Source organism: Xiphophorus hellerii, chromosome 9, assembly GCF_003331165.1.
Source record: "Xiphophorus hellerii strain 12219 chromosome 9, Xiphophorus_hellerii-4.1, whole genome shotgun sequence".
NCBI classification, from domain to species: domain Eukaryota; kingdom Metazoa; phylum Chordata; class Actinopteri; order Cyprinodontiformes; family Poeciliidae; genus Xiphophorus; species Xiphophorus hellerii.
Genome location: NC_045680.1, coordinates 6192924 through 6419900, shown reverse-complemented (window position 1 = coordinate 6419900; position 226977 = coordinate 6192924). Strand labels below are relative to the sequence as shown.

Sequence of the window (226977 nt, the reverse complement as noted above, 5' to 3'; positions counted from 1 at the left end):
CCCTTGAGAAATTTGTAAATTATAATTTAATTATTTTTGTTAAGATGAAACCTTAGTTGGTTACATGTTTTTAAATGATAAAAAAGAATGATAGAATATTTTATAAATAGGAAGCAAAATGTAAAAAGTAAGATGCAAAAACTTACTGATCTGCATCGTCAGGTTAGAACCAGAATACGGTCCTACAGTATTCTGTAAATATTAAAAAGTAAATATATTAATATTTGCAAGTATTTCTTTTTTAGTTTACAAAATTAAATTAGATTAAATGTTAAATTAGAACAAAATTAATTCTATTTTACTATTTTTTGTTTTTCAGAACCCTGCATTGTATATGGGGAATCATTGCGTGTACATGGTATTACCTTTAAAATTGGTGATGTGACTAAGATGTATGCACCACATATGGATCATCTCACATTTCTTTGTGTGTGGGGTAAAAGACGTGTTGGCCCTGTGCCCATGCGTGTTCAGTGTCATGATGGTCAGATGACCCTGCCTACCTGCGAGTAAAAGTATGATTTATATGATTTGAGGTTATTGACAGTGTTGTATAAAGTACTGAAATCTCAGAGTCAAGTAAAAGTATAGGTACCTCTCCAAAATATGACTTTGGTAAAAGTCCAAGTCACTGACTGAAATGTTACTTGAGTTAAAGTCTTAAAGTATCTGAAACTTCTTGTACTTAAGTATGGAAATTACTGTAAAAATGGATGTACTCAAGTAATGTAATGAAAAGTACAAGTAAAAAGTAAAACAAAGCAAATGCAGTTTGAATGACATTTTTTATATTTTGGTAAACTTGTCAAATACACTTAAAATAATGTACACAACCAAGTGCAGGCAAAATTAAACCTGCTAATAGATATACCTGCAGGCATCATTTAGTTAAGAAAATTAGGTGCTTTACCTATAGCACAAGGTTAACTTAACCTGCTTTACAACTGAACCAGCTACTTAGTATACCCTCCAGGACAGAAAATACAAAGTTTTTGTAAGCCTTAAGTTTTCCCTTCAAGTAAGGTCAGTGCTGAAAATGAGAAAAATAAATAGTACAGAAAATGCGGCCAACATGAAGAAAAAGAGCTGTTACGATTACTCTACTTCACAAATCAGTGAATCAGTCAATGCTACAGTCAGTAGGTGGTGCACACAACTGGTCATTATGCAAAAGAAAAAAAGAATTGGGAGGGAAATGCAGCTTATTGGCATCTGTAAACCTGGTTTTGAACTTGCATGCCTTTCCTATATTCGTTAAATTCAGTCTAAATTGCTATCGCTATGGCTTCTGTCCCCCTTGAACAGAGGAGCCTAGGTAGCCTGCTACAGTCAACATTAGGCCTAAGCTAAATACACCACGTGTGGAACTGAAACAATGCCAAACAAAGTTAATTTATGGTCAACGTTTCACAATACAGTAGTGCCTAGTGACCAAGCTATAGTTACTGAAACAGGAGGATTATAACCATTTCATAAGACGTTAGAATTTCCACATCTTCGGGCAGGAATAACATAAACTGCATGCGCTACGACGAATCTTTAACACCCACGAAAGAGTATATTGTGTTTAAATAAGGCTATGGGCTCTCATCACCAGCTGGTGGTTCCCCTGGAGCCGTGTCCAACGTAGTTGCAGTCGTTGTGGTCTCCGTCTCCTCCTCCATGTGGCTGCTGCTGATTGCGAGACTTGCTTTGTGTTTAATGGGAGAAGCGAAACAGGTGTAACCTATTGGTGGTGATGAACAAGCCCAGGCAAGCAGGCTACGGACTTTGTTGCAGTCAATCAGTAGGTGGGGTCAAAACACTTGCGTTTCTCTCTCTCGCTTTTTTGTAACGAGTAACTAAACCACACATTGAAAATGTATCGGAGTAAAAGTACGCAATTAAGTTCGGAAATATAGTGAAGTAAAAGTGAAAGTCATCAAAAATTTTCATACTCGAGGAAAGTATGAAGTACTCCAAAATATACTTAAGTAAAGTAGTGAAGTATTTTTACTTCGTTACTATACAACACTGGTTATTGACATGTCACTACTAGCGATTGAACAGCTTTTGAAGGAGCCTCAGCTGGTAAGACCTGTTCTTTGTCTTTTAAGACTTTGCTTAATGCTCTCCCACACGTCAACAGCTATTGCTATTTTTATTTAATGAACAATAATTGAATCTGCGGATAAATACAATAGATCCTGTGAAGTGAAGGATCACTTCACATTTCTTTGTGTAAGGGGTAAAAGACGTGTTGGCACTGTGCCATTGCGTTTTCAGTGTAATGATGGTCAGATGGTCAGTAATGATGTAATGAAGCCTAGGCACCAATTCAAACTGGAAGACTCTTTCTATCCCCACCGGCACCCTCTAATTGGAGTGTCCCGCCTATCGTCGACGTCCTATCAAGCTGGACCAAGCCACGTCCCGTCCAATCACCGACCAAGTCCCAGCTGATAAGGACCGAGCACCAAAGATTTTAATTTCTGTATGTCAATAAACTCTTCTAATTGTCTTCTTTTCTCCGTCTGAGTCTCTCCAGATTGAAATGCCAGTAAAAGTTTTCAGTGAACTAGATATAAACATGTAATCACAAAAATACGTAAATTACTTCGATGGAACGTCAAAATGCTCAAAATTAAATAACTTAATACTACACTGTAAAACAAGAAACTTCAGTGTACAATATCTATTTGACAATGAAACTGTGAAAACTGAATAAATATATAACTCTTTGCCCATTATTGTGAAATATTTTAAAATGTGCTTATTAAAGTAAAGCATTTTACTGTGAATTTTTTTTCCACAATAACAGTAGTTATTATGTCATTTTTCTTTAATTCCTGTACTTTTTATTCCAAATCATCCTTCTTTTTTTTTTTTTTTTACAAAGTCAGCTTTAAATTCATAATTTAGTTTTTCTCAATACTCTATTTATTTTATAGAGGAGCTTTTCAGGAGAACGACTGTCAATCAGTGTCAGTGTTTTGGACCAGCATGCCCACTGAAAGATCCTTAAGCATTGATTATTTTTTCTGGATATTGGTTTATCTGAATGTCTGCTGCCAGGACTGGAGGTTTAGCCTGGATTATTGGAGTTTTTACAGGACTTTTACCAGCAATAGCTTGCTAGGTCAAGGGTCATGAAGAATGGCAGCATATATAAAGTTTGTTTAGCTCTACTTACTCTAGCAGATCAAACTGCCCCACAGTTACTGACGGCAACAGAAAAAGGGTCAACTCCGACTACCTCTGGTTACACCCTGTTCAATATGGCCGCTCCTCGCATCGACAATGGTAAGATGTGGTGAAACCACATGGGAAAAGTGTCTAAAATAAATGTTACGTGCAGCGCCTGCAGCTCTAAACTGAACAAATTAAAAATGGTGTTTGCTTATGGAAAGCAGAGCTTAAAATTATGTTTGCCAGATGCAATGTTTATGGATGTCGCCATTTTGAAATTCCAACTTCTTAACTAGAACGCTGGAACACAGCATAAGTTTTTACTTTGTTGACATTGATTATCCATGAACGAGGCACCTGGTGGCGACTTGGCTGACCAATGAGGAGTTGGCATGTTAGGGAAAAAAACAAAACAATGTGCAGCAAGAAGAAGCGTCTAAGAAAGATGAAGGGCAACAGGTCATGACTAACAGTAGAGAAGGGTAGAGTTTAGTACCCAAAGCTTGACAAACGCATTTTGTCCTTGCCAGTGCTTCAGTGCTGTTGCTCTCCTCCTCTTTCTAGGATATTCCTGCTGAAGAAGTGGAACCAGAAATGGAGTGCTCAAGGACCTAAAGGCTTCTTCTCTGAATGTCTGCTGCCAGGACTTGAGGTTTAGCCTGGACTATTGGAGTTTTTACAGGACTTTTACCAGCAAAACCTTTATTTTATGTATATACTATAATAAATTTATGTCTTCTCCACTTGATTACAAACATGTGCCTCTGTGACATTCGTTTCTCAGCATTTGCTAGAGCTATAGAAAATGTTTGAGAAAGGTAGGCAACACTGTTTGTTATACATTAATCATCTTCTTACCACTAAATTTCTTTAATAATTTCTTTGATTTTGCAACATGGAGTTCTCTGTCTTTTGTGAAAGTAAAGGTAAAAGTGCAGTTTCTTTTTTAATGAAAATGGGCAAGTTAACCAAGCAAACAAATGTGTACATGATTATTGACAGGAAAGGGTCATAATTCTACATCCTTTATATCAGGAGTGCCCAAAGTCGGTCCTGAGGGCCGGCATCCTGCATGTTTTAGTTCTCCAGTAGCAGTTAGGAAACACCTGGTGGAACTACATCCTCTGAGCTCATTACTTCTCAGTGCAACGCTGGTAAAAACCCTGAAGGATTAATAGAGGAGCCATGTTTGCCTTCAGAAACAGCAGAAGTTTCTTAAAAAGACAAAGGCCCAATTTCAAGGCATTAAATCACAAAGTCAAATTTATTTTAAGTCATATTTCATATATGAAGCATTTTATAACTGAAGGTAATATAATATAGTAACTGGATTGTTCTTTAAAATACAGGAATGTCTAGGTAAGAACATCAGTCTGGAAAACTCCCCTCAAACACAGAGGTCCTAAATAAGTGAAATGTGAAAACATTAATTAAAGGGACCCTGGTTCATAGGGACAATAATCAGCTTAAATGGACCAGAGTTCGTTTTCTCCATTGGTCCGGACCTTTTGTGCAGATGTGAAGGCACTCAAGTAAATCCTCCTGCAGACCAAATAACTGGACCGAGTCCCACTTTTTGAGGTGGCCTCAGACCGCTTCCAAGCTAATTCTGGTATGGTTAATATTGGGTGTGAATACAGACAGGCCTCGATCTGGAGATGGGAAATGCCTGTTTGGATGCAGCTCCTCTCCGTCACCAGAGCCTGAACGCTCTGGCTAGTTAGCATGGCCACTTTTAACAGCGGCAAGTGATTTTCCTGTGATGCCAAGTTGTTTCTCCTCCATTAGCACATTCAGCAGCGCGTTCATGAGTTTGATTTACAGCACTAAGAACCTCCTCCTGGCTCTGATTGGTTGTTTTTAATCGAGAGCTGTTCATTTCTTCAGACAGCAACAGCAGCACAGGGAGGAGGTGGAGGAGATCAATCTTTTCACAGATTATCTGTCTCATATTAAATGAAATGAACTGCAAACATAATTTTCCTTCTTTCAAGTGAAAACACTAAAGAATCGTCCTGCATTGTGATGAAGCACCTTCTTTAACTACTGTCTCATTGCTCACTTTCTTTCAGCTCCTTCACATTGTTCACCACCACCAGCTCTTGAAGATGGAGTCATCAAATCAATAATCAGATCAGATTTTGCGTATGAACATGGTGAAAAAGTTGAATATCTCTGTCAGATTATGTACCCTATGGCTGGTGGCCCATTTAAAACCTGTGACAACGGTTCATGGAAAGGAGACATCAGATGCCTCAGTAAGTTAAATTTGAACATTTTATTAAACAAACTGTGATATTTCTGCTGTTCCAATTCTACTATGAATCCACTGCTGCTTATGATTCTTCTAGCTAATATCAAAAATATAAAATATGTAATGACACATCATCAAACCAGGTAATTATCTATTATTGCAGAACACTTCACTTTGCTTAGAATAGTGTACATAAAACGTAAACATTGTAAACATCTAAAACTGTACATTTAAAAATCTTTTTTTCATATTGCAAATGACGATTGAAAGTATTTGATAGAAATAAGAAATAAATAAGCAACCTTGTGGTTTAGCATTGTAGTTTCATCTATAGAGTGTGAATATTTTTTGCCTAAATGCACAATGATTATTTATTGTCATTATTTATTATTTATTGTCCCCCACAGACTGTTTACTTACAAACTGTTGAAACTGGATTCATAAAATGTGTAATGGCACAACATCAAACCAAATAATTATCTTTAAATGCATAACTCTTCACATTGCTTAAAATTGTGTAAATAAAATTATTAAGTAATTTTAAGCAATATTACCTAGAACAAACTTAGAATGTGTAAAATCAAACATGGAGAACCAACATCTAGTTTTAATCCAGAGAAAACCTACTAATTTATAAATTACGGACTACTTATTCTTATTATTATTCATGGGGAGTCAATATGTAGTTTTATACATTTATCTTTTTGTTTGTTTGTATTTTGTTCTAATTCATGTAAAGCACCTTGAACCTCATTGTTGCTGAAAATGTGCTATATAAATAAAATTACCGTACCTAAACATTTTAAAGCAAATGTATTATTTTGGCAAGTGCTATTTATTTCATTTGTTTTATTAACAATTCTATTTCTCTACTCAATTTTTTTTTCAGAGCCCTGCACCATGACTGAGCAATTAATGAACGAGCATAACATTCAGTTTGCATATGGTGAGAATAAGATATATTTACCACATGCAGATCACATTACATTTGTCTGTAAATCGGGGAAAACACTCAATGGCGCAGTCCCGCTGCGTGTACAGTGCAATGATGGTGAGATCAACCTGCCCACCTGCCAGTAAAAATTTTCAGTGAGTTTAATATGTAAATGACTCACTACAAACAATAAAGAAAATTTCAATTTCAATTGATAAATGTTAGGTCTTCTGTCTCTGAATGCTTCAATCCTTTTATTTTCATCAAATGTTGATGAATATCCTACTTGTCAAGTCGATGTAAATGTCAAATTTATCTATGTAGCACATTTAAACAACGTTGACAAAACAATGTTTAAAGACAACAATAAAAATCTTAAAGAACCCCAAAACAACCCACATTTTTTTGGTCTAATTTGTAACGTTCCTGTATTAGAGTGACGGGGTTTTATTTTAACAATGTTATAAATGTGAAGTTGGTCAAAAATTTATTTATTCTTTGAATTTGTTTTGTGTAGCCAAGTTGTTTCTCCAGACATCTTGACAATTGGTGGTTACCGTAGCAACCAGTAACTGACAGCTGCATCTCCTCATCCTTTGTCTGTTGCCGTCGGTAACTGTGGGGCAGAAGCTTCTGGACTTATGTTAAACCACCAACTTAACTTCCTCTTTTCTTAGAATAAATGTAGTGAAGCTGAATGCGTGTCGTGAAGTCGACCTACTGGACCTGAGACGAACATAAGAGGGTTACATTAGTACATTTGAAATAACAAGACAAAACTAACTTAGAAGTAAATTGTCAACAATATACAGAATCTTGGCTTTTTTTGTTTTACCCAATTGGCCTTTCGACAGGAAACTGGGTTTCAACATGATGAAAACAATGTGTCACTTTCACTACAATTCATAATTATGTAAAATGGAACATCACTACAGATTTCTTTTAATTTTCTTTATCATATTTTGTAATTTGTGGTTGGAGCATCACAAAATGTGAAAAAAGTTCACATTTCCATTTACAGGGAATTGTGTGATGTGATTTATGTGGGTGGCTCAGGAGGCAGAACTCGTCTGTCTCAGTTGTGGACGTGGGAAAGACACTTCGCCTGCCTCGCCAAATGTCTTTTTTGCGTAAAAGAAATGCACATTGTGCTAAATTTCAAGATTACACCACCGGTCGACCCTCAATCTGAACTCAGTTTGCAGAAGAGAAACTGAGCCTAAAAGTGAAAGAGCTGAGTTAGGGGAAAACAGAAAGTCTGCAGGGAAGAAACACATATTTGTTTGAGAAATGTCGACCAAAAATGTGATATAAACACTCAGCTTTAATCAGAAACTTCATTTTGGTGTCTTTATGAGAGCAAACTGGAACCAAAGCACAAACCTCAGCGAATAAAGCAAATTTTGAGGTTAATTGGTTGTAACTTATTCACTGGACAGTGCATGGTCAAACTTTTTAATATGATGACATTCTTTTTTAAAATAATTTTCACATTTTCAGCGATATTTCTTGTTAGTTTTTAGTTTAGCACCACTGAAAATGCTACTTTTTTCTACACTCCAAGCATCAAAAAGGACCGTTCTCATTTCATTTAGAAAACGTCTTAAAAACAGGCTTTTGGAAAGCAAAAAAACATAAAATTTATCATATTAAAATAAAAATCTAAACATATGCAAATATGTTTGGATTTTATGGTTGCTTATATCTTATTTAGTATTATATTTGTTATATAATCTCACGTATTTACATGTAAATGTTTATTAATATTGTCTCGTTTCTAAAAAATAACATTGAACCAATGAGCTTAATTGAATTATTCAAATAAAATATATTTTTGAAGATCATTCACTGAATGAGTCAACAAATTAAACTTTCACATCTGGACATTTAACACTATAACAGAAGCTCCCTGAGCTTTAAAGCACAGCAACATAAGCTGATGACAATCATAAAGGAGTTTTTTTCTGTTTGCTCTCTTTTGATTCAGGAGAAACATAATTATCCTGAATTAAATATAAACATTTCTGACAGCAGCAGCACTTTTTTAATTACACAAAAACAAACATAAATGGCAGAAGAGAATCTTCTTCTCCACTGTTCCTCAAAGTCTGTTCCTGTCGAAGGGTCAACAACTTCCTCACGGGCTTCAACAGTAAAACAGGTGCCTCTGCGCCCCCTAATGGTCACTATGGGACTCTGCATTTTTATTCCTTTCTTTAAAGAGATCCAGGATTAGTTGAACATGTTGGCCTAAATATGTTGTAATTTTCCTATTAACTAATAATTAATCATTTTCCTTTTGTGATATGGCAAAACTCATAATTACTTCAAAAATGTTGCATTTCTCACCCATGGAGGTCGCCATTTTTAAAATTGCGGGTTTAATGAGTTTTGGTCCATTCTGTATTGAGCTATGAGTTGTTGATCATATTGCTTTTGACTGGTGTAATTTTAAATGATGCCAAACTGGGCACTGTTGGCTGTAATTTTTTTTTAAAATTAGACTATTATTGAAGGGGACCTATTGCGATTTAGGTAGGTACATGGTCTATACATGTTTGCAGAAAATAATTATTAGATGATATTTTAGTCTGGTCAGTTCTGCCTATGAGCTGTTTTAGGGTTTATGTCATTTTAAATCTAAATAAGCTGCTGCTTATTCAACATATACGCTCGCATGCAAAAATAGCTGCAAACAGATCCGCAATCATACAACCATACATGTTTGAAAAGCAGAAGTGGAGCCTCCTGCACAACCAACAAGAATGCAGCAAGTTTTTTCCGAACGGTAAGTCAGCAACAAAACAGTTGTCTCTTCCAGCAGCCATTGTGCAGCGAACACAGCGGTAAAACCAACTGATCAAATGTGCTGGAGCAACATTTAGGTTACTAGATACCTGTGCCTTGTGACTTGTTGGGAGGTTTTTCAAATGGCTCACTCTCCAGACACCAAGAAACATGAACTTTTTTCCAAAAAACAGCTGCATAGGGTTTTTCTTGGAAGTTTATAAAGGTATTAATAAATGTGCAAAATGTTAATTTTTTCACATTTCCCTTTAACTCTCCTAATCAGGAAATACAGACAGAAACTCAAGCTAAATCTGATGCAAATGCAAAACTTTTTTCCATATTTATGCCAGAAAACTAAAAAAAAGAAAAACCTTTTAACTATGAATGAAACTTAGATTTAGATGTGGACGTATTGCACTTATAAAAATAATTACTTTTGTCAGTTCTGTTGTGATTTAAAAGTTAAGTTTATAAAATAAACTCCATGTATTTGTTCCACAGCATTGAAATAGAAGATGTGTACAACTGTAACCTGAACCTGTATCTACTAATTGTTTCAGTAACTTATTAAATATTAAAATCAGGATTCTGACTCACAATCGAGTCAACTTCAGCTGCCTGAAGAAAAAGAAAAAAACTCAAGGAATAAAATACACAAACATGCACTTTAAATCCCCTTTAATAGCGGCAGAAATCATTATAAATATGCACATCAGATATACACAAAAATCCTCCAGAAACTCTCAGATGCTTAAGCTTTTAAAAACCATATTTTGGCACAAGTCAGTTAAATATTTACAGCGTGACTACATGTAGTTAAAAAGATGTCAGCCCTCCAAAGAGCTGCAGAGAACACGAACCAGGTTCATGTGAAGAGAGCAGACGACATGTGAAACGAGACATTCAGAGAGATGGATTCAAAGCCTGAGAAGTTGGATGTATCCATGCAACAGACACACACGCTTTGGTTGTTGACAAAATGCACCAACATTTCAAGTTTTGTTTCTGCTGCTGTCAACAGCGTAAAAAAGAAGCAGAAACTGGGTACACGTTTCCAAGATCTGGTCAAGTAAAAATATAGAAATGCATGTACAGACAAATGATAGAAACTGCAGGTTCATAAGGCAGAAGTGCTTAACTTCTGGTTTTAAGAGTGGTTGTTGATGAAAGTGTTTTTTAAATCATTAAAAAAATCCTCTGATGTGGATCACAAAAGTGCAAAATGATGCCTCTGCTGTACAAACTGGGAACTACATTAATTGATAGTATCAGTTGAAGTAAAGCAGCTGCTAAACCTGTTATCTGAGTGTAAACAAAGAGGCTGGAGGGGGAAAAAATCCAGAAATGCATGCAGACATGGAGGCTCCTATTATAGGTTTTAACATAGAATAAAGTTCCTTATCTTTTAGACTAACTGAGGCGACCCAGACGCTCTGTCTACACTGGAAACCAGCACCAGAACAGCAGCTGCTCCAGCCGTCCAAACTGGATCTGCTGTGTAATCGGAAACCTCGACAGATCTGAGCTCAAAGTCCGGACTGCGTTTCAGGTGGCAGTGTCTGCAGCCGAATCGATAAACTCTGAAGATATAGTTAATGAGAACATTTCCAGTGTGAACAGGGCGTCCGCGCCCAGAAATCGACACGGATGGATAAATGTCCCCTAAACAACGAGGACAATGTCACTTTGATAAGCGATATGTTTGTGCTTACAGGAGGATCCCTAAAACTCATGTTGTAAAACTCGCTGACAGAAATCCAGAAGACAGTTTCAGGCAGAAAAGCATTTGATCTGAGATAGCACCGTTCATGCTTAAAGCCAGCTGCAGACCTCAAAGTAAACTTTCCATTAGTTCTTCAGCTTTTATCATTTTTGTTTCTCTATTCAGACGGACACACTTTACATGTTCAGTTCATTAAATATTCATACATGATGGCGTAGAGGTTTCCACTTTAAAGGCTTGACTTCCTCTTTATAGATTGAACTAAACTCGTTAAGTGAGATTGTATTGATTCTAATGTATTCTGTATGTATTTTTATAGTCTATGAGAAATGCTTAGCAACATCAACGTGAATAACTAAAACATATCTAGTGATGGCCAGGAAGCAGGTTTATATTTTGTATATTCGTATTTGGAGAACAACTAGTGCTGTTGAATCATTTCAAAACGTTTTCTACCTTTAATTTGACATCTAACCTGTACAATAAAACTAATCTATGAGAGGGAAAAATGTGGTATAAGTATGCAAATCACTTAAGACAAATATTTTACGCACCTTTGGATCAAATTTTAACATTTTGTTTTCTTAAATGCACAAAAAAAAAACAACGTAAATCTGAGGAACCTGAGTGAAATTCAGTTTCCTAAAATCATTTGCATTCTTTAGAGAAACTATACACACACACACACTACGGTTTGAAGAAACATTACCAAAACTGGATATTTATCAAACATCGATAGAAGGATATACTGATCATTGGAAAATGATCAGTGAGGCTGACGCGGTGGTGGCAGTGTTATGATCTGATCCTTTTTTTACATGAAACCGTTGCTTTTATTGATGTGGAAGAAACGATGAACAAACCTTAAAGTGTCTGCGAGTCGGAACCAGATCACAGAATTTATCGCATCGTTTATCATGAAAAATATTTAATCATAGGAATTTTGATTTATGTTTATCCCAATAAATTAAAACAGTTTTTAAAAACTGGCTGTATTATCAGATTTGCTGTTTCATTTACTATTTTCTTCATTGTTTGTTCCATTGTTTATTGATGAAAGCGTCACTAAATATAATTAAACATGATCAAATCTGCTTCAGAACATTTATGTGGCTAATTTCCTAAAGAAATTTATTTTGTTATCACAATAGTATCACTTTGATAAAATTTTAAGTCAAGAGTCAAATCAAAGCCAAAAAGAGGGAGGCTGTTAGATTAGTATTAATAAACAACCATAAACTAAGTCAATACATTATTTATCAAAGTATTAGGTTAAGGTTGTGCACAAATTTATGCAACTACATTATTTTTTTTGTTGAACAGGATAAACGTCACATTGAAATTGGAAAAAGTTTTACTATATTTTTTATAATCAAAACTTTTGTCAAAGTAATACAGGCCAATAAGAACAAAAATAACTTTTGTTACTGCAATTAATTAAGTTTTATAGCTTAGAGTAAAAGTATGACTTTGTCCATATTTATTCTTCTCTAATGTAAAAGAATAAAACTTTATAAATCTGCACTTGGAGAAGAACAGGAGCTCACTGTTAGCATTTTATGATTCCACGTTTCCAGTCAGACGTGCGCGACAAAAAGCGTTTTTCAGTTTCAGCGTTTGACTAAATCCTACTTTAGAAACGTCCTCAAGTGGCGGCATTAATCAAAACAGAGATTACAAACATTTTGTAATCGTTAGTCGTTGCGAAAACATCGTTATTCGAGACTGACAACATTCAAAAAAATGTTTTGAGTGTTTTTGCTCCAAACCAGCAACGAGTGAGAAGCTGGATGCACTGAAATGATCTAAAGTTTTGGAAGGATAAGCAAGTTGAAGGTTTAGTTAAATGTTTGTTGAAGTTTCTTTGTGGATAGAATTAATGGAAAATTCACCCCACGTCCTATTTACATTTACATTATAGAGGAAGAGGAGGCCTCAGCTCATCTTCTCCAGGTAGGCAGACAGTAAAAGTCCAGGAGGAAGAAACTCGTCTTGTTTGTTCATCACTTCAGTCTGACGTGAGCCGTTGTAGTCGATGCCTGTTGGCGCAAAACAGTTTCATTATCCAAACGTGACCGAAACATATCAAACTTCTAATCAAAGAGAAAAGCTTAAAAAAAAACAGTTTTAGATTTGTTTGTTTGTTGCAAATAAAAATAAAAATTGTGCATAATATAGTGTCCACTCACTTGCAGAGACGAGGTCCATGTACTGGCAGATGGCATGAAGAAGCAGCCTCTCAAAACTGGCTCACACACAGAAAAACATTATAATTTACAACAAATTCAAACCAACTAGTAAAGTTTTTCATCACCTATTTTATCACCTCAAGTATTTTAACCTTTCTGACAGCATTGTGCTTCATTAGGATGACAAAAAATATGGAGATTTTTTAACATATGTAGAAAAATTCCCTTTTCTTTACTCTGCAGAAATATATTCAACTTAGTCTCGTTAATTACTGACATTTGTTTTGTTTTTTTAACCAATTTTTCCATCTAATATAAACGAAGTACACAAATAAAGTTAAGGTACACATTTTAACTGAATTATTTAATGTCCCAAAAGTGGCAAATAAGCTGCCGTTGTCGGGTTCTGATACTTTAAAATCACAAATATTTTCTTTTAAGTTGTTTTTTTTTCCTGATGGATCTAATTCGCTATTGATAGGCAAAGCTGTGTTGAAGTTCCTGCATGATGCCAGCATATATTTGGAAATTTAAGTCGAAGTAGATCATAAGATCAGTGGCAGCTTCACACTAAGACCTGTCGAAATTTATTTAAAGTAAAAGAAAACTCACAAATGAGAGCAGATAACTGCAGTTTTTCAACAGCTGAATGAAGCTCAGTCCTTTCTCAAATTAACAATTTGCCTGCTTTTGCTGAATTTTAATAATTTTTTTTAGAATCAGGAAGTGCCTGCACTGAACAGTAGTGCCTCCTAATAAAATAATTATTTTACCTAAGTAGAAATTATACTATACTAACCATTAAAGACTTACCTTTCCAGTCTTCGCACTAAGCATCCGAATCCAGAAGACCTGCAGATATTGTGACAACAGAAAGAGGATTTCTACCTGCTACTGAGGATGGTTGTGTAAACTGAGTGAGGTTCAGCGCTGAAGAAACTGAGAAGGTCTTCCTCGATCACTTCCAGCTTTCCCTGGAGAAAAAGAAGCAAAAGATTTGATTTTATTTACTGTCGTTTTCCGACATCACACCTTTCTCCTTCCAACACTGAAATATCAGAAAATCTTGTTCTTAAAGTGGCGGAGACCCTCGAACATGCAAAGGTTAAATTCCACAGTTGCAATAGTGTTGCTTAGGCCAACGTTTACATTAATACATCATTGAGCAAATGGGAATAACAAATATTCAAAAATAACATACAAATGTTCTGTCATTTATCAAATATAAATAACTTTAGTAATTCTACCTGAACTAAAACAAGAAAAGTTTAGTCTTATTTAACTTCAAACAGTGAGGAAAAAAAATATGTTTGTATTTTTATTAGGTGTATAAAAATCTCTGGTTTCAACTGTAAATGGTGTTTTACAAATGTGGGATTTTCATGCTTTATTACAAAAATATCAGGAAGTGCTTGAAAATCAAGCACTTTCAAGGATTTTATAAAGAAATCAAGCACTTGTCAAAACTTGAAAACACCTAACTGAAATTCAAGCACTTTCAAGGACTTCAAGTACTCCAAAAAAAAAGGGATTAAATCGTGTGTTCTGCTTAATAAGGCTGTCCAAGTCATAAAGTGAACAAAAACAAACAAAAAGATGTAAAACCCTAAAATTAAAATTAACATTAAATTAAGGACACTCAAGTCCAGACCTAGAGAGCTACTGCAACTTTTATATGCATCCCTTCTCTAAACTCATGTTTCACCATCCGTCTAACAGAATAATGTGAAAAGTGTAAGATTAAACAAATAGAAAGAAAATAAAATCATTGCAACAAAACAGGAACAAATAAAATGTATCCTAATGTAGAAGCAATTCAAATCTTAACTAAAGAAACTGTTGACGATAAACTTCTGAGCGCAGGAAATGCGACAACGAGGCGACGCCCACCATGGGTATTTGCTTCCGTTTCAGAGTCGTTCGAAGCCGCCGATCGATTCTGTGGAAGCACTCCTGAGCAGAAAAGGCAGGAAATACTGCAGAGAGGAGAGTCAGTCAGCCGAACAGCCGCACGCACGAAAACAAAACGCTCCAAAACAAACAAAACCAAACAGAAAGACTCACCATTCCTGTGGTCTTTGAGAAGTTGATTGGCGTTTTTCCTATTGGTTCCCTCCTGCTCCAGGAGAGAAAGCAGCCGCTCCTGTTCCTCACCGGAGCAATTCATGAAGTCATTCCACGGCTACCGAAACACAAAACGATTTAAAACTACGATGGTAAATAAGAAGGGAATCTTTTTAAGGAAATCACATGAACAGCAGATTCAGTTCACTCCACAATGAAGACCTGGTGGTGCTGGTTTGTGCAGCAAAAATGTTTGTTTGTGCCGCTATCATTTTAAACATTTTAACAAATGTTTCCAGAGATCATGAAAGGTAAACCAGCCCCCCGTACCTTCTTCAAATCAGACTCGACTACTCGACAACTCGACTACGTTTTTGCTGCTTTGACTTTGAAGATATTAATGAAAGTATAAAGGTCAAAAGTTCAACCAGCCCCCCCACTTTTACAAAATCACCTTTAAAATTTCATTAATATCAAAGCCAAAGCAGCAAAAACAAAATATTTTTGCTGCACAAACATAGTTGAGTTGATTAACACCCAATTTGTCTGATTTGAAGAAAGTGAATGGTGCAACTTCACTCAGGTAAGCTGAGGTGGATGGAGAATCCAGAAATTTAACTCAAAGAGTAGAAATACTTCAAAATAAAATTACTCAAATAAAAGAACGGCGTAGTAAAAGTTACTCAAGTAAATGTAACTAGTTACTACTCAACTCTGAACCAATCTGACAACAAATATGTGCAAAATGAAACATTTCAAAAGAGCTTCTTCTCAATTTTAAGACATTTAATTCAGACAATTAGATATAAAGTCTCCAAAATAAATCTCCCAATATTAGGCGTTGTTTGCTACCTTAAGAATAAAGTTTCTAAACTGTACCTCTATGTAGTTTTCATTGGTACAGGCCTCAGTAAAGATGGACGGGAGGGCCGGGTTGCTGCAAACCTCCAGGTCGTCTTTGGAGCATTCGTCCTTCTCCAGGAGATTGGCAAGATAACGAGCTGCAGCCAAGAAAGCAGATTATCGATTTTACAAGCTAAAACATAAATGTACAACTTAAATGATCAGTATTCAGTTAGCTTAGCTGCCTGGCTTTTTCTTAAATAAAAAAATATTAATGATTCAAAATATATACATGTATTTTCTGCACCTCTACATCTATGTAGTACCAACTCTAAAAGTGTCTTTTTCAATGTTTATCTAACCTAAAGAAATGACCGGATCATACATTCAGTGAGCCTTACTGTTCTCCTGTCGGCGTTGGCTCTTTTTGCCTTTGGCGCGTGGAGTGAGTTCAGAGTTGCGGACGGCTTGATTGATGTAATACTGCTTCCTTTTGGCTGGAGAAACTCGCTTAGCAGGCGAGCAGGGCAGCGAGACGCATTTGCGCTCCTCTATCAGGCTGAAAACCAGAAACATCTCTTGAGTTTCTTTAAGCTGCACAAACATTTGACGGTCGCATTTCCACACAAAAAATAAATAAACAATAACAAAAACAATAGCACAGTTAAAGCCAATAAAAAACTGGAGAATTCAAAACAGCTAAACACAATTACATTGTCATTCATGTATGTATGTTTTAAAAAGAAGCGATAAATGCATTTTTTTTAAGTTATAAATTGCATTTATGTAGCAATGGGATCCTAATAGATAAAGTTTGATTCAAATGTATTTCCATTCAACTGAATTAGCTAAATAATGTTTTCTGGCTTCAATCTCTCTATTAATCAACTCACGGTTGATTACTGTCAGACATGTAGAATTAAGAAATGACATGAAGAGAATTTAAAAAAAAAAAATCAAATGAAGTCAAAAACCAACACATAATCACAATACATAATTTGAAAAAAATTGATAACACAATAGAAACAAAGTCACTGAAAAAGAAAACAAAACCATTTAAGGATTTCAGACGCTCACAAACCAGGAAGTTCCTCAAGACTTAGCAATAACGCACGCACTTAGTTTGCAATAATAAATCTACTTTTTGTTTAATAATAGACAAGTCCCCATTTAACATCTGCAAAGAAAAAAAACAAAAGAAATCTGCCAGGAGAATATTTTAACATGGAAAGATATGTGGAAAGGAACAACATTTAGTTCACTCCAGTGACTGTAAAAATAATATAGCAAGTAGTATTATTAATATTTTTGATTTAATGCTTTCTAATGCCTTGCAGTAATCTATCCTAGCAGTCCAAAGAACCATTTTTACCCTCAGTGAAGGTCAAATGTAATTAAAAAAAAAGACAACTTCTCGTTTTGATTAATATCTATTGTAAGGAATATGTTGCAATGTTTCAAGACCCCACATTTTATTTCTATATTATCTAGATTTTAAAATAAAAGCGTAAGACGTTTAAGAAAAGATGGATATGTTTCCCTTCGATGGGACGTTAATACATACAGGAAAAAGCACATATTTTCTAACCTAATGAGAAGAAAACGGCATGATTTAGCAAATGCAAAACATGCTTTTTAATGTTATTATTAAAACTATATTTAAAAATATTAGTGAGCTACTGGAGAACTACATTGGAAGGTCTCAGGAGCCGCCGTTTGCAGACCCCAGCAGGCTAAAGTGGATCAGGGCAGTGAAATTTAAATCCTCTGCTTCCAGCAGCAGAATCAGATGTAGGTCAGTGGGTTTGAGTGGGAATCCTCCCACGCCTCTGCCGAGCTTTCTTTCTGCAAGATGCCATTTTTAGCCCCAGCCCTGCATGTTATTAGTATCATTATACTTGTTGTGTAATCTCTACCTTGTAAAATGAGGTTCATCTGAATCATTCACTTAACATTAAAAGACGTATAAACCAGCTTTTTAATAATAGTTACTACAACAGCATTTTACTCCTTTTGCACGTTTTTATTATCTTCCGTGATGTGAAATTTGCTTGAACAATTCGTAAATGCACATAGATCATGCACTTGTTAGATTTAGATGTAATAATGTTAATTATGATGGTTTTCTACGACAAACGGACGTAAACAAGTTAGCTAGATTGTTAGCTGCAAAAGGCTAACAAGGATAGTTAAATAAATCGTTTTAAAACCTTTAAATCTGCACTAAAAACACCGGCTAAATACCTAAAGAAAGCTTTAGGTATTTACTTGATATTCGGTCAGTTCAAATGCGTTTAAAGACGAGAAAAACACTTGAAACATATTTTATTATAATTTAACAAGCACTATAGTTTCGGCTAATGCAAACTAGCTAATGTAAGAAGGAAGTTAGTACTTACATGTAATCCTGTTCTTCGTCATTTGTCAAAACGACCATTTTATTCAAGTATATCGAAAGAGGATGACCAGGGTCGTAGTATATTTACAAAGAAAAGGGACAGAATATAGAAAATAAAAAAATTAAAGCAGTGAGAGCGGGTGCTAGCAGCTAGCAGCTAGCCAGTGAGGCTGACAGAGAAAAGGCAGAACGGTGCTCGAGCAGAAGGGGGCGCTGTTTATCCCACCGTACAGATTTAAAAGGAAAAAACTGAAATAGAGGAAATTAATGTTTCCGCTACTCTGAACAAATATTTCTGCCATGTTACTATGTAAAACAATCACAAGGAAGGCTGCTAACTTTCTGTTTATCTTCCTGTTCTCATTTAAACTAAAGAGGAAGAAATGATTCAGCGGAATAAAACAGGGTTCTGAAATATTGTAAAATTTACAATATGTGAAAGTACTCAAATTATATCAGATATATGCCAAAAATCAACATTCATGATCTGTAAGATTTCTTGAAAAACATCAGAAAACAATTTAATTTGTTCTTAGATAAAGCAAAGAAATACAGGAAAGTTGTCAACAAATCAAATACTTTTATTTTCTTCCAGCAGAAAACATTCGGAACAGACTTTAGTCTTTTTCCACATCATGATATCAGGATATGATTTGCATCTTACAGCAGATAAATATTTCCTTCAAGTAGAAGTTTACATTCAGTGGTGCCAGCCTTCACTGTGAAATTACACATTCAGCTTTATTTGATTTAACATGCAGCAGTAAAGGATAAAACAGGAGGGAAAACTGCAAAAAGAGCAGAAGAAATCAGCTCTGACAGCTTATTTTGCCTCAAATATTACAGTAACAGTATTTTTAAAATGCAACAGTGCATCACAGTGCTTCAGCCATTCAGCAGGGAACTGAGCTTGCTCTCCTTCAAAAGTATTTTACTGATCAGGATTTTATCGTTCATTGGATGTGGACACTTTGGCATATTATCATTTACTTAAATCATAAAAGAAACGTTTGTATAACTAGAGCCTTTTTAGACTAAATCACTCATAAATGTGTAGCATAGAGAAAGATGGAAAAATAACTTAAATAATAAAAAGAAAATGTAAATAACCTCTACTTGACAGTAACTGCAAATCTTATGACTATATAAATAAATAAATACATTTAAAAAAAGATATAGATGACAAAAATGTAATTATAAAACATTAAAGAGGTAAGATCCATGTCTTGTAATACCTGCAACACACATCTATAAAATCCCCATAATAAGTCACATTTAATCTGCTACTGTTTGATTCTTTGCAGCATCTTGCATAAAGTGCTTTCTGGAAAGAAAATACATAAATAAAAGACGAACTGACGGAAACTTGAGAAATAAACTCTGTGTTTTCGCAGTATTCCTTCAGGACAAGCAGAACAGACCAAACAGTTACTTTCAGGTCTTTTTTAAAACGCGTATAAAGCTACAAATACGTAACAAGGTGAACAAGGCACCGCAGCCGTTAAAGGAAGAACATCGTTCACTTCTGACTCCGGAGAGTTCGTGTCATGTGTGAACTCTGCAGCATTCAGGTGAATAAACAGGAAGTAATTATTATTCTGTCTGTCTTTGGTCCACTTTGTCTTGCGCCTCATCACAGCGAGCTTTCCTGTGAGTTGCTGCCGACTATGAAGAGCGCAGCCGGATCTTTGCTGGAGCTCTCCTCTCTGTGTTTCGACCTGTGAGGTTTGCTGCTGCCCGCCTCTGGACCGACTTCCTCTCCCTGAGGTGATCTGCTCATGGGCATGCCGCCGCTCATCTCTCCGTTTGAACTGACCTTTCTGGCTTTGGCCTTTTTCGGCTTGGTTTCCTTCGGGTTGCTGTCGGGTGATTTGGCAGGAAGCTGTGGGGATTTCCTCAGCTGAGGTGGTGTTGGGGGTTGTTGGGGTTTGACGGCAGGGGGATTTATTCTGGCGGGAAGGTTTAGCTGCACCGCGCCGTTACCGATCATCACGTCAGTGAGGCAGTCATCATCAGTCTGCTCCTTCGCAAAGTTGACAAACACCTGCAAAAATGAAGCAGGGAAACGAATGAGTCTAAGGTTACATTCATACAGCAGGTCGTGATGCTCAATTCTGAAATCTGATTTTGTTTTTTTTCTCTTGGTTATTCATGCAACTAGTTAAATGCGACCACAATGAGACTTCTATGTGAACAATTTACGTCCAAAAAGCAACCTGCATTCGCAGAAGAAGAAAGTTGATATCACACTTAAACAGTCCATTGTTTAAGGAAGTAATAACTGATGCTGCAGTTTATGCGTCAGCAACGGGAGCCGACAGCATCGTCACAAGATCCTAACAAGACGATGGAAGCTAAAAACAAAAGAAAGCACAACTAATAGCACCAGTGTTTTGTGGAGCATTAACTACAGATTCTGTAGAGAAGTTTGTTTGGATGTGCAGTCAGATTGTGATGTGATGCCTTCACTGACAGATTTCTTTCACAAGTTCATGATTAGATTTTTCAGCTTTTGTTTACGTCCTGATTTACCGTCTGGCTTCATTTGAATTATGACAAATGTCTCACATCAATGACATAAAGTGAGATAAAATGCAACATGACCGTTCAGAGTGGAAATGCTTTGAAAGCAATCAGAAATATACAGTATCTGAATTAGTTCCTCATATGAGAGTTTCTCAAATCGTCAGCAACGGGCCTTTTTTATTGCGTGAAAAGATCAGAATTGGGTCGTTCAGACTCCCGTGAAAAAGTTGGATATGGGTTGGACATGAGCAAAAAAAGCAGATTTGAGACGCATTTGCCTGCTGTGTGAACGTAGCCTAATGATGAGTACACAACAAATGCGTTTTGAGCATCAGGCTTGTCTGGTTTATATTCAAAGTCTATGTGGAGGCGTGTCAAGGGAGGGTCAAGGCCGCGTCACGGCGTGTTTTGCGCGTCAGGCACGATTTGAATCGTTTCGAGCATCCAATGCTGGAGTTGAAAAATCTGAACTTTTGCCGTTCGATGCGGAGCATCAACCAGAGAGACTCCGCTCTGTGGCGTAGTGATGCATTTTCCGACGTGATCTCTATGGAGGATAAACTAATTGTCGCTGTTTGCTCTCGTCCCATCATCTATCTCAAGTTGTGCCTCCAGAGACAGGAATAGAAAGGACCTTGCCGTATCAGCGAGGAAGTTGGAATGCTGAATAAGTTATGATTTTTACTATTTGAAAATATTTTTCCGCATTTGAGCTATCCAAATCCGTCCAGCAAAAACGTTGTGTTACGTTAAATAAACATTAAGTAAACTTATTTATACAAAAGATGCAGGAGACGATGGAAGAGTTTGAGGGACATATAAGCCTCCCAGCGGCTGCCTAGAGCGATTCTGACCCGTCTGACGCAGGTCTAGAGCAAAATGTCACGCATGTGACTTCAAAGTGCACACATGTCGAACTTGAAGCATCGGACGCATATTTAATGCGCGCAATGCGTTTGGTGTAAACACACTATTAGGCATTCTAAGCAGTGCAGCTTGTCCCAACCTTTAAAGTTCAACATTTTCTTCTCCAAAGAGACTCAATAGCCAGTAGTCACTAAAACTAGATGTAATCTTGCTCAACCTTTTGTTTAATTAATCTAAAAGTTAAAATCTTCCCTCTTAATCTAAGAATGCAGTTGTTCAAAACTCCATGGAAATGTTGGATTCCTGCTTCAGATTAAGTTAATTTTACCAAACATTCGTTGATATTGGTTGATTTATGGACTGCATGTTGCTCATCATTCGCTACAGCAGCGCTCTCCAACCTTTAGTGACAAAATTTCTGTTTTCAGAGTAACGAAGGCCTTCATTTCTGCTGCATCCTCATCCTCACCTGATCCAGGGTGGTCTGCGAGACGGAGAAGTCCACGACGCCGAGCTCCTCGTAGTTGTTGGCCAGAACGTCAAAGACGCGGGCCAGGCAGCAGGCGTGCGATGGCAGCTGGTACTGCAGGATGCTCTGGTGTCTCTCCTTCAGCTCGATGACGGGAAACGACGTCCTCATGTAGGAGTCGATGGGACAGGACTCGGCGTCCGGTTTGGTGTCCGCCAGACGAAGAATGATGGTGTATCCGTCTCCGAATCTGGACACAGGATGGAAGAAGATCAAGTTTAATTGTTTTCCTCCATGTATTGTATCTTTCTTTAACACAAAACAAAGATATGTGAGAAGGTTTGCTGCTGCATTCCTTAAAATCACAGATACATCCAGTCACTAAATCTGTTGAAATTCACCAGTCGGATTTAAAAGATTTGGCTTTAATGGGGACAGAGTTCTGCGTAATTAAGTCAGTGGATATTTGAAACAAAATTCTGAAAATCATTGATCATTTTAAACCCAAAAATCACCAAAACAAAGTCACTCATTCACCCACAAACCTGAATAATATTCTGATCAATAAAATCCTGACTTGTGACAAAACTTTTTTATCCAATAAGTTTATGAAACATTTAGCCAAAAACAAAATCTTATTTTTTCTAATCAGCAGTGTCTAATTTAAATATTGCTGCTTATCAAATATCATTTTTCAAAGCAGGGCTGTGAAGGTTTTGATTGGTTCCAGTTTTTTCCAAATTAAACCAAAACAGAAATTTAACTTTACTCTGCACAGTAGAGTAAAACTGTATTCACTTAAGAGTAGCACTGCTTCAAAATTTAACCAAAGTAAAAGTAAGACATTACTCAAGAGTGAAAAAGGTATTTGGTAAAAAGGTTTCACAAGTACTAATATTTTAAAAAGTAATCAAACAGATAAAAATATAAAGTTTTGTGCAAATTCTGGTATTTCAAAATTCAAACAGAGGGAACTTTTCCAAATCAGCATTTTGCAACATAAAACCTGAACCTTTACTCTTTCTTCTTCATCTCCAAATGTTATTTTTGAGCAATTTGCATTATTTTTCTTTTTTGCTTAACCTTTTGAAAGGTTGCTTATACAACCTTTCACTACAAAGACTGAAAGGACAAAAATATTGGAGAAAAGAATTGTTGTGTTGTGTGTGGCTACCGGTTCTTCAGGTGCTGCACGGATCCCAGACACTGAAATCTGCCGTTCACCATGATGGCCATCCTGGTGCAAAGAGCCTCACACTCCTCCATGCTAATGACAGGCAAAGAAACGACCTTTGACATTCATATCATTATTAATACACATTTATTTGTAAAGAAACAACAAAAAAAGGGGAAAAAAAGTGTTTTTTGTTGTCAATAAACACATTAGCAAGTGTTTTATTACCATACTTTATTCATAGATATATAAAAAGAGATATATGTGTTTGTGTTGCCAAGCAGATGCTAATTAATGCAAGTACAAATTGTCAATTTAAGTATTGAACATAATATATAAATAGAAATCACTAAGTATTTTAAATGTAAGTGGGCAAAATCTGCCATAACTGAGATCAATATGGTGACAAACTGCTTTCATTATGATTCCTGGTATGTGTGCAACAACAGGAGGCCTTCATGCTCTGCTCTTTACTGTAACTTCTATACTCACCCCGGAAAAAATTATAATAAAAATAAGACCACAAAGACTATAAACATTTATTTCTATGAATATAGAGGAAAAATGAACTCATTCTCCAACAGTCTGACTCCATTTTGGGTGTTGTACCTGTGAGAAGTGAGGACAACAGCTCTGCCTTCTTTCGTGACACTCAGGATGCAGTTCCACAAAAATCTTTTGGCCTTTGGGTCCATCCCAGTGGTGGGCTCATCCTATCGGTAGAGAGAGAAATGTAATAAAAAATAAATTAATTAAATTAAAGCAGAGCCTCTCCTGCGTCTGCTTTGATTCTGTACCAGGAATATAACAGGAGGCGCTCCGATCAGGGAGATCGCCGTGGAAAGTTTCCTCTTGTTGCCTCCGCTGTATCCTCCAGCCTCCTGCTCTGCGTACTGGATCAACCCCAGCTTCTTCACCCCCCACTGTGCCACCTACAGGCCAGAGAGGAAACTTCAGGAACAGAAAACTACAAACTTTTCAACCTGAACTTTAAGGTAAACTGAATCATTTGATTGAAACTTTGAAAAACTAGAAAGATAAAGGAAAAAACATGTTTGTTTTTTTTCTTTCTGATTTGGTTACTTTGCTAACAGAATCCTCTGGCACCCCCCTGAGCCGAGCGTAGAGCTCCAGATGCTCCCGACCCGTCAGCAGGTCACTGATGGCATCAAACTGTGGACAGTAACCCATCAGCTGGTGGACGCGCTCCATCTCCATCTGCACACTGAGAAACGGACAAACAGCGACTTAACAAATAAATGTTCCTTTCATGGTAAAGGCTTCCCAGACAGGGAAAGGTTCTGCACCTGTGCTGGTTGAGGAAAGCCTCTCCGTGTGTGATCAGTGTATCTCCAGTCAGCATGCGAAACGTGGACGTCTTCCCTGCTCCGTTCACACCAAGCAGGCCGAAACACTGAGAAATAAAACAATTAGAAACGTGAAGAACACATGATTTGAGTTAAAAGAGCCTCAGAAAACACAACATTTATTGCAGATAAGTCCAGTAAATCAGCTGAAATCAGTGGCAACAATTTTATGGTTCAGGAATATTATTAAACAACCTGCTCACATTTCATTTTCACGCTGCTATGCAGCTTTAACCCAATAACGAGCTTTTCAAATGCATCTACAATAAGTAGGATTTAACAAATTATTAATTGTCTGTCTGCCTTTGATTGCAGACTCTCCTACCAGTCCGGTTTTTACCTATAAGTGCATTTGTGGGCATCTTCCAACAGATTTACTTTCGTCTAGAACAGGGGTGTCCAAACTTTTTGTTAGGTTGCCAAAATCGACAGGTCAGAAAAAAAAAAAAAAAAGATTAAACCAAAATCAAGCTATTAAAGTTGTCTGATTTCGTTGTTTGCTGTCATTCACTGTAGATCCAAAAATTTTAATGATGTTGTACATTTGCCGTATTAAAATCAAGCCAACAAATTTTTAGATTCTTTTGGGTTTGATTGTACAAACTTATTCGGTTGCTTTGAGTCACTTTCTCTAAAAACACTCGTTACATTCTGCCAAGTTTAATAAATTAAGTAAAAGCTGATTTGGGTGCAGCAAAGTCAGATGTGGTTTTTGAAAGCGTGGCTATAAAAAGACAAAAACTTTGTGTTGTACTTCATTGTTTTTGTTTTGTAAGAAAATTATGTTGGTAAAAGTTTTACCCAGATTTATAAATAAATAGTTTGGACAGGCCCGGACACTCCAAGGGCCACAAATGGCCCCCGTGCCACACTTTGGACACCCCTGGTCTTGAACCATTAGCTGTTATTGGCTGCGCTCTCAGGACATCATTCTGATGGCTCCTAAGGTCAGAACTGAACCGGGTTAGAAGGCTTTTAAATTTTCTGCCACCTGAAATAATCTACAGAATTATTTAAAGTTATAATTTCTTTCTTTGTTTCAATCCAGGTCAGTTTTAAAGGACAGATCAGCTTCTGCATCTGCCCTAATGTTTAATTACATGATGTCTCCTGGTTATGAATCGTCTGCCTCTAGTTTTGTATTTGTTCTGTCTTATGCTGCTGTTTTTGCCAGGCTACTCTTACAAAATAGATTTTTATCTCAGTTATTTATTTTCATTTTTAAATAAAAGATACACACTTAAAGACACAAACTTCAAAAGTGAGGGAAAGCTCAAGCGGTGTAAAATCATTTTGTAAGTTTCTCACCTCACTGCGGGGAATCCCGAGGCAAAGTCGATCCACAGCTGGCTTTTTTCCAGCTTTATAAACCTGAACGACAAAATAAAATAAAGTTATATTATTATATTCCAGTCATAGGGAGCATTATTTAATAAATGAGGATTCAGAATACCTAATGGTATATCCACAGTGCTATCTGCTAATTTCTAGTCAATTTTCAAAGTATAGTAAACATTTCTGTTAATATTTTAAAATGCATTTGTTTACGATACAAAGAAATTAAATAAGGATTTTACATAAATGCACAAATTTAACTTCCTACACTCGCTGTTGGTTGGTCATATTTCTGATAAACTCCTCTGAAATCATATTTTAAGTCGCTAAAAAAAAATTGTTTAAGCGTTTTGTACCTTGCTTAGATCAATCATGGTGAGGATATCAGAATGGGCTTTGCCACTTTTCACTCGCTCACGTTCTCTCGCTACATCTTCATCCTCTGGACCAAGAGGAGGAAGCTGAGGATCGTTCCACCACGGCCTAGACAAACAATAATGAAACGATAACCGTCTTTACAGCGAAACATCAAGGAATACAGAAACTAAATGAAATATGTTCAAGATAAAACTTAAAGCCAAGCAGGGGATGGAAGAGCGGGGTTTACCTGAAGTGAATGAAAAACTTATACTGTAGGAGTATGGTGAAGATGAAGAAGATGACACCTTCAGCTGCCATCGCAAACAGATTCTTCCCAACAAAGTCCCACTGAAAAGGGTCAAGAGTCGGTTTGCTTCCTGCAGGTCGACACAGAGGAGAAAGATCCTGACTTATGTAAACAAAAAACATTTTGTTTACTTAAACTGTCCCTCTATTATAGCACTATAGTTATAATAGGAGGCTAAAAATAGAGCCGCTGCTTTCTCAGCTAGAGCGTTCAAGGTTTCCCCCAGAAAACTTGTTAAGCCTGGTGGTTGGGAACCAGGGCAATCACCGGCGCCCAACCAGTGTCCAACTGGTTGGGCGCGCACACGGGTCGTGTGTTTTTGACACAGCCAAAAACACACGACCCGTCCTGTTTTGGAGTTAAAAAATGTTTAAAGTTGACAGGAAATTTGAAAATATGACTTGATAATTCTGTGTTATTGCAAGATTGGAAATTTTATATCTGAACACAGAATATAAAGTCTTAAAAAAAAGACTTAAATAAATAAGCAATGATTAGCCTGGTGGGGCCACAATTAAAGCCTGGTGGCCTGCCAGGCTTATAATACCCCGGGGGAAACACTGTAGTTAGCTAACTAACCAGCTAGCTAACTAGCTGAGTCACATTAAGGTTTTAAGTTAGCTAACTAGCTAGCCAACTACTGTAGCTCTGCAGTGTGAGCAACACTTTCCACTGTATTACTAAACTAGTTAGTGAGTTAATTAGTTAAATAATAGTAGCAACGCTTTAACAATACTGTGAAAAGTGGATTTCATCTATTCAGTTTTTATTTAATGGTTCTGAAAAATCTGCCCTGTCAGAATAACAGACAAAAGAAAATAGACTAAAATTGATAATTTCTAAACATTTATCCTGTGACTAAAATAAAACCAAATTTAAGGGGCAAAATATAAATAACAAATAAGGCCAACAGGCATTATTTTGCACATCGTTAAACTGATATTTTAGTTTCAGCTACATTAACTCTTTCTTGGGGAACCCAAAGAAAATACAAACTCAAACCCAGAAAAAAAAGTCCAGGTGTGATGGTAGAATTAGTCCTGACAATTACTATTTATACCAAAGCCATCGGTATAGAAAACATTAAAAGCAGACATGTTAGATGTGTTTCCTGATAAAGATAGAGAGCAAATCCGTGGGTAAAGCACTCGTACCCAGTCTCTGGAAGGCGTCAGCCAGGGCTTGGTTTTTAGCCATGTCGATGAGACCTCGACCCAGGCAGAAATGCGGGAAAATCAAAAACACTTTCTTTAAGATCTTGTTGACCTCGTTCAGATGCTGCAAGGACAAAATCCACACATAAATTAGAAAAAGTGACAATTAATGCTTTTAATGTACAAAGAAAATCAGAGAAGATAAAGGTATAACTTCTATAACTTAAAACCTTTATTTCCTTCAAATTATTTTACTCTACATGTTTATCCAGTATTTACTTTTTTCCAAATGCATCTCGGTGTATTTGTGTTTTTGCACCTTATCTACAAACAACTCCAGGACGAAGGTGGCGATGCTCCCGTTGATGCCGATGAAGAGGTTGATGGAAGTCAGAACAACATAAGCCGTGCTTGGAACGGAGAAAACAAAGGATGCTGGGTACATCAGAGGAGTGATAGACCACCTATCACAGAGAAATAAACACTGGATTTAGACAGATCATAAAACATAGAGAACTGTTAAAACTGAACAACAAACTTTCTTTGTTTCCTCGCAATAACTTGACGTACCCGTAGAAGAGCAGCAGGAGGATCAGAGCCGGCAGGTTGGTGTCGGAGACGTAGGACTGCTGCTGAAAACTGATGAAGATCAGCACAACCATCATGGCCGGGACAGAATAGTTCAACTGAGAAAAGGGAGGAAAAAATATATTTGAACACAATGAAACTCCGAATCTCTTTCATAAAGAAACGCAACAACATTTTAGAAACAACTGTGGTTCCCTTGAAGTTGTTGCACATTTTCAGAAACGGAGGCTGACTGAACACTCACCATGTCCCAGGCGAAGTTGGCCAGCCAGTAGAGGATTGGTTTGACTCCGCTGACAAACTGCAAATGTTTGGCTTTACTGACTCGCTCCTCAATCAGGAAGAGAACAAAACTGGCCGGCACAAAGGACATGGCGAAAATTACACAGATGGAAACCAGAACGTCCACTGAGGTCGTCATCCTGAAACAGGAAGAAGGAAAAAAAACGTAATAAAGACTAAACAGCTGGAGAAAAAATGAAAACTTAAATTCACATTTGGTTTTGTTTCTATGAAAGCTTTGGTAGCAGTTTCTTTGAAGTGGTGTGCATAAGACTGACATGACACTGTCATAAACATGAAGGAGTTTTTATAAATGTGTTTGACTGCTGTCATTTGGTAAATAATGACACTTTTTATGCAAAGTTGACACTTTTAGTGGACTTTTAATGCAAGTATGTTTTAAAAGTGTAATTATTTACCAAAAGACACTCCATGACAAACATTTATGAAGACTCCTTCATGTTTATGACAGTATCATGTCAGGCATATGAACACCGCTTCAAATAAAGTGTTACCAAAACTTTTTATCCCTCCCAACATTTATATTTTTGTACAATTAAAAATCCTTTTTTTTTTTTAGCATTTTCTCATATAACTACTCCAGTGGAGTTAGTTAGCTTACCAGACATAGGTATTTTATTTATTTATTTATTTATATTCAGTCATATTCAGTGACTTACATCACTCTTAGGTATATATATATATACGTATATTATAAACTTTATCTCTTATTTTGTACTATTAATATTTAAAGCCGTGGATGGAGTAGCTTGTCAACAAATAAGCAATTTTCCCTTGGGAATCAATAAGGCATGTTCTATTCTATTCTATTCTATTCTATTCTATTCTATTCTATTTAGCATAGACAGACTTCACGCTGATATTAACTGACATTGCTATTTCAGTAAGTTGCTCCTTGGTGAGGTTGAGCGGGTGATTGTAAACGGTGATGCCGTGTCTCCTCCGCTCCGGTCCGGGCGGCAGACTGGCTCTCAGCAGCCCGTTGTTCATCACGTTCACAAACGACACCATGGCGTGCCAGCCCTTGTTGTTGTACCACACCTGAGATGGAAAATTCAATTAAAACTCCTAAAAAAGAATGATTTTTTTAAGTAGGAAACGATGTGAGAGACGACCTTGAGAGAAACGGTTCACCTTGACGTTATTTACAGTGTGCATTTCTCCCAAAAACCCCGGCAGCTTCTTCAGCAGCTGATCCAGTGAACTGTTCTGTGGTCAACACAAAGACATTTAGGCATGAGATATAAACGAAGTTAAAAATAAGCAGAATATTTAAGAGTAATCAATGTAATAACACTATAAAGGACAGTGGGAATGTGTCTGCAGGACATTTCCATGTTTTTGGGAGAGATCGCACCCTACTGGTCGGAGGTGATAATGGAAATCAATACTAAAATGGACTTAAATTTAACCTTTGGTTTTACGGTTTTAATTTACCCCAAAGACTGAAATAGTCAGGTAAATATCTTCTATTAATATTACTAGCGGGCACAAAGAAATCTATAACTCACAAGAGGCTCGATGTGGAACCATCATCATCTTTGGACCAGAGGGAATTAAGGAAACGTATGCAATGGAGAGACTTTTTATTAAGACTTGCTGCTGATAAATACAAAAATATAGGAAGAAATGGAACCTAAACTTGGCGCTAAAATGTACAATCAATGTAATTATCTCTTTTTTATTGTGAACATACTCACATTGGGTTTTTTTAAATAATCATTTACCGTAATTGCTCTTGATCAACTAGTTGCTCTGTAACTTTTGTTAGTGGGGGTTTGAACGTTCAATATTTCTAAAAATGCAAAAACAAGTTAAAAGAAAAAGAAAGAATTATTTTTAAAAAAAATATATATATATATACTGTATATGTTGTGCACCTGTTCTACTTGGTATCGCGTCCTGATTGCCATGATGGAGTCTTGAAGATGCTGGACCTGAGAGATATTCTGGGTGCTGGTGCCTCCGAGAGAGAAGCCTCCATATCTGGAACAGAAAATTATTGCTCTAACCAAACCTTGTAGTTTGATTTCAGCTGGTCAAATTCATTTAATTGTTTAGTCTAAATGAGCTCTTTATGAGTTTACAAGATAATATTTCTTCAGTTTTTTGTGGTTTTATATGAAGGACATCTGTAGTTGCACTAGACTCTCTTCTTAATTAAAATATTCCATACTTAGTCTTGGTATAATCTTTAGTAAACATGAATTTTAAATGTTTCCTGATCATTATTTTTAACTCCCTGAAAAGGTAATGATTTTTTGAAAGTTAATTGAGGTATATGTAAAAGTAGCAGAGATTTCCTACTACAATTGAACCTTAAAAATCTTCTTAAAACAAGAGAGTAAAATTGGTATTTTTTGATGTTTTTAAAAAAGAAAGCTTTGGCTTCTCACCTGAACTCGTTTACCCACTTCTTGGTTTTTAGGCTGAAGGGAAACAAAGTTAAGCTCTATTAGTATTCAGACTTCATGTAATGATAGAAAAATAAAATAATAAATTATGGAAAGATTGTAAAATATAAATATTTATAAGAAGAAAATCATTGCCAAAACAAGTGATGAAGTAATCTGCAGTCTTGAAGTGAACTTTAGATTTTTATTATGAACAGGGACAAGATCAGATGACAATAACTAAGCAAATTAAACGAATATCCTCAGATTTATCTGCTTTCTGTAAACTGTTCATACATATTAAACAGCATGAAAGCTCAAATGTAAAAAGTACCTTTTCTTGAGGATTTGCGGGTAGGTCTTCACCAGGTAATCTGTGATGTTATACCTCGTCAGATTCTGGAGAATATCCCCAGTGGCTCTCTTCATCTGAAATTAAAACAAGTTATTAAAAAACAGAACTAGATACTACTGAAATAAGACGCAGTACGTTTCATTGTGAAGCAGAAAGGTCAGTGTTTATGTGATTCTACCCTGATTTCTTAGTGGAGAGTAAAACCCAATCAGGGAGCCAGCTGACCAACCTGTGGAGGAGGAACCCCACCAGCGCCGTCCGGGCAATCTGGAAGCATCCGGCGGGTGTCCTCTGTGCTGCACTGACATTCTGGGGAAGGTCTGTCTCTGGTCCAGTTGCCTTGGCTCAGCATCTGCCAGGTGGAGAACGGCATCTGGGGCCGCATGAATTTACCCCCCCTCTCAGGTTCACACTGAAGATTCCTGCAGTGGGGAGAACATTTGGATTCAAGAATACCTGTAGACATCCAGTGTCAGCTGCATCTTCTTAAAAATTGAAAACGGGATCTAATAGAGGGATTATTTGTTTGCAGACACTTAGGTTGACTGCCTTTAAACGCTCACTGGTTACCCACATTTAGTACCTTGCTGTTTTAATGTTGTCAGCGTACAATAACTGTTTCACACAGCGTGTGTGAAACAGTTAAAATAAATTGACATCAGTGAGTGAGATCCACCTGTATTTAATGACCATTTCCTCTCTTTAATGAGAGAAAATGTCCCAAACGTCAGACATGACTTACTGGCAATATTAAAGCAACTTGTTCACAGTGAGATATGTCAAGTCCCTCTAAATAACACAAAATAAGCATTTTCAAAAGCCTCCAGATTGTTAAGTCACTGCACCGTTACCTAGCAACCCTACCAGAGCCCTGCCCTTTTACCTAGCAACCCTAGTGGAACTCCAACAAGTTCGGTGTTTGCTATGTTTAGAGAAATCATCTTACGTTTTGTTGTCGTCCTGCTCTTCTCTCTGCATGCACTTGGTGCCAAAACCTGGCTGGTCCAGCAGAGCCTCCAGCAGGTTCTCCATGGCTGGGTTGCCAGGATCGTCGTTGCTGTAATTATTAAATTGGGAGGTGGGTGAAGGCGCTAGCTACTGACTGATTTACCTGGATGACTGAGGAACATTCGGTCTTACCTGAAGAAGGTGTACTGATCTCCGTACATCCAGGGCTGCAGCTCCAGGGCAGGGTACTTCCCGAACGGAGGAACGATGAGGCTGAAGAGCAGAGCGATCAGCACGAACACAGCCGGCAGAACAATCTGAAAATTAAATCAAACATGTCTGAATAAAGCAGGTTAGTACTTCTGTCAACAAGCAAGCCGTTAACAAACATTGTATGCTAACCCTGACCTCAAATCCATTTCTGTGACAGACTTTAAATGGCCTCGTTCACAGATTTAGTTGTTAACATCCATTTTGTTCGTCCGGTTGACCCGGCTTCGCCTGTGCAAGCTTTGAAATCCTCCATAAGGAACTATAACTTTAAAACTTTCTAGTTTAGGGACGATCATTGTAGTACTTGATCATTCTGGTGATTAATTGAATCACTTTCTGCAGGGTTTCCATTCAAGCCTTTTTATCCAGTATTAAAAACACATTAAAATAAATAATTAAATTCCTGTCTAACCTGAGCGAAGAGCCCCCGGCGGCTCCGTCGAGCATACAGCCAGCGTTTGACGAAGAGCGCTCGGAGCTGCTGCCATGTCAGCCACCAGCCAGTCAGGGGCGTCCCGCCTCGCCCATCTTCACTCAGTGGGTCCGTCTCCTTTGGTTCTGCAAGAAAAAACAAGGTGTAAAAGTTCACTGATAAATATGGAGGATAAAGGAGTGAGCAGAAACATGATGGATTTGTTTACAAACTTAGAACTTGGCTTGTCATGATAACAAATTTTCCCAGAAATTACTGCGATAAATCATCATATTTTTGTTTTCGGACCATTTTCAAGTAATATACTGATGGTGACATAATAATCCAAGTTAGCTCTTTCTAAGACCAATAAACTTCAAGTTTGTATAAAACACTTCACTGTCACTGGAAGATATTTTAAATATCTAAAATAAAACAACCAAAAACAATAAATAAAACCACACACAACTGAATCCATAAATAATATATTATTAATGGGCTCATTTAAATTTATCATGTAATTAAATGATTAATTCTGACATGCTTAATTAGAATATCTTGGACCAGAACTGCAATATCTCTTCTTGGACACTAAAACACTTCTCATTTATCTCTTGTACGACATTGCAGCAACTTTCACCGCCATAAAAACCAACATTTGACATTATATAAATTTCACAGCTGAGTTTCACCTAAAGAAAGACATATAGTACCTTAACCTGGAGCTCAGACAGCAAACCAAGATCAGACTGACATTCTTCAAACTGACCAATTCAACTACTTCACGGATTTTTTAGTTAAGTCCTCAAAGATGCCTTAAAAGTCATTTCCATTCACACACACACATCTATACATTGAAGATAGCAAGTTACAGGATAATAATCTGACAGGAACTAGGCTGGCATGTCACGCCTTCGGCAAGACGGGTTGGTTGAGAATCGAACCGGTGACCCGCGGATTGCAGGACGAACTCCTACCGAACTCGACCCAAATAAATGTTTAATCAAAATTCCTTTAAAATTGCAAAAACTTAATGATGCAAGATCAACAAAAGTACATTTTTGTTGAACAGGCAGGGAATCTAAGTTTATAAAACAAACCCTTTTCTTCCTTTTAGGATTGTCTAAAAGTGGTAAACTGTAAGTACCTTTCTTACGAAGTCTTTTCCTTCCTGGCAGCATTTTTGGAAACAAACAGTCCAACTTTCAGTCAAACAGAAGACCAGTTCGATTGTCACAGTATAAACCTGGACAGAAGTGGCTGTGAGCGATGGAGTTCCCACCTGGTTCTGGTTCCTCAGCTTTTTGCTCTGATGGCTGCGGGCCACTGGACTCTTCTGCTGGCTGCTCCGATGCTGGATCAGAATCCACTCCGGTTTCCTCTGCCACTCGAAGAAAGATCTGAAAATCAGCACAATGATTGTGTAAAAATGGAAGTAATAGTGGTATAATACACTGCAAAAGAAAAAAAAAAAGCTAAATCTTATGACATATTTTTGGTCTAGTTTCTAGTGAAAATGTCTTAATACAGTTGAAATAAGAAAACTAAGTGACAATTAACATTTTAGAAAGATATGGGAGCTTGTTTTAAGTAAACAATCCTTAATATTGGTTTAAAAAGTTCCAGTTCCGAAGGTGGGGAAATCCCCCGGGTATGATGGTATTCCATCAGAATACTACAAGGAGTATATAGATATTCTTGCTCCAGTGTTACAAAAGGTCTATCAAGAGATCTTTGAGAGAGGACAGCTGCCTCCTACTTTTAATGAAGCTCTGATATCCTTGATTCCAAAAAAAGATAGGGATAGCACGGACCCGGCAAATTATAGGCCAATTAGCTTATTAAATGTAGACTGTAAAATATTAACCAAGGCGCTGGCTGTGCGCTTACAACAAGTCCTTCCTAGTATTATTCATCAGAATCAGACAGGCTTTATGAAAACCCGCTCCTCCTCTGATAACATTAGAAAATTGTTACATCTGATGTGGTTGAGTCAGTCAAAGGAGGAGCCAGTTGTTGCTATCTCCTTAGATGCGGAGAAGGCGTTTGATAAAGTGGAATGGAGCTTTCTTTTTTCGGCTCTCTCAAATTTTGGATTTGGACCCTCTTTTATTAAATGGGTCAAAATATTGTATAAAGAACCAAAGGCTGCTGTCATAACCAATGGCACCATTTCATCCTTTTTTAACTTATCACGGGGGACCCGTCAGGGTTGTTCTCTCAGTCCATTATTATTCATCATGTTTATTGAAACTTTAGCAGTGAGCATTAGGAGAAATAAGGACATCAAAGGAATATTATGGGGACAACAAGAACACAAACTGCTTTTATATGCAGACGATATTTTATCACTTATAACACATCCGCTTACATCTTTGCCGCACCTGATGGACACTATGCAGATGTATTCAACGGTTTCAGGGTACTCAATAAATTGGGATAAATCTGAAGCCATGCCATTATCCTCTATATGCAATTCACACATGGTTAAAGATTTTAAATTCAAATGGGTACCTGAAGGTATGAAGTATCTTGGGATTAGGCTCAGTAGGGAGTTGGAAGCGTTACCTTCACTAAATTTTGATCCGGTGCTCTCAAAAATTAAAACAAATTTTGAAAAGTGGGGGAAGATAAAACTAACATTATGGGGTAAGATTAATGTTATAAAAATGATTACCGCCCCTCAGTTTAATTATCTGCTTATGATGCTTCCTATTACAATTCCACTTGATATTTTTAAAAGGTATGAAAACTTAATTAAACATTTTTTGTGGGAAGGTAAAAGAGCGAGAATAAAATTAGAAAAATTATATGCTCCTAAGGAAAAGGGCGGCCTAGAACTTCCAGATCTTAAGCTCTATTGCTTGTCATTTGAAATGGCAAAATTAGTTAAATATTGGGAAGGTGAGAATGGGCAGGAATGGTTACATATTGAAAGGGATATATGTTTGCCGTTTGACCCTAAACACAAATTATCTCAAAAGATCGACACAACAAACCCAGTTTATGTTCATTCTTGTAAAGTTTGGTCAAAGGTACACAAACTGTTAAAGCTCCCACATCAGGTAGAGCAATATGCATCTCTCTGGAATAATCCTGAGATATGTATTGGTAAAACACCTGTGTTTTGGAGGCAGTGGCATTCACGTGGCATATGCGTCATTGGTGATTTGTACAAAGATGGACAATTCATGTCCTTCAATGAACTTACTCACACATTTAATTTGGAAGGTAAAGCAAATTTTTGGAAATATCTACAGGTGAGACATTGTGTTACCTCAAAATTTAAAAAGATTGTAGAAAATGATATATTGAATTATATTAAGATGCCGCGTGAACGACACACTGCCTCTCAATTTTATAAGCTGCTAAGTTGTAATCTGAGTGGTGAATCGTCAAATATTAAACTCCTATGGCAAAAAGATTTGAGAAAAGAGTATACAAAAGAAGGATGGTTGAGGGTAATGTCAGAGAGTGGTAAATATGTGAAAGAGGCCAGAAGCAAATTTATACAGTATAAGGTGCTACATAGATATTATCATACACCTACGAGGTTACATAGAATGAAAATAATGTCAAACAATAGGTGTTGGAAATGTAAGAAAGAAGTGGGCACATATTTGCATTGTTTCTGGGAATGCTCTCTGGTTTCACCATTTTGGATTAAAATCTTGGAGGCTCTGAGTGCATGGCTTGGCTCAGAGATCTCTCAGACTCCAGAACTGTGTTTACTGGGAGACCGATCTCAAATGCCAAACACCCCAAAAGGAGCTTTTGCAGTTGTGATGGTCGGTCTGGTGACAGCCTGCAGGATCATCTTAAGACATTGGAAGACCACAAAGTGTCCCGAGCTAAATGAGTGGATTAAATCAATGACGGATACAGCTTCTTATGAAGTCATGCTCAACAACATGGATGGGAACAGGGACATGGAATGGGATAGCTTTTGGGACTCATTGAAAAGAACTATGGCTTCGAGTAATGTATCTGGATGAAGTCTGATTTTCCCAGACAATTACCTTTCTCTCAACTACTGAATGTTTTTGAATTGACACTGTAATATACATATAATATATGACTGTACCCTGGGTATTGGGGGGCGGGGGGTGGTGCACCAGCCTTTTTTGTTTTGTTTTGTATTTGTGTTTTATGTGAGATAATTTTCAGAAAATCAATAAAAAATTTGAATTACAAAAAAAAAAAAGTTCCAGTTCCTCTGGCAGATTATTTCACTACTAATAAGACCAGCCTCAGCTCCAGACGAGTTTAACTGGGAGGCATCGACTTATTTTGGGGGGGCAAAATGAATCTACGTAGCTGAACGTAGACAACATCAGTAGTCTACAGGCTACTTGTTAACAAGCTTAAGGTGCTGTATTGTTATTAGCTAGTCATCTTTTAACTAACATTACCTGCATCCACCAGCATTACTCAACTTACGTCAGTTAGTTTGGGGGAAAAACTGTGCAACGTTCTTTGAGTTTTGTTGGTTTGCTGCTATGATTCTAACACACACCTGCGCAGCTCTGCACAGCAGTAGCAGGTCTCTGCACAGGTGTAAACCCAGCGCGAGCGTCTAACCGCTCATGTTGCGTTTAAAGGCAGCTCGGAAAAACAAGTTACAACGTGTTAACAAATTAAACTGTTTTAACTGCTGGAAACAGTTACAGGGGACACATATATGGGAAGTAAGGAAGCTCCTACTGTATCAAATTGATATAGGAATAACAGGAAGTTGGAAACTCTAAGGTAAAAACAACAAACAGCTTCCAGTCCAGGGGGGGCAATGCCCCCCAATGCCCACCCATGCCGCCGGGCCTGAATAAGACATTTTCCCATGTCATAAGTGAAATCATTTGCCACTGGAACAAGTACTTTATCATCTACATTAAGGAATTTTTACTTAAAACAAGATTCTGTATCTTGAAATAAGAGAAAATTAACTTCATAAGTAACTTTTTCTCAAGTGTATTAAAATATTTGCACTAAAAGCTAGACCTAGTGCAGTGTAGTCTCCAGTTACAGGTCCAAGATTAAAGCACTTCTGACATAAATCATAATTAACATATTTTTAACACCAGAGAAATAATGTAAGACAGCTGTATGACACCAGGTGGCGCTAAAACCCACACAGCAGAAAGCCATGGAGTGTGTGCCTAACTCATTCAGAGTAAACCTACTAAGCTCATTAAGACCACAGCCGCTCCATAAATATCCAGCTTTCGTGATAAGACTTTGTTGTGCTTGCTCACACACACACACACACACACCCACACACACACACAAACCAAGTGTAGTCAGAGAGCGACTTTTCATAGACACACAAGCTGCAGTGCTATGTTATGATGCAACACTGCTTCTCCTCCTGCTGTGTTTCGTTGCTGCATCATGACATTTATTGGTTGCATTTAAAGTCAGTTTCCTCTTTGTTAAACACTTTTGTAAGCAGTTTAAGCTGAATCATCTATAAATAATCTAGGGCTGCAACTAACAATTATTTTAGTAATCAGTTAATGTATCAATTATTCTGATATTTAATCAGATGAAAAATATTGACACATTTTGCAGATTACTTAAGCCTTTTCCATGAAGTATTAGAAATACATTAAGAATTGGACATAAGTAATTAAATTCCTTTTTTAAAAAAGCTAAAAATTAACATTTTAATGCCTAAAGTGCAGCAACATAGCATTCCTTAGGTGAATTTTAAAAAAATGCCACTTATAGAATTAGAAAATTACAATGCATGTCTCATGTCAATGACATAGAAGTCGGATTAAATGCGACATGACAGCTCAGACTGCAGACGGTTCGAAAATAATCTGATGCATATGCAATTTAGTACCACAAATAATAAGATAATAAGATAATAATACTTTATTGATCCCCAAAAGGGGTGGAATTTTGTTTGTCCCAGCACAGCACACAACAAAACACAATAAAATTAAGTAAATAAATAAAGTAAAAATAATAATAATAAATAGCAACTAGCAGTGATAGTCCGTTAAATATTAAGTGGCTCAAATTGGATTTTGTTTGGATAAAAAAAAAGGATTTGGGTCGCTCAGACTGCCATAAAAAAGTCAGATACAGGTCACATACGGACAAAAATATCCAAGTTGGGTTGTGAACGTATCCTGAGTTTCATAGTAACCGGTCGTTTTTGTGTGACATAACCCACCTCCTCCAGTGTACTATCTGACAGGCCGTAGCTGCTGATGCCCAGCTCTGGAAGCCTCTGGTCCAGTTTGGAGAGGAAGATACCCAGACTGCCGTCCTTGGCGGCTGCTTGCGGCAGGTTGATCACGGCTTCTCTTCTAGACTCCTCCACTAATCTCGCGCCAGGAACATGCTGCTGGACCAGTGCCAGCAAAGCTGCCATGTCTGCCAGAAAGATGGTGAGTCTGACAATGAACTGGTTCTCAAATAAATAAAAAATTAACAACAATTCTGGGTCACTCTGGACGTCAGTGGGCCGGTTACTACTGGGTAGCTGCAGATTTCAGAAAATCAAATCAAAGACGTTTTTTTATACCTCCTTGAATAAAATTTCAGAAGGATAAACTATAAATATAAGGGATGATTGGGGAACTTGCTGCATAGCAAAAACTGTGAACCAGGATTTGTGTTTTTCACTCTGTATGTGCCTTAACCTCCATAGAGCCTAGATTAAAAGCTGTCTTGCACGTAGCCTCAAATATGTCCCAGCAGAAGACAGACAGCGGCGAAAACAAATGTCGTCTGCACTTACCCATGATGGAGACAAAAAAAAATAAAAAATCTAGCTAGCTATGTTATATTAGCAGCTATCTCCTGGTACACTGTAAAAACACAATATCTTACCAATCATTTTTAGTCTAGTTTAGTTTAGTGGACTATTTCCACTGGCAGATTATTTCACTTATAGGAAAAATATCCTGTTATATGGAAAATAATCTGCCAGTGGAACTAGAACTTTATTAATATGAAGGAATTTTTGGTAACACTTTATTTGAAGGGGTGTGCGAGGCTGTTATAAACATGACATAACATCTGTCATGAACATAAAGAAGTCTTCATGAATGGTTATGACTGTTGTCATGGAGTGTCATTCCCTAAATAATGACACTTTTAATGCAAAGTTGGCACCTTTAACTAACTTTTATCACAAGTTTTAATAGAACTTTGCATTAGAAGTGTCATTATTTACCAAATGACACTTCAGGACAATAATTGTAATCATTTTTGAAGACTTCTTCATGTTCATGACAGATGATATGTTTATGACAGACTCATGTCAGTCTTATGCACACCCCTTTAAATAAAATTTTACTGAATTTTTACTTAAAACAAGCTTCTGTATCTCATTGAAAAGTAACTTGCAAGTTAGTTTTTTCTTATTTCAAGCTTGGGTGGTTCAGACTTCAAGACCTAAGGTATTTGGTAAAAAAGAAAATAAAATACTTGGTAAGATTTTGTGTTTTGCAGTGTAGCCTTGAGTCACAGAACACAATGAAAATGTTTGTGTGTAATTCAAACTTTTGCCTGACAGAAAAGTCCCTCAAGAAGAAAAAAATACATTAAATAGTCCTCCCATGATAAAATTTAAGACTTGGGATCAATGTATTTAAGGCCAACTTAGGATCTTTCAATGAATTTAAGATATTTTAATACCTTATTTCAGACACACAAATTTAAGCCTTTTTAAGGATGTGCAGATGTCCTTGAATACTCACAGGAACTGGTGTCCTCACTTCCCAGTCCGGTGTCTTCACTGAGTGACGACTCACTGTCCTGAAACATGAAGCCGAGTTAGAATCTATCCTTAAAAACAAGCCCGCAGAACCAATTTCAGATTACAAGCAAACCTTTACTAAAGGAGGTAGCTTGTTGGTGCTGGTGCTGGCACTGGTGCAGATACTGGAATAACTGGGAGTGCTGGTGCTTAGCTCCTCCCTCTTCACCACGGTCAGGTAGTAACCAGATCCCAGCTTGGATTTGAGAAAGAGCGGCGATCCGCAGCAGCAGAGTTTCCCCTTGGAGATGATGGCGATCCGGTCACCAAGCAGCTCCGCCTCATCCATGTAGTGAGTGGACAGAATGATGGTTCGATCTGATGGTTCGAAACACAAACAAATATGACTAATGTTCACATCCGTGTGTCTTGTTCATGCCATTTTAGTCAGTTTATTCATGTTTAGTTAAGAGTGAAGTTGCTGTACTAAATTGTGTTTTACAGCTTATTTGCTCAGGTTTCAGCTTAGGGCTGTCCAAGATGAGTGAAAAATAAAATCTCCAATTTTTTTCATAACGGATCCGATTTACAATTTCAATAAGTTTTTATTTTTCTTGTTTTCTTTTCTGAAGAAAAGAAAAAGAGATAGATATTTTCAAAAAGTGGCTTGTATTTCAATCCCCCACCTGCAAGTTTTATGGCCAGGCTATTTTTGTTTAATTATGAGAATATAGTTATAATATCAGTAGAATAAAGTTGCAATATCACCAGTGGAATGTCTTAAAATTATGAGAATTTTTTTTTTTTTAATAAAAACACAAAGCTAGTAGAGTTATCAGTATCTGACTCACTCATCTTCCAAATGGACTCAGTCGTTTGGACAACCATTTCAAAATCCTGCTTCTGATTATAATTGGATGCTCATGTGTTAAAAGATTAAGTATTCCCAACATTCTTCATTTGAAATTAAACCTTTTTGATATTTTTCTGTAGAAGTAGAATTATTACTTTATTCTTTTAATATTAGAACTTTATTCTCATATATTACTTCAACAAGGAGGCAATAATAAATCTGTATCCTTGTAATTAAAACTGTAGAGTGTCTAATGTTCTGTCGTAGAGTTGACCTGAATTCAAAATCCAAATAAATAAAAGCTGCAAGACACATTTGTCAAACAAGATGGCAGCTCTGGTCATGTTGACATCATTCTGAACAATGGAAACCCAAGAAAAAAACAATAATAATAATAATAATAATAAAAATTATTAATTATGAGAATCTTCCAAACCAAACAGTTCAATGACAGGATTTAATCGATTTATCGCCCAGGTGTACTTCAGCTGCTAAAATGCGTCTTCATCTAATCTCGCCTCTCATTACTGGTGACAGTCACTGGTACCTTCGCGATATTTGAGCAGCAGATCCCAGATCCCTCTGCGGGAGTACGGGTCGACGCCAGCTGTGGGCTCATCCAGGACGACCACTTTGGAGCCGCCAACAAAAGCGATCGCGACAGAAAGCTTCCTCTGCATTCCACCTGAGAGACACAGAAGAAGCAAAATTCCCTCTTTTAAAAAGAAAAGCAAACAAATCTAACTTCTATAAGAGCAGACTTGATTCCTTTTTAGATTCTGGAGTTGAAATTGGTGACCTTACCAGAGAGGTTTTTGGTCTGATCATGACGCTTGTGCAGGAGGCCGACGTCCTCCAACAAAGCGCTCATTTCAGCCATCACCTTTTCTTCAGGCAAACCCTTCAGACAGCCATAAAACCACACATGCTCCTCCACGGTGAGTCTGAGCGACAGAGGGAGAAAAAAAACTAAACTGAAATTAAATTCATTTCTACTTGAAGTCTCAGTTGAAGATTTCCTATCAAACTTTTTTTTTTACAACCCATGAATAAGGTCAAGTTTTAGAAATAGTTCAATACATTTTACAAATCTGACAAAAAATCTTAAAATCTAACATATTGAATGAAATGAGCATTTCAAAGTATTTTGTACATCTGAATTTGACAGTTATTGCATGTCACAAGAAACAAAAAAAAGCCCACACTTTAGGCATATATAAAAAAGGAAACTATAAGAACAGTTTGTTGCTTTGAGTGAGTTTTATATAGTCTGAGAAAAAAAGGTTTTTTGGACTGAAAAGGTTGCAGATTCCTGGTTTAGATGATATCGACACTATTTATAAAAGTAAACGTGATCTGAACATTATACACAAGTTCTGCATTAATCTCTTTAGAAGCAACTTAAAAACATTTAAATTGACATTTAGTTTGAGAAAAATGTGTTAGAAAGACTTATTTGAGTGCATTTAGGACAAAAACTAACAGTAACTATTTATACTGACATCTTAGCATCAGATGTTTCACATGTAGCATCTGATGCTACATGTAATTAGCTTTTTAACAAATTTGCTGAACAATAAATTCTCAGAAATGATTGTGATAAAGAAGGAGCGACCCAAATTTTTAAGTAATATATTGATAATGGCATAATAATGCAAGTTCACCCTCTCAAAGATCAGCGAACTTTAATTTTGTAAAGAACACTCTAAACTGGAAGAAAAAATAAATTCATTTAAAAAATATCAAAAACAACAAAACAGAGATAATTTTAAAAACACACACACACACAACTGAAACCATAAATAAAACAAATTAGCAAATCTCAGTAACTAAAACAGCTCTTAAAAAAATATTTATGATTAATTAATTAGCGACAGGCTAATTCACATGGTGTTTTTGCTGCACCATTAAACCTTCCACAATATCCAAGTCTGCTATTAATTATCACCTAACTTTATGCACTCCCATATGTTTTTAGACATTAAAAGCATATAAAACCTGCCTAATGCCTTTCTGAAGCAGATGATTTATCCACCATGATTGTTTTGAAAGTAGACGGCGGAGTCGACCAGTGAGTGGCGTCGAACTCTGTTGATGTTCATACACACAGACGCCACCCAGACGCTTGTCCGCACACACAGAGGAGTTTAAAGAATAACAAGAAATCAACACTGAGGCATTATTGTCGTTAATGTCACTAAATATCCCCCAATCCACAAATTTTAATCTTTATCCAAATTTTTATCCTTACATGTCAAAGAGGACATTGTGCTGTGGACAAACTCCCAGCGTCTTACGGATGATGTCCAGGTCATAGCGGATGTCCATGCCTTTCACGTACACGGTCCCAGAGGTGGGAGGGAACAGCCCAGTTAGGACGGATCTGATAAACAGAATAAATGTCCAGAATGTTTCCACATTAAATTAAATCATAATCTCTGCTGTTAGACATAACGAGTCTAAAATAAAGGCTTGCTCTGATCATCCATCCACTACTTTCAGGTAATTCTGGGGGAAATTTCACAGAAGTTAAGAAATAAGTTTCAGCCTCACATGGTGGTGGTTTTGCCGGCTCCGTTGTGGCCGAGGAAGGAGGTGATCTGTCCCTCGAAAAACTTCATATTTAGATGGTTGACAGCAATCTTCCCTCCTTTCTTGTAGATTTTTACCAAATTTCTGATGTTCACGCCAAGATTCATATTGTTGGGTTCTGCTTCAATGTGATCTAAAGATAGATTTAGACATCCTCAGGGTTTCCAGCTAATTTAATTTTATGATTCCTTGAATAAATCTATGTTCATTGTTTGCACAAAATCATTCTTAGATAATGAGATTTTAGTTTCAGTTCCTTTCAGAACGAGCTGTTTTTAGGGTCTTTGTCACTTTAAAACCCTGATCTAAAGAGGTTTAGAGGCAAACAAAGCTGTTAAAACAAACCTTTAAGTTTTTAATCAAGTGTTTATTTATTTAATCATCGGTACAGTCACTAACTTGATATCCAAACTGATTAATGCTTGGCAAAAACTTGAGTTGTAAACATAAATCAATTAAATTGCCTTAAGTTACAGAAATGTACATTTTTGATAATGCCGTAGAAAATCGCTTTTGTACGTTTCTTTTTCTCCCATATCAATTTTCAGACTTTTCAGGATTTTCAAGATCATTAAAAACTAGACTAAGAACAAATAAAGGTGGAAAAAAGTTGCATGTTCACAGGAGAAAAAAAATAAACTAAGATGAAAACTCAAATAAAATTTAGCCATCTAGTTTTCCCAGTCCTTGATGCTTAACTGGCTTACACTCTCTGCTTGTTACCACAATTTACTTAATGGCCTTAAGCTTAGAAAACCACCAGCGCACTTTTATAAATCACAGAGCTGAAGAGCAATTTTTTTTTGCCTACAGTTGTGTTTCTCTTGACATTTTAAATTTCACTTTCCTTTCAGAAGTTCAGTCTCTTCTTGTACCTTCATCCTGGTCGGTGGGAGCTGGAGGGATCGGCATGCCTGCTTCTAAAGGAATCCCACCCCAGTAGTTGAGCTGAAAGATGAAGTACCAAGGCCTGGGGATGCCATACTGACCTGAGAATACATTCACACACATGTGTCTTCACACCAAAAGGATAATACTGGGTATATTTTTTTAAATTATTGCAACAATAATCTTAACTATGACACAAACAGTACTGATCTCCTTAATGCTGGGGTGTTAAAAGTGTGGCTACTGATCACAGCTCAAAAATATTAATAATACGCAAAACATCTACTAAAAATACATAAATGTGTCCTACCAGGAAACACTGCTTCAATGTACCAGGCTGCAATAGCGTAGATGAAGGCGTCCACGTAAAGCATAGATATGGAGGTGGTGAAGCTGTACGTATCTCCTTCCACAGGGCTGGCTCGCAGGTTGAACCACTGGATCCCCACGCCTTGCTCCTCATACTGAGAGAAATACTCACAGCCAAAACCAAAGGCCACAGGAGACAGGAAGCTCTGACAGAGACCAGAAAACACGTGCTGTTAATAAAGTATTCATAGGCATTTGACCTTAAAAAATACTTTTTTTTTTCCATTTTTTTCTCCGAAGAGTTTTTGCGGCGCTAGTGGCTCGTATTTTTTCGACAGTAGGCAGACAGGAAGAAGGGTGAGGAGAGGGGGAAAGACATGCGGCAAAGGTCGTCGGGACCGGGAGTCGAACCTGCGACGTCCGCGTCGAGGACTAAGGCCTCCAAACGTGGGGCGTGCTAACCCCCTGCGCCACCACAGCACGCCCCCTAAAAAATACTTTTATCAACATGTGGAAAGCTCAGTCCTTTCTGCTCAACGTATCAATACAGTGTAGGACTGATCAGTTGATTATTTTTCGGATTAACTGATTACTAATCAGAGAGAAAAAGGTTTTTTGCAGAATTTGAACCAGGCAAAGTTAAAACTGCCACTTGAGGATTTCTCAGTAGAGCATATTTACAAGAAAATACGTTTTTTTTTTATCTTAAATGCAAAATTGTATATTTCTCTCCACAGTTTTGGCCTAATTACTGCTCTGGGTGTGTGAATGTGTTGTTCTTTCAGTAAATTATCTTTTATTGAGTCTGTATACTGCAGTTGATGTTCACTTAAATAATCACGCTTAATTGTTTTAACCCTATGCAGGAGATTTCCGTCCACTGCTTTTTCTTCAATTTCACAATCATAAAATACTTTGTGAATGTTGATCTCATAAAATCTCAGTAAAACACATTTAAGTTTGTGACTTAGTTCAATAAGAATCACTAGTTTAAGTTCAATAAGGGCAGAATTTGTTCAAAATCAAGCAAATTTAAGTAATCAAATGAAACAAAAAAAGTAAATATTGAACTTTAGAAGCAAACTCACAGCTAAGACCCTGTGTGTGGACGTGAGGTGATCTCTCCAGGCGACACACAGCACATAGGGCAGGTAGAGGCTGAAGTAGATGAGCCCTCCACAGGCAGCAGCCAGGTTGGCTTTGGAGAAAAAGGTGCTGATGAGGAAACACTGCATGATGGTGGCGGTGGCAAACGCCATGAGGAAAAAAAAGACGACAGTGGGGTCGCTGTAAGGCAAAATATCCCCCCACTACAAAAGGAGAGAGAAGAGTTTTAGCAGTCATCGTACAGCAACATCGTAATGGGAGCAGAAAAGTTGCCAAACCTTAAGGAGACCAATGAGCAGCACAGCAGAAATCAAGAACGGGACGACGCTGCTGATGAACCAGCTGAGCCACAGCGTTCCTGTGCTGAGACCCATAATCCTCATGGTTTCCTTCAGCCGGGCCTCCTTCTCATACACCACGCCTTTAATGATCATGGCCACCGAGTAGATCCACGCCAGAGTCATGAAGAGAGGTAGGGAGCGGTTCAGCACTCGAAGGAAGCTGCATAAAATTTTTTTTAAATGCAGTTATTCCTGCTACAAAACTACATGCAAGTTAATACTTAATGTCTAAGATCACATAAGGAGGCATTTCTAATGGCTTCTATATTTTTATTAAATTTCTGGGACCCTGGTGAACGCGTCAACACTTAACAGTTTTACTCACACATCGTCCACATAACAGGGATATGGCATCTGCTGGATGTAGATGCCAGTGGTCTGTTTAACTCCAGTTAGGACATAATTCACAGCTCTCTCCACCAGGTCTTGTATGTAGACAAAACCGCCCCAAATGTAGCGCATGTCGTCGAACGGGTCGGCAGCTGGACCCGGATCCCAAAACCTGGGAAAAAAAAGAAAAAAAAACTTTTAAAAAACAAATCAGCTTTTTCTTTTTCTTCAAACAAACCATAATGCTGAGTAAAAACTGCTCTGATGCTTGAAGCAAATAAAAACCTGAAGAATTTATTGTTTTTAACCGACTACAAAATGTTCTACAGGGTTTCCATGGCTCTGTGTTTTCTTTACAAGTATTGTATTTTAACATATAATTGTAATTCCTTATTATTACAACAGAAAAAAAATAACATCCCAACACAGAAGCATAAAAGGCTTAAATGTAAGAAGAATCCTCAGCACCTGTCTTTAATCTTATTGGTCTTGGTCACATCATCGATATCCATTCGAATCTTGTAGGTGACGTGGGGCGGGAGCTGCGATGACGACGCGTTGGGCAGCAGGAAAACCACACCTGCCCAAAACTGCCTGTCCTCCAGCAGCTCCAGAGCTCTGCCGATCAGCTGACCCTCCGAGTCCAGCCCCTCCAGCTTGTCCAAACTGAAACACTGAGAAGAAAACGCACAGGAAACAGCAAAGATGTTATTATTAAAAGAAACTTACAAAAAAACAATTATTATTATTATTATTATAATATTTAAGCAATGCAATAATTGTTTAAATATTATAAATTGATCAAATTTATATTACATAAATGTAACATTTACAAAATATTGACAACATTTTATATTACAACCATTTTATAACTGCTTTTTTATTATATATATATAATATACTAATATATATATATATATATAAAATATTGAATATAGTATATTATAATATATATTTTTTTAAAAATAGTTAATATAAAATGTTATCAATATTTTATAAATATTACTTTTATGAAATATAAATTTGATCAATTTATAATATTTAGACAATTATTGCATTGTTTAAATATAATAATTTTTATTTTACTTTTTTTGTAAGTTTCTTTTGCAAAAGGTCTTACAAAAACAAACAAACATATTTTTAATGTTTTTAAAAAGCAGCAATATTCATCTCGTTCGAAATCTGTGCATGGGTTCATTAGATTATTTAAGCAGATATAAAAAAAGACTATAGAGCCCTGTTCAAATGGAAATATACCTAGAACAAAAATAAAACAGTAGATTTATAACTGAGTCATTTAAGGTAAAACTCACCTGTTCTTGTCGGCTTTTCCAGATATTTTCTTAGCTGGACCTCAACCCGAAAGCTACTTTTTCCAGACACATTGCGCCATTTTATAACACAATCAAGTAACTGTGTTACCTTCAGTTGTTATAAAAATGCTACAATTATCAAACATGACTTAAAATAAATCTGTAATTTAGCGTCTTGAAATTGGGCCTCTGTCTCTTTAAAAACTCTTGCTCTTTCTGAAGCTCTGCCTTCAGGAAGCCATCACATGGCTCCTCCATTAACTCTTTAGCAACGTTTTTACCAACGTTGCACTGAGAAGAAGCACATATGTGCAGTTCCACCAGGTGTTTGCTAATTGCTGATGACTAGTCTGGAGGAGCTGAATGGAGGAGTTAGAGGGATGGGATGCTCTGTGCAGCAGGAGCACAGAAGCTTGGAAACTGCAGCCTCGCCTTGAAGGTGGGGCTAGGTCCACCCAGTCATTTTGCACGGCTGATTGGTTGCCATGGAGATTAAAGGATTTCTCAAACATGCATTTGGAAAGAATCAAGTTTACACTCCAGGTAAGTTTTTGATGAGAGAATAACATTATAACATGACTTACAGTTCAAAACTGTAAATTTAACATAACACTGCCTCTTTAGATCCCTGATCTTCAAATGACGTTTACTTTCTTTTGTTCTCCATTTGTTTACTTTCATATTCTAAGTACACGCTACCTCAGAGTATGAAAATGAGTGAAACCCAAGTACTTCAGAAAGTCCACAAAATGTCTGTTTTTTGAGAAGATATCAGATGTGATTCAAAACTTTTGTACTGTCTAGATCAACAACGATAAATGTGGAAAACCTTGGAGACTTGTGAAAGTGTGCCGACGGTGTTTCCAATGTTGTTGTAGACGTCCAGCCAGGTCGGCGGTGCTCCAGGTTTCCTCGGCGTGTCCGGTGACGGCGTGGACAGGAAACGAACGATCCGTGACGCCGTCCACGTTGTGTTTTCCAAACGCATGTTCACCAAGACCGCAATTTCTGGACGCCTCAGCAATTCCTGGTGCAAACACAAAAGAAGATGGTTTTAAAAAAAGACTTTCCGGCATAAAATGTGTCGTTACACTCTAAACCCTCATGTTGCAGATCAACAGAGGACAAATCCAACCTTCAGCAGCTGAATCTCCACACTGGTCTCCATGTAGTTCTTAATTTCTGGTCCCACCTCCATCCAGGCATCATTCAGATCCTGAAGAATCTGGAGGTCTTCAAATGTTTTGTTCACCTACAGAAAGTTAGATTAAAGATGAATGAAAGCATTATTTTCCTTAACAACAATAACTGCTTGTGCAACAGATAAACAAGGGTTTGGTACCTCTTTCATGACTTGTCGAACTACAGGAGTGTCCGGTGTGTACAGCAATTTTCCGATGAACAGAGGTTTAATTCCTCGCCATACGATGCGAGAAAGAGGATTCGACTCCAGTGTTTGAATCAAACTTTTGCAAAAAGGCGCTAAAGAAGTAAAGAAAACAGTAGAAACTTTTACCAAGCAAAATGGCACTACCAGAACAAGATTATTAGCTGGAAAAAAAAAAAAAAAACGCCACATAATGAGTGCAAGAAGTCTAACAAATTTCAATTAAAACTAAAATAGATTTGGTTTTTAATCAAAAAATGAATACATGTCAATAATATTACTGAAAAGTGAAACTTTTCTATATATTCAACACCCATTTAAAATTTGGTCATTATGACTTTTATTGCTTACATCTAATGAAAACTGAAATCTCCCATTTCAAAATAAATAAAAATTACAAATAAAAAAAGATTTTTAGAAACAGAAAAGTTATGACCTACATAAACATGGGGAAACTTCTGACCTGACAGTTCAGCAGTCAGTTACTAGAAATGTAAGGAACTGTAGGTCATTGTTAAAGAAATTGGCTGTTCACAGAGTTCTGGAGCATATTAATAGAAGGTTGAGTGGAAGGAAAAAATGTGATACATACAAAGTATGCACACAAAAGTGATAATCAAATCTTTGAGTGATATTCATACGCATGAACTGCAGCTGGACTCCATATTTCAAGACCCAACACACAAAGAAACATCCAGTACATGAGATACAGCGGTCACATTAAGTCATTTCTGAACCAGGGAGACCAAAAAAAGGTTAGACTTTTCCCAATGGTGCAAAGTCCTCTTTTCAGATGAAAAGTAACTTTTGCATTTCATCCAGAAGTCAAGAAGCCAGAGTCTGGAGGAAGAGTGAAGAGGCTCCATTTCCACAGCCAGTGATGATTTCATCTCGTCATCTGCTAGTGTGGCTTTCCTGTGTTTTGTCAAGTCCAAAACCAGCTCAGATTCCATTATTTCATTTTCCAGCGGGACCGGAAACCTACCCACACTGCTTAAGCTACCAATATCTTGTTTAATCACTGAGGTATGGAGGACTGAGCCTGCCAAAATTAGCGATAAATACAGAAATCATAAACGGCTTGATAAAATAATTAATGTGCCAAATATTGCATCCAAAAGATAAAATGTAGGAACTTTCACAACTTATTTGATTATATATTTTAACAGAACTTTATATTTGATTTTCAGCTGTATTAATTTAACATTATCAATATTATTTAATTTTACATATGAATTTATTTTTTATTTTTCTAATTATTCTGTACTTACATAATTTTTTTAAATTCACTGTCACGTGTCATTTTATTATTTTTTCATATTTTTTCCATATCTTGCATTTATTTAGTAATTTTTTTTCACTGTACCATCACTTTTTTTAAAATCACCCATAATGTTTTGCTTTGTGGGAAACTAAATTTGGATTTTTGTCATTAGCTGTGGTAAATAATTATCAACATTAACAAACATTTGACATCTAAACCTGTATAAAATAATACTACAAAATGTAATGGTTTTTATATGTTTCTTAAGTTGATTTAAACAAATAAATAACATCACTAACAATTGCTGGAACACCTAAAACCATTTTGTGGTTTAAAATTTTAAAAAAGCCTGTTAGGTGGTAAAAAGTTTGAAACAAAAAGAAACCCGGAGGGTAAGAAGGTGGATACATTTGTGATTTTCACCTCACAAACCATAATCATTAGCAACAAAATAAATAGCTTGGAAGGTTTCCATTTAAGAATAAATCCACTGAAAACCCTGATCAGAAAAGCCTCTTACTTGTGTTGTTGTCGGTGTCCAGGACCACGTCCTCCGTGCCGTTTCTGCCTAAGAACGACTTGATATTGTTGTCTTCATACCAGTTGAGCGACGGGATGCGTTCACCGCCACTTTGGGGATGGCCGCACATGATCCTTGAAAAAGCTCCGAAGCTTTCTCTGGGCAGAGCTGTGCGGTTTTCAGGAGACAGAAGACTAAGAGCTGCGTTCATTTCTGCAAAACTGGAAAGGGAGGACAACTGAGGGAAGGAATAATGAAAGGCAGAAGGGAAAATGAAGACGTAGAGAGCAAGGAAACGTCAATTTAAGAAAGCAGTGATAAATATGAACAAATTATTGATACACCAAAAGAAAAATGTTCTCACATCATCTATGAGGACAGCGAGCTCCTGGGAAACCGAGCTGATGGCCTGGCTGACGATCCTGAGCTCATCGGCGCTGCCAATTAGACGGTCTCTCTGTCAAACATTTAAAAAGTTTTAATTAAGTTTTGGAAGATGAGCTGACAGAGAATTCATCACAAAAATATATATTTCATATTTTATATTTCCACTTTTATGTCTCTTCTTTCAGATCACTCAACACATAGTTGTTTTTATTACACTATTTCACTCAGATCATCAAGCAAATCCAAGGAGAGAAAGATCACCTCAAAAAGTCAAAATTTTAAATATAAATTTGACTCTTTAAAGCTGCAGTATGTAACTTTCATTAAAAAAAATTTTAAAAACCTGTGCTAATTAGAAACAACCAATCAGAGTCTGGAGGAGGGTCTTAGTGCTGTCAATCAAGCTCGTGTACTCATTTATCACATCTTTTCCCTTGCTCTCTGCTACGCTAAAGCTAGTTTACAACAACAGAGCCTACCAGGAATGCTCTGGCTAGTTAGCATGGAGAAAAATGATGGCGGATAAACAGTTTTCCTGTAATGGTAAGTTGTTTCTCCGCCATTAGCACAATGAGCAGTGCGTACATGAGATTGATTAGCACTAAAACGCTCCTCGTAGCTCTGAGTGATTGTCTTTGACTGGGAGTCGTGCATTTCTTCAAATGGCAGTATTTTTTTTTTTAATAAAAGTTACATACTGCAGCTTTAAGATTAAATTCTAAAGCAGGATAAAAATCTAAAGCCCACCTGCAAACCTAGAAAAACACATTTAGGATTTGAGTGGAAGTCTGAACTTTAATCCGATTGAGATGCTGCGGCGCGACTTTACACATGGCGTTGATCCTGGGAATGAGGTCAATTAAATGATTTCACAGAGCGCAAACATTCCTCCACAGTAATAAAACACTAAATGAAGGTAATTGCTAACACTTGTTGGAGGCTATTAGAGCCATAAGCAGCATGACCAGTCACTAGCTTTAGAGGGGAGTTGGTTTTCACACAGGGCCATGTTGGTCTGGACCGATTTTTCCTCAATAAATAAAAAAATCATAATTTAAAAACTGCATTTTGTCTTCCACGGCTCTGCAACCACTTTATATCTCACTTACTGTAAGGAACTTGGTCACATCAAGCTGAGAGAGAAAAAGGCGTTCAGCGTCACGCAGGACACCAGCAGGAAGCTCACAAAGCTCGTTCTGAAGAGCCGCCATGTTGGCTGCTCCTCCGTCCACAGACAGCAGCCCTCCCAGCAAGGTTGCATTGCACACCAAGACTTTCAGTGGCATCTGGACTCCAGTCAGCAAAGCCTGGAAAGGAGAAACCTTTGGTTGGCTGAGTTGATTTTAAAATGTTGTTGAGCTATGAGGATGAGGAAAAAATGTCTGCACCTGACTCAATATGCTCTAAAATGTGGCTTACTAATGCAGATATGGCTTAAACATCTTTTCTTACAAATGATAAACAAATTATTTAAAAAAAAATTCCTTTATTATTTCAATCATCATTTCTTGATCTAAATAAACACCTACACTGATTCCTGTGATAACGTTCCTGTTATTAGCAAATCACACTGAAATCAATGAGATTATTAGATTTTATTTCACTATTAAATAATTGTACCAAACGTATTCTTATCTATTATCAGAGGCAGCACCAGTGGTTCCAGTATCACAGTTCGAGAACCATGACCTTAGTGTGTTTTAGGAACAGGCAAATTTAAAAACAACTGTGATAAAACATGTTTTTATTGTATAATGCCACTACTCAGAAAACACTTGAAATTTAAATAACTACTTAAAATCATTACCTACACAACTGGAATCCCAACAGAACTTTTTGGTGACTCAAATTTTCAGTCCTGAGTGAATCTAGTTTCTATCATTCATTTTAATTGACACCTGGCATGTGAAAATCTTGGTCTAGAAATCTCTTTTTATGAATCTTTACTCTTTTAATTCATAATATGTTTTATTCAACCAAGTCAGGCATGCAAGAATAATTTCAGCAGTTAACAATAGAGCAAAAACATTTGCATTTTCTCAAAACAAATCCAAATGACAAGGTTTATAGAGTTTCCCTCAATGTGTACAAGTAGATTTTGGTAAATAAGAGTTAAACCTGAAAATTAAGGCGAGCGTCCATCAGCTGGTCCACAGTTGAAGACGATAGGTTTCCGTTGGTCAGAAGAAAACTGGAGAACGTCTCGTTGGGCCTCAGGTATTCTTTAACAGCAAGACCTACAGGCAACACAAATCATCAGAACCGAAATTCACCAGAAATAAAAAACACATTGGGATTAGTAACAAGATCAGGAGAAACTCAAGCTTTCTGCAGGAAGGTTAACACACAAACTAACATTCTTGTTATGTTTTACACTCACTGGCAGACAATCAAGGTGTAAATAATTTGTCTTTAGGGAATCCAGCGTGTACCAAATAGGAATCTCAAAGCGGGTTTTCATTTAGTGGGAATAATCTGGTTCAATACAGACTGAAAAGAAAGAAACAATGTCGGTTTGGGAGAAGTAGCGGCTATTGTTCCTCACACAGAAGCAGTGAAAGCTTCACCCCAACTAGTCATTCAAAATTAATGAGGAGCTTCAGCTCTAGACTGAATAAATTACACTATTTTCATTTCAGTTGAGCTATTTATCCAAGATACCATTACAAGAATTACAGCAATAAATCTGTAGTTACTTTAAGGGTTTTTAAAAGTCATGTTTGTGGTTCAAATAAATAATTTCAGCTCCTCTAGAAAAAAACCCCCATTCAGACAAGTTTAAGGAATTGAATTACTGTCGAACAAAAGAGCAAAACCTGCTTTCATTCAGCTCATTTTGTTTCACGGGAAAACTAAGGTAACTTAATCTGACCACAACCGGGAGAAGCCAAACATTATACACTGAGGTTCTTTCATGAAAGCAGACGTAAAACAATCTGCTTTTCATTCATCACCAGTTTACACCAATCACAAAGTGAAGCTGCTGATTCTCGGATGAGATAGGAGTATCTGTGCAGCCCTTACAATCTGGAGTTTTTAATCAGAAAACGGTGAATAAGGAAGCTAAAGAAGCTAAAATTGGTGTGTGGTTTGTAGCTAAATTAAAGGGCTACTTCACTGTTTCAATGAATCAAATATATTTAAGCAAACAATGCCAGACAACTGATTTTGGGGGGGGGAGTTGGAAAAGGTGACTAGTTTTGTGTCTTGCTTTCAAGTATATAAAATGTCACACGTACTTGGCAGCGATCCAAATCTTTCTCCCAGGAGCCGGACACTTTCCATCAGGTCCTGAAAATTGGAGAAGCTCCGATTTCCACTGTAGGACAAAACTGTCTGAGCATCCACAAAAAGACGAGACAGTCTGCAGGAGAACAACAAGGAAAGAATACTTAACTTTGACAGACACTTGCTATACTTTAAGCTACAAACATCAATATTTCTCAGATGCAACCAGGTGCAGTTAAAAGAAATAAAGATATTTTCTTCACTGACTCACGACAATTTTCACAAGAAGTTTCTCTTTAAATACTTAGAGGAAGGGATGGAAGAAATGGTAAAAAAAAAAAAAGTAACCAATGTTCTTTTACGTAATATCCTCATCTGTATACAACAAAAGTAAATACTCCACCTGTCCATTTCTGCAAAATAAGTGACATTTAAGTCCTGTGACATTTTAATTCACAGGACTAAGAACAAGACAATACTCCAGTTAACTGCATCATTGCTTCTGAGTCATTTAAGAAGCTAAAATAAAGCAGCAATGGACACAAAGTGCCATGATTTCCTACTTCAAACCATGTTTTGTGTTTTATAATCTCTTATCAAAGATTAGAACTTCTTTGTCTCTGTTTATGTTACGATCTAGAACAACTTGCTGTCTGTTTCAAAACTTTCAAATCACAAAAACAAAACTAGATAACAATAAGCTATATTTAACTCGAAAACATTTTAAGAGATTAAAAAAATAAAACTCTTCTATGCCAAATATAAACTCTGACTTCCTCTGCTCTACCTACATGGAGTTGTCGAAGTTTCCCACTTGGCCCGGTGTTTCCCCCGGCGTCGGGCGGTGGAAGCAGGGGTTGTTGATGTTGCAGACGATGCTTTGAATCCAGGGAACGGTGCCTACCGACGGCAACGCTTTGTTTGGGAAGTGGCCTGCAAAAATTTAAAGAGAAACAAACGCTTAGGACGCACAGATTAGCTAAATATATTGAAAGACTGTGGTGAAATACAAAACGGAGTAAAAATATTAACTCATATCAAGATTGCGTCACGTGAAAAACAAAAATGTTATCTCATATTTATGAGGTTATGAAAAGACAATAACAAAAATAAAAACATTTTGCCATGTTACAACCACAAACAATTATTTTTACATTGATTTTATGTGACACAGAAATCAAATTGTAGCATGTAGAGAAAGGAAAAAGATGCAAAAGAAAATCTAAAAATTTGCTTTAAGGAAGTCTTTGGGGATTTCTCTTTACTAGTCTCGCATATTTAGGAACTAAAATGTTGGCTATTTTTTCAATACTGGATCAAAAAAAACTGGACTGGGACATTGGGACGTGCTAACACATGGATATGCTTTGACCTGAACTACTGTAACTCTGGCTGGATTTTTCTCTGGTCTTTTGCAACTTCGAACAGGTTTTCTTCCAGAGTTTCCCTTTATTATTTATCCTACTAATTGTGTATATACCAAAAAGTTCAGTATTAGTCTCACCTGACCAGAAGTTTGTTGCATGCCCCTGCAGAGCTTACAGAAAACTGTAAAAATAACTTCTTAGTGCTTTTCTTCAACACTGACTGTCCTCTTCCACTAAGGCAAAATTAAATCCTCTAACAAACTGAACAGTTGCAAGAGTCATATTTTGCCTAAATGAATTTATAAAGAGATGTCTTGTTCATTGTTCTCATGTGAAACTCCTCATGTGAGCAACCTAATTCCTCTGAGAGAACTTGTCACAGAAGGTCATTAACTCTGCAGGATTGGAAAGCAGACGGGTGCATGGCACAAGCACCACTCTGAGTGAGTTAATCTTGATTAGCTTGTTGGCAGAAGGCCATTTTTCAAACCTTTGAGAGTGAGAGAGTAAACACCTGTACAACAACGAATCACTTACATTGGCCTTGTTTGTAAGGAGGGTGTGAATGACGAACAGAGATGAGGATGACAAAGAGGAAGAGAGGCCAGAGGAGCTCGATCAACAGCTGGATCTGCGGGGAATTTGGGAACGATTATCAATTCAACAAACATTTAATATTGATAATTTATCAGAAACAAGAACTAGCAACTAGAAGGAACCAGTATCAGTATTAGTGCGTTCTGAACTTAAACTACTGCGATCAGTAAATAAGTGATTTTTTTATTTTCGATTTTTTTTTAGAATGGAGTTAAAAAAACAAACTTTCTTAAAAAATTAACTCGATTCTGTAGGTTCAGCTGTAACTAAACATATGACCAGTAAATGTATGCACATTTTGTTATTTATTGTTAATAAAGTGAAATCAAAACTGACTAAAATTAATGCTGGAGGACATACCCCAAATTAATATATTTTTGTATACGCTTTAAAGCACATGTGTCAAACTCAAGGCCCGGGGGCCAAATCCGGCCCGCCATAGCTTTTTATGTGGCCATCTAGATTCTTGACTAAACACTAAGTGAGCTTAAATATTATGTTATCAATCAAATCAATGCCGGTTTTATCTGTTTACTGCCAAATGATATCAATCAGTACCCCCAGTTTCTCAACAAATTCTTGCACTATTTTGCTCTAATAACTGGAAGTTTATCACAGATTTTTCTCAAAACGTCTCAAAATCTTTTTTACTTGTACTAAACAGCTGCCTTAACCTCAATTAATGTCAGATTATAGTTCTTGATCTATAGAGCAAGTAACAAAAAGTTACATTTACCGTCAAAAATAAGTACAAATATCGCAAATATTTCCAAATTAGTACCACAAAAACTTTTTAAAGATCTTTATTAGAAAAAAATCACAAAAGGAATCACAAAACCCTGGAGGGACTGAAAAGATGTTCAACAGTAATATTTAATTCAGAATTCATTGATATTTTAACAGTTTGTGAACAGGTTTCATCAATACATTCAGCACAACCGGCCCTTTAAGAAGATTCATGATTCTGATTTGGCCCAAAACTAAAAATGAGTTTGACACCCCTGCTTTAGAGTGATGGTTTTAAATAATTACTTTAAAATGTATCCCGATTTAAAAACTTACCTGCAAAATCAACACGCTTTAATATTAAAATATAAAAATGTAATAACCTTATTCCTCCTGCGGTATGTGACATTTTTCCAGAGGAGGAGGTAGAGCTGCCTGAAAAACCCCATTGCTTCCAGCTGTTACCGTGCCATAACTTTCTCCTGCAAAAAAAACAAAAAAAAAAAACATGGCTGATTACAAAATGGGTCAAACTCAACAAGATTTGACCCAGAGATCCAAGTGACTAAGTTCCTTTCTGCATCCTTGGTGCACAAAGGACTGCTATCACAGATCCTTCCTCCCGGCATTTACACTCTACAAACATCACTGCTACCAACAAACTCAGCAAGTCTTCACATTCCTGTTGATATTTGCAGATTTCGCATTTCAAACAACATTCCAGCCGTTATTTGTACAGTTTTTCTTGTAAATAATCTGTTCATACACAGTGCTGGAAAAACTGGAGAGTCCCCTGCACTGAACCCCGTTGAAAACCTCCTGCTTATTCCACCAAATATTGATTCATGAACTCTTCCTGAGTTAAAACATTAGTGTTGTTGTTTCTAAATGAATATGAACTTGTTTTCTTTGCATTGTTTGAGCTCTGAAAGCACTGTGTCTTTTTTATTATTTTGACCATTTCTCATTTTCTGCAAATAAATACCAAATGTTTGCCTGAAATTTCAGAGACATGTCAGTAGTTCATAGAATAAAAGAACAATGTTCATTTTACTCAAAAATATACCTATAAAGAGTATAATTTTGCAGCGGTCTCTCTTTTTTTCCAGATATATATATATATATATATATATATATATATATATATATATAAAAGCACATCTTGTACATTTTCTTTCTTTAAGTTACTCTAATCAGCTGCACATTTCTTTTACACCAAGTATCTCTTATTTGGTAAATTTGCCCTTACTGTACAGTCTCCTATTCAAGTTTTTATATATTTTTTACTTTTGTGTGAATATGCATGTTCCCACTTTAACTTGTTACATCAGAATTCCCCCACTGTGGGAAAATAATGGCCAATTCCATCCAGTTGCATTATGAATTTTGCTAAATTTATTGTTTTTGCTTTTTAAAATAATTTTCTGCATTGTTTTCTCTGTTGCACGATTTGCCATGTACTTTTTGACTGTGTGTGCTGGGAGAGTAAAGGTTGCGTTTCATGCCCGCTGAGATCTGCTCGGCACTGACAATCCCCTGCTTGATCCTGAAATCCTCTTGATCCAAACAGCTTAACTTTCTCACCTGAAGACGCTCACTTTCACCCTACTATTAATAATAGTAATAATAATGGATCAAGCAATCCCCATGACAACATAGAGATATTGTCATTCTCAATAAACCAATCCAAATGTAACATAAACCTGAACTATAAACGCTATTTATTCTGCAATTAAATCATTTACCAGGTTAAACTGCAAAATGGTAAGTAGATAATAAAAAAATTACCTTGGTAAATTGGAAACGCGGAAGCAAAACACTAAATTCCTGATTGGGTAACGCTAGCTTCCTCTTCTTAGCATCTCATAGTGATGCTATTTTAGGGTTTACGGTCTCATTACTAAAGCGGTTTAAAAAGTCAAAACGTCACGAATTGTCCTCTAAGGTGTAAATCTAAAGTCAAAATTGCCTTTCTGGAAATATATGATCAATTCATAACTCCTGCGACGGTGTCAAACATACCGACAGCCTCACCGGGTAGCTTGACATTGACTCCCTAATGTTTCTGTCAGCAGGTGGAAGCTACTTAGTCCCGCCCACCGGCAAAGCTGATTGGACAAAGTTTGTTCCGGGGTGCGGTAGTGGAAGCCGGTTCAGAATCTGATTGGTGAATGCCTGTGTTTTCGTGACTAAAGAAAAGTTGATCAGCCAATCAGTCCCACCAAGTAGCTTCATTATGAATCTGTTAGGTAATCACAGTTTATAATAATGCTAGTAATTCATTTTATTTGTAGGATACGGACACCGAATAAAAACAAGCAATTAAAAACAATTTATAGTTTCCGGTTGTGCATAAATATACTCAAGTAAGAGCAGCACTACTTCAACATATTTTAACTCAAGTAAAAAATAAACCTAAGAAATTATTCAAGTAAAAGCACAAAAGTAGTTGGCAAAAAGGCTACTTAAATACTGAGAAACATCTGACATTTTCACAATAAATTATGTCATCAGACAGACAAAATGACAAGGTTATGTGCAAATTCTGATATTTTATGAAACACTAATCTAATAAAAATTACAAAAATAAATAATTTCAAAATAAATTCAGGCTGCAGAAAGATTTTTTTTTTTAATTGGACTTCCAGTGACAACTGGCTTTTAGATTAACTCAGGTACAGGGTGTACAGAGCTTAGTGGCATGGGTTTGTGTTGCCAGCGTTCTCTGCCTCTCTGGTAATTTAATGGACTATTTTGGGTTAACTGCCATAATGGTACTTTTCTGACTGAACTTTTACAAATGGGATTGTGGTTGCCTTTAAGAAGCTGGATTCTTCCTCTTAGCTCCACTGAAATGATCTCTTACTGCTATGGAACACAGTTCCACCAAAACTATGTTCAAAGAATGGCTCATTATAATCAGAGCAAAGACTGCAGACAAGGCCATCTTGCCCCACTTCAGTGCCTGACCTCTAAATTGAGTTTCTAAAAAAAATAAATAAATTGTGCAAAAACAAATGACCTACTTTTTTTAGCATGAGTGCATCAAGCTCAAAGGACATTAAAAAATGTTTCCAACTCTTTATTTGTTCATGCATTAACAGGCTCTCAATACATTACATGAAGATATATTACTGAACATTTTATTGAGCATCCATATCAGCATAAAAGCATACAAATATATTCATATCTCTATGAAATAAGGCAGTAATCTTAAATTAAGCATATCTCTACCAGGCCAGTAAGACACTGCATGAAGAACCAGAACGTTCTTTAAGGTTTGTGTTGATATGCATAAAAACAAGATGAATAGGAAGTCACTTTGAAACACTCAGACCTCTTATCCTGATTCAGTGAGGTCACTTCAAGTATGTTAACAAACAGACTCACTCTGAAAGCATGTAAGGCTGGAAGACTCCAATGTGACGAGGTGAACACTTTAATTTTAAAAAGACTGCTTACCCTTTCTAAAAAAATCTAATAAATAAAAACCAATCAGGTCTCTAGATCTTACATTTTAAATAATGCTCTCACATTAAAATATTTAAGATGACTAGTTTGTGGTATGATGGCATCACTGTGTCAACAGTTGTGCGCTACAAATTGCATAATATTTTCTGGGTTTGGCAGAAGCTTAAGAAGCTTGGGCGCTGTGCAGCGACTACATCAATGCAAAGCAGGAACAATGTTTAAAGAAACACTGGCTGCTCTTGTCCTGTTAGGAGTCGATACGTCGAGGCAGGCATCGTCTTCAAGTGAATCTGTGAACGAACGAGAAAATTCATCAAATTTTCACAATATCTATCAGATCAACATCTATTAATTCAGACTTTTATAGCTGCTTATGTGAGCATTTCGATAATTACCGACCTCTCCAATCGCATTTGTCAGGATCTGGATGATTTTGTCATGGGGAGTTGCAACAACACTCTGCCCGTTGATTTCAATGATGCGGTGTCCAACGCGGATTCCTCCTCTTTCTGCAATACCGCCTCTCATCAGACTGCAGATCTGGAAAAATTAAGAGAAAACTTCAGATTTTCATACAAAGAAAGGAATCAGTAAATGCTTTATTCGTTCCCAACTGCCTACTGCTTGGACAGTCATCAGAATTTACATACGATGCCATCCTCGACGCTGAAGCCAAGCTGGAACTTGGGATCTGGTCTCTTTATAATCGCCATGGTGACTGGAGGACAGTGGACGATGCTGAGCTTTACATACTTTTGGCTTTTAAGGTCCTGATTGGGAAATAAGCAAATAAAAATGAAAAAGAAAACTTGTTAAATCTCATCTAAGTGCTCAATAATCTTCACAAAAGCAAAAAAATAAAATAAAATATAGAAAAATGAAAAATAAAACACGTATGTAAAAACAACCAAAGCAAACATTTTGTAAAAATAAATAAATAAACATAACAAATCATACATTTAAACTATTTGGAAGTTGCAAAGAGTATAGTTTTAAATTAGGGATGCATAAAATTAGAAAATCTTAAGGCAACGATAATTTTGGTAAATATTGCAGTGTATTATAAGCCTGGCGGTCCACGAGGTTTTACTTGCGACCCACCAGGCTAAACATCATTTAAAAATTTTTTTAATGTTTGCCTTTTCTAAGACTTCATAGTTGGTGTATGAGTTTTGTTAATGTCTTCCAATAATACATTTACAATTACCTAGTAATATTTTCCAATTTCCTGTCAACTTTCAAAATTTTTTAACCAGGAATGTTGGATGACTGTCCCAGCGCCTCTACCACCAGACTTAGCAAGTTTTCCAGGGGAAACCCTGATATTTGATGATGATATCAGGTGCCCATGTTCTACTTTCCTTTCTTTCTCATCTGTCCTTCCATCATCCTGTGACCTTTAGCATTTTGAAGAACATCATTAGTGTCCAGTGTGAAAATGTACTGAAACAAAACTCTGTTCAACTGGCTAAATATCACATCACCATGAAAAATGTTAAGTTCATTATGTTTGTAATACATTAGCCAATAATTATTCACTCCAAACAGTATATAACAGATATTGTTATTGCACATGGTTAAATTGACATGACGATATATTGCCGATATATTGTGCAGCCCTAGTTTAAATTAGTGTTTAGCTTTTAGATGTTATATGTTGAAAATGTATTTTAAAAAAGGAAAACCCTGATGGTTTTGTAACATACAAATAAAAATCTTTATTAACCGCTAAATTTAAAGACTTTTGTTTGTTGTGAGAAGCTATGTGATAAAAAAAAAAAAAAAAAAGATAATTAAACTACACAGAGTCTGAACATATTTTCCTTGGATGAGCGGAAACATCTGGTAACAGATATTATTTGGTTAGTCACCGTTATCTTTAATTTGAGCAGCATGTTTTTAGGATGACCAATAGAAGAGTTTCCAAGCTTTGGACTCGCTGAAACAAAATGATCCCATCACAGTCTGTACTGATAACATTCAATGTAGTACAAATTACTGGAGATGTCCAAACCATTTTGCCATGAAAAAACTCCATGAAAAAATATTTTTATTATTAATAATGCAAAAGTGAATTTGTTGTAATCTTTTCATTTTACCTACAATTAAACAAAAAATTACTATCTTAATACAATGAAAAAGTAATCTAACTGAATTGTTAAATATGAGATTTTCTTAAATATCTCATTAAAGTACAGTCATATAGTTTCCAAATTTTTCTAGTTGGTTGATTTCTCCAATTAATCTAGAAAAAGAAAATCAAGAAGAAGAAGAAGAAGAAGTGGATGTGAGTCACTCTTTCTTCAAATATGCTTTCTGTTTCTTCAAAACCACGTTTAATGAAGACGTCTGCTTTAGAGTAAAAGTAAGTACATTTTTGGGATTCCATTTACATTTTGTTTTAAATGAAAAGAAAAAACATGGTTAATAAAATTTTTAAAAATACTTGCATGTATTTTTTTCCATTTGAAGAATATTTTATTTTGTCAGTAAAAATCTTGTTCTATGGGTGAATGCTGCACAAAACCACTAATAATACTCCTGGTTTGTTATGTTACGGTATTTATAACTATCTGTTCAATCTAATCCAAGGTGCTAAGTTTCTATCTTACATGACCTTTGCAGCAGCAATACGAAATAATCTACGTTTGGGAAAAATTACAACTTTGTACATTGATCTGTGCTTAGAAAACATTCTTTACTGCACAATATTTTTAAATAAATGTAAATTTTACTGATTTTTTTTTAACCTCTGAACTTTTTCTTGTTGGGATTTTAAATTAAACCTGTGGTTCTAAGATCGGGTCTGATTTAAATGCCAAACTCCTAGTATTTGGATTAAGTGAAGGTAACAAGCACAAATTGTGATTTAAGGACTCAATTTATTACAAAAATAACTGAGTTGACTCTACAACTTCCAGTGTAACAGATTTTAAGACTAGAGATAATTTAAGAAAAAAAAACTTTTACCACACTGTCCAATTACAAAACAAACACAGCACTGCTCTGTGGAAGATACAGACACTAAATCCCAACTTAATAGATGTTTTGTAATCAAATATCCAGAAAATTGTAGAGTTGGCAACTCTACTAATAATAAACATCTTCATTATCTTGGCCTTCAGTACTCAGCTGTTAAAGGTGTAAGCAGAAACAAAGAAACTCCATCTCACAGACTCTACATATTGTTAGCATGCAAAGCACAAATTAACAACACTTTGACTATATTAACCAAAAGATATTACACTTCAAACTGATTTTAGCCATATTAATGTTTTACATACGCAGACACAATTAAACCAATTATCAAATGAAGAATATTGCATCACAGTGCCATCTAGAGCACAACGGAGACAATGACAGATATAAAGAAAGTCAGAAATATTTTTGTTTCTCACTCAATGTTACATAATAAAGCCAAATTATTAGTTTTAGTATCATAACAAGCTTGAGGCCTTTTTCTCTTCTTACCCGGAGGATGTTCTGGCAGGTGATGATGGGCAGACCCACCAGGCTGGTGCCGTTGACGGACATGATGCGGTCACCGATGCTGAGTTCCCCGCAGCGTTCAGCTGGACCACCATGGAGGAGGTTGGCCACCACCACGGTGGGCAGGATGGACCCCCAACCCGACTCCACCACGGCCAGACCCAGGATTTCCCCGGCAGCCTTAGTAATCCCAATCTGAACCACAAACACACACAGATTTCATAAACAAACAAAAGTATTTGCTCCTTAGCTGCTTCCGTCTGTTTGTATGGAGTGGAATTGTGGTAGGAGTGTTGGAAAGAGCAGGAGCTTCTTAAAGAGACAGAGCCCAATTTCAAGACTTCAAATCGCAAAGTCAAATTGTATACATCATGTTTGATATACCGTATTTTCCGGACTATAGAGCGCACCTCAATATAAGCCGCACCAATAAAGTTTAAAAGAAAAACTGGAAACGTGCATATACAGTACAGACCAAAAGTTTGGACACACCTTTTAATTCAATGAGTTTTCTTTATTTTCATGACTATTGACATTGTAGATTAACACTGAAGGCATCAAAACTATGAATAACACATGTGGAAATATGCACTAAACAAAAAAGTGTAAAACAACTGAAAATACCCCTTATATTCTAGTTTCTTCAAAGTAGCAACCTTTTGCTGTGATTACTGCTTTGCACACACTCTGCATTTTCTTGATGAGCTTCAAGAGGTAGTCACCTGAAATGGTTTTCACTTCATAGGTGAGCCCTGTCAGGTTAATAAGTGGGATTTCTTGCCTTATAAATAGTCATGAAAATAAAGAAAATCCATTAAATTAGAAAGGTGTGTCCAAACTTTTGGTCTGTACTGTATAATCCGTACCGGGTTACAGTATATGCCGCTAGTATCTCCGCCGCGCTTGGTTTTCCACAATTTATTAAGGACGTAGCCCTCTATCTCCAACGCCGAACCATGGATTCATTCACGCCAAGCTTACGTACAGCGGTTATCGATCTATACTGCCAGATCTTGAATTTCCCCTTGGGGATTAATAAAGTATTCATCATCATCTTCAACTTAAAAGCTGCATCATATGAACATCTTCGTGTGGTTTCCATGATAAGGGGATATGAGTTTGAAAACATTTCTCCGTCGTGCCTGCTGCTAGCATGTGCTTGTTCTAAATGAAAATGAGCACTTTCTTCTTTAATTTCAAATTTTGACTTCCAATGATTCACTTCCTGCCAAAGAGCCCCCTGGCGGTTGAAGAAAAATCCACAGAAAAGCCGCACTGGGCTATAAACCGCATGGTTCAAAGCATGGGAAAAAAGTAGCAGCTTATAATCTGAAAAATACGGTATATAACATTTATAACTATTGAAAATAACACAGTTACTTGATTGTGATATAAAATGGCTCTACGTACCTGGAAAATACATACTACTGCTCCTTTAACAGAAATAAAAGCCTGAAAACATCAGTCTTGATAATTCTTAATAACAGTCTACTCATTGAATGGGTTTATGAGTAAAACACCAGATGATGAAGTTTCAATCATTCGCTTACATCTCGAAGGTTCTGAGAGTCCGAGAAGTGGGCCAAATCTCCATTGTAAAGCTCCTGACTCTCCAGGTAGTTACTGTATTCGCCCGGTTTCAGATCGCTGGCCTTGATGCCGTTAGCCTGAAGAAACTGCTGGTAAGCCACTCCAAACGCCTGTCCGATCGCCTGAGCGATGACGTGAGCCTGTAAGGAGAGACCAGAGGGACGAGGCAAACAAGGTTCAATATTTATGCATGCAAGCAGACTGGGGCTGCAACTAATTATCAATTTAGTAATCGATTATTCTATCAATTAATCAGATTAAATAAATGGTCACATTATGCAGATTTTTCATTTAACCTCTTAATTTTACATAATATTAGAAATATGTCTGAAAAATGTAATTTTTAAATAAGAAAGAAAACGTTTTATTGCCTAAAATAAAAACATGGCCATCCTTCAGTGAATACCTGATCATTTGAAGCAAAGGATGAATCTGCAGTTAAAAAACACTTCAACATGTGAAACGTTTAGCCTTTTCCTATTGACTTAACATCAGCACAGTGTACTCCTAATCTGCTGATTATTTTTTGATTAACAAATTAATAATTGAACAGCAAAAGATGTTTAAAAAGAGATTTTGTTTTAGAACATTTTAACCTAATGTAGTTAAAACTATGTCACTTGAGAAGTGCTGGGCAGAACGCATTTATAGGCAATTGTTATTTTTTTTAATCTAAATTGTATATTTTTGGCTTAATAATTGCTCTGAATATGTTGTTCTTCCAGCAATTGGAATTTTAAAAAAATTATTAATCAATTACTAAATCAGTTGGTGATTATTTCAATAATCGATTAATCATGATTAATTGTTTCAGCTCTAAAGCAGAAGTTAAATTGGAAAAGTAAAAATAATAAAAATACATTTCACTTTCATAGAAAAAAATACAATAGAGAAAATATTTTTTCCACCTCAGAACTGAAGCAAACAAAATAGGTTCTTTACTTTGAGAGGATTTACCATCATTAGAGACGCTGCAGGTATAAGAAGAAGGGGAAACAAATGTCAGAAATTGTTTATCTGGAGTTTTAAATTTCCTACAGCTAGTTAATTGCTCAAATAAATGAAATGTTGCCATTTTTGGAAAAATGGGACAAGTGCCAGAGCATTTGATTCTCAGGGGAACCTGCTGGCTGAAACCAGGCCAGACTAAAGCTGAAAAAACCAGAACATTTGAGACTTTTACAGCTTCACTGTGCAGAGAAGGAGACGCTGGAACATTATATCGTTCTGACCGCCTGTTTACCCTGTGCTGCTCAAATCTTACAGCAACTTATTGTCACAACTGCTGGATTCCAAGCTTCAAAACAATAATCATGTAAACTTTTAAACGATTACACAGACTCACATCCTCCGAGGAGAAAACATGGCAAATCATTAGGCACTTCTTTTGAGGCGGCGATGAAGAGGAAGCAGCGTCCGCGTCCTGCCCTTTATGTTTCCTTCGCGCCATTAGGACGACAATGTCACTAATGTCTGCTATGTAGGAAATCGTCTGCAGAGAGTGATCCATCATGGCTTCCTGGGAGGAAGCTTGACATTATTAAATTATTTCAAAAAGTCTCATCCTATAAACTTAAAATTCTGACGACTTCACTTATATGGGGCAATTTTTCTGCCATAAGTCAAGAGCACATTTTCAGTCTGAAAGAAGGACTTCATGTCTTTTGTTCTCAAAACTTTTAATACCTGTGCTCAAAACTTCTGCTCTCTTTCAAATATTCACTGTCATTTCTCAAACTTTTGTCCTTGCTCGGAGAAACCAGACTTGTCCCTGCTGGGAGCAAATCTCTGCTTGCAAATCTCTCTGCTCGCTTGCAAATCATTTTCTGCTTGCTTGGAACAAAAAAGTAACGTTGCACGGCAACCTCTGAGCCAATAGAATGAAAGTGTTCTACTGGGTGCGTTTGTTTCCTTCTAGTGGGTATGCCTCTGTGGCTACTGTTGATTGTAGCAACCTGCGCCACCTATTGGATGTAGGGAGAAACAACGACCACAGTTTTCTGCTCCGGACATGTGCAAAACATATGCTAGAAGTGTGCTACTGGTCGCTAACAGCCTTCTGATATAAGGCAGGAGTTTGTCCACTCAACCAAAGAAAATGGATCCACAGAACCAGCCATGCTAGAACTTAGTCACAACATGACATCTATCTATCTTAGATAATCTATTTTATCTAATCTATATAATCTATCCAGGCACCCCCACTAAGAGGAAACAAAGGCACCCAGTATAACACTTTAGTTCTATTGGCTGAAAGGTTGCCAGGCGACTGTACTTGTTTTGTTTTGTGTGTGAGCAGAAAGAGACGAGTTTTGAGCACATAGAGAAAGGTTTGAGAAAGAACAGTGAATATTTGAAAGAGGGCAGAAGTTTTGAGTACAAGCATTACAAGTTTTGAGAACAAAAGACATGAATCCTGCTTTCAGACTGAATATGTGTGCTCTCAAATTATGGCAGAAAAATTCCCCATACGCTTACGATTCAGTTTGTCTGTAAGAAATAATCATCATAATAGACAATAAGAAACACTTGAAATATATCACTCTCAGTAATAGAAGATAAGCTTCAGTTTTTCAATTGAATTAGTTCAATAAATTAGCTGTGATCTTTAAATTCACTTTGCTGCACCTTTCTAGAGAGGTGGAAACACAGAACGGAAAACATAAAGACTTGTTATGATAAACTTTCAGCACCTGTGTGTCAGCTGTAAGCACTTTGATTCGTTTTGTGGAGATGAACAGATCCACTTCGGTCATTGGCTGGGACTCTCCCTCTGGAGCCTACAAGCAAACATACCGCAGTCAAATCCAGCAGCATCAGAACTGGACTGGTCACTACTGGAAACCCATTCATTTCTACAGGCCACACTGAAGTGCAGTCCTTCTGAATCTAATATGTTTTTATTATTCACCTTAATCCTGTCAACGGCCTCCTGAGCCTGGGTCATGCGAGCGTTTGTGGAGGGGTTCCTGTCCGATTTGAGCTGAGTGGAGCCCAAATACTTGGCTCCAAAGATAACGCCGTCCAGCAGGTCTTCAGGGTCACAAGGACCAGACACTGAAACAGCAACACATCATATCAGAAAATAACAAAAACTCAGCCTAAGAGGTCATAAAGATCTCATTAAAAGGGAAACAAAGGAAAACGAACTCACCATCTTTATAGGACGGGTGGTCATCAGAACTCTTTGAAAAGCAAATTGAAGACTCGATTAATAAATTTATGTCATACGTTTGTGAGAGGATCAAATTAAAAACAAACTGTGAAGCCAAAACCGATGGAAAGAATTTTAAAAATTAAAAATGAGTAAATTATACTAATTTGTCTGTTGTTAAGACGTAAAAATATTGACTGAAATTGAGTTGATAATTAGATAGAAACATGTTTCGCAAAGAAGTTTGGGATTCTGACAATATTGGATGGCAAAACATCAATTTGACTTGAGATTATTGCTACTCCACCTCAGAAATGAACATCCCAGTCAAGTTAATGTCTTGGTTATGTTTTAGTCATTTTCACACCGACCTGTTCCCCGTCGGCACCAGCCTCATCCTCTGGCGGCTCCTCCCCGAGCTTCATCCAGACGGGTTCGGGGTACTCGTCATCCGGGAGCGAAGCGACGGAGTCTTCCCTGCGTCGCTGACCGTTTGCGCTCTGCCTCCAGCATCTGCGAGGATCCTCCTGGCTGTAGGAAACGGAGAGCACGGCGTCGACGTTGCCAAAGAGAGGCAGGTGGGACGGATGGGCCGTAGGACCGATCTTCGTGCACTGCAGCAGTCCCAGCAGGTCTCGCTGGTGGCTTTCGGAGAAAAGCAGCCCTGTGGTTTCAGTGCTCTGAGTTACCATGGAGTGACCGCACGCTTCCTGTTCAGCCAGGCTGGAGTAGTGATAGTCTTGGCGCTCTGTGTCCCTCAACTGAAGCTGGGTGAGCAAGGCGTGAATACGGCTGTGATCCTCATCACCTGATCTCCTGTTTGAAACCTCCGCCTCTTCTTCGCTGGCCGCCTCCTCAGAAACTACGAACATCTCGTGAGTCGTTTCCTCTGCTGCTGGAACATTTGCATCTTCAACTTGAACTTCTATAGCCTGGCCTAACTCTGATGCATTTCCCAGAAGCACCTGCTGGTATGACTGGATCGGAGTCGACGAGTCTTCCCCGATCAGAGGAGGGGATCCTGACTCTCCCAGGCTGCTCAGATCCAGGAGGTCAGCAGAGGGAGGCGGGCCGGAGTCTTCCAGATCATGAGCAGAACCGGCTTCGCTGGAAGAGTCGGACCTCCAGTCCAGAGGAGGAGGAACAATTAGACTGTAGGTATCAAGGTCTTCTGCCTCTGGCACTGGAAGCACACTGATTCCCTCCACTGAGGCACCAATAACAGGGTCAAAGTCAGACAGCGGGCCATCTGCAAGCGTAGATGCAGACTGACGATCCGGGACACAGTCGGAGTCCATTTTGTGTCAAGGATAAGATGGCATTACCGAGCAGAATCCGTACTGCGATCACAATGCGGCAGAATGTCCTGGAAGGATTCCTATAAAGAAAAACACTAAAGCCGTTATAGGTGGTTATCAATAAATGAGACTATGAAAGAAAAGTACTTTTATTTCAGTAATTCAATTAAAAACTGGAAACTTATAAACACAGAGTGATATATTTCAAGCATCTATTTTTGTTAAGGTTGTGACTTACAACAGATTATGAATGTCCTCAAAGGGCCAGTAGTGGCAGAATGTGTTTATAAAACCAATTAACCTATTAAAATATTAAGAAAAGCTGTCTCTGTTTTAATTTGATTGACAAAAAAATATTTAAACACACAATTTTTTTTAAGGTTCTTTTTATGGAGTCTAGCGGGCCACATAAAAAGCTTTGGCCCCCGGGCCTTGAGTTTGACGCATGTGACTTACAGTAACTGCAACCACAAATTTCAGCTGCTCAAAGAAATGTTATATCACATAACTCCAATTAGTCTGAAGACTGGTGACCTGTCTGTTGTTCACATGTAAGCATGTCATGACTGTCAAGAGCAACTATCTTCATTAAGAAGCCTCCTCTGATTTGTTGGAACACTGACTGCTACCAGATTTCCTACCTGCACAGCATAACCTCCACAACTCTTTGAATATACTTAGATGACATTTAATTTCCTTTTAGGATAATTAAAGTATTTTTGAACTGAGTTGAAAATGAGTAACTTTTTTTATTGAATTACTGCAATAAAGTATTTTTCATTTTATCATTTATTAAGATGCACCAGTATATCGTTTGTGACACAAAATAATAATAATTATCGATTGCGTAACTAATAACTGCTATACAGATATAGTTAATGAAATAAACAGTAAAATGAGATGAGTTTCACTGTAAAAGCACAAGAAGAAGGCTTCAAATAAACACTGTGCTTCTGGTGAAATACATAATTCTTCATATAAGTAAGGGGAAAACAATTTGATTTAAAACTAATACAAGTAGAACTCCTTTTAAGTCTACAACCAGTTTAACTGAAGTAGCATTATTACTAGCTAGATGCTAACTGCTCCACTTTACAGTATTTACCTTAGTAGACAGCTGCTGTAATGAAAGCTAAAACAATGAACACATAAAACACCATAACGGCTATAAAAATAGTTCTCACCGGATGTCCAAAATCTTTCTCGCCTCCTTTGTGTCCAGATAGACACAACTGTCGCTGCCACGATCGATGAGTCGACGTGTTTAGGAATTTGAACCCTCTCCACAACTTCTGTGCATACTTTTTCCGTCATACTATTGACATCAGTAATTCTGACATAAGTAGCAATTTAACGGAATGCTTCACTATTGTTCTGTTTTTTTCCGAGTAAATCGGACTAACTTTAAAAGCTACTGCTGCTGTCGAGTGACTGCTTTTATTTATTGGCCAGGACTATGCTGCTGCGGCGTTCAAGTTCCCCAGCTTCCCAAATAATCCTTACAAATTCTGTCTCGTTACCCATTTTATATACGTACGTAGTTAAATTTATACAGAAAGCCAACGAGTTTTTTATTAAGTTGCATTTAACTAGCATTAGAGAGTAGATATAAAGCATAATATCTCATGTGAGCAATAGTTCCTCAGATTGAAACTTTACTTACGAGCCGCATCAAATGCAACAGCGACATACGTCAACCGCTCTGCGTCCAAGCCCCGATTAATCAAATGTCGATATTTCGATTAAGAAAGTCAAGACCTATTTTATTTTGTTTTTTTATTTTTGGTATAATTCGCTGTTAGTTGAATATAATGTTGCGTACATAGTTACCCTTTCATTTTGGTGTGAAAAACTTTTACCGCATACTCAGTAATTCTTTGAATATAAGTATCTTTCTGCTTCCAATATTGGAAAAAACGTTTTCTGTTTTTTCTGTATCTATTTCAGGTAGACAGAAGTAGACTAAAGAAAAAAATCTCAATCTATTTATCTTGAAAAAGTTTGAAATATCAGTCTTCTTCGGTTAGTAATCCCCAAAACACACACATAACGAAACAAAACAGAACAAGTGATTTTTGTTTAATTTTAAAAAAATAATTTATTAATAAACATGGATTAAATTTTGTCATTAAGTCAAAATAACATTGCATATTTACCTGTCATGTTTTTTACTCGTTTTTCCATGCAAAACATCTATTTTTGCAATTATCTGAACTTATAAAGACGACTCAAAGATCTGAAATGTTGTCCACATCAGCTCATTTTGCTCAATAATACATTCATCTAAATAAAACCATTCAGCTGCTCCACATTGTTTGCGGTTTGTAAATGTCTGAAGCATTATTAAAACAGAGCTGTCAGAAATATCGCTCCCTTACATATTTTTTTCCGTTTTCCTCTTTTTCCTCATAAATTTTAATATTTGAAACAACTGACCAAATACAGATTGTGGTTTTCAAAAAAAAAAAACCTCCTTGTTAAATCATAAGTTGTCATTAATCAAATTATTGGGAAACACAGGTTTCCAATTTCACCAGCAACCTACGAAGAATCTAAAATCAACAAATAAACAGAATCAGCCAGACAACATGACGGTCTCCAAAAGGAAACAAGTCATGCTTTGATCTACATAAATAAAAGCACAGAAGAGAAACAAAATTTCCAAATATATTTAAAATGTAAACTAATCTCATAATTTCAAAAACATTTCAGGTAGCTAACACTTTCTGTATTCTCCTACAAAAAGTAGTAAGACTGTAGCTATAGGAGACAGGAGTAGAAATTAATCTAAACAGATGATCTGATCAAATCAAAAAGCTGTTCATAATCCAGTTAATTAGCATCTCCTCCTGATTGTGAAGACAACACTGTACTGTCTGACAGCTCACTGCTGCTGGTATTGATCTGAATCAAACCAATAAGAGAGGAGGTGGTGCCCAGCAAGCCCACCAGCCAGCTGGGGAATCGTCCTGCCCACAGGAAGCCTGGCGGCATCCAGTGAACGGCATTACTGAGGTCCGCCATGCTGCTGAGGATGGACAGCATCTCCGCTTGTATCTGCCTGTGGAAGTCAGACCGTCTGCAGGAGAAAGCAGATTTACTGAGCATCGGAGAATAGTATATTTCTAATACAGAGTGATGTCTTACCCTGTTAGTTTGGAAGAAAACATAAATAAGACAGGATGACAAACAAATAGACTGACTATTTAAATAGTCAGTCTGGAAGCATAATAAAGCAAATGTCATTGAAATAAAAAAAATTTAATATGCTAAATAAACACCTGCTGCCTCCTTCGCCTCTCTGGTGTTTCTTCAGCTTCTTCCTGAGCAACAGCAGAACTCGAAACGATCTGGAGAAATAAAGATTTGAACTAAAACTCTCATTTGAGTCTTTTCACAATATTTTTGTACTTCAACAACTTTCTTTATTTAGCTCATGCTTTCATGACCGGCCCACCAGATCAGATCTATATGTTGCAGTTAACAATAGTCATCTCACTGTTGGCAACTCATCAACTTTCTTCCAACATTTGGCAACATTTTAGACAAAAAAAAATGGTATCGGCCAAAATTGGAATCAGCAGGTCAGGATTTTGAATAGATCGGTAATTGGCCAGAAAACTGCAATCGGTGCACCCCTAATAATTATATACCATTACAAAACTTTGGGTTAAAATACACACCAACAGGTTGGATTCAAACCTACAACTTTCGATTTGCACAATACCAACTCTACCTACTTAGCCACCACCACACTGTTTGTTGGTATAAAATCTACAACAAACTACAAATCTTTTTTCTACAGAAATCAGTTCATTTAGCTAATTTTATTAAAGTAACATATGCTTAGTTTGTTGCTAAACATATAAATATAAAAAATATATATTTTTTTGCAATAATAAAAATTAAACATATTTTGTGGTAGTTTTGAAGTAGTTTCAACTTGAAATTTTCAGCCCCCTGGGCAAAAAGTTTGGACACCACCAGTATAGTCAGTGGATGGAAGAACAGATGCAGATAACTCAGCTGATGTGTGCAGATGTCTCACCTGAGGATCCCCAGCAACAACGAGGTTCCCCACAGCACTGTGCTGAACAGCCACCACTTATCAGACCTCACTTTGATCAGCTCTGCGTCTGCGGCCCAAGCAATATGTTCACACGGATAGTACAGCTGGTCAGCCAAGTTCGTAAGCACCGATATCCAGCGGATGCCTGCATCCTCCTCCTGAAACAAGAATCTGGTCAGTATCAACAGGAAAGACGGGACTTGTGCGGACATGTAAGCAACATTTGTTATGAATCACCGAAGCACCAAGTCCATAGCTGTGGGAGTACGCCAGCATGGAGAGATCATCAAACAGCCTCAGCACCGTCCTGCAGTGGCTGAGCTGAGCAGAAAACAGAAGCAAACTTTTCCCGAGTCGCTGAGATGACACATCTGCTGCTGCTGCTTTCCGGGTAAGAGCTCCTCCGACCAGCTGAGAGCCATAACAGAACGTCCTGATCTGCAGGCAAAAGGTTAAAAAAAATAATTAACGGATGAAAGTCACAAAATTCTGATTATATTTATAAAAAATAACACCAAGTAGAAAAATATTAATAGAATTTTACAACACCATAGCTGGGAAGTAGTTTACTTGAGTAACTTTTTGGAAAAAATTTACTATTACTTTTTTTTTTTTTACTTTTACTTTAGTAATTTTATTTATGAAATACTGCTACTCTTACTCTTTCTACAATTTCTTAATACTCTACTGACTGGGTGTAACTTCACTAAATGAAGAGCAAGTTTGTTTCAACCAAAAATTCACCAGACAGACACACACCTGCAGTTTTTGTCAAAGTTTCATAAATTTTATATTGAAAGAAACAAACGTTACCATAAGGCGCTATGCAAATCAAAATCCCATAAAAACGCATGGTCAATTCAATCCGTCATACACACTGATTCAAAGTCACAGTTTTTGCTAAAATTACTGGGGTAAAATGCATTAAACCACTCACAACAAAATAAATAACTACATTATTCCCTGCAGATGTATCCGACTCGGTGTTTTCACAGCCTTTGGATAAAAACGAGGTTTAATGAAGACTCACAACTTTATCTCTTCCTCTGTATGTCTCTAGCAGTCGGACGAGAGACTCCACAGGCTGCTGCATGTCCGATTACACGGTGCCACGGGCACACTGTGATAAATAAATACACTCTAATTTGATTTAGTTTCTGCAGAACATTTTAGCTTTTGCTGCACGCATATGACAGCCTCGGCACCTAAATGCACCAACATCCAGCTGGACTTTGAAACAGGAACTACTTCAGACAGACCAGAGCAAATGATCTTCGATTTGTGTAAGGCAAGATTTCTGCAACCAGTTAGAGGAGGAGTCTATTTTAACACTCTGGACCAAATCACAGGCACGAAAATGAGCAAATGATTGGTTCAAGTGGGTTTGCAAGTTGATTGGAGAAAAGCATTTAGTTGACTTTTGGATTGAGGCTATGTAACTTAAAATTATAATATTTATTAATAATGATAATATTTAAAATCATGAAAACTATTAGAAAAATACAAACATTAAATAATCACATGTGGTATTAATAATACAAACAGTAACACTACAACAGTGACGTGCGATCAGGGGAGGCAATAATAATAATACTCTATTATTATTATTATTATTATTATTATTATTACTACTACTACTACTACTATTACTACTACTATTATTATTGTTACAATTATTATTATTATTATTACTACTACTACTACTACTATTACTACTACTACTATTATTATTGTTACAATTATTATTATTATTATTATTATTATTATTACAGCTATACCAACTGCAGAAAATATTAAATTTGCCTCAGTAATTACCAAAATTTTTATTAAAATAAACATATATTACTGAGAAAACTAAAACTATTCAGTTGAATGCTAACTTTCGTTCTTCTTGTCATTCAGAGTTGAACAAGCCACTCACAATATGGCGGAATGACTGACATACGCATCGATGGCGTCTCTCACCAGTATGACGTCTGACTCCATTCTTGTCTGGTGAACGACAAGTGTGGTTTACCCAAGCCATCCAGCGGTGGTTACGTAAATAGTTCCCGTCATGCTGTTCGCACGTACCTCACCAAAAGCCAGTTCAGAGGACCGGGGAGGAGGAGGCGGAGGCGAACAGCTGAAGATCCCCGAATGACTCCTGTAGCGGATTTACCAAGCAGGTGACGGCGGGGAGTGAACACAAACACAGCAGCGTCATTAGACGTTATGTCCGCTTTCAAAAAATATCTTACATCTGGTCCACGAATATCTTTGGGTTTTCCAAACGCTTTGTTTTGTCGAGAGGGATTCTGGTGTCCACCGGGCGATGACGGCGGCCACGGCCACTCCGCGGGTGATGAGAGACCGGCTGCTGAAGGCCATCGACGGCCAGAGCAACGTGAGTTTTTTAAAGTTTTACAGCACAGGAAACAGAATGGGGACGGGGTAAATTATAGGCTCTGAGACCCACTGTGTCAAAAGTTACTCCATTTAATGAATGTGGAGCTTTATGAAGTGTTGCATTTCTGTTTTAATTGCTTTGTTTTCTTCAGCAATATGCTCCCCGTCCATTGTCCAGTCTATTTTTAATGTTTTTGAAGCAAAAATAACAATAAAAACAAATTGACTCAATCGACTCATTTCAAGTTGCGTTTCCAAAAAAAAAAAAAAAAATTTAAAGAAAAATTTGGTCCATATAATGTTTAATTATTTTCAGATCTTATTAGGTTGACAAGAGATAACGTCCTAAAGCAATGTTTTGTGTGTTTTATTTTGTAATGACATTTCAGGGCAATAAATACAAGAACAAACACTAAGAAAAGATTTTCTACTTGTAAGAGCTGCTGTTGCTCTGACCACCGTAAATTCATCCAAATCCTGATCATTATTTTCTTAATATCCCTGTTGTTTCTGTTTTATTATTTATATTTATTTGCATTAAAATGTTTTTACATTTTGCCGCCTCTGCAAGAAAAGAAAAGGAGATGGTTCAAAAAAATAAGCACAGTCATGTTCATAATTCGTTGATTTCAAAATGATGATATGAAATGCAAGTGATCATGCATTCAACCAAAACCAAACAACAAAAGCAATACATAATAATTCAAGAATTATATTTGTTAAAAATACCTGTATTTATAAAAAGTGATTATGTGCAGGAACTCTAAGTGTCTATGATGCTGTTATAATTACATAACATGGGGACTTCCTGCTGTTTTTACTTGTGCTCTCCACCAGTCTAACTCTAATATTAATAATTAAACAACAATGATATCATTGGTATTTTTACATGTGCTGCATTATTCTTTTTTGATGCTTTGCTCTTAATTTCCAGGTTGAGGTTACCTTAAATCACTATGTTTGTTATCAGTAATAATATTTTACACCTTTCTGATAAATAAACCTCCTTTCTAACACAATGTTTAGGGTTTTATTTAAATCTTTATGCTTCTCTCTGCTAGTAAGATAATATTTGCATGTTCTTGTCTTTGCTAGTCACATTGAGCCTGAAACCAGTATCGGTACATATTTTCATGAAATGCAGGTGTACATTTGAGACTCTATGCAAATGAATGTTTGTCCTAATGACCCCTGTTTTCCCTCTGTAGTCCATTGACCTGTTGGTGAATGTCAATAAATTAGTATACAATCAGAAACTTTTTTGTTTTTTCAGTTCAAAAATTTGTAAAATGATATATACACGGTATATACAGAGTTTATTTCTGATTGTTTTGATTAATCTGGTTCAAATGATCCATCATTTTCAGGTTTTTGAAACTGATGGCTCACAATTTCATTAGAAACTCCTGTATTACATTGTAAACCTTTGTCTTCTGAGCAGATACGCAACATGGTGGTGGTTGTGGAAGTGATTTCCAGTTTGGAGAAATACTCTATCACCAAAGAAGTACTGGAGGTATGTTAAAATCCAAAAAATCTGATTAAAACAACTCTTTTGGAAGTCAAATTACATCTGCGATGTTTTGGTTGTAGGAGACGCGCCTTGGGAAGCTAATTAATGACATCCGGAAAAAAACTCAGAACGAGGATCTTGCAAAAAGAGCCAAGAAGCTCCTTCGGACCTGGCAGAAGCTAATCGACCCAGGTCAGGGTGGCTTGGTGTCCAAAGAACTCACTGGTGCATCTTGGTCTTCCAAAGGCAGCATTCACCCCTGCTCCTCTCCTCCAGCTTTGAGCAAAACAGGCTCAGAGTTAAAGGCCAGAAGTGACTTCAACAACTGCTCTCCAAATCCTGAACCGATAAGCAACAGGAAACGTAGATGTGACAAGAAAGAGGGTCAAACAAAGAAACCCAAAGTCGCCCATGATGATATAAAACAGCAGCCATCTAATGGACTTGGTGGGAGTTTTAAAATTCCTGCAAATACTAATGCACACCAACCATCAGACAAGGATGCATCTAAATATCTGGACAATAGTAAGTCAAATGAAGTTCCTATTCACGCTGTCAAACCTCATCCAAGTGCCTCTGTGTATAGCAACCCTGCTAACACGCTTATGCAACAGCAGGTTAGATGGGATAAACATCAAACTAGAAGCCCCGGTTGTCTGTTGCAACATCCTGAGAGTCTAAAGCAAGAAGCTGTAATAAAAAAACCACAAAGTAGTGAAAATCCAGGTGTGAAGGTGGAGGAATCTGTTCAGTCACTTAATGTTCACACAAACCACTCAGGGTCTGCAAATTTGGAGTTTCAAAGCAGGACTTCAAGTTTGGATGATGAGACTATTATTAATGATGCTGTGAACAAGAAAAGAGAAAAATACAGGGCTAAAGATTATGTTGTGAACCTGAATGACCCAATTACAGAAGACAAAAGCAAACCAGTGAGGTTAAAAGACAGAAGGATCACATTTGATCCATCAACAGGACAAATTAAACGCACCTGCCCTAAGGAGTCTTCGGAAGAGCAGGAAGTCTCTGAACTCCAGCTGAAGTCGAATCAACCCATTCCTCCCAGTCCATTCCAGCAGATGGACTGGAAAGAACTGTCAAGGAGCGAAATAATCCAGTCGTACCTCACCCAGCAGAGCAACATCCTGTCGTCATCTGGTGCACCCACACCTGGAGCCAACCTTTTCATGTCGGAGGTTTGCAAAAGAGCGGATCACCAGAAGAGGAATACCACAGAAACGTCCATACTGGTATCAGACCATCATGTCAAAGAGTTACCTGGAGTTAGCAGAGAAATCAGCAGTGAAGACCTGACCCGATTACAGAGGCGGCGTTGGTCCGGAGTTAACGGGTGTTACGACACCAAGGGGAACTGGTACGACTGGACAGAGTGCATCTCTCTAGATCCACATGGAGATGAGAGCAGACTGAACATTTTGCCCTACGTCTGCCTGGACTGAAACTTGGTTCAGCTTGGAAGTAAATTAAATGTTCAAGTCTACAAAATGTGGCATGTTGGGAAAATTTTAGGAAAATTATAGCTTATTTGTGCTGGATGTTACATTCAGCTTTTATTTTGTATTTTCATTTTGTAAAATATCCTGTTTTCTTGTTGGCATTTGATAACCGTATTATGAGAATTTATAAGACATTTTCAGAAATCATTAACGACACACAAATACTTTAATACTTAATTTGTCCAAAATTAATCTCATGCTGTTGTGTTTAGGACTGTTTCATTTGCAACTGTACAGCATTAATTAAGAGCGTTCACGGCATTTTTGACCACCTGAATACAGTTCAAGTGAATTACAAATTTCCAGGCAACAGATGTACGTTTTCACAAATAAATTACAACATTTTTTAAAATGGAAAATCTTTGATACAACACAAAGCATTTGTCCTTTATTAATCATGTTTTACTTGCTTTCAATTTCTTTTTTATTATAAGTAGGACCGTAACTATCCACTGAGTTGTGTTATAAATAAAGTGAGTTCTGTTGTGAGTGGGGGTTTTGTGTTTTGTGTGGGGTTTCCATCTCCTTCCACGTGTTCAGGTTCTCCACCAGATGGAGCCTTGGAGCTGCTGTCACCAGAGGGCGGACCTGCTATTATCACACACGCTGCAGACAATCTGTCATTTTCCTGGCTTTAAGAGTCCTTCGACGCCTGAATGTTCACCTGTAATGGTACTCTAGCCACACAGTTTGCCTTATCTGAGTTTTCTCTAGTTCTTCGTAGATTGTTTTTGTGCTTACCCCTCTGATCTCATTCCAAGGTTTTCATGGCAAGACCTGAGCTCCACTTCCAGTGTCCTTTGGGTATCTCTCACGAGTCTCACGATCATCTGACCTTTTTCCTGGTTCCTACCTCCATGACTGACGTCCTACTAGCTCCTCTTCTTCAAGCACCTGCGTTACTTGTCCGCCCTCCAACCTCACCACCATCCAGCAGCTTCCACAAGTATTCACTCATCTGGACCAAGCCCCACTCAAGCCCAAAACTGGATCTCTTCCAATTTCTTCCCCTTCCCCTGGTAGACCATCATCTTCATCATCAGTAAGAACCAGATTGTTTTCACCAGCACTATTGTGACTGCTCTGCTGCCCACTCACCTCTCTAATTACTCTGCTTCCAGTATTCCTGTCTTCCCCAAGTCTCCAGTCAAAAAAAAAAAACAGCCCACAGAAGACCCATTCATTCATAACTGTTTATTTATTCAATAAAACTTTTTTCACTTTTCATTTTGCCTCCCGACAGTGTTCTGCATGTGGGCAAAAAGCCTTCCAAAAACCATGACAAGTTTGAGTGTTTTACAAGAAAAAGAGACTCAAAAATATAATAAAAAATATATTTTTTTGCATGGGCAATGAAGCTGTGTAGTACATTCTTGAAATGCGCTTATAGTTTCTTTTATTTTGAAATCTGTGACCGGAAGGAGAACGCTTCATTCATTCACGGTCTGACGGAGCTCACTGCGCCCCGGTACGACTAAACACACCGGTGGTGACTCGTCACTCCGCGCAGAAAGATGGCTGCGGTGGCGCGGACCCCGGTCGGGGAAGGGATTCGGATAGTTGTCCTGTGTGTGTTTTGGTACACGGTGAGCTCCGGGGGCAACATTATTAACAAGATAATCCTCAACGGATTCCCGTATCCCGTCACGGTCTCTCTGTTCCACATCATCTCTGTTGTCGTCTTCCTCCCGCCGCTGCTGAGAGCATGGGGAGTCCCCAAAACTGAACTGCCTAGCAGGTACTACCGGTGGTACATCCTCCCTTTGGCTTTCGGAAAATACTTCGCGTCCGTTTCGGCTCACTTCAGCATATGGAAGGTGCCAGTTTCGTACGCACACACAGGTGAGTATAAAATGTTAAATCCGACCAGCCGGAACCTGTTATCCGGGGCAACTTGATGATGTGTCTCTACCGTCAGCTGATACTAGCTTTGCGGCTAACGGCTGGCCAACTGCCGACAAGGGCATTTAAAGAGTCTGGCAGACCGCAGCGTCACGTAGATCCCAAACAGAAAAGCTTTTATTTCACTAATTATTTTTAAAATGCAGCCTTTGACTGTACTTTTGTATTTTATACGTAAAATACCAGCTGTTAGCTTGCTAGCCAACTGAATTAAAGCTGAAATACGTCAAGGGGGAGGAGTAGTGTGCTTCTTCAGTTTTAAACTCAGGGCAACTGGGTGCATATGTTACAGTAGTGATCCTGAAAATAACCCGATTCACTGGTAAAATGACACATTAAATCCAGAGGCGGGTATAAACTAGTTACTTTTACTTAAGTAACTTTCTTGGAGAAAATATTTCTTTTAGGAGTAGCTTAACTACACCGCACTTTTTACTTTTGCTTCTGTATATTAAGTTTTACTCTTGAGTAATTTACTAAAGGAAGAACAACCATGTTTTAACAAACAAACATGATTTTTTGGTTGTTGACCAAAAAAGAAACAGAAAACTGTAGGCACAAACCTACAGTTTATAAGAAGATTTCTTGTTTAAACACAAACTTTGTTCTGTTATTTTCTATCTATAGAGCCATTTGTAGATCAAAAAGACACCGTAAACATTATATATTGTCTGTGAAAGGTATATTTACCTTGTACGTTAGTGTTGTAAGTTTGATATTGAAAATAAAAGATTAGAAAAATAGTTTTCTCTGCCTGAATTTTGCTGATTTGTAATTATGTTGCTGTAATTTTTTCTATTTAGTCTTTAAAATACCAGAATTTGCACATAACTCTATATGTTTGTGCATCTGAAATTATTTATAAACTTTAAGATGTTTTGATCAATACTTTAGTAGCTTTTTTTTTACCAACTACTTTATTCTTTTTGGATGGCCACTTTTGACTTTAGTAAAAATATATATTGAAGCAGTGTTACTCTTACATGAGTACATTTTTTGAGTACATTGCCCACCTCTGATTAAATTAGTATTATTTTTATTTTGTTAAATGTTAATTGCCTCTGCAGTCAGATATAGTCCATCAACCCCTGGAGCAATATTTGCATATTTTTGTTAACAAGCTGGCCAACTTGATAACCAGCAAGCAGGAAGTGATGATAAGTGTGAAATACTTACCATCAGTAAGTATCTCAGTATTCCAATTACTCTATAGCATTTTACATCTTTAATACTATCATATATTTGTCCATCCAATTCAAATCCAGAATTTCATACATGTTCACGGTGTCCCCCAGGAAACTTGCTAAGCCCTGTGGTTGGGGCGCTCAGCAGTCATTTATTCAGCAGCCTGTCATGTTTTAGAGTTAAAAAATATTTAAAGTTGACAGGAAATTTGAAAATATCACTTGATAATCATGTGTTATTGAAAGATTGGAAGACTAATACCTGAACACCAACTATAAAGTCTTAAAAAATGCAAACATTTTAAAAAGACAAAAAAAAAAGCAGTACTTAGCCTGGTGGGGGTACAAGTAAAGCCTGGTGGCCCACCAGGCTTATAGTACACTGGGGGAAAACCCTGCATGTTGTAGATCTATTACACATAGATTAATATGTATCAAGTGTCTGTTTCTGCAAATTTCTACAGTTCACAGCTAACAAAGGCTAAAAAATTACATCACACCAATAAAAATAATTTTTAGTACAGAAATGCTAGTGTGATGAAAAGTATGTCTTTCAATACTTTATTGTTTAAGTTTTTAAGTTAGCCATCAAAATGTGCACCTCTATTTTTTCTTCAGACCCTGTACCTTTACTTTTCAAAATAAAATGCAAATTTTACTTTAGTCTGAATAAAGACTTTGGGCCTCCCTCTGATGTTGCTTCTTGTTCAGTTTAATTCAGAATAATTTTAATTGTTCCAAAGGGAAATTAAATGTTATTGTAACTCACATCATCCAAGTATCTTAAAAGAGTCTTTTTGTTTGTTAATGATGTGGGGAGGAAGGATCTCATGGCCTTAACATTTCCGTATTAAACACCGTTTCTTAATTGCCTTTTGAGATTTTCTTAGTACGGTAACTAAAATATTAATCATATTGATAGAATAAAATTTGAGAAATGTCTAATATGTATTAATTTAACCTTTTTGATGATATTCTAATTTATTGAGGAGCATCTGTAAATGGGATGAGGTTATGGAGTCGGTCCGATTGATAGATATTTTATTGCATAGAATGGTAACTTTATTATTTAACATGGAGCCATATTCCACACTCATACTGTGACAAATGTGTGACAGCCTTTTTTCCTGTCCCCCTAATACAAATTATTTAACATGAAAAGTACACAATTTAAGTCTGTCAGTGCAACAAATAATTTATCAGATAATCTGTTTTAAGCTACATCTTTAGGCAGAAAAACCACAGATAGTTTCCAAGGTTATAAAAGCATTTATGAAGCAGTAGCAATAATGACATAGTTGTGCATGTATTTGTTATTGAGAGTCGTTTTCTTATTTTTGAAGGTACAACCTTCAAAATATTTTTATTAACTGTAGATTATCTTCTTTTTTCAATCCATTCATACAGTTCAGAGTCCATTTATTTCCATCTCCGCTTGTGTTGTCAATTTTTCTCCATCTATTTCTATCTTCTGAGAAATGTCCTGTGCAATTAACAATTGTTTATTATGACATTCATCTATTTAAGTATGTTGATTTATTATGGAGGTTAACATAACAATGTTAAAATTCTATATTTGATTTCAGGTAGTTGTGTATTATTTCTGGAGATTTTATGTTACAGTGTCTTTCCATTAGAGATTTAACTATCATAATTTTTATTTCTGGCTGATTAATTAGTGCATCTCTATTCCACTGACTGTTTTGTGATCCCTGTTTCAGCTGGTCGACTCTTATCATATGAGATCTTATGACGATACGGACTTATAATTTCATCACAATATTTTATAGTTCAATTATGATAACAATAAAAATTATGATAAAGAACTGTTTATTACTTTTTTACGGTAACTGCATGGCAAAGCATTCATAGCGCCACAAACATTAGCTACTTTAAGAAATGTTTTATATTACTAAGCTGAACATAGAGGCTTTATTTAATCATATTTTTGAATTTATTGATATACTTTTGCTCTAATGGAGAAAACTGTAGAGCAAGTAGTAAAAATATCAATTTACTCTGGGTTTTTTTACATTAACTGTATTTTTTGCGACAATAAATCCAAATTCTTATTATAAAAATAATTTTTTTATGATCAATACACTACCTGCAGATCACAAATTAGCCCCTGATATCTTGTCTGCACCTTATTTTCAATATTTGACTAGTATTATTTTAATATATATAGTCCTAATTCCTATTATAATAACTATGCAGTGAATCTGGTTGTTCTTCATTGTTTAGGATTTATTTATTCTTCTCAGTCGGTGTGAACATGACGCACCGCTGTCAAGGCGTGACTTAGTGAACGACGTGTGTTATTTGACAGAGATGTGCACCCAGCTCTGACCTGCCATTAACTTTTTACAGCTCAGACGTAATCGGTTCATTCACTCCTTGCTGCAGAACCACAGTTCTTATTGTTTTTAAAACTGACACCGTCCCATTTTCCCTCCTTTGTCTCTTTCACAGTCAAAGCCACAATGCCGATATGGGTGGTGCTGCTGTCGAGAATTATAATGAGGGAGAAGCAAACTACAAAGGTGAGTAGGTCCGCAGCACAAGTTCTGCTCTGTTTCAGGCCGCGACTCGGCAGCGGTGATGTGGCACAGCGAGCCTGCTGTGCCTCTGTTGCATCTCATGTTACAGCCGCCTGCCGAATCTTCTGTCGCTGGCATTCTCCAGGGGGTCAGGGGTCATCCACATCAGCTCCTGCATTCTATATCTGACATTTAGGAGGCTTTATGTAGGTTGATTCTCTAAAGAAAGTAAAGACAGTGAAGAATTTGTGCTAAATGAACCAGTAGTTCAGCTTTACCAACACACTTCAGGATATCATCGTAAATATCATTAGAACTGTTGTAGATGTGAATAAATCTTTGTAGACGAGGAAAGCCGATGTTAAATCAATGTGATATTTGGACTCTCGCACCACACTGCATTTAAGCCTGGAGGGATTTTTCTGTTTTTTGTCAAGTAGATCGTAACCTTTTTTTTTTTTTTACCCCTCAAGGGGGTCTTTTGTGGGCTCTAGTGTCCCTTATATGAAAGTAGGCCGACAGGAAAGGGGGAAGAAGAGGAGGGAAGACATGCGGCAAATATCGCCGGGTCCGGGAATCGAACCCACGACAGCCGCGTCGAGGACTCAAGGCCTCCAAACGTGGGTTGCGCTATCCCCTACGCCACCACAGCACACTCCCGATCGTTCCCTTTTTAGAAAAAAAATAGATAAAAATTGTTCAGTGACCACAACTTGTTGCAGCATCCAAACTGGTGGTTAAAACAGACCACAGAGTGAAAATAACATAACATACAGAAGACCCCTAACTCTCTACGGCCTGTATGGAGTTAGGAGATTTATTAGCTTTGATTTATTCATTTTTTATGCTGGAACTACTAAAGGTAGATAGTCCATAAAGAAGTCCATAAAGAAAATAAGCTTATAAAAGCTTATTTTTCCCATCCTGTGTGCCCCATCTTGTGTTTTTATTTATTATAGAAAAGGCTAACACACAAACTGAATTCATTGTAACATATATAACGTATAAATAAAACCATAAAGAGTTAGTTATTTTAGGATTTCAGCTTCAAACTTGTATTCACATGAAAAGTGACATTTAATTGGATCAGATGAAACAATCCAAAAGTTTTAAAGTTGCTTCTCTGTGGCACAATGTAATGAAATCAAGATTATTTTAAATATTTGTGTTTTTATCCACATTTACACCCATCAGTTATTTCGCCACTTTGCAGACAAGGCTGAGAGTCACATAAAATCAATAGTTTATCAATAACCAAACTGTTATTCACTGACCTTTGACTGAGAAAAACCTTTAAATCTTCCTATATGAGGTGAATGTTTTCTGCTGACATTTTTTTAAACAAAATGCTTGTAAAAAAAAAAATCCCTAAGATCTAAAAGCAAAAGACCAGTGGTATAATAACTTTTCCCTCCAATGTACACATAAAACTAAAGCACTCAGATTTTCAAAATATTCAAATGTAATCAGTATTTCACTCACAATCCAGATGGGAAATGAGTGATCTCTGTGAAACTGTTTTGTCGTTCCAGTTCCAGATCACTTGAAACTGGAACGTTTCCACACTGCTGACTAAAATCAGGCTCTTATTTCTCATCATTTCCAGCCGTTCTTTCATTCGTTTGGTGTGTAGTGCTTTAGATCATATCTTTGTTTACTGATTTTTCTCACATGGCACAGCAAAAAGCCTTAAAGATATGTGTTTGAGTCATTTCCTGGTTCTCTGTACTGTGACAGCATGCTGGCTAATGGTAAAACAGTGGGTAACCACGGCAACCAGTGACTGTTTAAAGGCCAGCCGGCTCTTTCTGCAGTCAAATTGCGTGATCATCAAATATATTTAAAAACAAATAATCCTGTTTTACTCCTAACCTCCAAATAAACTTAGTTTTTCACTGCAGAAACACAAAATCTTACTTATTTTTATTGTAAATATCTTGGTACTCTTGACATAAGACAAAATTAACTTTCAATTAGCTTTATAGCAAGATATAGCATCTTGTTTCAAGTCCATTATTCCTCAGTGTTAATGAAAAAGTATTAGTTTCTCTGGCAGATTATTTCACTTATAACAACACATTTTTCATGTGTTATAAGTGAAATAATCTGCCAGAGGAACTAATACGTTTTCACCAATATTAATAAATTGTTTTCTAAAAACAAGCGCCTATATCTTGCTGAAAAGGTACTTATGAGTTAGTTTTGTCTTATTTCAAGTGTACTGACATATTTGCAGTACAAATTAGACCATAAATACTTGGTAAGATTTTGTGTTTTTGCATTGCTGTTGTATTTCTTTACTTGTACTTTAAACACAAAGCATCTTTACACAGTTTTTAACTAAGTTGACCATTTTCCTCTGACTTCTAGCTCTGCAGTTGAAATGAAGCTGATATTTGTCAGCTCTGAGATGCTCCTCAGTTTCCCATTCTGATGAAGGAACATTTCTGCGTGTTAAACAGGAAATAGATTTATGTGTCTGACATCAGGGTGTTATGTTTACTTTGCAGTTCAGCGCTGAGACAAAGTTTTTTCACCAACAGGGGAAAGGAGTTTACCTTTCTTTACATTTCTGTTCATGTGAAAGAATCTCTGTCAGCAGTAAACATTCAGATTTTAACCTTTTTCGCTTTTTGTTCCAGATGTTAACAAAATTAATCTGTGAATTTGTTGACAGCATCAAATAAGACACAACTGTCTGCCTTCATCAAACTAGACTTTACAACTGCATAAAGACACTGTTACTGACTGTTTTGCAATCAATAAATAACACTGCGTTACTTAGCTTTTCTTTTTTATTAAATCTGTGTTTTCTCAGTTTCAGGCTGAGTTTAGTGACAGGTGCATCTCATAAAAAACAAAGCTCGTCTCTCATGAGCCATTCTCAGGACTATGCAAATGATCTGGTGTCTGTAATGATGGTTTCCACCGGTGAGGTGTCGTCCCTGGTGGATGGAAAAATTTGTTTGGGTTTCTGTGCTTCTTATTCTCTAACATTCATCACAAGCATTGCATGGATTATGAAAAATTGTTTAAAAGAAATTCATTTCCCGATTACAGTTGATGTATAAAAATGCCTCTTCATTTTCTGGCTCGTTTCAGTGGAGATGCAGTTGTTGTTTTGATTAATTTACTGTCTCTGGAAGGTAATAAACAGTCTTTAATTAATTAATTTTAGTATTCAGTCTAAATTATCTTGAAAAACAAGACCTGATGAAGAAGTATCTGTACGTATTTAGGATTTAGTCATTTTATTTCTTTTTCCATTCACATTTTAAATAAAACATTTTTAATCTCATTCAGTATTTTTTTCCCTTTTTTATTTGGCAGCAATCATTTGTCCCACATGTTCTGCGAAAAGAGTTGGTGTGTAATAAAATAAATAAAATATGTTGTGAACAAATTAAAAAAGCTAACTGAAGTTGTTTTTGTCTTGAATGACAATTTTAATGGCCTTGCACATATCCTAATCTTTAAAGTTTAACCCACTGAGATTATGCATGAAGTTGTTCAAGTTGTTGTGATATGGTAGAAAGACGATAATCGGAAATCTGGTAAGATGTTTTCCATAAATTTGATCAATACAGCAAACAATATTAATTAAACTTCTGGTCAGAAAAAAGATTCTCCGAAGGATTTGAAAAACAGGTTTTCCAAAATGTTTAATTTGAACTGATTCATTGCAGTTACTGTTTTTGTTATATGTATTTTTAAAATTTAAATTAGTGTAATATTATTAGAAATCTTTGTTTGGTTCTAAGAAATATTTTATTGGGTTTTTCCACCCTTACTTGGACATTAAGCATTACATTACAATTGCTTATTGATAATAAGCAATTATTATAAATAATAATTGATAATGATTTGGAATGGAAATAAATTAATTTCCATTCTGATTCATATTTTATGAAGGAAAATTTTGTTTATGGTTGTGTGGGTTTTTTCCTGTTTATTGTTTTTGGTTGCGTTTTATGTTGGATATTTTAAATATATTACAATTCCAAGGTGAAGTATTCTTTACAAAAATAAAAAGTTTTGTAAAGAACTTTATTTTGGTCTTTGAGAGGGCAAATTTGCATTATTATGCCGTTACCAGTACATTACTTGAAAATGGTCTTAAAGCAACAATATTATCGTTTATTGCAATAATAGTTGGAACAATTCATCGTCCAGCAAAATTTATCATGACAAGCCTATAATTCACAATATTCAGATGTTCATTTAACCATGGCATAATCATTACAAATTAAACTGTTCAGTTGTAAAAAACAACAAAGAAATCAAAATTATTATCAGAACCATTTTGTTCAAGCATAATTTATTGGAGTAACTGAGAAATCCTGAACACCTGCAGTAGGAAATGAAACATGGGTTAGCACAGGAAGTGGTTGTTGTTGATTTATGTTTAGATCTTGACTCTTTCCTTCGACCCGATTTGGTTTTGCAGGTCTACGTGTCGCTCATCCCGATCATCGGTGGCGTGCTGCTGGCCACCATCACCGAGCTTTCCTTTGACGTTTCGGGATTAATCAGCGCTCTCGCCGCCACGCTCTGCTTCTCTCTGCAGAACATCTTCTCCAAAAAGGTCAGGCTTCTTCACATTCAGCATGAAGATTAAATCAACACTCAGGTTCAGCTGAAACAGAAAGAATCCGTTTTTAAACTCTTTTTGGTAATATTTTGACATTTGGTTGCTTTCATTAGTTCACAGTTGAAATGTGAGAGAGTTTTATTCTCATTTAAAAGTTAAGTTAAAGGGATGATATGAGCATTTCAACTAGTCCCGTTTGTAACTGCAAATTTAATTTAATGTCCTTTTGGGATTAATGAAGGGTTAAAGTATTTTTGAATTGAAAACACAATTTTATTTAATTTTTTTTGTCTATTTTCTTATGCAAACATCTTCAATCACTTGAAGTAAAACTTACCTAAAAGTTACTTTTCAGCAAAACACAGGAGATTGGTTTAGGTCAGTAAATCCTTAATAATGATGAAAAAGAAACGGTTGCACTGGTGGATTTTTTCTCATATAACATGGGAGATTGTCCTGTTATAAGTGAAATAATTTGCTTGTGGAACCTGCACTTGTTTTTACCAATATTAAGGAATTACTGACCTAAAACAAGCTCCTTTGTCTTGCTGAAAAGTTATTTGTAAGTTAGTTTTGTTTTTTCAAGTGTGTAGTAATAACTAGACAAAATATTTGGTAAGGTTTTGTGCTTTATCACTGTAAAATATGGAGGATTTCAGATGCAACATCATAGCTACATGCTGTTTACTAAAGCAGTTTTGGGTTTTATTAATTTTTTTATTCTTTTTAAAGAGTTTTTTTTCTTTTCCTCCTCTGTGTTGAAGGTGCTGCGTGACACAGGTGTGCATCATCTGAGGCTCCTGAACGTCCTGGGCTTCAACGCCATGTTCTTCATGGTTCCCACCTGGGTTCTGGTGGATTTCTCTGTGTTTCTTGTGAATGGGGATCTGGTGAGTAACAATGCTAGAATTTATTTTTATTTTTTTGTAGTTAATCATAAAATGAACCTAAAACAGAGTGTGCCTGAGTCTCTGCCTCCCTTTCAGTCGGATATTTCGGGATGGACCGGCACCTTCTTCCTCCTCCTCATCAGCGGCTTCTGTAATTTTGCCCAGAACGTCATCGCTTTCAGTATTCTGAACCTCGTCAGCCCTCTCAGCTACGCCGTCGCCAACGCCACCAAGAGGATCATGGTCATCAGTATATCTTTGCTAATGTTGCGCAACCCGGTCACGCTCACCAACGTGCTGGGTATGATGACGGCCATTCTCGGAGTCTTCCTCTATAACAAGGTGAGTCTTTCCCACTGTAGAGTCGTACAGGTGCATCTCATTCAGTCATATTCAATAACAATATTATCAATAACCTACCTCTACATCATGTATAATCAATGTAATATTTAACGTTTCACACGTCCGCCCTGTTTAGCGGACATTTAGCTTCCTTAGAGAATCTACATTAAGAGTATTTCTTTAGTTTCTGAGATGCTAAAGCTCATAATAGTGGTGGGGACATTTTATAATGTTTAAGAAAACTTAAAAATTTAGAGGAATAACTTTCAAATGCAAAGATTAAACTCCTATTAAGGTGAACGATTTAAAGATTTCATCCTAACACTCAATACTTCCCAGTAGGGTTGGGCAATAAATTGATCTTAAATTGAATTTTCTCCTTTGAAGATACAATTTTTTTTCCCATCAATGAACTCCTTGTGTTTCCATAGTTCAGATGTCAGTGCGCCCAGAGCCGCCATCTTGTTTCCCCAGCATCTTTTAAAGCTTCTGTTTATTTGGCTTTGAATATTAGAGCCAGACTATGACTTTTTTATTTATGTATTGTTACAAAAACAAAGTCAATCTATTAGGAGAATGAAGTAGTAGTTTTATGAGAACTGCAACATGAAAAAAAAAACTAATTAAAAGGTTGAGCATCATGTGAAGTTATGCTTTGGTCTCAGTTTGAAGATAATGAAATGCTTCATCTTTCAACACATCAGCATCAAATTATCATCAGTAGCAGGATTTTGAAACGATTGCATAAACGACCAACTCTGTTTCGAAGAACAAACACAAACTCAGGTTCTCATGTCAGATCCTGATAACTTTAGAAGCTTTTTTTCTCATTAAAACAACTTCTTTCTCTCAATTTTAAGACATTTTTTCTGGTAAAGTGGCTTCTTTATTCTGATAATATTATGACCATATTCTCATAATTAAACAGAATTTATCATAGAATGGCCACTGTACAAATCACAGGGATGACTGAAATAAAAATATGTTACTGGAACTGTAAGATATTTTAAATAACCAACATAAAAGGCAACCAAAAACAATAAATAAAACAGAAAAACCCACACAGAACCATAACCATAAAAAATTGATTATGATGTCTCTGTAAACAGAATTTTCCTTCAAAAAATATTAATCAGAATGGAAATTAATTTATTATGAATTGCTTATTAGTCATGTAATGCTTAATGTCCAAGTAAGGGTGGAAAAAAATTTGCAATTTCTTCTGTAAAACGACTAAAATCGGATCTGTTTTGAAAAAATCAGAAATGTAATTTTTAAACCGCATCGTCCAGCCCTGCTTTGATGTTATTTATTCTTCCATGATTCTCCCAGGTTATTTAGTTTCAGTTTAGCACAGACTGGCTTTATAAGAAATGATTTTATTTAAACTTTCCCATTTTTTCCTTCCTCGTCAGGCTAAGTACGACGCCAACAAGCAGAAGAAGAAGCTGCCCACCAGCACGCAGGACCTCCTGTCCTTTGACAACCCGATGCTGGAGAAGACGCAGGCGAACGGGTCGGGGCCTTTCTACGGCTCCGAACAGCAGCAGAACTGGAACAACGTTCTGACCGACCATTTCCAGTACAGCCGGCAGGCCTACACGGCAAACCACAGCAGCAACCACCAGTTCGTGGTGTAACTCGAGACGCTCGGGCCTCGCAGAAGCAGGTTCTCCCTCCTGCTCCAGACTGAGACTGAAGGCAAGTGCTCTTTGTCGCGGATTTAAAAAAAAAAGAAAACAAAAGAGACGAGCCGATTGTGACATGCCAGAGAAGTTTCCTCTCCCGCATCCCTCCATGTTTAGACGGCATGTTTTTTTTACAGCCTTGCTGCTCGTTTTTATTTATTAAGATGCTGATGACTGTCGGGGAAACAAAATCAGCAGCTTCAGACATTTTGACGAGAGATTGAGCCACAATATTCAGACACAACAACGTGCCGCAGTTTGAAAACGTCTAGTTTGTCTTCCACAAGTAGCCGCTGTTTGTCATTAGAAAGAGAGATGCAGCAATCAGTCTCTAAAATCTCTAAAAAAAAAAAAAAAAGAAGATTATTCCCAACAGATAGAATAATCTGTTGGGAATTATCTGAAGTCTCCAACTTCAAACTTTCATCTGAAGCTGCAGACTGCTGCAGATTTCTACTAAACTCAAAAAAGTGCATAATAATATATATACTGTTGGGAGTCCTTAGTTTTGATTCATTTTCTCGGAGCTGATGAAGGAAAATAGACATAGCTAATCCCTGACAGATTGATCGTTCCATGTCTAATCTGTAAACTTTCAACCAACACCCAAAATCTGTCGTGTTGCATCGGTAACCAACTTGGATTTTTATCTTTAGGGTTGTTGTTTTTCTTCCTGAGGCATTTGTTTTATGAGGAGAAACAAACTGTCTTCAGTGAATATACCTTAAAAAATGGAGGCAGATTATACTTTAGTGTCAGTTCTCATTATGATTTAAGCTAAGCTACGTTCACGTTGTTAAAATGAGCCATGTACAGTCCAGTTGGAGACTGGAGCAGTTTGGTTTCACATGAACATTTAAGGTGTTTTTGGTCTAAATATGGGTTTTAGTTTCCTGGATTTAAATCTTGTTTTCAACAGATGATGCTTTTCTCTTCTGTCCCCTAATTCCTGGTTAAGATGATTATCTGTTCAGGTCAAAAAAGAAGCCAGGTGTGTTGAATTTCAGATGATTTGTTGTTTAGAAAAAGACGTTTTAGTTTCTGATCATTTTTGTGGGGTATTTTATGCTCTGAATTAGTTCTTTATAAACCTGCCTTTAGGAAAATACTAAAGTTTGGTCCAAAAATATTTTCTAAATAATGTGGAGCATTTAGAGTAAAGTGTATCTTTAACAAACTTGAGTTTCTGAAAGGCTGAAGGTACGAGAAGTTAACTCCATTTGATTTATGCCTCCAGCGTCATTCATACAAGTGCCTGATGAAGAAAAATACCTAATAATAATAATAATAAAAATAAGGTGTTCTGTTTGTTTTTCACTGTTTCTGGGCAAACGTTGATGCTTTTAAATATTCCCACAACCAGAAGAGTTTGAGCTACATTTGAAATAAAGAGCAAAACTCTGCTGATCGATCATAAAGGGATGCTTGAGAACGCAGCGCATTTACAGCTTTAAGTGGAGAGTGAGGCCAAAGGTCAGTGACCTCTCACACATCTGTTCTGTCCCCCTGTTGAGCAAAGATGTCACAACTTGTTGTCCAGATGTGTCGTTGTAAAACGTAGATCACCAGTTTCTAGAAAGGCTCTGTGATGTGCCTTTTGGTTTAGCAAACATAAAGAATGGAAACTAAATTTTAACGGTTATGGATACAGAAAATAATTTAAAGTATTACCGCGTTTTTCGTTTTTATAGGTTATTGGAATTTGTTAACACCACAGTTGGTTTTATTTTTTCTTTAAATCCTGAACTAAAGCTGCTTTAGGATGTTTTATGTTACTTAATTTTTTCTACTGTAGTCAGCATCAATTTTGCACATTTTAAATCAACAAAATGGGATTTTTGTCAAGAGTTGTTTATTGAACTCTGTGCAGATATTAGTCACCCAAATGACTCGCCATCCATAAAAAATTAACTTTTGCTCTTTAAATTAGTCTGTACAGGTGGATCTTAATAAATTAAACTATTATAAAACATTTCTGAATTGAGTTTTTAATTGGTCTAATTTTCTAAAACATTGAATTTTGGGTTTTGGTGGAAAACCAAAATCTACTAAATTAACCAAAATGATTCTGCGTGTAATGAATCTTTTCATGAATTGAGCTTTTTTATTAAAATGAAATAATTTTTTGTTTTATATTTTAATTTATTGACATTCACCTTTAATATCGATCATTCTTAAGGACTGTAGTGTCAGGAAAGCTGATGTTTCATAAAACTCTGAGGTACAGACATTTTCTTTAGTTTATATTTTTGCTGATTTTTCTGTGTTTCCTCAGATATTTGTTTTCATTTATTCTTCCGTCTGTTAAATGAATGACAACAGACTGAAGTGGAAAGAAGCATTCAGTAAGGATTCATGGGTAATGTAGTTCTTACAAGCTGTTTAGAAAAACTATATGATTGGCCAGTTGTACAGAAACGCCAGGCAAAAAAGAATATCTGTAATGACATCTCTGTTGATGTTTCACATTTAAGCCGATGTTTTGTTCAATTTACTAAATCCTAATTGTTTAAAATTAAAGTATAGACTTTCAGAGCATCAAGAATCATGTCTGAATCGAGTCATAATTTGACCAAATTAGCACTTATGACTTCAAAGAATACAACCAGCAAATAATTAAATATTCTGTTGTGCTTCAGCGTCCTACATTTTTTTGATATGCCAGATTTCATCCTTATTGAAAATTTACTTTTAGCTCCTCAACACTGGTGCCTCAAAGTACCTCCAGCATTCTGTCTTTGCAACAATTTCACCTTTTTCAGGATCAGTAATAAATCAGTTTGACCATACAGAGCACATAATCTAGGTATTAAGATGTGGTTAATTATGTCCAGAGAGAACTAGAACGGACGTTTCATAAAATAATATTATACAACAGTTTAAAAATGTCAAAATGTGGCAATTAGTCTGACCAAACTCAACAAAACCAAGAGTGTTCATCAGTTATCAAATTGTAAATGTTTAATTACATTAAAAATTTTGGATGTGAAGAAGATTAATTTGAAAGAAATTATTCTGAGTACGATGGCAAAATGCTGATTAGTTTATTTTCTTCATGTTTTTAACATTTTGTGTTGGTGCATCACAGAATGAAGGCCTTTATTGCAGGTTGCTGAGATGTAAAAAAAAACAAACTGTATTGTTATTTTCTTTATGTATATAAACCTACATGGAAACTGTAAAAGCATTTTTTGGCGCTCTGTAAAGCTTTTTTCACTGGGCTGTAAAGGATAAAGAGTAATAAGGGGATATCTCTTTGTAAAAGTTGTATACTGATTATTTTTGTTGTCTTTAATGGGTCTCGAAATAGCATTTGTATGTAAACTATGTTTATAGATTTTTATTTATGGTGTCATGGTACAAACTGTACAGAGGTGCTGCAATGCACAGTCTTGTCCGCTTATGTTTGGTAAATATTTTTAAATGTTGGGGAGAATAAATCAATTCTGAAATACTAAAAAGGCCTAATGTCTTAAATAATACATACAAACACAATACATAACTGCACAGGATATAAAGTCAATGATAAATTTCATATTTTAAAAATGAATGTCTGATTTTAATGAGATATTTCTTCCATATACGGTCAAACTTAGATTTGAGTAGAATTAGCACAGCTAGCTAACAATTGATGATGTCATCCAGGACATGGTGCTGTAAAATCTGATCTAAATTAAGCAGAAAAACTTTTAAAAATAAAGAATAAAACAATAATAAATTAGATGTAACGATTCTAAGCATGCTACGTATAATAAGTTGGTTTATTTTACTTGAAGGAGCTACGGATGTTAACTTTATAGTCCTTTGATATTTCTCTGACAATTTAGCTTACTGGCGCCATCTAGTGGGAGTGTTGGGGCATCGTTCTAATATCACAGAAAATCTTTTATCAGAGATCATATATTTATACTAACTAGATAAAAACAAATATATATATAGTGACATCAGTTTACATGAATATAATTTTTCACCGTCCTTAAAGAGCAAAATCATTGAACACAGTTAAATATTATAGTTTATGTAAAATAATTGCAAATACTAGTTGTATAATGCAAGTGACGTCGGAAGGAGACAAAGAAGTGTATTTTGTAAGCGTAAATGGACTTAAAAAGCCTTAAATGTAAATTAAAAGATAAAAATTGTTATATTAAATATGTTCTTTTTAAATGAATATGTTTTGTCATATATAGTAAACAAACGAGTGGCACTTTTGTTCTTAAAAGGTCTTTCTATCAAAGTTAAAAGTTACAGTTGAAGTGAACATCATCTTTTGTATGCTAATGCAAAAACTTTTTGTTTGTGTTGAATTTCAACAATAAAACACATCCGCTCCGCCAGCACACCCAGGAACAGTGGCTGAGTATCCAAAATATGAACAACTAAACTTATGAGTTTTTAAAAAAATGTGTTCTCCAACATCCCCGCTAGATGGCGTCAGTGTATTCTTTAAATTAGTGTGCAGGTAGCAGCTTTTGTTTCCCACTAGAGACTTTGGAAGATCAGCAACTTCATAAAAACAGTAATAATAATAACAAAAGGGCAAAAATGATGATACCAAAACACCAATAACAAACTGTTTTGCTGACGCAGCAAGGTGGCTCTCCAAACAAACATGTTTGTGACTGCGGAGTGATGACATGACCTGACAAAAACAGGACATAAACGGCAGAAATTTATTTCCTTTTTTCAAAATTTATAGGGTTTTGTGTGATTGGCTCATTTTGTGAGCTTAACAGCAACTTAAATACAAGCAGAATTTAGAAATAAGTGGATTATTTTCTTCATGTGTAACAAATATCGCTATCTGTGGATTAAAAACAACAGAAGCAGTTATAATACAATCCGTCCTTGTGTTTATGACTTATTAGAGGAAGCTTTTTATCAGTATGCACCTAATGTAAGCAGATAAACTTGATTCTGCTGAGTTGTGCAACTACTAAAAATGAAAGGTCATGCCTTGTGTGTTTTATGTTGCCACCTGGGCTCATTTTAATAGCCGTGTCATCGTGCGTGTGTCACTTTTCAGCCACGGCCACACCCTTGGCTTTGAGCTGAAAAGCATCCGTCATCTTTAATTATTTTGGTATCAAGTGTGAAATTGCAGTTGTCATCACCACAGAGCCCCATTTGATTTTTAATTTCATCTGTCACTGAGAGCTGGGAAGCGAACATGGATCCCGTTTCATCCCATGGATTGGTTTTCTGCTTGAGAATATCTTCAGCTCTTCATTTGAGTCGACAGCTGCGGGGGGCAAACACAAGAGTCAGCACTCACAGCCCTGGATTTATTTGTTTATTATTGAATAAAATAATTTGTTGGGAAAGTAGAAGAGCTTTGCTTGGATCCTCATTTCACCAACATATTCATAAAGGCTGCCACTGTCTTGCTATCTTGCACTAAAATACTAGAATTGAGTTTAATTAAGGGGGGAATAAAACAAAACCTGTTGCATTTGCAACCTTTCTTTGTTCGTCTCGGATCCAGACACATTCGGGTTCCCTGTATTTATTCTAACGAGAGTGAAAATCAAGTTGGTGGTCACATCAGTCCAGCAGTTTCTGCCCCACAGTTACAAACGGCAACAGAAAATGGCGGACGGCGGCCTGTCAGTTACTGGTTGCTGCGGCAAACGCCAACCTTCAAAAGCAGCGCAACTTGTTATATACCAGGAGAAATCACTTTTTGACTAAACCAAATGCATCTGAAGAATGACTAAACACATTTTAGCAAACTTAACATCTATAATACTGTTCAAATACATTCAATATGAATTAAACACCTCTATTCAATCCATTTTCAGTAAAAAGCTTAATTTATAAAACAAAACAAAAAAATCACAAACATCACTGCTTGCAATTTCCCTCCTATTTCTGAGTCGTCTTTGTCTGTGTCAAATACCGGCAGAAATTGACAGCAGTCGATCAATATCAAACAATCTTCTGTTTAGTGTTAATGATAGATCGATCTCGCTCTGACTCATCCATTCAGAGCGCCGCTTCTGAAACCAAAAGGTCAGATAAAGGGAGAGCTTAGGTGAGTTCCCCACACCGCCCTCGTAGTCGCAAAATGACAGATGTGAAGATCTGTGAATTAGAACAAAACCCTGAACGATCGAGATGAATTAAACGAATCTGACAGGAGAAATATCAAACGCATTTAAACTGTGTATTGTTTTGCAAATGAACATTACACAAATGGTAAAAAAAAACAAAAAACAGTGCACATCCAAGCTAAAAAATTAAATATAAATGCACTATAGCTAACTTGAAATTGCAAATATTAAACCTTCGCCTTGAAGGAGATTCCTAACTTTACTTAAAACTACAGTTTTTTGGTTCTTTTTATTTTTTTTGTAAAGAAAGTGAATGAAATCGTATTTATTTTCTATTCAAAATTCAATCAAAAGAGTTTCTGGGTGACAATATGTAGGAAAAAATGTAAAGTACTTAACAGTTGACTCTGTAATATAACAGATAAGAAATGATCAGATATTTCATGTGGGAATTTTATGACACCAACCAAAACTTTTGTCTCTCAAATGACAGCAGAATATTTGTCTTCATGCTAATTATTTTTAACTTTGCGTCCGTTTATTTCTGAATCCTTGATGAGCTGGAAATACTTTTTGGGAAGTGAGTTTTGAATTGCTTTAAAGTTCTCACATGTTTATGCTGAAACCCTGTTTCTGCTTCTTCTATTCTATATTTATCTGCAGTCATGATGGCCATTAATGTCATATTTATCACACAATTTTAAGGATTTGTTATGACTCTTTTTTTCCAGGATGGGATAGTGACACAAATACAACAACCGTGACTTTTAAAGACAAGAATTGATTTCAAATTCATTCATTCATTCAAATAAAGACTCAGTTTACATATCCCCCAATGGCAACAAGTTACCATTTTAACTCTGGTCGGTTATTTTGACCACTCTTTCTTGGCAGAATCGGTTGAGTCCTTTATTAAAATAGTTGGTTTCTGGGGCAGATTCAGCTTTTAAGAATTATCGATTTTCAACCACATTGCTGTCATTGATTAGGAAGGCAATCAGGAAGCTTAATATGTGTCCACATCTCTGATGCTACCTGGGAAGCGGCAGAGAATCGACACACAGACGTAAGGAAATTGGCTGAGATGTTCAGAAAACCACCATGCCTGTCGTAAAATGGAAGACCTGTCCCCAGTCAGAACTTATTTTAAACGCCCAATGAAGACGATGCCTGCTCCATAGTCAACACCTTCTTTCACAACCAAAGTTTGAAGATACCAGAACAGATAAATACATTCTGAAGAAAAGTTTAACCGTTCGTTTATCAGTTTGGCCGCGATGGCAAGAATTATGTTTGGAGGAGTCAGAACAGGCTTTGAAAACCAAAGAACATCTTGCCAAGTGCCAATCTGCCAATCATAGTGGCGGCACTATGATTGGTCTTTCTTTCTTGCAAAATTTAAGATACCAAAACAGATAAATACAGGAAGAAAAACCTGATCATTGGGGGACATAAGAAGTTTATCTGTTTGGCCACAGTGACAAGATTTATATTTGGGAAAGGCATAGAAGGCTTTGAAACCAGCATTGCACCAACTGCCAATTATAGTGATGGCAGCATCTTGCACAACTAAAAATGTGAGATAAGCAAACAGCTTGACCATTTGGTGAGATAGGAAGTTTATCTGTTTGACCACAATGACAAGAATTACATGTGAAAATGTACAAAATTACATGTGAAAAAGTTTTGGAAACTCCTTGCTGAGGGGTTGTTTTGCACAAATTGGAAGACAAAAATTCTTCATCTAAAACACAAATCAATTATGAATTGACCTTCTAAAAATCACAACCTTAATTCTATATATATTAGTCATTTGAAATTTCCAGCTGCTTGTGTTGTCAAAATTAATGCATCTAAGTGATATGTTTAATGTCAGAAGAAAGATGGATTGAGAGATTTAGACAGAATGACAGAAATTATGTTTAGAGGAGTAAAAGTGAAACTTTGAAACCTAAGAACATCATACCAGCTGTAAAGCACGGTGATGGCAGCATTGTGCTGTGGCACCTATTTGTTGTGAGTTTTACCTGTACATTGTGTAACACATGTATCATAATGTGTCATGATATCGGCGATAACATTGCTAGTGGTCGATATTAGTCTTTTTTTTTATATCTGTTTCGGTCAGATAAATAAAACCAGGCAGATGTTAACAGTAAAAATGTTATTTAATCTTTTTCTTTTGTTTCTGGTCGTTTGTTTTCCAAAGTTTTCAAAATGGCAGAGAAATATACGACATGGTTTTATCGGTTATTAGCCAAAACAGCAATATTAAAATTGGATATTGCTTTCGGCCCAAATTTTCATGTGGGTGCATCCCTTATAATTAATGAAAATTAATTTTAAAAAATTAATTAATAAAAAAATGAAATGGAATGAAAAATTAATAAAAATATGTGTTTTGTGCTTAAAAACTAGTGATTTTTTCCACCCAGTTGTGGTTTCTGAAATATCTCTGCTTTTTTAAGTTGTTAAATAAAAACAAACATGTCATTTATTTTCAATTTCATACATAATACAAACGCACTTAAATAGAAATGGGATTTTTATGAAAGCCTCAAATTTATTTGACATGCATGCATTTATTAAGTGTAAAATTATGACCACAAATGTTCCTCTCTTTGGTTTGCAGCATTATAATAAAGTCACCAAAGAGCATGCAACTTATATTATATATATATATTTTATGACATTTTTTTAGTTTCATTTTTGATTTAAGCATTGACATGCATGTGTGAAATCCAGCAGGTATAGGTAAGACGTACAGTGTGTTTGTGCATCATACAGCTCCAGCTCTCTCCGGGCCCGTTTCACGGTTCACACCCTCGCTTTTACCGTCATACTACGCTGCAGGGGGTGGGGGTACACCGGGGGGGGGCGGCCCCTGCTGATTCAGAGGTTAGGAATTTGCATCTGATTGCTGTTTGTCAACCAATGATGTGACTGTGCAGGCTGGGAGAGTGTCTCCACGCCTCTCTCTCATGCTCTGTCTCAGTCAGAGCCCGACTCCGAAACTCTGAAAACACGATTCAGAGCCGAATGCGTGGATATCATGCAGCCAGTCACATGAAACCACTTGATTTCTAGCCGATACACACACACACACACACACACACACGAACCACCTCTCATTTTACACCGAGTTTGGTGCCTTCTTTTTTTTTTTTTTTTTTTAATTATCCACTTCCTCTGATCTGAAGAGGAGACCACGAATCAAGACAGACGGGGGAAAACTGGAATGTTTCTTCCGCTTCCAAACAGTGAGAAAATCGAACGGAAGCCGATGTGGTAAGGTTGCATTTGTATTCCTTCTGCTTTATTTATTCCCGTGCAGACTGTGTTATGGTTACATCTTCTAATTTATTCTCTATTTTCAACTTATCTACTTTGCTTGAGTAATCAATTAAAGAGCGCCATTATTTTTTCTTGTTTAATAAAATCGATGCATTATCAAATGACTGATCAATAACCTATAGCGAATGCGGCGGATGGATTTGAGTGCTATGAGTCATCGAACGTATAGACGTTAACCTACGCTGAGTGGACGGGCACTATTTTTTTTATCATAAATTTTCAAAAAAGTGTATGATGTATGATTATTATATACAAAGTTTTGAGGGGTTTTGATTCATTTACTTATATTGAAATTATAGGCAACAAAAAAAAAAAATTATTGATACTATTTAGGCTGATGTTTTGAAGTTCTGTTTTCAACTCCGGACGGTAACTAATGTTCGAAAACTGACCGTTTTGTTTGCCACCTAATTTAGTGAATATTACATGATTGTTTACAATATCAGGCTGTCTTTTTCACAGCAGTTCAACAACAAATAAACAAGTATGCATTTCTGACCAACAGTAGACGCCAAAGCTGCTTATTAGAGTTATTCTATTTGAATTATTCACTATAATTTTTGTTTTGCTGATGGGGTGACGCATCCGCTCCAGAAGGAAGGTTCAATTTCTGAACGCCATTAAACATCCGCTTCAGGATTGCAGACCATAAGCACGTTCAACTGCCCTTTCACTGACATAAAGAAGTCAGTGTGTGACTGCACCCACCACCATGCATATAAATAGAGTCATGCCTACCTAAAATCTCATACTGAGGGTCACATTTGAAGTATGGAGGTGGGCCAACAAGTGTTTGCCATAATAAACAAACAAATCTGAAAGAGTATCAAAATAACTTTTACATAGTTCCAAAAGCATGTGTGTGTGTTTAAAAAGCAAGATTGTTATGGCATTGCAAAAATACAAAAATATTAAATTACTCCTTCTACATACTATAAAAAATTAAACAAATGATTCTTGGTTAATTTTCTGCAGTCTCAGCGTTTAGTTCAGTGACATGTAAGTCATTTAATTCACCCAAAAATCCTTACTGTGTGTTATTATTTTAAGTGAAGTAAAACTCCTAAAATTAAAATCTTCATCTGGGTCATTAATAGTCTCGATAATGAATAGCGTGGGTATGTTTGTTTTCCGTTTCTGAAATTGCAACCCTCAAGAGTTAAAAAAGCCAATTTAGAATTGACAGCATAGTCAGTTGTTTAAATGGCATTAAAAAATGAATGAAAGAAAATGGCCACCACTGACTGCCTGAGATCAATACGCCTGTTATTATTGGGGGAACCGGCGATTTAAATAGAGAACAAAGAAACTGTCAGCTTAATGTTATTTACCATATTCATTATATTATGATTTGGGAGTTGCTTGACTGCTGGTTCAGTTCCCCACAGTTGTGGTTATAATAGGCCCTGGAATAATTTCCACCTTCACTTCTTTATACCCACCTTTGGTACCTACACCTAGCCATTTTATTTTGGTTCTAATTCCCAGTTATTTTTACTTATTTACGGTATAAATCCAGAGGGATCTCCTTCAAGTGCATCCTATTTAATGGAGTCACAAAACCACATTTTCTAACATATTCAGGGAGTAGTTTGTACAAAATTCCTTTAAATTGTTGGTTGTCAAAGCGAGTGCTTAACATAACTCTTGATGGGTGTGGCTAGACATATGGTTGCTGTGAAACTCTGAACTATCGAAGCATTAAGTGGCAAAGGGGTGAAACTATTTTAGATTATCTGTCAGAGCAATTTGTCATCAACTTTTGATCTGTCTTCGGATCTATATAACTGGTGTTATAACTTTCCAAACCCAACTAAGCGGCTGAAACAGTAAATACCATTAGCAGTTCAGACCATGTATACTGTTAGTGGATGGTATGACTAGGATGCACCTCTGAAACCCGGTGAGAGGCCAGCTATAAAAGTGAAATATACCATGATAGAAATGATATTACATTCCAGGTGTTAGATGTTGCAAGCTTTTTCATCTGGCTATAAAAGCCAGCATGTATGACTGCACCCATCGCCGTATATGTAAACATAGCCTGCCCTGCCTATCGAGTAAATATCATACTGAGGGTCATTGCTAGAAACTAAGAGTGCCTCTAAAGGATGAATGCTAAAGATTGCTTATGTTTGGGGTAACAGTTGATGGAGTGATACAGGCAAGATAAATGAGAGTTCAGATAAAAATGAAAGTCAAATTGCAAATTTCTAAAAGTTCTGGTTGTAACAACCACTAAACTCTTTAAATTGTCAGCAGTACATTTGTATTGCTGAGAAATCAAAACATTCGGGAATGACAGACTCTTCCCTCTGAGCCACAACAGTGTAGTAGTGGAAATATCCGCTGTGTATAATAACTGAGTATTCCCCTGTGTGGCGTCAGCCAACATAAACTAGGTCAGCAGACTTCTCATTCCCAAAAAAAAAAAAAAAATAAGTTCAAGAGGTCCTTCTACTGTATTTTTTTTTCTTCTTCTTTTCACTGGAGAATTGGCTCGGTTACACAAAGCTGTCAAACCTCACAGCCACATCCAAACCTGGCTGGCGTTCTGGCATTTGGTTTGTGGCCAGTGTTAAAGTTTCTCACCAAGAGGCTGGGGGTGGGAGAGTGCAGTCACAGGAAGCAGGTTTTGTTTTAAAGGCATGTTTAGTTCTTTGTCTTAATGACCTTCAGCAAGCACATTCAGAAAGGAATTACAGCTGCTTTCAGTGGAGATTTTCTGGTTTGGTCTAAAGAATGACATTAACTGGTTTTACCCCCGTCCTGTTAAAAAGTTTGGTCAAATAATAGCCCTATTTGAGAATTTCATATTACTGAAGTTCTTCATTAACTGCGTTACTGTGACATCACTAGTAAAAAGTTATAAAAAAGGTTCCTTGAGTAGAAATATTGCCACGGACTGGAGGTAAATGTGGAAGTTGAAAACAAGGAAAGGGATGAAGAAAGAGACGTTTTATTTCTTATTTTGCAACAGAAGTAGTCTTCCAGTCTGTGGCTTGTTGTTGGTAGATAAAAGAAAGTGTCAGCTGCTGAATTGCAGAACGTGGAACAGTCTCGGGAGAGATTTCTTTGCCCTTATCACACCCGCCACCCCACTGTGGGCCAATCACCTTAGCAAAAAAATGCCTGGCTAATCTCTTTGGTCCAATCTGGCATATGGTATCCTTCCTCTGACCGGTACTGCCCCTTCGCACCAGTGTTTCCAGTGGAGAGAAATGCTGCTGCAGCAAGCAGGTGGGGGTGGGGTATCCAGGGGCATTTCCGTTGTGATTGGCCCTGTGTGGATTAGAAACGTATGAGAGGTGATCAGGTTCAGCTATTAAAAGGCCTCCTTTCGCTATTGTATGCGCGGCTTGTTACTAAACTTAAAGACCTGTATGCTACTCTTTATTTGAACAACTTTTGCCTAGGTTGTAGTTTTATGGAGACTTTTCTTCCTTTCAACTCAAAGTGTTGAAATAGGAGCAGACCTTGACCTGATGAATAAACCAGGCCTTGTGACTGCACACATTGCAGGATTTTGGAGGTTAATAATAATCAAAAGCGCTGTGGGGTGTAGAGTGTTGGAGTCTGAAAGAAATCTCACATTTTCATCACTGTTATAGTTTACAATGTCAGTACTGGCTGGAAAGATGTCTTACTCCAGGAAGAAAAGGTGAAACAATATTTAACAGGAAATATATGCAAATTAAGGAGTCTTCAGAAAATGTTAGTGGTATATGACAACCCCTCCAAAACGGTTAAAAGGTGGTTGGGATCAGTTTAACAAACGAGCACCTTCAGAAGGAAAAAAATCTAGGTTTTAAAAATAATTTTATGCCTAGACAAAGACAAGAACCAGCCAATTTTAAATTATTATAAAAATGCATTTATTGATGTCTATTTCAGAGGGAAGATTTTAAAAAGTTATGGTATCAAAACTACTAATGGGTTCTATGCTGAAAGTGTCTTTTTTTCCCCAATCTGTTCTACAGTAGACCAACATCTATTCGTGGTGGTTCAGTATTTACGGATTCAGCTGTTTGATGGCTGATTTGTGGAATCCTTCTCCAAATTATTAGCAGAAAATCTGCCTATTTGCAGATTATTTTCACAGAACGAAACACAAAGATTCAAAAGAAAAGGCAGAAATGCCTACATTAAGAGCGAAGAGAAGGAAGACTGTAGATATTAGATTCTGTTGTAGTGCTAATACGGTTTCCACTGTACGTTTTAATCCACACCAAGTTATATTTGGTGTTTAAACTATTAAAATAGGTAGTTTTAAGTGTTTTAGAGGGAGTCTCAAGTATTTGGAGATTTTAGCTACTGCACTTCGCTAATTAATGCTTATAATATACATCCAAAGCTTTATAGCTGTATGTCTAGTTAATGTTTTCTCTGAGTAACACTGTTCTGTCCCTCCCCCACTTGTTGCTTAGCACAACTACTTCGCTGTGTAAAGGCTACAGTGCTTTTGGTCTCATTCCTGTAAAAGGCAAATTCAGCTGCTTGGAAAAACAGATTACTCTTATAAAATTTAATTTGTTTTAAAACTGCTGTTGGCATGTTACAAGCGACGTGTTTATTAAGCAGCTGGTGGAAGCTTGGCTACCAAAGCAGATAGTCTGACTAATAAAAAAGCTTATTTCATTGTGATACTCGACAAAAAAACATAGTATTCTGTTCGATGTGTTCCTGGAAACTAAATGGTAAACTAAATTTAGTGAGTGGTTGTTTTGTATTTTTGTTTAAGTCAGTGTATGAAAACATAATGTAAAGCTTTTGGAAACCATTATAATTGTGATGAACAATCAGTAACTTTAGCAGCAGTAGAAACTTTGTGTAAATAGCGTGATAACATGAAACTAGGCATGGGCCCATAAGTTATTTCCATGGCATAATAAAACCACAGGTGTGCTGTAACAGTATTAACACAAAGATTTCAAAGTAAATTATGCACCTCGGACTATTTTGTTGTTGTTTCCCCAACCAGCTTATAGTTTAGCAACTGGTGTTTTTAAAACTTTCTCAAGCGTTTTGTGTTTTCTTTTAATCTATGGTATTATTTTATTGGTCAGGAAAAAAAAGAGGAAGAGGAATAGATTTTGCAAATAAGATAAAAGACTTACTTTACTGAGCAGTGTTGGCTTTCTTGTGTGTTGTCACAGGAAAAAACATTCACACATCACTAATTACCTTAACCGTTGCAGCCCAGAATGTGATCTTCATTTGGTGCTGTTTCTTTTCTGGGCTTTTTTTAGTTACTCTGTGACACATGAGGTGCTGCTTGACCACATCTGTTTTCTTACATCTTTGGTTTCTGGTGATTCGTCCTCTCATTCTTCTTGTCGATATTGTGTTGTTGTCTCTTTTGGCCAAGTCTTTTCTTAGAAGATGTCAAATCTAATTCCTTTTCTCAGAGAGATATTGTGTAATAGTCCTGCCTATCAAAACAAGTCAAAGCTCTTCCTGGTGTCTTAAGTATGTGTTGATGTTTGTTAAATTCAGGTCTCTGTTTGCACAATAAAACGTCGTTTTATGGGGTGAAATCCACCCGGCTTCCTGTCACAACAGACGCAGCCTGATCTCGACCGAAAAGGATGTTTGAAAAACGTTTGGAAGCAAAAAAGTGTAGCATGCAAATAGAGCGCCGAGTTTGCCTCCGGGCACCACGGCTGAGTGAGCTGCAGTCAGTGGCAGTTTGCCACTAAACTGGTTAGTGGCTATGAATTAATGGCAGGTAAACATGCAGAGACAAGATAGGCAGGTCTGTTTGTTTTCTTATGATCAAACTACAGAATAATCCTTTACGGGGTTATAGAGGTTGTTTTCTTTTAGGTTGTCACTGTTTAAGTTGCTTTCCAAAGCCTCTGGGTGTGGTAGGATTACAATATTTCAATACCAACCCACCTGCAGATATCAGCTTGCATTGTGCTGCATTCAATGTGTGCATTCTTTTAGCACCCAAGCTGTCCTGCTAATAGAGAAAGTCGAGGCCAAGCGGTTTGGCTGCCTTTCAGTTGTTCTCGTGCCAAAACCTACTTCTTTACTGTATGACACATACTGCTGGATTTCTGCTATTCATTCAGAAATAAGCCCGAGGAAACCTTAAGCTGTTTTGTTCGAGGGGGAATCCCATCAAGGCTGACTGTGACGCAGGTGGGAGGAAGGTTGCAGAAGTTTCGGGATGCCCTGCAGTTCCTGAACCAGACTACCACGGTGTGGGCTTTCCATACGCGGTCGGCGGTTGCCCCTGGGTGCAGCGGCAGTCTGCCCGGATACCAGCACACAGCTGCAGCATGCTGACATGTCCGTCAAACGTGGAACATTTGTGTCTCATATTTGTGCCAGGAGGCAGTGACAGCCGTCCTCCGGTAGTCAAAGCTAATTTAATCAGATCCATTTCCCCCGTCAGCAGATAAAGATTTTTTTTATAGATGTGCCTGCACATAAAACTTTAACCCGCATTTTGCCCTTCAGTGGCAACCTTTATCCAGGATGTCTCCAAGTATGACACGTACAGCTCTTTTATTTACGATTTCCACTCGTTCATCTTATCTGTAAAGACAAAAACAACATGATTGTTGAAGATCACAATGCAATGACGCAATTGCAAAGCCGTATAAACTAACAAGTTGATCCAGTTTTTATGGCATTCAGCCAAATGTTCAAACCCCCTACTCCACCTCTCCCTCACGAAATGAATCATCTTCATACCGACAGTCTGGAGTGTCAGCAGCAGCGCATCCGACGCTGCAAGACGCAACATGCAAGTCCTGCGTCCAGAGTCGTAGTTTTTCACCACAAATTAACTTTTATTACTGAAATTCACCTTAAAATCTCACACCACCACATTAAGCACAGATGCAGCATTGAATAGCACAATTAAGTAGTTAGAGTTTTATCAAAAAACAAACTTTTATAACTCTGCATTGTCTTTCTGAGACTATTTTCAACTAATATAATTATAGTTACATAATTATATAAATTAACCCCCACAAAGACAAATAAACATCAATTTTGTACAGAACACTCCACACTGGAACTGGAAGATACTTTAAATATACAAAATAAAACACAAAAGCCAAATTAAAAAAATTAATTACTTAATTAAATGAAAACTGCACACAACCAAAATCTTAATAAAATGGATTACAAGGTTTCTGTAAACATAATTACTCTTCAAAAAATATTAATCATCAGAAAACCAATGATCAGGCTCATTTTAATTTATCATGTAATTAATTCATTAATATCCATATTACGATATGGTCATTATTTACATTAAGGTCATGATTTATTTTTAGAAAGGTTTCTTGTTTAAACAGGAAATAAGAAAAACAGAAGCCAATTCGAACAGGGAATGTACTTAATGTTCAAAACAAATGCAATCAGGTTTCAATAATTTGATTATTTATGATTTTCTTGATTCTTTTCTGTCTTTCAATTTTGAGATTGAGATTGAAAAACAGACAGATATTATTATTTTTGCTTTCTTCTTGCTTTTAAACTTCTCAAATACATCTAAATATCGTAGAAAGACAACCTCATTAAATGCAACAAGTACTTTACAAATTATCTTTTTCTTTTAAATAGAACCTGTCTGACAACATGAAGTAGGCTAAAGGGGTATGGGGGGAGCAAAAATCTAATCTGAATCAGGTAATCACAAACCCGAAACCGCTGTGAACTGTAAGGTATGACGCTGGATTACGTGGTGATAAGCTACAAAGAGGAGACGGTTTCAGAAGCAGCAAGAGTTCATGTGAGCAGACGCACCACATGATTTGCAGAATCCGTCTGATCTGAGAAATATGTTGCTCAGCAATGTCTGATCAGACACTTACATGTTGAGGACGATGATTTGCTTGTATTTAAAGCAATGCATGGATTTGAACAGCCAGAATGAGGATCGCAACATGAGCTCAGCTTGTCTAATACTTGATTGCTGTGAGTTGTAAACCCCTGGGGTTCCCTAATCACAGAATATGCTGTGTAAGGACACACAGTGCCTGATCACAGCGGATCAACTTATATGATGTAGATCCGCGACGGGAGGCTCGTGGATGAATGTTTGTTGTGGGTTAAAGTCACTGACATCTGTCAGTCTGGTAAACCCCTACAGGGACATTCCCAGGGCAAACATCTGTGAGAATTACTCCACAAATGGGAAATGCATGAAAAAGTGGTAAAATTACAGTTTGATATGGCTATGGGATGGTCTGAGGTTGCTTTGCTGCTTCAGGTTGTGGACGACTTGCTAGAAGAGATGGAAAGCCAACCAACTCGAGCGCACTTGGGTTATGCAGCAAAGCACAGCTCCACATACACCCAACATGTGACCTAGTCAAAGTCAGAACTTAAATGTAGGGATGCACCAATACAGATATCTGAGATTTAGTAGCGGCTGATTCTCATCCGATACAGGAAAACGGCTTAAATCTCACTGAATTACTCTACGCCACAGTTCAATACATCAATGGCTTCGTAAGGTTGGTAAAACATGTTAAAAACAACACAACTTTAATTTGTTCACACAGTGAGTCAGCGCAATTAAGATGATAACAATTGTAAAATTAGCAATAAAGAAACTGAAACAAAAACTATAGGCTCACTACCTTGGTCAAACATGTAAAAATCACTCAAAGCACAAAGCATAGAACTAGACTGAATAGATCTGTCCTTATAGATTGGGAACAAACCAAATGTAGAGGGGGTTTTTGTCAATGTTGGAACTGATACAGATATTAATATTGGATTGGTGCATTCCTACTTAAATGCACATAAAATTCTGTAGCCTGAAGGTGAAACAGAGCATTCATGCTTAAGAAAAACCTCTAATTTGGCTGAATTAAAACTGTTCTTTGAGAAGATCGGGTCAAAAATCCCCCAACAAGATGTAAATGACTCATTGCCAGTAATTGAGACCACTTGAGAGTGGTTACTGCTGTCAAGGTTGCCTTCAGCTGAGAAGCATTTCCTGCATCACATCAAACCGCTTTGGTATCTTTTTTTTTCTTTACAAATTTAACATTTTGAAACTTTAGTCTGGTCATCTTTGTCTGATATTATTGTTATCTTCATGACCTCAAACGCGTTTGACTAAAACAATACTAAAAAATATGTATTAGGAATAGAGCTGGACGATATGGCTGGAAAACGTAACACCATACAAGGGTTTTAGTCGATATTGATAATTATTCAATCGTTTTTTTTGTTTTAAAAATTTGAAATACTGTCAAACTGGCGACGTAACATGTACTGTTTTATCCACATGTTTTTTTATTTTTAAGCAATTATGAGACATGGTGGTGAAACCTTGAACTACTACTGCACCGGTTACTCAACGGGTTGTTGCTAGGTAATCAAAGAATGCGTGAGTTGCTAGGTAACCAAAGAGTGAGTGAGTTGCTAGGTAACCAAAGAGTGAATGAGTGAAAGTCACTCCCTGATCTGTTCCGGAAACTCAATCTGGATTTATATTTTAAACATCAACAAAGTGTAAAATATTTATCTATATAAAGTGAAATACTACTTGTTATAAGAGGATCTATTTTCCAAGACAATGTTATCATTTTCTGAATGAATAATAATTGTCAAAATTTTGTTCAAAGATTATAAGTAGAAAATTGTGTATTGGACTCATCAGACTGTTAGCTAGTAGCTACTGTAAACGTGCCCTGTGGTGAACTCAAATAATACCTTTATTTTGACAGTAATCACATCTTTTATGAGATTAACTAAAGATGTTATCAGACTGAACAAGATTATACAGCATGTGTTCATGTGAACCACAAATGTATTATTCTGTCTTTCCTCATGTTTGATTATTGTACAGAGGCTATTCATTTACTTGATGTTTTTTCAGAAGCAGTCTTGCAAAACGTGGTTAAACCGTTTTTGTCTATTTCTTGTTATTCTCTACAATGACATATAAAAAGAAAAAAGAAACAAAGATACCCTCCCTAGAAGTATTTATTTTAGCACTTGTGTAAATTAGCTGCAGTTAGCCATGAGACGTTGAGCAGCTAAAGCCTTCTGCCTACATCCCCCAGAATGCTGTGCGGTTCTGGATCAGAGTTGAGAGAAACTATTGAATATTCTGTCAGATGTATTTTCTGTTGACATTGATCACCTGTCTATCACAATATCCATTGTTCAATCAGTCAATCAATCAATCAAATTTTATTTGTATAGCACATTTCAGCAGCAAGGCACTTCAAAGTGCTTTACATCATATCAAACACAGAAACACAATGCAACATAGAATCAGCAATCAAAACACAACATTAAGTCAAGTTCCATCAATAAATTTGTAATTGATTATGTTTCGAATACAATCCTAAACATTGTTATTGATTTATTGTCCAGCCCTAGTTAAGGAGGCAAATCATTTTTCACATCTTTCTAATCAAAGATGGAAGGCAGGACAACAATTCGACATCAGCAGGAGTGAATCTCCGCTTGCTCACACCGAGCTGAGCAGAACCTCAGCATAATGACAGCAGCGGTTTGCACTGGTGACTCGCATTGGTCTCTCTAAGAATGGGCTGTGAGCTGTCGTCACATGAGATTTATGTTTGCTCCCATAATGCTCGTCTCTCCATGTCAAGCCTCTATGTGAATTTGTAACATGGCAAGGTCAATATCCACCAGCGAGCTGGCCTACATAACTGTTCTCTTTTCAGCTGAATCAGCAGAGATTTTTTGTTTCTATATGAACATCCAGACAATGGCTGTTCCTGTGGGTAGAAGAAGTGCTTTCATGTACAGAAGACAAACTAGCTTTCTGTTGATCAGTTTTTCTTCGTCAATAGATGTCCAGTTGTGCCTAGATCCACAAACTTTTAATTGTGGACACTTATGGGATCAGACTTGCTAACATCTTACTCAGAGTTAATTTCTCTGAATCGGATTAGACAGGGGTGTCAAGCTCATTTTCCTTTTGGGCCAAATCAAGAGTGTGAATGTTCTTAAAGGGCCAGTCGTGCCAGAATGTGCTGGTAAACCCATTAACAAACTGTTAAAATACTGATAAATACCCGTCTCTGCGTTTTATAAGTCCTTCTTTAAATTTAACGTCTTTTCACTTTGTTCAGTTCCTTCAGGATTTTGAGATTGATTTTGTGATTTTTTTTGCAGTTAAAATCACAAATATTGAAATTGTTTCAAGGAATTTTGCAAGATTTGCGTTCATGTATGACGTTAATTGTGACTTTGTTAATTGTTGATCACAGACGAACTAATAACTTGACATCAAATAAAGCCGAAGCAGCAGTGTAGTAAAAGTACAAAATACTGCAACCTACAGGTGGGAATTAGTGGTCAGTAATCCCAATATTTTTGATAATTTTTGCGTAAAATTTGCAAAAAGCTTACAGTTGTACATTAGCCGGAACAAATGTGGGAATCAGAATCAATCACAGAAAACAGGATGGGCTGATTGGTGAAATTTAGGATCTGGAGTCTTGAGGGCCACACAGAAAGATATGGCGGGCCAGATTTGGCCCAGAGGCCTTGAGTTTGACACATGTGGATTAGAGGATCCATCTTGTTTTTCCAAGTGAAATACAAGAAGAAAATTCTTATATCTGGCACTCTGTGTAATTACCGCTGCAGAGTTAGAGCATTCAGCCCATCAATGTGGTCAGCAGCGGCAGCACAAATCACTTTTGGCCCCTGTTGCTCAGCCGGTGTGAGTCGGCTGCTATATATATGGCTGCTGAGAAGCGGATCGCTGGATTATTTTTGTTATATGCCTTCTTAATTTATAGCATGGCTGGAGCTAATCAGATTTGGTTTGCTGTATTGCCTCGCCTGGCTGGAGGAGGTCAGTGGAAAATGCGTGACCAGCCTGTGCGACACTTCCTCAATGATCTTGTTGTTGGTGCAGTGGGGCTCAATGGAGCCTGTGTTACTGCCTTACTTGGTAATACTGCAAGGAATGTGAGAGAGGGATTCATAATCCAGACCAGCACCACTGAGCAACGATTTGCTTCTATGATCTTTGGAACGTTTTTTATACCAAACACAGGAATTGATCACAAAAATCTTCCTTTGCTCATAATTCTTGTCACTCTGGATATTAATGGGTTAAACCTACAAATTAAAGCAAAAAGTGTACATGTTTACAACAATTCATTCATTTTTTATAAGTAACTATCTTTAGTGTTTGTAAAGGAAGATGATTATTTTCCTTCCTCACACTCTGAAGTTTTATAACAAATCATCTGAAGCAATTTTTTCTGTCTGTGTGACATAAAAGTAGCAAATAAAAACAAAACAAATGATTTCAAACTAGAAATATTTGTTAGTTTAAAGCTCCCCTTCAGTTGTTTGATGGTAAATAAACATTTTTGCGCTCTTATGTTCTTCAGCCAGATTTTCCTTTCTAAGATAAAAATAAAAATATAAAGAAATAAGTCTTATGGAGAATCTATGTCATTTTCTCCTGAGTTTCTTCCAGCTGCTACAATTAAACCACTGTTCCTTTAAAAAAGCTGAAAAATAATTGATTTAGTGAATTAAAAGTCGGTATTTTATATTTTCCAGGCAAATAGTTTCATTTTACAGAACAAACAAGTAATTATGTTATGTATAGTTATGAAAATGCTGCATATATTAAAAATAATAAGAAATGTGTCTTTGCATCACACCTTAAAATTAGCCTCTGTCTCTTTAAGGACCTCCACCTTCAGTAAGTCATCACAACGCTTCTCCATGATGCCGTTTGCCATCGTTCTTTGGAGAGCTTAACTCAGTTTCAAGGATTTTCTTACACATGCTTGAGTTTTCAAATTCAAAAATACTTTATTAAACCCAAAGGGAAACTAGATGTTGTTGAAACTCGTTACAATGAGTTAAAACACTGAAGGTTTGCTTTCAATGAGGGAACGACATCATAATATAACGTAAAGCTCAAAAAAGTATAATTTTCCATTATACCGCCCCTTTAGTCAACCAGTTATTTAAACTTTATTTAGAAAATGTTCTTTGAGCTCAGTGTAAATAGTGTTTTACAGAGATAAACAGTAAACCATTCCTTAGAGTGAAACAATAACAATCACGTAACATTAAAATGAGAAAACACAAGTAAAATGTAAAAACTACTACAAAATAACCCAAATAACAGATGTTTTAAAACCTGGAAGGATTAATAGATCTGATAGAAACAACAAGCTAAATGTAGGTATTGAATATTTCAGTTCCAAAAGGAGAAGATGCGTTTGTTGATGACACTGGCCTGGTACCAGTATAAAGGGGCACCAGTCGTTTCAAAACACAAAATGTTCTCTTCCATATTTTTCTTTTGTTCATCATCAACAGTTATTTTAAAAAAGGAATCTTATTCGGGGTTTCTGGCAAGCATTTGGATATGGTAATTCAGAACATGTTTCTGAAAGAGAGAACATCTTCTGGTGCAACGACAAGAACAAATGCAAAGACCCTGGATGGATTTGGTAAGAGAATGGCAGATCACAGTGAAATTTATCCTGAACATCAACTGAAAGGCCACTCAATGAGGAGGAAGCCCACAGGCTCATGGAAATGTTGTGAGAAAAGGTGAAACCCGATTCAGTTCCACCAGCTCTGTCTGGAGAAATGGGCCAAAGCTCCAACAAACTACTGCAAGAAGCTTTTTAACTCTTCCAGACAGAACGGATTGGCGACAATCCAGCCAAATTTGCAGTACCGTAATTCCGCCACACGTTGCGCTATCGGAAAAATTCCAACGGTTTCTGAAAGTTAATATCGGGTTATTACGGTACTTTCACCCCCGCCACAGCAGGGAGTGAAATTAATATGAGAGGGTCTCTTTTACTAAACGGTAAATTGTGAAAATAACTTGCTAGATATCTAAAGTTCCAGTTGTTATGGATAAATGGGGAAATATATTTACTCACAGGACATTTAAAGAACTGCGTACAATTAAAATAAGCAAAAAATATCCAGGTTTCTGGTAAGTAAAAATAATTTTGCCCATCCAATCTCCACTTTGGTTGCATTCTTTATAAATAATTAGAGTTTTTGTGTGGATTAGATGCCTAAACGCATTAAAAAATGTTGTTTTCCAGGTATGGACTAGGCCTCAGACTATGCAACAGAAACAGTATCTTTTTTTTAATTTATTGCATGTAAATATTTGGTTTCAAGTGTCCATGAAAAGTCTGCTGTACTTCACTGAATGATAGAAATGATCTTAATCACCCAGATCTACGTTGGTGCAAATAATGACAAGTCAGTTTTTGCTAAGGGGTAGTAAAATCATTATTACAACAACTTAGTTTAAAGAATGACGGCTCAAGTACCGCCCACAGAAACTCATAATGAACCTGCTGAAATCCAGGGGAAAGCGTTACAGTGTCACCCACATTGATTTACATGAACAGCCGAGGCGCCCGAGATGAAGCTGAACACTGGATTACCACTGTAAGAATCAGACTCTGTGATTTTCAGTCAACCAGAACAGACGTTTCATTTTAATGCATAGTTTCAGGTCTCACCCAGACCTCACCCAGCTTCTCTCATACCGCACGGCTCGACCAGGCAACGAGACGGGTTCTTCTCTTAGTGCATGAAAAAACATGAAGCTGCTTTTTCTATCCTCCTTCAGCTGAGTCGCTAATAATAGCTGCAATGAAAACAGTAAAGCCAGTGGCAGCAATGCATGACTTTCTCCTTAGCGTTTTCGGTTTTGTATTGCTTAGAGTAACAAAGCATGTGGAAAGATCAGGACACCAAGGATTATGACGTCCACGCTCTTTGCATGCAGCTGCTCTTATATGCAGCTATATGTGTGTATGGCGGTGTGTGTCTCTTTATCTCATTGGAATTAGACCCTTAGCTCTCGTTCTTATCACTCTGCCCTGTTTGCTCAGACCTCGCAATCTTCCACTTCTCAAATGTGGGTTTAGAAAAAAAGAGGATTAACCCATTAGCTCTTGTCGTTTCTACTTTATCCTTGATTCGGCCAACTGCCAAAGTTCCTTTGCCAGTTTCTCCTCCTGCCACCTTCTCCGACAGGTGTTTTCCCGTTAGCCTCTTAATGAGGCCCTTAAATGAGCCCTGAGGTCCGATTAATACACACTGCTGTTATTGCTCCTTTTTTTGTGTTGCTTAAAAACAAGACGCAATGTGAGCTTTTTGAATCGATGACAGGTAGGGAGCTTGTTCACTGATCGGTAATCAGGGCAAACTGGAAGGTCTCTAACTTAAGGAGAGGTCATGAAAACCTCTGAGTGCAGGTAGGCTGTTGGAGATGAATATGTAAGCAACAAAATGTGGCTCAAAATGGAAAAATTCAATTTTGATGTGATGATTTAATTAGAAAACTGCATCTGGATGGAGTCTCACTGACTGGGGGCCAATAAACAGCATATTTTAGTGTCAGGGAATGAGGGAAATGAGGAAATAAATGTGGGATATTTACAAAATTATTACAATTTTATTATTAAAATTATTCTATAATATATTTACTATTGTTCTCATTACTTAATTTTGCATTTGTATGCTTTTTTTAAAACACTGTGCAGCAATATTACCTTGGATAGGTGAAAGGTTTGAGCAGAACATTAGGCTGATCAATGAACCACCATATCAAAATTAAATAATATAAGAAATATTATTGATAAGAAATATTATTTTTAATGTAACTTGCAGCATGTTGTTGTTTTGCAGTGGTGTGGGGAATAATTTCTGCTTTAAAGCTGCAGTATGTAACTTTTATAAAACATGTTCTTTTAAATATTTGTTAAGTTGTGACAGTATAACATGAGACAGATAATCTGTGAAAAAATCGATCTCTTCCCTGTGCTGCTATCGCCGTTTGTAGAAATGCACTGCATCAAAAACAACCAATCAGAGCGAGGAGGAGGGTCTTAGTGCTGTCAATCAACCTTGTGTCCGCCATGTTAATTCACAATTACAGGAAAACCATTTATCCACCGTCGTCTGTGGTCATGCTAACCAGCCTTAGCATTCAAAACGAGGTGGAGAAGGAAGAATAAGTGGTGAGCATGATTGGCAGCACTAAGACCCGCCCTCTGCCTCTGATTGGTTGTTTCTAGTTAACACCAGACGGAAGAGGAGCTTGTTTTTTTTTTTTTTTTAAAGATTATCAGTCTTATCCCAAACTGTCATGATATAGTGACAATTTCAGCAAATATGTAAAAAAATATATTTTTTTTTATAAATGTACATGCTGCAGGTTTAAACATTTTTTTTTGCATATGCCATATTATTATCTTATCATCTAATCATATGAAGCTCTATTTAAGTTTTGTTATATTGCGAGAAGCTCATCAATTCCTTGTTTTAAATTTTTCTTTCTTTTGAAATGTAAGCGGCAGGTTAAGGTTTGAACATGAGACAGGAAAGAAAGTGTTTGTGTTGATCTGATGCAGCCATCTGACGGGGGCTCTCTCTCTCTCTCTCTCTCTCTTTCAAACTGGGTTTTCTTTTTTTGCTGCTGTGTTGTTTTGCACGGAGGGTGCTCCTCAGTCACTAAAGCAGATGGTTGGCTATAAAAAAACAGCCATATGTCAGCAAACAGAAAAGGAGCTCAATTTGTTCCTTGTTCCTTTGGTCAAAGAAAAATTACGTCTGCATTTGGAGGCAAACTTGTCCAGCTGAGAGCTTTTAACAGAGATAGCGTTTCCCACATTTCTATGGCTAGAATGCCTTCACAAAGTGGAAACAAAACCATGGAGGAAGTTGTCTTTTATCTTCATATCCTCTCATTATTTTCTGAGATCAAAGAAGGCCTCACAATGTATAACCCCACGTTTCTGCTGTGCACTGGGTATTAAAAGCCTTATCGGGTTTAAAACATGGGTTTAAATGTGCAAGAAGAACGGAAACTTTCATCCATTTAGCTGGCAAATAAAAAATCGTGTAAAAGTTTGATAGGTTCTCTTATCTGCCATTAACTCCCTAAATCCTGTTGCTAATCATCACCTGGTTTTATAGTAAAAGAATAAACAAGTTTAAACCATGTTTATTTGAAACATGGTGCTGAATGAATCTTAAAACAAAGAAAAGATGGTATTGTATTTAAGGCATCAGGAAATGTTGTGGGCAACATGTGCAATTTAAAAACCTTTGTTCTTGTTGACAGAGACAAAGTTTTCCGCAAGCAATGTTCATCAAGTTTATATGTAGGAAACTCGCATTAGGCTTCTCACGCTACCACGTCGCTAGAGCAAAGAGGAAGAAGCCAATTATGTTTAAGTCGAGTCTGAATGTCTTTAGTTTTTCTTTTTTTTAATAAAACTGCCTCACAGTTTATCATCCAACGGTGTCAGTCAGTCAGAACATCACTTGTTGGATTAGTGTGAATTAAAAACGATGATGACAGCAGCAGCTTTCCGGTCAGTCACATCACAAATATACATTTCAGAAAACATCTGAGCATAAATTCAGGAAGCTTGCAGAACGTGTGTGGTGGCGCAATGGAATTTGCACCATCTTGCATGTAGGAAATCATGATGCTTATGATGAGCAGTGGCATGAAACAAAGAGACCACTTCTGCTTCCTCCTGTACCGGAGAAGGCTCAACACAACAGCTTTGTTGTAATCACTTCTGTCTTTGAAATCACATTCATGAAACATGGAGGGGGAGCGAGGGCTTAAGTGGCGGGCGGCACTACTTTTGGCACAAACATGGATTGCGTGACAAATCGCTTGAGACTGACTAATTCAAAATATGAGTGATGTGTAATGTATATAGAGATGTTTCTGCATGATTCTCTCTCCCATTTTTTGTTTTCTGGATAGTTAGGAGTAATCATTGGGTGTCTTCGTTTGGCTTTGCAGCTGCAGAGAGCAGTGCAGTTGTTTTGAGTCAAACCAGATCCAGTTAGGTAAGATGCTTTAATCCCGCTTACACTGGCGCTATTCTTCGTCCTGACAGCTGCTGATGTCCGCTTGTGCCTCCGCCGCCCGTGAAAGAATCCAGTGAATCAAAATTGAGTATCTGTCGGCTGGCTCACGGCGTTTTCTCTGTCGGTTGTCACTTCCTTCACCCTCTGAGGAAACGTACAAGTTTCACAGCTCTTCTTTCCTTGCGCAAGATTCCTCTAACATATATGGCTATACCGTTGGGCGCCTTGAGGTTTTTTTTTTGTCTGCTTTTAGCAGCTATTGTTTGTTGCTCAACTGGGCCAGACAGGCGTCTGTAACACATGTCTTAATGCAACATCTGAAGGGTTTAGTAGTCGTTATCAGTGTCTGCTTTTAAGGAGGAGCAGAGCAGACCCCGGGATATCAGGATAAGGGTGAGCTCCAGGTATGCAGACCGCTTCTTATTCATTGAGCTACCAAGAATCCCAGCAGTTTAACTTGTTTTGCAATATTTTATACATTTTCTTTTGAGCTGCTGTACCAAAAGTGGCTTGACTTCTGTAAAAATGTTCAGCATAAAGAAAGAAGAAGCATTCAATAATGTGGTGTGCCAATGCGGTCTGTGATATGCTAAATTCCTTACGAAACACAAGATCACAGATACTGTGTAAATATATAAGTTGATCTTCCAGTTAGGTCAGGCTGGTTTAATGTTGCACTATCAGTTATTTTCCATTTGGCACACGCAAGTGTCTTTATTAAAAGAAAAACGCCCGCATCACAGTGGCGTCCTGTCAGAGAGCAACACCAGGATGTCTGTGAGGTGTTGCCTTTCATTATGTATCCACAACTATGTAAACATTAGATATGGAAAATAGATGATTTTCCTGTGAATGGATGCATAACGTCGCTAGAAGAAGGCAAGACCTTGAACTGGAGGCTGTTTATCCTCCTCTTCGACGTCTACGTCTAGTTGCGAAGATTTTCTGAGTATCTCCAGTAAAAGCTGCGCACTACTTGGGGAAGAAAATCACCCCCCTTCCTCTCATGAGACAAAATAATACCCTCATTGTAATGACGGGGTTTATTGTGTGCGAAGAGTGCTGCGGTGGTCACTTTTTAGGTAAGCTCAGCACGGTTTAATGTGGTGGTACTTTGAAGACTGGTATTACCTTGACGCTGTGCTGACTCCCAAGTATGTTTTATTCAAGGCCTGTCATGAATGTGGTCAGCTGTAAGAATTGCAAGCATCAGCTCTCAAAAGGGGACAAAAACATCGAAGACAAGAAGCCACATTTTGTCACTTTAACTGGAATCTAATAAGTCAAAGAGGCGCCTAAGTAAGAAAGATAAATGCCAACATGTTTTACAAATAAATTGAAACGTGTGAAATGTAGGACTGCAGCTAATTTACTAATTATTTTAGTAAGAATGGTTATTCTGATTATTTATTTGATTTAAAAAGAATGGGCAAGTACTGCAGATTTTTTATTTAACCACTTAAACCTTTTTATACAATGTTAGAAGTGAATAAATGTAATTCGTTTTTTAAAATAAACGAACATTTTATTGCCTAAAATGCAATAACATAGGATTCTTTTAGCGTACGTCTGATCATCTGCAGCAAAAAACAAACAAAAAAGAGAAACTTCTAACATAAACATGTGAAAAGTTCAGCGCTTTCTGCTCGATTTAACATCAATAAGGCGTAGGGCTGATCTGGTGATTTATTTGGATTAACCAGCTTATAACTGGACAGCAAATGGTGCTTAACGTAAGATTTTCTTTTATAGAATTTGAAGCAGGTGAAGCTTAACTTAAGTCAATAAATAAATATGCTCTCAGCATATCATATTTATAGATAAATTATTTTTTTATATGCTTAAATACAAAATGTATAATTGTTTTTTACAGTTTTGGCTTAATTACTGCTCTGAGTATGTTGTTTTTTTTTAGTAAATGTTCGTTTTTTAGAGCCTGTATATTCCAGTTAACGATTAATCGATTGCTAAATTAGTTGATGATAGTTTCAATACTTGATTCGTCACGATTAATTGTTTCAGCGGTAATGACATGCACTAAGTAGGCTAACTTGGCCTAAGCCTAAGTATGCTAACATCTTAAGATCTTACTTTTAGGATGTGCAGCTCCATCCCAGTCTTGTCAGCCACTGCTGAAGATGAGCATCCCCCAAACCATAAAGGTGTTTCTCCGTCCTCTTGGTGTTAATTTTACACCAAAAACCCCCAAAATCCCAGTTCAGTTCTCATCTGACCAGAAGGCAAGGATTTTAGCATCATGTAAATGGGACTTCTTATGACTTTCTATAAATGTTGTCATTTCCCTATAAATGGGTTTCTTTAGACTGCCCAACAAAGGGTGCGTTCACACCAGCTCTACTTAATCCGCTTTAATTAAACTCCAGTTCATTTGCCTGGAAAGTCCAGTTCGTTTTGGGACGTCTGAGTGTGGACTCGAACTCTGGCTCGGTCTCGGTTCGGTTTAAGTGAACCGAACCGAATGAAACTCTTGTTTCATTTTGAATGCATATATGAACACCAACTGGACCGGAAACCGCTCCAAAAGCAGGTAGTGAACAATAGCGCAGGGCATTCTGGGTAAATTCAACCTAAACAAACTTGCAATTTAGCGCTAGAGGGAGAAATGACTTGTCTTTTGCCAACAACAAAAGAGAAATCTTACAACTGCTAAAATCTGACAGTTTTGTTTACATTCTGTGGAGAATGAAGCTGCGTTCAGTGTCTCCTTCAGTGGTTTTTGGTCCAGTGCCCCCACAGGTGAGGAGGGGAACATGTTTTTCAATTTGATTGACAGTGCAGTGTGAAAGCGAACCATGCCAGATGAAAATGTAACAAATGTTGCAATTTTGGTCCCCAGCAGAATTAAATCTACTGCACTACTGTCCTCTAAGGCCACACTTTTAAGATATTAATTTGTAAAATCTGTTTCACTTTACATTTATTTGACCGATCACATCTAGTAAAATGCCTTAAAGTTTGTGGTTCTGATGTGGAAACATACGAATACTTTTGACTCTAGGTACAAATTTTAAACATTGACTTCAGAGCTGCTTGTAATAACAACACAAACTAAACAATACCTTTATAATATCCTCTCAAATCCAGGGTGAGCTCAGAAAAACGGTGAAAATCCTGATCGCTGTCAGTATAAAATCGCTGCCTGCGAAAGTCTGCGTCTACCTTTATTAGTCAGCACGGCTGAACGAGCGGTGCCGCACAGTCACCGCCAGCTCCAGTCATGACTGGTACTCCTGCACGTCCAGCACCTGTGCTCAAATCTAATTTCCCCGTGTGCTGTTGACTTTTGAGTGCAGCTCTTATCTGTACCCGACTGATCTAGCCGCAGCCTGGTTGTGCAGTAAGCGCTTAGCAATAGGGATTTTTTTAAAAGAATATTCCTAGAAGATTGGAACAGAGGCTGTTTTGCATACCTGGACCTTTTCTGAAGCAGGTGTGCTGGCGAACTGTTGCCACCTACACAAGTTGCAGAAAAACTCCCCACTGTGTGTCACTCACAGGCAAAAACAGGGGTGAGGGGGAAACACGGCAGTTAAAAATGAGTGGGCTTCACCTGCAGGTCTTTGAGGAAACTTATTTCCTCAAAGACCATGTCAGGGCAATATTGCCCAGACGCGGTTGCAGTTTTGTGTCTGCGTTGACTGGAAGCTTATCTAAAAATTCAGTCCAACCAGGTGAGAAAAACGACACTTCTTCCTGTGATTTCATTTCCTCTCGTTCTTTTTTTTTTTTGAATCGTTCGGCCCTCTGTGAGCGACTCACCGGTTCAGTTTCTGGTGTGAGTAATCCTGCACACGTTGCATGACAGATGTTATCTCTGGGCCTCTGCGTATGCGTCACAGGGACTTTGCTTTGAAACTTGGGTTTTGTGTGTGAAATTAAGCGTTTTCTCCTCAGTCACATTGTCTTAACTTGTGATTTCAGTTAATTGAGACACAATACTTTCTTGGCCGCTGCAGGTCGGAGCTTTAAAAATGATTAATCAAGCAGCTTGGAAATGTGCTGGACTTTTACCGTGCAGCGTCACCCATTAACTTCATCTCCCTGTAATGGTTTATACGATGTGTTGGTTGCAAAACAAGGAGCAAGCGCAATAAAAGTCCTCCATTTCTCCATTATGATTGCAACTAATGATTATGTTAGTAATTGATTATTATATTGCTTATTCTGATAAAAGAAAATCTCATTCTGCAGATTTTTTATTTAACCGCTTAAGCCTTTTTTAATAAAATATTAGAAACAGTTAAAAATGCAAATGAACTAATAATTTCATTCCATTTAAAATAAGAAAATAGACATTTTACTGCCTAAAATTGCATAACACAGCTGTCCTTTAGAGTATGTTTGATTATTTGTAGCAAAGGATGCGTCTGCAGCTAAAAATAATAACATCAACGTGTGAAAAGCTCATTATCAATATAGAACAGATCTGTTGATTATTATTTTTTGATTAATGAGTTCATAACTGGGTAGTAAAAGCTGCTTAATATGAGATTTTCTTAACCAGAATTTGAAGCTAAATTTTTGTATCTTAAATGCAAAATGCATATCTTTTTTGTGTAGTTTTGGCTGAATTACTGCTCAGAGTTGCTAACTGGAGTATAGTCCAGTTAGCAATTAATCGATTAATATACTAAATGAGTTGACAATTATTCCAATAATGGCCTCATAAATCAATAAAAACACAAAACCCGTTCACCTGTAATCTGGAGGACAGAGAAAGAGGTTTTGTTTCTGAAAGGAAGATATCATCATGCGTCTTTCCCCGCTGCTCATGCTGCTGACTTAAACAGAAAGTAGTGGAGGAACATTTTGACACTTTGCCCTTTTTTCTGCCCCTCAGGTAACCGAGTTTGTCTGCGGAGCTTTGTACCCCCACCTCCACTGCCACCGCTTGTGCCTCGACAGCTCAGCTCTGCCCCCGGCTTTGAAACAAGCGAGAGGCTTCAGAGACCTCCGACTGCATGTCTCAGACCTTCCTGTTCATCCCCAACGTCTTAAAGGTGCTTTGTCACCGGCACGCTTCGTAGTCGCCCTTTATTCTGGGACAGAGGTGTGACGCTCGTCGCTTGACTGGAAGCGAAGTTGTTGCTCGTTCAGAGGGGGGGAGGAAGGCCGCTGAACAGAGTGCCGCTTTCCCCGGAGATGAAGCTGCAGGCCGTCATGGAGAACCTGCACAGGCAGCAGAGGGCCAAGCTTCTGATGGAGCAGCAGCTACAGCAGCAGGCCATCGCCCAGCACGCCCAGGTCCGCGCCGGCAACGACCCCATGGAGAGCGCCGCCCCCGAGGGCGAGCAGGCGCAGATAGCGGCGCTGGCGGCCATGCGAGCCGCCGCCGCCGGGCTGCAGAGGGTGTCGGACAGCCCCATGTCGAAGCGCAGCAGCGGCGGCGAGGAGGAGCGAGACGACGACAACGACGAAGGGGAGGAGCATTACAAGGACATGATGGGCTCCGACGAGGAGGAACAGATGTAAGTCCATCGATTAGAAAATCTGGATTGTTTTTCAACAGGGTTTCCCATGTTGAGTTTCTTCATTTTACAGATGGTACTTAATATTTAATACGTACCTAAACATATTTCACACAAATATAACAGGATTGAGCAATAAATGTTTCTATTTAGAAGAAAAGAAGCAAACAAACCAAGCTGCTCAGGTCAGATCCTAGTAACTAAGCTTTTTTATTTGGGAAAAAACATAAATAAATTCTCATTATTAAATTGCATTCTTATCCATCATTCTTATTTCTGTTGTTCTTATTCTTATTCATCACCGTCTTCAATAACTCTTTGAAGAATCTAAATTAATGAGTTACAAGAAAATTTAACTTCCCTTTGGGATTAATAAAGCATTTTTGAATTTATTCTGATAATAATATGCTCATATCAATTAAACAAAAATTCTTGTAGCCTGGTCACAACACTCCGTTGTACAACTGACAAACGGGTGATTGAGATAAAAGTTACATTTTAAAAATATTTTCTGTTCAACTGAAAAAAAACCTGGAAATTTCTGAGATCTTATTTTTAACCCATTTCGCCCGGCTCCTAAACAACAAATTAGCTTTTGCAAAATCTGAGTCTACCTTTTTGTTCCTCACACGCCAGCAAACGGAAATGGGACGAGGGAGACTTTGAAAGCGACATGGACGAAGACTTTGACGACGACCTGGCAGAGGAAGGGCTGCCGACCGGCCACGACGCCGTGGCTCCTGGGAAGGGCATCCTGGTGCTGCCCCACCGCCATCTCCACCCTCACTCCCAGCTGCCGAAGGTCCGGCCCAGCGTGGAGCAGGAGCCCCGCGTCGCCATCATGCCTCCCCACGCTCCACACAGCCACCTGGGCGTGCAGGACCACGGAGAATGGACCTACGAGGAGCAGTTCAGACAGGTGAGACTGCTTCTTCTGTTTTTTACAGATAAATCTTTAAGTCTCACGATACCAGAGGGAAGAAATACGTTTTAACTCATCTGTTGCTTGAATATCAAGCACACAAATCTATATTCAAAAGGACATTTTAATTAAAGTTATATTTATCTTATTTGAACATTACATGAGGTCCAACTATCCAAAAAGATAATTGCTGAAATTAGCAATTAGCAATCATCCAGCAACATTTATTATTTTGCTGGACGATAAATTGTCCCAGAAAGTATTGCAATAAACAATAATGTTGTTCTTTTGACACCATTTACAATATAAAGGTCATGACATAATGATCCAAGTACACCCAGTCAAAGATGATTAAACTTTAATTTCTAACAAACATTTAAAGCTAAAACTGGAAGAAATATTCAAAATAAATACACAAACCAACCAAAAAAACAAATAAAATGAATTATAAAGTTTCTTCAAACAAAATTGTCCTTTAAAAAACGGGCTAGTTGAGACCAAAGCAGACTGAAGAGTTTAATCGTTCAGTCTTTGGTAAAAAGAGAAAATTGATTTTAATTCATCACACGATTAATTGATTTATTGTTTATTGCAACAAGATTAGTTGAAACAAACACAAAAAAAACTATTAATTGTGTTATTTTATACTGCCATCATGTTCAAAATAAATAAATTCTTATTAATTAACAAAATTCAGACATTCAGAAGTTTCTCTGGCGAGGAACAAATGAAGGATTATTCTTTTCCTCTTTCGTTGGTGGAGATTGCGTGTTGCTCCCTGGTCTGGATGCCACCTCCATCCGTCGCTTTGCCTCCCGTCTGTCTCGTCTTGTCTGCTCTTAACAGACCGTTGCAACACAACACTTTTCCAGCCCATTCAATGCATTCGGTTGGTTTCAGGTTTCTCACTGAGATAAACCAGCAGTTGTTATTTAAATGATCAGTAAAGCCATGGATGGAGAGACCGGTTTCGTTCAGGTGTAGACTGGCAGTTGAATTAGGAAGTTCGACGCCATCTTGGAGTATTTTTGTGTTAATTTTTGATCAGAGTGAAGGTGAAAGCCTTTATTTAGTCACCAGGGATGTGCAGATATTCCTCCGTTCTTCTTGCGTTGAACCTTCTGGGACTCTTTCAGCTGCACATGATGTAATCTGAACAGGCTGGGAAATCAACAGCTAAAAAGCACATGTCATCACCAAGGTTATTATAGCAAACTAAAACTAGCTAAATCTGAAACTGAGAAAGATTTTTCCTTAACTGAGATAAATAAAGACAGTAATTAATGGGGGAAAATTATAACAAACTCAAACTATATTGTGCGTTTATAAAACTAACTAAAACATACTGAAATTATTTATTAGTGTTTTGAACTAATATTGATTTTTCTCAAGCAGTTTACGTCAGCTGTTGATAATTAACGGCACTTTGTACAACTCCTGCCTTTAATTGTCAAAAGGGCGACGACAAAACTTGGGATAAAACAAAAAATAAAATCAGTTGTTGTTCAAAAATAATTGAGAACATTTTTTGAAAATGGTTTCTTTTGTATCATATTCCTGATTCAGTCTACATAATCAAAATTTATTGATCAAAAAACTAAAACTACTACTATGACTAATGAAACAAAACAAAATCTAATCAATATTTAACTAATAAACACTAGCAAATGCACTCTAAAAATGTATTCAAACTAACTGGATTATACAAACACACCGTCAAAACGAAATAAAGCTAACCCAAAACTAAACTAACCCTGGTTACCACCTGACCCTGCGTTAAAGGTCCTGCTCTAAACAAATTACTTTTTCAACATATTTACTCCAGGCTTCGATGTAGCTTTAACTAACCCAATACTGACTAACACTAGTATTCCCCTGAAAATTTAATAAATATTTTCATTTTCCTTAATTGCTGAAACAGTATTTGCTTCAAAAACAAACTGAAAAAAGAATAAAACAGATTGAATAAGAATAAAAAACGATAAATTGCCTCTTTCTTTCACTGTGACACTAAATCCAGGCTTAGATGTAGCATTAACTAACCTAATACTGACTAAAACGATTATTCCCCTCAAAATTTTATAAATGTCTTCATTTTTGATTTAACGAAACTGTATTCGCTTCAAAACCAAACTGAAAAAAAAGAATAAAATCAATTGAATAAGCGTTAAAAAAAGATACATTTCTACTGAGTTGCACCAGGAGTGGAGTCTGGTCGTTATTCCTGACTGAGTTGAGCAGATTCAAGCCAGAGTGGAGTGGGGGAGGGTTGGTCAGGGAGCATTTTAACAGCTTTAGCGTGCAGGAGTTTACTGTAAACATGCCAGTGGGCGGCTGGATATTATGAGGGAGGCCTGACTGAAACAAGACGGGCTGTTTACATGGGAAGACTGAAGTCTGTCAACAGCTCGGAGACTGCATGCTGTCAGTTAAAACAGAAATCTAAACACAGTTCAGATACAAAAAAAACTTCCCACTGTTTGTAAATATGATATAAACTGGAACAGAATCAATTTTCTTTCCTCTGGAAATTGCATAAAGTCTTATCAGGAGGCTGACCTTTGCTGTGTAAAGCAATCATTGAAGTTATAGATGTACTTTTTAGTGTCCTTGGTTATAGTTTATAAAATAGATCTAGTGAACATGCCTCCACTTCAGAGCTGAAGCCAGTTTTTCATCGCCTGTATACATACAGTACATACTGTAGGTACATACTGACACTTTGTCACTTAATCATTCAAGGCGCCATGATGGATTGTACAGAGTATTGAACAGAGCGATGGAAATTGTTTTCCCATGTTGTTTTTGCCAACTTGGGAAAAACTTGTTACTTGTTCAAATGAGCTAATTTGTCTGTGAACGTAACACACCTGGTCGGGGCTCAAAGACGGAGGTATTTACAGAAGCTAGAAACAGTTAGCTTACAAACCGACCCGAACCTCCTCCCTCCTGACGTGTTGATCCAATTAGCGACTTTGCCTGAATTCACTCCACATGATTTATATCATTATGTCATAAACATCGTTTCCCCTTACACCGAAGCAATATTAAAAACGTACAAAAAACTAGATGCTAACTGGTTTTTTCCTTACATGCTAGGCTACATGACGGTGCGGCATTGTCTCCATGGTTACTAACGTTACACACGTACCTTCTCCATAAAGCGAATTTTCATATCTTTCTAATTATACTTACTTATTAAGTATATGAACGTTAATCTTACCGTTCATATATTTCTTACCTTGTAAAAAGTGTTCGCTGCTAATCCGTGGTTACATCGAGGGCTAACAGTCATTATGACATTAGGCCGCTGCTGTCCATCGCTGCCGCATCTTTCCTCGTTAAAAGTTACACAGGAAAATGACAAGTTCGGTTTACATCCTTATCTGTTTGTGCAGCTGACCTCACCGCACCCTGTGACCATTTTTAAAGTGAAATCAACTAAATAATAGTGATATTAGCCAACCAGATGTCTGTTTTTAGACGGACGCCGTCATGGCGGAGTGGGCGGAGCTCTGGAGAGCGTGACGTCACGTGCAAAGGGTCAATATATCTGAATGCAGATACAGCTCTGGAAAAAATTAGGAAACCACTTAAAATTATTAGTGTCTCTGATTTTACTTTTCTATAAATATCAATGAACATTGTATTTTCATTCTATGAACTACTGAACTCTTCCTGAGTTAAAACAGTACTGTTGTTATTTCTAAATGAATATGAACTTGTTTTCTTTGCATTATTTGAGGTCTGAAAGCTCTGCATCTTTTTCATTGTTTTCACCATTTCTCATTTTCTGCAATTAAATACTAAAATTTTGCTCGGAGTTTCATAGAATAAAAGAACAATGTTCAGTTTACTCAAACATATACCTATAAAAAGTAAAATCAGAGAAACTGATCATTTTAACTGGTCTCTTAATTTTTTCCAGAGCTATATATATATACAGTACAGACCAAAAGTTTGGACACACCTTTTAATTCAATGAGTTTCCTTTATTTTCATGACTATTGACATTGTAGATTCACACTGAAGGCATCAAAACTATGAATAACACATGTGGAAATATGCACTAAACAAAAAAGTGTAAAACAACTGAAAATGCCCCTTATATTCTAGTTTCTTCAAAGTAGCAACCTTTTGCTGTGATTACTGCTTTGCACACACTCTGCATTTTCTTGATGAGCTTCAAGAGGTAGTCACCTGAAATGGTTTTCACTTCATAGGTGTGCCCTGTCAGGTTAATAAGTGGGATTTCTTGCCTTATAAATAGTCATGAAAATAAAGAAAACCCATTGAATTAGAAAGGTGTGTCCAAACTTTTGGTCTGTACTGTATATATACATTATATATACGTGCGTGTGTGTTTTTGTGTGGCACGGACTGAGCCACCATTTTACGCAGCAGCTTATTACATAATGGAAGCCGCCACTGCAATGCAAACACAATCATGGCCTGATGCAATATTTCCAACCATAAAACACGCTCATCAGTGTGAGAAACGGGCCGGTCTTGTCTGCGACGTTTCTCAACTCTTTTCATCGCTGACACGCGTGTCGCAGGCGGATTATCTCGGCCACGTTGCACGCAGCCTTCATTATCAAGCCCTAACTATAGATTCTGTAATTTAAGGCCTATTTTTTTTTTGTAATTACAGGCTGTGGAATATAACTCCTCTAAAACCTATACTCTGCTTCTGAAAATAACCCACCCCTCCCTGTGTGAGTGCCCTGACAGGGCATTCTCAGATTTCATGTGGCAGGTACGACATACTGGGCAATTTTATCGTCATGCGTCACTCGGCTGTGGATTAGATCTGCGTTTAATGCATCTGACACTTAATCATGTTGGTTGTTTGTTAATCTATAGATTATTAAAGCCTGCATTGTATTTATCTTACCATAGATGTAGAGAAAATGGATAATGAAAGAAAAACAATCCAGTATTTTAGAAAGACATTGCTATTTTTGGCCTTGGATGATTATAGCAATAAGCTGTAATTGCAGTTATAGCCAGTTATAATAGCTGCCTCCTGATAATTCAAACTGTCTTGCTTTGCATAGCCTAGATTGCATATTTATTTTGCTTCTTCTTTTTCTTCTCAACCTTACATTTGTGGTTTCTTCATTGCCTTTTATTGGTAGATCTATAAACCATTGTCTTGCAGTTTTTTTTATTATTATTTTTATATCTCACGGCTCTGCCTGGTCTTGGTTGTTGTGAAATATCAAAAGTGATGAAGCAGAAAATTTGTAGCTGCTGTTATGTGTGAAGCAGCGAACACACGGTAATCGTCTGCCCCAGAAAAACAATGCAATAAAAGTAATTATATAACAGCTATCATCTAAAAAGGTTCTGCCTTCAGTTTTCATATGATTAATGCAGACGTGGAAAAGTGCTGACTGGGCAGCGTTACTTTTATCATTAATGATAATAAGTGCATTTTTGTGTCTTTGTGGCTCAGGAATTTCACCCGTTATTCAGAAGTTAGTCGACTGCTCAACCTTTCGCTCTGGTAATCCTTTACCTTCACAAACGAGTGTTTTAGTCCAAACATGTCCAGCTTACAGTGCTTTGGAAAGTAAACTTTATTTAATTTCTTCAGGTTACAGCCTTTTTCCTGAGATTTTATGCTTCACTGTATCTGCTGGAGAGAAAAATATCCAGTGGGTGGTGCAGGTTGCTACAATCAACAGTAGCTACACAGGCACACCCACTAGAAGGAAACAAACGCACCCAGTATAACACTTTCATTCTATTGGCTCAGAGGTTGCCAGGCAACGTTACATTTTTGTTCCAAGCACTAGCAGAAAATGATTCGCAAGCGAGCAGAGAGATTTGCAAGCAGAGATTTGATCCGAACGGGGACAAGTTTTGCGCGTGAGGACAAAGGTTTGAGAAATCACAGTGAATATTTGAAAGAGAGCAGAAGTTTGGCATACAAGCTTTACAAGTTTTGAGAAGAAAGACTTGAAGTCCTGCTTTCAAACTGAAAATGTGTGGTCTCCAAAAAGTCCCCCATAAATAAAGGGCAGTTATTTTGGAATAGATGTCTAATAGTATTCCTATGAGCAGGTTCTCCCATCTGAGGTGTTAGTCTGCTTCTTTTAAATAATCCTTTGCTTGGTCATTTTTGGTGGATGTCCATATTTTGGTAGGTTCTCTCTTTCTAAAGTTGGATTAAGCATTGAAAAATGCTCCATCATTATGTGGATTAACGTCAACATCGACACTTTTCTCTTTGTAAATAAAAAAAAGTTCAAAAGAATCTACAAAAGCACCTGAGAGTCCATAATGCTCCATAATTATGGACTAGGACTGAATTGATTAATCAGATTAGCAGTGATTAATCAATTGTTGAAATAATCGTCAACTAAATTAATAGTCAGTTAATTGGTAACTGGAGTGTACAAACTAAAAAAAAGACCATTTGCTGAAAGAACAACACAGTCAGAGCAGCAATTAAGCCAAAACTGTACCAAAAATGAAACATTTTGCACTTAAGGTAAAAAACCATTTTGTTTGTAAATATATTCTATCCAGAACTCAAGTGTCTTAGTTTTAGCTTCACCAAGTTCAAATTTTGCAAGAGCTGAAAAAACCCTCCTATTATGCACCTTTAGATATCCAGTTATTAATCAGTTAATGTGAAAAATAACACATTTTTCATTAATCTACAAATGACCAAGTGTACACCTAAGTTATTGCATTTTAGGTAATATGTTGTTTATTTTCTGATTTTTAAAAAATGAACTATTTGTTTATTTGCATCTTTTAATTTATTTCAAATATTGTTAAAAAAAAGGCTTTACTGATTAAATGAAAATCAGCAGAATGTGCTATTTTTTTATTCAATCGATCTATTAATCATTTGAATAATCAGTTTCTAAATTAATTGTTAGTTGCAGCCCTAGCTTGTACTTTATTTTGTAAGTCCTAAATGTTTGTGCTTAATTTAATTTTGCTCAGATGAGATCAGAGTAGAGAGGTTCAACACAAACACACGCAACACTTTCTGTTAATTTTTAAAGCTGATTTTGCAAGTCAAAAAATTATGCCGACGCTCGTCTTTCACATGAAATTCCAATAAATAAAAAAACAGAAGTTTGTGGTTCTAACGAGACAAAACGTGAAAAGTTGATGTCTGAACTGTTAAACTGCGCTATGCTTTGATAGAAACACAAATGTTAGCTTTTCTTTTCATCAGCTATTTTTCCCCAAACTGTACTTAGCAATGCACCCTGGTAGCTTAAAAACATGAGTCTCCAGGTCTGTGCCTGTAAAACTTGACAGTGTTGCTTCACAGTGTTTATGTCTGTTTCTGTTTGCGTAACCCAGTTCCAGGTCACATTTCTGAATGCAAAGTCATACTTTTTTGGGAGAAACATCAAATCAATTTGGTTTATTAGTGTCATCACAGAGCATGTAGCAACACTGGATTATTCCAGTCTTGGATTTTACAATCTTGAGATGTGTTGTTAAATCCTTTTTTTCTGTTCTTTTTACAATACTTTTTGAAAACCTGGGATTCTTTTTTGTTGGTTAGCACAAAGTTTAAATCTACAACCGATCCCTAATTGAAAATTGATAAACTAGGCTTCATTTTGTGACAATAATGCTGTGGGCAGGAAGGATCTCCAGTAGCAGTCAATCTTGCACTTAATCTGAAAACACCTCTGACTGAAGTTGCTGTCTCAGCATCAGGACATGCTCAAAATCCAGGCAGCATAGATGATGTTCCACTGCTAATCTACTACATTTGCCTTTGGTCCTGCTCTTTCCTTAACAATTGTTTTGAAAGTAAAAAAGAGCAGTTATTCTTCCAACTGAACAATTTCCAAAACTAATAGAAAATAACTGTCCTTATCATAACAAAAGCTTATAAAAAGAGCAAAAGAGAACTAAAGTAATTGAGTTAATCATTAAAAAAAAACCTTTAAAAAGTTACAAAATACATTTTTTTGTAGTATTTCTAGTCATTTTCTTTCATTTGCTCTAAAAGATGTTTAATAGAATCATATTAGAGGTTTGGTTTGTTCAAAAACGTATAGGTAAAGTTTTTCAAACATATTTTGTTTGCTACGTTTTCTGAGATTTTATTACTCTTTCGTTTTGTGAAAACCCAAATGTCAAAGCCAGTCCATCATGTTTGCAGGTATTTATAAGACTTTTGGGTTTCTGTTCAAATCTGAGAAATGTTAACATGAACCGAAAGCGCCATAACTCCCTCGCTCACATTCACGGGTCAGTTTCTTCGTCTGATCGGATTTCATTATCTCACCGTCGCCTGAAGGTGCAAGTCAACAAAAGCTACTCGCATTGTTTGAAACTTAATCTGTTGACGTGTTTTAGTCACAAGTAAGCTTTTTTTATTATTTATAAACAGAGTGGCTTTTTCTGCTCTCATTTTATGGCCACGAAGCAAAACATTTTAATGTTTTTTACTAACAATTTGCAACGTAAACATGTTGCTAAGTAGTTTTCCGAATGTCTGGGGAGGAAAGGGTTAAGACGGTACAGTTTATTTTGAGCAGGTGGGTGGAGGCTGCAGGAATGTGCTTGATGGAGGGTGATAATGTGGCCACTACCTCAGATCCTCAGCAGAAACTTTGCATGCCTCTATCAGTCCTGAGCAGTCATGGCTTCTCCAAACTGTAATCTGACTTGTGCAGATCGCTTATAACTTACGAAGAGCAGATAAAGTCTGAATGGTCCTGCAGACTGAGTGAGACGAAGTAAAACCCAAATAATATACGATGTTCTTAATTTACAAGTTGTTAAAAAATGTCTTTCTTTTTTTTTTCTACATGCTCGGTGCCCTGCAGGGGAAAAAAAAAAAAAAGTGCAACCAATCCCAACAAATTTGTAGTTGACGTTTCGCCTCCAGGCAGTGTGCTGCAAAGACATATTGGCAAATCCCAACTTGCATTCCTGGAGGATCATCCAGACACCTTCCTCACCTCTCTGCTGAAATGTCAGACTAAATTAAGCCAAGAGGTGCCGGCTGCTCCAAGTCTGATTACGCTGTGGCTTTAAGTGAATCAATCAAAAATATTCAAGGCCCTTTGCCAGCGCCGTCATATCTGCCCAGCGCAGGGAGCAGAGAGAATTAAATAAAGGCCAGAGCTTTATACAGATATCAAATTATGCCACGCTGTTGGATTAATTTGTAAATGAAACTGATTTGAGTGTCTGGTGGCGTTTATTTCAGTGATACGAGCTTGATACCACTTATAGCCCTTCTTGGTATTTGAATTCTCTGTAGATATCTGGCTCTGCGATATCTATAGAAATTTCCGTGCATATTAGATTTGCACAAAGCAAACAAGGCAACTTTATAAACTTCATTAATAATTTTAATTATTCTTGCATTCATTTTTTCTCACTCTGTCACCAATATGATGCCTATTAAGTCTTTAAAAGTTTCCCAAAAACAAAACTTTCTTAGTTTTAGTTTGTTGTATCAAAATGGTAAAATTTAATCTCTTCTTTCTGTCTTAACCTTAACAAACGAAACCACAGAGGGAAACTATTAAAAACAAACAAACAGATACTTTGTACATTTGTAAACTAGATACCAAATTTGTCTCAGTAAGTAGATTTAAAATTTTTCCTGGCATAAAAATCACACTGTCCAAATAACTCTCACACATACAAATTAAGACGGACAAAAATAAGTGAATAATTAAAGTAATTTGTTGTAAGAATTGAAAATGTGAGGGAAAAATAGCATGAAAACAGTTTAAATGTAAGAAATCAAAAGGTAATCTGAAGAGGAAAGTATTATTGGTCGGTTTAGTCCTAATTGAAGACAGCAAAATGGTCGGATTTAATCTCGTCTTTCTGTTTTTAACCTTAAACAAAACCACAGAAGGAGAATATAAAAAAAACTGATACTTTCTAAGATTTAGAAAGTAGAAAGTAAGTTTTAGAAAGTTTTTAGAGTTAACGTCCAAGTAATTCTCACACATCCAAATAAAGACCAACAAAAATAAGTGAATAGTTGAAATAATTTGTTGTAAAACCATTTTACTGAAACGTTATTTGTAATTTAGTTTTGTCTTACTTCATGTGCACAAGACATTTGCACTTTAAACTAGACCTAAAGTTCTTGGTAAGATTTTGCAGTGGCAGTTTTATTCCAATAAAAATATTTTAATGGGAAAGCGTTGACATGATTGATGCATATTTTGCCTGCTGCCTCTTTAAATTAGAGATGCTGGAGATGATATTAATATCTACATGTTTTGTACTCTGAGCGATCTCATGCTTTATTTTTTATTTTACATCATTTGATAGAAGGTTTGTTGCAGCTTCAGTTTCTTTATTATTTACTTTACACTGGCTGTTCACTGACTGAACAAATTAAAGTTGTTTTTACAGGTTTGACCAGGTTTCTTGGTGTATTTAATTGTGCTGTACTGGTGCAGAGCTACCAAATAGATTTGTAATTATATCTGTGTTTTAACAACAGGAGCATTTTAAGTCGATTCAGCAGTATTTTTCTGTATTGGATCGATACTAAACCTCCGATATTTGTATCGGTATCGAAAGTGAAAAAAGTTGATTGTTGCATCTCTAATTTAAATTGTAGAAAGAATAATCAAAACCTAATATCAGTAGGCTTTTCACTTTAACTTTACCAACATCAACACTTCAAATGCTCGATTAATTTCGCCTCAAAACACTCTGAACGTTTCTAGATGTGCAGGTTTGACAATCCCGCTCAGTGCTGCTGTGTCTCCATGGCTAAATACCTCGCCCTCCTCCTCTGTATAAACAATATCTTCTTCAGGCCAGAAGCCATCCAGGGGCCACGCGGAGCCTTTGAAGTCTCCGCGTCTCTGTCTGCTTTAAACACCAGCAGCTGGACAGATGGAGCCCAGATGGACAGTAAAGTAGGGATGTCTTTAAAAATTCATGGCTCTCACCATGATCAGTTGAAATGGAGGGAGGGGGTTGGCATTAAACATTAAATTGCTCCGACCCACCCACCCACACCCACACCCACATACACACACACCCACACACACACCCCCACACACAGGGAGCTGGGGGAGGGGGCTGTTAGGGACTACAGGAAGTGCAGCAGGAATAAGAGCCAATTGGGAGCGACACTTACTGGGATTGCCCATCAGGTTTCCGCTGATACAGCTGTCTGATAAGTGCATGTTGAGTTTATAATCCACTGCAGGGGAGCCTTTTGATCCGTGTTTATGAGTTCTTTTTATTTTGCTGGGTTTTCTTTGGTCTTTTAGGAGCAATTTTCATTTTATAACGTTATTACAACCCAAAAAGAGACTTAAATATCCTGAGAGTACGCTGTGCTTTGTTAGCATGCTGCAAAAATGTCTTTTATTGGGATAAATTAGCACAATATTGCCTCTTTTCCACATATTAACGCCCACTGCTTGTCAGCTGGCTGAAAAAATAATCAAATTTATTTTATTTTTTTAAAATTATGATTATTTAACACAACAATGACCAACATATATGTAGACATTCAGGTCATACTTGAGACAGTAGTTTGGAGAATAAACACAAACCAATAAATGACAAAACAAAAACCAAAAATAAAACTAACACCAGCAATTATTTCTTAAGTAGGTGTTTATATTTTAGATAACTAAAAAAAACAGAGAAGAAAGAAAATAAATTAATTATAAATTAAATAGATATTTAAAAAAATTATAATGTTGTTTTGGTTTTATTATTATTGTCAAAAATTGGCTATTAGTAAACACTTATATTTCATTATTTTTACTTAGTTATTTATAATTTTGCAATTTAGTTTAGTCTTTTAAGTTTGAAAATGTTTTGTAATGTATTTACAATTGATCTAACTGTTGAAGTACATACACTTTTTAAAAAGTTTTTAGTCTTAAAATTACATTTTTGCATCTTTTTACAAAGTTTGCAATAAAATAAAATAATAGTAATAAAAATAAATATACGTAGACATAAAATTCGACCTGCAAGAATAAAATCATCACAATGTCATCAAATCCACCAGTAACTGAGTAAAATGTCCTATTTGTGGTTAAATCTGTACCAATTTTGCTAATATGATCAAATATAAAAGAATAAAAGGATAAAAAATAAAACCAAATATTAAAATAAAATGACACAAAAACATTACAATGTTAAAGATTGTAAGATGATAATGAGAAACTGATATTTCACTAGTTTATATATGATTTTAGTTTGTGTTCAACGGACCAGAACCAATAAAACCCAAAAATAAAAACGATATCAATGCATCCTGAAACCCAGAGACGGTGCCGTTTGTAAAACGGCCGAACTAAGTTTGATCTAATGTGTGAAATCAAAAAAATACATTTTCTATCTCTAATCTACATTATATCGCATCAAACACTTTTTTGTACATTTTTCTTGTTTGCGATTATAACTAATGTGCATTTATCTCCCTTAGTGTCATATCTTTTATCTCTACTTCAAGGTTTTAAGTTAACTTCTTAATAACTTCAGTGTCCTGGGTTTGAATTAGTCAGGATTACAATTTAGAGAGATAAATATATAATCTATTGTTTTAGTAATGATAAGTTTCTCCCCAAATGTTAATGTTGTCAGATTTGCTATGGAAAGTAGTAAAAAATAAGTAAAACATGAGAACATCTTATTATTAAACCAGCCAAAACATTTAGTTATGCTGTTTTAGTTATTTTTTATATCCAGCATTTAGTTTTTTCTGTTCCAAATATCTCTTTGATTTTTCTTCTTAACTCCAAAGCCGTTTATAAAGCGCATCATCTGGAGCCCCTGGTGGCTCATATCAGTCTGCATTATTCAGCAGTGAGGGGCTTTTTCATTAGATTTCTGGAGAAACTTGAGTTTAATTAAAAGACAGGGCATGGTTTTATAGGTCCTGTTAAAAAAAACGGAGCGAGTTAGCATGGAAAGACCTCTGAAAGTCTTCCTGTTTTAAAGGGAAAGGAGCAGCTCAGAGGGAAAACACGAGGTGTGACTGAGGCAACAGGAAAAAGTCCCTCACTTGGCACAGCACTTTGACTCGCAGCCAAGTAGAGCGTGTAGTAAACGCTCATTTTAACTGTGAAGCACCGCAGAGCATTTGAAACGTGTCCAAGCCCGAGCATGCTGCATGGGGCTGATGTCAGAAACTGTACAGCCATGGGGATTCTGGAAATTGGCAGGAACTCAATATGGACCAGGAGAGGGGGGCTGGGGAAGGAATGTAAACAAAGATTGTGCAAAGGCCGGAGTTAGCGCCTTCATCCTGTCTCTTTCTTTCTCTCTCTGTTGAGCGGCGAGGCTTTTTCTCAGGCTTCCTCTTATGCTTAAAGCTTCAGGAAACGATAAGAAGTTATCAGATTGTGAGGACGTCTCTCGTCCACATCCCTCTACGAGTGACGCCAAAGATTTCTTTTGGTCAGATTCAGCCCAATTATAGAACAATCTCATTGTGAAATGAGATTAGACTATATTTGACACTGAAAAATAACTTCCCTCACACACACCTCATGATTGGGGTCAAAACTTATTGATATTTAAAACTGTTCATGATTTTATCTTGACAAAATATCTAGTTCTATTTCCCATATTTTCATTTTCAGGGTACCGTGCCCTTTATGTCATCACAACACAAACTTTCTCAAGTTTTTAGTGAGCTGCATTCGTTCTTTGGAACAAAATTAACTATATTCTTCTATATTTTATGTTCTATATTTTCACGCTACTGAATAATACATTAGTTTGACACGTGCAGAACACAACCAACAACTAAAAATGGCGCTTCTGGATTGGCAGCTTTGCTAACACTAACCAATAGCGTGTCAAGTTGCGTTGCGCTTTCCCCTGGACATTACAATCCCGCTCAATTCTCATTGCCCCATTTCTCCCATTGAGCTTGATTTCTCCAGTAGAATTTAAGTCTGTAGTTTTAGCAACAAAGCTGTTCAGTCAGTGTTAGTCACACTTCCAAATATTAAATTAACAGCCATCTTGTTTGGCTCAGCTCTTCTCTCTTTGTAGTGCTGCGGTTGTTTACGATAATCTTCATATCGTCGAATTAAACGTCAAAAGAGTCCACACTTCCAGCTACCTATTGTTTCTCAATAGGAAGAAAAGTGTTGAGCAGGGAGCTAGTTTTTGCCAGGCTAATTGTCCCTGGGACAGTGCAGTTGATGTTGCATATTTTCTGTAATTATTATTTCTTTAAATATAGTGGTTCTGGTTGCACAATCTATGTATCAGTCCGTCCACCCACGAAGCCGACTTTCTAACCAACAAACTGTGACTATCTCGCTTGGTGAGGCTACCTCTCTGTAGCAAAACAACATGTTGAACTGTTTTATTTAAGGGTGTAAAAATTTTTTAAAATCATTTATAGCAGTCTGTCACTTTAAACAGGATGTGTAGATTTTCTGTCTCTCTGCAGCAAATATTTGATTTCTTTCTTCATCTCTCTTTTTTACCGTGTTTTAAATTTCTAAATGAATCCTTTGTGTGTTACTCAGACACAGACGAGAAAGAGACAGTTCAAGTTATCAATAAACAAACCCCAAAGTCACATCCCCTCTCACAAAGACCCAGTGGTAACCATTTATGTGAACAAAAGCTGTTCTTTTTGTGCTTTTACATTCATATTCCCCTGAAAAGGTAGCAAGCGTTGAAAGCTTTCTTTCTTGAAGGAATCAATTAAGAAATAGGTCAAAGATTGATAAAGGGATTCGGCGACACATTTTCAAGGTCTGAGTTGCTCTTTGTCCAAGTGTGAAGAGCAGCTGAAAAATAGATATACGTGTTTTGAAATGCGTCTGTAATAGTCCGAGGAGTCAATAGGTCGCCTCGAAGCAGGGCACCTTTTTGTATCGTAAAAGCTTTGGTTAGTGCCTTGATCAATAATTGTCACATTTGCCCCCGGTGACATCACTCTTGCTCCTCTGTCTTGTCTCTATGATAATAACAAACCTTTTATGATTGTGTGGACGCAGCAGGAAGTCGGGCTGTTGGACTTTGCTAATGGTTCGGATACAAATAGTCTTTCCTGATATCTCACCAGTAAGAACTGATAATAGACGCGTCTCCCTGAAGATAATTCACCGTAGCTTGAAGGTTGCCTTAATAAAACCTGTTTTCCAGATCTAATTAAACATGTTGTCCAAGGTGTTTTCCACCTGGTTTGATTTTGGACCAGAATTGCAATATTTTGTACATTTTCAGCTGGTGCACCGTGTCAAACAAACCAAACACTTTGAAAAGCCTTTTTCCCTCCTCGCCTGTGGTGGCGCTGTCATTACAGCACCAAAAACCTCTGAAGAAGACTCTGAGTGCATCTTCCATCTTCATGAAATGTCAACAAAAATAGAGTGGCGTTCGATTTTAGCAGTTGTCGTTGGTAAAAGACCATGAGCAATTTCTCCCGCTAGCGCTAGAATCAAACGCTCGTTTTGGTTGTATTTACCCACAATCCTTTGCACTACAATCCACTTCTTGTTTTTGATCAGTCTCCAGTCTGCGTGTCATTCACAAGTTCATTCAAACCGCGCCAGAATTCACTTTAATCGAACCGAGACCGAGGTTTTTAGGCAGACCGGAGTTCACACCTCCCCAAACAAACTTGACTTTCCAGGAAAACAGACTATAGAGTTTGATTAAAGCGGACTTAACCGAGCTGGTGAGACTGAACCAAATCCTTTGAAAAATGTGTTCTCCTCCTCGCCTGTGGTGGCGCTGCACCAAGAACTACTGAAGGAAACGACACAAAAACCTCCAAAAAAAAACACAGAGCTGAACTTCAAATGTAAACAAAAATAGAGTGGCGTCAGATTTTAGCGGTTGTAGGATTTCACTTTTGTCGTCAGTAAAAAGACCACAAGTCACTTCTCCCGCTAACGATAGAATCACGCGTTTATTTTGGTTGTATTTTACCATTTACCCAGAATGCCCTACGTTATAGTTCCTTTTTGGAGCGATCTCCAATCAAAACACAACAGAGTTCACTTCGATCGAACCGATTCTTAGGTTTTCAGGCCAGAGTTTGATTGCGCATGTCAGATGAACCAGAATTCAGTTAAAATGGAGGAAACATTGAATACACCCCATGAATTACCTGCAGGGACACCAATGCATGTGAATAAGATCCACCATGCTTAAGGAACATATAAACACAGTGGAAGTTCCTGCGCCATTGTACAAACAGGATCAGGCTTGCTTACAAACACGGACGCACTGTGTACGTTTCGAACTCCGCTAAAAGTCAGATGCATAAATGTTTAAACAGGAAGATGGATTCCTCTGCCATGTGGAAAAGAAAAACCCAGAGGTTGCTGTAGGTCAGATTTCTGTCTGCATGTAGTCTGGAGGCCCTGCAGTTCCCTCTCTGCTGGGGCCCACAGGCGGCTATCTGCCCTGCGCGACGCTGGGTGGGCCAGATATGTTTTTAAGGTCACCAGTAGACCCGCTGGCCTCTCCGTCCATCATCCCTCAACACTAAAACTTTCTCCTATCATTGTTTGCATCCAAATGCTGTTTAAAACAACTTGTGAAACTTCATTTGCTTTATCTTTGCCTCCATCTGTCTGCATTCAGACAAAGTTATCACATCATCTGCGGTGGCGCTGAATAAATACTTTCAGCTTAGCCCAGTCTCATTAGATTATTATCTGGATCAAAATCTTTCAGTCATTTTAGGGGAAGAACAGGCTCATAACATCAACGTCTTTTATATAAAGCACTTCCATTTTAGCCCCTATCTATCACAGAGTGACTGTTGCTGTGTGTGGTATCACACGTCGCTCTGTGATCTTAAATTGGTGCTACGCCCACTTCCCCTCCTTCTGCTGAGCCTCGCCTCGCTCACTTTGGGCATCCATCATTGTGATCCTTCTCATTAGCAGCGCGGTTAGAAACATACATCAGACATTTAGGGTTCTGGGAAAACTTGCTGCTTTTCCTGATTCCTCCTGTCCAATGAATGGACTGTATATAATCATTTAGAGGCGCCTGTTCTGGTTCAGAGTCATGTGATCCTCTGTTCATTTTTGCCATTTTCTCCTCCACATTTATTAACATGACTGGTACTGAAATGTGTAGAAAAGTACATTTTGATTTTTAAAAGCAAGTAAAAGTAGATGAAGTTAATGGAGACTGCAAACCTGCAAATACAAAACATAATTTAATGAATGTTCTTTCTCATTCAGAAATCTTTATATCTGGAACAGTTTACCATCAGAAATAGAAATGGCTTCTAATTTCCAGAATAATGACAAATGATGTACACCAGCATGCTTTGTTGTGGAGAATTAGCTTTCTGTAATATGTTTTATGTTTCTCTTTATAGTCGCAGAAATTCAGCGTATGTTTGTTTCTGTGTGTGACAGGAATCTTTCATTTAAATTTTCCTGTGTTTTAATAAAGGTCCAAACAAAGACAAAGTTTCTAGAAAACATATGTTTTTAGCATGTAACATTGTTTACCTAAATTTGAATTGAAATTGATTTTATCAATCGAGGAAAAAATTAAGCATGTTTTAAAGAAGAGGTCTTCAACATGGAGGTCACGAGCGCAAAGATGGTCGCAGATTTACTTCAAGGGACTCGTAAAGTTTCTGATTAATTTGTCATTTTTTTTAAATTCAAAAGTTGTCTTTAAATACACATTAACATGAATCCAACATGTAACAAATTGTTGAAAGAAGGCATAAAATAATCTATTTAACTCACACATCCGTTGAGGAAAAATCTGTTCATTATAGTTCTGCATTTTGTACATGGCAGAGGCATATATTAACCCACCGCTTTTGTATTCAAACTTATATTCAAAATAAAAACATGAAATAAGGAAGCTGTGTGTTATTTGCACTGAATGCACAATAATGAGGCACCTTTTATGCATCACTGAGCCCAGATTATTATACACATATACAGCTCTGGTAAAAACTAAGAGCCCACTGCACTAAACCTCACTGAAACCCTCCTGGTTATTCCACCAAATATTGATTTCTGAACTCTTCCAGAGTTAAAACATTAGTTTTTGAATGAATATGAACTTGTTTTCTTTGCATTAGTTGACGTCTGAAAGCACTGCAACTTTTTCCTTATTTTGACCACTTCTCATTTCCAGCAAATAAATACTAAATTTTTGCTTGGAATTTCAGAGACATGTTGTCAGTAGTTCATAGAACAAAAGAACAATGTTTATTTTACTCAAACATATACCTATAAAGAGTAAAATCAGAGAAACTGATCGTTTGGCCTCTTAATTTTTCCGTAGCTGTTTGTTTAGCTGAGTATGAGAGAGGCTAGAGCCTACATCCCCCAGAATGCTGTGCTGTTCTGAATATCAGTGAAATTATTGGGTGAATTTCTAGTGATACTGATCACCTTTCTGTCTCTATATTCAGGTTGGGCCACAAGTGTCCATACATAGAAAAATAAACATTTTATATTGGACAACCGTTTTTGTTTTTGTGGGACTCTGTAATCGCTGCACGTCTTCCTGGTTGATCTGCAACATTTCCAGTTTTCTGAAACTTGTAAATAAGTTTTGCCACAGTGTCGTGTGTGTGATGCTCGTTCCATGTTTTCTGTTAAAGTTTCGTGCAACCATGCGACTGCTTTCCGATCCAGCCATCAGTATAATTTCAATTCTTTGCTCTTTTGTCAAACGCATCTTCTTGGGTATCTGAAATATAAAAGAAATATACATTTTACATTCTCCTATGTATAAAAACTTATGGCCCATCCTGTATATTCTTATTGATTTATTTCCTTACATACAAGTCCTCTTGAAGAAATTTCGCTTTTTGGTTTTTAGTTTTAGCCAAACAGCCTGACTAAAATGTGGTGAAATGTTGCTAAACACGCAGTTCACACAGTCTTGTCTCTGAAAATAACCACCGCCGCTACGGAGGAACGCAACTCTGAAATCCCAGCCGGGAAATCTTTGGGCTCAGTTAGAAAAAACTGAGGCGCGACCTACAACATCACACTTTGCAAAGAAAGAGGTGTTTTCACACCTATTTCACTTAAGTTTGTGTCTTTTTTTTTTTCTCCAAATAACGCATTTTTACCGTTTACATTTCGCTCTACTGAAAGTGAAAGAGAAGCTGTGAAATTCAATGGCAAAACACGGCACCCTGTTTGTTATCAACCTAGAGGAAATGTTTGCCCGGAGCTATTTCTGAATCTGTTGGTTTGGTTTGGTGTTGTGCCATCATTGGCACATTCCAACTTGCGGTTTTATTCAAGCGCTATAACAGTTCCATTCTTGCTCTTCTCTTCCTAGTTGCTTATCTTTTCTGCCATTTTTGTGGGCAAACGTGTTGGTCGCTGATAACGAGGCATCAGTTAAAGTCAGTCGCAAGCGGCGTCTGCTTGTGTTGACAAAGCTGCTGGCTCTCCTTCCTCTGTCGATGTAGTTTAATTCACGGGGTCAGGCGGTCACTCGTGATTATGATGTCTTCGGTCCTGCCTGGTCGATAAAGCAATATTCAGAGCCCCAGAAGTGTGCCAGCTCTGGTTTTCCTGTTAATTGTGTTTCTGTTTGAGGGGGATGGGACCCAGGTAACGGGCTTGAAGAAGACGAAGACAGATTCATTAAAAGTGGTGGTTTATGGAAGCCATTTCAGAAAGATTACATTGTTTTTTAGGTACTTTTCACAGCTATAATGCAATAAATTAGCTTAAAAGTTTATTTAAGTCATTTTGTGCTAAAAGTAAAACTCACATATTTCATAAAAAGATTACACAGATAGACATATTCATTTTTTCCGTTAATTATTGTGGATTTCAGCTTTTTGTTATGGCCACAGTATGAAGGCGATCCATCCTCATCAGACATCAACCAACCAAAACACACAAATGTTATTTTTACAATTATTTATATTAGTTAATCATTGAAATAAATGCCAAGTAATTTAGTAATTAATTAATCATTAACTGAAACATACAGACTCAAAAACATCCATTTGCTGAAAAACAACACACTTACAGCAGTAATTAAACCAAAACTGTGCAAAAAATACATGCAATTTGTATTTAAGATTAAAAAAAAAACGGATTTTCCGTAAATATGTGCTACCCAGAAATCCTTAAGTGGCAGCTTTAGCTTAAATGCTTGTTTAAAAAAATCTATTAAGCACTTTTGGTATTAAATTATTAATTGGTAATTCAAAAAATTGATTGATATTGATAAGTTGAGCAGAAAGAACTGAACTTTTCACATGTTGATGTCAGAAGTTTGATGCCTCCTTTGCTATAAACAATCAAGCATAGAATAAATGAACCGCACTCTTGCATTTTAGGCATTAAAATGTTTATTTTCTTATTTGAAAAAGAAACTGAATAATTTATTTGCATCTTTCAATGTGTTTATAATATTGGATTTAAAAAAAAGCCCTAAGTGGTCAAATAAAAAATCTGCAGAATTTTCCCAATTTTAAAATCCAATTAATCAATTAATCAGCAGAATAAAATAATCAATTATTCAACTTTCCATTAATATTTTTGAACACAGCACGCAGTAGCTTCTTTAACTACAACATTTTGTGGCTTAACCTTCTTGTGAAGGGCGTTAGTCATCATCTGCTCGGAAACTGTGAAATGTGCAACATTTCTTTTAATTCGGTCTCATGTGTTATTAAAATTGTTCTGTGGAAGTTAATTTCCCGTATTATAATTGGTGTAAAATACTAATTTGACGTGATCTGTTGAAATAAATTCTAATCTACCGAGAAACTTTTAAACATTTATATCAAATGTTACATTTTTTTTCTCTAAAAGAAGTATCAATTTTCTCAGGGCTTTTCAAGCCTTCTTAAACCTGTTAGCCGACATTTTATAAACATTTTAGACTCGTAACATTTGAAATATCTCTTATCCATACTTGCCGCATGGCTCAGACATTTTTTGCATTCAGATTTATTCCTATTTGAAGTAAAGTATCCAAGGAGCCAGCTGGTTGAGAAACATTTATTTATATGTGCTGTTATACTTGTTCCCATTTATCTTTAAACTTTGCTGCCTAAAAAACAAAGACACCACCATAAATGCACAGGCGGACTGTTCAGTCGCAGTTCTGCTTATTTTGTTTAACTAGCAGGTCATTGATTGAAAAATGTGCTGCATGCAAAAGTCCTGAACAATGAAGAAAATGGGGGAAAAGAGGAAGGCCTCGAGAAATGCATGTGTTTTCAGAGCAAACAATAAACTTTATAGTCTCTTATTAATCCATGAGGTTGTATCAAAATAAAAATTTTAATTTCCAGCATAGGAAATGCTGTACATTTGTTGAAGTACTTTATTTTTCAAACCAGTATTTTACCAAAAAAGGAATAGATTGAAGCCAAGAGACTAAGCAATCTACAAAAAGGGAAACATATCTACTGTCCATATACATACATACACCTTTACATTAAACATATATGTATATTTGTACATGATATGAACATTTTTATACATTTTCATTCGAAGGCTCTTTAAAAGCTGTACAAAAATGCACATAATTTGAGATTATATCTCAGTTCATTCCTCTAAAATGCATCTATTTACTTTACTCTTCTCTACAGCATGTAAAGCTTGTAAATTATATTTACTCTCTTACCTTAAATAACTTCCAGAAAGAAGACTTTTGTTCAATATTTACTCAGACTAATAACACTTTTATTTAGCTGATTTCACTTTTAAAATGGTCACAGGATGCTGCGGGATGGGCTGCACAAACAGACAAGGGTGAAAACCAAACTTGTCATTTTAATGTGTAACTTTTAACGAGGAAAGATGCGGCAGCGATGGACAGCAGCCGTCAATCATAATGACTGTCAGCCCTCAGTGTAATCGGATTAACACTTTTTACAAGGTAAGAAGATTAACATTTATATTCTTTGTAAGTAACTGTGATTAAAAAGATATCAAATATCGCTTTATGGAGAAGGTACGTGTCTAACCATTGGTAACCGTGGAGACAGTACCATGTAAGGCATGTAGCCTAGCATGTAAGGAAAAAAATTAGCATTTCATCTTCTGTACGTTTTTAAGGCTGCTCCAGTGTAAAGGGAATTGCTGTTTATGACATAGTGATATAAATCATGTAGTGTGAATTCAGGCAAAGTTGGTAATTAGATCAACACATCAGGATGGAGCAGGTACGGGTCGGTTTGTAAGCTAACTGTTTCTAGCGTCTGTAAATGCCGCCCGATCAGGTGTGTTACGTTCACAGATAAATTAGCTCGACTTGAACAAGTAGAAACCATGAATAAACTGGCAAAAACAACTTGGGGAAAACAATTTCAGTCGCTCTGTTTGGTACTCTGGTCCCTCACTCCTGACCAAGCCGCCTTGAATAATTAGTAACCATGGTGACGTAGTTGCAAAGGGTCAATACCAGTATTTTTATATATTGAGTGCCTTTAAATTAAGTATTACTTTGAATAAAAAGTTTATTAGATGGTGCATAATATCACACTACTGCCAATAGTTGTTTCTTTTCACAAATAGCAGAAAAAAGTCAAACTGGTTCATATGAATATGAAAATATTTGTCACTGTAAATGCTTTAAAATAATCTTTCCCCGTTGGGCAGAAATGGCGGAAACAAACTTGAGCATTAAAAAAAAACTAAAGGACATTTTGTAACAAACAGCTAACTTAATGTGTTCCTCATTCATTTACATTTATTTTATGTGACGCACCTGTCTATTTACTGTATGGAGAAGCACAAAGCCTGTTGCTTTGGGTCATAAACATTTCCACACAATCCTGTTAAAAAAAAATAGATTACTATGGTGAAGTGATCCTGTCTGACCAGTTGTGTTTGCTCAGTACATTAATGACAGTTGCAAAGGGGCTCCAGCCTGGAACAATGCAGCGTTTGAATGCGGCTGATCATGTGTTCACCTCACCCCTCTGCTCTCATTTCTCCACTGTCAGAGTTATCTGCTCAATGAGACACACCCATCTATCATCATCATCATCATTTACTTTTATTTTTTATTCTTTTTCCTTTTAACCTGACCGCTTAGCTGACTTAATCTGATTTAGTCACGCCTAAACACAACCTATGGCGACAGGCAGCAGCATTTTTTCCATTCCACTCAGGCGGGGCCGAATGAAGAAAACAAGTTCATACTGAGCTCTTCCCTAAGAGAGAATCACCTGAAGGACGCGGATTAATAGGATGTTTTGAAACTGCTCTCAGTGCATTGGGTGAAAGATGATCTGATCGCTGCGTTTTAAACGTTTCCTTTAAGGTAGAGGACGAGCGCACAAATGGTGGACGGTAAAAACACACACAGGGGTTATCTCCGTGCCATTACTGAGTCAGATACTGCTGCTTCTGTTGTTTTTCTGCAGCAGGTCAATACAACAAGCTAAAAATAAAATGCCGTTCAACTTTCTTTCGCTGCAAAAACACCAAATCTTACCAAAAAATTTCATCGAGTTTCTAGTGCAAACATCTTAGTGTACTTGTAAGATACAGGAGCTTGCTTTGTGTAATTAATTTTTGAATGTAGATTAAAAGGTACTAGTTACACTGGCAGATTTTCCTCATGTTATAAGTGAATTAACCTAGTACTTGTAATCTATATTTAATAATTACTGACTTAAAATAAGATCTTATAACTTGCTGAAAAGTTAGTTATAAGTTAGTTTTCTCTTATTTCAAGATATTTATTCTAAAAACTAGACAAAAATACTTGATAATATTTGCAATTTTTGCAGTGTTCATTGTTTCATTTGTTGCAGTTCCCTGCATCTAATCTTCTTGGGTTCCACACATTCAACATAAGCAACTAAAAATGCACATAACAAATTTAAAATAAAAGTAAAACATAAACAAATACAAAATAGAGACCATAGATGAAAACAAAAGAATAATAATATCACAGAAAACAGTCTACATTCACTTTAATATCATTCAATTAACTTTATTTATACCATTAGGCAGCTATGGTTACAGTGAAAGGAGTCAGCTTTCTCACCAGATAGGAAACTTTACATCAACACAAAATAAATATAAATATAACATAATTCAAAATGGTGCTATTAAAAACCATAAAAAACAACATCCTCATGAGGACAAGATTAAAAACTAAACTAGACTGTAAAATGATACCAAAATGATGATTTAGTATCATTTTACTGATACTAAATATCAGTAAAATGATATTTAAACTATGCTAAATTGAATTTTGGAAGCTTGTGGCAACAGGAACCAGCCTGTTGGGGATAAATATCTGCGTCCAGGTGGAAAAACATACACAATCAATATAACACATTATAAGATTAAGAAGAATCATTCAGGATAGTTATAGTGTATTGTAAATACCTTCTTAAAGCTGTTTGAAATTCAGTCTTCTGATGTATCTCCTATATTATTTTTCGGTAGAGTGAACAAAGCTCCACATTAGGCCGACTTCTTAATAACTCCGCCTTTAATTGCTTTTGTAGTTTGATAATTATTAGCACTACTGGTACAACTCTAAACATTCTTAGCTGCTGGAAAAGTACAAAGATTTATTCCCTTTTAAAAGCAGCAGAATGTAGGTCAGACTTGTAAATGAACAATAAGAAACCTAAACAGACTTATGACTGTGGATGCGGGCCTTTCTGTGAGCCAGGTGTGAGGGAGCATGTAGGTGACACCGGGGTCTTCTCTCGGCTTTGGTTTTCAGTTGCAGAGGCTCCATTGTGTGCTACGTGACACTACCTCCAGCACCACTGACAGCCATTTGCATTAATGGGCTGACTGACCCTCCCCCAAACTCCCTCACTCACGCACACACACATACATTTTGTTACCTACTGCTGCTGCCTCTGAAGGCCGTAAAGGCTGCTCTTTGGTTACTGATTGTTTGCAGAATAAGGCCTGTTTATAATTTATCTGCAGACGTTCAGTCGCTGACCTACATACGCTCCCAAACTATCAGACAACAGACACCAAATGATTATTTATCAGAAGTTGTGAAATCTGAAGTCTGGCTGGATTAACTTTGCTCTGTCATCATAACACATATCTGCTGTTGGTGGTAATTTTGAGTTGATCTATTTAACGTCTCACAAGATCATATGATTTAGAGTCTTTATCTTTGTTTTTGTGAAGTAAAGGTTAAAGCACAGAGCTGTTTTCTTTATTCTTTTCATTCTGATCAAGGTGTGTGGACCCTGTGTTACCAGTCGGCCCAGTTTCTTGTCATTTATCTAGTTTCTTATTGTTTATCTGACAAGTAGAGCTTAAATCCCCCCGTCTCAGCTCAATTACTACAGAGACATGGAAAACCTACAGCAGCCACACCCGCGTCCGTCTGATAAAAGTCTTGTTGGCGGGCGGTAACGGTGGTGGTACTGGTGGGGTTGTAATGTACACAGGGATTATATACCTGGGACTGAGAAAGGGCCGGAGACAAAGAGAGCGAAGCTGATAGGAGACGGAGGACAAATAGAGACACAGCAAGGAGTGAAAAAGGAAAGCAGATACAGATAGACAGATGCATGCTGTGTATGTGGGAAGCTAACAATGCTACACAACAAGGGGTGTGGTGTGATCGTGATAGCGGCCCTGCCAGTTTGACAGAATCCCGACTGGCCGCTTCTGTCAGTGTCACGTCGGGTTCATCTAGTTCGCTCCACAACAATCTCAAAATCTGAAGCTTCTCAACGGCTTTTAAAGGGAACCTGTCTAGCAAAATTCACATTTTTATACTTTCATGTAGGTCTTAAAAACACCCAATTCTTTTTTTTGTTTGGAAATAAGTTAACATATTTTGGTGTCTGGAAAACGAGCCGTTTCAAAAACCTCCAGGTTGTTCAGTCACATTTGATGGGCACTGTGTTGTTATCTAGCAATCCCAGCTTACGCCTAACTCAGTCGGTTACCTAGCAACTCAAGCTGAGCTCCAGCACATTTGGTTGGCTGGTTTTACGCTCTACAATGGCTGCTGGAAAATACAAGTGTTTCATTATTGACTTACCATCCAGAAACCACTGGCTGCATTCTTGTCGACTGTGCAGGAGGCTCCGCTTCTGTTTTTCAAAGATGTAGGATACAAAATTAACATTTTGCATGTTATTTTTACTGCCATTTGGGTCTTCACTGCTTCTAAAAACGTCCCAAGCTCCAGCTGTTTTCTAGAAATATATTAATATTTTTTTGGTGTCTGAAAAATAAGCCCTTTCAAAGACCTCCCGATTGTTAAGTCATATTCAACGAGCACTACACATTTACCTAGTAACCCAAGGCTATGTAAGTACCTAGCTTGATTTACCCCAGTATGTACTGTACAATGCCAGCTGGAAAAGACAAGTGTTTTGTTGTTGACTTATGATCCAGAAATCACTTGCTGCATTGTTGTTAGTTATGCAGGAGGCTCCACTAATACTTTTCAAAGATGTGCAGTTGTATAATTCCTTATCTGTTTGCAGCCATTTTCACATGCGAGTGTAAACTCTGATTTGGGGGAGGAGGGGTGGCCAACAGTGGCTTACAGTAAAATTTGTAAGTGACTTATTTGCATTTAAAGTGTCAAGATGCCCTAAAACAGATCATGGTCCAAACATTTGTGATAAACATGTTTTTAATCACCCATAGATCTATCCCAACCTGTTCAAGGTACCATTATAGGTCACCTCTAATAGGACTTGTGCAGCTGTCGGCCACTCCTCTCTTTATTACATTTAAAAAGACTGCTTGATTTATATTTTCTAATAATAATACTTCCTCATACCTGTCGCAGAGCGCAGCCTTGCATCCCTTCATAGTTCTGCTTTGACTTATTTTAAGAATATGAACTCAGTCGCCCTCTCCCATGATAGTCTCCATCCCATGATCCATGATGTATTGTGAGTGAGTCCGGTGCCTCTGGAGATTATTTTTACAGGCATTAATATGGGCAGCCCGAGTCATTTAGATTATCTTGATCTGATTAAAACAACACGTCCCATAAATTCAGTTATTACTCTGCGGAAATGTTAAAAAAAAGAAGTGTTTCTTTGTTTTATAAAATTACCAGCAGAACAGTTATTGGCTCCCAGTAGGTGTTACATCAGGGGACGGTGATGACAGCTTTCTAAAGGACGATTTCTGTCACTTTTAGAGTCTTTATCTTGTTTAAAGACACAGTGATGACCAATTTCCAGATTGGTCTTGCATCTAAAACAGGTTCCTGGAGTATTTAGAGGAGAAATAATCACATGGCATCACAAATCCGCTGCTGAACATGCAACATATTTATCGTGTTCTTAAGTGAAGTCCTAGTGGAAGTTTGCAAACTCCAGCAAACTGACCACTGCAGACGCTTTGAAAACTGTTGGATACATTTCCAAATTAGTACCACATATGGAAGAAAGTTGCAGATTTTTGGTGGGGGGAAAAAAATCTGAATCATGTCATTCAGACTGCTCTGAAAGTGGAAAGACGTGGATAAATTCAACATATTTTTACTCAAGTGAAGGTAAAAATTACTCAAGAAGTCACTCAAGTAAGAGTAAAAAAGTATGTCAAAAAGTCAATTACTGAGCAACTGATCAAAACATCAGTCATTTAATATTTAAAAATTACATCATCAGACAGACCAAAATATAAAGTTATGTGCAAATTTTGGTATTTAAAGATCAAAATTAGAACAACTTAAATAAATAGCACAATTATGGAATGAAATCAGACAACAGAAACAATTTTTTAAATCAAATTATTTTGATATATGCAATGTTAACAAACTGCAGGTATGGTGTGTTTTTGGCTCAAACATGTTTGTTCTTCATTCAGTGAAGTAAAAATGTCGATACTTCAAAATAAAATTACTCAAGCTAAAGTAAAAAGTGCAGCATAGTAAATAAAAAATACTCCTAAAAGTACATTTTTTTCAAAAAGTTGCTCATGTAATGTAATTATTGACTACACAACTCTGCAATCATGCTAACACACAATTATGCCTAAGAAAAATTCACCAAATATCCTAAAATTCATGTTTTTGTGCTGTGGGCGGACGTCAAAGTAACATGCAAACTTCATGCAGAAAGAACGAGGCCGGGATTCAAACCCAGAACCTTCTTGCTGCAAGGCAACTGCACCACTGTGCAGCCTCTATATTTGCAATTCTTCCCTGGAATAAAGGCTTTAAAGGTTTTCTTCTGGTATTACACCCAGACATGCTGCTTTTCAGTTCTCCAGCAGTGATTTATGGGGATTTTTAAAATTTTATTTTAACGTCTTCCTCTCTGTGTGACAGCAAGAAAAACCTGGGCTGTCATTCAATTTGGTGGCAAATAAATAAAATAAATAGCCGTCTGTTTCATGTCGTATTTATAGCACAATGAAGCAAAATCACTCATTTGAAGCTGATAGCAACATTTTAAAAACATCCTTTGTTAGATTTGGCTCCACACTTGATTAAAATAAATTATATATTATTTAAGAGCATTCTCCGCCGCTGAATCATTGGCCCATAATTAAAGTTTTAACTCTTCCACGCTGTAAAAATGATCCCGCTATAAAAATGATGGCGCTATAAAAGATAATTTATTTCCTCATCTTCACTAGACGAGCCAACATTTTCTTTCTTTGCTCAAATGTGATGTTTCTGCCGAACTGAGTTGTTCATTTATTTGGTCCTTCTGCAAAGAATGGAGTATATTCCTACTACCTTCTGCAAAGAATGGAGTATATTCCTACCATCATATGATATGCATACCTCATCCCATCTTGTAATTATAATATTTTTAGACAATTACGTGATGCTGCTAACCTCAACAACACAATGGCGCCGCAGATTGGGTCATAATAATTACTGTTTTTCCTGAACAACTCCTATTTTTTCTCATAAAAATAACACCAATTTAAAACTTCTACTGCAAAAACACAAAATTTTCCCAAGGGTTTTTGGTATAGTTTCTAGTGCAAAAATCTTAGTACAACTTGAAATAAGAGAAAACTAACTAACAATTAACTTTTCACCAATATATAGAAGTTTATTTTAAGTTGATAACTCCTTATTATTGATTAAAAATACTAGTTGCAAAAATATGTTATTATAAATGAAGTAATCTGCCAGTAGGACTAGTACTTTTTCATAAATTTTAAGAAATTATTGACTTAAGACAAGCTCCTATCTCTTGCTGAAAATCTACTTGTAAGTTAGTTTTGTGATTTTGTCAATTGTGTACTAAGAAACTAGACCAAATATTCTGTGTTTTTGCAGTGTAGGTAAAGTGTCTCAACTCCGAGACGCACTTTCAATTTGAAATGTTGGAAAAATGTCAGTAAGCCAAATGTGGAGGAAGCAACTGGAGGCATTCAGATGAAGGAGGGTGCTGTGCCCGAGCCTGTTAACCCTGAATGAGACCTGAAACCGGATATGCTTGAGTAAGAATGGTGTCAACACGGTTCACACTTTACAAAATGAAGCAGCCTTGTTGAGTGGACGAGGAAACGGTGACGCTAATCAACCCGCTGCAGTTCAGCTATACGCTTCTTATGTTCTTCCCAAATAGCTGCGAACGACAATCGTCACATGGGAATCAGACCTTTTACTGTTAACAATAACTGGATTGTTTTTAGGCATTATGGTCTCTGGGATATTATAGCTGTTTGTATTTCTTATCCTCTTGTCACTACATCCCGTGGATTAGAGGGAGTGGCCTGCAGCAACACCACAAGGCAAATATTTATTGGTGTGATTAAGAGTGAGAGAAAGAGACTAAAAAAGGGACAGGGAGCAAATAAAGTAACATGAGGGGGATGGGAACTGGGTAAAGGGGTAATTTCTAAGATTTATGGTGCGGCACTTCACGGAATGCATGCATCCTGTAATTAAACCCCCCTCAGCAGGCTTGTACATTAGGTGGCATCCCCCCACCGCAGCATCCACCTCAGCCCGCCTCGGCCTCACAGCCCCCACTCCTCTCAGTCTTGACCACTGGCTCATAAGACCCTACACCAGCCTGGCGTCACTAATGAGGGCTGAACGTGACTTTACGGGACGAGCTCAGTGGTGACAAACCACCGCTGTCGCCATCGTATCACAATCGTTTCGTTTTCATTTTCTCCGAGACGGCCTTTCAAGAAAATGATCGTTTCTTTTCCCCCACTAATTACATTTGCACAGAGAATTGTAACTATTGTTGCATGGGGGAAATTAAATAATTGGATATAATTCTGAGCTTAATGAGATTTCTTTGCGTTTCGTCACTAGAGATGCACTAATCTGATATCTGAAATTGAAAAAAAATAAAAATCTAGATCCGGCATCAGTGGCAATGTGCCGATCCATCAGAGCAGATCTATTTTACCTAATTCTATGCTTTGAGCTCTGAGAAACTACTTTATGGTTTATTATTTATTTACATTATATTTACGAGTCCTAATCACACTTTCTGAGCCATTCAGAAAGTGTGATTTCTTTCTGAATGAAATCACACTGCAATAAATCTACATGAAGATTTATTGCAGTTTATTTTACATGTCAACTTATTGTTTTTGTCTCCCTTTCTTTGCTATTTATTTTTTGTTGCCTAGTATAACCCTAATCGCAGTGACAGAACAATTTAGTTGTTTTGTTTTTTCATGTTTGACCAAGCTTATGATGCTAAGAGTTAAAAATGAATTTATAACTCAGTACTTTTATGTTTGCCTTTAAAAATAGAAATGTTTTTCGATATTAAAGCTCAGATGTCTGTATCGGTATCGCAACATGGATCGGTGCATCGCTATTCATCATTCCAACACACAGTTTTTAAATTATTTACCTTTAATTGAACTGAAAAAGTTGAGAAATCAGAATTTTCCAGGTCTCCATCCAATATAATCTATTTTATGAATGCTTAGTTCTTATTTTTATTAAATTAAAATCATTCTAGAGCTATTGTACTGTCATGCACAACAGAAAGCTTCTGTCCTTTTTGCCTGTTTGTGTCGGCCCCGAGCTGAGGTGAGTGATTTCCTGAAGTGATATCAAATGCTCTTGGTTGGAAACTGCATCATGAGGCTTTGCTGCAGGCTGTGGGCTGTGCTGATGCCTGTCTAGTAATAATACGCTCGGCTTTTATTTTCTGTGGTTTTGTTCGGCAGTTCTCAGTAGCACATTGTGTTTCACAGCCGGTTACTTCCACTACAACATTATGAAACTCCGTGACCTTGCTCAGACACTCGTGTGATCTTGTTGTACTAAATATTCAGCGCAGACTCGTCGCTGTAAACCTTTGCTGCAGTGTGAAGAGAGTCACGCTTTCACAGAACCTAAATGTTTGCATTGAGTGTGTGCATGTGGCATAAATAGAAAACGCTTTAAGAAGTTATTTCACTATCAATGCGAGCGGAAAAAAACAACAACCACAGGCTCAATGGGCTCACTGTACTACCCCCAGTGTGGGCGCCTCACTTTTACTGCTCACTTTCGCTGAACTTTCCGGAGCCCGGGGCCCTGCCAGCAGCTGGACCCACATCAGGATTTCATCAAGCCACACTGGTCCGCTGCGTTTCTTCATTTTCCATCTCGGACGCCCCCCTTATCTTCCACGTTTTATTTTATTCATTTTCTTCTTGACCTATCTTTATTTTTTTGTTTTTAACCTCACAATATGCATTTACTTTCATGATTAAAGTTGAAAAACATTTTTAAAAAGCGTAAAAGAAGTTGCCGATGTGCAGGGGCGCTGCCAGGAATCTTGGGTTCTCTGAGAAAAAAATTTTATTGCCCCCCCGCCACCAGCGCAGCTGCTGTTACAATATTTTTAGTCTATTTGATCCAAAAAAAAAAGTGTCACTTGCTTTCTTTGGTCCAATACTGGCACTAGCACAATATTTACTGCTCATGAATTTTACATCCAACAGTCCACATCCAGTATGCAAGTAGGTTGCTCTAATTTTTTCTATTAGTTTTAGCTTACTGAAGCGTCTCTCCTCACAAGCAACAGTCATAGGCAACGTGCAAAATATACATAAACAAATCCAGACTTCTCAAAAAATGCTATGTAGTTGCATTTTATTCAAGCTGCAGTACATAACTTTAATAAAAAATATGTTTTCTCCATATTTGTTACAGCTGTCACCATGTCGTGACAGTTTGTTATGAGACAGATAATCTGTGAAAACAATCAATCTCCTCCACCTCCTCCCTGAACTACTATTACTGGCTAAAGTAATGCAACGTTCCGGCCAAAACAACCAATCAGAACCAAGAGGAGGGTCTTAGTGCTGTCAATCAACCTCATTCACTCACTGCTAAATGTGCTAATGGTGGAGAAACAACATATCATTACAGGAAAATCGTTTATCTGCCATCATTGGTAGCTATGCTAGCTAGACAGAGCATTCACAACAGGCTATGCTAGCTGCAGCATAGCACAGAGCAAGGCTAGGAAGGATGAGCAGCCACATGAGATTGTGATTGACAGCGCTAAAACTCTCCTGCCACTGACTGGTTGTTTCTAGATAGTACTGGGAGAAGGCAGAGGAAATAGATTTTTCACAGATTATCTCTCATACCCTACTGTCACAACATAATGAGTTTTAACAATTATGTGAAAAATATATATATATTTTTAAAAGTGACATACTGCAGCTTTAATTTCACTTAGAGGACAGGCCAGGAGGGACGTGGGTTAGAGCTGCTGCTGACTGACTCATCTGTTAAGTGGTAAAAGGTACAAGTTAAATCTTGGTAATTTTTTTCCTTAATTCATTAAATACTAGTGAAAAGGAGGCAAACAGTAGTCTGTAGCTAAGCTAACTATGCTAAATGGTTGATAATCTCACACAGTCTACCCACCTCTCTCGGAGAAAAACTGGGTTATAAATTGACACTCTTACCTTTTTCTCTCTCTCCCTCTCTCTATTTTTTATTTTCTTTTTGAAAATCTGGTTTTATAAATTGTTTTAGCAGCATAGTAACTGCCACAGTCATTCTTGTCTTTCACTGACTGCTGCTGAACACCAGGATCCAGGAGGGTTCAGTGCAAATATGGATGTGTGTTTTCTGGTCTGGGAGTGGGAACATTAAATTTTTACTGCTAAAAACAATCTTCGAAAACACAAAATGATTAATTTTGTAATTGACAGGGCCCTATTTTTTTTTATTTATATGGACAAAAAATAAATAAATAAATTGTGGAGGGCCCCCTGTCAGTCAGGGCCATTAAAATTGTCATAACTTTCCCCCCTATACGGCCCCCTGCCGATGGGTGATGAGTCTGGATGGCTGAACTCAAGCATAACACAACCACAGAACCAAAGAAGTGACAGCAAAGCTTAAATATGAGATCATAAAGTAAATATTTAAATGGCAGATAATCCAACGAGGAGGAGAGTCAGAAGGAATGTTGTCAGTCTGAAGTGCCTTAGTCTTAAAAAAACCGGCACCAAACAAAGAGATTTAAAAGCTCTCTATTCTGAATCATCACAGTGCAGTGTAATATTACAAATAAACACTTGTGATATTAAATAAAGACTTGTGCTCTAAATTAAAAGTTGCAAATTGTGTCTGCATTTTATGCACCTTGCTATCTGTGCTCCAGTTCTGACCAGCATTGTTATGGTTAACCGAAGCAACTTTTTACATTTTTGCACAAGAACTCCGGCGTTTGCTGCCTTTGGACTGAATTTGTTCCTTTAACAGGAATAGTATCTGACTGTCATAAAGTTATGTTCCTGATGGTCTTGGGGAAAGAACTGCCATCTGTAATTGAATGTTTTATGATATCTAACATAACAAAATCTAACTTTTCCCTTCATTTTTCTCTCCTTTCTGTTTCCACAGCTCTACGAACTCGACGGGGACCCAAAAAGAAAAGAGTTTCTCGACGACCTCTTCAGTTTCATGCAGAAACGAGGTGAGTTTCCATGTGTCTGCTGAAAGCCCTGTGCTCTGTGTATCCATTACAACCATTACATTTCTGCATCGAATCTCCCCGCTTTATTACTGGCCGGTGCCACAGGCAGCTTCTAATTATTTTATAGAGAGGACGACGATCACCCTCCCCCGTATTCTCTGCTTTCACTGGGCTGGGTGAGGTCTTCATTCATTTCAGAGATGATTGCTTCACGGTCACATTGCAGCTTGTAACCGTATAAAAGCCTGGAAATTAGTTAGCGTTTTTATCCAGGCCTGAACACTTCTCCAACACTTTGCACTTCAGTTCCCCCTGTTTGGACAGCTCGTTCATCGTTTGTGAGCATCTAAAAGCTGCAGCCGTTTGACATTGCTCTGCAGAGGCGCTGCTGGAGTCACAGGTGGGCTCAGGGCATGTTACCACATCGGGGCCTGACATGGGAGACAACAGACATGTGGTCACAACTGAACAACCAGAACAAGCCTTTTACAGTGTCACCCACAGTCAGTGGGTGGGTCTGCCAAGTCCACTCTTGGAATCTGTGAGCGCCATCTGCAGGCCACTCTGATAACTGAGGCATTACTTCTGATGTTCCAGTTAAATTGTGTTGCAAAGATGACTGTTTTATAGCAAAATATCCTTTTTTTTATTAAATAATTTTGTTTTTAGTTCTTGTTATGACTTGAGATAATATAAACAAACACAGGTGACTAGTTTGTCTGCATAGTGTCATGATGTCAGTGTGTTGTGGGGTTTTTCTTTTGTTTTCGTGTGTTTTCCTTTCAGATGTCAGGGTTTATTTTGAACCAAGTAGTCTCCAGTGCTCCCTGTTAATTTAGGCCTTGTGTGTCACCCATGTCCGCTAATTAGTTATTCCCCTCACCTGTTCCCCATAGTATTTAAGTTTGAGTTGCGTCCTTGTGTGGCGTGGGATTCTTGTCTGTGTTTAAATCATGCCAGTGTCTCCGAGTGTGGACATGTTCGTGTTGCTGACTAAAGAAAAATAAAAGCAAGATGCCACGTCGCCGTGTACCTTCTGGTTCATCCTTCACCTCAAAAACTCCATTCCTGACATAGCATATTTCAGCAACATGGCAATTCAAAGTGCTTTACATGATGAAAACACAACACAAAACTTCACACTGCTGTGGAAAAATTTAATCCAGACTCAAACAAATGAGGTTCCAGTTACTATTAATCAAAGGAAGAGCTAAACAAATTAGATTTTAGGTTGGATTTAAAGGCAGCATTTCAGCTGTTTTGTAGTTTTATGGAAATTTGTTCCAGATTTATGGTGTATAGAAGCTGAATCCTGCTTCTCTGTGTTTGGTTCTGGAGATTCAGACCAGACCAGAACCAGAAGACCTGAGAGGACTGGAAGGTTGACACAACAACAATAATAGATATTTAATGTATTTTAGTGCTAAGATGTTCAGTGATTTATAAACTAACAACAGAATTTGAGAGTCTAAGGTAAAGACTTTTATTTAAATGTTCTCTGTTTTTGTGTACGTTTGATCATTTTTTGCAAAGATCGAGGAGCAAAATCTTTAGCTAAAAGAACTTTTATAACATCAACATGTGAGAAAGCTCAACACTTTCTGCTTGATTTAACATCAATACATGTAGAGCTGATCCTAATGTCTCTTTTTGGGATTATCCAATTAATAATTTATGCAAATAAAAAAAGTTGCTTTATTTTACATAACTAGCTTCTTTTTTCTTTTTTTACAGAATTTGAACCAGGTGGAAATAAAACTATGCTACTTGAGGAATTTTTGAACACATTTACAGACATCACAAATCCAAAATGTACATATTATTTGCACAGTTTTTGCTTAATTACTGAGAATGTTCTTTAAATAAAGAGATTTTTTGAGTCTCTACACTCCAGTAAGCGATTAATCGATTACTAATTTAGTTGACGATTATTTTAATAAACAAATAATCGTGATTAATTATTTCAGCTCTACTTTTTTCCCGAGGTGTTGAAGCAAACTGCAAGCATCTCCAACGTACAACTCGAATATAATTCACATGATGGTACACAACATTAATTGGCTGTGCAATCTTTTAACCTGTTCATGTTTCTCCTGTGTATGTGTGAACCAGGAACCCCTGTGAACCGTATTCCCATAATGGCCAAGCAGGTCCTGGACCTCTACATGCTCTACAAGCTGGTGACAGAGAAAGGCGGCTTGGTGGAGGTCATCAACAAGAAACTGTGGAGGGAGATTACCAAGGGACTTAACCTGCCTACCTCAATCACCAGTGCAGCCTTCACCCTCCGCACACAGTCAGTGCACGTTTCTGTTTCCTCTCACAGTTACCCGCCTGTGCTGTTGTTGTGTTTGGCATATTTGGATTCACCCTTCCAGTGATGACAGACGCAGCTAAGTCAGCTTTTCTTCATGACTAAACAGTGCCTTAACTGTCACAGCTTTAATCCCTTAATCCCTGCTCTGTTCGGTGCTTCACAGCGTTGGAGATGGCAGAGATCAAATGTCAACAGCCGCTTTGTTTTTCAAATTAACTCCTGTGTGTTGAAGTAATTTCCTGTAGTTGGTTCTGGTTGTTGGAGCTCCTCGCTGCCAGCTAGCATAAGATCAGATCAGATCTCATCCTGATCTGCTCTCACAGGAAGGCGGCTTGTGTTGTATTTACGGTTTTTATACCTCTTGATCTTGATTTTAGTTCAACCTGAAACTTTAATGTGCTTTATTGGGATTTTATGTGATAGAACAACACAAACTGGAGCATAATGTTGAATTGGAAGGGAAATAATGCATGTTTTTTTATTTTAATTTGTAAATAAAAGTCAGAAAAATGAGGTGTTCTATTATATTTGCAGCCCTGAGTCCACCAATGCACTGCTTTGAACAGTGTGGAAAAGTCTTTGATTTATTTTTTCCATTTTCATGAAAGAATGTTTAAATTTCCAGATTTTATTCCCTTTTCTGAAAATAATAAAAAGCTTTATTTCTAATGAGTAAAGCGCTTCTTTGATATTAAAATCAATTCACGTCCTGTTTCTGAATCTGATGAAGTTTGGATTTATAGAGCTCCAGAAAAATCTCCTAAATTATACATTTATATTTATTCTGCATGTTGCAATAAGCAGTCTGTCAATTAATCATAAGATAAATAAAAAATTACCTCATTAATTTACATTCTGATGATTTACGTGAAATCTTAGTTTAGACTTTATCATCCATTTTATTGATGGTTTCAGTTTTTATTTTCATCTTATTTTTTGTTTTTGGATGATTTTTTTATACTTATTGGATTGTTCAGTACAATTACAATAAAGTTTATTAGTTTATCAGAGGACAAACTTGCATTGTTATGCCATTATCATTTTATTAGTTGAAAATTGTATCAAAACAACAATATTATCGTTTATCTCAATAATTTCTGAGACAATTTGTCGTCTACCAAATTTGTTATCATGACAGGCATAGTTATAAGGTAATTCAAAGAAATAAATAGTGACTTTAGAGTGAAAAATATAATAAGCAAATTAATTGTACAAGCTCCTGGAATAAGTTGCTGAGATCAATACTCGTTGAATTAACAAAATCGGGACGTTTATTCTGCATTTTTAACATTTGGACCTTCTTAGATCTGGTAAAGACGTCCTAAAAGCATTGAAACTCCTCATTTTTAACTTTTACAACGGAAAATATTTTTTAAAAAATCAACAACCAGAGCTTCATTCTACTATTTTGTGTTGCTCTTTGACATAAAATCCCCCAAAAAGTACATTGAATTTTGAAGTAATGCATCACTTAATGTTCATAAAAGAATCATTTACATCCATTAATTCCAGATACATGAAGTACCTGTACCCATATGAATGTGATAAGAGAGGTCTGAGCAACCCCAACGAGCTTCAGGCAGCCATCGACAGCAATCGGCGGGAAGGACGACGGCAGAGCTTCGGCAGCTCGCTCTTCACCTACTCCCCCAACGGGACGCCAACCATGCTGTCCTCCCCAAAAGTCTCTACGCCAAACGTGGGCTTGACGGTGGGAACCAACGGCGCCTCGCTCACGCCCATGCAGAAGATTAAGAAAGGTAGGAACTGTTGGTTATAGGAAGTAAAACCTAAATGACTTATATTCTTCTTTACAGGGTTTATATGGGTGCTTGAAATCCTTGCAAATGCTGGAATTTCAATTAAGTGTTTTCAAGGTTTCCAAGATTCAAATCCTTGAAAGTGTTTGATTTTTGTAAGAAAGTAGAATTCAACGTTTGATTAAAAATCTAAATTTGGAAAGCATTTTTACCTAATAAAAAGACTTTTTTTTTCTCACTGACTGAAGTTAAATCAGACTAAACTTTTTTTGTTTTAGGTAATTTAAAATCAACAAAATTATCTCTATTTCCTAAATGCTAGAAAACTTCAAAACATTTTAGAGATTTTTTTCTAACTTTATATATTAAATTTGAGCAGGAAGGTCATTTATTGTAACATGATTTGTTTGGATTGTTTCAGTGTAGTAAATGTGTTTTTCCTAATGACTCAATGGCTTATTATTTTGTTTAACTGAAGTACAGATTGGCCTTTATTTTATACATTAATGTTATTGAAGTTGGGGGATTTTTTTTGTTAAAATAGTGTTTTATTTTCAGACCAGTCAGTTGTATAAGGTGTGTGTGAGACATAAAATACATAAAATGTTGTTATATTTCATCTTATTCCATCAGCAGAATGTAGACAGAGATTTGAGTACCCACAAAATGTAGCACTGTTAGGCCTGTCGTGATAAACGGTAAATCGATTAATCGTACGATAAATTAAAACTATCGACGTCATTTTAATTATCGGCATTATCGTCTCTTCCGGCCTTTTTCTCTTTCTGTTAATGACACCGAATGAAAAAAGGCTCAACTCCGGTGCTCTCAACTGACCCCCCCTTCCTAATTTTACTTAGTGTAAAGCCCAGCGCACATGAGCTGTCGGCCGATTGTCGGCCCATTTTCAAAACCTGACAGATCACACATTAGCCGACAGAAATCCTAGGTATAACGGTTCGATCGGGTTCGGTCCTGCCGTGTGGTGTCCAACAATGGGCACAAAATAATGGCTACAAGTCCAGTTAACTAATTTTAAAACCAGGCATTAATCAATGCTTTACTACAATCTACCTGCAATGCATGTGGCTAGTGTCAGCGTAAAGTCCTGACTGAATGAAAATCATTACAACCTATTTATGTCACGTTAACGAATAACAGCTGAAAAGTTACGGGTTTATCAACTGCGGTAGCAATTTCGTTCCAGCTGCTCCCCTTGTCATTTCTATATTCTTTGCATGTTGAATAAACATTAATGTTGTTTCCACATATCATCTCCAATGTCCGCTGGACTTCGGGTTGCGCCGTATCAGCTGTTTGGGATTCCCCTCTGTAATTTCCCCTCAGAAAACACAGAGGAGAATCCGCGCTTTCTGATTGGCTACCTGTCACATTCAACAGGCTGCGTTAAGATCCCAGTCGGGGAAAACCCCTGATTTAGATCGGAGCGGCAACGACGATCTACCGTAACACACCACACAATCTTAGAAAGACCAACGTTCTAAGATTGTTGTAAGGAGAAAAATAGGAGCAAAAAATCATGTAGTGTGAACTATTGCATCAGGTAGTCGATGTGCCCATCTTCTCTATTTAAATCTAATTATTACTGAAGGGCAACATAATATACACACTTCATAATCTGCACTCTTTTGGTTGAATGCAGTATTTATTTCCACTTTGGCTTTATGATGTTTAGGGGTTTTTTTTCAAGTGAGCTTTTTGTTAATGGAGACTGAGAATCCATTTTATTTTTGTTTTTGGTTGTTTTGTTTATTTTGTTTATCAGCTCAAGTGTTTAGTGTTCTTTTGAAAATAAAGTGTATCTAACTTTGGCAGGAAATCGCATGCATTATTACGTCATTTCCATTAAATCAGTGTAAAAAGGTCTTCAAACAATATTATCGTTTATCGCAATAATTTTCGAGACAATTAATCGTTGAGCAAAATTTGCTATCGTGACAGGCCTAAGCACTGTACTATCATTTTACTCAAGTAAAAATAAAAATGTATTTGGTAAAAAAAAAACTACTAAAGTGTTGAGTAACTAATCAAAATATGAGTCATAAAATATTTAAAAATTACACCATCAGATGGACCGAAATATAAAGCTATGTAGAAATTTTGGTATTTTAGAGACTGAAATGAAATAATTTACATAAATAGCAAAAGTACAAAATAACAAAATCAGAAAATAGAAAAATCTTTCAAAATCTTTTTTTTCTTTAAATATAACTTTAGCAAATACGGCGTGTGTGGGGTGTGTGTGGGTATGTCTGCGTCTGGTGAATTTTTGGTTAAAATGATCTTGTTCTGTAGGAGGATGTCAAGATGGCGCCGGCGCAGCTGGCTGCCTGCAGACGCAGCTCCCGTCGTGTGTGTTTGTCTGTGTCTGTGTCTGTAACCGATTAATGATCCGTGCTTGAAGAACCCATGGATCATCAGTTGGGCTTTCTACAATGGCTGGATGTGGTTCTGTCGATGTTCTCTGCGTTCTTCTGCTACTTTTTATACTCTTGGTTGCGGAGAACCTCGCCGAGCGGAGTAGCGGCATTGTTTGCTCGCATGAACGGCTGATTGCGCTGTGTGGGCCTCTGCTGCTGCCCGGAGACGGGCCTGTGGTCCCGGACGAGTTACGGAGGAGACGACGGGGCTGCGGGTCTGGAGTTAAACGGAGGTAGAAGAGGAGACGGCATAGGCCAGCGATACCGGCTATTATTGTGGGGAACGTGAGGTCTTTGGGAAATAGGACAGATGAACTCACGGCGCTGGTTAGGACCCAGAAGGAGTACTGGGAGTGCAGTATCTCTGCTTCACGGAAACCTGGCTGCACTCGCTTATTCCGGAATACAGCGTGGAGGTCCCTGGATTTTCCTTGGTGCGCGGGGTCAGGGACTATTCCAAGAGTCGGAAGAAGAGGGGCGGCGGGATTGCACTTTATGTGAGTGAGAGGTGGTGTAATCCCGGTCATGTTAACGTGAAGGAACAGATTTGTAGCCTGGACATTGAACTTCTGGCTGTGGGAATGCGGCCGTGTTATTTTTTGATCGCTGTTTACATTCCCCCATCAGCTGATGCAGCGGTGGCCTGTGACATCATCAGCTCTGCCACAGCCAAACTCCAGATTCAACACCTGGACGTTGTCTCGTCTCTTGTCTTGTCTTGTCTCTATGCTGTAACTGCGAAGTAATTTCCCTGCTGGGATGAATAAAGTACTTCTATTCTATTCTTCATTCGGTGAAGTGACTCTCAATAGGTAGAGTATAGAGAAATTTTACTCAAGTAAAAGTAGTAATACTTTATAATAAAAATACTCAAGTAAAAAGTACAGCTTAGTAAAAATATTCCTAAAAGTATTTTTCCCCCCCAAGTTTCTCAAGTAAATGTACCTTCCTACTACCCAACAATGACTGTAGAATCCTATCACAAGACATTATTAATAGACTAAATCAGATTATATAATTATTTGTATTGTTTTAAAAATAAAAACAACAATAGCTGTTGACCTGCAAGCAGAGTCGTATAAAAAAAACAAAGAACAGTTCTCACCAACTGAGACTCGTTCACGGCGGTGAAGGTGTTCAAGAGGTGTTCAAAAGAATCGAATCGCTCGTGAGCGGCACATCAAAACTCTCTGCAGGTATGACTTGACTTCCTCCGATCATATAAGTAAACCTGGCTTTGTTTCCTTTCCATCGGTATCTATAGTTCTTCTTTTTCAGTGACCCGTTTTTAATCCACTTATTCACTGTTGTTTTTAGCCACGATCGTTTGGTAAGCTAGTTGTAGCGTCACACTTTGAGCTGACGTCACGGCACATAAACGGTCATTTACATGCAGTACCTTGTGAACCACTAGGGGGAGCCTGCGGACTCACAGTTTGAGAAAGACGGATTTCAACGTATTTGATTTTATCTGACGCTGATTTTCTCTGTGTCGGACCAGAAGAGGAGGGAGGCCAGCCGCTGCCAGGGGTCGGGATTCCTCGTCTGCCGGTGGGTCCCATGCCCGGCCACTCGGTGGCCGCTGTACAGGCGGCCCAGGCGGCCATGGCGGCTCAGGTGGCGGCTCTGGAGCAGCTGAGGGACAAACTGGAGGCGGGTGAGCCTCCGGAGAAGAAGATGGCTCTGCCTGCGGAGGAGCACCACCGGCTGCTGCAGAGAGCTCTGCAGCACAACCTGCTGGCCATGACGGCTCAGATACCCATGAACATCCGCATCAACAATCAAGGTGCCGAACGCAGCAAGCAGACCTTCTGCAGCGTTTCCTCACAAGCAGAAATGTTTTTTTTTTAACTATGTGAATATATGCTACCAAAATAATTTACTAAATAACAGAATAATAAGGGGAGAAATATTTGTTTTTATCACTTTCTGGAAAGTCTGATGTATATACAAACTCATAACAAAAACATTATTACAGTTTATTAAACAATATGTATAAACATTTTTGTTGATAATATTCTGATTGCTTACATTTTGAGTTAAATGTAGGCACAGCAAGCATTTTACAAGATTAACATTTTGCATGTTTTTGTACTTCAATTTGAATCTCAACTGCTTCTAAAAACAGCCCAGGTGCATAAAAATAGACCCAGAAGTTTTCTGGCAATATTATAGTGTTTTTAAAATGATCCGTTTCAAAAACCTCCTGAAGGGTTGGGTCACATTCAACGGGCTCTGTGCCGTTACCTAGCAACCCCACCCAAGTCCAACCCGTTAGCTAGCAACCCCAACCGAGCTCCAGCTTGTTTGGTCCGCTGGTTTTATTGTTGTATGCTCTGTGCAATGGCTGCTGGAAAAGGCGAGTGTTTTGTTGTTGACTTACCATACAAAAACCACTTGTTGCGTTCTTGTTGATTGTGCAGGAGGCTCTACTAATGCTTTTCTAAGATGTATGGCTGTATAATTGCACATATGTTTGCAGCCATTTTCATGTGTGAATATAAACGTTGAGTTGGGCGGCATGGCCAGCAGCAGCTAATTTGGCTTTAAAGTTACAAGACGCCCTAAAACAGATAATTCTGTAAATTCTAAACAGACTGAACTGAGCAGAAAATCTGATTATCTGGATCATTTTGTTCAAAAAAATGTAATGAACATGTCTTGTATCACCCATAGACTATCCTAACCTGTTGACGGAAGCATAATAGGTCACCGTTAAGACAATATTGTAAAAAAAAGAAAAATCTCTGTAATATGTAACTACATATTACATAATCGTCAGAATAATTGATAGATTATCATTAGTCATTAGTTGCAGCCCTAGTTAAAATGACCTTATTGATTTAATTGGTCATCTTGGAAAGCGTTTTATGTCAAACGTAGATATAGATACACATCAGGTTACCTTTTTGTTTTTACTGCAGCACACCTTTATCATTTTTTCCTCTCTTTCATTGTGTATGATTTCTAGATTTCACCCGTCTTCCCTCTGTGCTTCAGTTGCCATCTCAATACATTCTTGTCACCACAAACCGCAGCAGTAAGGAAAGCGCGAGCAGCAGGCCTATATGTTGACCTGTTTAGCTTATAGGAGCAGCACGCATGCAGACATGCCTTACATGTGTGTGTTTCTTTGTGGGGATTGTTATGTGCAAGCGGCATCTTTGATCTTATAGCAAAGGTTCGTCTCGGTTTCTGACTATCTGATGGAACACGCAAACTGTTTCTCAGTAAGCGATAAAACTTCACAGAAATGTTCTTATAGAGATTATTTAAAAACAGATCGCACAAAATGTGTTTGTTTGCCAAGATAAATACTTGTGCACTCCACTCTATCTGTGTCTTTTGGGTGAGATATTTAACACTGAAGACACAAAAGATTATTATAAAAAAATAACCTATTGTCTTCCTGGCAGATGGCAGGCAAGAGTCGGCTCTGAACCTCACCACAAACGGCACAAACAGCATCAGCATGTCAGTGGAGCTCAATGGAGTGGTATACACTGGTGAGTACCTCTGTGATGCCATACAGGAAGTACAACGCATCACTTCCTTCCTTTGTCATTACCCCCCCTCATAATTTGATATTGGGAGACAATGCATATGTTGTCTTCTCTTTGCAAGCCTTTACCTTCAAGATATTCAGATTGATAGATGTTAAAATCTTTAGAGACTCAATCAGATTTTGATTTCGAGAACGGCATCAAAATAGTAAATTTTTCCAGATCTCATTGGTATAAAACACATTTATTTTTGGCAACCTCTGCTAATGTAGCTTTAGATTAACCTGAGGATCTCTCAAAAAACTGTTTGTTTTGTTTTGTTTAATCACATGTTCAATTATTGGAGAAACTTTATTTCTTCAAAAATCAGACAAAATAGTTGTTTCATTATTTAGAAACAGAATGCATCCTTTTCTTCCTGTACTCCACTTTACAGACAAGATGTCAGATGACCACTCCTTTTTCTTTGCATGAAGTTAAGGTCTAGTGCTCTTGATGCAAATGTGTACCATCAAGCAAACACTCCCACCTGATTAAACAAAGAGCTAATCTAAACCTTTAAAATGAGATCAAGCAACTCAAAGCTTTGTTTGCTGCTTTTATTTATCACAATATTAGAAATATTTTACCAAATCGCTGTTAAGACAACCACATTTTATAAAAATGTCTATATATGTTTATTTAATGCCAGGTGCCTTAGTTAGTTTTGTATGTTTTATAAATAACTAATTAACTAAAGACTGCATATCTCTGGAGATATAATACTACAAACTAAAATCATCATTAATTTATGTGCCTCAGAAATGTAGAAAACTATCAAAGCTGCTAATATAATATTAGTAACAAAGGAGGCTGACGTTTGCTTGAAAATATTGAGATTAACTGATCTGAATTTGTGATTTAAGTCTCTTAACACAGAGTCCCAATATGATTTTAAACAATCCTTAAATTTTAGTAAACAATGACCACTAATTATTTCCTTCATCCTGTCTCTTAGTATTCTCTAAATATATTAGAAATTGTCTCAGGTTCACTACAGAAGGAGTTAACTTATGGTGAAAAGTAAAAGGAAATTTTGGATTTTTTTTAGTTTTTCTTTAACAGCTTTCTCTTTTTTTTCCTCTTACTGCCCATTTAGTCTCTATTTTTCAAAACCAAAAACATATTTCTATTTGAACATTTATGCTCCTCAACTCAGAGGTCTGGCCTTTTGCAAACATATCGACTTTGACTAATTTTATTTAACATCATGGCATCAGAATGACCTGAACTAATCGCTTATCCTGCAGAGGATGGTGCTACAGTGTCAATCTATGTCCAAAGGAAACATTTACAATTAAATCTTTTATGACAGGAAATTGTTGAGTTAAAATAATGCTCTATGAATAAATAATCTTTTCTACCTATCTTTTCAGTTCATGTTGGTAACCAACTGCCTCCATCAAAGACATCTAGAGTGATTTTATGGATTTATATCTTTAAAAACATAAAGTTTATAAGGTGCAAATTAAGCCCCTGGTTTCCTGTTTTTAGTGAAATATTACTATTTTCTTCACTCATAAGTCTTGAAATTGGATTTAAATTGATGTGCTGTGGATTTTAACAATGATTGGTGGTTTTCATTTTGCCCAATTTCCTGTCTAGGTGTCCTTTTCGCTCAGGCAGCAGCAGGGTCAGCTTCGTCCGGTGCATCTGTGTCGTCCCTCTCCAACAAGTCTGTCAGCAGTCGTGTTGCGCTACAGCAGCAGCAGCAGCAAAACACACCTACCTCAGCCTCCAGCAACCAGCTGTCTTAACAAACTTCCCCCCATTTTTTTTTATTATTACCACGCTAAGAAAAGCCAAAAAGCAACCTAATTTTCTACATCATCTATGCCAAAAAGAAAAGAAGAGAAGAACCATCATCAGTACAGAAAGACAAACTGAAACTCTGCTCACTTGAAGTACACTATCTCAGGTTTTCTCTCACAAACTCACCTCTTTTGTTCTTCATCGCCAAAAGGATTTTGAAAAGAAATAATCCCAACTGAGAGCCAGTATATGCTAAAACTTGTGCACAACCTGTGAATTATTTATTTCTGCATAAATGTACAGATTATTGGAGAACAACAGAGAAGATAATAACTAGGAAGGCTAACGCATTGTTTACACACACAAACACAGCTACTGACTGACAATGATATTATATCTTAAAGAGGAGAGATTTTTTTATTATTTTAACTTTTCATTGTCATTATTATCATTATTGTTATTCTCTTTGTTGTGTTTTATTGTTTAAACCTTTAACAATCCTCTCATTGCAGGAAAAGTAATCTATATATTAAGAATTCTATGAAAAAAGAAGTATGAAAATCCTCTATTTTTAATCAGAAAAGCTTTAAAAGGTATGTTTTTTTTTCTCTTCAGGGCATAAAACATTGTGTGGCTGTGACCTCATGTTGTTGTAAAACCAGATAACCTTATAAACGTGGCAGCCCTGTGGGAGAACAAGTGCAGGTTTGGTCCTGATGGCAGTCTTAAGTGAAGCAGAAGAACCTGCAGGGATCTTCTGCTCACCCGCAGGACTGTTGCTGTATTATCGCTCTTATCCAGACTCCGTGTGGCATGCTTTCTGCACGTTGCTGTTTGTCTGTCTGTGCGCTCGTTCTTCCAGAGGCGACCGTGGCTCGTCCTGTATGTTTTCACGTGGCCAGTCTCAGACGTGTGTTCGCCACGCTTCCAGAACGGCTCTCTGGAGCAGAACGGCGCTCAGTTTAAGGTTCGTCGTTAGCTAAAATATCGCGTTATGGTTTTTCTCAGGTGTCTCTTTGCTTTGTGTGATTTTTAGCTGTCTTCTATTACACTGGACAGAGCAATGCTTTCGACATTTTACCCTCTTGCCTCTTCAGGTCTGTGTCATGCTTCAGCCCCTTCAATCAGAAACGAAGCAATTTTCTGATCTGAGAGTCCACTCAATCCTTTTGCTTTCTTTGAAATTCACACGGACAATCATGTGGGCCTCAGGAGAAACCCGACAGGCATCTTCAGCTCTTCGTAATCTTGATTACAGACGCTTCTATTTTTCATTTTTTCCGTTCAGCCTTGTTTTCTTCATGTCTTTGCGCTTCTTCTGATCTAAGTGCTTCTTATCCTGCGCTGTGACATGGATGTCGCCTTCTCCATCGACGTTACAGCAGTGAATGTTTTGTGATCCTCAAACTGTGCAGCCGCTGCGGTTCGATCTGGACCTTTCTACGTGTTTGCTTGTGTCTTATCATCGGCGCGAACCCGGTCGGTTTTATGACAGAAGAGGCACGCCGTAGCAGCTAGCAGTGTCTCCGCATCTTGAAATAGTTCAATCGATTAGCTTTTTGAACTTGAACCTGCGTTTCCTCTCTGGGCTGTCGGCTGTTGGAGATCGTTACTCAGCCCTAAATCAGGCTTTGTGCGCTGGTTCTGCTCTGAGGCCTTAACGCAGCGTGAGGTGACCAGAGAGTGAGCAGCTCCTCCGCCTAATCACTTTTTACTGTTCAGTCAAATATCACCAGATGGCTGTCAGGGCTTTGATTCCTGTACTCGCTTCTCTGTGGGAAATCACCACCAGCTGCTAAACAAACACTGGTCACTTTTCAAAAGCACTCTACTCTACACACTAAATAAAGAACCCCTTTCATAAGAAATTTAAGTGAAAAAGAATTGAAATTTTACATTTGTATTGTATTTAAAGTAGCCTGATTTAAACAAAATGTTTAAACTTAAGTCAGTTCTTTTTCAGTTTGACATTTGACGATCGAAACTTTCTATTCAATCAGTTTAGACAATCCTCAACAGCATTTAGCATAATTTTCAAAACGTTTCGACCCAGTCGTTCAGAATGGGTCCAAAGTTGAGAACATGAAAAAAGCAAACACAGAGCAGTCAGGAATGCATCACAAAATATGACTTCATTATTGGAAAACCCAACGTCCACCAAATACAAAACAGGTATGGCAAAACTTACAGTTTCTGTTTGGGTTCATAAAATTAATATTGACACAGAGATTTATCCAGTGAGGTGGAGGAAGTTTGGAAAAATGTTGTCTGGTTGCTTTGAATGTAGAGCCATGTCTGCCTGCAAGTCACCAAAACGAAAAAACAAAACAAAATTTGGACAACATAACGTTTGATTTTTTTACTCCAATTCTGACCTGCATTGTTACCCTGCACTGCCATTCCTCCAAGCAGCGCAGACACCAAAATGCTTTACATTCACAGGCCATGCAAGCCTCACTTTTCTCCACATAACAGAGTTGAATACTCTACAGTAATGTAGCTTTCAGCACATTAATATCTGAGGACTTACTGTAAGAGTCTTTCTACAGTTAGTTTATTTTATATATCCTCTTTAAAATCAGATAGAAAGGGCAATAGTCACTCAAGTTTTATACTTTTAAGATTTTTAGGGTGTTTGGCTTTAAAATATGATAATATATGTTATTTAAAGGAAATGTTCCCTTATATAATACACTTACTATTTGTCTTTAACTCTGCTATTCCTCTGGTAAAATGTCTAAAGTTTATTAAAAGTAGTATTTAATCAAATATATGTAAAATTTTAATGAATTGTCAAAGACTCAGGCCCTTTTGGTGTCACTTATGGCGATTTTGTGACTCCAAGTTGCCCCTTTTTTCTGCAGTTCTGCTTTCAAATGTATTAATTATTAATTGTATATATGGGGATTTTTAGATAATTAGCTGCCAGTTTGACATTTTTGACATTTTTAAAAATAGTTCAGACACACATTTAAACCCAAAGGAACCAGAAAAATATGGATTACTAAATAATAATCTGTTCCTTTACACCCGTATCAACTTTTAAAAAATTAAATAGTAAAAAAAATGCTCCACTGTTACTTATTTTATAGAAATTGTTCTGGGTTTGATGATCTGGAGTGACCCGTTTTTTAAAAGATGGCACAAATTAGACTTTCCAGCAGAGATGGTTGTTGCAAATGGACTCTTTTTGTATTTTTAAGGCTCTGACAAATTAAATTATCTTTTTAAAAAGGAGCCTCAGGTCAAACAGAAACTATTCGTCTTCTATTGATCACGTTTCCTAATTTGATTCGAATCTCCAAACATCCAACGACCCATTCATTAAAGCTGACGTAAACATTTTAGAAAAATAACTATGATTGCAGAAAAAATACAAAATAAAATCTCAACCAAGGCGTTCAAAATAATGATCAAAAAGTAGCTTTTTAATGAAAAATACTTCTAACTTGTCTATTTAGTTCTGTGTAAAAAGCATTTATTTTAGTTTAACACCAAAAACCATGTGGGGAAAATTGATGGGGATATTTTGTCCTCCTAATCGTTTCTGCTGTGATAAATAAATAAGATGCATCCGTCTGAATTCTCACAGAAAGCAAAGGTGTTTTTTTTTTTTTGCAGATGCCATGTTGCTGACAATCAAAAAAAAAACGAAAAAAAGAGCCAAGGCTTCGGCTGAATGTTTGCGAGGGGGGAAGGAAAACTAAATTCAATCAATCTGGATCTAAAGGATCAACATTGCCTTTTTAGATTTCACCCTTTGACCTTTCAGCTCCCAGGGCAGCGGTAAAGCAGCTGCCCCCCCAGTCAGTCGATCCATGTTTATTGCATATCTATTGACTGCTTCTGAGGGATATTTGCATTTGAACAGTGGAGGCTCTACAGCTCCTTTCTCTTTCGGCGCATGGCAGTATTTTCAGGGAGGGTTGGCGTTTTTATTCTGTTTTTACTTTGTTTTTATTGCGTGGTTGCGACAATCAGGAGACAATTCTAAGGCAACACTGTATACCTCTAAAGGAAAAAACCTCAAAAAAGCTCTCGTACATCCCTTCAACCACAAGCCGAGCCCTGTTTCAAGGAACTCGGCTTCTCATCGACGATTCCTGTCGTTCAAGCAGAAAAAACCTCATCAAAATGTTTTTTCTTGCTTCACAAAGACCATTAAAGAGATTGTAATAACCGCAGACAATCAGATATCTGCTTAAATGTGACTCTCTCCTTTAATCAATAACCATTTTTAGTCATGCAAGGAGAGCAGGAAATTTACTTCCAAGCCTTAAAGCCTTTGTGGCAAGTGCGCCCCCCAGTGGAAGGTTTTATTACAATGCACAATCAGCTTTGAACATGTCGCATTTACCTCAACGACACGAGCTTTGACCATATTCTCATATCTTCCAAGTGTTTCAAGTGTGTTTATGTAGAAATGTGTGAAGGAGCATTATGACGCACACTACCACAGAAAAATCTCAAACTCTTACACAGGCAGTCGCTCTTCTTCCAGCTCTGTCTGGGTATTTTTACAGGATCCAGGTGTCCTGTTTTAGTGTAGCTGTGATCAAACTGGAGCCAAATTGTAGCAAAAATAAATAAATAAGCACGTTGGTTTTAAATGAGTAGCACACAAAACAAAACTGTTTTTTTTTTTTGTTTTTTTATTTTCCACTCGGAAAGCTTTCAGGTGGTTCCTGTCATCTTTACTCCGTCGTCTCAAGTTACGCTCTGGTAGTTTGTTGGTGTCGCTGCTTAATTCTGCTTTTTTTGATGCTGTTGCACAAACTGGAATGTCCGTCTCAGCAGATCCACTTTGTTAAATCTAACATCCTGGTCTCTTGCGCACAGATGTTGGTGAAATAGAGCTGCTTTTCATCCAACCAAAGCTGTAGATTTTTAAAAAAATATATCAAACTATAGATCCTCAGCGTCTTGTTTGGAAATGGCGTCCTGTTCCCACTCGTTGCCGCCGAGTTGGAACATTTTACGGGTTGAGGTGGGTTCAGGGCTTTTTGACTGGACTCTATCACTGATGTGACCTCCATCAGGTTGGACTGTGGGCAGGGAAAACCATCATGAGAAAATGAAAAACAACAAGATGCCTTCTGCTGTGACAATTATATGAATTAATCTGTATTTCTAAGATTTGTTAAATAGATTATTTCTAATAGATGGCTTACTTAGGGCTATGGATTATATCATGTTTATATTGTTTGTTTGCTGTTTCTTTGCTCTTTTTTTGGCATGCTTTTAGAAACCGAGGCACACAGAGATTACTTCTAGAGCAGTTTATGAATCCAGCGATGATTATGTTGATAATAATGTGATTATTGTAGAGAAGAGTGTGCGTGAGTGAGTAAAAGAGTGAGTGATCTTCGGGTGTCTTTGAGTATCTTCAGTTCGGAAACAAGGCGTGTCTGTTGTGTCTTACAACTTCTCAGGAAAATCTACCTCTACCTCCAGTTTGATGCATTTTTTTTTCACCCTGTTTGGACTCATGTTATTGATCAGTGGGAGGAGAGCGCGAGGACGAACATCAGGGTATGAAATTACCTCCAACACATCAGATTAAACATGAGCTGCTGGTAATCCTCAACTCCGGTGTCTTCTCACCCTTTACTCCCAAGCTCATTTGGACGCCTCCGTATGCGTCCCCCTTCCTTCCTTTTTTCTTTTATTTTTTTTACTGTTACACGTTCGTAACTCTTCTGCTGTTCGGTCTAATTGAGCTCCAACAACAGGAAACCTCCAGATGAACAGCGAACTACTACGAGTACCACAACAAGTACCACTTCCTGTACCACTGTTAGTATGGCGAGTCCGTTTGTGGATCTTCCTGTCTGCTCTCATGATGTGTGCTATTTCCCCCCCAGTCCCCCTCCACACACACACACACACACACAGACACTTTTTGCCCCTCCTTTTTTGTTTTTCTATAAATGATTACCGTCTTTTGATGAATGGGACGGTTCCCGGTAACCACGGCAACAGTGGAGTGGCTGCAGGGGGTGCAACTGTTTTATTTTGTTGTTGTTTTTTTTCACTATTTTTCTGAAAGGGTGGAGAGCAATTCTTGCCTATTTAGTCAATATGTGTTTGTGTGAATACTTTTATTTGAATCTGAAATTAATAAAATATCACAATTCTTAAATGTTACAAAGTTGTGGGTGTTATTTACTTATTGTTCTGATTTCCAGCAGAAGTTTGATTCTTAGTTTTTATATCAATGACAAACTTCTGCACAGTTGCAAAAGTAATTGCATTTTTGAACCTTTTTTACTTTTTTAATTACAATTTCAATGTATTGAGGGATTTTCTATGATAAACCAACACAAAGTAGCAGATTGGAAGAAAAATGGCAGCGAACACGGTTTTAATATCCTGATTCCCTACAACATCATCATCCACATTAAATATCCCTTTGGGGTCAAAATTGTATTTTTTTAATTGAATTGAATTATCCAGACTGTCAGTTTACAGGAAAATAAATTATATTTTTAGGTGCTTTTACTAATCTTACCAAACACGGAGAACCAACATCTAGTTTTATCAGAAGAAGAATCCAGAGAAACCCACAGAATACGTTTTTATGTGAATTTGCTAGCAGCTTTTACAGATACCAGCTTATAAATTCAACTTATTCTTGTTCTTATTAAACATGGGGAACCAATGTGTAGTTCTATTACCTTTTTGTCTTTCTTTCGGTTTTGTTGTTTTGTTTGTATTTCCTTCTAATTCTTGTAAAGGACTTTGAACTGCGGGCTGCACAGTGGTGCAGTGGCCCAATATTCTTCAACAATATGTTCCCTTGTAGAGTGTGTCAACATTTCCTTATTATGACTGAATTACATCCGATTCCCACTTTTCATCACACCAGAAGAGACCAATCCCATTATAACGGAAATATTTCAGAATGGCATGAAGGTGAACTTGGCATTGATTTGCAGCGATGCTTCCCAAACCAATAAAATTCCTCCTGCAGCAACGCTGAGCCATCTGATCCCCCTCGCTGATGAGGGTCAAGAGTTCAGCTGTTTTATCTCCTTTACTGAGTGTAAACATATCTAAGGTGGTATTTTACATAATTACAGTATTAAATAACTATTTTAAACAGAAATGTGTTATGTTTTTCTAAGATTATTTGTCAACACTTTCACTGAAACACAAGCATACTTAACCTCTTTTATTAATATAAAAATTGTAAAATGGCAAAGAGATTAATCACAAAGCCAAACACCATGTGTGTAATATAGGTTTTTTTTAATTGCCTATTGTGTTCTATGGAAAATAATTTTTTAAATAGTTTTAAATGATTTAATGCTTCCTTAAGGTTATGTATGTTTAGATTTTTTTTTCCTTAAAAATGACATGCCTGATAATAAAGCAGAACAATGAATGAAGATACAAGACAGAACAGGTCAAAATTGGAAAATTTTCAGAATGGCTGAATATTTATGTCTAATAAAAAAAACACTTCTATCCTTTCGATATTTATGTTATTACAAAATACTACAATACAGTAAAGGTTTAGATAAGAAAAATTGTGTGTCTTAAGTTTTATCAGAAATTGTAAGGAGTCTATAAAAACAACCTAGAAATAAAATAATTTTAAAAACTAGATTTCTGACCATATACTCGATAAAATATTCATTGTAGAAAAAGCGCAGTCCAGTCCACGCTGGCAGCACACGTAAACAGAGAACACGTGATTTATTTCACAGTAGTTAGTTCTATTGTTTAAGCACCGCCCTCAAGCGCCGTCCAGAACAGAGAATCGAAGGCACCGCTGCAGTTTTAAACTCGCTCCTCCTCTTTGATTCGAGAAGACGCGGGGATGAGCGGGGCGTGTTCAGACCGAGTAAACGTCCAGTTGTGGGCGGGGAGGAGGAGAACTAAAACGCTTGCCCGAAGGCAACACAGTGCAGCGGAAGAGTTTCAGTTTAGATGCTTTAGGAGTCTTGCATGAAAAGGAAAAATGAGACTTAGGTCTCAAAGGACGATTACCGCTGCTTCGGAGACGCCGAGGAGGACACGTCAACGGTCGAGACAAACGCGCCTTTTGACGACGGAGACGGAAAGCCCCTTACCAAACAAGGTAGCTCATCGATGTAAAAACGGTTGTTTCATTTTAGTAACACTGAGCATATTTGTGGCAACAGTGAACAGTTTTCAGGTGAAATATCCAGTTATCGCTCAAATGTTCTGATGTTTTGCTAGTTTCAACACAGCAGACGGTGCTAATGCTAACTACTGTTAGCATCTGGTGTTTAAACAGCATCTGAACGGTAGGTGGCCTAAACGAATGACGACCAATCGCCCCTAATGGCAGTCAATCAGAAGTAGAGATATTGGGTCACCGATCAGATTTTTAAAGGTTTTGTAGTAAATATTTATCCACGAAGGTCATGAAATCAGCTTTTACTGTGGATAGAACGCAGTCATTTTCAGAGCTCCGGTAGGAGGCGCTGTTTCAGAGTAATGCTGAGGTTGGCTTCCGATTGGCAAACATCTGTTCTTCAGATACCGTTTAGCTCAAAATGAAACTATCAGGGCGGAAGTTTCACACAACTAACCACAATACAGCATAAAAAAATATTGTGTGTAAAAAGTAAAATTGTCAAACAATTTCGATGTTTTTTAATTGCTTTCTGCTTCCTAAGATTAGTTGGTCACGTCGGTAGGACAATGTGTATGGATCAGAATAATTCTTGGACGAAAGCTAGATTTTTATTTTTTTACTGTATATCTTTTTTTTAAGGCGTTGCACACCTCCTACCAGTACTAAATCAAAAGCAAGATTCAGAAATTTTTTGTGAAATTAGCTTTTTTTTCCTAAGTGCTTCTGACCTAAATTAAATTATATTCTGACTGTTTTTTTATACATGCATAACAATCTGATATTGGGTAGTTAGTAAGCCAATCTATCTGCTCAGGTAGCCACCTATTTAACATACATGCTTGCCGTAACTGTGTTTTTATCTAAAAATCATATTTAACTTTATGGTTTTAGTTTATATTAGACAAAATATCAATTTTGTCCATGCTGTGACAATTGCAAAATACAGTAAAATCTTCCAGTTCCTTGCCTTTCTTTTAGTCAAAACTCTTTATTTGTTTGTTCCTTTCTTATAGAGCCACATCTTATTTGCGTCAACATCTAATGTCACAATGATGATTTAGATTTATGCCAATAAATGTATTGTGTATAACTGCACAGAGGCAGTTTGAATACTCTTTTCTGCACAATGAGGAGTAAATGGTATGTGTATTTTATTCAACCACAGAGTGAAGCTCCTAAATGTGTTTAGAAGTAATCATTGAGGGGTCAGAGGTCAAATACTGAGCAACCTATTTGGTGGCACTTTTACATAGGAGTGCTGTTTGTGTTTCTAGAACTGTAGCAACTTGGTCAGGCTTTAATCTGGATCTGGGTGATTATAGATAAATAAATTGATATTAAAAATAACACTAAAGCTGTGGTGGCAGTGGCTCAGGAGATGGATTTATCTGTAACCGGTGGTTGCTGGTCCAAACCCCTAACTAGTCCTTATGTCCTTCTTTAAGACAAATAAAAGGGACAAATTAAGATCAATACTAGTAGGTATAGAGATTTTATTTTTTAAATGTTTTAATAAACAAAACACAGACTTCTACAAAGTACTGTGGGACTTTATGAATTATATCAACGTGTTGATGTTGTGGGTTTGAGTATAAACCCCTTTTGTTTAGCTTTCCATTTGATTAATAACAACTGGAACATCATTAAGTGTAATCTGTTTTTCAGCCTCATCATTTTCTCTTACTTTGCCACTACAATGTAGAGGTTTTTTTGCCCGTTTCCTTTATATTCCTTCCAGTCATGTGAAGCACTTTGAGTTAGTTTGATGCTGAAACTGTGCCTTACTAACAAAACTAGCTCTTCCTGTCGTAAAAATGTTGAAATAATGATGGCTTTTAGAGGACGGATGCGCTGAGTCTGTGTTGGATTAACGCAGAGTCGGTCGCATGCAAGAGTCAGTCCGGAGAAAGTAGGTCACCAGAACACACGTGTTTCACGCTGCGAACACAAATGAGGGTTGAGCCGCTGCCAGGAGTTTACTCTGGTTTGATGGTTGAGAGCAGAAATGGCGGATCAGGCCTCAGCGTTTAGTATCTGATGTTGCTCATTAAAAACCCAAATGAGACGTTTTTGTTCCACCAACTGATGTTTTAATGCTCAGGTTTCATTAAATGTGCTTTTTATGAGCACATTTGAAAAAAAATGCCTATTGTCATTAGCTATTGTTGTTCATTATGTGGAGTAGAAGTTGCTTTGGTGCTATTAAGCAAGTGTTGGTTTCATCAACTAAACATTAGTGTTTGAGGCTCTGTGTTCAGGACATTTGGTCTTAAAACAAATCATGGAATCAATATTAGTTTGATAAAGGCTCGTTCTTGTCTCTAGTAATAATTTGAACAGCTAAAGCTCATAGATTAATCATAACAGCGCTGTTTATAATCGAAATTAATCTGTAGATATGCATGAAGATACAAAATTCATTTTGAAAAGATTTTTTAAAAAAACCTTCTCCCAGCAAAATTTACTACACTGGTATGTAAATACTTTTTACTTTCTGCATTCACAAGGAAGCAAATTATGCAAAAGGTATAATCACAATGTCATGATGCCAATTTCAATACTTAAGAAAAAAAGAAAAGTTGACTTGTGCATCATAATAAATAAAACAACCATTACAGCTCTATTTTCCAGGGGAAGATTATATCGCTCAAATTAGAACTGTAAAAAAAAATTAAATACAAAGAATTAGAAGTACATAAACTAAAAACATAATATTAAATAATGACGTAGATAGTGGGCTATAGGCCAGTCGTTCATCCAGCGGCCTGCCATGTTTTTGAGTTAAAACATTTTTTAAAGTTGACTGGAAATTTTAAAATATGACTTGATAATTATGTATCATTGAAAGATTGGAAGATTAACACCTGATAACCAACTATAAAGTATTAAAAAATGCAAACATTTTAAATAAATGAGCAATGCTTAGCCTGGTGGGGGCACAAGTAAAGCCTGGAGGCCCACCAGGCTTATAATACACTGGGGAAAACCCTGACAGTGGATCATCAAGGTGGTTTTATCTGTGAAAATAAAATCAGATTTTCTGAATTTCTCACATCTACCAAACTTTGCCACCACAGACTAAATTGTTTGATCTCGTGATTGAATGAGACTAATTTTCATAACTGCTTTTATTTATTTCACCTGTGACTAGGTTGAGGAGGAGTCTGTGGCTCACCAACCAGAAGATGAAGTTCCTACGGTGAAGAGGCGGCCGCTGCCTCGTGGCCGGGCAAGGAAGCGGCCGAGGGCCATCGCTGTTGAGGACAGAGAATCGGGTGTTTTATCTCCATCAGCAGGTTACACTCGTTAAGTTTTTTATTTTCCTTAATCTACAAATCCTCTTTCCTAACCGATCCTTTTCTTGTCTTCCAGATTTGGCTTTCAAGACTCCACTCAAGCCCATACTGCACCATGAGCGCATTCTGTCGGAGATCGACGTGGCGTCTCCTCGTAACTCCACGGCCAGAAACATCTATCCGCCCATCGTGCGGTTCCTCACTCCCAGCAAGGAGAGTAGGTGTCTCAGCTTCTGACCTGAAACAGTGAAGAGGGTCAGAGACTCCTTTAGTTTTGCTCCTGTCATTTCCATCAGCCTCATGGTCTCTGCTGCTTTCAGCAAATCCTTTGGATTCAGTTTTTAACTTTTTCCACTGCATGGTGACGCCATGCGATCACACAAGATGAACAGCAGTTGAGGAACATTGATTTATTGAGTTAACAGGAATGTAGACCGAGCAACAATGAGCAAATAGTTCAGACCGCTGTGTGTTGTTGATTGCATCATTAAGAGTTTTTCTGGTGATCAGCAGCAGTTCCTCACCTTCAGCAGACGGCGTCGTGTCAGCGGGTTTTGGAGAAGGGCTTTTAGTCAATGTGATGGCTGAATGCTAACAGCTAGTCAGAAAACCACCTGCGTTGGCTAAAACAGAAAACTATATTTATCACAGTTTTAAATGAAATGTCTATGTCTGAGCAGTTTGTGTGAATAATTACTTCATCATTTGTATAGTGAGAAACATGTTACGGTGAGAAATGTGCAAAAAAAAAAAAAAAAATGTCCTACCAGTCCGTTGTGAAGGTTTTTTTATTTTTAACATTTCAGTTGGATTTGTTCTAAATTAGTCAAAGTCTTTTTTTGGATGAGCTCTTAGCCTTCCACTGTTTTTAGGATTTATTCACTTTTCTTCATCTTTGCATATTTTAAAGACAAATAGTGTGATTACACTATATTTACAATTTTTAAACCATCTGTAGTATCTTGGATTGGCAACAAGCCCAGTTGGAATGTAAACAGCGGTCTCTGTGTGTAATCGTCAGTAAACTTAACATCTTAGCTCAACTTTCTAAATCTGACATTAAAGATAAATAAATGATCGGGACAGTATAAAATTTAATAAAAAGAAAAGAAAAAACTCATCATACCTTTTGAGCTTCCTCTGCCAGTCCTGCTGTAGTGAATCGCTGCTCTTGCCGGGTCGTCTCAGGCTGTTTTTCTTTGTTTTTCTGCTCAGATATGAAATGTCCTGAAACTGCCAACAGTGTTTTGCTGAGCCCAGAACAAGGAGTGTTTGGTTACGGTTCCATCGACCTGCTGGCTGGAGATGAGGACGACGACGTCTTTGATCCGTACGTTCTTCTTCTTCCTCTCTCTGGGTTTTTTTTTTTTTTTTTACCTCTGGAAGAGGAAACATCTCATTTTAACAAAAGCTAGATTTCCAGTCCCCTCATTAATGTAAATATGTTCTCCTGTTTTTATGTGTTGCATTTTTTATTATCGTGTTCTCAGATTTACCTTTATCAAGAACATCCCGTCCCAGTCTCAGCATTCCCGACCGTGTCTCCGAGATATCCCGCCAAAGACCCGGAGCACTCCGGAGGCCACGCTGGTGGTCGACTTGGTACGCTCAGTCATACCGCAATTCTGGTGCACTAATGTTCATCCCAGAACCAAACTGGGATAAATACTGGAACTGGAAAACAATCCTAGAATGATGTAGAGCTGAAACTAACAAATAATTTAGTAACTGGTTATCCTATCACTTTATTGTGATGATTAATTGGCTAATCTTTTTAATTAATTGGCTTCATCAAAAATGCAAATAAGCAATTTAATTCCTTTATTAAACAAGAAAATAAACATTTCATTGCCCATAATGCAACAGCTTAGAACTCCATTAGTGTCGTTTTGATCAGAATTGTAGAAAAGATCCATCTGAAGATAAGAAATACTTTAACATCAAACTGTGAATAGATCTGAGCTTTATGGACAACAAAAGGTGCCTAATGACAGATTAATTTTTAGAGAATTTGAGCCAGGTGAAGCTCAAACTCTCACTTGAGAGGTTTTGGGTTGAACACATTTACAAATGTTTTCATCTTAAAATCAAAATGTACATATTTTTTGTACAGTTTTGGCTCTGGTACTGGGTTGTTCTTTCAGCAAATGGGTCTGTAACTCCAGTTAACGAATAATCAATTACTAACTTAGTTGCCGATTATTGTAATGATCATTTCATCACAATTAATCTGATTAATTGTTTAATTAATTCCTAGTCCCAAAGACTGAGAAGGATTTTATTTGTTCATCATATAAACAGTAAATGTTTATTTAAATGTGAGTTTTATGCTGCGTGTAGAAACTATCTGAGCTAAAGCAGCTGTTCATTATCCCGTCTGCAGCTAATTATCCCCGACTTTAAAGAGAAGGGAGGCTGCAGCTCGGCTCCCTAATTATTAACTCCCCTAAACTTGTGAACCGCTGAAGCAGCTGCTGGGTCAGCGAGTCGGATCATTGATCGAGACGTTTTAGTGCGATGGAGCAAACCGGAGGTGAAAAACCAAACCAAAGAAATCAACCTGATTTAAACATAACTCTACTGCCAGCACGATATCCATTCAGTGTCATTTGGCTTGGTTCGCTAGCTGCATTAAAGGTTAGGAGGTTCTGGGAAAAGAGCAAAATATTGGTAGAGACTTAACAAACATGAATATCAATGACATTATTTTTATTTTTAGTCCTAACCATTTGTGTTATGGCAGCAGCTGGATTTAAATGAAGACCGATTCACGTTTTTGTTTCCCCGAATAGGAGGAGACGCTCATGTTCAGCTCCCTGAATGTGATCGAAGAAGCAGATTATACTTTCTATACCACATTCCAGGATCATCAATACCAGGTAAATAATCTCTGCCACCTTCTTCTTTAGTTGATGCTCCAACAAATGACTCGATGAGTTTCTCATCTCGGCTCCAGGTTCTGTTTTAGCTTCCTGTTAGCCTGTTGGTTAGATTCAGGTGAGCTGAACCAGGAAAATATAAATAAAATCCTACATGTGGCTCACAACGGACGGTTTTATGGAACATGCCGAGTTAGTGAATCTGAAATTTGCTGTTTAGTAAACAAACATTTTCTAGAAAAGTTGCATTTTTTAAATCTTGTAATAACATTCAGGTCTGTTGTTGCACAAACTAAAACAAGAAGCTCCGAGATTAAAATCATAATTGTATAATTTTCACACTCTCCAGCTGTTCATTACATGTGAAAAACTAAAACTCCCAACATTTATTGTCTACAAATATTTTACAATTTTGTAATGTCAGTTTATTTTTAAAAGGCATCAGTTGTGGACATGCTTTGATTCAGAAATTGGGTTAATATTGCTGTTATTCATTAAATTTTGGGTGGATTTAGAACAAATAATTCTATCAGAGAACCTGGAACATTTTTTTTTTTAGTTTTGTATGTTTTATGTTTTCTGGTTGATTAAAATCGAATCGGCTTGTAGAAAAAAAATTACAGAAGTCTGTATTGGCATAAAACTGTACTGAAAACAACAAAATTTAGATTTCTTTGCCTTTTCTTGATAATAATGCCTTACACCCACAATGCAGCACTCCCAAACATTCCCAGAATTCCCTTATGCTTGTGTAACCCAAACATTAAGATGCCACAGAGAAATCCTGGGAATGATTCAGAGCTACTAGAAAGTTTAAAGTAAAGGCGTCGCATAAAGCAATATGCAATTCATGCAACACCAGTCATTTTTCATGATTTGTTAATAAAGTAGTGTTTGTTCCTTTCAACAGGTGTACATGATCCTGCGTCCACATGTGAGAGAGTTTCTTCAAGCCATGGCAAAAATCTACGAGGTTTGAGAGACTCACAGTTTCTGTTTCTCCTTGTAAATCAGTTACAAACTCCTAACTGCAGCTTCCTTCGATTTCCAGCTTTTTGTTTACACCTGTGCAAAGAAGGAATACGCTGAGAAGATCCTGGAGATCCTCGACCCTCAGAAGAAACTCTTCCGGTACGTCGCCTTCAGAGCTGCTGCTGATATTTAATTTGTTTTTCTCTGCTTTGTTACAAGTTGCCTTTGAGCTGCTTCTGTTTTTTTTTTTCCCAGACACCGCCTGTATCAGGACGACTGCGCTTGCGTCCTCGGTCACTACATCAAGGACCTCAGCATCCTCGGGAGAGACCTGACGAAAACCGTCGTTCTGGATAACGCACCGCACACCTACCCATACCACGTGAGAAACTTTACTACACAGAAAACTGTATAGCTTAAAAAATGTATTTAATTATCAGAGAGTAGAACTGCATAATATGGATGAACTTAATATTTCAACTGCAAAGGATTGTTTGGATGTTTGGGAGGTTACCGTGTGTTAATGCCATTCATGCAGATAATATCTAAAGAAGTATAACTCTTTTTACAATATGTAAACAAATAGATGTCTGGTTAGTCATCAGTGGGAGTAAAAATCTAGAAGTACTTTATTCTTATTTTTAATAACTTAGCAGATAAACACGACTGTAGTGAAACTGGGATAAATTAAGAGTCAGAAAAATCTGGGGTAACTATTATTATTGCACTCTTTAGCGTTGCCTTAAAATGTTGGGGGGGCGGGGGGGTGCAGCAAGATTTTTTTTATTTTTTGATAAAGATACACTCTTGAGCTTTGGTTTTTGCAAATCCATTTCTCTTTAAGAACTAATTAAAGTTGTTTAAAACACTCCTGCTCACTATAACTCTTAGATTTCCGAAAAGCTGCCAACATTTCCACATTCAACATGTTTGATAACGGCTCAGTGTTGAAACCTCAAAAGCAAATAAAAGTGCAACTTTGCTGCAAGATGTTCAGCCTTCTTGTTAGCCGCTGATGTCTTGCTCTTTCTCGCTGTAACACAGCCTGATTGAGCTGTAAACATAATGTTTTTAAAAAAAGCAGCAACCTGCTTATTAAATATTGACACATCAGTGAGGATGAAGCCACATTTTGTCATCTGGCTTTGTTTTAAACTCCACTATTACTCATAACTGTGATTCGTCCCTCTGCAACAACATCTACACCAAAGAGTGCCAGCGGATATCACAATAAGATCTCATTTTTAAGTCTCTGAACAAGTTTTCCTCTATATCCTCCTTTACAATTAAAACAAGATATTTTAACCCTCTGTAGGTTTACTTGTTCCTCACTAGTTTAGTGTTTTCTTTGTTTCTCATAATTTTTTCCTTTCTCCAGCTGATGAACACAATACCTATTAAGAGCTGGTCTGGAGGACCAGAAGACAAAGAGCTGCAGAAACTCGTCTCCTACATGGAGAGACTGGCTCCAGCGGTAAGTCTGCTTCTAGATGCTTTTCTTTCCCTAGATTTATCCCAAAGAAACACGCTCTGCCACAGGCAAAAATAACCATAAAACATTTAACAGCTCCTGTAGTTCATCTTTAATCATCTAATATTACAAAAATATGTGTTAAAGTTAGAATCCTGGGCTTTTATTCCTCTAGAAGTTACACTTGAAGGAAAAATATTGTTGCTCATTAAAGAGTTTCAGCACAGAAAGTTCTGCTGCCCTCATGTGGACACATTAAGGCATTGGAGGCTAAGTAGTTAAGCTTGTGTGTCTAATCTAAAATTAATAATTTGTGTGTATAAATCTATTCTTAATGGCTTGTTTATGGCACAAAAACTATTTTATCTATTTATGTCTGGAATTAATTTTAAACTTTTAGAGAGGTGCAGCTGTATCCTGACTTGAATCTGATAAAGAAAATATGGAAGGAATTAAAGATTAGGGGGATGGCTGGTAGGCCTTCCAAACTAAAACTCATATAGATCATCATCAAGACTAATAGTCAAAATATCAAGAGTAACAATTATGACAAGTTTTCTGACTGCTGTATTGGCAGATGCTTTTATTTATCCTCCTTTTACACTAAAAAAGGACAAAATACACTCACTAGATTTTAAATAAGCCACATTATCATTGAAGGCTAAAATAATGTAACCCACAGACGATAAGTAAAATACAATGTTGCAGATGTTACAGTAATTGTAATTTTTTTAATCAGTGCTGACCACTCATTCGTCACCATTTTTAGCGCCTCCAAGAGGAAAAGCAGTTGGTTAAAAAAAAAAAATGTTGATGGAATGTGAGTGGTCTGCATTGATGGTCCATAGTTACCTTATGGCATCCATATCACTGCAGTTAAAGTTATACACCTGGTACAAGCAATAGAAACTCTCCTGGAGTTAATTTCATTTTTTAAAATTACTGTAACATCTGCCACTGCTTGGATCTGTTTTCCGATGTTTGTAAAATGCTGCTGAAAGAAAAGAATAACCCTGGCTGCTGCAGACTGAGGCTGTTGTTTATCTGTGATAGAGTTTAAAAGCTGGTTTGTTTTTGTTCTTTTCCAAACTCTTGGCCAGAGTTAACAGAACAATTATGTAACGTCATTTCCAACCTAGAAACAGTGGAGGAAATGAAAGTGTGCTTAAAAGAGTTTTCACTCTTGACAGTTCAGTGAACTCGGTTGGATTGGGGCTCAAACATTCGTTACATTTTCAGCTGGTGAGGTTCAGCTAATGAAAAACCTGTTCCTCTCCTCACCAGTGGTGGCGCTGCACCAAGAACTGCTGAAGGAAACGACACAAAAACCTCTGAATAAGACACTGACCAGAACTTCCTTTCTTCACTAAATGTAAACAAAAATGGATTAGCATCAGATTTTAGCGGTTGCAGGATTTAACAATGAGCCATTTTTCCCGCTGGTGTTTAGACTCACATTTGTTTTGGTTGTATTTACCCAGAATCCTCTGCGCTATAGTCCGCTTCCTGTCATCCATATATTCACTCAAACTGAGACTTAAGGTTTTTAGGTGGACCAGCGTTCGCTGTTTTGGTCCACATCAGAGTTGGATTACACGTTCACATCTCCCCCATACAAACCGGACCTTCTTTCAGAGTTTGATTAAAGCGGACTGAACAGAGCTAGTGTGAAAGCGACTTAAACTCTTCAAGAAAAGGCTTATGGGTATATCTCTTTTTCTTTTTGATGAAATTATTAACCTCTTCACCCTCCCAGCTGTTATGAACTGAACCTTTCTTGCCGTGGCTACAGGTCAGATTCTTTTTGTTTCTCCAGGAGGATTTTCAGGAGGTTCTGAAGAAGAGGAAGGACCACTTCCACAGGTTGCTGTCCGAGGACTGACAGACCCTCCCCGCCTCACCAGCTGACTGTTGTAGCTCATGTTTAGGTTGAATTGCAGATTCCAGATTGGACCGCCTGACCGGAAGGCGGTATGTCCGTGTCGGGAACCGGGCCGGTTCTCCTGCGGTTCTCCTTAAAGGACGGCACATTTCAGACGCTGCTGACCGATCGTCACTTGAACCCGGCTTCTTTCCAGAACTGGTTCCTCAAGCAGCAAACTGCTAACACGTGTAAATATTTCCCGAACAAAACTTGAATTATTTTGTTTATATTTCTAACTTTCTATTTACTGATCATATTGCTAATCAACAGCTGTTATCTGTATATTTTAGAGGCTTTTTTTTGTTGTTAAATTATATACATTTACTCCAACAATAAAGAACTAATGGAGCGTTGCTGTGTTGCCTTAGCTCATTGTTTCAATATTTAACTTGACTGGTTGTTGTGGTAATGTCAGGTGTGGTTCTGATGCAAATAATTCAGGAAGTGGGCGTGGCCTTCCCTGAGCGATCAGATTGATAACTTTTATTGAGAAAATGGAAATGGTATTTATGGGAAGGTTGGGTACAGTTTTATCTTTAACTGGTTTACTTTTATCAGAATTTCATATTTTTATTTTCTATCTTGTTGTTTTCAGTAGAAATGGATCGTAAATCGGTTTTCAGGCAAACAGGGAATAAAACGTTTTTCGGTGTATTTTGATTTAAAAGGAAAAAAACCTAAATGCAATTTTTGCCTTTGAATTTGCCATGAACAACATGCAGATCCTGTTTTCCACTAGTCTACCTTACTCCACTACCTTACTCCACTACCTTACTCAGATAAATGTCTGAGTGGTAGCTTGGAGACTTGGCAAACCGGCACCTTACCCAGGAGCTTAAGAGCTGAATTAGTTTGTTTTAACCATGGTGGTAAATTGTAGCAAAAAAACTTGCCAAGTTGTCATTTCTGCTCCAGTTCTCATCAACATTCCTTTTCCAGTTTTAGTGGATGTGACAGAGTTTTCTTTTTGTTTTAGAAAAGTAGTTTTTAAATGATTTATTTATTTATTATTTTTTTAAAGCAGTTTGATCATACTTCCTGGATCTTTCATTGCCGTTTCCTTCAGCTTCATCATCCTCAGCAGCATTCATCATGGCGTTGAGAGTCGAGCTCTAAGCCTCAAACATGCGCGACATCACGCCTTGCAACATAATTATTTAAAATTTATGATGAAATCTGTCCAAACTTGCTTTTCTGCCATTTTTACTGATGTGCTTTGCCTCTTGTGATGTCACCAACACAAATGAGAATCCTGTTTTTTGTTTTGTTTTTTACCTTCTGTGGGTTTTTTAGAACTTCACATTTCCAGAAATCATGATGTTAAAATCCAAAACTGCGCTACGCAGCTGTGCTTTCACTTAGTGTGAATTTATTAGGGATTAATAAAATCCTCGCTGAATTGTATCTTTAAAAGGTCTGAAAAGCGCGCAGGGAAGCTGAGATATTTGCGTTAATCAAGTTCCTCCTCGGGACAAACACTCATCCCGAGTATGAATATTAGATGGAAGCTGGAGTTTAGTTTGAGAGTAAATGTTTATCGTCCTGTTTGGACAAACTTGTTTGTGTGATGGCTGTGATTGCTAATGTTGAATTTGAAGATAAACTGAGAGTAAGTGCCGCCTCCTCCTCCTCCTCCTGCTGTGGATCCTCTCCGGCTTTATTTGCTCCATATGGTCTTTGACATGGTACCCGGGAAGAAGGGAGGAAAGGGAAAAAAAGGAAAACCGTGTGTGGGCGGAGGAAAAACCTAGTATTTTGTCCGTCCTGAAATTTGATTCAGAAGTTCAGGATCCTGGAAGACAAAAAGCAAACCGAGGGGGAGGGAAGGACGGCGGAGTAAATCCACACACTGCAATCTCCCACTCAAGTAAGTTCGTTTTAAAACCTTTTCTGTTCAGACAAACGCGTTCATTTTGGAGCTTAAACTGCGGCTTGCGGTTACAATGTAAACAATCAGCTCCTGTATGTGACGGATTTCTGAATGACTTTACATTTTACGCACGACTGCATGCACTTCATTTGATGTATTTAATGATAAATGTGAAAATCCCTGCATACCTGCAGTTTGCTCAACGATTGAGTCATTTTTTGTTTTTAAATCTACTTTAAGAGTTTTAAGAAACTGCTGTAAGAGTTGCTCAGCTCAGCAGTGAAGGACAAAGTGTGTTTTTTTTTCTTTTTACCCCGTCATGCGCCATCTCCAAGAAATCGCGCTGATTTGCTCCCCTCCGACCTACAGGCCTCCTAATTGTGATCTATACATGCTAAGGTCCTCATTTGTTTAGAAAATGGTCGTTCACGGAGAGGTTTGCGTGCTGATTCCAGCGCCGCAGTTGGATGTGCGCCAAAAAAAAAAAAAAGTGCAGGAGAAAAAGCTCTAAACGCAATCTGCAGATGTGATTGAAATGGCTCAAGCGGTTCCAGACCCACAAAAGGCGCCTTAATGGAGCTATTGTGCTTTCAGTTGAATCCATCATAAACTTGGACTATTCTTTGGATTTTAACTTTTTTTAAAAGTGGACTAAAAAGAAAATTCTAACATTTAACTTATTTTATTTTATTTTACTGACATTAACCTAATTTATCCCCAGGCTAAATTTGGCAGCACAGCACCACCATTTTTTAATTTGCACATTGTGCATTTAACAGTTGAAATAACATGGTTACAAATGCTTTTTATTATGCTATTGAATAATATTTTTTCACCAATGTGTATTAATTTCGTTTTTGTCCCTTTTTTGCTAATATTTAATGTATTATAAGTTCATTTTTCATTGTAGTTCAGTGTTTCCCTGAATGCAGTGCAGAGAAAAATGTATTTTTCCCTCTGATATGTTTCTTATTTTCTCACATTTAAAAGTTTGAGCATCAACCAACAAATATTAACGTCAAAAGTAAATTAAAACCAGCTTTCAAATGATGATTTACTAACAGAAAAAAAGCACATAAAAATCAATTGGATAGAACTTGTCTACACTGAAAAAAGAAAACAGGTGATTCAACGTAAAAAAATTAGTTGATGTGTTTCAAGTATTTACATTAAGTTTATCCAGGTAAATGAAGTTTAAATTGTCATGTTAAACAATTGTAAATAAAGTAAGTTTGACAAACTTGATTCAATTTCAATTATTTTTTTCTTTGAGTTGGAGCTCCAGTTTCATTTTTATTTTTATTTTTTCGCTCAGTGACGACATGAAGTTGACTGCAAAAACCTCAAAACAACAGTAAGGAAATTACAGAACAGAAGTGAAAAAATCCACAAATCTATCAGTTTTAAATTTGTTCCATTGCATCTGGGCAAAATTAACAGAATATTATTAAAAAGTGTTTTATACCAACAGTCAAACATGGTGGTGGCAGTGTGATGCTCTGGTGTTGCTTTGCTGCTTCAGGACTTATTAATTCTGCCCTGCAAGAGAAAATCCTCTAGATTAATACCCAGCCACCAGTTTGTGACTCTGAATGGCTTTAAAAGCATTAAATAAAAGTTTAGGAGTGGCCTAATCAAAGCACAGATTTAAATGTTAAGAGGTATAACTTTAAACAGGCAATCATGCTCCAAAACCAATAATATTGCTGATTTAAATCAATTCTGCCAAAAAAGTGGGGAAAGTGTGAAAATATTCCTTAAAGTGATGAAATAATTTATTGTTTATTGATTAGTTGTGAATTGTTTTTAACTTAAAATCATCTAAAAGCTGCATTTTGTGTTTATTAACTTTGATTTTAAAATTAGCTTGGTGATCTGAAACATTTAGATAAGATTTGAATTGTACAGAGTTATGATCCATTCCCCTTTATTTTGGTTCTGATTCGGACAGTTTGACCCGTATGAACTGGCTGCAGGTCCGAACTGATCTCAGCTCTGTTTGTTGTGGGCTCAGACAGACAGACTGGTTCTCAGTCAAATTTGTTTTCCGTAAAACACGCAATTTGCAAGAGAGGGAAGGAGCGGCGTTGCTCTGCAAGCCCTGAAATTAGCTGCAGACAAACAGGCTGCAATCACTGGGCGAGTAGCAGCGCTTCGGTACCGGGATCCAAACCCATTTCATCCCCAAAACATTTAATTAGGACTTCAGGAAAATGAGTCTGCTTTAATTATCGTCCTGGTTTAACGTGACATGATTCTGTTTTAGATCAGTGACTCCTTCTGTTGGTAAATCAGGCTGACAGCATGAAAGTTATTTAGTTATTTATCGTACTTCTCTGATTCCTGTCTCACATAGTTGGACATTTCATCAGTCTATCTACGGCTGCAACTAATAATTATTTTAGTAATCGATTATACATACGATTAATTGAGGGTTGTTTTTCTTTCCACATCCTGCTTATTTTTCATTTAACCCTTAAAGTCTTTTTAGGCAATACTAGGAATACATTTAAGATGCAAATAGTTCCTTTTTTAAACATAAAAACAAGCGTTTTATTGCCTAAAATGCAACAACTTAGCCTTACTTTAGTAAACATTTCATTATTTGTAGCAAAAGATGCATCTGCAGCTAAAAAAAAATCCTTAAACTTCAACATGTGAAAACCTTTCTGTCTGATTTAACATCAATAGTGTAGAGTTGATCTGTTTTTTAGGCTAATCAATTAATAATTGGACATCAAAAGATGCTTAACAGGATTTTTATATATAAAAATTTGAGGCAGGTGAAGCTAAAACTTTGCCACTGGAAGATTTCTGTGTAGAACAGATTTACAGACTAAAGTTTCTCATCTTTCATCTGAGTGTTTTCTATTTGCAAATTGCCTTTTTGAATCTGTATACTCACCAAAGTATAACTGATTAATCGTTAATTAACGATTAATCGATTACTAAATTAGTTGACCATCATTTATTCAATGCAGCATGATTAATCTGATCAATTGTTTCAGTTCTACATCCGTCAACGCCTTATAGATACAGAAGTCTAAAAAAAATCTCCTACAGAACCAAATTAAATACTTTGTCCAACAATAAACCATTTTTATCCTTCCAGGCTGCAGATAACACTGAAAATATGAGGGATTGCATGCATTTTAAGATCTTTAGCCATATCTGAGTACATGCTTTACTGCCAGCGAATGCTCTTCAAAATAAACAGTTGGTGCCACTCAGTAATAACAGAGGACAGAGACTCAAACAGTGGAAAAGCACACAGAAGAGGCCATGCAAGTGTTACAATCCAGCCAAAAAATTAAATACTTTCACAAAAGAAACAGACAACCAATTTAACATTGGCGTATTAAATAAAATTATCTTCCTAACGAATTAAAATGAACAAAATTCAGACAAAACCCCCAAATTAATACAAAAACTAGAAAGATGTTGTTTTGCCCTGGATCGGATACGTACTCTGTTCCTTTTTAAATAAGAGTTCCTGTTTTGTGGCAGCTTTCCATCACTGTCACTTGCCTAAAGAAACAGTAGGAAGCTAACAATTGGTAAAGCTAAATTTGTATTTTGCCTGTTTTTATACTTCAATTTGGTTCTCAACTGCTTCTAAAACACATCCATCTGTTTTCTGGTAATAGGGTCATGCTTACTGGTATCTGGAAAACATCGTTTCAAAAATCCTTTCAATTGTTAGGTCACTTTCAACAGGCACTGCGCGTTACCTAGCAACCCAAGCAAATGTTGCAACTTTATTCTCCTATTATTTCAACATTATTCTTGAAATTTTATGACTTATTGAATTTAATTTTCTTTTCGTATGGCCTTAATACTTTATCATAAAAATCTCATTATTTAAGGCTACGTTCACACTGCGGCCGAAGAAACCGGATTCTCTTCCAATTCGACCCAGATCGCTTGACCGGATACGTATCCGATTCAAATGTGACCTGAATCTGAACGGTCAGGTCGCGTTCAGATTCATCCGACCGGAACGTCATTGATACTCGACAAAACGTCACTATTCTGCGCCCTGATACGTGCGAGTGGAAAGAAAAACAACAATCATGGCAGACTGTAATGGGGATTAAGTTGTTACTGTGCTGGCTCCGGTCGGACAACAACTTTAAAATCACAAGCTGTGCCCCATCGTTAGCATCCATCTTCTTTTATATGACGGTTGGCAAAACACTGAGCACGCTCTCTACTGCGCATGCGGGACACTTTCACGTCGATTGCAGTTCGTACTTATGGAAGCCCGTTTCCGCCACTCTGTTAAAAAAAATAAAAATAAATTATCTCATTATAATGAGATACTATCTCATAATAATGAGATAGTATCTCATTATAATGAGATACTATCTCATAATAATGAGATAGTATCTCATTATAATGAGATAATATCTCATAATAATGAGATACTATCTCATTATTTTGAGATACTATCTCATTATAATGAGATAATATCTCATAATAATGAGATAGTAACTCATTATAATGATATAATATCTCATAATAATGAGATACTATCTCATTATAATGAGATACTATCTCATTATAATGAGATAGTATCTCATAATAATGAGATACTATCTCAAAAAAAATGAGATACTATCTCAAAATACTATCTCAAAATAATGAGGTAGTATCTCATTATAATCAGATGCTATCTGATTATAATGAGATTTTTTTTTTTTTTTTAACAGAGTGGCGGAAACGGGCTTCCATACGTACTGGAGAACACATAGAAGTTGCATATATTTGGAACGCCAAAAAAAAATCCAATTTGACAAAACATCGGAATTGGGTCACGTCAGGCTGCAGTGTGAACGCAGCCTAAGAATAATTTTGTGGAAAAAAAATGAACAAGTTCTGTATAGCCCATAGATCTGTCCTAACCTGTTCAAAGAACCATAACAGGTGACCTTCAAACTACAGATTTTAATGTCTGTCCTCCATGCTCCAGGTTTGACGCTGTCCTGGTTTTCGTCTGGACCTCAGCTCGCTACTCTCAGCCTGCGTGACTATGAGCACCTCGGGGCTTCAGGCCACTGACGGGCAGAACGTGAAGGAGCTCGACACCGTGAAGGAGTCCATCAGTGACATCATCAACCAGCTGCAGGACATCGACCCCGCCCGGCTCTCCTTCTCGCCCTTCCTGGACCTGGACACCCAGATCTCCCTGGCACCGGTGTCGGACAGCCCGGAGTCGTCCGTGGAGGAGCTCCGCTCGGCCTCCCATTCGGCCTCCGGCTCCGAGCGCTCTCTGGAGCCGCCGTCAGCAGCGGCGGCGCAGTCGAGGAGTGAGTCGCTGAATCTCTGTCTTAAATGGAGAAAAAGTAAAAGAGAAGCTGGAACCAAAGGGAGTTAAACTAGATTTGAGGCTAAGCAACAGCATATAAACAACACATTTTATGGGGGTTACATCATTATTCTGCTCAGAAGTTGACACTATTTCCTGTGGTTTTGATCAAATGTCTTTGCCCTCCTTTGGCAACGAAACAACAGGAATTACAGTATTACAACACCTCGGTCTATTCTTTTCATCGTTTTAGATGTTGCAAGTGGAGCTAAATGTTTAACTTTTAGCTAAATAAGTACATTATTTTGGTTGTTTTTGGTGAATGCTTATGTACTATTTACAGGGGCGGAGCTAAAGTGAGGGTCGAGGGGGCACTGGCCCACCCACATGCTCTGCCAAATGATTGGCAATCCACCCAAAAGAAGAAAAATAATGATAGAAAAGAAAATGTATAAAGCTATTTAGACATATACATACAGGTCTGGAAAAAACTAAGAGCCCACTGCACTGAACCCCACTGAAATCCACCAGGTTATTCCACCAAAATATTGATTTCTGAACTTTTCCTGAGTTAAAACATTGATGTTATTGTTTCTGAATGAATATGAACTTGTTTCTTTGCATTATTTGAGGTTTGAAAGCACTGCATCTTTTTTGTTATTTTGACCATTTCTCAATAAATATTACATTTTTGCTTGGAGTTTCAGAGACATGTCAGTAGTTGATAGAATAAAAGAACAATGTTCATTTTACTCAAACATATACCTATACTACAAAGTAAAATCAGAGAAAATGATCATTTTAAGTGGTCTCTTAATTTTTTCCAGAGCTGTATATAAAATCATGTTTAACTTCTGTGATACCGAACCATTTTGATTAGTTGATTGATTTATCACAATCAATCTGATTACAAATTTTAGCCTTAATCACAATTCAATTTAATGGCTATCCAACAATTTCCCTCAAATTATTCTTGTCAGAAACCATATGTCCATTTTAACAGCATATCTTTTAGGTAACACTCGATGCTCCAACGCCTCTGATTGTCTCCTTTCTGATTTGGATTGCGTACTAAAATGTGTTTTGATCCTGACAGGCTCTGCTCGGTGCCACCAGCAGCCCAGCGCCACCCCCGCTCCACACAGCGGAGCAAATCAGACAGAGCAGCAGGAGGAGCCGGATCAAACTCTTTCCAGCCCCATCATCACTTCGCAAAGTTTGGACACCGCCACGGAAAACTGCATGAACCCCCCTCCGCCGGCCTCTCAGGGCGACATTCCCAACGGCACAAACACGCCGAGATGGAGCCCAGAATCCACCAGTGTGGAGAGCCCGGAGGACGAGGGCCGACCCCTGATAGGACCCCCGCGGGAGAGCGTGGAGCTGGCCGTGTGGAGCACAGAGGGGCTTGGTGAGACTGATGGGGCCGCAGGGGAGGCGTCGGATCAGGGGAGGTGCTGCTGCCGGTGTAAATGCAGCCAGAGCGGCCGTCTCCCCGCCATCCTCTCCGTCCTGGCCTCGCTTCTGTGTGCAGCCGGGATGCTCTATGCACTCTATTTCTATGTCCCGATAAGGCCCCCCGACTGCCCGGACTTAAGCTGCCGCATCATTTTCACCTTCTGCTGCTGCGCGGTGGCAGCGCTCCCCATGGTGCTCGGTACGACTCAGACACCTGCACGGTCACAAACACAAATTAAACATAAAGATCAGACGTAAAGGCAGCCAGACGAACAGGATGGGGTTCGTCTGACTGCCTCATCTGGGAATGTTTTCGTTTTTCTATGTATTTTAATGACCTTTTAACTTGGGGTGCACCAATTGCAGTTTTCTGGACGATTACCAATCTTTAAAAAGCCTGACCTGACAATTCCGACTTTGGCCATACCAATTTTTTTTTTTGTCTGAAATGTTACTAAATACAGCAAGAAAGTCACTGAATTGGCAGCAGTGGGATGACTACTGTAAATGTTCTCACGAGTGAGCAAAAGAGGAGAGGTACTGATTTTTAGACCTTTGCTGAGGTAGATAAAATCGGTGGATAAGATCGGCTTCAGGTGTCAGTATTGGCCGATTACCGATCTCCCAAAATTAAGGAAATCAACTGGCAGATAAATTGGTGCGCCCCTTCTGGTAACCCAGACATTTCCCCAGGTCTTTAAGCAAATATGTTCAAACCTTAAACTTTTTCACTTTTTGTAATATTGCCACCAAAACTTCATTTAAGCTTATTTTTTAGACATTATAAAGCCTCATAGTTTTGTAAGAGAACATAAGCACACAATAGGAATGCAAAAAATTTATTGACTTACATTTAATAGATTAAATTTAGTTCCACTGGTTAGATCTTCTTTCAGTGTTATAGTTTGGCTGCCATCCAGAAGAGGGCACTGCTGGTCATCCTAAAGCAGAGCCAGTTGATACAGAAACAAAGATGGTGGAGGGATCCCAGAAAGGGAAACGGCTCAAATGGAGTCTGGTGTGGGATGTAAGATGCAATTGAAATATAATTTATTTTTAATTTTTTTTACATTTTTGACTTAATTATTTCTCCAAATATGCTGTTATTTCAGCAAAATGAAATTTCTTTTAGTCTGTGCTATCCAGTTAACTATTAATCGATTACTAACTTACTTGAATAAGCACAATTTATCCAATGTATTGTTTCAGTCCTAGTCAAATCAGACCAAAGTTGAACTGGCGCTGGCAGCATCATGCAAGTCAAAGATCCAAATGAATATGGAAACTGTTTTTAGAAACTCTTTCCTTCCAAACTTAATGAGAAATACCCAAATAAATATTTACAGCTGCAGCAAAAAGTGGTTCTCTAAAATATTAACTCCGGAATATGAAGACTTATGCTGCCACACTTTTCAGATTTTTACTATTTAAAAAACATTTAAAACATATTGACGTTGGTTTATCACATAAGGCCTAAATAAAATCGGTTCAGTTCAAAAGTACTTTATTAATCCCAGAGGGAAACTAGATGTTGTATCTCAGAGAGTTGCTGGCAGGAAGGATCTCCTGCAGCAGTCAGTATTACAACGACTCTGAAGAAGCTTCTGACTGACAGTTCAAAAAAGCCACACTGAAAAAACACAAGTCTAAGGTTTTAAAGTGGGGAAAAGTTCTATATATGCTGTCTTTATTTCAAACAAATCAATAAAAAACAAAACCAGGCTACATATGCATAAAATATAAAAAAAAACAATGTTTTGTCATTTTAGCTCCCATACTTCCACTTTTTAAAAATTATAACCCTTTAATATTATTTCTCTATATCAAAATACATGTAGCAGTAGCCTATATATTATATCAGTATCTTATATAGAAAACATAATTTTACTTTTATTGTAACAATGTCCCGTTTTATTTTACTCTTTATGTATATCCTTCATCTTTCATACAATTATTTATAAACATTTTTGTACCTTTTTGTTGAATATATTCATGCTTTTCCACAAAGTCGATGTACACGTTTTTATTTCTTAAATTTTGTCCTCCTCCTCTTTCTGCTAAATATTCTTGAATATTTTTGGGTAGCTGTTTTGACTTCCACCAAATCCAGAAATGTCATCGCACCTGATTTTGTAAAAGTGAGAAAAGCGAAAAGTTTAATGGTCTCAGTGGTTTCTGGTTCAGAATGAGAGAGCAGGTGGCTGAACCAACCCGACCAAATCCATCCCAGAGGAGTTACCTCTGACCCAGATTTCAAGCAGATGACAGAGTGGGGAGTATTTGCATGTTGGCCTTCCTGCCAGCAGGAGCTGCATTCAAATGAGGGAAAAATGTGAAAGCACTAAGTTGCTGTCAGACCAGTTTGCAGTGACTTCGGCGCTGTTTGTGGAAAGATGGCCCAGATTCAAGATGAATTCTGACTTATTGTTCCTCTCTGCCTTGCAGCCATGCTGGTTGGTGCGGTGTGCCAGTTGTGCTCCGGGTCCCTGCGTCTGCAGGAGCCGACTGGTCGAAGACACGCTGTGCAGCAGCTGTTTGTCTCATCGTCCCTGGAGCAGCTACTGCTCTACGTGCTCAACCTGGTCGTGATGGCTGCCCTGCTGCCGCAGGAGCAGCTGAAGCTGGTGCCCATACTGGTGGTCATGTTCATCATTGGCAGGTGAGGGTTAGAGTGGGTCGAAGGACTTAATGGTGACCTTTGACCTGAAGGAGTCGTCACCAAACACGAAAACGCCCAAAGGCTCAAATGTGTTCATACAGCCTGGCTTCTACCGGGTGAAAAGTCCCACAGAGAGCTGCACATCAACGAGCTTCTGGCACTCTGAGTGGAGGTTTGACCCAAATTCACTCCAGAATCAGAGAAGTTCATTAAACTTATAGGAAGACAACTAAGGCCACCGAAAAAATTTTTTATAAATTTAATTTCAGAATTCTGACTTCTTTCTCAGTTTTGCCTTTTTCTTCTTAGAATTCTGACTTTAGTTTATTTAAGCAGGCTGTCTTAAAACTCAATTCGACCTACCAAATCTGAGACTGTGGCTATAATGCAGGTTTACAAAAGCCCATATATGAAGGGGAGGAAACTGTTTTGTGATTATTTTCATATACGAACAACACCACTGACATACACCTGAGACTGTTTGGCTATTTGTTTGGATTCTGACATAGATTGACTCAGAATTAAAATTCTGAGTTTAAAGTCGTAACTCTGACCTTAAAGTTGAAATTCTGTTCTTCTCTTTATTTATTTTATTTTGTTAAGTGATCCTGATCATGAGCCGTTGATGGATCTTAGCATGGTTTCCTAGCACTGATGAAAAGCTGCTAAAGACAAAATGAGATGATATTGATCAGGCTTAAATCCTTAGATTTCAGTGCAATGTGGCTTATATCTTACTAGTAAAAGTCAAAGCTTAGATATGTTTATGTTTGAATAATGCAGGTTTGTTGTTGGAAATACTTAATCTTGTAAACGTGACTGACGAGCGAGACGCTGAGTGTTTATCATAAATATCTGTACGTCCTCTGATTTCCTGTTTGGGGTTGTTTTCTCCTCCTCCTCAGGCTTGTTTTCTGGTTCAGCCTGAACACGTGCGGCTCCTGGAGAGGCTTCGGTTCTGGTCTGACCTCCTTCCCGCTCCTCGCCGTGGTCGCTCTCAATCTGTTCCTCATGTACAATCTCAATCTCAAACAGCCCCTCTTTGGCCCTCAGGACGCCCTGTATAATCAGGTCACCCCGTCCTCCTGGTCGGGGTAGACATCGCAGAGCCCGAGCGGCAAACCAGACGTCCTGCCCACAGACATCCTGGACGCTCAGTGAGAGGGAGAGCTGCGCTTTCTTCTCCGAGCGGAGGCCATCCTCCCAGAAATAGGCCATTCCTGTGGTCTGCTGCTCAGCAGAGCTACACCCGCCGCCGCTGTAATCTCCAACTATGTGACGGCTTTTACTTGTTGCTCCTCCTGTGTGCAGCCCTTTTTCATGTGGTTTTGTGCTTTATTATCTGAAATGCAAGCGCTCTGCCTGGCTGTGGCCGAGGTTGCCTTTGAACAATGCTGTACACATAAAACGGTTGTCTTTTTAAGCTGTTCCAATGCCTATATTTAAGTAGAAGCTCTGCCCTGTACGCGGCTGGATTTGTTTCACCGCAACGCAGCTGCAGTTGTCAGATTTTACTAGTTTGACTTTACAGAGGGTTTGTACAGGACAGAGTCGGAATAAAAACCATTTGTAAGAAAAAAAAATATAGACCTGGTGCTTTTTTTTCCTTGGACTGAGCGGTTATTCCTGGTGAAGTGCAGGGACTGTCATTATGTGATAACATGTTGCTCTCCGTGTGTCTCCACCCTGCTGGCATCCTCTCTTCTGATGAACTTCTTGGGTTTGTGGCTCCCAAATGAGACCAGAGACCAGAAGAGAATAAGATTCACTCAGTTTGGTTTCTCAGTCAACTGGAGATTAATGAGATCTTCAGAGGGCAGTAATTAGAGGTTAGACACTGAAGATGCTCATTAAGTTTAAAACTGCAAGTTTTTTCAAGATCAGATGATAAAATCTATTTGCAGTCCGGCTGGTTGTAGAAATTAACTCTAAATGTTTTAAAGTTATGATAAAAATTATCTTAAGATGTAAAAAGACAAAAGAAGAATGTTGCTTTCTTCAACTGGATCAGATCTGACAGACGGATGTTTTAAATCTAAAATCCATCCATCCATCCATCCATTCATCCATCTGCCCATCCATCCATTCATTCATCCATCCATCCATCCATATATCTGCCCATCCATCCATTCTTCCACCCATCCATCATCTGTCCATCCATCATCTGTCCATCCATCCATCTGTCCATCCATACATCCATTTATTCATCCATTCTTCCATCTATCCATCATCCATCCATCCATCCATCCATCCATCCATTCTTCCATCTTTCCATCCATCCATCCATCCATTCTTCCATCTGTCCATCCATCCATCCATCTGTCCATCCATCCATCCATCCATCCATTCATCCATCCTTCACGTTGTACATTTGTGACAGTATTTTGGTTTTGGAACCTAAATTAACCTGTTTATCTCTTTCTTCAACACAAAGCTGCTCTTTCATTCTGCTGATCAATCTGCAGAAAACATGGAACAAAAACTAAATTCAGCTTAGAGTTTGAATTTTGTCACAGCGGTACCATCAATACTTCAAAGATTTACACAGCACACATGAAAGGTTTGTAAATGTGAGGATGAATTTTTCTGTATTGTGACAACACCTGAAAGCAACTGAACCAGTAGAACCAGTAAGCAGCTCACCTGTAAATATCTGGGTTACTCAAAACCAAACCCTAACCTCAGGGTAAAATACTGTTAAACACATAAAACTCCACTGCTGAGTTTTGTACAAATTGTATAAAACTTTGTATAGAAAAATTTCAGGCAGGTCTGGCACATTGAATGCATTCACATTAGTGCTCCATTAGTGCTTACTTTATTTCTTGGCATTTCATTCAATTTAAAGTTGGAAGGTTGTTCTTATTCTGATAACTGTTATATGCCTTAATAATTTCTTATTTTTTCTGTATTTAAAGGAGTTCATTGTTAAACACCTATGTTGTCTTAAACGATTCTTATAAATTATGTATATAATGTATTCCCTGAACTAAGGATCCCCCACAATAAGCTGGAGTGTTTCTAGAAGGAAAGATGCATGTTTAAGTTTACCTTTTGACAAGGTGCACATTTTCATTTCCCCCCAGAATGAACTGACTTTAATTTAATTCCTGCATAAATCGTACTTTTACATTATCAAATCTCTGAACCTAAGCCTCAATTTTTTCACTAAATAAAAGCTGACCAGACTTTTTTTATCCTGCCTTTGGATGTGGTGCTTTTTTATAAGTATTTTTCTGATTCATTACGCACGTATTGTGGGGCAGCAGCGCCATCTACCGGTTGGAGTCGCACATGCACCGGAAGAGACCCTGGATGTAACCAGACCATCAAAGATGGCGGCGCTGGTGGGTAGGTAATGTTTTGATTAAACCCTTTCACGTTTATTTTTAACATTATTGACGTCACTGCGTTAATGTTGCCTTTGATATTTAAAATTAAGTTCAGAAATGTGCAGTATCTGGGTTTGTGACAATGCAGGAGGTTGTATTTGTAACTTTTAGAGACGTGGCACACTGACCTTGCTCCGTCTGCTTTAGCCAAGCGGCTAATAAGGGTTAGCTGGGACAGAGAGTTACATGTTGAGTCCCAGCTGAAAACCCAACATTACAGCTATAACTTTACACAATGTGACTGTTTTAAATACGCTAAAGTGATTTTTGATGCATAAAATTTTAAATTTTATGGTTGGTTTGTGTAAATATGGCGTAAATAAAGATTTTTCACTCGTTTTGCTTATATTGTTGGAACCAAACTTATCGGGAAAATGGTTCTAGTTTACATGTTTCGTCTGCAATTGTAATAAAAACTGCAAGTAATAGCAATTGAAAACTTTAATAAAATCAGCCAGATATGGTGAACATATCGGCATCCATATAAGACAATCAAATAACTCAGTTACATAGTTTTGCATCATTAGTTTATGCAAAATTATCAGCTGTGATTGGCTTTCATATCCTAATCCTGAAATGCAGTGCGAGAGTTTTACATTTTCACCACCTATAATTTCACACCAGTCCTCAAAACTATTGAAAAAACAAACAGAATAGTGTTACTTTATGAAGGTATGACAACATGTTAATGTGTAAAGTAATATTTAAAACTGGATGCATTTATTACTTTCTTACTATTATAATTAGTTTCTTATCCTGAGTATTGAAACGCTTCATTACTGAACATTAAGAATGATCTATGATGTTGTTCAATAAGATGTAAAAATAGTCTCAGACTTTATTTGTAATTTTGAATACCTTTGAATTAGTTGTATAGATTTGATCAATTCCTCAGACAAAAGGCAGTAGACAAATTAAAATATTAAGTTTGTATTTTAATTTATTTTTCCATATTGTACATAAACTAACTGAATAAAAATCTTTATTCGTCCTGATATGTAGAAATTAAATTAATTATGCCAGGAAGTACCTCAAATTAACTGCCCCATTTGGATAGTACAAAAAAAAGCAATTTAAGTTTTCATTTCACCTCACTGTAAAACATATTGCTCATTTGTGACCAATTTATTTTATTATGAATTACATAATAAAATGTATGTAATTCATACATTTTATTGTATGAATTACAATAAAATGTAATTCATACAATAAATTGTATGAATTACAATTCATACAATTGTAATTGTATGAATTACCTAACCCTAACCCTACCCTTACCCTACCCTAGTAGTAATAATAATTATCATAATGATAATTATTATTACTACTACTTGACAGTAAACTGTGACTTAAAGTGTTATGTAAGAGACATTAAGAATATATTCACATTTGATTAATGTAAGAGATGTCACAAGCAACCTTGGTTTACAGTTGTCAGCTCCAGATTACCCTTTTTATTATATATTATATTGTATAACAACATTTGGATATGAATTTGTGGAGTTTTTATTTATTTTTTGTTAACAAAATGCCTTTATTTTGCAGCACCTCGCCTGGCTCTGTTTGGCTCTTTTTCAACCAGGTAAAAACCCTGTAATCTTGCTACCTGTTGGCTGACTCTGTCCCTCCTGCTGTTTTGTGCCTTGCAACATAAGAGCTTGTTTCAGGAAACGACTTTGTATTTTTGGGAGTGGAGTCAGATGGTCTTCAGTCATAGAAAATGATCCATGGTGAAAAGCAAATACAGAAACATTTGCTGTTTTCTGCTGACAGCTGCAGTGTTCAGCTTGTCTGCCTTCCAGAGGAATCGCCTAGTTAAGCTCGAATGCATCACGAAGTTTAGAGACTCAGAAGAAATAAGTCCTTCCATCTGTCCTTCTCACATGCTCCCTTATAGCGATAGTGTCCTTCTATTTCTCATTTATATGCTCAAGTAATTTCTTTCTCCTTTTCCATTAGGCCAATTTCAGTTTTTGCTATTCAGCAGAAATGTCTCCACAGCAGCGCTAAAGCTGATAATAGCACCAGCACCAGGTGAGCTTAACCAGGGGACTGACGTAACACACACCGGGTCACCATGAGGCACATGTTAAATGGCTCCTCTGTCTCTGTGTTTGCAGTGTTGTGCCAGTCAGAGAGAAAAGCACAGCTGTGGCTGCAGCCAAGCCAGCAGCAGCGGCCAGCAGCAAGGTGGACTATGTGGTGGCGAAGCTCGACGATCTGGTCAACTGGGCCCGCAGAGTCAGTATCTGAGAAAACGCTGATTTGGATTAGATTTACAGTGTTGATTGTTGCATCCCTGACATCCACTATATTGGCAAAACACATAGACACACTGCATGTTTATATTTACTTCCCAAAATGATACATTTTATAGTCTGTCTCCGTTACAAATGTTTGCAGATCTTTGTCTATATTTTGCTAATTAAATAAGAAAGCACAATTTCACTATTGCTGTGTTTCCATTAAATATGAAATGAAATGAAAATCACACTTGAAGAAGCTTGTTTATGCAATAAGTGTTTAAAAATTATGGCAGTGATGGATTTAAACAGTTAGATGATTTAATATATTTATTTCAAACAGGTTTTAAAAACAAGAAAGGAAGCAATCAGAAAAAATATGTCCATAAATAACCAAGAACAAAAATAATAAGCATACTTTTCTGTTTGAAAAGGAGTAGGAAGAAATAAACACTTATTTAATCCAACCCCTTTTCTCAACTTAATGAAATATATTACTTACCAACTCAATAATTATCAAAAAAATTGTAATTAAAACCATGTTATAATATTCATGTTGCTGTTCAAAATACTGTGCTAATGAGCTAACAAATAAATTATACAACATAGATAAAATGGCTACAAACTGATAACAAGAAAATCTATGGATAATAATAGAAATAATGACAATTGTAAATAGCAACCAGACATACAGCATCAGAATAAATACCAACTTCTTGCCAATGTACACCTATAAACTCTTCTTAATCTGTGTTATATAACAATAAATATAATGAGGTTATATTCATCATTCATCATCTATCAGCCATCGGAGGAAACTTCAGCCACTTATTCAGGTGTTGGAACAAAAAGCCCCTTATATGTTCTTTTAGAGGTCTTTTATCGTGTCTACACACTAATTGCAACCACAACTTACAAACATGGCAACCTTACAAATCCACTCTTAAAATAAAAATAAACCTGTAATATCTACAGTAACATCAGGTTTCACTTACTTTTTGCATTTTGTTTCATCAAGATGTTGATTAAATTAATATTGCTTTATTCTGTGCTTCGTTTCTCCCATCAGAGCTCTCTGTGGCCCATGACCTTTGGCTTGGCGTGCTGCGCTGTGGAGATGATGCACATGGCGGCCCCTCGTTACGACATGGACCGCTTCGGAGTCGTGTTCAGAGCGAGTCCTCGACAGGCTGATGTCATGATTGTGGCGGGAACTCTGACCAATAAGATGGCTCCGGCTCTGCGGAAGGTGAGAGGATGGAAAGTCTCATAAATAAATGTTGGATTTTAGGTTGTTTTTACTCCTGATAATCCAGGAGACATGGTTCGATTCGGGACCAAAATTGCAACATTTGCTACATTTTCACACTGCACTGTATCAAATGATCCAAACGCTTCGATAAACCTATTCCCCTCCTCACCCTTTTTTTGGCACTGAAGCAAGAACTACTGAAAAAACTAAACAAAAACCTCTGAATAAGACACTGAGGGCAACTTCCTTCTTTACAATATGTAATAAAAATGGAGTTGAGTCAGATTTTAGCAGTTGTAGGATTTCACTTTTATCTTTGGTAAAAGACCACGAGCCATTCCTCCCGCTGGCGTTAGACTCTCGCGTTTGTTTAGGTTGTATTTACCCAGAATCCACTGCATTATAGCCCACTTCCTGCTTTTGGGGCAGACTCTGGTTTGTTTGGTGTTCATATATCCAGACTTCCCTTCAACTGAACCCAGACAGAGATTTTAGACGGACCAGAGTTCACATTTTTAGTCCCCAAACAAAGCAGACTTTCTATTCAAACTAAATGGATCATAAATCCATTTAAAAGAGACCTGTTATGCAAAATTAACTTTTTGCATGTCTTTTTTACTTCCATTTGTTTCTCAACTGCTTCTGAAATCATTCGAAACATTTAAATGGTTTTACCGTTGCATGCACTGTACAATGGCTGCTGGAAAATACAGATATTTTGTTGTTGACTTACCACAGGCAATGAGAGGAACAGATTTGACAAAGAGTTTGGATAGTTTGACACATTGCAGTGTGAAAGCGAACCACACAAGCTGAAAATGTAACAAATGTTGCAATTTTGGTCACCAACTGAACAACGTCTACTGGACTATCAGGAGTGAAAACAGCCTAAAATTAGACTTTCCAACTTGTTGGTTGTTCTGCTTCTCAAACATGTATAATGTGTATAGTTGTATAATTGTGCATCTGTTTGCAGCCATTTTCTTGTGGAGTGTTGAGCTGGGGGCGTGGCCAGCAGCAGCCAATTGGATTTAAAGTGACAAGGGGCCCTAAAACAGATTGTTCTGAAAGGAGCTCAATATACTAACCAGACTATAATCTAATTATCTAAGAGTGAGTTTGTGTGAAAAAATGTCATGAACATGTTTTGTTTATCCCATAAACAAACCTCACGGAGGCAGAATAGGTCACCTTTAAATAGCATTTTAAGAATTGGCCAAACATTGACAGATTGACGCATGAAATCCAGATCAATAATAATCCTCATCTGAGATTATGTGACCTCTTCTTTTAGAGGTCTAATATAAAAGCGTAGTTTTGTTTTCAGCCTGTAAACACCGACAGTAGCATCAGTCAGACCGAACCACAGCGATGGGAACAGTATAGCTGTGTTAAAGCGGGCTGGATTAGGAGCAGCCTGTTGATGGATCGACAGAGCGGCGTGGAGCTTCTCTCCAGCTGAATATACAGATTAATTCTGACTCAGACTTGTGTAACTACAGCTAAAAGACTCCTTCCATCCAACAGGTGTACGACCAGATGCCTGAGCCCAGATACGTAATTTCCATGGGAAGGTGAGTTATTCCTTCATGTTGTTGAATCAGAAGAGTCGCAGTCGAGATATTTTGATCCACTCTAAGGGTGGACGACATGGGCTTTGAATTTTATCACAATGTTTTGTGGTACTATTTTGACAATGACAAAAATTATGATTAAATAATTTTATTTATTACTTATTTTTAGGTAGCCAAAGCACCGCAAACACAAATCCTTCTCTTGAAAAACATTTTCATGTGAAGCAGGCTTTTTCAGGATGCCACTTACTTAAAGAAGTGTGAATTTTATCACTAACCTGCACCCAGTAACTGCATTTAATCATAGCTTTTAATTTACGGACAGTGGTGAAAATAGTAAAAAAAAATAACATTCCCTATAATGCTGTCAGTTTGCTTTGGTTTTCAACATCATTAATTGGAATTTAAAGATTTTTAAAACGTAATTTGGTAAAAAATTAAACAGATTTCATATGGTCTTAAATGGTTGAACCGACAACTCTGAACTGTATTTAGGCCCATATTGTGTAAATTGTAAATCTTATTTATTCACTTCAGGACGTCATGGTTCAAAGCAGAATGAGAAAATCACAGCTAAAAAAGCTATTAATACCCAAAATGCTCAATTTATTACCTATTAAAGTAAAGTAATAGGCAATAAATTGTTTTCCTTAGAAAATGTTAAAGATGTTGCATTATTTATCACATGGTGGCAGTATTGGCCATCATATCAGGGTTAAAGCTGAAGTTAAACTTCAAACCCATCTGTGTGATGCACTCTTTGGTTTTTGCATATCTGTTGTCTCTAGACAGACTAAAAATGTTTAACATTTTTCTGATTTCGTTCCTGTAGTTGTGCTAACGGAGGAGGTTACTACCACTACTCCTACGCTGTGGTGCGAGGCTGTGACCGGATCGTACCGGTGGACATTTATGTTCCAGGTAGGCTTAAGATTTATGTTCAGTGACATAAAACGGTGATTTTTGCATAGTTTAAATCTAGTTAAATTTTCTGTGAAACAGAATTTAGGGTTTATAGAAGCTGTGAGTAAAAATAAACAAAAAAACATGCATGTATTGCTCTGTGCAGTGAGTCTCATATTTTGGGCTGAAATAAAGTTTTATTTAAATTCTAATTTAATGATATGCATAATTTAATTCTTAAAAACTAAATCCTTGAATCTTCACGTTAAACTAGGTCTGCAGCTAGCAGTTATTTTAGTAATCTATTATTCTATCCATTATTCTGATCAATAATCAAGCAATTCGGAGGGAAAATTAACAAACTGCAATTTTTTTCTTTTAACATCTTAAACCTTTTCATATAATATCAAGAATACAAATGAAAATAAGAAATTAATCATTTTACTGGCTAAAGTGCAATAATATAGCATTCCTTTAGTGTACGTTTGATCATTTTTTAGCATCTCCATCTAAAAAAAATACTAAATAAATACTTACATTCAGAAAGCTGTATCTAAGTATTTATTCAAAGTCCACCCAGCAATTTTTTGGTTATAAGTTCATATTTTTTGGTGTTAGGAAAATGAGCCATTTCTCACGAATGTCCCCAGCGAAACCCATGCCGTTACTTAGCAACCCCAGCAGAGCTCCACCCGTCACCTAGCAACCCAAGCTGAGCTCCAGATCTGTTTGATCAGCTGGTTTTACCGCTGAATTCGCTGTACAATGGCTGTTGGAAAAGACAAGTGTTTTGTTGTTGGACTTCCTATCCAAGAATGATTTTGTGCAGAAAATGTAATGAAAATGTTTTGTATTGCTCAAAACCTGTTCCAGTAAGCATAATAGGTCACCTTTAATGGCTTCTTCTCATTCCCAGGTTGTCCTCCCACAGCAGAAGCTCTCCTGTACGGCACTTTACAGCTGCAAAAGAAAATCAAACGAGAGAAGAAGATAAGTATCTGGTACAGGAAGTGAGCGTGTAGTATATCTGTAAATCTGTGTGTAAATGTTGTATTTCTGGTTTCATTTGGGGCATTGCTCCTCTTCCACATAGAGCAGCAGAAAATTCAGTAAATGAAATATTGTAATTTATGCAAAGCTGCTTTTCATGAGACTCACCAGCTTCTGCTCTGTTTAGGTTTCTGGGTCTTTAAATCAGTGTTACTGTTTTAAAACACAATTTAAAGACAAATCAGTTTAAGCAGCATTTATGACTCTACACATGGTTGTAAACAAAACAAGTGATGCACCACAATATAGTAAATGTTATCTCCAATAAATTTTGATTCACAAAAATCAAGGATTGTTGCTTTTGTCATTTTTGCAACGGCTAATTTTTGTTTGACACAAAATAATGAACAATTGAATTAGGTATTTCTTTGTCACGATAAAATAAATTATAAGTACCGTAATTTTAAAAAAATTGCTTGCAAATATCTTAATGCATTAATTAAGATATTTGTCTACTTAAGATATTTGTAAGTAGATAATTACATATATGAAAATTATTCAAAGTTGTGTTGCACTGCATAAATTTGATGCTTTCTGCTAGAATTTTGACCCATTCCTCCTGACAGAAAACTGACCTAAAACAGGAATTTTAAAATAAATGTATTTTTGCACTTTGACTTACCTGGTTTTAACTTTGTTTAATTCATCACTGACACAATTGTTGAATTACCCACATCATATTAATGCCTTAAAATAGTCTTTCTCAACGGGGGCGGTTTTGGTCTTGGAAGGTCTGTTTAATCTAATATACTGAATGTATTTTTCTCTCATGGGACTTTTATGTCAGGCAAAAGTTTGAGTCACAGGCACATACTGTATCTTCATTGCACCCTGTGACTTACTGCTAATATATCGTGCTAGCTAGCCGGCATTTCTCAAACTATCATGGGTAAGTGCAAATTTACCCAGTTAAATTCCATTCATAATGGTCTTTAAAGTTCTTAGAAAGTCTTACATGAGTTGAGTCAGTAACACATGTAAAAACCCTGATAATGTTTTAGAGTCTTGCACTTTTTAACTTCCATAAAAGAAAAGTTAACGATGAAAATCATTTTCTAGAATCTAGCATCTTCAGCCATAGATGCTTCACTGCATGCTAGATCATTGTAAAAGTAGAAGATTTATTTACGCAACACGCATTTTAACCTACAAATATTCACTTACATTTGTTGTTGGGAGAGTTTATGAGTCATGCATTCACTTTGTGTTATTGCTCCTGGCTGCTCTGGTTCTTCAGCTGCGAACATATCAGACAATATACTCTTTATGGTTTTAACGGAACCGCATTTTGTTACTGAATGCAGTTTTAATGCATCATCACTGAATCAGCCGAATTGAACTGAATTCAGACACATTCTCTACAGTTCCCTCCCTTGTCCTGTTATATATTACTTTAAATGAACACGCAGAGCTGGTCGGTGAAGTCCTGATTCAGATCTGTGAGCCGCCAGCAGCTGTGGTTTCCCACCAGAGAGCAGTCTGCTGTTGCATCATCCATCCGTCTAATGATTAATGGCTCCTCGCCAGGTGGTTACTTGTTCCTACGTGTTCACTCTTTAATCTCACCTTACACTTACCTCCAACCATAAATTCAGACATCCGTCCTATACTCGGTTGTTACAGACAGTTTAAGTGACGGTATTTAAATGCAAAACTATTCATACGCGTACATTTCTTTTTCATGCTGCAGCCAAACTTCAATGTGTTTTGTTAGGATTTTATGTGGCAGGCGAAGAGCCTTTTTTAAAATCCTATTTCTCCATTAATCGTCAGAATAATAATCGACTACTAAAACAATCCTTAGCTGCAGGTCTAAACCTATTTTAAAAACAAGAATCGTTTTCAGCTAACGTTGGTAAGAGCCATTGTGGAAGGTCAGAAGAATCACTTCATGGTAAATCTACAACATTTTCTGCAGTCTTGAAATTTTAACCCTTTTATTTTAACCCTTTACATCACCACTCATATTTACGTAGGTATTTATGCAAAAATATTTCCTAATTTATCTCGCTTTTATCTTCAAAAATATTCACCAACATAGGTGTGCAGATTTATAGATAGTACCTCATTTATATATTTAAGATTTTTATTTCAGAAACGTCCCATTCAAACTCTTGTTTGCGTTTAAAACCACATTTGAAATCTCCACCCTGGGAAGGTTTTTACTGAGCCAGCATTGTTGTTTTCAGGTTTATAAATAACAAACACAACACAACATAAATAACACGAGTACTGCAGACGGGGGAACATCTTGCACTATAACTGCAACAAAGCATGTTTTTGTCCCATTCCGTCAGTAATCATTTCACAGCTTAGACTTGGAGTGGGTGCATTCATGACAGGAGGCGTGCTGGGTGATGTAAGACCTGGAAACAGGTGAGTCTGATGTTGGAGGTATTTCTACTAGACAGGAAATTAAAACCAGTTCAAGAATTTTCTGACAGAAGAAAATCTAATAACATCAGCTATGACAAATATAGGGCTGAAATGATTGATCGTGATTAATCGATTATTGAAGTGAACGTCAGCTAATTTAGTAATCAATCATTAATTAAACCAAAACTATATAAAAAATATATTTTGCATTTAAGAAAATAAATATTTGTAATATTTTCTCTATAGAACTCCTAAAGTGACAAAATCAACTTCACCTTGTTCAAATTCTATTAAAAAAATTAAGCACCTTTCCCAATTATTAATCATTTACTTAAAAAAGACCCCAACAGATCAGCCCTACACTGTATTGATATTAAATTAAATAGAAATGGCTGTGCTAGATGTATTTTTTCAAATGCATCCGTTGCTACAAATGATCAAACATACACTAAAAGAATGCTGTTTTTGAATTTAAGGCAATAAAATGCATATTTTCTTATTTAAAATAGAAATTGAATTGTTTATTTGCATCTTTTACTTTATTTCTAATATTATTTAAAAAGGCTTAAGTATAAAATCTGCAAAGTATGGGATTTTTTAAATCCAGCTGATAGATTGATAATTAAAATAATCAATAATTGCAGCCCTTCTCTATAAGTTCAGCACATCCACCCTTTATTCCCCTTTATGAATTTTTGATTTTATAAAAGTGGTCAAATGAAAAATGTATTCTTTTTTTATTTGATTGATTGATTAGTCATCAAAAATAACCAATAGAATAATCGATTACTAAAGTAATCATTAGTTGTAGCCCTAAACCAATACAAAAAAAGATTAAATCCAGTCATGATGGAGTTTGTTTTATTAAAACGTTGTACAGTGAAATGCGTGATTGGCAGGAGACAAAAGGCACATCTGAATATTAAAAGGCTGCAGCAGCAGCGTCTTCGTCCTTTATTCTTTCACAATAGTGGGAGTGATCATCTTCTTGAAGGAGTAGTATTTGCATTCAGTGGGTGGTTCAATGTCAATGGTGGTGGTGCTAATCTTCTCCTTCTTGAAGCCGGCCTCGAGCAGATGGGGCACCTGGGTTTCCTGAAAATCATTAACAGAGACAGAGAGGCGGTCAGCGTGCGGTCCAATCCGGTTTATCAGCAGAAACCTTGACATGGCAGCAGCAGGTAACCCAGGTGAACTCAGTGATGTTTTCACTTGTGATAATAGTTGTTGCATTGGAAGCATCAGCATGTCCAAAGGAATCCAGATGCAAATTAGCTTCTGCTATAATCTGGTGCAGAAACTCAAATGGTGACATTTATGTTTGAGCTGTGCATTGTCCCTCTTAAAACAAAGATTATCATTATCACTAATAATAATTATGATTTGCATGTTTTAAAAGCAGAGATCTCCCAACTACAGCTTTCCAAAGCTACGTCCCCAACTTTTTTAGATGCATGTCTGCTCCAACGCAGCTGAGTCAAATTATCGCATCACCTCTTCAGCGTCAAGTTTAAGACTGAAACAATTAATCGGATTGATCATGATGAATCGAGTGTAGAAATAATCGTCAACTAATCTAGAAATCAATCGCTAACTGGAGCATACAGACTAAGAAAAAGCCATTTGCTGAAAGAACAGTGCAGTAATTAAATCAAAACTTTACAAATACATGCATTTTGTACTAAGATAGAAAAACCCTTTGCATGTAAATATGTTTAACCCAGAACTCTTCAAATGACATTGTTTTAATGTCAGCTGTTTCAAATTCTGTAAGAATGAAAAATAAAACTCATGTTAAGCACATTTTACAAATCAATTATTAATCGGTTAATCCCAAAAAAATAAACAAACAGACTAGCCCCACACTGGATTGATATGTCAAAAATAAAAGGCTGGACTTTTCAAATGTTGATGTTAAAAGTATTTTTTTTCACAAATCAAGAATACACTAAAGAAGAGCTGTTTTATTGCATTTTAGGCAGTAAAATTTTTATTTTCTTATTTAAATGGAACTGATTTGTTGATTAGTATTTTTATGTGTTCCTAATATTGTATAAAAAGGCTTAACTAGTCAAATAAAAAATTGGCAGAATGTGCCAAATGTTTTATTCAATTAACCGTCACAATAATCGATTTCTAAAATACTCATCAGTTGGAGCTCTAATCATCTAAAAGCTGCAGAATCGTAGCCTTGGAGTTGGAGGGTCCTGCTAAAGTATGTAGTGAATTTATACGACCAAATTGTCTTATAAAAACTGCTTTTATGTTTCAGTTGCGTAGCTGCATCATGGGAGGTAATTCAGGGGAATTGTTGTAGAGAAGCGGACGACAATCAGAGTCCAAACATGGAGGATTTGATTTTGATTAGATCATCAAGGTGACAAACCTGGAACATTTTCTCAATGTTGTCGTATTTTTCCTTGAGCAGTTCACCCCAGGAGGTCAGGTTGCAGTAGGTGAGGACGCCTCCGGGTTTGAGCATCCTGTGAGCGTGACCCTGCAGGTAAAGAAACCACACGGTCAATTTTCCCTTCATAGACAAAAAAAAAAAGAATAAGATGGTCTGGGGTCTCATTGGGCTCCGACTACAATTCATCCTCCAGCTCAGTAATAACATGATAAATACAGCTAAGACAACACAGAAGCTGTTTGTAAATGTATTTGACTAAACTGAAATTATATAAAACTGAAGAGACCTTAAGGAGACACATTATGCAAAAGTCACATTTTGCATGTTTTTATCCGTTCATTTAGGTCTCGACTGCTTCTATAAACTGGCCAAACTTGTTTTTGGGCAATATGTTAATATTTGTTGGTGTCTGAAAAACAAGCCATTTCAAAAATATTCCAATTGTTGAGTTACAATCGACGGGGGCTGCGCTATTACCTAGCAACTACTAATGCTTTTCAAAGGAGCTCAATATAGGCCGAACTGAGCAGACTGATATCTCATAAACTAAGAATGATTTTGTGCAAAAAATGAACTAAAATGTAAAACAAACCTCTGCTGCTGTATTTAAAAAATAAAATAATTATAGGAATTCTCGTTATTTTTGCCATTAGCTTTAAATAGAACCAACAAAGTGCCTGAAGAGCTTCAGCTGCAGGTTCAGCTTAGAAATTTAGCTTCTTTCAGTCACTTACCTTAATGAAATCAAACTGGTGAGTGTGCCACGTTTCCTCTGAGAGAGGATATGTGTCATAGAGAATACCTGAAAGAGAAGGCAGAGGTGGCAGCATGCATCATGCAGTCCAATTTATTTATTTATTCTTTCATTTTTATCATTTCTTCTCTAAAGGCATGCTTTCATTTTAGTTCATGATGTCACAGGTCACAGATAAAAACGTCCATGGAGCCTAGCTCTGCTCCAGCGTTCCTATTCCCAGTAATTTATATATTTATGACTAGCTGCGTCAGGAAATGTCTCACCATCAAAGTGATTGTCTGGCAGGGTTGGAACAACGTTTTCCCAGAGACCCTTCAGAGGGAAGACCTGCAGGAGGGAAAAAAAGAGGCTCACTAGCACCTTATTTTACCAACTTTCCATTCTCAGTTATCACTGAACTGACTGAGCTTAATGACCTTGTGAGGCTGAGACTTGGCCCAGTTCTCCAGACGGGCAAATACTCCATCGTTGCACTCAATGATCCAGTGCTCCTCGATGGGGAAGGACTCCACCTTCGTGGCAGCGATGGCCATGCCGAAACCGATCTCCAGAACCCGACCGCCTGTCAGACAAACAGAACCAAACTTTTCATCTGTTCCCTGCTAGTACAACATTTACAAAACCCAGCAAAATTGTCAGTATTCTACTTTATGTGTGATTTATTACTCTGTAGGGCATTGAGAGGAAGTGGTTACACAGAAATATCGAGGAATAGTTATAAAACTTAATGCTTAACTCTTATTTAATGATTGAAAAATCTTTAAATTGCTTTCAGATCATCAGAAATATTTATATTTGCTTATATTTTTGCAACCTCCAGAAAATTTGTTCTGATGAGGTACAGAATTTGCTTCCAAATAAAAAAAACTTTACAATGTAGATATTTTACATGCATTTGCACATCAATCTAAGAAATAAACTGAATATATCATTCACACTGTGCAAGTTAAACTTGAATTTTAAACTTTTTTGCATTCTTTGAAACATCTGGATCAGTCTGGCTTTCAAAGATGAAAGTATGTGAGTAGAAATGCTCTCTGCCCCCTGCAGATTTCTTGGCCTTTTCCCAGTAGTGAAGTAACAGCTGCTGCAGTACTCACCAACACAGAGCACCATGCTTCTCACACTAACATGTGTTTCACCATTACAGAGTCAAAGCAACTGTAAACTTCTTTTGGTTAATAGAAAATAAGTTTACAGATTTATATACTCACACACATAAATGATTAACTTTTTATATATATTCTAACACAAAAAATTTGTTTTTGCATGTACTTCCATTCTTTAAATCTACTTTTTGTAGTTTTATAGTCCTCAATGTTACACATTAGAGTTCTAACAAAAAAATTAGCACATTTATATTTTCAGCTGAGCTGACAGCACTTTTCTGTCAGACATTTGAACGGCTTTTAAGTGTACACAAGAAAAAAAAAGTGTGATTTTAAACCACATTCTTTTAGAATATTCTGTGTTGCTTTCTCTTTAAATGACAAGTTCGTGCAGTGTGAGTTCAATATCGGACAAGCTGCGCGGCAGAACGCGATGCCCGATAATACACATTCCTTCCCCGGCCGCTGTTACCTTTAGAAGCTGCAACGGTCGCCAGCGAGTGCATGTACGGGGTTTCCCAGCGTTCCATGACCGGCTTGCCCATGATCTCTAGGTGTGTGTCGGCCTCATTGTACCCGGCGTTAGCGTCGTGCCAGGAGGGCTTGCAGTCCTCTCCCTTGGTGAATATGGGCTGAGGAGCGGAGGTCATTTTGGTTTGCTGTCGTTGCGGTTGGCGGGCTCTGCTGGAGGGGTTTCTCTGACACAGAAGGGGGTGAAAGTGGAGGAGGCGGTGGTTTATATCGAGCTCACAACTGCTGACACCGCAATCGTGTGACTGGGGGTCAAAAAGCGCAAATACACGTTCCGAGATTTAAGAGAGTCCAAGATCCCCTGAAGATAAGATGGCTCACTCGGTGGGAAATAACGGATTATTATTATTGTTATATGTACCAGTTTGGTGGCTCTTGTGAACCAAATTTGAAAACTTTTAAAGTACTTGCAGGCTACTGTTTTTTCTGTTTTCAATTACAACACAAAATAATTTTAATGTTTTTACTTATTCAGCAACATTTAATGACGGAGTCAGATTTCTATAAAAAAGGGGATCTTTAGATAATTGTAGATTCTAAACATAAGGGTGTCACAGGTTTGCTGCTTTCAGCTTCTTCTGTTAAGAGTATCAATCTGACTTAATCTTTGGAATTTGAACTTTTGGTCTCACAAAGTACTTATATCAATACCTTTGAATCAGCTGCTGTCCTGGTAGACGTGCCTGAGCTGTTCCATTGACAAGAATTAAATCTCCATGGAGGACAATTAAATCTACCCTGAAAAAAACCCCACATTAAAACTGCAGAGCAGGAAACAAGAAGGTCCTGGGTTTGAATCACTTTTCTGAGATGGATGGATATTTTATCACAATTAATCTGATTAATTGTTTCAGTCCTATTAAATAGCACTTAATTTTTACTTTTTATAGCAATTTGTTTGAGCAAAAATAAACATTGTTCTATTTATTCTACAAACTACTGACAAAATGTCTGATATTCAGAGCAAAAATTTAGTATTTATTTGCAGAAAATGAGAAATGGTTAAAATAACGAAAAGGTTGCAGCGTTTTCAGATCTCAAATAATACAGAGAAAACAAGTAAATATTGATTTAGAAACAACAATACTAATGTTTTAACTCAGGAAGAGTTCAGGAATCAATATTTGGTGGAATAACCAGGAGGTTTCCAGTGGGGTTCAGTGCAGTGGGCTCTTATTTTGTTTTTACAGAGCTGTATATATTATAAAAACTATGTATATTATCCTTCTACCTTTATAAATATCCACTACTCTCCTTTGTTCTATCACATAAATTTCCACTAAAATACGTTGAAGTTTGTGGTTGTAACATGACAAAAGAAAGCTCAAGAGGTGTGAATATTGTACCTAACCAGAAGAGCAGTGGTTTATTGTTTCCCGTGTCAGAATGCATTAGTTAATGCATGCAAGTGAGATTCAGTGCAGCAAAGTGTCATTGAAGGCAGTGGATATCAAGAGGCTCATAAGAGGGTTGGTGGATGATGAGACCCTGCAGAGCAACAAGGACCTTCTCTCAGATTCATCTAATGGAGTAGAAAAGGAATTAGAGGGAAAGATGATCAGCGGATCTGTTCCCGAGCGTTAGTCTGTCTGCTGTGATTCACCACATAATGTTGTGATTCACATCATCCGCAGTGAAAAAGATAAGTGGCTCTAAATATAGTTCTGAGAAGAGTGGGCTTGATGTTCAGGTTTTCATCCATCCGTCGTTTACACACACTTATCCTGGTGGGGTCGTGTGGAGGGCTGCAGCCTATCAGCAAGAGGACGGAGACTGTGGCCGAAACGATTAATCAGATTAATTATGATTAATCAGTTATTGAAATAATCGGCAACTAATTTAGTAATTGATTAATTCTTACCTGTAGTAAACAAACTCCAAAAAAAGCCAATTCCTAAAAGAACAACACAGTCAAAGCAGTAATTAAGTCAAAACTGTAATATATATATAGATATACATTTTCCAGAACTCTTCAAGTGGTACAGTTTTGAATGTTCATTTCCTTATTTAAGAAAAAGGAATTGAATTATTTGTTTATTTGCATTTTAATATAATTTTATCAAGTTTTCTTTTTGTTTTTTTATGTTTATCATATATTCTTGTCTGACATTTTACTTGTTCAAAATAAATAGTTTATTTCAGTACTGTATAGAAAAGGCTTAAATAAAAAATCTGCAGGAGGTGCCAATTTTTTATTGAAATAATCATCAATTAATTTAGTAATTGATTAATTGTTTAAAGAGACTTCCAGTAGTCAATTCACTAACCATGTTGTAAACATATTTAATGAGGAATTAGCATTTACAGGTTTCAGATACCAAATAATGTCAGCTATCCTTGACTATATGAACATTATTTTAAATAGTTGTTTTATGATTAAGAACATCTTATTTACAATGTGCTTTTCAACTGCATCAAACTGGAAACACCATCTGTATTTTCATAGTTTGTAATTATCCATAATCCTCATTGATGTTCCCTTGTGACTCAACAAATAGCATGTTTTAAAATCTTCAATGACTTCAAACAGATATCAACAAGGTAATCTGTTTCAGACTGCGCTCACGTAAAAAGAAACTACTACTTACTTGGAGTTGAAGCTGCTACCTTTACATAAAATTTTGGACGTTTTACAAAATTTAATGTCTTTGATGAAGCGTAACTGTTTTGATGTTGAAACATTAAAACTGAATGAAAAGTTTTCAACCAGTGGTCAGCTTGCTGCGGCGAGGCCAGCTGGTCTGGTGGGAACAGGAAGGGGGAGCTGTTTTTCTAACCCGGCAGTCTTCTGCACAGAGCAGCTGGTTGAATCTGACTTTAATAACAAAAAATCATAATAGAAATGTGACAATATTACATACTTAATTAGGAAACATTGAATTTGTTTCAGATGTTACGATCAGAAGAGGTTGTAACAACATGAATCATTCTGCCAGCAGCCTTACATGTCAATACTTAGAAACAGGGCCGTCCCAAGACTTTTTGGGGCCCTGAGCAGATTTTCAATTGGGCCCCCAACATAATTTCTAAGATACTCTATGTGTGTAACGCAACTACTATCATTAGTGTCATTTGTAATTATTTTACATCATACAAATGTTATTATGGCTATTGATTTTAGCATTACAGGATTGCAAACTAAAATAAAAAATATTTGGATTCTGAAATGCAGTGTTGTATTTAAGTGTGACATATTATTTTAACTGATAAACATTAAATTTACTGTAAACAAGTCAACAAATCGGATATCTTATATTTTCCTAAAGGTGGCAGCAGCTAACAGCAGTAAGAAGCTATTTGGGTAACAACTATAAAAAATAATAGAAGTAATTTTTCATGTGTAGTTTGTGGTTTTTGTTGTTGTTTTTTTACATACAGCTCTTTAAAAAATTAAGACTGAACCCCACTGGAAACCTCCTGGTTATTCCACCAAATATTGATTCCTGAACTCTTCCTGAGTTAAAACATTAGTGTTATTATTTCTAAATGAATATGAACCTGTTTTCTTTGCATTATTTGAGGTCTGGAAGCACTGCATCTTTTTCCTTATTTGACCATTTCTCATTTTCTGCAAATAAATACAAAATATTTGCTCTGAATATCAGATACATGTTGTCAGTAGTTCATAGAATAAATAGAACAATGTTTATTTTGCTCAAACAAATAGCTATAAAAAGTAAAAATTAAGTGGTCTCTTATTTTTTTCCAGATCTGTGTATATGTCAAGATGGCCTAAGCAGACCAAATGTATCCTATTAATCATATTCATACTCAACATTGTTTTGATCATTTCGAAGTAAAATACATTTAACACATTTGAATATTTACTAATTATACCCCGTAAAGCCTTTATTGATGAGCTTCATGTCCACCTCTCCCTGCTGCTCCTCTTTCTCTCCTTGTTAGTGAAACAGGAGTGAGTCCATTTCCTCTGAGAAACATGATCAAGCTGCTTCCCTCACATACATGAGGTGATTTGAAAGAAATTGGCTCCAGTCCCAGCGGAGAGGCTGCTATAAATCATGACATGCTGATGTTTGTCCTCAATTTGTCCTTTATGAATGATATGGAGGAGATAAAGAGAAACAAGAGCATCTTCCAGGGACATGCTTTGCTGAGTGAGAAGGTGGTTCTCATTCTGACTTTTACAATTCCCACCGGCAGACTGGGATAGCTTTGGGAATAACAGCAGCACAGAGACACTCCTGTACTTCTATTTCTGTTGTTAATTAGATCCAAGATACATAATTGGTTGAAAGGACACAGTTATAAAGGGAAAAGGGGAACAAATGTGTAATAAAGATGATCCATGCAAAATTGTGTTGAAAAATTATTTTCAGATAATATTTTATCTTCCAAATATCTTTGTTTGTGCATTTGATTCATGGGGGGGGGGGAAAGTGGAGGAACGTTTCTTAAATCTGAAGCTATTGGTAAGCTGACTGGAGGTGTGGGTTGTTGAGTTCATTTAAAATATCTAGAAAGTTTTAAAAAAATGCTAGATTTATTTTTTTAAAATTAAATATGCTTTAAACCACGTGTCAAACTCGAGGCCCGTGGGCCAAATCTGGCCCGCCACATCTTTTTATGTGGCCCTTCGATTCTAGCCTAAACACTAAATGTGGTTAAATATGTTATCAATTCAATGCAGTTTTTATCTGTTTACTGCCAAATTATTTAAATCAGTGTCTCCAGTGTCTTGAGAATTATCATGGAAATTCACCCAAAAGCAACAAATCTTCACACTTGTCATGATGGGTTCCAGTTTCTTAACCCACATGCAGAACACCAAGAGAACGGGAAATCAAATAAATAAAATTTATTTGAACAATATGAAAATGTTGGTGAAAGGATCTGGTCCTTGGGGGAGGGAGGGAGGAACACGGGGTCATCTGCACACTGAAGAGCAGCGAGGAAGATGGTGAGTTTGAGAGAGAGAGGCAACAAGAACCGATTACTAGAAGGTCTTCTAAGGAAACCACAGAGAGCTAACTCAGAGGACTCAGAGTACCATTACTGGCAAACACTCAGGCGACGAGGTGCTGGCAGTCTGCTCCTCTTAAGTTCCAGGATGATTGGGTGATGAGTCACAGGTGCGCTGACTGAGTCAGCAGGCACGCCCCTCCAGGTGTGCAGCTTCTAACACCATCTGGTGGATAAAGGATGAAGCAGCAGGCGAACAGAGAAAAACTCCACAAAGAAAACCAAAAACCCCTGTTCCCAACAGCACTTTTCTGAGCTAAAACATAATAGAGTTTATTGCTGATTTTTCTCAAAAATTGTCAAAAACTTTCTTACTTGTACTAAACAGCTGCTTCAGATTTAATTGATGTCAGATTACAGACCATGATCTATTCAGCGAGTAATAAAAAGTAGCACTTACCGTAATAAATAAGCGCAAAAATCGCAAATATTTCCATATTAATACCACAAACACTTTGATTTTTATTGCAAAAATAATAAATAGAATCACGAAATCCTGGAGGGACTGAAAAGAAGTTCAATAATATTATTTAATTTAAAGAATTCATTGATACTTTAGCAATTTGGTGAACAGCTTTTATCCGGCCCTTTAAGAGCATTTATGATCTTGACTTGACAAAAAACGACAATGAGTTTGACACCCCTCCTTTAAGGTGACAGTCTAGTTTGTGTATGTCTACATACCCTTTAAAGACATGCAGAGGTTATGTCATATGAAAAACATGACACACTGAATATGAATAAAACATATTTTTGTTTGGGAAACAAAAACATTGAAACATTTGAATGAGTTTGCGTTCACAAAAGCTCTGTTTAGTCCACTTTAATCAACTTAGGTTAATTGGTCTAGAAAATCTGGTTTGTATGTGAACTACTAATAGATTAATCATTGTGAAAGGCAGAGGTTGCACTGGCTTTAATTCTGGGTTAACAGATTAAGAGGTGGGGAATGCAAATGCAGATTTTTGTTAACTTAATTAACAAAATTAAGGCGCTATTCTCATGGGAAGTAATGAAGCGAACACCTTGGTGTTCACCTGAACAACAATCTGGTTGGTGATGCAACAGTAAAGATGAAGACAAAGAGACATAGCAGCATCCAGTTGTTGATCACATGAATAGTGTGATGTGAAAAAAGTGTTGTTACGACTGAAAAACCACCTTATCCTAGCCTAGAGCAAAAACTTTTTCTTGAAAAACTCAAGAGATTGGTTGAATTTGATCAAACGCGAAGGCTGTAAACGACCAAAACGTCCTGAAAACTGGGCCTTCAATCCAAAATGGCCGACTTCCTGTTTGGTGTGAACCATGGCTGCAAGAGTCTTTTCCATGTGTCTTGGGGAGTTCTATAAGGGCACCAAATTTCATGCCTGTACAATGAAGTAAGGTCAATGAGGAGGGTAATTTGAA

The 226977-nt window shown here is 37.1% G+C and overlaps 11 protein-coding genes across 17 annotated transcripts; 6 read left to right on the top strand and 5 right to left on the bottom strand.

The window, feature by feature from the left end:
• Positions 1–9807: 9807 nt before the first annotated feature.
• r3hdm4 (R3H domain containing 4) lies at positions 9808–18570 on the bottom strand. Its single transcript, XM_032571096.1, has 8 exons — positions 18365–18570; positions 16367–16524; positions 16002–16123; positions 15123–15240; positions 14949–15034; positions 13947–14032; positions 13059–13114; positions 9808–12908 (listed from the first exon to the last, which is right to left on the bottom strand). The coding sequence occupies exons 1-8, from the start codon at positions 18400–18402 to the stop codon at positions 12805–12807; spliced, it is 768 nt and encodes a 255-aa protein (XP_032426987.1). The 5' UTR covers positions 18403–18570; the 3' UTR covers positions 9808–12804.
• Positions 18571–18923: 353 nt separating this feature from the next.
• Positions 18924–60179, bottom strand: abca7 (ATP-binding cassette, sub-family A (ABC1), member 7). 2 transcript variants are annotated; one of them, XM_032572918.1, is made up of 50 exons: positions 59906–60179; positions 58501–58599; positions 57332–57425; positions 56219–56360; positions 55439–55563; positions 54318–54436; positions 53309–53506; positions 52177–52269; positions 51813–52050; positions 49984–50123; positions 49777–49893; positions 49471–49668; positions 47797–48002; positions 47324–47500; positions 46936–47158; positions 46639–46860; positions 45552–45756; positions 45229–45342; positions 44315–44486; positions 44013–44144; positions 42566–42705; positions 42309–42446; positions 41042–41286; positions 40910–40967; positions 39376–39578; positions 34477–34594; positions 34342–34365; positions 33195–33340; positions 32702–32826; positions 32508–32618; positions 31791–31983; positions 31541–31635; positions 31210–31242; positions 30694–30799; positions 29948–30022; positions 29685–29854; positions 28755–28932; positions 28493–28608; positions 28242–28386; positions 27923–28046; positions 26709–26838; positions 26458–26584; positions 26075–26137; positions 24707–24813; positions 24483–24624; positions 24197–24331; positions 24009–24112; positions 23400–23492; positions 22226–22475; positions 18924–20407 (listed from the first exon to the last, which is right to left on the bottom strand). In XM_032572918.1, exons 2-50 carry the CDS (start codon positions 58564–58566, stop codon positions 19997–19999), a joined length of 7086 nt encoding a protein of 2361 aa, XP_032428809.1. In that variant the 5' UTR covers positions 58567–58599; positions 59906–60179; the 3' UTR covers positions 18924–19996. The 2 variants fall into 2 exon arrangements, with proteins under 2 accessions (XP_032428809.1, XP_032428810.1); XM_032572919.1 differs by lacking the exon at positions 34342–34365.
• A 1004-nt stretch (positions 60180–61183) lies between these two features.
• Positions 61184–72770, bottom strand: LOC116726347 (amyloid-beta A4 precursor protein-binding family A member 3). Its single transcript, XM_032573034.1, has 11 exons — positions 72304–72770; positions 70193–71199; positions 69822–69852; positions 69579–69724; positions 69361–69447; positions 68013–68186; positions 66628–66807; positions 65060–65272; positions 62239–62358; positions 61988–62128; positions 61184–61878 (listed from the first exon to the last, which is right to left on the bottom strand). Exons 2-11 carry the CDS (start codon positions 71117–71119, stop codon positions 61807–61809), a joined length of 2091 nt encoding a protein of 696 aa, XP_032428925.1. The 5' UTR covers positions 71120–71199; positions 72304–72770; the 3' UTR covers positions 61184–61806.
• Positions 72771–73197: 427 nt separating this feature from the next.
• pex11g (peroxisomal biogenesis factor 11 gamma) lies at positions 73198–77394 on the bottom strand. The gene is given in 7 exon segments (XM_032571760.1): positions 73198–74198; positions 74401–74469; positions 75168–75346; positions 75426–75626; positions 77262–77296; positions 77299–77364; positions 77367–77394. Coding segments are annotated over 7 exon segments (825 nt in total). The 3' UTR covers positions 73198–73951.
• On the top strand, positions 77364–81833 carry LOC116725594 (mediator of RNA polymerase II transcription subunit 26). Of its 4 annotated transcripts, none has more exons than XR_004340426.1 (5): positions 77364–77574; positions 79018–79092; positions 79170–81278; positions 81368–81625; positions 81728–81833. XR_004340426.1 is itself a non-coding variant. In XM_032571757.1 (3 exons), the coding sequence occupies exons 1-3, from the start codon at positions 77503–77505 to the stop codon at positions 80547–80549; spliced, it is 1527 nt and encodes a 508-aa protein (XP_032427648.1). In that variant the 5' UTR covers positions 77364–77502; the 3' UTR covers positions 80550–81767. The 4 variants fall into 4 exon arrangements, 1 of the variants encoding a protein (XP_032427648.1); XR_004340425.1 differs by having other exon boundaries at positions 81368–81648; XR_004340424.1 differs by having other exon boundaries at positions 81368–81767.
• Positions 81834–82047: 214 nt separating this feature from the next.
• slc35e1 (solute carrier family 35 member E1) lies at positions 82048–97204 on the top strand. Its single transcript, XM_032571759.1, has 6 exons — positions 82048–82448; positions 86165–86235; positions 90680–90817; positions 91588–91713; positions 91810–92055; positions 93471–97204. Exons 1-6 carry the CDS (start codon positions 82121–82123, stop codon positions 93693–93695), a joined length of 1134 nt encoding a protein of 377 aa, XP_032427650.1. The 5' UTR covers positions 82048–82120; the 3' UTR covers positions 93696–97204.
• A 5551-nt stretch (positions 97205–102755) lies between these two features.
• On the top strand, positions 102756–179187 carry arid3a (AT-rich interactive domain 3A). 2 transcript variants are annotated; one of them, XM_032572457.1, is made up of 9 exons: positions 102756–103084; positions 125883–126510; positions 127147–127429; positions 161156–161228; positions 163341–163524; positions 165058–165305; positions 169251–169532; positions 171163–171252; positions 172894–179187. In XM_032572457.1, exons 2-9 carry the CDS (start codon positions 126185–126187, stop codon positions 173043–173045), a joined length of 1638 nt encoding a protein of 545 aa, XP_032428348.1. In that variant the 5' UTR covers positions 102756–103084; positions 125883–126184; the 3' UTR covers positions 173046–179187. The 2 variants fall into 2 exon arrangements, with proteins under 2 accessions (XP_032428348.1, XP_032428347.1); XM_032572456.1 differs by having other exon boundaries at positions 169248–169532.
• Positions 179188–180865: 1678 nt separating this feature from the next.
• On the top strand, positions 180866–192045 carry ctdspl3 (CTD (carboxy-terminal domain, RNA polymerase II, polypeptide A) small phosphatase like 3). 2 transcript variants are annotated; one of them, XM_032572754.1, is made up of 11 exons: positions 180866–181126; positions 184302–184425; positions 184523–184663; positions 185662–185776; positions 185937–186048; positions 187239–187325; positions 188236–188298; positions 188377–188456; positions 188553–188679; positions 189676–189771; positions 191585–192045. In XM_032572754.1, the coding sequence occupies exons 1-11, from the start codon at positions 181007–181009 to the stop codon at positions 191648–191650; spliced, it is 1131 nt and encodes a 376-aa protein (XP_032428645.1). In that variant the 5' UTR covers positions 180866–181006; the 3' UTR covers positions 191651–192045. The 2 variants fall into 2 exon arrangements, with proteins under 2 accessions (XP_032428645.1, XP_032428644.1); XM_032572753.1 differs by having other exon boundaries at positions 184302–184446.
• A 125-nt stretch (positions 192046–192170) lies between these two features.
• Positions 192171–204570, top strand: LOC116726169 (transmembrane protein 79-like). Its single transcript, XM_032572752.1, has 5 exons — positions 192171–193559; positions 198535–198871; positions 199967–200527; positions 202774–202987; positions 203893–204570. The coding sequence occupies exons 2-5, from the start codon at positions 198595–198597 to the stop codon at positions 204083–204085; spliced, it is 1245 nt and encodes a 414-aa protein (XP_032428643.1). The 5' UTR covers positions 192171–193559; positions 198535–198594; the 3' UTR covers positions 204086–204570.
• A 1710-nt stretch (positions 204571–206280) lies between these two features.
• Positions 206281–213690, top strand: ndufs7 (NADH:ubiquinone oxidoreductase core subunit S7). The gene is made up of 8 exons (XM_032573092.1): positions 206281–206338; positions 207925–207961; positions 208339–208413; positions 208500–208620; positions 209692–209871; positions 211402–211448; positions 212281–212369; positions 213268–213690. Exons 1-8 carry the CDS (start codon positions 206323–206325, stop codon positions 213363–213365), a joined length of 663 nt encoding a protein of 220 aa, XP_032428983.1. The 5' UTR covers positions 206281–206322; the 3' UTR covers positions 213366–213690.
• Positions 213691–216618: 2928 nt separating this feature from the next.
• On the bottom strand, positions 216619–220837 carry gamt (guanidinoacetate N-methyltransferase). The gene is made up of 6 exons (XM_032572790.1): positions 220526–220837; positions 219361–219506; positions 219208–219271; positions 218922–218989; positions 218164–218274; positions 216619–216872 (listed from the first exon to the last, which is right to left on the bottom strand). The coding sequence occupies exons 1-6, from the start codon at positions 220701–220703 to the stop codon at positions 216732–216734; spliced, it is 708 nt and encodes a 235-aa protein (XP_032428681.1). The 5' UTR covers positions 220704–220837; the 3' UTR covers positions 216619–216731.
• Positions 220838–226977: the final 6140 nt, after the last annotated feature.

Bases quoted from the DNA above. Each gene is read 5' to 3' on its own strand.
- LOC116726347 (XM_032573034.1), bottom strand. From the start codon at position 71,119: ATGGACTCCGACTGTGTCCCGGATCGTCAGTCTGCATCTACGCTTGCA. The intron at 66,808-68,012 runs GTGAGTCTGTGT...CTCTCCTTACAG, and splicing joins ATGTTTTCTCCTCGGAGGAT to GCTCACGTCATCGCTCAGGC. The intron at 61,879-61,987 runs GTCGGTAATTAT...GTTCGTTCACAG, and splicing joins TGACAAATGCGATTGGAGAG to ATTCACTTGAAGACGATGCC.
- abca7 (XM_032572918.1), bottom strand. From the start codon at position 58,566: ATGGGGTTTTTCAGGCAGCTCTACCTCCTCCTCTGGAAAAATGTCACA. The intron at 46,861-46,935 runs GTTTGGCAACTT...CTCCTTTTGTAG, and splicing joins TGCTCATTGGTCTCCTTAAG to TGGGGGGATATTTTGCCTTA. The intron at 30,800-31,209 runs GTGAGAAGCCAA...TTTCTGTTCCAG, and splicing joins AAGTGGGTAAACGAGTTCAG to ATATGGAGGCTTCTCTCTCG.
- r3hdm4 (XM_032571096.1), bottom strand. From the start codon at position 18,402: ATGGTCGTTTTGACAAATGACGAAGAACAGGATTACAT. The intron at 16,124-16,366 runs GTAAGGCTCACT...TCTTGGCTGCAG, and splicing joins CCAACGCCGACAGGAGAACA to CTCGTTATCTTGCCAATCTC. The intron at 15,241-16,001 runs GTACAGTTTAGA...GTGTTTCGGTAG, and splicing joins CCAATGAAAACTACATAGAG to CCGTGGAATGACTTCATGAA.
- LOC116725594 (XM_032571757.1), top strand. From the start codon at position 77,503: ATGACGGCGGCCACGGCCACTCCGCGGGTGATGAGAGACCGGCTGCTG. The intron at 77,575-79,017 runs GTGAGTTTTTTA...TCTTCTGAGCAG, and splicing joins CCATCGACGGCCAGAGCAAC to ATACGCAACATGGTGGTGGT. The intron at 79,093-79,169 runs GTATGTTAAAAT...TTTTGGTTGTAG, and splicing joins TCACCAAAGAAGTACTGGAG to GAGACGCGCCTTGGGAAGCT.
- ndufs7 (XM_032573092.1), top strand. The intron at 208,414-208,499 runs GTGAGCTTAACC...CTGTGTTTGCAG, and splicing joins GATAATAGCACCAGCACCAG to TGTTGTGCCAGTCAGAGAGA. The intron at 212,370-213,267 runs GTAGGCTTAAGA...TCTCATTCCCAG, and splicing joins GGTGGACATTTATGTTCCAG to GTTGTCCTCCCACAGCAGAA.
- gamt (XM_032572790.1), bottom strand. From the start codon at position 220,703: ATGACCTCCGCTCCTCAGCCCATATTCACCAAGGGAGAGGACTGCAAG. The intron at 218,275-218,921 runs GTAAGTGACTGA...CTTTACCTGCAG, and splicing joins ACCAGTTTGATTTCATTAAG to GGTCACGCTCACAGGATGCT. The intron at 216,873-218,163 runs GTTTGTCACCTT...AATGATTTTCAG, and splicing joins ACATTGAGAAAATGTTCCAG to GAAACCCAGGTGCCCCATCT.
- slc35e1 (XM_032571759.1), top strand. From the start codon at position 82,121: ATGGCTGCGGTGGCGCGGACCCCGGTCGGGGAAGGGATTCGGATAGTT. The intron at 82,449-86,164 runs GTGAGTATAAAA...TCTCTTTCACAG, and splicing joins AGTTTCGTACGCACACACAG to TCAAAGCCACAATGCCGATA. The intron at 91,714-91,809 runs GTGAGTAACAAT...CCTCCCTTTCAG, and splicing joins TTCTTGTGAATGGGGATCTG to TCGGATATTTCGGGATGGAC.
- LOC116726169 (XM_032572752.1), top strand. From the start codon at position 198,595: ATGAGCACCTCGGGGCTTCAGGCCACTGACGGGCAGAACGTGAAGGAG. The intron at 200,528-202,773 runs GTACGACTCAGA...TCTGCCTTGCAG, and splicing joins AGCGCTCCCCATGGTGCTCG to CCATGCTGGTTGGTGCGGTG. The intron at 202,988-203,892 runs GTGAGGGTTAGA...CCTCCTCCTCAG, and splicing joins GTCATGTTCATCATTGGCAG to GCTTGTTTTCTGGTTCAGCC.
- ctdspl3 (XM_032572753.1), top strand. From the start codon at position 181,007: ATGAGACTTAGGTCTCAAAGGACGATTACCGCTGCTTCGGAGACGCCG. The intron at 184,664-185,661 runs GTAGGTGTCTCA...TTTTCTGCTCAG, and splicing joins CCTCACTCCCAGCAAGGAGA to ATATGAAATGTCCTGAAACT. The intron at 188,457-188,552 runs GTACGTCGCCTT...TTTTTTTCCCAG, and splicing joins CCTCAGAAGAAACTCTTCCG to ACACCGCCTGTATCAGGACG.
- arid3a (XM_032572456.1), top strand. From the start codon at position 126,185: ATGAAGCTGCAGGCCGTCATGGAGAACCTGCACAGGCAGCAGAGGGCC. The intron at 161,229-163,340 runs GTGAGTTTCCAT...TGTGTGAACCAG, and splicing joins CAGTTTCATGCAGAAACGAG to GAACCCCTGTGAACCGTATT. The intron at 171,253-172,893 runs GTGAGTACCTCT...TTTCCTGTCTAG, and splicing joins CAATGGAGTGGTATACACTG to GTGTCCTTTTCGCTCAGGCA.